The 286,356-nt window shown below is 48.1% G+C and overlaps 3 protein-coding genes across 5 annotated transcripts; 1 reads left to right on the plus strand and 2 right to left on the minus strand.

The window, feature by feature from the left end:
• Positions 1 to 5,979: 5,979 nt before the first annotated feature.
• Nos2 (nitric oxide synthase 2) lies at positions 5,980 to 50,067 on the plus strand. The gene is made up of 27 exons (XM_042694442.1): positions 5,980 to 6,089; positions 11,415 to 11,573; positions 15,006 to 15,069; positions 16,103 to 16,225; positions 18,387 to 18,535; positions 24,835 to 24,997; positions 26,320 to 26,411; positions 27,641 to 27,782; positions 27,885 to 28,024; positions 29,656 to 29,830; positions 29,931 to 30,032; positions 33,326 to 33,520; positions 33,903 to 33,985; positions 35,168 to 35,312; positions 35,402 to 35,506; positions 36,165 to 36,214; positions 36,553 to 36,727; positions 37,528 to 37,660; positions 38,954 to 39,032; positions 41,124 to 41,305; positions 42,204 to 42,367; positions 43,679 to 43,886; positions 45,715 to 45,802; positions 46,170 to 46,291; positions 47,083 to 47,231; positions 47,981 to 48,175; positions 49,845 to 50,067. Exons 1-27 carry the CDS (start codon positions 5,980 to 5,982, stop codon positions 49,938 to 49,940), a joined length of 3,588 nt encoding a protein of 1,195 aa, XP_042550376.1. The 3' UTR covers positions 49,941 to 50,067.
• A 1,892-nt stretch (positions 50,068 to 51,959) lies between these two features.
• On the minus strand, positions 51,960 to 70,151 carry Lgals9 (galectin 9). Of its 2 annotated transcripts, XM_042692014.1 has the most exons (11): positions 70,038 to 70,151; positions 63,820 to 63,911; positions 59,733 to 59,934; positions 59,372 to 59,482; positions 58,090 to 58,185; positions 56,378 to 56,413; positions 55,277 to 55,327; positions 54,486 to 54,527; positions 53,962 to 54,050; positions 53,652 to 53,814; positions 51,960 to 52,590 (listed from the first exon to the last, which is right to left on the minus strand). In XM_042692014.1, exons 1-11 carry the CDS (start codon positions 70,074 to 70,076, stop codon positions 52,444 to 52,446), a joined length of 1,068 nt encoding a protein of 355 aa, XP_042547948.1. In that variant the 5' UTR covers positions 70,077 to 70,151; the 3' UTR covers positions 51,960 to 52,443. The 2 variants fall into 2 exon arrangements, with proteins under 2 accessions (XP_042547948.1, XP_042547957.1); XM_042692023.1 differs by lacking the exon at positions 58,090 to 58,185 and having other exon boundaries at positions 70,038 to 70,147.
• Positions 70,152 to 83,797: 13,646 nt separating this feature from the next.
• On the minus strand, positions 83,798 to 239,810 carry Ksr1 (kinase suppressor of ras 1). Of its 2 annotated transcripts, XM_042693775.1 has the most exons (21): positions 239,394 to 239,810; positions 147,911 to 148,051; positions 121,506 to 121,653; positions 117,208 to 117,667; positions 114,549 to 114,553; positions 112,536 to 112,596; positions 111,098 to 111,181; positions 109,719 to 109,780; positions 109,519 to 109,625; positions 107,820 to 107,988; positions 105,173 to 105,214; positions 103,027 to 103,081; positions 101,148 to 101,196; positions 100,087 to 100,466; positions 97,978 to 98,074; positions 94,804 to 94,937; positions 93,579 to 93,710; positions 93,195 to 93,330; positions 90,048 to 90,181; positions 88,141 to 88,224; positions 83,798 to 86,513 (listed from the first exon to the last, which is right to left on the minus strand). In XM_042693775.1, exons 1-21 carry the CDS (start codon positions 239,610 to 239,612, stop codon positions 86,435 to 86,437), a joined length of 2,778 nt encoding a protein of 925 aa, XP_042549709.1. In that variant the 5' UTR covers positions 239,613 to 239,810; the 3' UTR covers positions 83,798 to 86,434. The 2 variants fall into 2 exon arrangements, with proteins under 2 accessions (XP_042549709.1, XP_042549701.1); XM_042693767.1 differs by lacking the exons at positions 88,141 to 88,224; positions 105,173 to 105,214.
• Between the last annotated feature and the right edge of the window lie 46,546 nt (positions 239,811 to 286,356).

Genomic DNA, 286,356 nt, shown 5'->3' on the forward strand with positions numbered 1-286,356 from the left:
TCATCCATCTTCACAACCCTGATTTGGAACAGATCAACTTTATTTGCTGGAGAATCAGTGGCCAGGGCGCTGGCACTGGCAGTTCCGGTGCTGGCTGCAGTGGGCACGGTGCCTGGGAACCTTGGAGCTAGGGGGAGGAGGACATTTCTCCCCTGCAATCCCAGAACCTCCTCCACCACCACCCAAGAGGCCCCCTTGTCCCCACCTGCCTTCAAGGCGTGCTTTGATTTCTCCCCAGGGGACTTCACCTGCTACATCCATCATCGGAAGAAGGCCAGGAATGCCACCTGGTGGGTGAACAGGGCCAAATGGAAAGGGGGCTGCCCAGAACACTGTGGGAGATTCACAGAGGAAAGCCCCTGACATGATGGGGTCATCCCTGGACCTGCAGGAGAGAGTTCTGTTGTGGGAATCGGGAGTCCGCTGTTTGCCTGGCTCCAAGGCTGTCTGCTATGTAACAGTGATGAGTCTGTCAACCTTTTTGTGCCACCATAATCCTTATTGCTCCCTCCACCCCCAGTCCTGGGGCTTGAACTCAGGGCCTGGGTGCTGTCCTTGAGCTTCTTCTGCTCAGGGCTAGCACACTAGTTTGAACCACAGTACCACTTCTAGCCTTTTCTGAATAGTTTATTGGAGATAAGAGTCTCACAGACTCATACCTGGTCTGGCTTCAAATAGCAATTCTCAGTCTCCTGAGGAGCTAGTAGTACAGGCATGAGCCATGAGCTCCTGGCTTCCTTATTGCTGTTTTTAACTTCCCTCAAATAGCAATTCTCAGATCTCAGTCTCCTGAGGAGCTAGTAGTACAGGCATGAGCCATGAGCTCCTGGCTTCCTTATTGCTGTTTTTAACTTCCCTTCCCTTTCTAGCCAACAGTAAGATGATTAGAACAATAATGGTGTTTACATATTTCAAATACAGTCAGCACTCCTTCTCTACAAATTCCTCATCTATGAGTTTAACCAACTTGGAATTTTGTTAAACATTTTTACATCTGTAGTAAACAAACATCCAGAACTTTCTTTTGTCATTATTCCCTAAACAGCACAACATAGCAGCTATTTATATAGCAGTTTCCATATTATAAGTCATCTTTAGGGGTGTGTGTGTGTGTGTGTGCTGGTACCAGGGCTTGAACTCAGGGTCTGGGCCTGGGCCTGGGCACTGTCCTTCTGCTCTTCAGCTCAAGGTGAGTACTCTACAGGTAGCCACAGGGCCACTTCTGGTTTTCTGGTGGTTTATTGGAGATAATGGACTTCCTTGCCCAGGCTGGCTTTGAACCACGATCCTCAGATCTCAACCTCCTGAGAGATTGAGCTAGGATTACCGGCATGAGCTATTGGCGCCCGGCTCAGTGAGACTCTTATCTCCAATTAACTACTAAAAAGTCAGAGGTAGAACTGTGGTTTACATGGTCGAGCACACCCTTGAACAAAAAGGCTCAGGAGCAGTGCCCAGACCCTGAGTTTAAGCCCCAGTTCTGGCACCAAAACAAAAACAAAACCTAACAAACAAAAAGATGCAAACTTCTTGCCTGGCTGACTTTTTGCTCACTAGATCAAAGGCCTTTTATTATATCATTGGCTATCATTGGCTTTGCATCACTCTGCATCATGTGACAAACCAGAGAGGAGGGCAGCTTTCTGAGCACACATAGCTGGTCCCTAGTACAGCTGTTGCTGGAACCCAGTGACTTTCAGCCTAACCCCAGCCACATCCACGAAGCCCAGACAGCACTTGAGACATTCCCAAACTGGCGTCCGCCATTTTTTGCTCATCATGCCAACACCATTCATTCATTCATTCACCCACAGATTCATTGGAGACTCAAGTGTTTGTACACCTGTCCAGATGGGCAGCTCTGCTGACTCCAGTTTGGGGGATGAAGTGTCACACAAGGCAAGACTCCTTGCCAGGGTTGATGGGCAGCAAGATGGAATCCTAAAGAGTCCCAGGGGACTGCCTTTGGCAGGAATCCTCTTTGCCCCCAATAGGAGGGTCTAAGAGGGGGAGTCAGGGCTCAGCCTCACATACATCCTGGGGTCCCTCTGCCTACAGACCCAGAGCCCTTCCGTCATGTTTCATGGATTAACTACACTTTCTGGAGACAATTTGGCCAGCTGTTCCCATGCGATCTAGATGAGATTCTAGAGGGTTCCACAAATGGCAGGTGATATAGTATTCATCTCTTAGGAGTTTGGGGATTAACATATGGGTTCTAAGTAGAGCCAAAATATGGGGATGCAATAACAGGTGTTCAGAGTTGCGTTATAGCACACTCCTAGTTATTCCTTGAAATCCTGCCCTCTACTCTATGTACCTTCCCTGGGCAACACAAACCCAGCAAGTTCAGCTGCATGCCATTCCTCTGTCACCACCAGCCTCCCAGTGCTGCAATCATCCATTCCTCTCCCTAGGTTTTGTACTCCCCAATGCAGGGGCTCAGGGGCTCTCTTTAATCTTGCCTCTGTGGTTTAGTCATCTGGTTGACCTCTGAAAGGAGGGTGATTTTTGATACCCTGAAACTCATCTCATGCTACTTATTTTTATTTTTTGAGAGAGGCTGCCCTTCTGTAGCCCAAGGTGGCCTGGCACTCAAGATTCCCCGACCTCTACTTCCTGAGTGTTGGCTGGGATTACAGGTATAAACTACCACCCTCATCTCTATTATTTTTCATTCATTTAGACACTCAACAAAGATCTTTGAGCTCCTGTACAGGGTTTTTTGTTTTGTCTTGTTGTTGTTGTTTTTTGCAACTCTTCATCTGTACAGACATATTTAATACGTTATGCTGAGAATTTGGAAAGTGGGAAAGAAATTAATGGATGATGGCAAGAATGTGTTAGGACAGTAAGAGCCATGGCGATTTTGAGACCAGGTCTCATTATATAGCCTCGGTTAGTCTCAACTCATTAGCTTCCCGCCTCAGCCTCCGGAGTGTTGAGATTACAGGTGTATGTGGCCACACTCAACTTATCATTTTATTTTTATGACGGAAAAATTCATCCTCTTTAGAAATGTACTTGAAGCATTACAAGAGATTCTAGTTTTCTCTATAAGAAGTTATAATATCTATTGTGAGAAAAGAAAATTCCCAGCTGGGCACTGGTGGCTCACGCCTGTCATCTTAGCTACTCAAGAGGCTGAGATCTGAGGATCACGGTTCAAAGTCAGTCCGGGCCAGAAAGTCCAAGAAACTCTTATCTCCAATAAGCCACTCAGAAAACCAGAAGTGGAGCTCTGGCTCAAGTGGAAGAGTACTAGCCTTAAGCTGAAGAGCTCAGGGACAGTGCCCAGGCCCAGACTTCAAGACCCACGACCCACCAAAAAAAAAAAAAAGAAGAAGAAGAAAATTCTCCACGGTGGAGCTCAATCCTATCTACCTTTCTGCCCAAGCTTTCTTTAGTGCAGAAGGGGGGAAGTGAATTAAAAATTTACATCCAAAAAGCTTTGCTGGGCCAAAGGCCTTCTTTCCTTCCTTTCCAAAAACCTCATGTTGAGGCTTACAGGAACTTTTGGGAATATTGGTCTCATTTGGCATCTTTGGACTTTTCTAGCATGTTCTGCAGCATCAGTCTCCCCAGCTTCCTGAATTCCTGCTGTGCACTGGAAATGACAGGACAGACAGGAACTCCTTAGAGAAGCTCCCTGCCAAGGAAAAATGCCCCAAATGCTGAAAGCCAAGCAATGTGGCTCGGTCAAATCAAGCCCCTCTTCTCTGTGACTGACTCCTCCTCAGAGGGGCCACCCTGCTGATGACCTGGACCTGAGACCTGGAAGGGATGACTTTCCTGATGAGGCACCCCAACGGGTGATGTCATGTTACCCACAGGCCAGGAGTGCCAGTCATAAATTAGCTAACTGTACATCAGCCACAGACACTCCCTTTGGAAACAAATAAGAGCCTTATGCAAAATGGTTTTGGATGGCATGGAGCGAGTATAAATACTTGGTGGCTGCCGGCATGTGATCATCTCTTTGCAGTGAGTCGAAGACACACCTCAGTGCAGGAACTGGACCTTATAGGCAGTCCTCAAGTTCCCTGGGCCCAGATCTCGCCCTGTCCTCTCCCACCTGCAGACCCTGGTCCTTCAAGCAGCCAGGAGCAGCGAGCAGTGCAGCCAGCTGTGACGTGAGTTGTCTGCTGCTGATTCTGAGAAGGGGGTTGTTTCTCTCTGTGTGGGAATGGCTCAGAGACTTGTGAGTGTGTGTGTGTGTGTGTGTGTGTGTGTGTGTGTGTGGTGGTGGTGGAGAATCTGCTGTAGACAGAAGCTGATAGAAAGTCTCTGCAAAGAAATATCAATGTCAGGTTTGGCCATTTGAACAAGGCATTGCATTCAGGGTTGGTTTGTTTTTCTTCTGCTAATATTTGCTGTGGTTGCTCCATGATAAGGAAAAAGGAACTTTCTGGAAAATTCAGAATGGCTGGGAATGATAACTGCTAAGATTTTTAAAAAATGTACACATATTATCTGATCCAGTTCTTAAAACATGTGTCCTGCCTCCAATTCTGGAAGCTAGATGTTACTCTGACTGTATAACTAGTTCAATAACTAGAGTCTGACACAAAGATTCATGAGTCAGCCTTACTCCTCACTGTCCCCCCAAAACAAGGCTTTCCCTTGTGAGCTCAGCTGTGGGGAAGTCCAAACTCTTTTAGTTTCTTTTCTTCCTTCCTTCCTTCCTTCCTTCCTTTTCCTTTCCTTTTCTTTGGGAGGGGGGGGGGAATCCGGTCGTGGGGCCTGAACTCTGGCCTGGGCGCTGTCCCTCAGCTCTTCAGCTCAAGGCTAGCGCTCTACCACTTGAGCCACAGCGCCACTTCCGGCTTTTTTCTTTTTGCTTATGTGGTGCTGAGGAATCAAACCCAGGGCCTCAGGTATGCAAGGCAAGTGCTCTACCACTGAGCCACTTACCCAGCCCTCTTTTTTTCTTTTTAAAGAAGAGCAAATGTTGATATCTGCATGTATTGTTTTCTCTTTGAATAATACTAGAGGAGCCAGTGGCATCAACTGACTTAGGGTGAACCAAAATCTCCAAATCTTAAAACCAGGACGGTTTTCCCCAGTCACAGGTGAGATATGGTAGGTGTCATTAGATGCTGGCTTTGCTAGGTGCTTTAGACATTTCTAACCTTGCTTCTGTGACTCCCTAGCAACTGCTCATCTTGCCCAGAGCTAGGGATGAACTCTGCCCAGGTAAACCATCAGGACCACTAGGAGCCCTTGGTGTAATTTGTCTTTACATGCTGAAAGTGCAATTTTATGTCTTCAAATTGGTTTGTGGAGCAGGGTGCTGGTGGCTCACACCTGTAATCCTAGCTACTCAGGATGCTGAGATCTGAGGATCATGGTTCAAAGCCAGCCTGGACAGAAAAGTCCATGAGACTCTTATCTCCAATAAACCACTCAGAAAACCAGAAGTGGTGCTGTGGCTCAAGTGGTAGAGCACTTTCCTCAAGCTGAAGAGCTCAGGGATAGCACCCAGGCCCAGAGTTCAAACCCTATGTCAGACAATAAAAAATTGTTTTATGGCTTTGTAAAATGGATGTTTATGTTAAGAATATAAATTAAAAAAAGAAAAAAAGATAAAAAAAGAATATAAATGTGACTTTGTCTCGATTCTTTTTTTTTTTTTTTTTTGGTCATTGGGACCTGGGGAGCTGTCCCTGAACTCTTTTACTCAAGGCTAGTGCTCTACCGCATTGAGCCACAACTCCACTTTTGGTTTTCTGGTGGTTAATTGGAGATAAGAATCTCATGGACTTCCCTGCCTGGGATGGCTTTGAACCTGAGTAGCTAGGATTACAGGCATGAGCTACTAACACCTAGCTTTTCAATTCTTTAGTAACCCAGCCACACTTGGAAGGCTCAGTTCTAAAGACCTCCTTCAAACTGCCTCACAGTGGCCCTCCCTCTTCACTCCCCAGGGAACACCTGGGCTGAAGTCCAGGTGAGCATCCTGGTTCTGCGAAACCAGACATGGCTTGTCCCTGGAAGTTTCTGTTCAAGGCCAAGTCCTCCCTGTGGAACTTGACTGAGGAAAAGGACTTTAACAACAATTTGAAGAAAGTCACAGGTACCATCTGCAGGTAAGTGTTCCCTGCTGCTACCTGTCTCCCTGTAGAATCTGTGCCCCCTGACTGAGAAGTCCTTCCTGCTCCCAGCCTCCCAGCTGTGTTGAGGTGTTACGTGATTGTCCCCGCTGGAACTCCAGGTGGATACTCGTGTGCCAGAACACAGTGCTGGCCTGAGGGAGCCTGGATTCTCTATACGAAGAATATGGATATATATGGAAGAATAGAGGCTCTGATGGTGGATATTTGAATAATATTCATAGGCTTGTGCTGCACCATCCCACCTGGCCCTGGGCCATGTCTCAGTTGTGTGTGACTTAGGCCAAGTCAACTTCTCTAAGCCTTAGATGTATGTAGAGTCTAACAGTGGAGGGCCTACCTCAGCATGTTGAGGGTGGTAAAATAAGGCAGTATCCTGGGTGATTATGGCTCCCACCTGTAATCCTACCTACTTTTATTTCTAATCAACCAGCAAAAAGCTGGAAGTGGAGCTGTGGCTCAAGTGGTAGAATGTTAGTTAGCCTTGAGCAAAAATGCTCAAAGACGGTGCCTAGGTTCTGAGTTCAAGTACCAATACTAGCCTTGGAAAACATGTGTGTGCAACATAAAGCTTTCTGAGTGTATCATATGGATAGCTGCTGGACACTCAGTAGGGTCTGTCACCATGGCTATGGCTGCATGACATGCGTGCTTTGTGTCTCCACAGACCATCGCAATTATACAAAATCCACGAGCTCTCGTTTTCCAGGGCCTCTATGGGAGCCTTGCAAGGAGAATGACTGGGCCACATGACTGCTCCTTACAGGCCTGAAATTATAAAACTTAGTTTGTGTTTTTCTGTGTTCCATATACTGGCCGTGGAAACAAACAGGGGAGAGCTAGCAGCCGGCCCATCAGCTGGCAGGGGGTAGGTTTCTGTGGGGTGCTAGAGTTCACAGCGCAGCCTGGGGCTTGAGGCTTGCTCTAGTTGAAAGACACAGAATCCAATCAAAGCCCCAGTCTGCACAGGACTGCCCAGTGCTGCCACCAGGCACTGCCTTGTCAAGAGGAGCTCCTTTCTGGGATTACAATAGGTCAGGCATCCCTGGATGTGCAAAATGTAGCAACCCAGAGTCTGTCTACCTGCACCCAGACAGCAGAAAAGCAGCCTGGTTTGCATAGTGGGCTTGGGAAGAAGCAAACAGCTTGGCTGCTTCATAGCCCTGTGGCCTTTGGCAAGGCCCCTGGCCTCTGAGCTTCTACTGTGTCCCCTATGGGAAGAGACTTGGGAGGTTTCGGGGCTGGGAAGGTGGCTCAGTGGTAGAGCGCTTGCCTTGCATGCATGAGGCCCTGGGTTCGATTCCTCAGCACCACATAAACAAAAAGAAAAAAAGCCGGAAGTGGCACTGTGGCTCAAGTGGTAGAGTGCTAGCTTTGAGCTGAAGAGCTGAGGGACAGCGCCCAGGCCCAGAGTTCAAGCCCCACAACTGGACCCCCCCCAAAAAAAAAGGAGACTTGGGAGGTTTCTATAACCAGGCATGGAGCACAAGCTCTCAAAGCAGTCTCTCCTGTTGGTTATGTGCTTGTTGAAGTGAGGCTAGGGATGGACAGCTGCCAGCAGAGTCCCCTCCAAGGGCCTTTGTGGAAGGCAGGTGAGGACTCTGAGAGGTAGGTGGGCTGTGAAGTAGGCATAGCAGAGGGAAGGAATATAGACTCAAGGGCAGAAGCCAGCTATGCTCAGCAGGGGAGGACTCAGCTAGGAAAGACAGCATCAGGGCCTTGGCACTTGAATGGGGTGTGGGGTGAATTTAGAGAAAAAGTGATTTATTTATTTGTGTTAGTATTGGGGCTTGAAATTCAGAGATGTACTCTTTCCTTTAGCATTGTTTTTTGTTTTTGTGTGCGTGTCAGTACTGGGACTTGAACTCAGGGCCTAGGTGTTGCTCCTTAGCTTTTTTTTTGTTTTTGGTCAGTCATGGGGGCTGAACGCTGGGCCTGGGCGCTGTCCCTCAGCTCTTCAGCTCAAAGCTAGTGCCCTACCATATGAGCCACAGTACCACTTCTGGCTTTTTTCTGCTTATGTGGTGCTGAGGAATTGAACCCAGGGCCTCATGCATGCAAGGCAAGCGCTCTACCATTGAGCCACCTTCCCAGCCCACTCCTTAGCCTTTTTGCTCAAGGACAGCACTCTACCACTTGAACTACGCTTCTACTTCTGGCTTTTTGGTGGAAAGTCCTCCGAAGAGACTCTTATCTCATGAGCTTTCCTGCCCCAGCTGGCTTGGAATTGTGATCCTCAGATCTCAGCCTCTTGAATTGTTAGAATTATAAGCATGAACCGCCAGTGCCTGGCTCTCTTAGTTTTGTTTTTGTTTTTGCATGCGCGCGCGTGGGCACACACACACACACACACACACACACACACACACACACACACACACACACACTTCCCAATGACCCATATCCAGACATAGAGAATCACCAATCATAGAACATAGGCTCTTAGTCATATTTAGACCAGTGTAAATTGAAAAATTATGCTTCAAAATAAAAATGAATCCATTGGCTCTCATTCCTTTCAGATTAAAATCCCCCTCTTAAACTGCTTCCTCTTCCAGTAACATCCTTCCTGCCTCCCTCATAGGTGGTGGCAGTCTAGCTGTGCCACCTCCTCCAGAAAGCTCTCCTTCACACGTCTTCCCCCTCCCCCATTTCTATAGCCACATGAGGTACCTCTTAGGTCTCCCCAGAAGAGGTGGTTTTGCAATGGTGGCCACACAGCCACCTTTACTTGTAGCTTCGGGCCCACCACAACCTCATCCCACTCCTCATGTGAGAAAACTATCATCTCGTACTCCATTCTCCTTTAGGCCTATAATGGGTGTGGGACCCATTCAAGATCCAAATCTCTACAGTTCGGTGTCATGGTTAAAAGATCGATCCCTTAAGCTGGGCACCAGTGGCTTATGCCTGTAATCCTAGCTACTCAGGAGGCTAAGATCTGAGGATCATGGTTCAAAGCCAGCCTGGGCAGGAAAGTCCATGAGATTCTTAGCTCCAATTAACCACCAGAAAACTGGAAGTGGTGCTATGGCTCAAGTGGTAGAGCGCTAGCTTTGAGCTGAAGAGCTGAAGGACAGTGCCCAGGCACAGGGTTCAAGCCCCATGACCAAGGAGGAAAAAAAAAAGACCAATCACTTATACATCCTGGGCCTTAGTGTCTTCATCTCCAAAATGTGAGGGGACCAAATTGTGCCTTCCTCCTGGATTATTGGAAAGGTTCAATGAATTCACAGCGGTATTTTCTTTCTACCATCTAACGTTTCATGTAAGTCTACAAGTTAGCTGGTGTGCTGAATGTCCACTGCGGCCCAGGGTTCAGCCTCAGATCTGAGCTCAGCTTTCCCATATGGTTCAAAGATACATGAAGGTTGTTAGGAATAAGTAAGTGGCACAGCGACTGGAGAGTGCAGGACTAAGGGCCGAAGACTGAGGGCATGTCATGAGAGATCTGAAAGAGAAGGCTTGAGGATGGAAAAGATGGGGCGAGCCAAGGGAGCATGCTCAGGTAATGCCTGTGGTCATGCACAGGTTCCAAGAAGCTGAGGGAAGCCACCAGGGAAGGTGGCACATGCCCTCTGTTTAGGTTGGCGATCCTCGGTGTAGCGATGCGCAATGGGCAGCTACTGTAGACTCTAGAGCAGGAGCATGACTTGATAGAAGCCTCGCTGGGGCCTCGGTGGGGGGCAGGAGGGGACTCTCTGGAGTGAGGGAGGCTGGCTTGTAGAAACCAAAGCAGGGATGGAGCTGCCAGGGGTCTGCAACGTTTTGAAACCAGAAGTCCTAGCAAGACATCTCAGCCAGACGCTGGTGGCTCACGCCTGCAATCCTAGCTGATCTGAGGGTCAGGGTTCAAAGCCCCAGGCAGGAAAGGCTGCGAGACTCTTCTCTCCAATTAAGCAGGAAATGGAGCTGTGACTCAAGTGGTAGAACACTAGCCTTGAGCAAAAAAGCTCAGGGACAGCACCCAGGTCCTAAGTTCAAGCACCACAACCAAAAAAAAAAAAAGTATTAGCAAGACATATAGATGCTCCCCCATCTAGATGGGCCACTTGAAGCTCACAGCCTTGATTGCTCGTTTTTTTTTTGTTTTTGTTTTTTTAAAGTGTTTGCCTCCAGAAGTGGAAGTGTAACTCAAGTGCAAGCCAGCTGTGAGCAGAAAAAGACCACCAAGGTGTAAGGCCCAGAGTTCAAGCTCCAGTATTGGCACACAGACACAGACTCAGAAACAGACAGACAGACACAAACACACACCCAAGAATGCCTCTCCTTTTAGTCCAGCACTGGTGGCTCTCGCCTGTAATCTTAGCAACACACGCATGCGTGTTTTACAGAGGTAGAGAAGGTAAACGTGGGAACATCTAGGTAAATAAAATGGAATGCAAAACAAAGTTGAGCTAAGGGGTTGCTATCTGGGTTGAAGGTCTGTCAGAACAAATGCTTCACTCCTTGCTCTGGGTTGGGTTGGGGACTTACAGTACTGAAATAGACCAGGAGGATCCCCTAAGGACTGCGACCCCTACCCCACCTGGATCCTATCAGCCAGGGAGTTAGGAGAATGTAAGAAGCATTTCACAGAGGTCAGTGGGGACCCTACCACGCCTTCCAGGTAGCAAAGATCAGGATCCTACAGGGAATGTGGACCAATGGAGCTCACCCCGCAGGAATGCACCCCTGGCCTTGAACCTATTGGGTTTTCTTTAGGGAATCACCCTGGGTATGGAGGGCGGGGAGAAGGAGCGAGGGACAGGGAGAGGTGGCAGAGGGGCAGAGAGAGAGGCGCAGAGTCCGGGCTGGGCAGCAGCCTTGGGGCTGCTGTGTCTCTCACCTTGGGTGAGACCCATCATATCTCTGGATTTCCAGCTTCCTCCCGGATCAAATGTGTGTGTGGGGGGGGGGGGGGGGAACTGTACCCCAGCTGGACTGCATTTAGTAACGGAAGAGGAAGGAACGGACAGGAACGCGCCCAGGGCGCACCGTCCAAGCCCAGCGCCGGGTGTTTTGTTTTGTTCTGTGGTCTTTAATGAAGATCCATGTTACTGCCCCGCAGGAGTAAACAACCCCGGGGCTCCGCGTCGCTCCCGCTCTAGCTCTAGGCCCGGCGGATCCGGGAGTGCCCGGTGCGCCCGTCCAGGTCGTGGCGCGGGGCGGCGCGGGGCGGCACGGGAGGAAAGGCTGCAGCACGAGCGGCCGTCCGCGGGAACCCTGGCGCGGGAAGCCATCCGCCCCCCCCTCCCCACCCCCGGCCTCGGCTCGCCCCGCCCGGGGGGCGGGGGCTGCGGGGTTCCCGCGTCCATAAAGGGGCGTCGGGAGCCGGGAGCGGGGAGCCGAGGAGCCCCGCCGCGCCCGGGCCATGCGCGAGGGGCTGAGCTCCGCGTGCGACGCCGCCCGGCCGCGGCTCTGCCGGTTCCTGCGGAGGATCCTGCGGCCCAAGTCCGCGCGCCGTCCGGGCGCAGCCAGGTACTGCCCGGGTTGAGCCGACGGGGCGCACCGGGGGCGCGCTCGGCGGGATCGCACGCTCTGGGGCGGGGCCGTGGACGGGGAGGGAGAGGCTGCCGGCTACCGGCTGGGGTGTCCGCACCCCTAAGTTTGACTTTTCAGCAGCACCCGTATTGCTGAGCTCTTTAGACCAGACGGGGAGGCTAAGCACACTGAGGGTCCCAGAGCGCTCTCCGCCCATTTCGTGTAAGGAGAGGCAGGCACAGGACAGGGGAGGGGTGCAGGGGGCAGCGGAGACCCCATCTACCACCACCCCTCCCGGCTCCTCCGGCCACTCCAGGGCTGGGGATGGTTCTGCGGGAGCTCCCTTTAATGGCAAAGGGCTTAGTCGGATTGCATGGGGGGTGGGGGGGTGGCCATGGGCCCAGGAGATATCAGGCCACCATATGCAAAGCTGGAGTCTGTGCATTGAATATCCATCCCACCCCAGCCAGTCAGCCCAGAGAACACAGGAGCCTGGACACTGCTTGGTTAATGCACTATTCAATTTTCTTTTATTTTTTAAAATCCCAATTAGGAAGGGACTTTTTATGGTCACTGTTAAAAAGTTAGGAGATGCAGAAAAAAGTATGAAGAAAAGTTTAAATTGTCCATGAGCTCATCATCTTATGACTTGATGCTAGTTGCTGTGATCATTTACTGGCATTTTCCCCCAGGTGCACGGATACACACACACACACACACACACACACACACACACACACACACACACACACACACACACACACACACACACACACACACACACACACACACACACACACACACACACACACACACACAGCCAGCCAGCCAGCATCAGCACACATACAGTTTGAGGTAGTGTTTATAAAAACAGAGAAACTAGACACAATCTAAACATCCAGACATTAGACTAGGGGGATGAGTCAGGTCCTTCCACACTGGGGGCAGGAGGGAGGGAGAGAGAAAGAGAGAGCTCAGTACTAAGCCCACAGTTCCGTTTCTGGCTTTTGGATGGTTAATCAGAGATAAGAGTACTATGGACTTTCCTTCCCAGGCTGGCTTCAAACCACAATCCCCAGATCTCAGCCTTCTGAGACCTGAGGTCACAGGAGCCCAGCTACAAATTTATTTCTCCTTCACAGTTCCCAGATGGGAGATTTGTTGTTGGCTTAGATCTTAGCCACCTGAACAGGTGATGGCTTTTTCCTTTCACCTTTTGGCAGCATTGCCATTCTTCCATTTTGGGGTCACTATGAAGTAAAATGTAACACAGGTGCTGTGATAAAATGATAGTTGATCTGGTAACCAGAATGGTTGCTAAGCAACAGTTTGAATATGATAGACAAGGATGATTCATATCCCGAGTGGGACCATGGAATGGGATTTCATGACTACTCAGAATGATTGCAATGCAGTGGGTTGTTTCTGGAATTTTCCTTTTAATTATACACATATATGTAATGTAAAATATATATTATACATACATATATATGTTTTTTCAGATTTTAAAGTAGCTAGTATGTTTAAAGCATGGCATAATCATAAGCTACCAGCTTATGACTGTTCAATGCTTTAAATACACTATGAACTGTGTAACTTGAGGGCAGGATGGGAAAGAGAAATGGGGGAGAATGAAGGAAGGGGTGACATTGGCCAAGGAGCTTTGTACTCATAACCTGACTTATAGAATTGTAACCCCTTTCTACAATTACTTAATAATAATAAATAGATATTTCATTATATACAATATATTTTATTATATAATATAAAGCATATACTTTAACCTATAGAGAAATATAGATTTTATTATATAATGAAATATATTTTCATATGTAACAAAAATATATGAGGAGATCAGGAAACTGAGATCTGAGGATGGAAGTTTAGTTTGGAGCCAGCCTGGGCAGGCAAATCTGTGAAATTCTTAGCTCCAATTAACCAGCAAGAAGTTGGAAGTGGAGGTGTGGCTCAGATGATAAAGAACCAGCCTTGAGTGAGAACCCAAGGCTCTGAGTTCCAGTTTTAGTACTAGTGTGACACATATATACAGAATTCTTTTGGAAGTACTTTTAAGTATTTCTAAATTATCTGCTGGGATATTGATGTCATAAAGATGGCCCGATGCCTTCAATGTTCTATAATAGTGGAGTCAGGGACAGTGTCCTTGAAGCAAGATGGAACATGATAGGTGGAACATTGGTGAACTGTGTTGAGGCTGATGAAGGTCTGCAGGAGTTTATATATTTATTCTTGTCGGTCGTGGGGCTTGAACTCTGAGCTTGGGCGCTGTCCTTGTGCTCTTCAGCTCAAGGTGAGCGCTCCACCGCTTGAGCCACAGCACCACTTCCGGTTTTCTAGCGGTTTATTGGAGATAAGAGTCTCACGAACTTTCCTGCCCAGGCTGGCTTTCAACCTCGGATCCTCAGATCTCAGCCTCCTGAGTAGCTAGGATTACAGGCGTGAGCCACCAGCGCCCGGCTTGCAGGAGTTTATTATACTGCTTTCTCAGCTTTTGTTCATTCTGTCATTTCCAAATTAAATTTTAAAGCAAATAAGCCAAGGTAAAATATGTTAGTTTTAATTAAAAAATGTTTTTTGTGATTCAAAAAAAAATTTAAGATCCCATGCTTAGTTAGGCAGTTTCTCTGATCACTTGAGCTCCAGCCCCAATCCTGTATTTCACCTGCCTGCAGGCCTGAGGCTCAGTCCACCCACATTTAGGCTTCCTCTAGTTGCTGAGGTCCTGAGGGTGCCCCTCGGCTTCTCCCTGGCCCCACCGCCTCCAGTTCTACCTCCCAGGCTCCACCACCTCCAGTTTCCCTCCATAGAGACAGAGTCTTGTGGACTTTTTTTGCCTGAGCTGGCCTGGATCTTTGATCCTCCAGTCCCAGCTTTTCACATAACCTTGAGATGACAGGCAAATGCTACCGCTCTCATTTATGGGTTGAAGAAAGATCTGGAAACTTTTCCTGCTGGGCCTGGCCTCTTATCATGATCCTCCCTAGCTCAGCCTCTCAAGTAGCTAGGATTATAGTCCTGGACCAAGGTGCTTGGCTCTAAGAATGTACTTTAAATAAAACAGAGGAAGTCACTAAAAATCAAGCCAGTGATGGGCAGTGTACCCTGGTGGGTGGAGTCAGTGGAGCCATTTTGCAGGTCCCCAGACCCTGTGCCACACTAGGGACCTCTTCCCTGAGCTTCTGTGTGTCACTGTTTAGGCTACGGTGTTGGCACGACCCTTTCTTATCCTGTTGGCTTCGCATGGGGAAGGGAGAGGATGGTGGTGGGGAGATTTGATCTGATGAGCTTTCCCAGCTCCCCTCCCCCAGCCTCCTTTCCTGGAGGCCAAGAGCAGTTCTATCCCACCCTCTGGCCCTCATCCTAATGCGCCATCAGATGGTATCTCATCATAGTTGTTTCCGTTCACAGTCCTGAGACACCGGATGACAAGCACCAGGATGGATCCCTTCAGCCCCTTGCGGAGACAGAGCCGGTCAGTGTGTCACATGGGTGTGGAAAGCCCCTTTCTCGCTTTCCTGGGGCAGGTGCAGGCTGAGTGGCTCATTGGAGGCTGGGCTGCAGGAAGGGCGCCGGAAGCCAGGTTCTGGGCAGCCAGCAGAGAGTCCCAGAGCAGTGAGGAAAGGCATAAGCAAGGGAGGCTGGTGGGGAGTGGCTGGGAGTCGGGGCTTTCAAGGTGCCCTGCCACCTGGATGTCCTGCCCAGTTGATGTGGCATGGACAAGGAGCAATTTGGGAGCATTCATGGAGCGGGGGGGGGGGGGGGGGGGGGTGTCAGGGGAAACATCCTCGAATGATCTCAGACTTGGTATCTGAGTCTCCAGTCCCAGACTCCAGCTTCTGGCCATAGGTTCCCTCTTCCCAAAGTATTTTTTTTTTTTCCAATCCTGGGGCTTGCACTCTGGGCCTGAGCACTGTCTCTGTACCACTTGAGCCACAGCACCATTTATGGCTTTTTCTATGTGGTACTGAGGAATCGAACCCTGGGCTTCATGCATGCTAGGCAAGCACTCTACCACTAAGCCACATTCCCAGCCCTCAGAGTATTTTCTGCTCCATGAATCCTGAAGAGGTGGCCACAGCCTGGGTGGAGGGAGAGAAAATGGTTAGCATACTCTCAAATGGGAGAGGGAGGCAGGGGTACTTTCTTCCCTGGCCTGGCTTCTGTCCTTGGCAGTTCTGGCTGTGTTGGGTACCCTTTATCCTGGGTCCCTGTATGGAGATTCCTCTGAGCAAGCATTGGCAGGGTCTGGGTGAGGAGAGAAGGCTGGCCAGCAGCCCTAGCAGCTGGAACTCTCAGCCAGCACAGACCCAGGTGGTCCAGCTGCTGGAGATGGAGTGGGAAGCGGGGGGGGGGGGGGGGGGGGGGGGGGGGGGGGGAGGGGAGAGCTGTGGGGGGGGAACAGACCCCTGCAGCATGTGGGCACAGAGTCCTGGGGGACATCTGTAGGTTTCTGAGGTTGTAAGCATTTGGGAAAACCTGTTTTTTGTTTTGTTTTTTCCTCTTAGAAGCTTCCAGAACCCCAGGACAAGTCACATGTGCCTCTATCAACCTGCCCACCCTATATAAAGCTCACAAACTGGAGCAGTGGAGTGACTTTCCAGGACACACTTCACCACAAGGCCAAGTCGGTGAGAAAGAAATCTGAGTCTCCCCAGGAACTCCTTCATCCTAAGCTAATGAACCCATGGAGGCTTTGTGAATCCAACACAGATTCCCCTGGGCAACCAGCACTTGTCTGCATGGAAAGGGTGCTGGGAACAGAGTCCTGTTCTCACAAAGTACCATAGGAAGCAAATGATACCAGCTCCCTGTTTTAAATCAACCATTCAAAACCAAATTAGGCCAGGCACCAGTGGCTCATGCCTGTAATCCTGGCTACCTCAGGAAGCTGAGATCTGAGGATTGAAGTTAGAAGCCAGTTTGGGCAAAAATGTCTGTGAGACTTTTACCTCCAATTAACCACCAAAAAGACAGAAGTGCAGCTGTGGCTCAACTGGTAGGTTGACAGCCTTGAGTGGAAAAAGCAAAGGGACAGTGTGAGGCCCTGAATTCAAGTCTCAGTACTAACACACACACACACACACACACACTCTCTCTCTCTCTCTCTCTCTCTCTCTCTCTCTCCTTCTCTTTCTCTCTCTATTTTTCTTAAATAGATTTCAGCAGAGTATCTTTTTTTTTTCTTGATGGTACTGAGGTTTGAACTTAGGGCTTTGTATTTGCTACGCTTTATCCCCTGAGCTGTGCCCGCGGTATGGCTGTTATTTTTTATGTTTGAGGTTTTTTTTAACTGTATTTTTTTGTCTTTTCTTTTTTGGTACTGGGGATCGAACCCAGGACGTTGCACTTGCTAGGCAAGCGCTTTGCCACTGAGCTACATCCCAGCCCGGCTGTTATTTTTTAAAATAGGGGCTCATGTTTTGCCCAGCCTGGCCCTAATCCTCCTATTATGCTGGTACAACCTGTACATGCCATTGGCTTATTGACTGAGATAGGAATCTCAATAACTTTTTTGCCCAGGCTGTCTGTCAACCATAATCTTTCCAACCTCTACCTCCTGAGTAGCTAAGACTACAGACATGATCCACAGCACCTGGCCCTCAAAAGAGAATTTTCTAACAGAATTGCACAAAACTGAACTGAATGAACCAAAGGAGTTGGTAGTGAGCTCCCTGTCTCTGGAAAGATTCAAGAGCTATTTGAGAGGGAGATTCCAAGCTCCCAGGGAATAGCTGGACTAAAAGTCCTCTAAGGTTCTTTTAAATTCTTTATTCTGAGCTTAAGACACATGCTATGGTTGTGAAGTGGAAGAATAGGGGCTGGGAATGTGGCTTAGTGGTGGAGTGCTAGCATGCATGAAGCCCTGGGTTCAATTCCTCAGTACCACATAAACAGAAAATGCCAGAAGTGGTGCTGGCTCAAGTGGTAGAGTGCTAGCCTTGAGCAAAAGAAGCTCAGGGACAGTACCCAGGCCCAGAGTTCAAGACCCAGGACTGGCAAAAAAAAAAAAAAAAGGAAAATTTTAGATCATGAAGGCAGACTGATTTCCTCTACTCCTTAGAAACAACAATGGATAAACCTTGGACTTTTTTGTTCCTCCTATGTTATCCTATGATTTTGTGGATGATAGCCCTCCTGTTTCAGTTTGTTTTTTTCGTTTTTTGTCTGATGCCAGAGTCAGCTTCCCACAGGAGCCACATATTACCTCCCCCCCCCCCCTTTTTTTGTCGGTCATGGGACTTGAACTCTGGGCCTGGGCACTGTCCCTCAGCTCTTCAGCTCAAGGCAAGTGCTCTACCACTTGAGCTACAGCGCCACTTCCGGTTTTCCAGTGCTTTATTGGAGATAAGAGTCTCCCAGACTTTCCTGCCCAGGCTGGCTTTGAACCGTGATCCTTAGATCTCAGCCTCCTGAGTAGCTAGGATTACAGGCGTGAGCCACCAGCGCCCGGCTCATATACCCCTTTAAATAAGAAAAAAATAAATAAAAAGATGAGATGCTCCCAAGAGCTGAAGCTATTGATCTGGGGCTAAGGCTAGCGGAAGAGGAGGGAAGACAGAGGCCAAGACAGAAGGACAACCCCAGCCTACATCCACTGAGGCTTGATCAAGAAGGAATATCTGAGCAGGGAGAAGGCCTGCTGGGCTCCAGGAAGGAGGTGTCCCAAAGTATAGGAGGTTCAGGGAGCTAGAGCAGCTCTAGAGGAGAGAGGCAGCCAGGGGAGCCGGCCTAGCAGAGAACAGCCAAGAGGTCAAATACCCCACCCTTACTACTTGCCTCTCTTTCCAGGATTTCACTTGCAGGTCCACATCTTGCCTGGGGTCCGTAATGAAGCCCAAAAGTTTGACTAGAGGACCCAAGAACACACCTACCTCTCCGGATGAACTGCTACCTCAAGCTATCGAGTTTGTCAATCAATATTATGAGTCCTTCAAAGAGTAAGATTGGCTTCCTTCCTCCCTTCTCCCGAGGGGCACTCCTGTCTCCAGCAGACACTCTCTGCTCTCATATCCCACCCCCTGCCTTCTAGAATCTCACCACTACCCCAGGACCAAGAGAAAAGACCTCATCTGGAATAAGCTCTTGCAATCGAGAGATAAGGTTTTATTTAGACATCGCAATAGTGTTTAAGACAATGTGGGCAGAAACTGGGCACCAGAGGCTCACACCTGTAATCTAAGCTATTCAGGGGGCTGAGATCTATCGATTATGGTTCAAAGCCAGCCCAGGCAGGAAAGTCTGTGAGACTTTTTTTTTTTTTTTTTGTCGGTCGTGGGGCTTGAACTCTGGGCCTGGGCGCTGTCCCTCAGCTCTTCAGCTCAAGGCGAGCGCTCTACCACTTGAGCTACAGCGCCACTTACGGTTTTCTGGTGGTTTTTATTGGAGATAGGAGTCTCACGGTCTTCCTTGCCCGGGCTGGCTTTGAACCGCGATCCTCAGATCTCAGCCTCCTGAGTAGCTAGGATTACAGGCGTGAGCCACCAGCGCCCGGCTTGTGAGACTCTTATTGCGAATAAACTACCAAAAAGCAGAAAGTGGCGCTGTGGCTTCGCACCTAGGCCCTGAGTTCAAACCACAGGACCTGCAAAACAAAATAAAACCAAACAAAAACTGGGTTGAAGTGTAACTAGGTTTGAATCCACCTTAGCCACTGCTGAGTTGTTGAGAAATTCACTTACCATCTCTGATCCTCAACTTTCCTATCCACAGAATGGGGATCATGGAACCTGGCTCCTAAAGTTGTTATGAGGGTTGTGTAAATTCATAACAAATACCCTAGCCAGGAGACTCTTGGCTGTGAATTGAAACAGACTGTTTTATTATAAGGTGTGTGAAAGGACCCTCAAGACCACCTGGTGGAAGAACAGGCACTTCACAGCACACCTGAAGTCCCCCAATCCCAGCTAGAACCCAGGCCGCCTGACTTGGAGAAGGCAGGCTGGTGCTCATTAGCCTTGGATGGGGTGGGGCGCCTCATCCCTGGGTTCACTTCATTTTCTTCCTTCCCAGTGGCTTCTGTGGCAACAGGAGTCCTTTGCTTCTTTAGCCCTGATCAGTTATTAATTTGATGAATACATGAAGCACCAAGAAGGTATTGGCCTGGTGGCAGGCCGTGGATGATAGAGATTCATTGCCACTGGCCAGTGTAAAACAAGTGCAGTTTTCAGACACTCAAAGAGAGACAGAGGTTGTATAGCATCATGGTTATGAGCTGGGGTTTAGCCAGCAGCCTACCCAGGTTCAAATCCTTGCTGTGTCCCCTTACCATCTGAATGACTCCTAGGTGAGTTAGTTTCTCTGTGCCTCTGTTTTCCTGCCTGAAAATAGTCATCATTAATTAACCTATCTTGTAGGAGCTTATGTAAAGATTAAGTGAATTAATGTGTAAAAAGAGCTAAGAATGGCCCTTGGCCTGTTAACTTAGATGATAGCTGTTATTATATATTTCTTTCCTTCTTGCTCTATAGCGCCAAGTCCTGGCCTCAAGTGCATGATCCTCCTGCCTTAGCTTCTTGAGTGCTGGGATTATAGCTGTGATTATACCACTGTGCCTGATGTTGATTATACTTTTAGAACACTGTGCTGTCCAAATGCAGGGAGAGACAGAAAGAAGGGCTGAGGCGCCATTCTTGCTGCTCTGGAGCTGGAGCTGGTGTGGTGGGGAGGGAGGGGCCTTGCTGGGGAAAGTGAGCCACAGAGGGACAGAAAGAGTGGCTGCTGGTGATATCCCACCCCCTTAACTACTGAAGCTGGACACATCCTGGTGTCTTTCCTATCAGGCCCCCCATCTTTCAGGCACATGGTCCCCAACCCAGGCTACACAGAGAGTCTCCTGGGAGCTTGTACAACACTAGTGTCTTATCCCTTAGGCCAAGGACAGCATAGTTTCTGGGGTACGGGTAGGGGTAGGGAGACATCCGGATTCTTCCATGCCCCTCCATCCCAAGCAGGGCTCCAAGGGTAGAACTCCTGCCTAGCAATCACAAGGCCACAAGCTCAAACCCCAGTACTGCCAGAAAAAAGAAAAAAAAAAGCCACATCTCTAGAAGTTCTTTTCTGGTCATGGGTCTTGAACTCAGGGCCTGAGTGCTGTCCCAGAGCTTTTTTGCTCAAGGTTAGCCACCGCTCTACCACTTTGAGCCACAGTCTACTTCCAGTTTTTAGGTAGTTAATTGGAGATAAGCATCTCATGGCCTTTCTTACCCAGGCTGACTTTGAACCACGATCTGCATATCTCAAATGAGATATGAGCCAGATACTCATATCTGAGTAGCTAGGAATACAGGCAGGAGCCACAAGCGCCTGGCATCCATAGCAGTTGTAATGCACAGTGGAGTACTGACCTGTCAGGGTGCTGCCTGTGTTGTAGTACTTGGTGCTTGCGACAGCCCTGGTCTCTGATGAGAAAGGTACTGTCAAGTCATCTCTACTCTTCAGATAAGGAAAATAGTCTCCATAGAGGAGAAGGAACTTGCTGGAAGACACACATTCTGAAGTCCCAGGGCTGGGATTTGAGTCCCGGGAGCTGACACCACTACAACTCTTTTCTTTTCTTTTGTCAATCCTGGGACTTGAACTCTGGGCCTGGGGCAAGGTCTATCAGCTCTTCAGCCCAAGGCTAGTGCTTTACCACTAGACCCACAGCACCACTTCTGGTTTTCTGGTGGTTTATTGGAGATAAGAGTCTTACAGACTTTCCTGCCCAGGCTGGCTTTGAACTGTGATCCTCAGATCCCAGTCTCCTGAGTAGCTAAGATTATAGGCATGAGCCACCTGCACCTGGCTTTTCTGTAGTGGCAGCACTCAGCCTGTGGCTCTTTGGCGCTGTGGGCTCCTGGCTGTCTTGGATGCAGGGGGCCGGTGACATGTAGAAGAAGACAATTGTGAGAGGTCCGAAGCCCAGGGAGAATGCACTCACTCGGTGGCTGTTCTCTGGGAAGGAAAGCCCATTTGTCACAGCCACCAGGACATACGATGCCCCCCACCCTAGAAATCCTAGGAGTTTGTCTGATGAGGGGCAGCCCACCTCTACAATGATGGCCAGCAGAGTTGGCTGGGCCATCTCCTCTGTTGAGGTTGGGGGTGTGGCTCACTTGGTAGAGCGCTAGCCACTGAGTGAAAGCAGCAGGTACTGAGTTAAAGTGCTGGTCTTGGACCTAAAAAGGAGAATCGCTGGGTGCTGTTGGCTCACACCTGTAATCCTAGCTACTCAGGAGGCTGAGGTCTGAGGATCAGAGGTCCAGCCTGAGCAGGAAAGTACATGACTTTTTTTTTTTTTTTTTTTTTTTTTTTGCTTTTGTCGGTTTGTGAAATTTGAACTCAGGGCTTGGGCACTATCTCTGAGTTTTTTTGCACAAGGATAGTGCTCTACCACTTTGAGTCACCATGCCATTTTCATGAGACTCCTATCTCCAATACACTACCAAAAAAAGCCAGAAGTAGAGCTGTGGCTCTTGTGGTAGAGTGCTAGCCTTGAGCAAAAGAAGCTCAAGGTTAGTGACTAGGCCCTGAGTTCAAGCATCAGGACCAGTACAAAAAGAAAGAACAAAAGAACAAATGAAAGAGAGAGAGAGGGGGGAAAGAAAGAGGGAAGGAAGGGGAAGGAACGAAGGAAGGAAGAAGGAAAGAGAAGAGAAAAGAAATGAGTATATTGTGAAGCTTGCTCTTTTCTTTGAGACCTAACAGAGACCAGGCATTTTTGAGTGCCTTAAAATATAGTAAACTAGCAAATTCTAAAATATAAAAAGTAATCTTCCTAGCTAGGTGCTTATAGCTCACAGCTGTCATACTTGGTAGGCTGAGATGTGAGAATCAAGGCTCAAAAAAGCTAGTCTGGGCAGCAAGGTCCATGAGAGCTTTATCTCTAATTTATCAGCAAAAGGCCAGAAGTGAAGCTCCGGCTCAAGTGGGTAGACGGCCAACCTTGAGTAGAAAAAGCTAAGCCAGAACACCAGGCCTCCAGTTCAAACCCCAGTACTGTTACAAACACACACACAAAATAATCTTCCTCGTGTGTTCACAAATGTGTTTACAGTCATGAATCTGAAGGCTTCAGTGTTCGAGTGGTCTCTACCAATGTGGTGGTGCAGTATGGCTTGGGTGAAGTTTCTAGAAGCTTTGGGGACCGTGGTGTGACCTTACCTGGCAGTTCCCCTTGGCAGGGATGTCCTTGGGGATAAAGATCACCCGATGTTTTGTCTTTGTGCTTGTGTCAGAAATCAAGGGGAGACCTGAGGTATTTTGTTCCCAGTCCTCCACTGTCCTTTATCAGTGCATTCTTTTCATAGTTTTATTTGTTGCCATTTGCCTATTGGGAATTTCAAGGTTAGGGTGTGTGTGTGTGTGTGTGTGTGTGTGTGTGTGTGTGTGTGTGTGTGTGTGTGTGTGTGTGTGTGTGTGTGTGTGTGTGTGTGTGTGTGTGTGTGTGTGTGTGTGTGTGTGTGTGTGTGTGTGTGTGTGTGTGTGTGTGTGTGATTTCAAGGTTAGGGTGTGTGTGTGTGTGTGTGTGTGTGTGTGTTAAAGCCTTTTCTGACTGAGCCCCCTCTCCTCTTGGGGATAATTTTGAAGCCTGCTTGAATCACTGGGCAAAGTGATTCCCTGAAAACCCAGCCAGGCCACCCAATGGTGTCTGAGACTAAGGAGGCTCCTGAGGAACTCCTCAGGGCTTCTGTTGCCCTAGGGTGAAATGTTGAAGTTCCCCTGCAGGCAGTGAAGAGCTTGGGCTTGCTGGAGGGGTGACTCACAGATCCAAGTCCTGATTTTTCTTTTTGCCAATGTGGTTCTGTTCCCAGGCCTGGTAGTTAAGCCCTGGGGCTTTGAGACCCTTACTTCTAAAACACACACAAAAACACCTTCTTTTGCTTGTTTTATTTTTGTGCCAGTATTGGGGTTTGAACTTGGGGTCTTGGGTTCTTACTTGGCTTTTTTAAAAATTTCTTTATTGAGACTGATTAATTTCACTGCATTGTAGGATAGTGATACTTAGCTAAAGTCACACACACATTTTAACCTTCACAAGGTGCATTGTCATTATCATGGTCTATAAAGCTTAGGAACTCAGCCGGGCGCTGGTGGCTCACGCCTGTAATCCTAGCTACTCAGGAGGCTGAGATCTGAGGATCACGGTTCAAAGCCAGCCCGGGCAGGAGAGACCGTGAGACTCCTATCTCCAATAAACCACCAGAAAACCGGAAGTGGCGCTGTAGCTCAAGTGGTAGAGTGCTCGCCTTAAGCTGAAGAGCTGAGGGACAGCGCCCAGGCCCAGAGTTCAAGCCCCACGACCGACCAAAAAAAAAAAAAAAAATAATAAGCTTATGAACTCTACAAACTTTGACACTACAACTATTTTTTTCCACATTGGGAGATATGTACATTTCTTTCCTTTTGTTAGTGTCAGCTGTGCCCTCTTTCTCTCTCATTCGCTCCCTCCCATTGCTGCCCTTGAGTTGCTTAGTTCATTTTCATCAATGTCCAGGGCAGCTGATGGGCCCCTCTGCTGTATTTTTCCACTGATTTCTGTGCCCTCCTCCTAGATTCCTTCTTATGTGCACTTGTATATACCACATGTGGGGTCAAGAACTTAGAGTCATCTAAAAACGATGTGACGAATTAAAAAGAGGTCCTTTGTTTCTTGAGTCCTGTTTACTTTGTTTCTTGCTGTTTACTTTGTCATATCTCCTTGCATTTTGAATTTAACATCTGCATATTTGGGAGACCATGTGCCATTTGCCTCTCTGATCTTGGCTTATCTTATTTGGCTTTTTGTTCAAAGCTGGTGCTCTGCCACTTGAGCCACAGCTCTCATTCTGGCTTTTTGGTGGTTCATTGGAGAAAAGAGTCTCCTGGTGGCCACTGCGAGACTCCAGTCTTGCAAGTGTCTGAGAGGGACAAGTCCTCATTGAGATGAATAAGTCACAAAAAACGCAACCAGAGAGGACAAGGCTTCTCTTTAGCTTGGAACCGGCTACATCATTTGCAGAATCCAGTGTTAAAAAGGAAAATGTGGGCTTGCTGATCCTCTGTGATAATAAACTTCAAGATAGTGGCCATGGTGCATTAGGTGTGAGGTCCTCATAAGCTAAGCCCAGATCTTGAAGCCAGCCCTGGAAGGGAACAATCTCCCAGAGGGACTGCTTACCCGTCTGCGATCCAATTTCAGTTCCTGCTTCAGTGGCTTGAATTAATGCCGGTGTATGTCTCTCATTGTTGATTTTCCTGATGTCTTCCTGTGCCGCAGAGCAAAAATAGAGGAACATCTGGCCAGGGTGGAGGCGGTAGCGAAGGAGATCGAAACAACAGGAACCTACCAGCTGACAGGAGATGAGCTCATCTTCGCCACCAAGCTCGCCTGGCGCAATGCCCCCCGCTGCATCGGCAGGATCCAGTGGTCCAACCTGCAGGTGTGCCTCTGTGGACCCCAGTGGGAGATGGAGTGAGCCCTGAGCAGGTGGTCTGGAGCAGCCATGCATGCTGTGTCCTAGGCTGTGCAGATAGTGTGGAGGAGATGGAGAATGAGGGCTAAGGACTCCCCTCTGGAGGCCTAGGATCCTACGTCAGGGTCTCTAACTGACCTCTTGTGATAAATGTAGTAGACCACATGTCCCCATAAAGCCAAACATTGAGCATGTTTCTGTTACTACTGTATCACAACACAGGCCTTTGACCTCCAGGGTTGGGACTTTTTTTCCTTCGTCAGTTGTGGGCTTGAACTTAGGGTCTGGGCACTGTCCCTGAGCTCTTTTGCTCAAGGCTAGCACTCTACCACTCTGAGCCACAGCTCCACTTCCGGTTTTCTGGTAGTTGATTGCAGGCAAGAGTCTCACAGCCTTTCCTGCCCTGGCTGGCTTTGACAGGCGATCCTCAGATCTCAGCCTCCTGAGTAGCTAGGATTACAGGTGTGAGCCACCAGCGTCCAGCTAGTGTTTGAACTCTTGACTCCAAGAAAATACCTTATTTCTTTATCCTGGTCCTCTAGGCCATCATTTTGTTGGAAATTCATTTGTTCTTGGAACATATCTCAAACATTTGGAAAGAGAAATTGGTGGAAAGCCAACAATGCCACCCTGGGCTGTGTGGAACCTACTCACATGGCAAAGGAATCTGCCTGAGTGCTTTGAAATCAGGTGTTAAAAGGGACAGGGTTCAGTGGCTCATGGTAATACCTACAATCCAGGCTATGTGGAAGGAAAAGATGGGAAGGGTCGAAGTTTGAGGCCAGCTTGGGGAAAAAAATATAAACCAAATCCAAAAACCAGTTCTTGAGACTCTGATTTCAACAAGGAAGCCAAGTATGGTGGCCATGTGTTTGTCATCTCAGCTAAACAGGAGGTAGAGATAGGAGGATCATGGTAGAAAGCTGGACTTTGGTATGAAAGTAAGACCCTATCTAGAAAAATAAGAAAAGCAAAAAGGTCTGGAGGTACGGCTCAAGTGGGAGAGCACCTGTCTAGCAAGCATGATGCCCTAAGTTCAATCCTATCATCCCCCAAACAAGTCTGATGTTGTGGAGATTCTGGTATTGCTGGGGGGTTTCCAAGTGAGGTTCCCTGTGCTCCCTTAGGAGAGCAGGAGACCAGTGTTTGGGGAAAGGGCTGAGACTGGTGCTGTGGATGCAGAGGGGAGAATGTGCATTCCTGGGGTGTTGGTGTGCAGGCTTCCCCCGGGGCCCCAGGGGCCTCTGGGGCCTAGTCTGTGATGGGCTGACTGGGTGGGGTGTGTGCAGGTCTTCGATGCCCGGAGCTGTACCACCGCCCAGGAGATGTTTGAACACATCTGCAGACACATACGCTACGCCACCAACAACGGCAACATCAGGTGGGGGCTCTGTCCCAGGGCTGCCATGCGCTCAGCCTGCCCCTGGATTCTTAGCCCAAATGTGCATTGAAGCTGGCCACCAGTGGCTCACGCCTGTAATCCTAGCTCCTCAGGAGGCTGAGATCAGAGGATCACGGTTCAAAGCCAGCCTGGGCAGGAAAGTCTGTGAGACTCGTATATCCAATTCACCACCAGAAAACTGAAGTGGCGCTGTGGCTCAAGTGTAGAGCACTTGCCTTGAGCTGAAGAGCTGAGGGACAGCGCCTAGGCCCAGAGTTCAAGCCCCATGACCCACCAAAAAAAAAAAAAAAAGCTCAAAGACAGTGTCCAGGCTCTTAAGTTCAAATCCCAGAACCAGCCAGAAAAAAAAAAGTAATCCTTTCATTGATCAGGGTTAGGGACCCCACTTTTTTTTTTTTTTTTGTCGGACATGGGGCTTGAACTCTGGGCCTGGGCGCTGTCCCTCAGCTCTTCAGCTCAAGGCGAGCGCTCTACCACTTGAGCTACAGCGCCACTTCCGGTTTTCTGGTGGTTTATTGGAGATAGGAGTCTCACGGTCTTTCCTGCCCGGGCTGGCTTTGAACTGCGATCCTCAGATCTCAGCCTCCTGAGTAGCTAGGATTACAGGCGTGAGCCACCAGCACCCGGCAAGGGACCCCACTTTTTAAGTAGGATAAGACCTTGGTTTTCGAACAGATGGCTCTGCTGCAGTGTTTTCCTGAGAGGCAAGAGAGCTTTTGTTTGCCATTGTCACTGTGTGCATCCTCCCCTTCCCGCCCCCCCCCCCCCCCCCAGAGCCTAACTGTTCATGCAATCAATCACTGGTTTTCAGGCTCAGCAAACAATGCTCACTTAATGGTGAGCTCTGGATTGGGCTGGGGGCACAAGGGTGGGGTGTGGGATGCAGAGGGTACTAACATCCAAGGAAGTGTTTGCCTCAGCCCACTGCGAGCCTGTGGTCTGCCCAAATGAGCTAGACAAGCATCCTCCTAATTCCACTGGCAGAAACAGGGAACATGAGCACCAGGGCTGGGGGGGGGGGGCTCACTCTATCTCCTAGAGAAGAGACCCCCCCCAACTGACCTGAAAGCAGCTGGTGGGAGAGCACAGACTGCCCCCGGTCAGCTCCATTCTAGGGGCTGTAGAGGGGGAAGAGGGGAGGGGAGGCTGGGAGCTGCCCCCCTCCATGGCCACATGGTAAACAGAGTCTGGTCCCTGCCCTGGGGAAGGTCGGCCATCACTGTGTTCCCCCAGCGGAGTGATGGGAAGCATGACTTCCGCGTGTGGAATTCTCAGCTGATCCAGTATGCCGGCTACCACCTGCCCGACGGCAGCATCAGGGGGGACCCAGCCAACCTGGAATTCACCCAGGTACCCACCCAGCCCCCCACCCCAGGCCCCGGGGCAGGGAGCCCAGAGCGGACCAGGCACCCAGTCGGGGCCTACGGACTCACGGGCTTGTCTTGCTCCTAGCTGTGCATTGAACTGGGTTGGAAGCCCTGTTACGGTCGCTTCGATGTGCTGCCTCTGGTCCTGCAGGCGGATGGCCGGGACCCCGAGTTCTTCGAAATCCCTCCTGACCTGGTGCTCGAGGTGCCCGTGGAACACCCCAAGTAAGTAGCTGAGAGGTTACGTGGGTGCAGATCCACATTCCTGTCGTCACCTGCTACCATCCAGCCTCTCTTTACACCAACCCCAAAGCCTGGTGACGTTGTCACCCTGCCATGCTATAGCAATTCTGCACTTCCTCGCTGGCCTGGGACTTTGGAGGTTGATGGTGAGTGAGGGGAAGAGGAGGCTTGGATGAATGGGACCCAAGGGTCAGGAAGCAACAATCTTAGGAGAAGAACTCTCTGGGTTTCTCTAGCTAAGCAGGCCAGGTCTCTTGAGCCCTCCCTTAGCTGTCCCTGTCTAATGTATGGGAAGGAGAGGGCTCTAAAAGTAACTGTAAGAGCTCAACCAGCTCAGCCCTTGCTTTTGGCACTCCTGGCAATTGTAAACACTGCTCTGTATATCAGTACTTGATGTGTGTGGGCTGGGCTCTTCTCCTCAGGGCCTTTGCACCTGTTGGTCTCTCTACCTGACACATCCTTTTTCTAAAAATTTGGCAAAGCACATTTCTTGTTTTTCCTGCTCTGTCACTTCTCGGAGAAGACTCCCCTGGCCCCCTAGAATCTAACACATAGTCTCATTTTTGTTTCTGTCTTTCTTTCTTTTTTTTGTCAATTGTGGGTCTTGAACTCAGGGGCTGGGTGCTCCACTTTAAGCCACAACTCCACCTACTTCTGGTTTTCTTGTGGTTAATTGGAGATAAGAGTCTCATGGACTTTCCTGCCCAAGCTGGCTTGGAACCACTGTCCTCAGATCTCAGCCTACTGAGTAGTTAGAATTATAGGCGTGAGCCTCCGGCTCCTGGCTTTCATTTTTTTTTTCTTGCTGTACATTTGTTTGCTACTTTAGAGTCCAGAGACTATGTGCTAGACTCTAAGCTCCTTGACAGAATCTTGTACTCCAGCATGGTACCTGACACATAACAGATGTGCAGTTATAGATGTTTGTAGAATATTTAAATATACAAATAAGTGATATTATCTTAGAATAATCTCATGAGGGGCTGGGAAGGTGGCTCAGTGGTAGAGCGCTTGCCTTGCATGCATGAGGCCCTGGGTTCAATTCCTCAGCACCACATAAGCAAAAAGAAAAAAGCTGGAAGTGGCGCTGTGGCTCAAGTGGTAGAATGCTAGCCTTGAGCTGAAGAGCTGAGGGACAGCGCCCAGGCCCAGAGTTCAGGCCCCATGACTGGACCCCCCCCCAAAAAAAAAAAGAAAAAAAATAATCTCATGAGTTAGATGCCAGTACTTGGTGTTATTTTTGTTTGTTTAGTAGTAGGATTTGAAGTCAGGTCCTGGTGCCCCCTAGGCTTGCTTGGTAGACTGGTGCTTTACCACTTGAGCCTTGCCTCCAGCTCTGCTTTTTACTGGTTATTTTGGTGATGGAGTTTAGGGAACTTTTCTGCCTGGGCTGGCTTTGAACGATGATCCTCTAGATCACGGAGTCTAGGATTATGGGTGTGAGCCATTTGTCTGTGGCCTGGTACCTGTTTTGATGACGGGATATTTGAGACTTAGGGAAGCGAAAAGCCTCCCACATTCACAGCGGCTCACAGCTTGCACAGTCCTAGAACATAGAACACACTGCTGATGCTCAGAAGCCCTCAGCCATAGCTGCCCTGCCTCTTTGCCAGGTACGAGTGGTTCCAGGAGCTGGAGCTGAAGTGGTACGCCTTGCCCGCTGTGGCCAACATGCTGCTGGATGCCGGTGGCCTCGAGTTCCCCGGGTGTCCCTTCAACGGCTGGTACATGAGCACAGAGATCGCAGTCAGGGACCTCTGTGACAGTCAGCGCTACAACGTCTTGGAGGTGACAGGGGACATCCAGCTGGGACAGGTGGAGGTGTGGGCCTTTGCAGTGGGGTGGGGGGGATCCCCTAGGGACTGCCTCACCTCGATTTACTCTACAGGAAGTGGGGAGAAGGATGGGCCTGGAGACACACACACTGGCCTCCCTCTGGAAAGACCAGGTTGTCACAGAGATGAACGTTGCGGTGCTCCATAGCTTCCAGGTAGCTTGGGTGTTTTGTGGGTCTTTTTGTTGTTGTTGGTGGTGGTGGTTTGGGGGCTTGAACTCAGGGCCTGGGCACTGTCTGTCCCTGAGCTCTTATTGCTCAAGGCTAGTGCTCTACCACTTGGAGCCACAGCTCCACAGAACATTTTCTGGTGGTTAATTGGAGATAAGAATCTCACAGACTTTCCTTTGAAACTTAATCCTCAAATCTCAGCCTCCTGAGTAGCTAGGATTATAGGCATAAGCATGAACCGCCAGCTCCAGCCTGTTTTCTCTAGCACTCTATCACTTGAGCCACAGCTCTGCTTCTGGCTGTTGGGTGGTTAATTGTAGATAAGAGTCTCATAGACTTTCCTGCTGGCTTTGAACTGTAATCTCCAGATCTCAGCTCCCTGAGCAGCTAGGATTACAGGCTTGAGCCACCAGCACCCAATAGCATACCTCTTGTGGCCACCTACAGCAGATTGGTTCCCCAGGAAGTGTGACAGTATTTAGAAGCCAGGGAAAACTCCACAAAGCTGGCAGGTCCCCTGGGGAGCAGACTACTGCATGGAGTCATCGTTCATTCATTCATTCATCTATTCATTCTGGTTTTATCGAACATTCACCATGTGCCAGGCACTAGATTTGGCCATGAAGGTGGAAGGAAACAAAATAGCCACCCTGGCCGCCATGGCCGGGGACAGCCACTGCGCACATCCATACTGCTTGGTATAATATGGGCCCTGAGCTAAGACGGAACAGGAAGTACTCCCCTGGGGCTGGCCCTGCTCAGGAAGGGCTGGCCATGGACCATACATCCTGACTCCCAGGGATTCTGCACACCCACCCGACACTGGCAGGATGCCCATGTGCCCCCAGAAAACCTGTGGAGCCTCAGCTCCGTCTTCTGACCCTGGCTGGGGGCGGGGGGGATGGGAGGTGGGGTGTGAGAGTCTCCACAACTTCCTCATCCTCTTCTTTCAGGAAGGCCTTTGGGACACAAGGCTGCAAAGCAAGGATGATGGCAGTTCATAGCCATTCATCATTGACTTCCTCTCCCCGTTACTGTAAGATTTAAATGCTAGCTCGTGCAACCTGCTTAGCTGTGCAGGTCCATGGGAAGCTCACTTGGCCAGCTTTGGCTTTCGTGTTGTTTCTTCTGGTTCTCGCAGCCGGGCAGCTAATGTAGGAATGTTGTCTTGGGAAAGATGCAGTGCTAGAGCAATGTCAGTTCTGTAGGCAGTCATACTTGGAATTTGGAATTTTGGTCTTGGGTGCTCAGGAAGTAAGATGGAATCCACTTGATTTTGACTCACAATACCTTTCTTTTTTTTTCCCCCCTTTTTTTCTGCTAGTGCCAGGTTTGGACTCAAGGGTCTCACATTCACTCGGCTTACTTGCTTCACTGGTGCTTTACCACTTGAGCTATGCCCTCAGTTCAGTTTTTTGCTGATTAATAAGAGATGGGAGTCTCAAAGACTTCTCTGCCCAGGTTGACTTTGAACCACAATCTTCAGACCTCAGCCTCCTTGGTAGCTATGATTATAGGTGTGAACCACTAGCTAGCACCCAGCAGACTCAAGATACTTTTCAACTTATGAGGGGTTTACCAGGATAGAACCCTCTCGTCAGTTAAGAAGCATCTAGATACGAAAATATCAAGAGATGTGACACAAGTGTAGTGGTTCATGCCTATAATCCTAGCTACATAGGAGGCAGAGACTGAGAATACCTTGGTTCAAGGTTAGCCCTGGAGAAAAAGTTACCAAGACGGGCTGGGAATGTGGTTGAGTGGTAGAGTGCTTATCTAGCATGCACGAAGCCCTAGGTTCTATCCTCAGTACCACATGAGCAGAAAAAGCCAGAAGTGGAGCTATGGCTGAAGTGGTAGGGCACTAGTCTTGAGCCAAAGAAGCTCAGGAACAGTGCTCAGGCCCTAAGTTCAAGCCCTAGGACTGGCAAAAAAAAAAGTTACCAAGATGCTATTTCAATCAACAAGTGGGGCATGGTGGTCTTTCATCTAATCTATGTAGGATGCATAAATAGCAGGATCACAGTCCAAGACCAGCCCCAACTGAAAATGTCAGAAAAAAAAAAAAAAGCCAAACAACGAAAGCAAAAAAGAAGGGCTGGGAAGGTGGCTCAGTGGTAGAGCACTTGCCTTGCATACATGAGGCCCTGGGTTCGATTCCTCAGCACCACATAAGCAGGAAAAAAGCCGGAAGTGGCGCTGTGGCTCAAGTGGTAGAGCGCTAGCCTTGAGCTGAAGAGCTGAGGGACAGCGCCCAGGCCCAGAGTTCAGGCCCCACGACTGGACAAAAAAAAAATAAAAAAGAACAGGGGGCATCATGTGGATCACGCATAAAGCCCTGAGTTCAAACCCTAGAACTGCCATATATATGTGACTGCACTTACATGACCCAAAATCTATTGGCAACTCCTTTGGTTCCTCATAGCTTTGGCACCTGAGAAGCTTTTGCTCACCTCCTTATCGTTCCCACCCTCCATAGCTTCTAGCTCAAAGAAGAGCTGTCTTTCTGCTCATTGTGGCAAGGCCTTGAGCAGTGCCTCACAGATGAAGGAACCCAATTAACATTTGCAGAGCACTCAGGATGTTGTTTTTTTTTTTTTTTTTTTTTTTTTTGGGTCCCGTCGTGGGGCCTGAACTCTGGGTCTGGGCGCTGTCCCTCAGCTCTTCAGCTCAAGGCTAGCGCTCTACCGCTTGAGCCACAGCGCCACTTCCGGCTTTTTTCTTTTTGCTTGTGGTGCTGAGGAATCGAACCCAGGGCCTCGAGCATGCAAGGCAAGCACTCTACCACTGAGCCACCTTCCCAGCCCATTCAGGATGTTTTGCTAGTTGCATCTTTCTGCATCCTCTCGACCACTTCATGATGTAGGAACTGCTATCCTACAAGATCGCAGATTAGGAAGGTTAATCAAAGTCACATGGCTAATGAGAGGAGACAGTTTGGACCATTATATGAAGCAAATGTCTCTGGACTGAATAGGTTGCTCTAGGCATTGTGGCTGATTGTCCTGGATCAGTCTGGGTTGAACTGGTTCCCTGCAGCCTCTAATGTTAGTATCCAGGTAATTTGCTTTTCCTATAGGGCCCCTTTAGAGACTCTGGAAGTGCCCTCCAGGGGGTCACTCATCTGCAGCCGGGGAGGAGAGGCCAGAAGGAGTGGCTGTCCTGGGTCACAGATTGCTGGGTCTTCCCCGGCTCCCAGGCACCCCTGTGACCACTGGCCACTCTCTCTTCTGCACCCCCTCACCTCTACTCACACCCTCCCCTGTCTTCTGCTACAGAAGCACAAAGTGACCATCATGGATCACTACTCAGCCGCCGAATCCTTCATGAAGCACCTGCAGAACGAGTACCGGCTACGGGGTGGCTGCCCGGCTGACTGGATTTGGCTGGTCCCTCCAACATCCGGGAGCATTACACCCGTGTTTCACCAGGAGATGCTAAACTACATCCTGTCCCCATTCTATTACTACCAGGTGTGTGTGTGTGGGGGGGGGACTGTCCTCACCCCCAGCCCTGGCGCTCCAGTATGGAGCCTGTGTACACATGCTCTGCCCAGGATGCTTTTATACCTGTCCAGCGCCTTCCTGTCCTCCTGAAGGTGTCCTGGTTTGGAGTGCCTATGAGGTCGCCTGCTGAGTGATCACACACTGGCCTCCCACTCCAGACAATAACAGCCCAGGGGCCCACCATGGTGTGCAGGCTCCACACTGGGCGGAGGAGATGCTGTGCCCTTCCCATGAGGTGGGGGCAGACCTGCCTGTCCTCCCCATCTCATGGTGATGTGGAGAGTCCCCTGGGCCCAGCCCAGCCACAATCCCAGGCCCGGACTTACCCTCACATCTCCTTTTTTGGCAGGTAGAGGCTTGGAAGACCCATGTCTGGCAAGATGGGAAGCGGAGGCCCAGGAGAAGAGAGCTCCGATTCAAAGTCCTGGGGAAGTAAGTGGGAGTCATCAGGATTGATGTCTCCATTTCCAGTCCCTCAAGACAACCAAGTAGTGGTGACTCACACCTGTAATCCTAGCTACCCAGAGGGCTGAGTTCTGAGGATCTCATTTAGAAGCCAGCTAGGGTAGAAAAGCCCAGGAAACCCTTAAATCCAATCAACCAGCCAAAAGGCAGAAATTGAGGTGTGGATCAGAAATTGAGGTATGGATCAAGTGGAAGAGCACCAGCCTTGAGCAGAAAAGCTGAGAGATAGTGCTCAGACCCTGAGTTCAAGCCACAATACTGGCACGTGCACGCACACACACACACATACACATACACGCATGCACACATGTATGCACACATGCACACATGGCACCCAGAGAAAGAATTGCTTTATAGAGTTTAGCTCCCTCAGCATTGTTGCTGAGGGCCACTTGGTCCTGTTGTCCCAACCCTTCCTCCCCACCCCTCTTTTTTAAGAACTGACAAATGGCTGGGCGCTGGTGGCTCACGCCTGTAATCCTAGCTACTCAGGAGGCTGAGATCTGAGGATCGTGGTTCAAAGCCAGCCCGGGCAGGAGACACCGTGAGACTCCTATCTCCAATAAACTGCCAGAAAACCGGAAGTGGCGCTGTAGCTCAAGTGGTAGAGCGCTCACCTTGAGCTGAAGAGCTGAGGGACAGCACCCAGGCCCAGAGTTCAAGCCCCACGACTGACAAAAAAAAAAAAAAGAACTGACAAATGGCAAGGAGCCAGGTGCTGGTGGCTCATGCTTGTAATCCTAACTATTCAGAAGGCTGAGATCTGAGGATCATAGCTCAAAGCCAGTCCGGGCAGGAAAGTCTATGAGACTGTTATTTCCAATTAACCACCAGAAAACCGGAAATGGAGCAGTGGCTCAAGTGGCAGAGCACTGGACTTGAGCACAGAAGCTCAGGGACAGCACCTGAGTTCAAACCCTGGGACTGGCACATGCGCATGCGCCGCACATACTCCTCCCCCCCCCCCCCCCCACACACACACACAAGAAAGAAAAGAGCAAGGGAACAAAAGGCCACTAGTCATGGTAGACATCTGGTGACAAGTGCAGATTGCTCACCAGGCTCCCCCTGTCTGCTCTGCCCTCCTGAGTCCCCAGCCTCTTCTGGAAGCTGTCTCAACACACAGCATCCGTTTCTCTGTCCCCACAGAGCTGTGCTCTTTGCCGCTATGCTAATCCACAAGATTATGGCGACTCGAGTCCAAGTCACAATCCTCTATGCAACTGAGACTGGAAGATCAGAATCACTCGCTCGGGACCTGGGAACCTTGTTCAGCTGTGCCTTCAACCCTAAGGTACCTGGTCAGCTAGATGGGCCTGTGGGGAGACTACAGAGGCTGCGCCAGGAAGTTGAGGGCTAATGTCCACTGCGGTGCCCGTCCAGGTTCTCTGCATGGATGAGTACAGCCTGAGCCACCTAGAGGAGGAACAGCTTCTGCTAGTGGTGACCAGCACATTCGGGAATGGAGACTCCCCCAGTAACGGAGAGGTAGGTGGCTTAAGGCCCTGGTCATCTGAGAGGCGGTGAGGAGGAGCTGGGAGGAACAAGGAAGGTAGAGGTGAAGAGGGTATGGGGTAGGGGCGGGGTGCTCAGATGACCCTGGCTCATTCACATCTTGATTTACCCACAACATACTTCTTTATAGACTTCTGTGAATTGACTCAATTTTTTTCTTTTTTCTTTTTGTCAGTCATGGGGCTTAAATTCTGGGCTTGGGCTCTGTCCCTGAGCTCCTCAGTTCAAGGCTAGTGCTCTACCACTTGAGCCAGAGCGCCACTTCCGGTTTTCTAGTGGTTGATTGGAGATAAGAGTCTCACAGACTTTCCTGTCTGGGCTGGCTTTGAACCGTGATCCTCAGATCTCAGTATCCTAAGTAGCTAGGATTACAGTCCGGGTGCCCAGCAAAATTTTTCTTTTAATCATAAGAAAGGAGCCCGTGGCTCACACTTGTAATCCTAGCTATTCAAGAGGCTGAGATCTGAGGATCACAGTTCAAAGCCAACCCAGACAGGAAAGTTCATGAGATTCTTAATGTCCAATTAACCACCAAAAGAGCCAGAGTTGGAGCTGTGGCTCAATGATAAAACACTAGCCTTGGGCCCAAAAGCTAAAGGACAATGCCCAAGTACTGTGGTTCCTCTCCTAGGCACTGAAGAAATCCCTCTTCACTCTGAAAGCCCTGTCCAGTACGTTCAGGTAAGCTGTCTCACTTGGCTGAATGCTGCCTCCAGGGCCTGGAGTTTAGGATCAGGATCTGGGACCTGGTACGCATGGAGGGTCTCCTCAGAGCTCCTCTGGCCTAGAGAGCCCTGGTCTAGACTTACCCTCCACGTGGAAAACTAAGTCCTCCTGACAGGTCTGCAGGCCACGCATGTGTGGGTTGAGGGCCAATGCCAAGGGGAAGCAGAGGAGTTGGTCAATGGAGAGGGTCCAGCAGGCCCTTGGCACGAGGTGCTGTGTGCATGCAATGACCACATGGCACCGTGCTCCACCATGTGCAGCGGGAGTTTTCATGCGTGTGTTGTCCTTGGCAGGTACGCTGTATTTGGCCTTGGCTCCAGCATGTACCCTCGCTTCTGTGCCTTTGCCCATGACATTGACCAGAAGCTGTCCCACCTGGGGGCCTCTCAGCTCATCCCGACGGGGGAAGGGGATGAGCTCAGTGGGCAAGAGGATGCCTTCCGCAGCTGGGCCGTGCAAGCCTTCAAGGTCAGTTCCAGCCAGGGCTGGACCACTGCACAGACAGGACGCCATGCGTCCATGCCCAAGAATCTCTGTGCGGGGTGTTTGACTGCCCTGCCGTAGTGGCCCAGGTGTAAGCCAGAGCTACAGGCTTCAGGGCTCAGGTCCGGCCTGCTCTGCCCCCAACTTCCCCAAAGAGCTCTACATTGTGCACACTCCTCTAAGTGGGAGAAGATAGCTGAGCTTGGGGCCCTTTCCCACTGATAATTCAGGACATCTGTTATTCTTGTGTTAGTGTTCCTCAGCCCTAGAGAGCTGGGAACAGGAGCCAAAACAGTTAAGCTTTTCAGGTCCAGCTCTGGGTCTCTGGGTAGCTAATCGTGGCAATGACTGCTGGGCATCAGGCCCAGGCTCTTCCTGGAGTTCTTAGTACCAATCAGAGGAGTATGAGTCAATATTTGAGGAAGCACCAGGTGCTAGTGGCTCACACCTGTAATCCTAGCTGCTCAGGAGGCTGAGGTCTGAGGATCAAGGTTCAAAGCCAGCCTGGGCAGGAAAGTCCATGAGACTATTATTATCAATAGTAATAGTAGTAGCCACCAAAAAGCTGGAAGTGGAGTTGTGGCTTAAGTGGTAGAGTGCCAACCTTGAGCTAAAAAGCTAAGCTCCCAGACACCAGATTTCAAGCACTAGTACTAGTTCCTTCCCCAAATGATATTCCGGGAAGCTTTTCAGTTCTGTCTGGCCCAGGGTGAAGACCCCAAAATTGGTAGCCCAGGATTGGTGGTCTCAATGGACCATTCACGCTAATCTTTTCTATCTTCCAGGCGGCCTGTGAAACGTTTGCCATCCCAAATGGACATCACATTCAGATCCCCAAACTCTATACCTCCAATATGACCTGGGTGCCACAAAGCTACCGGCTTGTGCAGAACTCTCAGCCTTTTGACCTCTGCAAAGGTACCCACCTATGCCCCACACAGGGCCCATTTGCCTGCCCTGCTGGAAGCAGGGGTCCTTGATCCCTGAGTCCATGGTAGAGGAAAGTCTGGTGGCTACAAGACTCCAGGCTCTGGGGAGACTGTATCAGGAGAAGACCCTGGGAGAGGAGCCAGCACTGTAAAGGACCAAGTGTATGCCAGACATTGTGCCAGGCTCTTTGTCCATAGGACCCAAGTGAGCTCCAACACTCAGTCTTTGAAAAAAGTGAACTTTATGGGGCAAAGCAAGTTGTAGCATGTGGCCATGTTGGGAACCAAGGACAGCTGTCTGAAGGCAGAGCCAGATGTTCTAAGAAAGCTTTCCAAAGCCAGGCACCAGTGGCTCACACCTAGCTACTCAGAAGGCTGAGATCTGAGGATCACAGTTCAAAGCCAGCCTAGACAGGAATGTCCGTGAGACTCTTATCTCCAATAAACCACTCAGAAAACCGGAAGTGGCACTGTGGCTCAAGTAGTAGAGCACTAGCCTTGAGCTGAAGAGCTCAGGGACAGCGCCCAGTCCCAGAGTTCAAGCCCCATGACAGACAAAAAATGAAAAAAGAAAGCTTCCCAGAGGTGATGCCAGGCTTAGCTGGCTGCATACTATACAATACCCTGCATGCAGAAGTCCTGCACAATCTATTTAACACATCCCCAGATTCACCTCTGCTGTCCTGGATCCCCTAGCCACAGAGCTGTCCTGCCACATTTGGTGTCTGAATTGAATTTCCTGACCCCTACCAGCTACTCAGCCACCCAGGGCCTGCTCATTCAAAAATGGTGGGAAAGGCTAGGCCTAGTGGCTCATACCTGTAGTCTCAGGTATTCAAGAGGCAAAGATCAGGAGGATCACAGTTCAAAGTTAGCCCAGGCAAAGATGTTTAAGACTGCCTGAAAAATAACTAAAGCAAAAGGGATAGGGAATTAGAGAAATGACTCCAGTGATAGAGTGTCTGCCTAGCAAGTATGAGGCTCTGATTTCAAATCCAACTACAAAAGAAAAAGGAAGGAAAGGAGGAAGGGATTGAGGGAGGGAGGGAAGATGAAATAAAAGAAGGAGTAGAAGAAAACAAAAACTTAGGCCAGGTCGGGTGCTGGTGGCTCATGCCTGTAATCTTAGCTATTCAGGAGCTGAGATCTGAGGATCAGGGTTCAAAGCCAGCCATGGCAGGAACGTCTGAGAGACTCATCTCTAGAAATAATTGAGATGTGTGAGTACTTCCCACCATGTGCAAGAGCCCGCTCCCCATGTCCCTGTCCCTTGTCTCCGCAGCCCTTGGCCACATACACGCCAAGAATGTGTTCGCCCTGAAGCTCAAATCACAGCAAAATCTACTGAGTCCCAAGTCCAGGTGAGGCAAAGCGAAGTCCTTGAGGTTGCAAGATCTTGTTTTAGTGAGTGAATGAAGGATGGAAGCAAACCCATGGGCATCATCAGTGTGACTGGCCCTCAGACCCATGGCCACCTGAGCCTTGTGTTGGGCCAGAGGCCCCGTGTGAGAACTATGGACCTGCTACACTGGATCCTTTCTCATCAAGCTCTCACTGATAGGAGAGGCTAAAAGATTCAAAGCTATTTGAGTCTTCAGAGCTTTATGAAAAGTTTTGGCGAGGAAGGACATTTCCTTTCTGGGTAGACAAACGTTGTGTTGAGGGATGATGTGTAGGTTTTGTTTATTTGGGCTGCCCTCTCCTACCCAATACTCTGAGAAAATTGGCTTTCTTCTAACTAAAAAAAAAATAGAGCCGGGCGCTGGTGGCTCACGCCTGTAATCCTAGCTACTCAGGAGGCTGAGATCTGAGGATCGCGGTTCAAAGCCAGCCCGGGCAGGAGAGACCGTGAGACTCCTATCTCCAATAAACCACCAGAAAACCGGAAGTGGCGCTATAGCTCAAGTGGTAGAGCGCTCGCCTTGAGCTGAAGAGCTGAGGGACAGCGCCCAGGCCCAGAGTTCAAGCCCCACGACCGACAAAAAAAAAAAAATAGAGCTGGGTGCCAGTGGCTCACGCCTGTAATCCTAGTTACTCAGGAGGCTGAGATCTGAGGATCATGGTTCAAAGCCAACCTGGGCAGGAAAGTCCGTGAGACTCTTATCTCCAATAAACCACTAGAAAGCCGGAAGTGGCACTATAGCTCAAGCAGTAGAGCACTTCGCCTTGAGCTGAAGAGCACAAGGATAGCACCCAAGCCCAGAGTTCAAGCCGACAAAAAAATAAAATAAAATAAAAATAGAATTTGTAGCTGGCCCCTAGTGGCTCACGCCTTTAATCCCAGCTACTCAGGAGTCTGAGATCTGAAGATCTCAGTTTGAAGGCAGCCCAGGTAGGAAAGTCCATGAGACTCTTATCCCAAATTATCCACCAAAAAAAAAAAAAAGCCAGAAATGGAGTTGTGGCTCATCAAGTGGTAGAATGCTAGCCTTGAACAAAAATGCTCAGGGACAGCACCCACGTTCTGAGTTCAAGCCCCAGGACCAGCAAACACACACACACACACATACACACACACACACACACACACACACACACACACACACACACACACACACTGTAAAACTTTTCTTCTGGTTCTCTTTTTTTTTCTTTTACTCATTTACTCATTTTTTTTTTTTTATTTTGGCTGTGCTGGAATTTGAACTCAGGGTTTTACACTTCTAAGCAGCACTCGACCAACTGGAGCCATGCCTCCTGTCTCTTTTTGCTCTGGTTATTTTTGTATATGTGCACCACCACTGGGCCCAGGTGCCCTCTCATACCTTCTTCTTCTCTACCACTCGAGCCACAGCTCCACTTCCACTTTTTTTGTGTGTGGGTGTGTGTGATTAATTTGACTTAAGAGTCTCATGGACGTTCCTGCCCAAGCCTGGCTTCAAACCACAATCCTCAGATCTCAGCTTCCTGAGTAGCCAAGATTACAGATGTAAGACACCAGTGCCCAGCATTTCTGATGTATTTTTTTTAAAGAAAAAGTCTGCTTTCCCCCAACATTCCACCACCCCTCCACCTCAGGCCAGCCTGGACAGCAATCATTCTGTTTTAAGCTTCCCTTTGTAGCTAAGATGACAGACACACACCAATACACTGAACTATTGATTGAGAGGGAAGTTACCTGTGCAGGCCTGGAACTGTGATCCTTCCAAACTCTCCTCCTGAGTATCTAAGGATTGCAGACACGAGCTACCAGTGTCCAGCCATCATGCTTTCTTTAGCTAGAGTCTCTGGGCAAGTCCTTGGGGCTTAGAGGGCTTCCAGCAAGGAGTGAGGCCCACCTTGTCCTCAAGGGAAAGTACTAGGTGTCCTCCTGAGCGATGTCATGTCCCAAGCTCAGGCTGCCGACCCAGGCTGGAGGCACCAGATGGATACATTTTCTGGGGAAGCTGACCTGCCCACCAGGGAGCTTGAGGGAGTCATGGAGTTCATGGGGCTCCTTTCTCTCTTCACAGCCGCTCCACCCTCTTGGTGGAGCTCTCCTGTGAGGACAGCCACGGCCTGAGCTACCTGCCTGGTGAGCACCTTGGGGTTTTCCCGAGCAACCAGCCTGCCCTGGTCCAAGGCATCTTGGAGCGAGTAGTGGACAGCCCCGCGTCTCACCAGACTGTGTGCCTGGAGGCGCTGGACGAGCGTGGTGAGCCTGAGATCTGGCTTGGTCGGGGAGGCCTGGCAACCCCATCTCCCTCCTCCTGTCCTGTGTCAGTTGCCCCAGCCTCAGCCCTTGGGAATAACTCTTCGGACTTCATTCTGCCATGATGACCGCTTCTCCAAAGAAGCCCAAATAGGAAAGTAGGGACCAGAGAAGCAAAGCCCAGCCATGCTCCCCTCGTTCAGGGGACGTGAGAGAGCCTAGAAACAAGATTATAGGGAGACAGGCGTAGCCCATCAGGCCTCTAGTCCAGGTGAAATGACATATTTGTGTAATACTTATTCAGCAGTGTGCCCAGCACTGTGCGCACCCTTTCCCATGCCCACACAGCCTAGCAACATTGATTTGGCTGTCACATCCATTTGTCAGGATATGAACCCAAGGCTACATAGTTCAGCCACCCAGCTGGGGACAGGGGGGTTGAATTTGATTCTAGATCTACTAACAGTAAATTTAGAAGTCCCATGCTCTGACTGTCCTACACACTGCATGCCTCTTGGGACTTTTGGGAACCTGCCCCTCACTTTGGGCTGCGATGCTCCCCCATCTCCTCGGGGAATGGCCTCACTGAGCTGCGCCTCAGCCTTCAGTGGGTTTAGTCACTTTGAGTCTCTCGATCGCTCCTGAATCTCTCGATCACTCCGGGCCAAAGAGGGACATAGTGAATGTGTCAGGATTTTGGTGCCCATGGGTGGTGGGCGGGGGGGGGGGGGCTTTTGTTCAGCCTCTCTGGTAGCCTTGACTTTGACTCCACCTTCCTCCCTGAGCCAGAACTTCAGAGGCTTCTCTCCCTGTAGATGGAGGGTAGAGGGGCCTCCTGTCACCTTACAGGAAGTTCAGGTACAGCCTCTGTTCCATCCTAATCCCTTCCTCCCCTGTGCAGGCAGCTACTGGGTCAGGGAGACGAGGCTGCCACCCTGCTCACTCCACCAGGCCCTCACCCACTTCCTGGACATCACCACCCCGCCTACCCAGCTGCAGCTCCAAAAGCTGGCCCGGCTTGCCACAGAAGAGGCTGACAGACAGAGGCTGGAGGCCCTGTGCCAGGTGAGGGGTGGCTGGCCCCAGAGGAAGGGGCAGTTCCTGGAGAGGAGGGAACTGGATGTCAAGCTGGGTGGGTCCAGCCTAGTGTCCCATGGTGGGACTTTGTCAAAGGTGTTAGCTTCTGTCTCATCTCTAGGACATAGTTATACTGAGTCAACAATTTCTTGTCTCTGTCTTTGTCTTCCCCAAACCTGGAACATCAGAATATTGGAGATCTAGGGAATGGTTATCCTACCTACTCAGGAGGCTAAGATCTGAGAATTGTGGTTCAAAGCCAGCCTTGGCAGGAAAGTCTGTGAGACTCTTATCTCCAGTTAACCAGCAAAAAGTCAAAAGTGGAGCTATGGATCAAGTGGTAGAGTGTCAGTCTTGAGTAAAAAGCTTAGTAATAGTGTCCAGGCCCTGGCTTGAAGCTCCAGTACTGACACACACACAAAAGTATTTGAAGGGGGAAGCTAGAGATGTCTCAAGTGGTAGAATGTGAGTCTCTGGGTTTAATCCCCAGGACTGCAAAGAAAAAAAGATTTAGAGGATGGATGGATGGATGGATGGGTGGGTGGGTGGGTGGATGGGTGGGTGGGTGGGTGGATGGATGGGTGGGTAGATGTATGTATGTATGTATGGATGGATGGATGGATGGATACATGGATGGGTGGATGGATGGGAGGTGGAGTGATGATAGGTAGTGACTGAGTTCATAAGTGAGTGACAATGTATTAACCCCTAGACACTCCCCTGCACCCACATCTTTGCAAAAGGCACTGAACACTATTGTCACCATCATCATTATTGCCAGTAAACTCCATCCCAACCATGTGGCCACCATTTTTCTGTGGCTACACTATACTATCTTGGTGCACATTTTCTCATTTAATTCTCAAGACCTTCTCAGGAAGGAAGCAATACTAGCCCCCTTTTACAAGAGTAAAGTAATGAGGGTAAAATTCCATGCTTAGGGAGGATGTCTGGTCAAGATTGGAACCCAGATCTGACTAGTTTCAACTTTGCTTCAGATTTTGACAGTAATAGCATTGAGTCCTACCTACAAGTTACCAACAGTGGGAATTTAAGCATACAGATGACCATTGTTCCTGGCTGAGCTGAATTACTTACTCCATTGCTCCTCCAGCTTTGAGCTTCAGCACCCTGGACAGCAGCTGGCATGTGGGGGCGGGGAGGGGGAATGTGTTGAGTGTGTGAATGAATGAATGAATGAATGAATACTGGCTTGTGGCAGCCTCTTCTGCCTACCTTCTTCTGCCCTTAAGATGCAGGGCAGGCACTCTGAGTCCTCACGCTGCTCTTGGCTTTCAGCCCTCAGAGTACAACAAATGGAAGTTCACCAATAGCCCCACGTTCCTGGAGGTGCTGGCGGAGTTCCCATCACTGCGGGTGCCTGCCACCTTCCTCCTGTCCCAGCTCCCCATCCTGAAGCCCCGCTTCTACTCCATCAGTTCCTCCCAGGACCACACCCCCACAGAGATCCACCTCACCGTGGCTGTGATCACGTACCACACCCAAGGTGAGATGGGGCACAGGCCTGGAGCAATCTGGCTCTGCTTCTTCGGGGTCAGCTGTTAGACATCTCTGCACTTTGGTCTCCTCATCAGTTAAACATCTGACTGCCTGGAGTTGTAAATAAAACTGGGAGCTGTGGAGGATCAGTCATCAAACTAACTCCTTTGTATACAAACCCTTGGTGGCCAGAGGAGATAGGTACTGTATGCGTTTTACTGAAGGAAAAAGTAGCTCAGTGAGGTTAAGCCACTTACTCAAAGTCACAGGGTTGGTAAGTGGAGAGCTGAGATTCAAACCCAGGCTAATGGATGAGTTCAAGTTCTCCACCACTCTACTGCTCTACAATGGCCAGGACAATGGAATGAGAGCAAGCGTAGAAAGTGCCAGCACTTGGGAAAGACCCAGGGACTCAGTCCTCTAGATAGGTCAGCCTGAAAGCAGAGATGGTTCTCCTTCGATCATTCATTCACTTACCGAATTCACTCTGTGATGGCTGAGTGGGTGCCCTGATGGGAGTGGAGACATGGCAGACATGCCGCTGCCTTTTCCGGAGGGCTGTGGAAGAGAGAAGCATAGAAATTGATATTCTAGGGCTGGGAAGGTGGCTCAGTGGTAGAGCGCTTGCCTTGCATGCCTGAGGCCCTGGGTTCGATTCCTCAGCACCACATAAGCAAAAAGAAAAAAAGCCGGAAGTGGCGCTGTGGCTCAAGTGGTAGAGCTCTGGCCTTGAGCTGAAGAGCTGAGGGACAGCGCCCAGGCTCAGAGTTCAGGCCCCACTACTGGACCCCCCCCCCCCCAGAAAAAGAAAAAGAAATTGATATTCTAGTGTGATATGGTGGTTCACACCTATAATCCTACTATTTGGGAGGCTGAGATCAGGAGGATCACAGATGGAAGCCAGCCTGGGAAAAACCAAAACAAAGCAAAAGTTTGTGAGCTCCCATCTCAACCAGTAAAAAGCTGACAATGCTTGTCACCCTAGCTACATAGGAAGCATAAATAGGAGGATTACAGTTCAGGCTAACTAAGGCATACATGTGAGACCCTATTAGATGAATAAACTTGTCTTCCCACCCTAATCGCCACAGCTGGGACTTGTCTGGATTCCCTAAGCTGGAGCTGGCCACATCTCAAAGCCCTTTGTCCCCTGCAAGGAAGAGTGGTGGCACGGCTTCTGAAACCTTGGCAAAGCCCATGTGTGCTCCACGAGAGAACTGCCACCACATAGCCCAGGCTCAGTCCTCAACTAGGAGAGGACAGGCAAGGCGTCACAGGCAGATCCTCAGAGCCACACTCAGAACAGGCCAAAGCCAAGGGCTTCTCCATTCCCAATGAGGCCTCCTTTACATGCCAGGCCACTGTGATGGAGTTGAAACCTAGACAGAACACAGAGGCAGCCCCCCCCCCCACCGGGCACCTACCACCAAGCTCCCCTCCTCTCCCCCCCCCCCCCCCGCCCTGCTGCTTCATAAGACCACAGCACTAGGGTGGGAGTGGCTGGGAGGGCCCTGAAGGGACCTTGGAAAAAGTGCTAGTGTAAGTCAAGAAATCCAAGTGGTCAGTCTGCTTCTGCTCACTCCTGGGACTTTGCTCATGCCCCGCTCCCTCTCTGACACTTAGCTGTTGCACACTGTTTAAAGGAGAAGCTGGCACTCAAGGCCCCTGTAGCCTTCCCAGCTGGTTGAAGGCAGCTTTTCGCTGCTTGGGACAGAACCCCACATTCAGTTTCTAATGCCCAGGCCTACGTGGTGGTGAGGTGTGTGATGACGGGCAGCTGGCCAGGGTAACACTCAGGCCACGAGGCCTTTGGTCATCTCTATTGTCCCTTACAGATGGCCAGGGTCCCCTGCACCATGGCGTGTGCAGCACTTGGCTCAGCAACCTGCAGCCCCAGGACCCAGTGCCTTGCTTTGTGCGGAGGTGAGTGTCAGGGGCTCTTGGTCCCAGGGGTTTCTGGGATGCAAGGAAGAGATCTAGGACCCAGTGACCTTCTAGCGTGCTGTGTCTATTAGGAAGATTTGGGGTCACTCTGGCTTCATGGCAGTCTCTAGCCAGGGAAATGATGACGACAGTGGGGAGTCCAGGATGCAATGTGATTGGCCTCTTTATAAAAGACCCCCGAGTGGGGAGATGCTTTGCCAGACAGGGCAGAAATTAGTCCCCAAGAAGCCTGCTCTCTCCGCCCTCATCCTACCACCGCGCACCTGTCCCCACCCTCCTCGCAGTCCTTGTCCTGGGAGAGCATCCACCCAGTGTATCTGCAGCCCCCTCCTCTGTCCCCTCTCAGCGCCAGCAGCTTCCAGCTCCCCAAGGACCCCTCCCTTCCTTGCATCCTCATTGGGCCCGGCACAGGCATCGCCCCCTTCCGAAGTTTCTGGAAGCAGCGGCTCCATGACTCTGAGCACAAAGGTATGGCTGGAGATAAGGACCAGAAAGTGCTAATTGCCCTGATTTTATCATGACACACACAGCGCATGTGTCCCAGATGTCACACTGCAACCCATATTTACTATGTTTTAAGAGGAAAAAAATAAAATTAACATGCAAAAAGGGTAGTGTATTGGTTAGGATCAGTATTGAATGAGGGGCTTGATGATTGTCTCTATTACCTTCTGATTTTCATGTCTGGTACTACAAAAAAAATTAAAATAGTATAGGGCAGCCAGTTGCTGGTGGCTTATACCTATAACTCAAGAGGCTGAGGCCTGAGGATCACGGTTCAAAGCCTACCTGAGCAGGAAAGTCTGTGAGACTCTTATTTCCAATTAACCAGAAGTGGTGCTATGGCTCCAAGTATAGAGAGGTAGCCTTAAGCAAAAGAGCTCAAAGACAGCGCCCAGGCCCTGAGTTCCAGCCCCATGACTGACATAAGAGAGAGAGAGAATGAGAGAAGAAAGGAAGGAAGAAAGAAAAAGAAAGAAAGAGAAACAAGAAAATAAAGGAGTATAGGGCAAGCCAGGTACCAGTGACTTGTGCCTGTAATCCTAACTACTCAGGAGGCTGAGATCTGAGGATTACAGTTCAAAGCCAGTCTGAGCAGGAAACTCCATGAGACTCTGGGCTAGTTTCCTGCTTCTCTCATTTGTAAAATGGTCATCCATCAGACAGTATGCTTGAGCATTCAAGCTGGATGCTCACCCTGGGCCATGGCTCGACCCCTGGTGGCCATCCTTATAACTGCAGCCTGCTGGATCTTGCAGGGATCAAGGGCGGACGCATGACCCTGGTGTTTGGGTGCCGTCACCCGGATGAGGACCACCTCTACTGGGAGGAGATGTTGGAGATGGCCCATAAAAGGGTGCTACATGAGCTACACATAGCCTATTCCCGGCTGCCTGGCAGGCCCAAGGTAAATGTGGATGCATAAGGCATGAACTTTATGAGCCAATGCCAGAGCTGCTGCCCTGGCTCCCCCAAGCCCCTCACCGGGCTGTGCCTTCATTTACTTCACTCTGAAATGGTGATAGTTATACAACCACCAGGATGAAGCTGTGAAGAGCATCATAGCTTCTATTCCTAGAGAAGAGGCCAGCCCAGAGAGGTTTAGGAGTAACTCAGGGTCACAGGGGTTCAAAGGGCCTCCCCGCAGCCCTCTGGGATACATGACTTCCTGGGGAGAGATGGCTCAGGCTGGCTTTATGCTCAAGCCCAGAAAGGTAAGAATGCGGCCACCACTTCCTCAGCTTGGCACTGGGGCCTGGGGTCACTTTGCCTCAGGCTCTCAGCTCGGTACTAGTGAACCAGTCCCTGCAGACTGACTGATGCCCCCAGTGCTGGGGTCTATATGACCCTTGTGGGGAAAGAAAGCAGAATCCCATTACCTGAATTGCAACTAGGATGCATGGCCTTCTGTGCCGAGGGGCCCCCTTTCCTGGGGAGGCAAGCCTTGGAGCTCTGGGCAGGGGAACTGGCTTCATTGATGTCTCTTTGAAGTGTGAATTCAGATGCCCTGCTGGCCTGGGCCAGGCAGGGCAAGGCATCGTTCTGAGCTCCCGTCCACCTGCAGGATGCACACTCCGTCTCCGTCCTTCCTTTCCTGTGACCAGGAAGCATGACCACAGGCCTTACTCCTCCACCCACTGTCTCCTCTGGTTTCAGGTTTACGTTCAAGACATCCTGCGGCAGCAGCTGGCCAGCGAGGTGCTCCGTGTGCTGCACGAAGAAGCAGGCCACCTCTATGTGTGTGGGGACGTGCGTATGGCCCGGGATGTGGCCCACACGCTGAAGCAATTGGTGGCGAACAGCTTGAACTTGAATGACGAACAGGTTGAAGATTATTTCTTCCAGCTCAAGGTATGGGGTCTGGGATGGGGTTGGTGGAGATACAGGTTAAAGCACAGACCAGGGGACCCACTTCTGCCAGGGAAGGGGCGGGGAGTGGACAAGGATCAGAACCAAGAGCATCACAGAACACTCTTGGACCCCAAAGGAAACCCCAAAATAGCTGGATGGGTTGTTAGAGGGCTTGTTGATCCTGATCTGGCTGCTAGCTAGCTTTTGAGAAATCAGGTTGGCATTTCCATTTTTCCTGCTGTGGAATGGGAATGGCGGGCCTCCTGGGCCTCCTCCTCCCTGTGACGGGGTTGTGAACACAGGAGCAGGAAGGTTAAGCCCTGACATTTTTATGCAAAGAACTCCTCTCTTTACACCCAGGCCACTGTGTGCTCATCACGCCCCCTGGCAGGAACGATGCTACCATTTTTGCCAGTCCTGGGGCTTGAACTCAGGGCCTAAGCACTGTCCTTGAGCTTCTTTTGCCCAAGGCTAGCACTCTACCACTTGACCCACAGCACCATGTCCAGCTTTTTCTGTGTATGTGGTTCTGAGGAATCAAACCACAGGCTTCATGCATTCGAAGCTAAAGCGCTCTACCACTAAGAAACATTCCCAGCCCAGGATGCCACTTTAGTGATGGCAACAGGGCCGGTCCTGGGTCAGGTACTTGCTGTAGTTTTTTGTTTTGTTTTGTTTTTTGTTTTGGTCAGTTGTAGGGCTTGAACTCTGGGCTTGGGCGCTATCCCTGAGCTCTTCAGCTCAAAGGTAAGCGCTCTACCACTTGAGCCACAGCGCCACTTCCGGTTTTCTGGTGGTTGATTGAAGATAAGAGGCTGGTTTTGAACCACGATCCTCAGATCCCAGCCTCCTAAGTAGCTAGGATTACAGGCATGAGCCACCAGCACCCAGCTGTTATAGATTTTTATGGTGTATGTTTCAAGGGTTATATGAAAGAAGCTCCAAGGTCACCCCTATTGCTGAAAGAATGGGCTCTGGGGGGCCCACAGTCATGGATGTGAGAGTCCAGCACTGTTGCCCTGGTTCAAGACCCTGTCTCAAAAAAAAAAAGAAAAAGAAAAAGAGGGCTGGGAAGGTGGCTCAGTGGTAGAGCACTTGCCTTGCATGCCTGAGGCCCTGGTTCGATTCCTCAGCACCACATAAGCAAAAAGAAAAAAGCCGGAAGTGACGTTGTGGCTCAAGTGGTAGAGCACGAGCCTTGAGCTGAAGAGCTGAGGGACAGCACCCAGGCCCAGAGTTCAGGCTCCACGACCAGACCCCCCCCCCAAAGAAAAGAAAAAGTAATAAGGCCAGATCATTGGCTTACTGTACTTAATAAAGATCTCAGAGCTCACATTTGCTGGAGCATCTTGTAGGATGAGAACTGGTAGAAAATAGAACATTTATCCATCCTTCCATACACCTTGAGGAGGTATTGAGGTAGTCCTGGCCAGAGCAGACACAAGTGGATGATTTCTGATTGCAGAACTTTGAGTGACCACCAGGTGGCCACCAGCTAAATAGGTTAAACTGAGCTAGAGAATAAACCAAATCCAAGCATAAACCCAGCATGACAGGCAGGAAAAGGGCTCTTGGTGCGCATGTGAGAGGAGACCTAGGGCAGCTGGATGAGGTAAATGAGAGAGCTGGACCCCAACAGCTGACACCATGCCTCTGGTTTTCTTTACAGAGTCAGAAACGCTATCATGAAGATATCTTTAGTGCTGTCTTTCCCTTTGAAGTAAAGGAGAGAGCTGCAGGGCAGCCTAATGGCATGAGACTCTAATGCCCACAGTGAAGCATCATTCTAGGGCTCTTGGAGCCATCTCTCTCCCTCCAGCCCACCCTTCCCTGCATAATGGAGAGCCTTAGGGCCTCTCCAGCCCCTTGGAAGAGAAATCTGAACCTGCAGGCCTGGCAAGTGGACGAAAGAGATGAAGTCTTTGACTGAGTGGCCACTAGGCGGCGCTATGATACCAATCTCTTAACAACCCTATGTACAGTTATTTATACTTCTATATTTAAATAACAAACACCTCTGCCTGCTCCAAATGGTCACTTGTGCCTTCCTTGAATAATTCCTTGATGGAAATATTTATATGAAATACATTTTATTTTAACCACCTTGTATGTGTGTGTAGGGTAGGAGGAGGGGGGGAGGGATGTTAATTGGGAAAGCAGCCTCAAGGGTTAGTGTTGGTTTGGCCCCCAGGAGACATCACAGGGTGTTTTGTGGCAGGGGTGAAGGGACATGGGTGTGGAAGTGGGGCTGCATCATATAGAAGCTATCAAGGTCACCCAGTTCCAATTCTTCAGTAAGGATTCAAGCCACACCCTGTCTTAGGAGCACTGGTCCACATCACCTGCATAAGAAGCACTAGTACAGTGAAGAGCACCTACCATCCTTACATCCTGAGAGACCTCGGGCTCCTAGGTAGGGAGAGTGGCTATCTGGCAAAGCTGGGTTACATGGGCCCTGGTGCCTGCTTCTCTCCTCTCCTTCCTTTCCCAGGTGGAGAGGAGCCAGAGTAAGGGGTTTGCCAGGTTCCAGTGGCCCAGAGCTCTGTGTCTCAAATGACTCAAACTTGGTAGGTCTGGGCTGGGAAGGTGGCTTAAAGGTAGAGTGCTTGCCTAGCATTCATGAAGCCCTTGGTACCACATAAACAGAAAAAGCTGGAAGTGGTGCTGTGCCTCAAGTGATAGAGTGCCAGCCTTCAGCAAAAGAAGCTCAGGGACAGTGCCCAGACCCTCAGTTCAAGCCCCAGGGTTGGCCAAAACAAAACAAAAAAAACTTGGTAGGGAGCCATGTAATCCTAGCTACTCAGGAGGCTGAGATCTGAAGATCAAGGTTCAAAGCCAGCCCAGGCAGGAACATCTGTGAGACTCTTATCTCCAATTAACCACCAGAAAACCAGAAGTGGTGCTATGGCTCAAGTGGTAGAGTGATAACCTTGAGCTGAAGAGCTCAGGGATGGTGCCCAGGCCCAGAGTTCAAGCCCCACGACCAACTCAAAAACAAAAAACCCTGGTAGGTCTGGCACAAGGTCCATCTTTAACTTGTTCCGTGAGCTGCTGCCGCCACTGCCACTGCTGTGAGTCCCACCCTGCTTGTCAAGGGGCTGGGTTCCTGATGGAGTTAATGGGCTCCTTAGTCTGGTAAGTCCTCCAGGTGCTGCCTGCCACTTTCCCCTCATAACCCAAACCCCCAACCTCACAGAGTCTCACATCTGAACAGCTTTCCAGTCAGCACCTGGCCCGGCTGCCCCTCTCCTGCCTGAGCACAAGCTTCTGAAAATGGCTTCTGGCCTCCTGGGCTGTCATGACCACTCTATCCCTGCCCATCTCCCCATCCATGTTAGCACAGAGCTGATTCTTCGGTTTACCCAGCTGCCAAGATTCCTAAGTTTGAGAGCCTTGCCCAAGAGGATGGAGCCCCAGCCTATTTTCGTTTCTTTTGGGGCTAGTACTGGGACTTGAACTCAGAGCCTAGGCACTATCTCTTAGCTTCTTCACTTAAGCCTGGTGCTCCACGACTTGAGCCATGGCTCTACTACTTGTGTTTTACTGGTTGATTGGAGATCATTTCAGGGACCAAGCTGGCTTCAAACCACAATTCTCACATTGTAGCTTCCTGAGTAGCTAGGATTACAGCCACCAGCTCCTAGCTCTTAGCCCATTTTCTCCAGCACCTGGTGGGGTGTGTATAGGACCCCCACCCCAAAAGTTTCCATGCTGTCTCCTCCCTACCCCATCAGCAGAAACCCCCAATTCCAGACTCCAAAATATCACTGGCACAAGTAGGAAATCAGTCATCCCGTGTGAGGGTAACCAGCACTTTTATTTATCATAGGAACACTGGGGGAAGCTCTGGTCAGCCGTGGACAGGCTTCTTGGAGGGGGTGAAGGGTGGGAGCAGGATGCAAGGTTAGGGAGAAGAGTTAAAAAGCAGAGAAAGGGAAATTGCCCCAGAGGCCACCTCACCCATGATAGCTGATGGCTTGGAACATGAGGGTTTTTGTTTTTTAGACAGTTTGAACTCAGGGCCTGATGCTTGCTAGGCAGGCATTCTACCTGTGAACCATGCTACCAGCCTCCAAGTGGAGATGAATGGAGGCCCAGGGGGTTGGGAGTTTGGAGGCTGGGGCCTTCCCCTTCCCCCAGTGCGGAGGGGACGCTTCCCCTGTCCCACACCTGGCGGTGCCTCTCCCCTTGGTGCTGGAGCTGGGAGAGAAGTGACCAGGAGACCCAGACAGCATCCCCCGGCCCTCAACCCAGGGTCAGGGGACAATCTATGTCTGCACGTGGGTAAGCTGGACATCACCCGCCACTTCCAGGCTGTTGATGGCTGGCAGGTTCTTCAAGCGGTGCCCATACTCCAACAGGTGTTGTCCGTCCAGGGCTACTTTGAGGCAGTGACCTTCACACAGGATCCACAGCTGGGCAGAGAAGCCAGGCCATTTGCACTACACTTCACACACACACACACACACACACACACACACACACACACACACACACACACACACACACACGAGATAGTAACCCCCAGGAAACAGTCATGGGATCTGAGACAGGAAGTCCAGCAGCCTCGCTTCCTGTAACCACTGGAGCAGCGGAGGCTGGGGCTGGGGGTTCTGTCCGCCCAGTCTTCCTGTGGCTCATGATGGCACAGGCAGGCCGCCTGCTTCCCACCACACAGCTATCAGGAAGCCTTTGCAGGTCAGCCCATCCTTGGTCCTGGCCTGGTAGGATGTGGTGGGTCAGAGAGAAGTGGCTATCTGGGCTGGGGGCGGGGTATGACTAGGGGCTCGATCACTTGCTTAGACTTGGGAACTATAACCAGGCACTAGTGGCTCACACCTGTAATCTTAGCTACTCAAGAGGCTGAGATGTGAGGATTGCAGCTCAAAGCCAGCCTGGGCAGGAAAGTCCATGAGTCTCTTATCTCTAATTAACAACTAGAAAACTGGAAGTGGAGCTATGGCTCAAAGCGGTAGAATGCTAGCCTTGAGAGGAATAAACAAAAAAAAGCTCAGAGCCCAGGCCCTGAGTTCAAGCCCCCAAACCACCACCACCACCAACAACAACAACAAAAAAAAACAACTGGGAACCATTGGGATTTTCTGCCTTGCTCCCTGGGCCAGACTAAGCAGCCCAGGCCAATCTGGGCCAGCCGAGGCCAACCTGGGCAAGTTGCTCAGGCTTCCTGAGCCTCACTGGGGAAGCAGAAGCTAAGGATGCTCCTGGATTGGAAAGCTCAGACTCAGCTCTGGAGGCCTCGGAGGCCTTTGCTAACTAAATGCCATTTTTCACTCAGTGGGTGAAATGGAGTGCTGAAAACCCAACGTGTTCAAGTACTTGTTGAACATCCTCGCTTCTTTGAGTGCTAGCCCTCACGGCCCCAGGCAGCTCCTATCCCATACAAGGCAGCCCCAGGCCTCCTCTAACCCCTCTTCTCCCACCCTCTGGACTCTGTGCCCATATGGTGTCACCTTACCGAGAAGCTCTGGCCCCGGTTGAAGGGCATTTTTCCGGGCAGGCTTCGCTCCTCAGAGCCCCAGGAGCCCCAGACCTGCGTGTTGCGGACCACAGCATTCTCATCGAAGCGGGGGTTCAGGTGGAAGGCAATGTCACTCCCAGAGCGCAGGTTGATGTGGAACCTGGGGTGGCCAGTTCACATGACCCCTGTGCACTGAGCTGAGGGGGTGCTGGCACTACCCCCGCCCCAGCCTGTTTGGAGCCAGGGGACAACCTGAATGACCTTCAGGGTCTCCCACCTCCCTGAGAGCCCTGAAAGCATGCCTTACCTTTTAGCATTGGGCAGAACAGTGCCCGACACAATGATGGACTTGGAGGGGTACAGCCCGCCCGGGATGCTGGTGAAGAATGGCATTGGCTGTTGGAAGGATGGGGGATGGGACCAGTCAGCTGGGGATAGCCACAGGGAAATTCTGTGTCAATGGCTGTCCAGGGATTTGGCCTGACAGCCCAATCTGAAACCCCTTGTGAGTTAGTCTCTTTGCCAAGAAACACGTGACATCTTGGCTTGGCTCATTCAGTGACAAAGCCATCCTTAGGGTGACAAAGCCTTCTTGGAGTGAAGAGGGAAGGCCATATAATTTGCTCACACCAAAGGAATCTTTTTAAAGCTGAAAGCTCCTTTCAACAGACTGCTAATTTATATGGATACTTTAAAAAAAAACATCTCAACAGCATGTCTTTAGATTATGCAAAGTCAGAGGCTCGCCCCGCCCCCCCCCCCAAGCTGCCCTTGACCTCCATTCTGCCCTGAACAAACAGCAATCCCATTCCTCCCCAAGAAATCACTTACATAGGCTGGGCTGGGGTACACCATGGGTGGAATTCCAGAATTCTGTTGAAGAGACCAGAGCATTCATGCACATGTATGTATTTGTGTGTGTGTGTGCACGCACACGCACACACACACAGGCAGTCATACATTCTAGAGGGATCCCTTCAATACAGACTGGAGCTGTGAGGGTTCAATCCTTGGATTCTCCCATTCCCCTTCCCTGTCACCTCTGCCTTTTTTCTTTTGGTGCCAGTACTGCTGGGGCTTGAATTCAGGGCCTTGAACTTTCACTTGGCTTTTTCTGCTCAAGGCAGCTGCTCTATCACTTGAGACACACCTCCACACCTTCTGGATATTTTCTAGTTACTTGGAGATAAGAGTCTTATAGCCTTTCCAGCCCAAGCTGGCTTTGAACCACAATCCTCAGATCTCAGCTTCCTGGCTAGCTAGGATTTCAGGCATAAGCCACCAGCACCCAGCTATCATTTCTGCCTTTCTTGAACTTTCTATGACCTCTGACTCTCAGTCCCTGAGAAGGCAGCTTCTGCTAACTCTAGGCCCCCCACTTACCTGTACTGACAAAAGAAAATGGTTAAACCTGCAACCAACAGTGACGTTGCAGGGCTAAAAACTTTCTGTCTGTATCTGAGGCCACCACTTTTTGGTACCCTTTTAGTAACAGAAGAACCAGTCTCCCTGTAAGCCCCTAGGGGCCTGCTTCTTTGATAACAGTCCTCCTCTTTTACTACTACTTTTTTACAAGAAGGATCCTGCAGGGCTATAAGTGAACCGGAAATTTTTAGACTTACAGGGAACATCTGTCCAGGGGCGCTGTGCACCGTATGGATGACTGTTTGAGCCTGGAAGAAAGAAATAAGGTCTTAACCAGCTCTCGTCAATAGGAGGACCACCATCATCCACCAGAGGGCGCCATGTGACATGCTTTTTTTGGTTGGGGGAGATGGGGGGGAATCCGGTGGTAGGCCTGAACTCTGGGCCTGGGCGCTGTTCCTCAGCTCTTCAGCTCAAGGCTAGTGCTCTACCACTTGAGCCACAGTGCCACTTCCAGCTTTCTTTTTCTGCTTATGTGGTGCAGAGGAATCGAACCCAGGGCCTCATGCATGCAAGGCAAGCGCTCTACCACTGAGCCACCTTCCCAGCCCCATGACATGCATTCTTGAGAAGCTTTGACCATTTTCCACCACAGATCCCCACTCCACAGTCCTGCCCCCTCCACTCCCCAAGGCATATGGGTAGAGAGGTCTTTTCTTCAACCAAGAGGATTAGAGAGAGGCAAAGTTCTGCAGGAAAAAAGCAGGTTGTAGTACAGCCTCTGCTCCATATTTCTTTCCTTTTTTTTTTTTGGTCAGTCGTGGGGCTTGAACTCTGGGCCTGGGCACTGTCCCTGAGCTCTTCAGCTCAAAGCAAGTACTCTACCAAATGAGGTACAGCACCACTTCCAGTTTTCTGGTGATTTATTGGAGGTAAGAGTCTCATGGATTTTCCTGCTTGGGCTGGCTTTGAACCACGATCCTCAGCTCTCAGCCTTGAGTAGCTAGGATTACAGGCACGAGCCACTGGCACCCGACTTGCCCTATTTTTCTTCTCAGAAATTTTTCCCCATGTAGGCTCATTTTGCAAGTGGAGAGCTGAATGTGGGGCCCGCATGTTCTAGGTCTTGGCCCCAGAATAGGAAGGACTTGAGCAAACAAAGCCATTTAAATTGGTTCCCATTTCACCAAGGCCACCGGATCACGCCCCAATCCCCACTCCTGGCCTTGGCCTCACTGAGGCCAGGCGGATGGCACAGGGGCAGCTGCCCACCCTCTCCTGTGGGAGAGGCCACCCCCCCCCCCCCCTTCGCCCTTTATCCCACCGGTCCCGCCGGAAGAAGATAAAAAGGCACTTACAATGGGAACCTGTTGGGCAGGCCACATGCCTGGAGGCTGAAAAGGGGTGAAGGAAATTAAAATGTTGGTTATCAAGAGAGCTACACAGAGAGGAGAAGCGACTGCCCAACTCCATGTGGGGCTCTTATGGTCTGCTATGCCCCCGGCCACGACACATCTACCTCCTTGCTGTTCCCAAGAAACCCTTCCTGGACCGGCAGCCCGGCAGATTATCACTCCTGCATGCACAGCGTATCAGGGTCTCGTGAGAGGTCTGCTCTGACACCACCCAGCAGACTCACTTGCCCTGATCTGCTTCCTATTCTTCCCGTCTGTGCCAACCTCACTCCACACTCATTTATTGAATCCCTGAAGCGTGCCAGGCAGGGACTGGCAGCCTTCCAGATGCTCATGGGGATGGAAAAGGTGGAGGTGGAGTAATGGGGAGAGACACAGAAACAGGGTGACAACAGGATATGATGATTGGCATGACCCAGATGTGCACAGAGTCACGGCGACATGGAGGGAAGAGCCAAATTCCAGGCCCAGAAACCTCCACAAAGGGGTGACACTTAAGCAGAGAATTGCAGTGCAATGATTAGTCTGCCAGGGGCAACATCAGCCAAAAGTGCCTGGAGCCCTGGGTCCCAGTGTGGGAAAGCTGGGTGAGTGAGTGGTGAAGGCTATGGGAGCTTTAAGAGCGTTAGTGAGGTGGGAAGTGGGGGTGGGGGTGGGGTGGGGATACGATGGAGGTGCTTTCTGCTGTGTTCTGCTGGGGAATCTGAGCTGTATTTAAAAGGGTTTGGCTGGGGTGGGGGGGTGGGGGGAGAAGGCTGGGAATGGGGCTTAGTGGTAGAGTGCTTGCCTAGCATGCATGAAGCCTTAGGTTCAATTCTTCAGGACCACAAAAACAGAAAAAGCCAGAAGTGGTTCTGTGGCTCAGTGGTAGAATGCTAGCCTTGAGCAAAAGAAGCTCAGGGACAGTGCCCAGGCCCTGAGTTCAAGCCTTAGGACTGGAAAATAAAATAAAAGGGTTTGGAGGCCAGGCAGATTTTTCTGCAGGAAGACAAGGAGCTGGAATGTGCTCGTGGATGGGAGGTGAGGCGGTAGGAAGACCTGGACCACAGCTATCATGGTGAGAAGTCACAGTGGCCTGGACCAAGGTAGTGGCTTTGGGGAGGGAGAGATAACAGGGCACTGGTGGACATTAAGAATGGGGTTGAAATGGAGGGGGTAACAATGTTCAAGAGGAAGTGTACTCATAACCTCACTCATGTAACTGTAACCCTCTGTATAGTAGCTTTACAATAAAAAAAAAATAAAAATAAAAAAAAAGAATGGGGCTGACCCAGCCACTGGTGGCTCACACCTATAATCCTAGCTACTCAGGAGGCTGAGATCTGAGAATCACAACTGGAAGCCAGCCTGGGCCAAAAAATTTGGGGAGACTCTTATCTCCAATGAACCAGCAAAAAGCTACACGCAGAGCTGTGGCTCAAGTGGTAGAGCACTAACATTCGTGGAAAAAGCCAAATGAGAGCACAAGTCCTTGAGGCCAAGCCCCAGTACTAGCACAAGGGGGTAAGGGTAGGCGAGCTCTAGTTGCCTGGCCGAGGTAGATGGGGGACACTGGGGGTGTGTGTAATGGATCCTGCAGGTCTTGGCTGACCTGTGGCTGGACAGCCTCTGGTCCTACATCCTTCCTACTGTTCAACCCTCCGTGTTGAACTCACTTTTGGTTTGTGCCCCTTGGGCTTCCGTGGGAAACGGACAGGCTGGGAGAAGTGCATCGTAGAGAAGAAGGGCTGGATGGGGGCTGCAGAAAAGTTCTGTTAAAACAAAAGCACCATGAGGTGAAGAGCAGCTTCCGTGGAGCCAAGGAGAGCAGCAGGCAGGGGCAGGAGGGCCGGGCAGCGGCAGCAGGCAGGGAGGAGGCTGGGTTTGCATGGAAGGGAGGGCTGCCCAGAAAGGGTTAGGCCATCAGCAGGCTCCCAGTCTCCCTCCACCTCCCTGCCTCCTCCCACTGCAGGGAACGCAGTGGGGGTGGGGGTGGGGGTGGGGGAAGAGTAGGAAAGTGAGCAGAGGCCAAAGGGAGAGAAGCTATCTGCTGTGAACCTCTAGTGGGCTCAGCACACTGGATCTTATCTCCTTACTTCACATACTGTCCCTTGGCTCTTTCACTCAAGGATATTGCTCTTCCACTTGAACCTGCCTCCATTTCTGGCTTTTTGTTGGTTAATCAAAGATAACAGTCTCACAGACTCCTGACCAACTGGCTTCAATTCACAATCCTTAGATCTCAGTCTCCTGATAGGTGTGAGCCACCAGCACACGTACATTTAAAATACAGAGAGAGTCAGGCGCTGGTGGCTTGCATTTGTAATCCTACCTACTCAGGAGGCTGAGATCTGAGGATGGTAGTTTAAAGACAGCCCAGGCAGGAAAGTCCATGAGACTCTTATCTCCAATTAACCATTAGCAAACTGGAAGTACAGTTGTGGTTCAAAGTGGTAGAGTGGTAGCCTTGAGCAAAAGAGCTCAGGGACAGCACCCAGACCAAGGCCTAGGACCAACACAAACAAAATAAAATCAATACACAGAAAGAGAAACATCGTGGAGCCCACAAGCACTCAGAGTCATTGAGCAGACTCCATGTATAGATGGGGATACCAAGGCCGGGAGAGCTGGAGTCACCCATCTAAGATTCCACAGACAAGGACAGTGGAGGTGGACTTCCAGCTAGCTCCCCTTTGGTTCCCAGACATGGCTTTCTGGAACCACTTGGCCTTCTAACAGCACTGGAAATAGAATGACAGAGAGAGGCGTGGCCTAGTGGTCTCCCAGAGGAGATAATCTGCAGTGACAGAAGAGCAGACCAACTGACACCCAAACAGAGGAAGTAGCAAGTCCCCACCCACTTCACCCCCAGATTGGCTGGTACCTCCAAGGCCTCAGTACAGCCCTCCTGGGCCCTCACCCCAGCCCTGGGGCCATGTGCCAGGCATTCCATCTGACCTGGAAGTTGACGTAGGAAAGCATCAAGGTTCCATTGATGGAGAGGGTGTCAACAAGGTGGAAGGGGACGCGGTGCGCATAGTGGAGGAAGACATTCTTGTTCACCGTCACCTGCCAAAGGACAGCATATTCTGGTGGAGAATCCCCAAGCCAGGGCAGGAAGCACCCCAGAGTTTCTGGAGTTTACTTCCTGAGTCTCTCACTCTGATGAGTGTCTCTCGTGACACCCTGACACCCACGGTCATGTTGTGTGCCAGGGTGTTGCTCAGGCCTGATCTCAATGAGCGTGATTATTTACAGGTTGCTGGCCAAGCCTGCCCAAGGGCCAGAGGACCAAGTGGGGAGAGAGGTTCCTGCTCACCTTGAAATCAGATCTCTGTACCAGGATTCTGAGCTCAAAGGGCACCCCATTCTGGAAGGGCATTTGCATCTTCCTCTCCTCAGGACCCCAGCATCCTTTCTGCTTCGTGTTGCAAACCACATAGCCTCCCTCTTGAAAGCGGGGGTTGAAGTGGAAGGCGATGTCATTTTCACTGAAGCCAGTCTGCAGGTTCACTGCAAACCTACACAGAGAGAAATCAGTCCCCGGGTACATGGTTAATAGCCAGCAACAGAACAGGAGGACTGGGGCCTATGAATCCTTTCTTGTTTAGCTAATTTGAACTTAATAGGATTTGTGTAATTATTATATTTGCCCTTCCTGTGTAACTTTCTTAGAAAGTAAGTAGATAATCACTGACATTAGCCACAAGGGACATAGTTTTTGCAAGTGAATTATAAATGGCTACTCAAGAGACTGAGTTCTGAGGATGGAGGTTTGAAGCCAGCCCTGGCAGTCAAATTGGAGAGACTCTTACTGCCAACTAATCAGCAAAAGTGGAAGTGGAGTTGTGGCTCAAGTGGTAGAGTGCCAGCTTTGGGTGAAAAAGCTCTGGGACAGTATTCAGAGCCTGAGTTTCAGCCCGAGAATCAGCACATATGCTGGTACACACACACACACACACACACACACACACACACACACACACCATACACACACACACACACACACACACACACACACACACACACACACACACACAAAGATGAAAGTCATGAAGCATGCCTAGAAGGGACAGCCTTTAGCATCAAGTAGACACACTCTAGAGCATGTGTACTTGGAAGCCAGCCCAGTGTTGCTCAATTGTGAAAGACAAGAATCAGTGTAAAGAGCCTGAAGAGCTGCTGGGAAAGTACAAAGGCACTGTTTAAAGAGAGGCATAGAAGAGGGGGAAAGAGGGGGTGCAGAGAAGGCCTCTGCACCTGTGAGCTGGTGCTCATACCTATAATCCTAGCTACTGGTGGGGGGGAGGGGGGAACTGAGATCTGATGATCACAGTTCTTTTTTTTTTGTTTGTTTGTTTTTTGTTTTTTTGGGTCCAGTCATGGGGTCTGAACTCTGGGCCTGGGTGCTGTCCCTCAGCTCTTCAGCTCAAGGCTAGAGCTCTACCACTGGAGCCACAGCGCCACTTCCGGCTTTTTTCTTTTTGCTTATGTGGTGCTGAGGAATCGAACCCAGGGCCTCATGCATGCAAGGCAAGCGCTCCACCACTGAGCTACCTTCCCAGCCCCTGATGATCACAGTTCTAAGCCAGCTGGGGCAGGAAAGTCCATAAGACTCTTACTCCAATTAAGCACCAGAAAAACAGAAGTAGAGCTGAGGCTCAAAGTGGTAGAGCATTAGTCTTTAGCAAAAATGCTCAGGGACAGCACTCAGACTCTGAGTTCAAGCCCCAGGATTATCCCCTGCCCCCCCCCCAAAAAAGGAAAGATATAGAATTAATATTAGTTCCCCAGGCATGAAAATTTACAATGTGTATGCCAGGCTCTCGCTGGGCATTTGTGTTTGGGGTGTGGGAGTGGGTAGGGAGTATGGACTTGGACCCAGCTTTTCATGGTATCATTTGCTGTGACCTCTAAACTTTGACCTTCAAATTTCCACCCTCAAATTTCCATACCCAAAAAAGAAGGGGGAGGATGAAATGAGGTAGTGTTAAGGAAGCTTCCAGTCCATGCCTACGTTCTTTCTTTCTCTGGACAGAAAGCCCTCCTCCCCACCATGGAAACTTCCCTTTTGGTGTAGCTGGGCTCCAAAGTGAGTGCTCAAAGAAAAGAATTCTCCCGGGAGGCTGGCTCAATGAATGTTTGTGCTTCTATTCCTCAACCATATATCTCTTGGGCCCTAAAACCAAGTTTAACACTGAGGCATCTCTGCCGCCCACCCCGCACGAGCAGCATTCCCTGAACAATGTGTGATCATGGTGCCTGCCTGCTCACTTCGGTCTCCCCTAATTATACACAAAGATTCAGAGAGAGACCCTCAATTCCAGTCATCTGTTTCCCCCATAAAGCCCAGCACTGTGCCAAATCCAGAGACAGCCCTTGATAAAATATTCCTATAAGTCGCTGTAAAAGCCCATTTGATTTCTCAGATGAAGAAGGGCATGTTCTGGAACATTCTAGCCAATGGCACACAGATGCTGTCCACATGCCTGATCCCTCTGTGAACCCTTAGTCAGCAGAGCACTCAAGAAACTGATGTGGCTCCCAGCCCAGTCTCAAGCCCAGCCAGCCCTGTCTCTGTGAATGCTGAGAAAGAAGAAGGTTTTAGAGAGTTCTAGAGTCAAAAATCCAAGCCCTTACTGCCCTTTAATTGGAAAACCTGGCCTTTGACCTATCTTGGGGATGTAATTCTCCTTTAATGGCCTGGCAGATTCATCCCTGACCAGGGAAGGAAGTGAGCTTGATCCCTAGAAAGCAGCCATGGCTGGGGAGAGGGGACAAAAGTCAGAAGTTCAGTTGGGGGAAAGGGGTGTGTCGATTCTGGGACTGGGAGGCTTTGGTGGGGGTCTCCTTGGGGGCATTTTTGGGGTATCAAGACAAGTTTCATAGCCTCCTAGAAAGGACAGCAACAGTGGAGAAAGTCAGCTAGAATGCAGAGAGCCCAGACAAGGTTGACTTGGGGTGTGGGACTATTATTAAGGGACCCGTAAGGTCTCCCTGTTCTGTGGAAGGGGATGATCCCAGGGCCACTGGGAGGGGCAGGCAGAAGGGCTTCACTGGCACTGTGGATTCTGACACTGCTGCCATACAGACCCCAGGGAAACTGATCGAGGGCCACTTACCTCCATACTACCCAGGTGGGCTGGGTCAACAGAGGCCAACACCCCCCCCCAATACTGTACAGCATTCCTCAGGGAGGGGGGAGGAGATGGGACACAGCATTGATGTTGCCCTGTTGATCTGACTTAGTATTTTTCAGAAAAGACCTTAAAATAGGCAATGGGGGGGGGGGGGGGAAAGACCCAAATTCTTGTTTTTCTTTTGTTTGCTTTTCTGGTTTTTTGAAACAGGATCTTACTATAGAGACCAGGTTGGCCTTGAAAACTCCAGTTATATAACTCAGGGTATCACTGCATTTGAAATCTTCCTGCCTCAGTCTCCTGACCAAAGTGCTGGAATTATAAGTGTGCACCACCACACTTTAAAAAACAAGCAAAATAGCCAGGTGCTGGTGGTGGCTCACACCTGTAATCCTAGCTATTCAGGAGGCTGAGATCTGAGGATCGTGGTTCAAAGCCAGCCTAGGCAGGAAAGTCCATGGAACTCTTTTCTCCAATAAACCACCAGAAAACCAGAAGTGGTGCTGTGGCTCAAGTGGTATAACGCTAGCCTTGAGCTAAAGAGCTCAGGGACAGCACCAGAGTTCAAGCCCCTCAACTGACACACACACAAAAAAAGCACCATTTTCTCCTTTCTCCTATTTCTTTTTCTCTTTCTTCTCCTCCATCTTCCTTAGTTTTTGTGGTTTTGGGAATGACCCCAGGCATGTCGTTAGCTCTTTTCTTCTTTCTTTCCTTCGTTCGTTCGTTCCTTCCTCCCTTCCTTCCTTTCTTCTGTCCTTTTTTTTGTCAGTTGTAAGGACTTGGGGCCTGGGCGCTGTCCCTGATTTCTTTTGCTCAAGACGAGCCCTCTACCACTTGAGCCACAGCACCACTTCCAGTTTTCTGGTGGTTAATTGGAGATAAGAGTCTCACAGACTTTTCTGCCCAGGCTGGCTTTGTGATCCTCAGATCTCAGCCTTCTGGATGGCTAGGATTACAGGTGTGAGCCAGGTGCGGGGCTACGCACATTTCTTTCAATGGGAACTGTAAATGTTTTCATGTCTGTAGAAGAATGAAAATTTATTTTTGCAACTCTGAGTTACTGGATCAGTGGTCAGCCCAGGAACCAGCTGCTTCCCTCTCTAGACTGCAAGGTCCCTAGTGTGCAGGGAGTCCCAGGACCCTTTCACCCTGGAGTCTATGCTGGTGATGACTCTGAATGTCGTGGTGGCAGAGGCTTGGGCAGGGGCCTGCTCCTCACACCCACCAGCCCCATGGTTGTCAGTGGCTGTGCCATTCATATACCTGCTTGCAGCAGAGTGAAGGACGGTCCCCTGGATGATGATCTGAAGTCCCTCCTGGAGACCACCTTGGATTGACGTGGAGAAGGGGACAGCCTGTGGGAAGATATAAGGTGATTGGCACTGGCCTAGGTGTTGGTCTTGGTGAGAGCTGGTGGATCTCAAGACCCCAGGGTCCTGGCTAGAGACTCAAGAGGCTCAAGGTCCAGAGGGACCCACCAATCTGCTCTGGAGAGTAAGCCTTCCACCCTCCAGAGAGGAACAGGAGGATGACAATATTGACAATGACCTTTGCCCTCCCAGCCACTTCAAGAAGGGCAGAGGACCTCTGCAGTTGGGGTAATTCATTTCTGTCTCCCCCGCCCCTCATCCTGCCCTGATTCCTTCCTTTGATTCTTCAGCAGCCTCCAAAGCCCACAGTGAAGTACTTCCTTCCATCCCAGGCTCCATCGGCAGCCTTCATGGCAAATCTTTGCCACCCTCCTTGAAGGATCCTTGTGTCACTGAGAAGTAGGCAGAACGGAGTGACCTTCCTAGTCTCAGCCTGAATGTCCTTGAGAAGCTTATTTAGCTTTAGCTTTTTTTTTTTTTTTTTTGTCATAAATTAGAGATGAGAGACTCAGGAGTTTTCCTGCCAAGACTGCCTTCAAATCTTGATCCACTAGTACCTGGCTTAGAGGACTTTTAACTTGGATATCTGCTAAGTCTTGTCCAATAGCAGACAATTAGATCTTGTTTTTCATTATGGTTTAAACAAGCCATTTGTTTCTATAAGAATTTTGAGATTCAGTGGCCATTCTCCTGTTCTTCTGTGATTTGAATTATTTCAAATTCTTCTGGAGCTGGGAAGGTGGCTCAGTGGTAGATTACTTGCCTTACATGCCTGAGGCCCTAGGTTCGATTCCTCAGTACCACATAAGCAAAAAGCTTTGAAGCCGGAAGTGGCACTGTGGCTCAAGTGGTAGAGCGCTAGCCTTGAGCTGAAGAGCTGAGGGACAGCGCCCAGGCCCAGAGTTCAGGCCCCATGACTGGACCCCCCCCCAAAAAAAAACAAAAACAAAAACAAGCTCTTCTGAGTTTAGAGTGCTTTTAGACAGAGAAGCTTGAAATCCTACAGGACTCAATAGTCAAGGAAAGCAAGACACAAGGTGTGGAAACCAGGAAGTGTGGGTGCTGAAGATCTTTGTTGTACTTGGCTTAAAAATGAAGTGTACAGCCAGGCACGGGTGGCTCACGCCTGTAATCCTAGCTACTCAGGAGGCTGAGATCTGAGGAACGAGGTTCAAAGCCAGCCCAGTCAGGAAGGTCTGTGAGACTCTTCTTCTTTTTTTTTTTTTTTTTTGGTCATGGGGCTTGAACTCTGAGCCTGGGTGCTGTCCTTGCGCTCTTCAGCTCAAGGTGAGCACCCTACTGCTTGAGCCACAGGGCCACTTCTGATTTTCTACTGGTTTATTGGAGATTAGAGTCTCTCTGGGGCTGGGAAGGTGGCTCCGTGGTAGAGTGCTTGCCTTGCATGCCTGAGGCCCTGGGTTCGATTCCTCAGCACCACATAAGCAAAAAGAAAAAAAGCCAGAAGTGGCGCTGTGGCTCAAGTGGTAGAGTGCTTGCCTTGAGCTGAAAAGCTGAGGGACAGTGCCCAGGCCCAGAGTTCAGACCCCACGACCGGACCCCCCCAAAAAAAAGACTTTCCTGCCTGGGGCTGGCTTTGAACTGTGATCCTCAGATCTCAGCCTCCTGAGTAGCTAGGATTACAGGTGTGAGCCACCAGCACCCGGCTTGTGAGATTCTTATCTCCAATTAACTACCAGAAAACCAGAAGTGATGCTGTAGTTGAAGTGGTAGAGCATGAACCTTGAGTTGAAGAGCTGAGGAACAGCATTCAGGCCCCTAGTTCAAGCCCCATTACTGACAAAAAAGGAGGAGGAGGAGGAAGAGGAGGAGAAGAAGAACTGTACACTGTACAGTCAAGCTCTGGTGGCTCATGCCTATAATCCTAGCTACTCAGGAGGCTGAGATCTGAGGATCACAGTTTGAAGCCAGCCTGGGCAGAAAAGTTCTCGTGAGACTCTTATCTCCAATTAACCACTCAAAAACTATATAGCTCAAAGCTAAAAGTGGTAGAGTGCTGGCCTTGAGCAAAGATTGCTTAGGGACAGTGCCCAGACCCTAAATTCAAGCCCCACCACCACAACAACAACAACAGGAAAAAGTGGGCTGGGAAGGTGGCTCAGTGGTAGAGCACTTGCCTTGAATGCATGAGGCCTTGGGTTCGATTCCTCAGCACCACATAAGCAAAAAAGAAAAAAAGCCAGAAGTGGCGATGTGGCTCAAGCGGTAGAGCGCTAGCCTTGAGCTGAAGAGCTGAGGGACAGCGCCCAGGCCCAGCGTTCAGGCCCCACGACTGGACCCCTCCCCCCCCAAAAAAAGATTAAGGGGCTGGGAAGGTGGCTCAGCGGTAGAGCGCTTGCCTTGCATGTATGAGGCCCTGGGTTCGATTCCTCAGCACCACATAAGCAAAAAGAAAAATGCCGGAAGTGGAGCTGTGGCTCAAGTGGTAGAGCACTGGCCTTGAGCTGAAGAGCTGAGGGACAGGGCCCAGGCCCAGAGTTCAGGCCCCATGGCTGGACCCAAAAACAAAAAAAGAAAAAAAGGAAAAGGTACTAAGTCTATTTTGCCTTGTAGGGAAAGTTCTAATTGACTAGCCTACCAATTGAAAAAAAAAAAAAAAAGCTAATTGGTAAAAGGGAGTATGTATCCTGACTGTGGAAGAAGAATGTACCTTCATCCTCAAAAATACACCTCTGGATGGGACCATCAACTATATTCAAAAAGTTTGAGGAAAAGAATAGAAAACAGAGGGAGGAATTATGAAAAAAAAAGCCATCTTTTCTATCAAAATGGGTTATTTAAAAGTGCCTATTTGAGCTGGGTGCAGGTGGTTTGTGCCTGTAATCTTAGCTACTTAGGAAGCTGAGATCTGAAAATTGATTTGCAGTTTAAAGCCAATCTGGGCAGAAAAATCTGTGAAACTCTTGTTTCCAATAAACTGAGAAAAAGTTGAAAGTGGTGGTATGGCTCCAGTGGTAGAATACTAGCCTTGAGCACAAAGAAGCTCAGGGACACTGCCTAAGCCCTGAGTTCAAGCCCAGGACTAGCAAAAAAAAAAAAAAAGTTCCTATTTGTTTATTTGATCTGGTAGCTTGGCTTGTTGATTATTCTGCTAAATAGGGAAAGGGAAAGAGGAAATGCTTTGGGATAAGGAAGGATTTTTGAAATGTAAGATTTTGTCTTACTTGGTTGTTCCAAAATAAAAGAATTAAGGCACCTCTGAGATTGTCCAATAAAGTAGTGGGTGAATGTTTTGAGACTGCTATTAAACTCTTAATCTTATCTCAAAGTCATTTAATGGTCACCCAATACATCTTTTTTTTGGCGAGTCCTGGGGCTTGAATTCAGGGCCTGGGCACTGTCCTTGGGCTTCTTTTGCTCAAGGCTAGCACTCTACCACTTCAGCCACAGTTAGGCTTCCAGCTTTTTCTGTTTATGTGGTACTGAGGAATTGAACCAAGGGCTTCATGCATGCTAGGCAAGCACTCTACCATTAAGTCACCTTCCCAGCCCCTAACTAAATATTTAAAACTGTGTATTGGATACCTCCCACCCTCTTCAAACTAGCCAATTGTGAGCAGATTACGTAGGGCTAGCTGTGTTGGGGATAAAAAAGGGAGCAAACCACCTTCTCTGCTAGATTTTTGGCTGGTAGTGTGCCCCTTTGCAGAAGTAAACTGCTTTGCCCAATTCCTTTGGGGGCGGGGAGGGGAATGTCTTGTGTGAGGTCGCACTCTGAGTTAAAGTAATTGGTTTTGGTGGAAACAGCATTGTTTATTGCACCAAATAAACTTGACCCTGATCAGGCAGCTGTTCACATCCGGTGACTCAGTCCCTTTCAGAGCTGAAATTTGTTCTCTGCTCCCAGCCATTCCCGCAGCCAGTCCTACTGTAGAAATGCAGAAAGCAGTGTTGGGCCTTCTGGGGCCTGCGTGTGGGCAGCCTCGTTCTGGTGGGCTAGTGTCACCAGAGAGCACTCAACCCTAACACCCGGCCTGCCTCAGGCTGCCCACTCCGGGAAGTTCTGAGGCCTTGATGGCAGGCAATCATTGGGTCTGAGTTATTTCCTTAAATAATCGTAACCACCCTTGCTATGGTCGGCGCAACTTTTACAGATGACGAAAGGAGCCTAGAAATGTTCAGTAACTTGTCCCCAAACCACACAATTCGTCACCGATGGAGCGTGGATTTGAACCCCAAAAGTCACCCATGCTGTCCATCTTTATGAGCACAGAACAGCCGTACCCCTGTTCCCACAGCGGGGCCCACCTTGACTGCCTCCTGCTTCCTTCCCGGCCCTCAGGGGAGACTGGGGAGAAGATGGGAGCAGGGTCCCCAAGCCGCCCCCCTGTGGCATGTGACAGTGGGTGCAATTTCTCAATGAAACAGAGTTCACATGAAGTTCTTACAGATTGAGCATTTAGAGGAAGTGTGGCTCTGGCCGCGAGACAACTGTGGGTGACAAAATGACTCAGGCCCATAGTTCCCAGTACTTTGTGGGGGGGGGGGAGAGTGGAAGCATGCAGGGCCTCCCTCCCCCACCTCCATATGTCTGTCTGTCTGTCTGTCTGTCTCTCTCTCTCTCTCTCTCTCTCATTTGTACCTCAGCGTCTGTTTTAACCATCTAGCCCATAATTTGGCTTTTATATCCAACCCCAAAAGCAGTCCCCAGAATGACCAAGTGGCAGAGCCTATATGATTTCCCTTGCTTGGTGGGGCTAACCTGCCACACAGCCCCCTCAGAAATGCTGCCCAGCCCCTCCCAGCTTTTCCCAGACCCCTCCACACAAGTCCTACCTTGCGGAGTGGGGGGAGGGGCCTCCCAGAGGGGACAGAGGCACACTGGCAACATTGGCCAAGCTTAGCACCTCTGCTGTGTTTGGGGGTCTCTAAGGCAAGGCCTTCCTTAGCCGCTGGCCTCAACACCCGGCTTCTTAGCCCACTTCACCTGCAGGAAGCAAGACCACCCAGAGAGGGACAAAAAGATGGAGAAGCCGAGCACCCGTGCCTCATGCCTGTAATCCTAGCTACTCAGGATCTGAGGATCCTGAGGATTCAGTTCAAAGCCATCCTAGGCAGGAAAGTCCACGAGACTCTTTTTTTTTTTTTTTGTCGGTCGTGGGGCCTGAACTCTGGTCCTGGGCACTGTCCCTCAGCAATTCAGCTCAAGGCGAGCACTCTACCACTTGAGCCACAGCGCCACTTCCGGCCTTTTCTGTTTATATGGTGCTGAGGAATCGAACCCAGGGCCTCATGCTTGCAAGGCAAGCATTCGACCACGAAGCCACCTTCCCAGCCCCTCCACGAGACTCTTATCTCCAATTAACCACCAGAAAACCAGAAGTGGGGTTGTGGCTCAAATTGTAGAGTACTAGCTTTGAGTGAAGAAGCTTGGGAACAGAGCCTAGACCCTGAGTTCAAACCCCATGACCAACAAAAAGAAAAACAGATGTAGAAAGCAGACTTTGCACCCCACACTGCAGGAACAGTGCCCCTCTCTCTGGCTTTCAACATTGCCCCTCGGCAGGCCCCCTGGACATACCCTTGTCCTGTGAGCGCCTGCTTAGCCTCTGGGAAGACACACCTCTGGGGGTATCCATGCTGGCCCCTTACTCCCAACAGTACCTGCCACTCTCACATCCTTCCTGGCGTAATCTTTACCTAGGCTTGGGTAATAGGCTTGAACATGCATCCCATTTTACAGATGTGGAAACTGAGGCCTAGATGGACTATAAAAGAACCTTGTACAGAAATCACCCGACTAATGAAGATCTAACCCCAGGAGGCCATCTCCAAAGCAAGCAAGTATTAAGTTCTGTGCAAGCCAATGTTTGCCTTCTAGAAACCTGCTCACATCCCCTTACACCCTTCTAGGTGCTACATAGGGTTACTGTCCCAAATGGCACAGAGACCCAGGCCTGACACAACTTCTGTGCCAGGTTAGGATGATGATGGTACTTCTTCCCTTCTGTCTTTCTGCCCCCTGGTGCCTTTTGCCACTCAGCCAATGTTTCTTGGGAGACCCATAGCTTCTTTCCCAGAGTTGCTTCCATCCAGCTGTGGCAGCCTGCTCAGCACCCCCGGCTAGCCCCATGATCTCACCCCAGAACTCACCGGGTTCAGGTAGGGACCCTGGGGGCTGCAGAAAGCCATGGCTCCACCACCTTTGTGGCCACTGCTACCTTTCACACTCCAAGCAGTCCTCACTCCACTGGGAATCGCTGGGCGAGGAAACAGAAACTAAAGCAATAGGGCAGCTGTTCAAAAGGGGAGGAGTCAGGAGCCCCAGGAAGTGGGGCTGGAAAAGGAGAAAAAGATGGAGGAGCTTGAAGGGAGAGGCTCAAGTTGGACTGAGGGAGAAGAGTGGTCGCTCCCAGCCTGATGACCTTTCCCCTCCTTCCATGTTCTACTCAGAGACACAAGATACAAAATGACAATGGCCAGAAGTGACTGTTTCCTAAGTGTGTTCATTTATAGTGTCCTGAAAAAACATGGGCTGGGAATACAGCCTGTGTAAGGGTAGTGGTGGACAAGACCAGATCTGGCCCTTGATACATGCAGGGAAACTGAGACTCAGAGAGTCCCAGGGACATGCCCCAGACTGCACAGCTCATTAGTGGCACCCTGAAATGTTGGAGAAGATGTAAGCTCTCTAAAAAGTCTAAAAATTATTTCTCCCTTTGAAATTTCTATTCCTTGTGTAGAAATGTAATTATGAAAGAACTGTTTGGCAAATAAAATACCATAATGGAGATTCAAAATCTTCTATGAATTGATTTCTTTTCTTTTTTCCCCTCTCTTATATCCCTTTTTCCTTCCTTCGTGTGTATGTGTGTGTGTGTGTGTGTGTGTGTGAGAGAGAGAGAGAGAGAGAGAGAAAGAGTGTGTGTGTGTGTGCACATGCACACTGGTATTGGAGTTTAACCTCAGGGCCTGGGCATTGTCTCTTAGCTTTTTGACTACAGGATGGCACTCTACAACTTGAGCCATAACGACACTTTTGGCTTTTTGCTGGTTAATTGGAGATAAGAGTCTCACAGACTTTTCTACTGGGACTGGCTTCAAAGTGGGACCCTCAGATCTCATCCTCCTAAGTAGCTAGGACTACAGGAATCAGCCTGTAGTCCTGGCTTTTCCTAGGTTTTAGCATGGGGAGAAAAGAAAATAGAACATTCCAGGTAATGTGGAAATACATGAGATGGAAATTATGAAGTAAATGATTGTGTTTTTTGCCAGTCCTGGAGCTTGAACTCAGGGCACTGTCCCAAGCTTCTTTTGCTCAAGGCTAACACTCTACCACTTGAGCCACAGCACCACTTCTGACATTTTCTATTTATATGGTAGTGAAGAATCAAACCCAGGGCTTCATGTAGGCTAGGCAAGTACTCTAGGCAAGTACCACTAAGCCACATTCCCAGCCCAAAATAAATGATTTTTAACTGGCTTGGGCACCTAGTTAAAAGAAACGATTGGCTGAAACAAGGAATAGCAGGATGGCTGATGGGTAAGGGGAGCCATGACCATACACTGAGCTGGAGTCAGCAGTCTTTGTTCTGCACTAGCCAGAAGACCTCCTCAGCAAGCTTGGGGATGGGCAGCTAAGTGTTACTATTCCTCCAAAAACAATGTTGTCAACCTAATGCTGTGAGTTAAACTTGAGAAGTGTTGTCCCATAGATTGAGGCCAATTAGCAAAGGGCTGGAGGCTCTCTTTCTTGCTCTTCCCTTCCTTTCTACCTTCTGCCATGGCTTGATGGAGTTTGAAGGCCCTCAGACATGCCTGCACCTTGCTCTTGGGACTTGCGAGTCTCCAAAACTGTATTCTGTTCAAGAGGCACGAAACAGACCAAGACAAGAGTCCTGCAGGCACAGAGGAGACGGTGCGAGCCCCGAGGCCAGGTTTTTGCAACTTTTGTCCTGTGTGTACAAACTTTACTTCTCAAAGATGCCCCAATAGATAAAGAGTAGGTATCTTCCTCATCTCCAGGCTGTTTCTGGATCAATTGTAATTTGCCTGGATTTCAGGAGCAGACAGCCTGGGGGAACAAAAGGGAAAGGAAATTCTTTCCAAACCTTTCCCACACCAAGGCAGCCAGGGGCAATATTGTCACAGCTCCTCATTTGCAAGCAAGGGCCAGCCAGCTTGGATCTGGGACAACTGGCTCACTCACTGCTTGGTGTGTAAGAGAATACAGCTCAGGAGAGCTGTGCGGATGGCAAAGGAGTCCAATAGCTGCTTCTCAGAAAAACCTAGAAGACAGGCACTGGTGGCTGATTCCTGTAGTCCCAGCTACTTAGGAGGCTGAAATCTGAGGATCCTGCTTTGAAGCCAGTCCCAGTAGAACAGTCTGTGAGATTCTTACCTCCAATTAAGCAGCAAAAGGCCAAAAGTGAAGTTATGGCTCAAGTGGTAGAGCACCATCCTTGAGTCAAAAAGCTAAGGGACAGTGCCTAGATCCTGAGTGTAAGCTCCAATGCGCACGCGTGCACACATGCATGCACGCACACACAAAGAAAGGAAAAAGGGAGATAAAAGAGGGAGAAGAAAGGAAAGAGATCAATTCATAGACAGGAGATTTGAAACTCCATTATGGTACTTTTTTTTTTGGGGGGGGGGGGGAAATCTGGTCGTGGGGCCTGAACTCTGGGCCTGGGCGCTGTCCTCAGCTCTTCAGCTCAAGGCTAGCGCTCTACCACTTGAGCCACAGCGCCACTTCCAGCTTTTATTATTTTTGCTTATGTGGTGCTAAGGAATCGAACCCAGGGCCTCAGGCATGCAAGGCAAGCACTCTACCACTGAGCCACCTTCCAGCCCCATTATGGTATTTTATTTGCCAAATAGTTCTCCCTTCAGAATTACATTTCTACACAAGGAATAGAAATTTCACACCTAAACATTTCTCCAAGAGAAGGGGAAATGCATACAAATGCTGAGAACAGCTTTGCTTATCACAGCCCCAAATGAGAGCTAACTCAACTGTCACCAACTGGAGAAAGGAGGAAGGAATGACCGTATCCATACACAGCAAGCCAAGTTGTAATGATTATGTTTACAGGAAGGCTGACAGCAGGTCAAAGGTTATCCTTGGGGTCACTATCAGCCAGGGTCAGGAAGGAATCTTCTGGACCCTGCTAAGATCTGGGTTTTGGTCTGAAAGGTGGTCCAACAGACGTTGATGAAGGTAAAAATTCATATAGCAAAGTAGGATCTTTACACTTTAAATAATGTCTCAGTAAAATATTGTTATAAGAAAAATGTTCCCAGGGCCCAGGCCAGCTAAGGAAACCAGTGCAGTTCAGAAAAGAAGCAACTTTACCAGGCCTGTGCCTTGGAGGTAAATATGGGAAAACATCTCAGCAGGAGAAAAGAGGCCAGTCCTGGGGCTAGACCTCTGGGCCTGGGCACTGTCCCCAAGCTTCTTTTGCTCAAGGCTAGCATTCTACCACTTGAGCCACAGGGCCACTTCGGGCTTTTACTGTGATTATTGGAGATAAGAATCTCATGGATTTTCCTGCCTGGGCTGATTTCAATCCTCAAGTCTCAGAGCCCAGCCTCCTGAGTACCTAGGATTCCAGGTGTGAGCAGAGCCTGGCTGTAGTTTATATTTCAACAAGCATATCATCTACAAATTTTGATTCTTTTTGTTATGGTTATTAATGGCACTAAAGACATCTCATAGCTAATGGCTGTCCTGCAGAGTACTCTTGGGAATCAAAGCATAGCAAATCCAGACACATTAGCAGCTGTCCACGTGTGGCAGCCCTACCCAGAAACAAAGCAATCTAAAGGTTATGGCTGCACAGCACATTCCATTCTGTTTACACAGCAGCCCCCTGATACACAGCTAGATGCTTAAATTTGAGACACAGGCACTGCAACTGGACAGATTTGTATTATTTATCATCTAGACACATTGAAGGTTGAGTTCATGTACATTGGAGCTGAATTTTCTACCTCTCTGAAACCGAATGGAATAAAAAGAGAATTTTCTAAAGGTTGCACTTAAGAGACTTTACATTTAAATTGCATGCCATTTTCTCATGCCAGGCAAATCTCTCTTAATCCAAATTTTCTAATATAATGATCTACAACCCTCACCCCTTGCCTTTTTGGGTTTTTTGGTACTGGTAATGGAACCCAGGATGTTGCACTTGCTAGGCAAGTGTTTTGCCTCTGAGCTACATCCCAGTCCCACCATCCCAGCTTTTTTGAGATGAAATTTCACTGAGGCTGACCTCTAACTCATGATCATCCTGACTCAGCCTCTTGAATGCTGGACTTACAGGTATGCAGTACCATGCCCAGCTATATCATTACTCCTTTTACCTATACTTATGCTAGAAAAGTGGATAGGTGAGTCAGGCACACTAGTATGTGCCTGTAATTCCAGCCCTAAGGGAGTTGGAAGGAGGATCTGCAGTTTGTAGTTAGCTTCATAGTGGAGACCTCGTCTCTAAATCAATCAGTCAAATAGGTGAGAAATAAAACATTTATTCTTTTTTTTTTGTCAGTCATGAGGTTTGAACTCTGGGCCTGGGCACTGTCCCTCAGCACTTCAGCTCAAGGCTAGCGCTCTACCACTTGAGCCACAGGACCACTTCCGGCTTTTTTCTGCTTATGTGGTGCTGAAGAATCGAACCCAGGGCCTCATGCATGCAAGGCAAGCACTCTACTACTGAGCCACCTTCCCACCCCTTAATGAAAACTTTTTACTTTGAGTGGTCTGATAGTATCTTATCTGTGTTAAAATGTTAAAATCTTTTTTATTTCTACAGTGAAAGAAATCAGGCAGGGCTGGGAAGGAGGCTCAAGTGGCATAATGTCAGCCTTAAACAAAAGTGCTTAGAGACAGCACCCAGGCCCTGAATTCAAGCCAAGTACTGACATAAAAGATGATGAGAAGAAGGAGGAGAAGAAAAAAGGAAGAGAAGGAAAAGGAGGAGGACGAGAAAGAGGGCAAGGAGGAAGAGGAGGAACTCCAGAATTGTCGTCTGCAGCTTGGATGGCACTCAGGGTCCGGCTGATCTCCACCTCCTGGGCACTGTCACAGAAGGGCATGGACATGCTGCTCTACAGAGCTTCTCAGGACAGCAAAACTTTCCCAGGGTCCTGTCTGGAGCTTCTCCCCTCAATCCCCTTTTGCAGCCTCTTCGCTTCTTCCTCTATTCTGGTCAAAGGTTCCTGTGGCCTCCCACTGGGGTCATGTACAGGGAAATGAGAAGAGTGACAGGCGACTTGAGAACAGCACACCTCACCCGGCCTGCCCGGCCCAGCCTACAGGGGCCGAGCCTGCCTGGCCTGCAGAAATGGAAACTGGAAAGCAGAAACTCGGAGGGGATGGAGGAGGGAGAGGGGTAGACTTGGAGAAGAAAGGAGGTGTGGGGGGGGGGGAGACAGGGGCAGGTCAGGGCTCAACAGGGCAGGTTGGCCCCAGCTGGATCCACCTCTCCCAGGCCCCACCCCTGCCCTCTCAAGGTATTCTGGCCCTGGTCTGAGGGTGGGGTGGAGGGTGTGTGTGTGTGTGTGTGTGTGTGTGTGTGTGTGTGTGTGTGTGTGTGTGTGTGTGTGTCTCTCTCGGGAGGGGTGGTGTCCGCAGGCCCAGAGCCCTAAGCAAATATGCCAGCCGAGGATAAAGCAGACTCAGAGCATAATGACACTCCCACAACTGTGTGTGTGTGTTTTCCCCAGTCAAAAACTTGGAAGTGTGGGATTTTAATGAATATCTTAGATAAATTCAAGATTTTTCAGGCCATAGCTGGGCTCCCATGTTGACTCATGCCTGTAATCCTAGCTACTCAGGAGGCTGAGATTGGAGGATAGTGTTTCAAAGTCAGCCCAGGCAGGAAAATCTGTGAGATTCTTTTTATCTCCAATTAACCACCAAAGAAGCCAGAAATGGACCTGTGGCTCAAGTGGTAGAGTGCTAGCCTTGAGCAGAAAACCCAGTATATAAGAGGGAAGAGAGAGAAAGAGGAGAAAGGGAAAGACGGACAGACAGACAGAGCATCTGCTGAGTGCCTATGGTACCAGGCTCCTGACCTGGTTCTGAAAACTACAGAGCTGGAGGCCCTTGTCCTTTCTCTTCAAAGGGTCAGGCCTAAATATTAGGGCTGGTGGTTGTGCAAATTACCGCCTGCCAATTATTATACGTTGTGAAAGAAGGTTGCTCAGCTCAGCAGACTGTGAGGAAAGGGGTGATCACAGCAGCTAGGGGAAGCCAGGCAGGTTACTTCCACTCTCCAAGCCTCAGTTTCCTCATCAGTTAAATGGAGCTAGTGGTAGGCTTTCTTTATAAGGCAGACATGGGGATTAAGTAAGCCCATGTTTGTCAGAAATTAGGGCCTGGCAGTCAGTACTCCATAGCTCACTTCCGGATTTTTCCTCCCTTTACCATGGTGAGCCAGCGCAAATTTCTCAGAGGCCTTGGCTGAGAGCAGATGGTGCCCACCATGGATTACAGGGCTGAGGTGAGAAGAGCAGGCAGCTCTGTGTGTGTGAGCATATGAGAGTGTATATGTGACCTTGCACACATGCATGTATGCACATGCATGTATGCATATGCATGTATGCACATGCATGTATGCACATGCATGTATGCATTTGTCCAGGGAGAGCACATGGCTGCTTGGAACTGCAAAGCAGAAGTGGAGGAGGCCCTAGGCCACATTTGGGGGAGAAGCAGGCAGCCCCCCCACCCCTGCCACACCATAGTGGGCAGCCCTTGAATTCTAGGCAAAGGAGTTTGAATTTTCTCTGGAGTGCCAGGGGTTTAAGAGGCGGTTTAAAAGCAGAATAAAACTAAAAGTAGGGACCCCAGTCAATCTCCTGGGTGTCCAAACTGTCACTTCGCAGTCATCCAGGATTTATGGAGAAACAGCTTGTGACCAAAGACAAAGCGCCCTTCAGACAGCCAAGGCTTTCTTATCATCTTATGGCTGAAGGCCAAACTGCTTTGGGTGTTCTCTTTCTTGCAGGCAGTTTTACCTTGAGCCCGGCAGCAGTAGCTGACTTCTTCCTGTTTCCCTCCAGATGGGATGTGACATTTCTCGGCCCCAAGATCCCCAGACAAGGGGATCGCGGTCAATCAGGCCACATCTGTAACCTGGAACTTCTAAACATGCATGCCATTCTCACCCTTCCCCCAGTTCCCTGCTATTTATTTATTTAAATATTTATTTTATCGGTCATGGGGCCTGAACTCTGGGCCTGGGCACTGTCCCTCAGTTCTTCAGCTAAGGCTGGCACTCTACCCACTTGAGCCACAGCACCACTTCCGGCTTCTTTTTGCTTATGTGGTGCTGAGGAATAGAACCCAGGGCCTCATGCATGCAAGGCAAGCACTCTTACCACTGAGCCACCTTTCCTGCCTATTTAAACTAAGGCAAATGTCTGCAACCCTAAAAGACAGCTGAAGGCAACAGAAGATGTGTTGTAATGCTGGCTTTCCGTGGCTGCCACATAATGAATCTTTCTTTACCCTTCACCATGTCTCTTTGTTTGGCCTATAGGGGTGAGCAGCTGGGTCTGACATGAATCTCCAATAGTTTGGATCTCAGCTCTGAACCTGGGTTCAGAGATGGGCAGAGTTGTACCAGGCTCCTGTGGCTCACGCCTGTAATCCTAGCTACTCAAGAGGCTGAGATCTGAGGATCACAGTTTAAAGCCAGCCCCGCCAGGCAGGGAAGTCCCTGTGAGACTCTTCAATTAACCACTCAAAAACAGGAAGTGGTGATATGGCTCAAAGTGATAGAGCACTAGCCTAGAGCAAATGAGGGCAGGAGCAGCATCCAGGCCTGAGTTCAAGTCCCACAACTGATTACTGCCACCACCACCCCCCCAAAAAAAAAGGTGGGTGGAGTAACTGGCCTGGCCTCTTGTGGTTGCCATGATAAAGAAATGTGACAGGGCTGATAAGGTCGTGGTACAATATTAACTCCAGAAAGATAACAGGTTGACTGATGAAACCCAGACCTGGCAAACACCCAGATCGCCTGGCAACCATTGCTGCTACCATCTCATTTCTAAGCACATCTAGTCAATTTTCATTGCTCATTCCCATCAGCCCATTCCTTTGTGCGCCAGTGGTCCTGAAGGACTCAACACAGGAAGAGAGAGTGCAGATGAAGCCCAGTTATGTCTGGGAACTCCAGGAGTAGGAGTTCCTCAGGTCAAATCGCTTAGGCATTTTTGTTTCTGTGACAAAAGACAAAAGGGAGATCCCTCCAGTTCTGCCTTGAAGCCAGCACAGTTGAGTCTCAATTTGCAGGGACAGATATAATCTACATAAAGACCCAAGACAGTCTTAGGATGGGATCTTTGTGAAATACACAACAATGTCGGGAAAGGTAATTTACAAGTCCACTGGGACTTTCCTCAGTCTCTGTCTTCCAAAAATGCAGCATGTATAAGGTAACAAAACTAGGAAGTTATCCAAATCTATCACAGGGATCTGAAGAAGAGGAGGGGGAGGAAGAGGAGGAGGAGGAAGGGAGAAGGAAGTGATTCAAGAGTTAAAAAAATATAGCCACAACTGGGTGCCAGTGGCTCACGCCTGTGATCCTAGCTACTCAGGAGGCTGAGATCTGAGGATCACTGTTCAAAGCCAGCCCTGGCAGGAAAGCCCATGACTTTTTCTTCTTTTGCCAGTCCTGGGTCTTGAATTCAGGGCCTGAGCTTCTTGTGCTCAAGGCTAGTGCTCTACCAGTTGAGTCACGGTGCCACTTCTGCCTTTTTCTGTTTATGTGGTACTGAGGAATCGAACCCAGGGCTTTATGCATGCTAGGCAAGCACTCTACCACTAAGCCACATTCCTGTAAGGTCCGCTCCTGGATGGCAAGCAGACTCCACCCTCCTCGCAGCAAAGTCTCCACCCAGTACCTGCGTTACCTAGGCAACTGGGACACCTGGAAGAGGTCACATCTGCATCCGCTGAGGTCACATCTGAATTTGATGTGGCCACACCTTTCCCCGCCCATACCCTACATAAGGCCTAGCCCAGGCCCAGACTCTTTTTCTCACTCTGTTCTTTTCTAGCTCTCTTGCTCTTGCTCTTCTTTTCTAGCTCTCTCTGCTCTCTCTCTGCTCTAGCTCTTTCCTCTCTCTTTCCCAGCCACGTGGAGTGCCAACCTTGCCTGGTCCCAGCAGGTCTACTGAATAAACCTACCCCTTACCTGAATACCACGTGCATGCTGGTGCTGTTCTTACTTGGCTACCTCTTTTTAAAAACCTAACAATTCCCAACCATAAAATTCTTATCTCCAATGGACTATTCAGAAAAAGCCAGAAGCACTGCAGAGCAAGTGGTAGAGTACTAGCTTTGAACTCAGAGAGATTCAGGGACAAACCCAGGTGCTGAGTTCAAGCCCCAGGACTGACAAAAAATAAAATAAAATAAAATAAAATTTAAATTTAAAAATATTTACACATACATGAGATAGAGACAGGTAGATAGATATGCATAGATAGTAGCTAATGCCTGTAATCCTAGCTACTCAGGAGACTGAGAGATGAGGATTTTAGTTTGAAGCCAGCCTGGGCAGGAAAGTCTCTGAGACTCTTACCTCTCATTAACTATTAAAAAAAAAAAAAAAAAAAGTCAGAAGTAGAACTGTGGCTCATATAGTAGAACACTATCCTTGAGCAAAACAAAAAACAAAAAAACCCTCAGGGATAGCACCCAGGACTAGCACCAAAAAACAAACAATAAAAAACAAAAACAAAAAAAAACAAGAGTTGAAAATGCAATATCTGAAGAATTGTTAGAACAGGGATCCAGGCTTAGTCCTAAGTATGTAATACATTTGTTTTGTTTAAAAAAAAAAACAAGCTTAGTTTAAGGAAACATTAAATAAACAGTGGTGCTGATGTACGAGGAAAGGAGAAATTGGAAAATGTAGCATGTGACTGACAGAAATATTTGTTTAGTACATCTCCCTCATTCTAGTTTTCAGCTGGACATTTTGAAACACAGAAAAAGGGAGTTTCTCGAGGTTATAACCAGGTGCTGGCTCACATCTATAATCCTAGCAGTTGTAGAAGCTGAAGCCAGGCTGGGCAGACACAGCTAACAGACTGTTAACTACAATTAACCTGCAAAAATCTGGAGCCAGAGGTGTGGCTCAAGGGTAGAGTGCCATCTGTGAACAAACAGATGAGATTGACCTCAAGGCCCTGAGTTTCAAGCCCCAGCATGTTAATCCTAGCTACTTCAGAAGCTGATATCTGAAGATCAGGGTTCAAAGCCAGCAGAGGCGGGAAAGTCCACGAGACTCTTCTCCCCAATTAACTATTAAGTTGGAAGTGGAGCTGTGGCTCAAGTGATAAAATCTTAATGGAGAGAGAGACTGAGAGAGAGAGAGACAGAGAGACAGAGACAGAGACAGAGACAGAGGGGAAACACTCAGGGACAAAGCTCAGACCCTAAGTTCAAGACCCAGGACTGGCAGGATCCTGAGATCAAGTGAGCACAGTATCCTTGTTTTGAAGGCCCTAAGCTAGGCCTTTGTGAGCTTGGTGATGGGCTTCTCTGGGTTCAATTTCAATACAGCTGGAGGAACCAGACTGATGGCCTGTACCTAGTGATGTCTGCCCTGTGCGCTCCTTGTAACTGGCTTACACCACCAATGCTCTTCTATCATCATTCCTTCCACTAGGCTTTTAGAGAACAGACCCTCTTTGTACACTATAACACTCCACAGGAAAAAAACCCGGGTTTGCCTGACACCAGATGGTGTACTGTGCTCCAGTGAACACTATGATTTTTTTTAAAATGCCAGTTCTGGGGCTTGAACTCAGGGCCTGGGCACTGTCTTTTAGCTTTTACACTCAAGGCTGGAGCACTACCTCTTAAGCTACCCAGTCCTCCACCCCCCCCCCCCCACCCCTTTTTTTGTTTTCTTTTTGGTGCTTAATTGGAGATAAGAATCTCATGGACTTTTCTGCCTGAGGTGGCTTTGAACTGTCATCCTTAGATCTCAGCCTCCTGAATAGGATTACAGGTATGAACCACCAGTGCCCAATGAGGGGATTTTTTTTTTTTTTTACATATTTTTGATAAAGCTCCCAAAAGTCCAGTGAGACTGAATAATGAGCAAATGTAAGAATCAGAGCCTGAATGTTAGGAGCTATAGAAACCTAAGAAGCAGGGTAGCCTGGCTTTTATGTGCAGATCTTTTCCACTTCCACCCCCACGTCCCCCACTTGGACACACGAGAAAATTGAGCAACTGGCTACCTTTTCTGAGCCCCTTTCTGGCTGCTCCTCCCTGGGCTGACTTATCAAGCTGGGGTTTCGATGATCTATTGCTACATAAATATTAGCCTAAAACCTGGGATCTTGAAACGTTGACAGCATGTATTTGGCTTGCAAATCTATAGCTCTGGCAGGGTAAGGTGGACCAGAGGCTCGTGTTCCAAAGGGCAAGACAGGTGGACAGCTGGAATTAGACCGGCGTAGAGCACACAGTGATGATTAAAAGTTAATATTTATAGAATATTTACTATGCACTAGGATTGTTCTGGGTGCCTTACATTTAATCCTGTCATCTTTATGAAGTAGGTCCAGTTAATTATGTCCATTCTAGAACGGGAAGATAGGAAGGTATCGAGAGGTGAAGCAACTGGACCCACATCACACAGTTGGACTCAGCCCAGACTTCCAGTGCTGAAGTCAGTGCTGCAAACCAGAGTTTCCGCCCCCACCTCCCTCCCCACCACCACTTCCCTGGAGTGAGGCCTCCCTTCATTAACCCAACATCTGTTGCAGGGAATATGGGTGAGGTTCTGCAAGAATTAGTCTCCTGGTTTCTCTTCAGAGCAGGGTGGAGTGGGAAGCCAGCATGTGACTCAGCTGCTGGCTCTTGGGTCACTAGGCTCATGGAGGGCTGATTGAGATAGGTAGAAGGAATGTGGCAGGACTAACAGCTCTATCTCTTTTGTATGCAAAGATATGAGAAGAGCAAGGTAGAAGGAGTCCTGTTTTCTACAGAACTAACAAAGAGGGAAGTCTGGCAACACTGGTTCTTATTCGCACAAAACAACATTCACTGTCAAGAAAATTGTATGAGAAAAATGTCATTTCCTCTTAGAGAAGGGGACAGTGGCTAGCTTGGGATCACCCAGGTAAAAGGCAGTGAGGGAACATGGTTATGAGCCTGGCTCTTGACTTGACACATAGATTCCCCTGTGAAATCAGGTTCTTCTGGTAGCTTGAAGCGAGTCTCTTTCCTCCGGGAAGGAAGGCACAGGCCCTGGATCCCCCAGGAGTCGCTGTAGTCAGTGAGTGTGGTATGCGTCCCTTCATTCAGCCATGTTTTATCATTTCATTGTCTAACTTTCCACCTAAAATAGTCTTTTTAAAATGCAATTATAAGTGGAATTGTTTCCCTTTTCAGGTTGTTCACTGTTAGTGTACAAGAAGGCACTTTATTTTTGTTTGTTTTTTGCTACTTTATTGCATTCATTTATTAGCTCTAAGTTTTTTTTTTTTTTGGTTGGTCATGAGGCTTGAACTCTGGGCCTGGGCCCTGTCCCTCAGCTCTTCAACTCAAGGCTAGCACTCTACCACAGTGCCACTTCCGGTTTTCTGAGTGGTTTATTGGAGATGAGAGACTCTCAGACTTTCTTGTCCAGGTTGGCTTTGAACTGCGATTCTCAGATCTTGGCCTCCAGAGTAGCTAGGATTACAGGGATGAGCCACTGGTGCCTGGCTATTTATTTTACTTCTTTTTACCCTGAATGCCTGTCCTTTTTCTTAAGTGCTCTGGTTGGAACTTCTGGGCTTATACCTAACTGAAGTGTTTAAAATGCATCTTCGCCATATTCCTGATAGTAGAGGAAGAACTTCTGTCTTCCACTATTGAATCCCATGTTTTCGATGTCATTTCTCACATGTAGTAGTTTCCTCTGTTTCTAGCTCATGAAAAGGTGATTTTTTTTTTTTTTTTTTTGGCCAGTCCTAGGGATTGAAATCAGGGCCTAGGCTCTGTCCCTGAGCTCAAGGGTAGCCCTCTACCACTTGAGCCACAGTGCCACTTCCGGCTTTTTTCTGTTTATGTGGTACTGAGGAATTGAACCCAGGGCCTCATGTATGCAAGGCAAGCACTCTACCACTGAGCCACATTCCCAGCCTTGATCCGCTGGTTATAAATGTGCTCTTTAATTTCTACAAATTTCTATATTTTTCATCACAGTTCAAAAAGTTCAAAGTGGTAGAGTGCTAGCCTTGAGCAAAAATGCTCAGGGACAGTGCCCTGGCCCTGAGTGTCCAGCCCCACTTTGAGCCACAGCTCTACTTCTAGTTTTCTGGTGGTTAATGGGAGACAAGTCTCACAGACTTTCCTGCTCTGTTTGGTTTTGAACTGTGATCCTTAGCTTTCAGCCTTCTGAGTAGCGAGGATGATAGGTGTGAGCAATCAGCACCCGGCCTGGTACAAATTTGTTGTCTACTCTATGATCTATACTGGAAAAATGGTCCATGGTTTTGTACTATTTATGTTTGTTTGAGACAAACTCACTCTGTGACCTAAAGTGGCCTTCAAATCTTAAATCTACTGCCTAACCTCTAGAGCTGGGATTACAGGTGTGAGCCACTAACCCTACCTCAGCACTATCTTTTGAACACAGCAGGAGCCCAGTAGATATTGGACCAGTGGGCTCCCCAGCTTCTGGTAGAGGGAGGCCAGTCACAGCTTAGACCTGGACTGGCAGCCACAGCTGTATGATCTTGGGTAAAAAGATTTTACCTTTTTATCTATCTTCCCAGATGAAGCAGCCCAATTCCTACCCCGTGACCTTGCTGGACACGGGTTGTATATTCATTCCCAGTGATAGAACAACACCAGAAACAAACAAAATAAAACCAATACAGCACACTTGTTAATACTAACCATTTTAATTTAAATTAAAGCATTTCTGGAAGACAAACACGATGGATAGAAAATATAAAAACTTTTACTGTACAAATTTTACATCACATTCAAAAAGCCAATGTGTGCCTGGTGGCCACAGAAGACGCTAGGAATGCCCCTGATGACATCCCGACCGATGCTACAGCACAGTGCAGGCTCCCCACGGCTCTCCACTGGGGTCTCCGCCCCACCCCATCACCACAGAGTAACACTGGCTTCAACGGACCATGAGAAAAAAATGCCATGGGGCAGCAGAGAGTAAACTGGAGACATGGAGAGATCCACTCTGCTATATACTGTTCACTAAGAACCCAGCGAGGATTCAAGACAGCAATCAGAGAAACCTGGGGGGACTGCAGCTCTGGGAGTGAAAGGTCTCAGAGGTGAGGCCGGAGGTGCCAAAGCTTGGGCTCTACTTCCACCCTAGGGGGAGCACCGTCTTCCCCGCGGCACAGCCCCCGGCCTTTCCCATCCCCTTCACTGCGGGCCGCGGGGACTGGATTCACAGTATCTGCTGTCCTTCGTGTGTCTCCGAGACAGGCAGGGAAAGCACACAGAAGGCCCAGCACACCTTCCTCACCTCAATTCACAGTTGCTTAAATAAAAAAGGGAGAAGGGACCATTGTGGAGAATCCTTAAATGACAGGCAGAGCAGAGGTGGTTGGGACAGCTAGAGTTGTTGCCTAGGCCTGGGAGTAGAGGAGGGTTCCTAGTACCTCAGTTCCAAATTGGGAGCCAAGTGGCCCCTGGGTTTCTGGCAGATACTAGGCCCTTAGAAAGACAGGCAGCTCCTGAATGTGGAACTGTGACCACTTCTATCTGTCTCTGGATCCCAACACGTGCATAAGACCACACACGCTGCAGAGGCTCAGCGAGAGCTGGCTGTGGCTGCCACCAGACAAAGCCAGACCTGGACTCCCTTCCTGTGGGTCTGCTGGGACCCTACGGTGGCCCAGGGTCTGGGAAAGGGGAGGAATACCACACCTCCTGGGGTGAAGACACCACTGTCCCTGGGTACATATAGCACTGTGTAAGCTGTGCTCTCCAAGACCGTGTGTGTGTGTGTGTGTGTGTGCATGTGCACACGCATGTGCACATATCTACTAGTACAGGCAACTCCACAGATTCTCAGCAGAGGGCTAAGTTAAGGAACATCTGGACCCCAGCTGGTAGGGAAGGCTGTGAAGACTGGGACTTGCTGGGTGAGTTGAACTGGAAGAGGCTGGAGCCACATAGTCCCAAATAAGGGGTGTGGGGGGGGCCCTTATTTGAAACCCAAACCTGTGGTCCTGACTCCAATCACAACTCCCCTTCCATTACTTTTTTTTCTTTCGGGCTGTGGAGGCCACTGAACTTCATCTCTACTTGAGGCCCTCTGCCTTTGGGAACTCTATTCTGTGGGTGGCAGTTTCTAGTGGGGGCGGCAGAGGTCACGTGACGCCCAGCTGGCTCTCAAGTCTAGCCTCCTGCTGCTTTGCATGGACACAGACAGAAGGCCTGAGACTGCCCGGGAGGCTGTGCAGAGAGGCGGCTTGCTAGGAGGGTCTGGAGGAAAGAGTGCCTGTATCTGAGCTCAGGGAAAGCAGCAGAGGTGGGCTAAGGTGAATGAGAAGAGGTGAGTAGTTCTGGAACATTCTAGCATGGCTAACAATGGGTTTCTAAAGTGTCCGCTAGAGTCACTGAGAAGCCTGGGGGGAGGTGGGGGGCCTCAGATACCTGCTGGCTGTCTACTTCTGTCTTTTTGTACCATCTTCCCCGTTCTCATCTCAGTGCAGGTGCACCTACAGGCTAGTGCTGTTTGGGCCAGGCACTGGGAGGAGGCCCTGAGTCCCACAGCTCTAGCGACTGCCTGGAGCTTCATGAAAGAGAGCTCTAAAAATGCATGGCTATCTCTCTGCCTTGTGGTAGAAACCCTGAGTGGGAGTCACCAGACCCTCAGGCATCACTAGGATTCTGTCTCTACTTTTCCAGCAAGGGCAGTCTGGATTACAGGGGTTTGAAGGTGAATCCAGCTCTCCAAGAACTCCTGCCCTTTGTGATCCAGCTGTTTCTAGCCAGGGTCTCCTCTGGGGGATGAGGGAACTGTGTCTCTCTGATAGGATGCAGGGAGAATCTCTCAGAGGGAGATTCCCAACCCAGGGCAGTTAGGGCCAAAGCAAGACCAGGTCAGACCTCATATCCCCCGCTCTGCAGCCCAAAGAAACCACAATCACAACGCAGCATTAGGCTCTGCTACAGGATCCTTCCAATGGGGATGGCCATCTCTGCCATCCCACACTGCCAGTGCACATAAGCATACATTGTTTATTATTACCTATTGTAAAACGTTGAGTTCGCTCGGCAGAAACGTTCGTGTAAACATTTGCTGTCGGTCGGGACAGGTCTGGTTGGTGTGGGGCCATCTTTAACAGCAGGCGGGGCTCGGTCTCCGGGCCCCACGTGTCTTGGTAATGAACAGCCTGAATAGAGTCTCCTGTCCTGGTTTGCAGTGCTGGGCAGATGGAGTGGCTTTTAGTATTTTTACTTTTTGTCATGGTGGTGGCTTGTGTGTTTTAGAAACACAGTTAGGAAAAGAAAAGAATGGGCAGCACAAGGGGCCCAGCGGCTACATCTTTGCATTACTGGACTCCAGGGCACCCAGGCCGAACCTTTCAAAGCGGGGGACCCCTTTACTGCTGTTCATGCTGTGGAGAGGAACAGAAACAGGGGTTATGACCCAGCTGGTCTTGACCAGAGTTAGGGTGGCACAGGCTAAGGAATGGGCTAGTTCCAGAAGCTCCGCAGCGGAGCTGGTCCCATCCAGTGGAATGATCATTTGACCTGCGGCTTTGGCAGAGCTGCTGGTCACCCCGAGTCCTGGGCCTCAGCCGTGCCCCCCTCCTGGGGCAGGGCAGGGTCATGGCACATCGCCTCTGCCTCACTGGTTGCCCAGACCGCACTTGCTCCATGTGAGACTGGGAGAGAAACCTGAGCCCCAGCACCGGCAGTGCTGACCTCACCTGCTCCTTCTAGAAATGGGATGCTGCTCCACCATGGGCTCCTCTGGGAGGTTGAGGGGAAGATTCCCAGGGCCCAATGGCAGAGATCTATTCAGTTTGTGGAGCCCCAGGCAGATGTGAAGGGAGCAATTTGGTGGCTGTCTGGAACCAAACATCACTCTACTTTCGGATAGGTTTTCTGAGTGTGCTCTTAAGGACAGAGCCCTTTTGAGCTGGTGTTTTTCACAGCAACAGGACATTTTGTGCCTACTGTTCTAGCTCTGCAGAGGAGACAGTGACAGGACCCAAGAGAGGGAAGCTCTGGAACCATTCCACTCCCTATGGGATAAGATCCCAGAGTTAGATGCCACCCTTTCCCTCCCAGGACATCCAGTGGAGGCTCAAAGGGGTTAGTGGGGTGACAGGGCCATCAAACAAAAGCAAGAGCAGCCCTCAGAAGGGAAAGCGTCATCTGGGAAGGTGGCTACAGGCTGCTCCACCTCGCAGGGTACCAGTTAATACGATCCTCCACCGGCAGCGGTGCAGGCACACGTGGAGAGGGAGGGGCCATGTTACAAACAGCACAAGAAGACTGGAGAGAGAAGATTGGAGCAGCAGAGATGGCATCCCCTGGGTTAGTGCCTGCTTGGCATTTTGTGTTAGCAGAAGTCGCAGAGCCATTGTTGATTAGGAGGAAGACAGCCCCCGGTGCATGCAAGGCAACCAGGCCTACAACCTAGAGGACAGAGAGGGGAGAACAGGTTAGAACCAGAGCCCACAGGGAGCTAGGGACTAGAGGACTGGCCACAGCCACCAGGCAGGGGGTCCTCTTTCCAGCAAAGAAAGGGACACCTCCACTTCTACCCGCTAGGTGGACAGCAGGGCAAGCCAGCCTGGAAGGGAGCTGGGCATAAGGAACCTTTCAAGTTTCCGCAAGGCACAGCCACAGGCCACTTCTCTAGAGCCCTCCATGCTTCCCATGGCTCCTCAGCCTGGACCCCCAAAATTGACTTCTTGGATTGCACTGCTTCTGCTCCCTTGATTCTCTTCTTCTGAGTTCTGACTGGATCAATGATCCAAACTCTGTTCTCGGCTGAAACTAGCCATGTGTCCACTTGTGGTGCAGATGGAGACCCTGCCCCATGCTATGGCCTCTGTCACCCACTGTGAGACACAAGCCTTGTGGTGGCAGGTCTGGTGGCAGGACCTCACATCAGATTAGGGGAAGAAAACCACGGTTGTGAGAAGCTGGGATGCAGAGACACAGCAGAAAGCAGGTTTGCAATGGCACAACCACACACAGGCAGGGCATGAGGGAAATGACAGAACACACTATTCCTCCAGAACTGGACAGGCGTTCTTAAAGTCAGGGTGACCGTTATAACGTCCTTTCCCGTAGTAGCGGCTCCGCCAGCGACTGGGAGTGCCCGTGACCATTTCACCAGGAGTGGAAGAGTTCGGTCCAACCCATCAACCCAGCAGGTGAGTGATGGCAGCAGGTGGAGGAGTCAGGATGGTAGGACAGGGAGAGATGACAGGACAGAGCATTTCCATCCCCCAAATGAGAACATAAACAAAACACCCAAAAGGCCAATGGGAAAGAAAAGAGAAAATGAGAATTAGAAGCCAAGTGTGCAGAAAAGTGAAATGAACAAGAAGTTTGGCCCCAGGCTGATTCTGATGTGCTACCCCCCTTCCCTTAAAGAGCCAGAACTGGTGACTTCAGGCCCATCACAGTCCCATTTATGACTCAGTTTCTATTTGGGACCAGACACGGTGGCTGTTTGGTTTTCAGAGAGTAAGAGTCATCCTCTAATGCCAGCATTCACCTGGTGAGCCCTCTCTCGTGCGGATAACAAAGCCAGGGCCCAGGCTGCACAGAGAGGTCCAGGATCTGCAGGAGCAGATCAGAGTTGGCCTGGATACCGCACTTCCAGAGAAGCCCATGCTCCTTGCCTGCAGGGATGTCACCTGTTCACCCAGCTCCAGTGAGCAGCAGCTCCTAGAGACCTTTCTCCAGTCCCCCATGTGGACAGAGAGGCCCCATTAGAACACCTACAGGGCCTCGGGTCTTAATCACTGGCACATTCATTGGCCAAGTACTCTTGGCACTGTGTTCAGCACTGGGCTACAGACAGGATGAGACAGAGCCTTGCCATGTGGAGGCTTTGCTTCAGTGGGTCTGCTCATCTGATCCCAGCTAAACTGTAAAGTCCTTCTTGGTAGGGGCCCAGTGCAGCCATCATCTGGATATCCTCAGGTGTGTAAGCAGGCATGCACAGCATTGTAGGTGAGGGATGCTCAACCGGTGCTAGCCTCTGACCAATACTGAACCTCATACTGCATCATAAGATAGAGCATTCACTAACCTACCTACCTGGTCCTCCAGATTTCCCACAACTGGTTGTACTTTTGGGTGAATTCTTATATCTCGATTGGGGGACTCCTGCTGGGCCTCTCTTTGAGAAAGGACTTGATAAAGTATGCAAGCCAATATTTTTACAAGCTAAAAGAGGATCTGACCATTTCAAAGAAGTTTTTTTTTTCCCCCTGCCAGTCTCTACCACTTGAACTACGCCACCAGTGTAGCATTTTGTTAGTTAATTGGAGATGATTCTCAAGAATTTTTCTGCGTGGGCTCATTTTGAACTATGATCATCCAGATCTTACTCTTGAGCAGCTAGTATTAAGAGCATGAGCCATTGACATCTGGCTTTTTCCCCTTCCCTTGAGTCCAGAGTATTCTTGGAGAAGTGGCAAGAGAAACAAAGGAGAAAAGGAACAAGAAAGAGAGGGGAGACAGCCCTGTTGCTTGGTGCAAAGGGACCTGTAATTAAGAAGGGAAGGGCTGTGGCATCCAGGCTACAACATGTGTTGTGATGTGGTCTCAAACAGGTGGCTAGCTCTTCGTTATCAATGGCTGTCTGAGTCAGCGCCTTCTTTAGCAGTACTGATATAGCCTGCTGTGTGGGTTTCTCAGTATCTAGGTGACTTTGGCCTCTAACTCGCTGTGGCCCAGTCTGGGCCCAGAATCTGTACTGGTCTGGTAACAGTGATAGATGTTCACAGAGCAAACTGGAGGTGCATGCCTGCCATGGGGAGTCGTCCACCCATTGGGCCAATGGAACCTTGGCATTCCTCTGTACTCCTCAGATCAAACTCTGGCATGGACATAACAGAGGATGTCCTTTAAGACCTCAGAGCCTAGACGGCATGTCTGGTTCACTAAAGGGTACTTACTCAGCTGACTTCCAGAAGTGCCCGGGGTGGGAGAGCCGCCGGTTTAGCTTGGGCAGCTTCTCCAGCATGTCCATCAGTAGGCTGAAGCTGGGTCTCTCCTGAAGGTCAAAAGCCCAGCAGGCGGACAGGATCTCCTGAAAATGGAGCTGCCATCAGTGGTGTGTGTGCTGGGGGACTCACAAAGGGTCCCTTGACCATCCTCAAGGGCCCGAGCTGGTGACCTCCCGGTGGACACAAAATGCTGAGAAGTAATTATCCCATAAGAACTCCCAGGCTTCCAGGGATGAACTGCGTTAGTTTATCCACTCTTTTCCCTAGACCTTCCTCCCCAATAACAGCAACCAACTTGAACAGAAAGAGATCAGAAAAGAGGATAGATGGTTTTTGGTCCCAACAAATTTTTTTGGCTTTTTTTTTTTGGCTAATCCTGGGACTTGAACTCAGGCCCTGAGCACTATCTCTGAGCTCCTTTAACTCAAGGCAGTTGCTCTATCAGTTGAGCCACAGTGCCACTTACATTTGTTTCTGTTGATGTGGTAGTGAGAAATCGAACCTGGGGCGTCAGGCACACTCTACCACCAAGCCACATTCACAGCCCTGGATGGTTTTTGAAGGCACAGTTTTTACTGGTGAATTGCTAGGTGCTCAGAAGATGTGGAGTTGGGGCTACTGTGGAGTGGAGGAGCCTCAGTGTTGTCAGAAATGGAGGCTGAAGGGAGGACTAGATATGGAGGCAGCAGCTGAGCCCAGAACAGCTGTCCCGACCACTCCCAAGACTCACGGTGGCAATCTGCTGTCTATTCTCAGGATCCATGGGCGTGTGCAGGGCACTCTGGGGTCCTGCCATGCAGAACAACCACCTGAGTGTGAGTCAGGCCTGGGCATAGGATCAGTCCAAAGCACCAGCCCACTGAGAGGAGCACCAGAGGTTTTCGTTGTTAAATACAACTGGATGGCATGGGCTTGCCTGTTGTAATAGGCAAACCAGATGAGACCAAAGGTGAGCAGACCAAAGCCTTGTCTCTGGATAACATAGGTGTGTGAAGCAGCTACTCTATCATAAAACAAGACCGTGATACAATTAAAAAAAAAAAAATTCACCAGCTGGGCGCCAGTGGCTCACACCTGTAATCCTAGCTACTTGGGAGGTTGAAGTATGAGGATCATGGTTCAAAGCCAACCTGCATAGGAAAGTCTGTGGGACTTTTACCTCCAATAAACTATGCACAAAGAGCTGAAAGTGGTGCTGCAGCTCAAGTGGTAGAGCATTAGCCTTGAGCACAACGAAATTCAGGGATAATGCCCAGGCCCAGAGTTCAAGCCCCAAGACTGGCAAAAAAAAAAAACAATAGTAGGAAGTGGCTCTTTGGCTCAAGCGGTAGAGCGCTCGCCTTGAGCTGAAGAGCACAAGGACAGCACCCAAGCCCAGAGTTTAAGCCCCATTTTCAACCAACAAAAAACAAACAAACAAAAAAAAGTAAGCCAGGTGCTGGTGGCTCACATAGCTGTAACTCAAATAACTTAGTTCAATTCAAGCACCAGTGATGGCAAACACACACACACACACACACACACACACACACACACACACACACACACACACACACGAAGGAAGGAGGGCTTGACAATGCAAATATAATTTCCAAACCAAGATATGAGACATGTTTGAAGACAAAAATCAGGAAAATTCCCCAGGCGTTAGATCTGGTAGTTAAGGACAGAAGACATAAAAGACAGTAAAAGATGTGAAAGTTTGTTGGGCACTGGTGGCTCACACCTATAATCCTAGCTACTCAAGAGGATGAGATCTGAGGATCACAGTTCAAAGCCAGCCTGGGCAGGAAAGTCCATGAAACTCTATAAACCACCAGAAAACCAGAATTGGTGCTGTGGCTCAAGTGCTAGAGTTCTAGCTTTGAGCTGAAGAGCTGAAGAGCCCAGGCCCAGAGTTCAAGCCCCATGACCAAAAAGAAAAAAAAAAAAGATGTGGAAGTTCACTGAGAAAGACCTGGGCGCTGTCCCTCAGCTCTTCAGCTCAAGGCGAGCACTCTACCACTCGAGCTACAGCTCCACTGCCGGTTTTCTGGTGTTTTATTGGAGTAAGAGTCTCACGGACTTTTCTACTTGGGCTGGCATTGAACCGTGATCCTTAGCGCTAAGCCTCCTGAATGGCTAACATTACAGGTGTGAGCCATCAGCACCTGGCTAAACTATAAACTTTTATGTAAGTAATACTTAAGGCATTACTCTTTTTTATCCTAGAAGTCAATCTTAAAGACTAGAAGGAGGGGCTGGGAAGGTGGCTCAGTGGTAGAGTGCTTGCCTGGCAAGCATGAGGCCCTGGGTTTGATTCCTCAGCACTGCACAAGCAGAAAAAGGTAGAAGTGGCGCTGTGGCTCAAGTGGTAGAGTGCTAGCCTTGAGCTGAAGAGCCTGAGGGACAGCGCCCAGGCCCAGAGTTCAGGCCCAACGACTAACAACAACAAAAAAAAAGACTAGAAGGAAATTCAAACAAGAGTTGACTATGAGGTGACAGTGGACAGTTTTCATTTTCTTCTTTATGCTTCTCCAATTTCAGTAACTATGTTTGTTTGTTTGCCAATACTGGTGTTTGAATTCAGAGCCTTGCACTCACTTGGCTTGCTTGGCTGGTGCTCTACTATCTGAACTATGCCTTCAGCCAGCCTTTTGGTGATTATTTTGGAGATGAAGTCTCATGGACTTTTCTGTCTGGACTGGCTTCAAATCATGATCTTCCACATCTCAGCCTCCAGTGTAACTAGGATTACATGATTGAGCCACCAGTGCCCAGCAGTATTTTTTTTTTTTTCTTGCCAGCCCTGGGGTTTAAACTCAAGGCCTGGGCTCTGACCCTCAGCCTCTCTGTACTCAAGGCTAGTGCTCTACCACTTGAGCCACTGTGCCACTTCTGGATTTTTCTGTTTCTGTGGTACTGAGGAATCAACTCAGGGCTTCATGAATGCTAGGCAAGCATTCTACTACTAAGCCACATTCCCAGCTCAGGAGTATGCTTTTGATCTCTTCAAGTAGTACAGACTCTTGGGGGTCCTTTCCCAGACAGCTGGGTCACAGGCCCCAGTCCATTGTCCAATAGTTCTTCCCAACCCCAGAGCAGGTGGTTACTCACGCTGACTTCCTTCCCCAGGCTGACAGAGGCCAGGATACGCTTCACTCCTTCTCCGCTCCCGATCTGCCAGATTAAGGCCTCTGCAGGTTGGTGTTTAAAGGGCCAGTCCCTTGCTTGTAGCTCATACCAAACAGTCCTGTGGAGACCCAGTTAGTTAAGGTCCAAGGCCTGTGTAACCACCCTGTAGGAGGTGCTAATGTTCTCCTCATGGAAGAGAGCCCTCTGCTGGGAGGCAGAGAGTCAGGACATGGTCACTTAGCCAACAAGCAGCAGAATCACAGTTCAGAACCAGGTTTGTTTCCATTCCAAAGGCCAGGCTCCCTGCCCCAACAATCACCAGGGGATCTCTCTGGGCTACACTTTGGTCTCTGAGTACCTACTCACCCAAATGCATAGACATCAGCAGCTTTGGAAAATGGCAGTTGGTCCTCATCTTTCCCAGGGGTCATCTCCCGCACGATCTCAGGGGCCAGGTAGCACAGCCAGTCATGGGACAGCTTCAGTTGATTCTCTCGCCTGGAGGCCAGGACCAGAACAGGCTTTCAGCATGCAACAGAGGACTGCCAGGCATACACCCACCGTTTGGCCAGCAAAATTATCCCCATATAGTGCAGAGCAAGTGACCAAGTGTATCACGTTGATCTGATGGGCACTTCCACTTTGGCAAACCATCTCAGAAAACAGCAGGGAGCTCAGCTAGGAAGGAAGTCTGAGGATGGTAGGCAGGGAGCTACCCAGGAGCTGAGCCCTTATTCAAACTGGTCTGGTAGCTTCCTGCCCCGGCTGACACTCTTCTAGGGCTTCCTCATCTCTCCAGTCCCTTCAATATCACATGATTTTTTTTTTTTCTTTTGGTGTCAGTCGTGGGGCTTGAACTCTGGTCCTGAGCACTGTCTCTATGCTCTTTATCTCAAGGCAAGCCCTCTACTGCTTGAGCCACAGCACCATTTCCAGTTTTCTAGTGGTTTATTGGAGATAAGAGTCTCGCCCAGGTTGGCTTTGAACCATGATCCATAGATCTCAGCCCCCTGAGTATCTAGGATTACAGGCATGAGCCACTAACACCGGCTTTTTGTTGTTGTTGTTGTTGGTCGTGAGGCTTGAACTCAGGGCCTGGGTACTGTCTCTCAGCTCTTCAGCTCAAGGCTAGCACTCTACCACTTGAGCCACAGCGCCACTTCCCGTTTCCTGGTGGTTTATTGGAGATAAGAGTCTCATAGACTTTTCCTGCCTGGGCTGGCTTTGAACCGAGATCCTCAGATCTTAGACTCCTGAGTAGCTAGGATTACAGGCGTGAGCCACTGACACCCAGCATCACATGAAATTGAGCATTCTTTTTGATATAGGGAAGTGACCCTGGGCCCCCACCTAAATTGATGAAGCAGCCAGGTTAGATAAGTCATAGACCCCATGAGGATCAGTGTGAGAATCAAGAGCCACAAAGGACCTGAACCTCTCCCAAGGCTGGATTCTAGACCAGAACCACTAGGATGGAATCTATGGGTCCTTCCTTACAGGGTGTGCCACTCCTCAGTGGCACAGCTACAGGGCCCTGAGCCTGGGCCCACCCACTCCTCCTGTCCCATCCATATACCCAAGACCAACTCACCGCTCCTCTCGGAACACACCCGAGATCCCAAACAGCCCGAAGTCTGTGATGACCACCTTGCCATTGTCATAGAAGACGTTCTTAGACTTAAGGTCTTTGTGCACGATGCCCTTGGCGTGAAGATAGCCCATGCCCTGGAAGATGGGAGTCTCGCATCAGGGCAGGGTAAACATGAGTGGTGGCGACCGAGTTTCTTTCTTGGTCAGGCACCAGCCTCATTTCATCCTCACGATCTTATAAACACATAAACCCCTTTACAGAGGGGGCAAGGAGACTAGGAAGAGAAAGTCACCGGCCCAAGCCACACAGCAGTTTGTAGCCCAGCTTAGCTCTTTCCAGGCCACTATCTAGTCACAGTCACCTTAGATAAGGCAGGATGTGTGGCCAGATGACTAGTGGAGCCGGGAGATCCAGAAGTATATAAAGATCAGCCATACTGGCTGGGGTTGTTGGCAGGAAAGATAAGCCAGCAGAGAGGTGGCTTCTGGCCTGGCAGAAATCCCTCAGTCATGTTCCTCCTAGGCCCTGCCATCAGCCAGATGGATAGTCAACATGACTCAGTGGGCAGACACAGGGAGTGAGGACTTCCAAGTTTGCTGTGAAAAATCAAAATCATTCTATCTGTAGCTCCTACTGGCCATCCTGAAAAGTGACAGACCAGAGGGAAGACAGGAGGGGGGTATCCTTGGCTTTGATCCTCATTGGTTTAAGTCATCAGCTTAGCCACAGGGAACCATCACAAGGAAATCCTAGTTTGTACACAGATGTCATTATGATTATCTTTTCCCTTTTTTGGGGGGAAGGAGAGGGGAAGACAAGACGTGTTTGAATTGTCCTTGGGTTTGCTGAACCAGGCCTCCAGCCCTGATTTGTGTTGGTTATTTTTGAGATAGGGTTTCACTTATTGCCCAGGGCACAATCACCTTTGTTAGGCTTCCTACGAAGCTAGGATGACAGGCATGCCTCGCACCTAGTCCCTGTGCACCTCACCCCCCTGCTGGGAGAAGAGGCACAAACCACCACATCCTGACTCAGTGGCAGCCTTCTAGATACTTTGGATTATAGGCATGAGTCACCAGTGCCTGGTACTATTCCTTCCTAAAGACAATACATACACAAAGCAGACAGTGGAAGGAAGGGAAGGAAGAAGAAAGAGAAAGGAGGAAGGAAGAGCAGCGGGGAGGAGAAAAGGAAGGAAAGGGACAATAGTGGAAAAAATTGTGGGGAAGTTGGTAGTAGATGGCTTTTTAATACAAGCAAGTAAAAAGAAGTAAAGGAAGAGGAACTCCTACTCACAAAGTTCGTGTGTGTGTGTGTGTGTGTTTGTGTGTGTGTGTGTGCGCTCAAGTCCTAGGGCTTGAACTTAGGGCCTGGGTACTGTCCCTGAACTTTTTTTTTTTAAATTAAGAAATAGTTTATTAATGAAATTATTATTTGGGCTGACTAGCACTACAACTCAAGAAACCATAACAATTGAAGCAATATGTGAACTAGGATCTTAATCAAAAATGAAAGGAGCACATGGAATCAGGTTTGATCAAGAATTTAGTGGACTGGTATAAGCAGAGTAACAAGATATAAGAAAGGAGCCCCCTGAGTAGGGGGCTGAGACCTGAGGATCACAGTTCAAAGCCAGCCCAGGCAGGCTTTGTCCATGAGACTCTTATTTCAATAAACCAGAAAACCAGAAGTGGCACTGTGGCACAAAGTGATAGAGCACTCACCTTGAGCTAAAGAGCTTAGGGACAGCGCCCAGAGTCAAGCCCCACGACTGACAAAAAAAAAAGAAAGAGAGCTAGGTAACTTAAAGAATATATCCAGGCCAGGTGCTAGTGGCTCACACCTGTAATCCTAGCTATTAAGGAGGCTGAGATTTGAGGATAACGGTTCAAAGCCAGCCTGGTCCAGAAAGTCCATGACTCTTTTTTTTTTTTAACTTGGTCCTGGAGCCTGAACTCTGGGCCTGGGCGCTGTCCCTCAGCTCTTCAGCTCAAGGCTAGTGTTCTACCACTTGAGCCACAGTGCCACTTCTGGCTTTTTCTGCTTATGTGGTACTAAGGAATCGAACCCAGGGCCTCATGAATACAAGGCAAGTACTCTACCACTGAGCCACCTTTCCAGCCCTCCGTGAGACTATTATCTCCAATAAACCACCAGAAAACTGGACATGGTGCTGTGGCTCAAGTGGTAGGGTGCTCACCTTGAGCTGAAGAGCTGAGGGATATCGCCTAGGCCTGGAGTTTAAGCCCCAGGACAGACCTTCCTCCTATACCCCCCCCAAAAAACCAAAACAAAACATATATCTAAAAAAGTAGAGCAGTTCTCAAAGAAGGGCAAAAGGATGAGAACAAGGAAATTCCCAAGAAGAGAAGCGAATTAGGATCAAGATGCCATTGATAGAATTGGAATGTTCTACTTCAATGAATACCACAGCACATATCCTGTGGGATATAGCAGATATGGCCTGGTAGAGTGTCCGTTTTCAGGAATAAGACTTTTAGGTCCTTGTACTTTTTTGCTAAGGCTAACGCTCTACCACTTGAGCCACAGAACCATTTCCCAGGTCCTAGTTTTTACTTGGGTCTGTTTGTTGTTTTAAAGCAATACATAAGTTTTTATTTCACTCTTTTTTAATTGCTTTTTAAAAGGATGATAGAGAAGCTGCCTGAGTTCCTGCACCCAAGGACTTGCCTTCAAGTAACTTGGCTTTGGAAACTTGAAGGTAGCAAGTGGGGTCTTCTGGGCCCCAGAAGTAAACAGCTTCCCATTTCCCACCATGGATTATAGCAATTCCTCACAGGACAGTGCCAAATGCTCCGATGATAACTGCATTTTGTCTATGCACTGATCCAGTCAGGGAGGTTCTAACACTATCTCCATTTCCCAGAGAGGCTAAAACAACCTGTCCAAGGTCTCACAGCTTGTGTGACCAGGCATCAGACTGTCTTTAGAGCTTGCTGAGCTCTTCTTCAACAAATTCAGTTTTATTAATGCTGACCCAGTGGACAGGAGAGACTCAGAGGGGAGGAGACAGGGTCCCACCCTGAGGAACCCAGCTAGGAGAGACAGAACAGTGCAAAGCCAAGATGACAGGGAATGATGTGTCAGGAGGAGGAGGCAAGGACCCTGGGATGAGCAGGAAGGAAACCACCCTCCTGCTGGATGTGCTCTTACCTTAATGATCTCCTGAGCGATCTGCCTTGTCTTGTTTATGTCCAGAGAAGTCTTGGGGTCCCTTACAAAGGAGTGTAAGGTCCTCCCCTTGCAGAAGCTGCAGAGAGTGGTGGGGTATAGTCAAGAGGTCTGGGGCAGGTGCAACCTGACCTCACTCCTGTGGAGCCAATAAGGAAGTTGTGCCTGCTGGTGTGTGTGTGTGTGTGTGTGTGTGTGTGTGTGTGTGTGTGTGTGTGTGTGTGTGTGTGTGTGTGTGTGTGTGTGTGTGTGTGTGTGTGTGTGTGTGTGTGTGTGTGTGTGTGTGTGTGTGTGTGTGTGTGTGTGTGTGTGTGTGTTGTTCTGGGGCTTGAATGGGCCTAAGTACTATCCTTGAGTATTTGTGCTCACTTTGAGCCACAGCTCCATTTTTGTTTTTTGGGGTGATTAACTGGAGGTAAGAGTCTTATGGACTTTCTTATCTGGGTTGGCTTTGAACTGTGATCCTCAAATCTCAGCCTCCTGAGTAGCTAGGATTACAGGCATGAGCCACTGGTACCTGGCTGTGCTTGCTGCTTTTTGAGGACTTTCTATCCTTTACATGAGCCAAAGAATGTGTGTATTTGGGGGAAGGGGGGTAGGTGGCTGGGGTTTGAACCCAAGACCTTGCACAAGCCAGGCAAGCACTCTACTATTTGAGCTACACCTCTAGGTCTTGCTTTAGTTATTTTTTTTTTTAGATAAGGTCTTAAGATTTTTTTTCTGAGGGAGAGGAGTGCTGCCTAGACCACAATCTGCCTATCTATACTTCCCCATAGCTAGGAGCTACACAACTATGCCTGGCTTTTGACTCAGATGAGGTCTCACTTAAATTTTACTCAGCCTAGCTTCCAACCCAGATCCTTCTGATCTCCATATCCCAAGTAGCTGAGATTATAGGCATGCACCACCAGCTTGACTAGAATATGTGTTCTTTAAACAAGCCCAACACTGATTCTAGCTGGGACTTGGCCCAATGATTAGACACATGCACGCACGCAGGCACGCACGCACGCACACACACACACACACACACACACACACACACGCATGCACGCACGCACTTGTTCCCCAGGCCTGTCCTGCCATCGAGAAGGGAAAAGGCAACAGGGTGGCTGTCAGAGTGTAAGCGTGAGGGGCTGGGAAGGTGGCTCAGTGGTAGAACGCTTGCCTTGCATGCCTGAGGCCCTGGGTTCGATTCCTCAGCACCACATAAGCAAAAAGAAAAAAGCCGGAAGTGGCGCTGTGGCTCAAAGCCTTGCTGAAGAGCTAAGGGACAGCGCCCAGGCCCAGAGTTCAGGCCCCATGACCTGACCCCCCCCCAAAAAAAAAAAAAAAAAAGTGTAAGCATGATGATGAGAAAGGAGCTTATGCTCTGGGGTGTTCACTAGCACCACATCTGAAAGCCAGAATGAAGAACCATTTTTTGTAAAAGCTGTCAGTAACCTAGGGAAGAAGGACTTTTTACACATTTGGGTCTTGGGGCTTGAACTCAAGGCCTTGAATGCTATCCGTAAGCTCTTTTGCTCAATGCTAGTGTGTTCTACCACTTTGGGCCACAGTGCCACACTTCTGATTTTCTGGTGGTTAGTTGGAGATGAGTCTCACAGACTTTTCTGCCTGGGCTGGCTTTGAACCACGATCCTCAGATCTCAGCCTCTTGAGTAGCTAGGATTACAGGCGTAAGCCAGCAGGGCCCAGCTTTTTCCTTTTTTTAAATTGTTACCATAAAGGTGATGTACAGAGGGGTTACAGTTATATAAGTCAGGTAAGGAGTGCATTTCTTTTGTGGACAATGTCACCCAGGAAGGAGGACTTTTTAGGAAAAGTCTCTAGAGTCTTGGAGTCTCAGAGAATGAGAACCAGCCTTCAAAAAGCTGGGATTACAGATGTGCAATCCTATCCCTGGCTTTATTTGTTTTTCAGTGTCAGTGAGGTTGTGAGTGGGGGAAACTGTATTCCATTTTTTGTTTGCTTCTTTGTATCTCTCTCTAAAATCCTTTACTTCCTTCCAGAGTGGCTCCAGGGCTCTCAGGGAGGAGAAGGCTAGCTGCCCACCCCCCACCCATGTCCAGCCAGGGATGGGCAGCTTACCTGGTGATGATGGCCAGTTGGGGTGGGTTCATGCAGGCACCCATGAAGAGTACCACGTTCTCATGCCGTGTCTGCCGGTAGTTCATCACCTCCTTCTTGAACAGCTTCAGGTGATCCTGGTTGTGGCCATCCATCTCCAAGAGACGGATGGCCACCTCGCCGTGCCATCGGCCCCGGTGCACTCGGCCCCAGCGGCCCTGCCCAATGGGCTCGCCCAGCTCCACCTGCTCAAAAGGGATGTCCCACTCCTGCAGGTACACGCTGGTCTGACTGGCCTTGCGAGAGATGGGACCCCGCCAGGGTCGACGGGAACTGGGAAGGTCATCTAATTCATCCTCATCATCTTCTGCCTCTGACTTGCCACCTTCTGGCTCCTCAGCCTGAAAGGAGAATGGGGCAGATGGCTCTCACCAGGTGAGGGAGGAGAGGATATGACCCTGGGCTATCTGCAGCGCTGCACTGGCTTTCTGTGGACAGCAGGCTGGTCACCCAGCATCCCTGGACCTCAAGTGTCTTTGTTCATAAAATGTGCGACACTGAGGCCCTGTATCTTGCTAACACTGCAAGATGTAAGATGGGCTGAAGAGCAATAGTTAATTGCTTAGGAAACAGCATTAACATCCTAGTTGTGGGAGAACTGAACTGTATTCATCCCTGTGGTATTCTCCTATTTAAACACAGTTTCTGCCTCTTCCCTTGGCAAGAGCCATGTTCTCGAATTCCCGCTCCACTGCAGGGACCCAGACTCAGTTCTCAGCTTTGTTCAAGGATCAAGACAGTGGTTTTGGACCCTGGTTCCAATCAGAATCACCTGGCAAGCTCTGACAATACAGAGATGTCTGACTTCATCAGAAGCTGACTGAACCAGTCCCCAGGCCAAGACCCTGGTCCCCAGGCAGAGAGAAGTGCTTACTTCAGTCAGTCTTCATTCCTCCCTGCTGTCCCCATCTGCCAACCTCTGCTGCAGTAAGCACCTGGGAACACTCAGGCTGACTGCCCACACCAACCCATCCTGAGGGGGGAGGAGGCTTCCCGTGGATGCACATGCCACCTGCACTCACCTCCACTTCATGTACCTCTGATACATCTGCTTTGGGTGGCTCCTCGAGCCTAGGAATAAAACAGGCTTTGTCAAGGGGACCATGGGCTGGGCAAGGGACTCACCCAGTGAGGTCTGAGACTCAAGGCCACTTCTAGATCTTTATCATGACACACTTGGCTGTGGGCATGGCAGTGTGGACATTGTGGTCACAGGCAGGAGGCTGAGGACCAGGCCTGCCCCTTCATCCTGCCTTGGCTGTCCCTCTAGGCTGACTACAGACAGAATGGGGGGTGAGGGAAGGCAGTAACTATCAGGGTCCCTTTCAAATCTGACACTTCACTATGGGATTCGGAGCACATGGGACTTGGGATCAGACAGCCTTGGCTTTGAGATTGGCTTTGTCACTTCTTCCCTGAGTGACCTTGTGTTACTTAACCTCACTGAGCCAGAAAGTCCACTAGAGATGATACCTCCTGTTGTCCTGTGAGACCTGCAGCATGAAAGCTTAGCCCAGCCTGATTTGGAGAACAGGCTCCCCAAATAGGGCTCTTTTTACTGTTATTGTTATTATTATTGTTTGCTGGTATGGGGGCTTGCTTGAACTCAGGACCTTTAACTTTTTTTTTTTGTCAGTCATGGGACCTCAACTCTGGGCTTGGGTGCTGTCAGCTCAAGGCTAGCGCTCTACCACTTGAGCCATACCACCATTTCCGGCTTTTTCTGCTTATATGGTGTTGAGGAATCAAACCCAGGGCCTCATGCATGCAAGGCAGGCACTCTACCACTGAGCCACCTTCTCAGCCCAGGGCCTTTAACGTTTTTTGCTCAAAGCTAGCATTCTATCATTTGAGCCACAACTCCACTTTTGGCTTTTTGCTGGTTAACTGGAGATAAGAATCTTACATGGGCTGGGAAGGTGGCTCAGTGGTAGAGCGCTTGCCTTGCATGCTCAAGGCCCTGGGTTCGATTCCTCAGCACCACATAAGCACAAAGAAAAAAGCCGGAAGTGGCGCTGTGGCTCAAGTCGTAGAGCACTAGCCTTGAGCTGAAGAGCTGAGGGACAGTGCCCAGGCCCAGAGTTCAGGCCCCATGACCGGACCAAAAAAAAAAAAAAAAAAAAGAATCTTACAAGCCAGGCACCAGTGGCTCATGCCTGTAATCCTAGCTACTCAGGAGGCTGAGATCTGAGGATCATGGTTCAAAGCCAGCCCAGGAAGGAAAGTCCATTAGACTGTTATCTCCAATAAACCACCAGAGGGGCTGGGAAGGTGGCTTAGTGGTAGAGTGCTTGCCTTGCATGCCTGAGGCCCTGGGTTCGATTCCTCAGCACCACATAAGCAAAAAGAAAAAAAGCCAGAAGTGGTGCTGTGGCTCAAGTGGTAGAGCACTAGCCTTGAGCTGAAGAGCTGAGGGACAGCGCCCAGGCCCAGAGTTCAGGCCCCACGACCGGACCAAAAAAAAATAAAAAATAAACCACCAGAAAACCAGAGGTGGCACTGTGGCTAAATTGGTAGAGTGCTCGCCTTGAGCTGAAGGGCTCCAGGACAGCACCCAGGCCCAGAGTTAAAACCCTACAACAACAATAACAAAAAAAAAAAGTCACAGATTTATTTTTAAAAAATTCTGCCTGTGTCCACCTTACTGGATCACAAGCTTTCTCCACAAAATGTTCACTGCACTGTTATGACGGTAATAAATACTCTGCATGAGTTAATGAGCACACACACACATACACACTGACTGGCCTTGTCAGTAGCTAGGATTAAAGGCAAGAGCTGTGCCAGGTATAGGGTAACACTCAGAGCCCAAAGGCCAGAGATTTAGGGGTAGGATTGGGAGGTATGAAGAGATTTAGGTCCACACAGAAGAGAATTCAAATTCAGCACTGGGGTACATACCGAGTAGTGTCAGCTGTGCTGGGGAGTGGGGCTGATTGTGGAAAGGCCGAAATGTCTGGAGGAAACAAATGACAAAAACAATGTGTAAGGTTGCTTTTCTGCACCCCCCCCAAAAAATTCCAGCTTGGAGCCCAGCACACCAAGGAAGTCTCCTCTCCCCCAGTAGCTGTCACAGCTCTGCTGGCCACTGCCATCTGGAACAGCTTGTACGTGTCCCTCAGCCTGTCATGATTTGGCCTCCTCAATCTTGAGTCTGGTGCACACAAACATGTCTGAAGCAGGGCTGAGCTTCCACCCTTCTGTTGCTGCCATTGCTCTGTGGCCTAATGGCCCTCTTCGAGCAAGTGGCAAAAGCCAGCTGGGCCACAGCCACCTCCGCAGGGACGGGCCTTCCCTGAAGACACAATTCCCATGCTCTCTAGTGACACCTGGTGCCTGGTGCAGCTGCTGGGAATATCCAGGCAGAGGACCCACCCTCTCAGCTTCTGGGATTGGGGAGGCCTGGTGGTATAGCTCTGGGGAAAAGATAAAATTCCTAGTCCACACATTACAGGATCCCAGGACAGGTGGCCGTGGAGGACCCAAGCCAAAGACCCAGGGTCACAGAAACAGATGGTCAACCATTGGCCCTGTTAGAAGCTGAAGTGCTACTAGGAGACTGGTGGCTCAGGGCTGGCCAGGACTGTCCCAGGCTCCTCCCTTCTCTGCCTCAGTAGGAGAGAGACTGGAAGCAGCAGCAGCTCAGGCTATCAGCAGCCCTTCTTCTGTCTCCCTATCCCATTCTGCCAACAGATCCCCCTCCACTTGGCTCTGTCTGATGGTTAATGAGATGAGAAGTTAACACACATCTCTGGGTCCTGGCAGAGATCTGTGGGGAATCTGATACAAGCTGTGGGACTTCTTATCAGAGCAAGGCACACATATGTCTGACATCCTGTGTGGTTTCAGGGAACCCCAGGCCTTAGGATCCTCAGCTAAGGCCTCCTCAGTCACCATCATGTCATCTCCACTGACTGCAGGGTGGCCTGGCATTTCCATCCACTTCCATTGCTCAATTTCCATAGAAGGCATACAGGAGTGGGAGTCAGTAAGACATGGCATTCAGGAGGAGGGAAGGAAGATAAAACGTCTTGGAAGCCCTTACATGGTCAGAACATATTCTGCACTCTTCTCCCAACAGTGTTCATGTTTATTTAAGAAAGAACCACTTTCTTCACTGTATCTTCAGAAAGAGCCATGTTTTCCCAACTGGGGTAGTGGGAGACGCTCCCCTGTACAAGTACTAGAGAGAGTATCCAGTAGGCTCTTGGGAGTCACAGCAAAGCAGATAGGAACCACAGAGGCATCTTAGTTGTTCCCAGAGTTATGTGGGCCAAATCCCAGGTACCTGGCCACTGCAGACCTGCACACATCTATAAAAGCTCTCTTAATTTCCTTAAGGAGTCAATTCCAGAATTGGGAAACAGAAAAGCCAGGAATAACCAAACACTGTGACTTCAAGACAGTACAAACCAGAGCAGGGGGAGGGGGGGAGAGGGAGGGGCTGGACAATAGCTATGATCTGTCTAAAACACATAGACCAGTCATGCTTGTTACTTCCTGCCAGAGGAAAAAAGCACTGATCTTATAAACTCCTTGGGGGAAAGAATATAGTCAGAATCAAAAGTTGACACAAATGTTGACCAAATACAAAGGCGGGGGAAAAAAGATTTTTGTGGGAAGGAAATTTGAAGTTGTCTATTGAAAGTTTATAAAACTTTCTGCAATAAGGAGACAGTGCCAGCGATGGCCAGCAGGTGGTACTGTGCAGGAAGGCTCATAAAGGCAAAGCCTGCTGACAGATGCAGCCTGTCAGACTTTTCCAGTTGTCCTTATGTAGAGAGGACACTGTGACAGATGCTCATGTCAGCATAGAGTCCTCTCCCCTCATTCTGCAAAGCAGGCTCTAGTCCTGTTTCTGCCATCTCCTGGCAGTGTGACCTAGTCTCTATGCAAAAGGCTAGACAGTTTTCCATGGTCCCCTCCCAGCAAGACACTACCCACCTGGGGGCCCACCTCCAGGCAGGCCCCTGCCCTACTCCCTTGCCCAGCCATGGTGGACTCAAGCACCCAGGTGGCAGTTAGTGGAATCATGCAGAGGACTCACCTGGAAATATAAACTGCTGTCTATGATGAATGAAGTAGGCAGCTTTAAACAGAAGAGGAGGTGAGTCACACACACAGAATGCGAATGCAGCCAGGGAGAAGGGAGGATGGTGGGCTTGGTTACTGGGCAGGGGACCTGCTCCACCTGACCCACCCCAGGTGGGTGTGGAAAGGACAGAGCTATGCAAAAAGGAGGAAGAGAGCTGTGGAAAATGGGTGCTGGCAGGAAGCTCAGGAGCGAAAGGGCAGCTGAGAAAAGGGGCGTTCTAGGCCCATCTCAGCAGCCCCCTGGCTGTAGAGCCCTGGGCAGTGCATGGCTCTGGGAAAGCTCCAGCCACTTCTATTTTGAGAAATGTACATGAGCCAGGGGAGCAAGATACAATGAGTGAGAAAAATTGTTTCTGAAAAAGTTTATCATGATGCATTGTATCTAAAGAAGGGTCCTAGTGACTCATACCTTTAATCCTAACTACTCAAGAGGCTGAGATCTGAGGATCATGGTTTGAAGCCAGCTTGGGCCAAAAAGTCTGAGAATCTTATCTCCAATAAGCAGAAAAAAAAAGTCAGAAGTGGGGCTGTGGCTCAAGGGGCAGACTGCCAGTCTTGAGCAAAAAAGCTTAGGAACAATACCTAGGTCCTGAGTTAAAGCCCCAGTACTGGTACACACCACAAAAGGTTGCACTGTACTCATTTTATTTTATTTTTTTTTGGGGTCCAGTCATGGGGCCTGAACTTTGGGCCTGGGCACTGTCCCTCAGCTCTTCAGCTCAAGGCTAGCACTCTACCACTTGAGCCACAGCACCACTTCCGGTTTTTTTCTTTTTGCTTATGTGGTGCTGAGGAATCGAACCCAGGGCCTCAGGCATGCAAGGCAAGCGCTCTACCACTGAGCCACCTTCCCAGCCCCTGCACTGTACTTATAAACTGATTTACTGAATTGAAACCCCTTTGTACAATTACTTAAATAATTTTTTAAAAAAGGCTTAACAGTGTGTGTATAACAGCCTCCTCCCCTTTAGTCCACCTGAGCCCCAGAGTACCTCCATCTCATCTACCCATTTCCTGCACACACAAAACCATCCTGTCTATTGTGTGACAGAGTGGTTTTGAGAAGAGCCTACTATATGTTGCCTAGGCTGGTCTCAAATGCATGGGCACAAGCAACTCCTAACTCATCCTCTTGAGTAGCTGAGACTTCAGGCACTCACCACCATGCCCACCTGACCCTGAACGTTCTAACTTCAATTCACCACTGGCAAGGCTCTAGGCTCTTGGCAAGATAGTTAACCTCTCCAGGTGCCTCACTGAAAATGGGGGTGTATAACTGCTCTCCTAGTTTGCTCTTGAAGATCATGTCTAATGCCCCAGAGGGGCTTGCATGATGGCTCCCTGAGACTGTGGAGAGAGAGGCCTTGGTAGCGGGGTCAATGAGGGCCAAGTTCTCTCTTGGGACATCAGTAAAAAGGACTTTTTCTCTAACTGTTGTTTTTCAAACAAGCCTTCCTTTTAAAAGGCCCAGACTAGATGGTATAGTAAAGGGCCAGGTTCCCAGAAGAATGACAGCACAGAATAGGAGGTTAATCAAATGGGCCATCACTCAAGAGGAGGGGGAGCGTGGGTGTGCTTAAGGCGTTAGTTCATGTCAGGAGATCAACCACGTGCACCTCAAGACCAAAGAGCAAGCAAAAAAGACAAGCAGTCCCACAAAGCCCCAAGCTGTCACCACCTCAAAACAAGTCCCCTGGGACCTGGGAGAGATGGGCCCTGAGGCTGCCTAGCCTGCCGGTGGCTGCATGTCCACAGCACAGGGACAGCCTTCCCTCTGTCCTCTCTGGCTCAGAGCCAGTGATGGGTACCAACCTGGAGCTCACAGGTAGCAGAGGGCAGAGGGCCTGTGCTAAGCCCATAGCAAATGGGTGTCATAACCATCCCTTCCCTCCCCATCTAGGACTGTACACCTAAGTAAAGCAAGGCTGAGATAGACAGCAAGGAGCTGCCAGGAGGCCAGGTCATCAGCTTAGTCCTGCCTAAGCTTGTGAGCTTGCCTCCATTACCTGGAGAGGATGAGCCAGGTGAAAGCTGAGGACAGAAGAGGCCAAGATCTTGGCCGTGGCCTGCAGACCCCAGGGCAGCCTGTTCTTGGTGTTGTAGGTTGCTCTGGATCAGGCATGCTCTGCCAGCACACTGCCCTCAATTGTACAGTGGGCACATCTCATTCCAGCTTCATATAGTTTCCTTGTTTAACAGACAGCTATGAGAAGTTTCCTTTGAGTAGCTGGCCCAATGAGTGGGGAGGTAGCAGAACCTGCATGTCCTCTCCCTAATCGGAATCCAGCTCTGAGTGACTGCGCTCAGAAGAAGCCACAGGAGAGCAGCATGAGGATCATGCCAAAAACCTGGGCTCTGGGTCAGATGGACTTGGGTTCAGTCCTGGCTCTGTGTGCTACAAGCTGAACAACTCATGGCAAGTTACTTCCTCACGCTGAACCTCAGTGTCCCCATCTACAAAATGTGTACAACAGCAGCAGCCTCCTACTGTGCTTCATACACCTCAGCGCTCAGTATAGCAGCGGCATCTCACTCTGAATCTGCTGGGCCAGCTGGGAGTTAAGAGATCTGAGAATCAGAAAAGCCCGGAAGTGGGGTACCTGGGAAGTTGAACCTGCTGTCCCGTTGGCCAGGTGAGGGGTTGGGGGGAGTGGTGGCACTGGATGGGTTCGACGAGGTCGGGAAGGGCGCTGGCGAAGAAGGTGTGGAGGACGTGGTGGAGGATGGGTTGCTGCTGGAGTCCAGGTGATTCATGGCTGGAGGATGCTCCTGTAGGACCAGAGCAGTCGAGGTGGGACCAGCTGGGACCCTCCGAGGCCCTCAGACAAGGACAAGGTCAGCCTAGGGGTCCTCAGGGGCCTGCCCTCAGCTCTCAATCCTCCAGACCTAACGTGTGAGGGAGGTGGGACTTAAAGCCCCGCCCCTACAGCACATCTGTCCACCTTTTTTCAGTTCATACTTCCCTCCCAGGGCAAGCCCTTCCTGAATCCCTCTACTGGGACCATGCTCCTCCTCTTTATCCTCCCCCAGCTCCCGGCAGGTCTTTCTCAGACCACGGCTGTCAACTAGACTCCTTGAGTGGTTTGCTGAGGACTGGCTCTCCCATGCAATACCCGCTTGCTTTGGGGCTAGACACTGGAAGGTTTATTCAATGAGTTAATGGATTCACCATCACACAAGTGTTTACAGCATCTACTATACACCAGGCATTGTACGACGAACAGGGAGCCCATGAGGAGGAAGATGTATGGGGTCCTCATAGGCCTAGTCCCCAAAGTACTGAGGACTCAGATCCCAGTTAAAACACAAAACTGACACTGGGATGATAATGCTAGGTAGCTGCCTTTGGTGCCAGGAGACCCCTGGCATCTCCAGACTGAGATGGCCAAGGGCCAAGTAGATGTGGGCAGAACGGCTCAACAGTGGGTCCAGGTGGGTAGAGACGAGGAGCAAACATGCCAGGCTGTGGGGTGAGCACACGAGGACCAGTTGGTACCGAGGGATGACTGGACAGGAGCAAAGGCTGGTAACGAAGGTGCTGGGCCTGGGAGGTGTTGGCAGTCCTGAGGAATTTCACCTGTCTGCGACAGGCTGAAGAGGCGATGGTGATGGAAGGGTAATGAGTAAACTCATTGCCTTAGAACTGTTACCTCCACCTCACACAAGAGGAGGCTGAGGCACAGAAGGTCAAGCAGCTCACTTGAGGACACAGAGGCGGCAAAGGGGATAGTTCACAATTTGCCCAGGGCTGAGGATCTGCTAGAATCTGAATGCTTGTGTTCCCCTAAAATGTGCATTTGAAATTCTGACCCTCCTTGGCTGGCATTAAGAAGGGGACTTTGAGGAGGTGCTTGGGTCATGTGGGTGGGGCCTCAGGAATGGACTGAGCACCTCTGTAAAGGAGGCCAAGGGAGCTTGTAGGCCCGTCCCATCACATGGGGGCATAGCAAGTAGGAGCTGGGACCCAGCCTCCGTCCCCCTGTGGGTACAAGGGGTGGGGATACTAACATTATGTGCAGGTTCAATGAAAACACTGATGGAAGATTCTAGCACATCACAAGCACCCAAGCAATGTTGGCTCAGAGAACCATAGTTGCCTACATACAGTCTGGGAGAAACAGGATTCCTACGACAAGGCTCAGGCAGGGTCCCGAGGCCACAGGGTCACGGTGTGAGCATGCCACACTGGTCCTGCATCCCTGCCGGACCCCAGGAGAAGGTTCAGCAGGAAGAGATCCCCGGGAAATATAGGTGGCTGTTCTGGACAGAAGCACAGACCAGGGGGTACTACCGGCTTACCTTCTTTGTCAGTGCCTTGGGGAGGGTTCCAAAGTGGGGTTCAGCCGCTCTATCCACTGGATTGTTGATATCTGAGGGGACAGATTCTGTCCTCCGGAGCCTTGCTACTGTTTTAGAAGTGGGAGGGGGCGGGCGTTAGCAGGAACTAAGTGAAATGGGCCCAGATCCCGGGAGGTGGAGGACAGGTGGGCAGCACTCACGTGGAAGAAAGGATATTCTACAGGCCGGTGCTTCCTTTGTACACTTGTTGTGACATTTCAATCTGGTAGGAAAAAAAAAAAGACAAAATCAGGGATTGGAGGGCCCCACCAGTACCTCCCAGCTCTGTACTGTGTTTGTCTGTGACTGCCTCAGTTTCTACCAACATCTCAACCAACATTAACTCTCAAGTGCCCGACAGTCCACCTTCGTAGCAGTTGCTGCTGTCCAATCAGCTTGCCTAGTTCTGCTGAAGTCCACCAAATCCTCTTGGTACAGAAGACTGCATTGGACCTGCCATCACTCATTGCTCTGCATTCATCCACCCTCCCCCGCCACCTACTTTCTAAGGTTGGGGGACCTGTTGTACTCAGAAACAAATGTGAACTTATGAAGTAATTGGAAGGACAATGTCTGCAACATCAAAGGATCCTGGGGACCCTGAAGAGCCTTTGCATTCAGGAAAGAGCGGGGCTCTGCAGCCAAATATAGGTGGCTCACACTTGTAATTCTAGCTACTTAGGAGGCTAAGATCTGAAGATCCCAGTTCAAAGCCAACCCAGGCAAACAAACCTGAAATGGAACCGTGGCTTAGTGGTCAGCCTTGAATGGAAAAGGGTGAGAGTACAAGGTTCCAAGTTCAAACCCCAGTACCAGCACACACACATACAAAACAGCTGCCACATCCACTAGCATGGATGTGTAGAGCAGTCCTGATGGATTCATCTTCCCCGATGTATAAATGACACAAATGAAGTCCAGAAAGGTCAAGCATCTTGCCTCAAGTCTCACAGCAAGGTGGGGCTAGGTGAGCTGCAAAGTGAGACTCTGGGCCACCGTCCATAAGGGGAGACCCACCAGAAAACAGAGACAGACTGCCCACCTTACACTGTTCCCTGTCCTGTCCTTGCTCACTAGAAACCACAGTAAAGCAGGGTGTGGCTGGAATCTACATTCCCTCCTCACTCTCCCCATTTCAACCATCACCTGTCCACTTCCCACATCGTGTGTGTGTGTGTGTGTGTGTGTGTGTGTGTGTGTGTGTGTGCGTGCGCGTGCGCGTGCGCGCGCGCTAAAATGTAAAGCAAAACTTTAGAATGCCTTATGGCTCCCAGGACAGCCCCCGCTTCCCACCCTACCTTTGAATTCTCTTTCTCTCTTGGTCTACTTAGTAAACTTGTCATCCTCCAAAGCCCACCTAACAGTTCCCTTCTTCCTAGAGTGCCTCACTTAAATCTCCTCTAGAGAGGGCCCATCACTCTTGTTGTGCTGGATGGGATTGTGAACTACAGGCTTAAGAGAACTTTACTGAGCTCTGACATGACCTAAGTCCAAGAATGAAGTACCAGGGCTATGGCTCCCTCCCATACACGCCTGTCACCTGCAATGCTTGCACTTCACTCCAAACATCATGCTCTTCTGGCACACGTGGCAGACCTGCGACAGCCAGGACTTGGTGGAGAACCTGCAGGGTTGGACATACCCATGGAGATCAGAGCCTGGCTACTGAAGGAACTATTTGGTTCCAACCCCCAGTCCCAAGAGCTGAGCCCCAGGAGCCCTTGCTCCTCGTTCCCCTGAGGATTCAGATTTCCCAGCTACGATTGAACTAATCACCAGTGAGCATCACTGGCAAGGCCAGTCCTTAGAATTTACTTCCCTTTCCCATATTTCCTGGGTGCCCAACAGGCAAAGGTGCCCGTGCAGCATACGTATGGCAGAATGACCATATATATCCATCAGCAGGTAACCCACTGGAGTACAGTTTGCCCCTACAAAGGCTTGGAGAATAAAATAAAGAAATTCCTTCCATGTGCATATTAATGACCTACAAATCACATTGTCAAGTGACCAAAGTTAGCTAGGATATGATCAGGCACAGGAAGAACTAATCTATGGTGACAGACTTGAATCTGAACTGCAGAGCAGTGACAGAGCCAGACAACGAACTTCCTGGGTGCTGCAATATCTTTGTAGTTTCATCTGGATATATAGACACATAGACATACATATATAAATCCCAGTGTGTATTTTGTCCTATATAGATCATGCAATTTCAAAGCAAAGTATAAACCAGTGTATAGCATATACAGTGTACAGGTCAGATCTGCTTGTCTAAAGTATCTCTTGAAAGATACCTAGGAAACTCTTGAGATTTGTTGACAGCACAAGTGGGGACCAAGGAACAGGAATGGGGAGCCTTTCTCTCCACCCCTTCAAACCTCTTGACTATTGAATGTATTTTCAATCTAAAATCTATTTAAAAAAAACAATGGAGGAAAAAATAGATGGGACCTAGAAAAAAGGATGGGTTTAAACAGGTAGCATCCTCCAGAAAAATAAAGCCCCAGGCCAGTCCTCAGGGCAGGAAGAACTAAGAGTGGGGGGAATACTGTTTTGCTTGTTCATTTTTTTTAAAAGCATAGTATCACAGGATTAACATAATGACTATGTATCACACTGGTGGAACAATTTTAATGTGTCCACAAACTTTAGCTCACTTGTCATTAAGACCCTCCTCCAGGAATTAGGCAGGTCTAGGATTTTGGGCAGTTGGCTCAGAGAACATAGGAGAGGGCCTAGTCTAGCCCTCCTCTCTCTGCATGGGTGTACAGTAGATCTTGGGTACCAGATCTCAGACCTGCCAAGGCTCCAGGCAAAAGTCCCTGGAAAGCCCCTGGGCTCAAGCTCTATCTCACTGGCAATGTGACCCCAACATGTGCCTCAACCAGCTAGAGCAGATAGCACAACTCAACAGGGAATCCTGGCACCCTGTGGAACTCAGGCCAGCTCTGTAGCCCCTCCCCACCTGGACCTACCTGTGTGTCACCGAGAGTCCGATGTCCCTTCGTACCATCTGTGGGGATCCATGTTGGAGATCTGCAGGGGCAGAGGCCAGGTTGGGTAAACTGAGGAAGCTCTGCCTCTGATGGTGTGTGTCTGTGACCTTCTAGTTCAGGGATCATAGGCTCTAATGGAATGGGGTGGAACATCTCATGGTACAAAGACAAACAAATCAATGTGTATGAAACGGGGGTGGGCCAGCCAGGGGATCAGAGCAGGTCGCCATCTCACAGTGGCCTGTACCACCTTCATACAGATTTCTGCTTCAGTGGACAGCAGGCTTGGGAGGCAGAAAATGCAAAGGCAAGAGAAATTTTGCACTCCCTTACTCATGAACATCCTGCTTCTGGGCCTTCATTCTGTTTACACCTTACGTAGGTAGAAGCTTGATGGCGGTGAAGAGCTCAGGGCTATCTACACACCTCAACTTATGCTCTTCTGGCCAGCAGACATTGAGGGCATTTCTCTACGAGCCACCCTTGCTAGTCTTGAAGGAAGGCAAGGACTGTGTAAAACTCCACAGGGCTAGCCCAACCTGCCACACAGTAGACCCAGCCTTTGGAGATGTCTCTAGCACCTCCTTGCTCTGCTGAGAAGGGCCTTTGTCTCCTTGGAGGGTTTCTTAGGGACTTCCTTAAGAACAGACTTGGGCAGGCTGTGCAGGAATGAACAGCTGGACACAGTCCACCTAAAGCAGAGTCATCCATCGCCTGCAGTTCTCTGGCACATTTGTGACAGGGTGGACACCCCCAACTTCCTCCTGGACCACTCTAGTCAGAAGCAAAGGCAACTAAAACATTGTTAGTGGTGTGAGCCACCAGCTAAAGAGACAGAGACAACAGGAAGATGAAAGGTCAGCCATTTAGCTCAGAGCACACCCTCTGATTGGTAACATCAGCCACAGGTATAGGGACTGGATAATTACCAAAGAGCACCCCACTCTTTGGTGTAGATGGAGCACAGGCCCTGAAAGCCAACAGTCTCACTGTTGCGTAGATGATAACTGTAGAATAACAGGGTCAGGGCTGTCCTAAGGAAGAGCTGTCAAGGACTCCTCCCCTCTTTTTTTTTTTGTCCGCCATGGGCCTTGAACTCTGGGCATGGGCGCTGTAATGTTCTACCACTTGAGCCACAGTGCCACTTCCGGTTCTCTGGTGGTTGAGTCTCACAGACTTTCCTGCTCCAGCTGGCTTTGAACTGCAAGCCTCAGATCTCAGCCTCCTGAGTAGCTAGGATTACAGGCTTGAGCCATCAGATCCTAGCTCAAGGCCCGCCCCGCCCTGTTTTGCACCCCAACCTTCCCTGGGTACCTGCAGCAGCTCCCTCCAGAACTACTGCTACAAACCCTTCCTCCTCCCAATACCTTACCCATAGCCCCTTCACTCTGCTCAGCAGTGAAACTTAGAGAAACTGAGGCATCTCTGGCTTCTGCTCAGATGCCAGTGCCAGCAGTCTCCACTGCTTTTAGTCATGAGAAGCTCCACAGAGCAGTACGAGACACTCATTCCAGCCCTGAAATTCAGGGTGGAAAAGGGGCTCCCTCTTGCCCATCCAAGGGGATATGCACCCTGTGATTCAGAGCTGTCATCAGGACTGTGTTACCATGAGGAGACAGAGGTCTGGGGACCTTTACCAGGGCTCTGAGAGCCCCAAGCAGGCAGCGGCGCCTCCTTCTGGAAGCACTGTTGTATCAGGGGAGCCCTGAGGGCAAGCATCCACCATGCAGGGCATTCCAGATGGCAAGGTGGAGACAGGGCCCGTCTGGTCTTTATTTCTCAGAAAGGAGCCATGTGCTGGGCTGAGGTCACCTGTCACTTTAAGGCCACCGGTGTCAGAGCTATTTTCTGCAGTGGTTACTAGCCCTCTGCTTCTGGACTTCAAAAAGGCCAAGTGAGCTAAGAGAGGGTCAGAGAAATCCACCCCCGACGGGGACAGCAACACAAATGTGACTTCTGGTAGCAGAGGGGACGAAAACGAATCACTCTTACCCAACCTGGAGGAGACAAAAGGAGAGAGAGGGATTATGTCACCATGCTGGCTCATCCTGTTCCTAGACCATTACCCTGGGGAGGGAGAAGGCCAGGAGCTGGGACAAGGGACAGAGGCCTAATTTGGGACAGGCTGAATGACTGTGGGAACGCCAGCAATTCCTGTGGAGACAGCTAAATAAGAACTTGTGCTGTGCACTCTAACAGAAGAGCTTACTTAAACCTAGCCAGCATGACAGAATTCACCTCATTTCTCAGCTGAGAAAATGGAGATCCTCAGAGTCTTCCTAGGTCATGTGACCCATAGGTGGGGGAGTCCTGTCCAGGGTTTAGGCAGGATATCCTGGAGAGGTTATGGCTGGGCCAAGAGGGAAAGGAGAATAGCTGTGCAGAACTCAAAGGTGAACCCCAAGATGGGCCAAGTAAGAACACCTCCTCTGAGGCTGCCATTGTCTCCAGGAATGAAGGAGCTAAGAGTCACCTATGTCAGGGCTGGTTCTGATTGGGGGGAGGGGGGAAGAGTGGAGTAGGGGTGGATTCAGAATCCCAGGATTTTGCGTGGGAGCAAGTGAGTCCAGCAAACAAGACTCCAGGGCCTGAGGAACCCTCTAGACAAGGAGGGAAGCCAGGTGTGCCAATCCTCAGGGGTGCAAGAAGGAAAAAGGCACACAAAGAAAACAGTTTCCTTTCAGTCCTGACCACATGGGTCCTCTTCAGGGACAAGTTTTGTATCAACAACAACAACAACAACAAAAACCCCAAAATGACCTAAATGTCCAGTAGAAGACAAGTTAAATAAACTGTAAATTAAATGATATGAAAGAAGTTTATGTGAGTGTATTTGAATTGCTACAGGAGTATATAAACAGAATGACACGCTGTTTGGCTCCTGAAAGGAAGCCAGGTGACTGAGTAAAAATGGTGGAGGTCTACTTTTTCCTGTCTATCTCCACAGAGACAGGAGACATGGGCCACAACACTAGGATTCTGGACCATGTGACTGTCATTTACTCAATAAAAATGCTATGTAAGTAGTTGTTAAACGGTACTGTTTAAGACATAATGTGGACAAGAGACTGGCATGGTGGTACATGCTAAGACAGTGGAATTTTGAGTTCAAGGCCAATCTGGGCTACATAGAAGAAAGAGAGAGAGAGAGAGAGAAAGGAAGGAAGAAGAGAGGAGGGAGGAAGGAAGGCAAAGGGAAAAAGTCTGAACATGTTCAGTACCAATATATGGCACACCTGCCTTATATCTGGATTTGTTACACATAGTTCTAATCAAGCATAGTTACAAAAAGTTCCTATGTATTGATAAAGAACTCAGTCTGCCCTGCAGATACTGTTACCTTCAATTGTGTTTGAACTGTATTCTAGCCAATGGATCAATGTAGGCTTAATTACATACTGTGTATCAGCAAAAAAAAAAAAAAAAAAAAAAAAAAAGGTAACTTTTCCTTTTCCAGATTATTCCCAGTCTGGAAATAAGGAAAAGAGACTGGCATGGCAGTTCACACCTGTAATCCTAGAAGTCAGAAGGCTGAGACTGGGATTGAGTTCCGGGTGGTAGTTGCTCTACCAGCCTGTGAGAAACAAACCTTTGTTGTTTTAAGCCAGGGATTTGGGGAGCTGTTTTTTTTTTTTGTTTGTTTGTTTGTTTGTTTTTGCCAGTCGTGGACCTGAACTCTGGGCCTTGGCGCTGCCCCTCAACTCTTCAGCTCAAGGCAAGTGCTCTACCGCTTGAGCCACAGCACCACTTCTGGCTTTTTCTGTTTATGTGGTGCTGAGGAATCGAACCCAGGGCCTCATGCATGCAAGGCAAGCACTCTACCACTAAGCCACTTTCCCGGCCCTGGGAGCTGTTTATCATTGCAAGCCTAACCCAGCCTACCCTGCCTTGTTTCACATGTACCAAAAAGTACTTAGAGGGATTTAGACTGAAATGCTTGTTTGTGTGCGGCCTAGACTGAGAGGTGGAGGCACCTTTTGCTTTTTATTACTCCTATATGGGTTGATTTTCTTTCTTTTTCCTTCTTTTTATTTTGCAGAGCTGAGGATCGAACTCAGAGCCTTGTACTTGCTAAGTAAGTACTTTTCCACTGAGCTAAATTCCCAGCCCTGCTTTTCTTTCTTTCCTTTTTTTTTTTTTGGTTGCTTGTGGGGCTTGAACTCTGGGCCTGGGCGCTGTCCCTCAGCTCTTCAGCTGAAGACCAGCTCTCTACCACTCGAGCTACAGCACCACTTCCGGTTTTCTGAGTGGTTCATTGGAGATAAGTCTCTTGGCCTTTCCAGCCTGGGCTGGCTTTGAACCTTGGTCCTCAGATTTCAGCCTCCTGAGTAGCTAGGATTATAGGCGTGAGCAACTAGCGGCCGGCTCCGTTTTTTTTTCTTTTTTTTTTGGGGGGGGGGGTCCAGTCATGGGGCCTGAACTCTGGGCCTGGGCGCTGTCCCTCAGCTCTTCAGCTCAAGGCTAGTGCTCTACCACTTGAGCCACAGCACCACTTCTGGCTTTTTTCTTTTTGTTTATGTGGTACTGAGGAATTGAACCCAGGGCCTCATGCATGCAAGGCAAGCACTCTACCACTGAGACACCTTCCCAGTCCCTCCTTTTTTTTTCTTTTCTGTTCCTTAATGAGCAGAAAGTTGCAGTGCAAACTCACCTCATTGGGGAGACCTCGTCGATGCGGTTCCCCAGCTGGGACTCGTGGGACTTGCTGCGGGTGAGTGTGGGGAAGCCGGGCAGCAGCTGGAAGACCTTTCGGCTGGGTGGCGGGGGCGTCCTAGGTGGCTTCAGCTTGGCGTGCCGTCGCAGCTGGGGCGTGGTGGGGGGTGTGATGAAGCTGTGCAGGGCCCGGGGTGTCAGCCGACCGCTGGCATGCAGGGGGATACAGGTATCTGAGAAGCCCTCACTAAGGCCCGGGGCTGGGGAGTCGGAGGCGGGCAGAGCAGAGACAGAGACGGAGCGGGGGCCCTGGGCACTGTTGCCCACTCTGCCCAGCTGGGCATTCCCTGGGGGCCAGGGCAGGCTGGCAGGGGACAGGGTGTCCACAGAAGGCCCCGAGCCACTTCCACGCCGAGCATCCACGCAGCTCCAGCCTGCGTCCTCCTTGTGCTCTCCTCCTGTGGGCCAAGGGGTGACACAGGGCTGGGATTGGGACTCTCAGGGGCCCCAATTGTCCAGAGCAGTCAGTACTGTCTGTGGTGACCACGTTTCTCACAGTGTGGCTTTACCTCCTGGTTTTACCTGGCCTGTCCAGGTCTTTCCCCCCCTCCTCCCCCAGTACCATCCATGGCACCCAGGTAACATAAGGCCATTAAGCACAATGACTACCTCCACTGTGGAGGGCAAAAGGGGGCCCAGAGAGGCCCCAAAGTAGACTACCCCAGAAAGAGAAGTGGTGTGGTAACTGATCTTAGGAAATGGAAACTAGAGTATGACAAGCAAGTAAAGACTCCACTTTTAAGAAAATTCAAATAGCCAGGCATGGTGGTTCGTGCCTATAATCCCAGCAGTAGAGAGGGGATAGGGAGGAAGATGAGGAAGGAGGGCCATCAGTTCAAGGGCAGCCTGTATGAACTACATAGTGAGACCCTGTTTTAAAAAAAAACAAAAATGACTGGAGGGAACTATGGCTGAAGCAATACAGCAACAGCCCTGAGTGAAAAAAGAGGGGCAGCACCTAGCCTCTGGGTTCAAGCCCAAGTACTGACACACAACCGAACAAATACCAGCAAACAACGGGGTCCACTGCTACTCCCTTCTGAAGGGGTGACCTTCATCTGACCTCAGCATGACCCTTTGGCCCAGGCTGCTGAGACTTCAAGGCTTTAAGGGGTTTGAATCCAAGGCCTAGCTGGTCCACGTATTGAAGTTTCTGCAGGGTTTAAAGGTAGGAGACACAGGCCCCATGCTTCTAGAGTCCAGTAGAGTGATGGACACAAAACATGGCCTGCTGTGAGCTTGGAGAAAGGGGCATGGGGACTCTGCAGGGGAGGCGGAGCCACTACCAGCCAGAGAGGGCTGGTATCTTCCAAGAACTATAGAGTCCAGTGTTCCTGGAAAGGTCAAGACAAGTGAGGGAGAGGCAAATGAAGACGAGGGTCAGGCCAGCTGGGTCAGCCTAGGAAGGGCCTCAGGTATCTTACTAGCCTGCAGGTTTGAAAGACGAGAGATGCTAGAAGGTGGAAGATAGGCAGAAGACTTTAGAGGCCATGGGAGGAAGGAGGAGCCACCTCTCTTCTCTCATCCTCATTGGTGGGCAGCAAGGCCAGGAAGGGAGACTGACTCAAGTCAAGATAGCCTTCTACACAAGAGCCCTTTTGATAGTTGCTATGTATGCCCTGTCTCCCCTACACGCTCCTCTCTTCTCTCCACTGTCCAAGTGAGGCCCCTGTGATTCAGAGATACCAAAATCCCTGCCCCAGGATGCGCAATGAACTCCTCGACCTCAATCAAAGCACTATGCTTCTCTTCCACTGATTTTAATACAGTGGAAAAGCTTTGGAGGTAATGAGCTCTCTGTCATCAGAGGTGGCTGAGCCTAGCTGATAAGGCTATGCATTGGGGTGGTTAGCCTCCACAATTCTTTAAGGATTCTTTGTGCATTCCATCTCTGCAAACAGCCCTCCTCCCACTTTTGCGTGGAGAAGTTACACTCTCAAGTCAACTAGGTAGCCAAGACAGCCCTTGTGTCCCCATGCTGCTTGCTTCTTAGAACCATAGCCACGATTGACCTTCAGCTTATATGCTAGCCTATAGGAGACACTGGATGTATGACTGTCCCTTATAGGAGAAGAACAAGGTCCATAAACCTGGGGACAAGTCTGCCACCAAAAGAATTAAGTCCTGAATTCTCCAAGTTGCCTATTTTAATTATCTTTGCTTAGGGTCAGTTCAGGGATGGTAAATGGGACTTGAGGTTCAGGCAATATCGAAGGCCACTTGCACAGACTGACTAGTAGAAGAGTTCATGAATTGATTAGTGATGTCTGCTTCAGATGCAGGATTAGGAGTATCAGTAGGAATTCTCTATGTACCAGCACAGATAGCTATCTTTCATGCATCTTTCTTAAGACCAGAGGCCACAAGGAAATTGATTTCAACATTTTCCATCTCTCCTCAAGCCTAATACTTGTTCTTTTTTTAGAACATCTAGGCATGTCACCTTAACTCACTGCATCTTCACAACAACCCTATGACAGAGGGACTGCTATTGGTCCCATTGAACAGATGAAAAACCTGAGGCACTGTGGTCCCATGGATCCTAACTGTTTGGTCATACAGAGGTCAGATCCACAGCCCATTGCCACAGGACCACTCTCACCACGCTCTGCTGGATGGCAATAAAGATGCTCTGAAAGCATGACCCTATGGAGGAAACATTGGTACCCCAGTCCCTAGCAGGCACTATTGAAGTACAGCCACAGCTAGCAGAACCAAGGACTTCATTGTGCACTGGGATTGGGCCAGGTCTCTCAAAGGTCCACTAAGGTTCCTCTCGGGCTGACACTGAATGAAAGAGAAGGAACCAGGTAACAGTCCCCTTCCCAGGACTTCCTCCTGAGCACAGTTGGAACTACCTAGTTTCTTTGAAACCAAAAGAAATTGGCTGTGCCTATGCCAGATGTGGGACCCAGACCCCTCACTCAGCACTGCCAATGCCCAGGCACTTTGAGCTATACACCACCTCTTCCAAGGCTTCAACCACCAAGTATGCCAAATGTCTGGCACACAGCCGTGTTTAATGAGTTAGTGATTTCCCTGTCTTGGCACCTTGGATGGAAAGACAGAAGCCTTTGTAATTTCAGTGGATTACTACCACTTGCCAGCTGGCTCCTCTACAATTTTTTTAACAACAGCTATAAGGGACGGAGGATTGTAGAGTGACCCCAAAGATGCCAGTTTGGGAGGGAAGTCCTTTAACTTTTCACTATATGGAAACAACTCAGCCAACATTGGAGGATGAGTCTGATGGTGATCCTGGCTCTGCTACCAACAGAGCATGGTGTGTCCCTGACCACACCCCTTGCCCTCTCTGGGCTCAAATCTCTCCTATAAGATGTGGGGACGAGACCGATGATCATGCCTCTATCATATGTATCTCCAGCACCTGCCAAGAGACTTGGAGTGACAAGATTTTCCAAACGGAGTGAAACTTTCTACGCTGAGCTCCATGTGCAGATAGCTTCATACAGTGGAAAATTAAAATCTAATCCTCTCTGGGGGGAAAGAAACCGAGCAGAACATAAGCCTTGGTGCCTTCCTTAAGCCTCAGGCAAGCTGGAGATAACACAGGGAGCTCAGATAATTTAAAAGGGGCCTAATTCCATTCATTAGGCTCATTTTAATGTCATATCTGAGTGGTAGAAGGAGCGGTAAGCCAGGCATTTGGAGCTATTTCCATGGCAAGATTTACAGAGCCTGTGAATAATTCCCAAGGAGCCATAGTAATGCCAGAACTACAGTTTGCCTGGGATGGAAGTGTGCTCACTCAGCTGAAAAGCCGCATAATTTTTCTAATCACGCTTGGCTCAAGCAAGCCTACACTAACGTGAACACAGAGCTTGCTGGTGGGGTGGGGACTGGAGGAAGAGGGGGAAAGGGCTAAAACGGGTGGGGGGGACTGGAATGCAGGAAGCTGGTGGAGGGCCCAGAGCCACCACGCAGGCCTTCCTGCTGCAGGAAAATCATGTAAGAGCCTGCTGGGGATTCTTCACAGTAGCTACAGCTTCCCATCAGACTGGCCAGGCCAATGCACATCAGAGTCCTGAGGATTCTGGGAGAGCTCCCTCAGTCAGGGCCCAACACACACTTTCTGAGGCACATTAACCATTACCAGCTGCCCCTAGAAACCCAGAGTCAGATTTGTCCAATTCCATTGCCCACCTCCCAGGGCATGGGTCAGGCCTGGGAAGACAGTTGAGGTTGAGGCCTGGCTCAGAGGAAGGTCCTACATACCCAGGCCTGTCACCTTCCGCAGGCAAGTGAGGGCTTGCTGCAGGCGGCCACATTCTTCCGCACTGGCCCCCGAGCGCCGCAGCGTCTCCTTTGCCTTCGCTTCGTCCATCTCCAGCAGAACGTCCAGTGTGAGTTCTCGGGGGATCTCCTAAGGGGAATAGAGGGAAGACAAGAAACAGGGTGAGCTGCCAGTGGGCCCCAGAACCCACTGCGGCCTCCGCCTGGCTGGCCAGCCTCTCTGTGCTGAGTGGCAGGGGCCAGCTGCACGCTGGGCTGGCCTCTGACCAGAAACTACCACTTGTCTGAGGACACGGGACAGTCACATCCCAACCCCCAATGCTCCCAGAGGCAGCAGCTGAAATGGAGAGACCATCTTCATTTAGGATGGGAGGAGGAAGAAAACACCAGAGAGTTATGAAGAGGGCATATGGCCTCTCTAGTTGTTTTTTTTTTCTATTTCTTGGTAGAGAAAAGTTAGGAGTCATGATAACTTTTTGGAATGCCAAGTACTTTAAAGTTAGGTTTTTTTTACAACTTTGTATATTTCAAATAAAACTGGCTTAACAAAGATTGGGTGTATGTGAGAGAGAAAGGGGGAAGGAAGGGCAGGAGAGAGAGCCCTCACCAAACCCAACAGAGGTACTCTCTCTGACTCTTATTTAAAGCAGACAGGACAGATCATTGGGCCCATGTGACACCTGAAAAGAGAGGCTCAGAGAAGTACCTTTCCAGAGGAGACCATTCAGGTGAAAAGGAGAAGCTGGCAGAGCCTTAGGGTGGCCCTGTGATTGTTGTCCCCTGGTATCTTTCCTGATTACATTATGTGACAAAAGGGAAATAGTTTGCATGGCTAAAAGTAATCATTAGAGGCCTTCCAAAAGCCAACAGTTTCCTCTGGTTGGTAGTGGGAAGTCAGGGATTCCAAACATACCAACAAGAAAATGGGACCTCAGACCTACAGTCAAGTTAGAGTTTAGAGAATGACACTCCTCCTCCCCCCAAATAGGGTATGTTTTGGCATGCTGGGTAATTTGACCTAAAGGAAACTAAGAGGCCTTAAAGCAAGTTCAGAATCCAAGTCCCTCTTACCTGGCCTGGCTTCTACCACCCAGTAGCAGTGAGAGGTTTGTTCTAGAATCTTTAGCAGCAAGAAGAGCTGCCTGCTGCTGACAACATGATCTCTGCTCTGTCCCACCTGGAATCCCAGGCACCTAGCTTGGGACTGGGGCTCACTGAAAGCTTGCCCACTACGAGGATGCTAGAATCTTTATTTTGGGGGGGTCCGGTCATGGGGCCTGAACTCTGGGTCTGGGCACTGTCCCTCAGCTCTTCAGCTCAAGGCTAGCTCTCTACCACTTGAGCCACAGCGCCACTTCCGGCTTTTTTTCTTTTTGCTTATGTGGTGCTGAGGACTTGAACCCAGGGCCTCAGGCATGCAAGGCAAGCGCTCTACCACTGAGCCACCTTCCCAGCCCAAGCATGCTAGAATTTTAAGCTCATTTGAATTCCAATTTGTCTCTGGTACTACTCATTCCCCTAAGTATTGCTGAGGGCCTCTCAACTGTCCAAATTCCTCATTCTTCCTGTCCCCTACAGAAATAAGGGTATATGGGCATCAGCCATTTTGATCTGGGTAAGCACCACATGGTTGCACCTGTGCAAAGATCCACGCATCTTCTATCTGTCTTGTTTGTTTGTTTGTTTGTTTGGGTCTGGTCGTGGGGCCTGAACTCTGGGCCTGGGTGCTGTCCCTCAGCTCTTCAGCTCAAGGCTAGCGCTCTACCACTTGAGCCACAGCGCCACTTCCGGCTTTTTTCTTTTTGCTTATGTGGTGCTGAGGAATCGAACCCAGGGCCTTGAGCATGCAAGGCAAGCGCACTACCACTGAGCCACCTTTCCAGCCCTGTCTTGTTTGTTTTAAGCACATTCCCCCCCTTCATTCCTATAGTCACAAAGGATCAGGATTCTGCCCACAACTTAAATGAGGCTGAAAGTACATTCTCCCTCCCCCCAAAAAAGCTTCTAGATGAGAGGCTACCCTGGCTGACACCTTATTTAGCCTTGGTAGATCCTAAACAAGGAAAGGGGATGGGGTGCCACAAGACCTGAATCTTCTACCCACCTACAGAGCTATGAATGATGTTTTACATTGGTTACACAGAAGTAAAAAGGAATACAAAGAATGAACACGTGAGCTGGGCCTAATAGACTTCAAAGCTGGACTCTTCCCCTGTATCAAGGAGGTACACCCATGCCTGGACTGAACACAAAATACAGGGGATACTGTTCCTGGCCTCCAGGACTTGCATCCCAGTCTGGGCACCAAGGAAGAGTCCCACAGTGAATAAATCATTAATTACAGAGAGTGTGAAGAGTGACATTACCAGATTGGGGCTTCCCTCTTCTTCATTCCTTTTGATATTTTCCAGATTTCCTCTAAGAGGAAAGGTCAAACACCTCATATTAAATGATCCCATAGAGGTTGATGTTCTTGAAAAATCTAAGTTGATTTTCAATGATTTTTTTTTTTTTTTGGTCGGTTGTGGGGCTTGAACTCTGGGCCTGGGCACTGACCCTTAGCTCTTCCGCTCAAGGCAAGTGTTCTACCACTTGAGCCACAGTGCCATTTCTGGTTTTCTGGTGGTTTATTGGAGATAAGAGTTTCACAGACTTGGGGCTGGGAAGGTGGCTCAGTGGTAGAACACTTGCCTTGCATGCATGAGGCCCTGGGTTCGATTCCTCAGCACCACATAAGCAAAAAGAAAAAAGCCAGAAGTGGCGCTGTGGCTCAAGTGGTAGAGCACTAGCCTTGAGCTGAAGAGCTGAGGGACAGCGTCCAGGCCCAGAGTTCAGGCCCCATGACCGGACCCCCCCCCCCCCAAAAAAAAAAAAAAAGTTTCACAGACTTTCCTGCCCGGGCTGGCTTTGAACTGTGATCCTCAATCTTAGCCTCCTGAGTAGCTAGGATTACAGGTGTGAGCCACCGGCACCTGGCTTAGTTTGTGAGACTCTTATTTCCAATTAACTACCATAAAGGGGGAAAAAATGCTGGAAGTAGAGCTGTGGCTCAATTGGTAGAGTGCTAGCTTTGAGTAAAACAAGTTCAGTGACAGTGCACAGGTGTTGAGTTCAAGCCCTAGGAGTGTGCTTGCGTGCACATATGCTAGCACCCTCTCTCTCTCTCTCTGTCTCTCTCTCTCTCTCTCTCTCACACTCACACACACACACACACACACACAAAATCAAAGGGTAGGCAGGGTAATAGGCAAAAGAGTCATCCTGAGAGCCTCCTAAAGCTACAGCTGCCTGGCTTCTCTAGTACAGGTTCAACTCCTCCTCAAGTATATCACTTTCAGGGAAATCAGAGTACTTTTTTTTTTTTTTTTTTTTTATTGTAAAGCTACTATACAGAGGGTTACAGTTACATGAGTGAGGTTATGAGTACACTTCCTCTTGAACATTGTTACCCCCTCCATTGTTTTCCCCCTACCATCCCCTCCCTCCCTCCCTTCCCCGAGGTTCTTTTTTTTTTTTTTTTTTGATTGTGATTAAATGATTACATAATTTCAAAGTCACAAGTTCATTCTAACTTCCCTGGAGCAAATTGTCTACCACAGTCTGTAATATATAACAGTGTTCACATGTTATATACCATATTTGTGATCAGCAGCATGGGGATATTTAGTAGTGGTTCAACCACATGAGCGGGAGTTCTTTGTTTCTTAAGTCCTGTTAGTTTTATCGTATCACCTAACCTTTTGGATTTAGCATCCACTTATCAGGGAGACCATGTACCGTTTGTCTCTTCGTTCTTGGCTTACCTCGCTCAACATGATTCCTTCTAGCTCCATCCATTTCCCTGCAAATGCCATTATTTTGTCATTTCTAATGGCTGCATAATATTCCATTGTGTATAGATACCACAATTTTTGGATCCATTCATCTGTGGTGGGGCATCTAGGTTGTTTCCATATCCTGGCTATTGCGAACAGTGCTGCAATAAACATGGAGGTGCACGTGTCCTTGTATATTGGTTCCTGTTGTTCAGGGTAGATGCCTAGAAGTGGTATGACTGGGTCGTAAGGGAGGTCAATCTTTAGCTTTCTAAGGACCCTCCAGACTGCTTTCCAAAGTGGTTGTATAAGTGTACATTCCCACCAGCAGTGTAACAGGGTTCCTCTTTCTCCACATCCCCTCCAGCATTTGTCATTGGCTGATTTGTGGATGTGGGACATTCTGACTGGGGTAAGGTGGTATCTCAGGGTTGTCTTTATTTGCATTTCCTTCACCACTAGGGATGATGAACATTTCCTCATGTGTTTCTTTGCCATTTTTATTTCTTCATTTGAGAAGTCCCTCTTTAGTTCCCTTGCCCATTTAGTAATTGGTTTGTTAGGTTTGGGAGGGATTAGTTTCTTGAGTTCCCTGTATATACAGGATGTTAACCCCTTGTCTGATATATTGCTGGTAAATATTTTTTCCCAATTAGTTGGTTGTCTTTCTAGCTTAGTTGCGATAGATTTAGCTGTGCAGAAGCTTTTTATTTTAAGGTAGTCCCATTTGTCGAGTCTCTCTCCAACTTGTTGTGACCCTGGGACTCTGTTCAGGAAGTTCCTTCCTGTGCCTATTAGTTCAAGTGTCTCTCCTACTCTGTCCTGTAGTAGTTTCAGAGATTCAGGTTTAATGTTAAGGTCTTTAATCCGAAATCAGAGTACTTTGCACAAAAGATTATTACCATCCTTTCTGACTAATCTCATGTCTGCTGGGCTGGAGTCTTGAACAGGGGCAAAGACCATCCAGTCTCCAGTGAAGGTATATGGTAGTTTCTATCCACAATCCCCAAGCTGGGAGAACTAAGATGTCCAGCGTGCAAACCTTGGGCAGGCCTTGGAAGCAATGGGACTGGCAGGGAGCAGGTCCCTGGGTCTTTTATGGAGAGACAGGTGCTTCTATTGTGGATGGCAGCAAGGGGCAATGCTCAGTAACCTCAGTCCTCGCTCAATGCTATGAGGGACAGGGGAAGAATGGCAGGGAACCAGATCTTCGGGTAACGAAATCTGAGACTTTATTTTTGTGTGGTTACTTTGTACATAGAGTTAACTCATTAAAATTGGTAAAGAGAAAATAAATCCCATCCATGCTTACAAAGAGCCAGGAAAGAGACCCTGAAGATGGAATGCTTTCTAGGGTCCTCTGATCAATGGCTGTAAAAGCTTTGTTGTTACAGGCAAATGGGGAGGGCTATCACCTACTAGTGAGTACTTGGGGAGGCCAGGCCACTCAAGAGAGCCGCACACTCTGGATACGAAGGGACTGGCTTTGTGAGTCCCATGATAGACTTGGGTCCCAAAATGAATCATGAGGAGAAAGTGATGAGTCCATGCTTGAGCCAGGGCATCCCCTAGGCTCCAGGACTACTGGCTAAAAGAATATCCCTAAGGAGACCCAGGGATTATGTGGACTCTAGGAGTGGCCCTGAGAGCACCTGATATCATGATTCTGCCAGGCCCCACACTAACTCAGCACCCCCCTTGAACCTTTTTTTTTTGGTCATAGGGCTTGAACTCTGGGCCTAGGCACTGTCCCTCAGCTCTTCAGCTCAAGGCTAGTGCTCTACCACTTGAGCCACAGCACCACTTCCAGTTTTCTGGTGGTTTATTGGAGATAAGAGTCTCATGGACTTTCCTGCCCAGGCTACCTTTGAACTGTGATCCTTAGATCCCAGCCTCCTGAGCAGCTAGGATTACAGACATGAGCCACGGGTGCCCAGCTCCCTCGAACTTTATATACTGATGTCAAACCTTATACATTCCCTTCCCCAGGCATAGCTTAGCCTTCGTTTAACCCAAGTTATTCCTCCAGAATGTCCCTGAGTAATCTCTAACTACCTCCTGCAGAAGTGAGTTCACAGGTAAAGCCATTCAAAAACTCCCTCAGATCTGAGAGGAGCCCCCATGCCCCAGGAGGAGAGCCTACCTTTGCACATGCCCACAGACAATGCTAGGTCATCTCAAAGCCAAGGAAGGTAAAGGGCTCCTCTCTCTGCTGGAGGGCTGGAGATAGGATGGGGGCTGCCAGTCTATATATAGCTTCTTGGAGAATTACTGCCCTCCTCAGCTTCTAAGAAAACGTGCAATGAGCAAGCCCCTTTCCTTCAAACCATGGCTTCTATTTTCCAGCAAGAGACCAGCTGCTTCATTTGTTCATAATGGAGATGGCTGCTCTCTGTTCTCTTTTAGCCCCATCTTCTCCAAGTCCCTGGCAGTGACTGATGGGTATCTGATACCTTGCTGGTATCTGGGTATCATATGGTACCCTGGGAGTTAGGGGCAGCCATGGGGCAGTCTGAGTCTATACTTAGATACTTGGGCTGACTAACACAAGAGCCATCCACACTTAATGTGGGCCAGTGAGGACTGTGGACATGCCAGGGGTCCTAATGCCAGGGTGAAGGCCACACATATACAAACATGCTATAGTTCCAGCCAGGGTGAACGAAGACCAAGGGCAAACCCATGCTTCATGTTTCTGCTCAGCCCTCAAGTATTGGAGCACATATGGCAGCAGAATAGGCGCTTTGAATGCTGTGCAAGTCCCCTGCCTGGCACCAGATGCCTATACTCTCAAACCTGAGGGAGTTTCTGCATGGTTTTACCAGGTCCCGGGATCTTCTTAGCTGGGGATGAATTAAAGGGCCAGGATCCTTAACCACAGCAGTTCCCTGGGGACCAGTCATATTAGTGAGACCAAAGGTAGCTTTCTGGAGCCCTGAAGATGGTGACAGAGGACTCTCAGAGGCGGGAGAGCAAAGGACCAGGTATGTCTTAAGACAGTCGAGGCTGGAAGTCTGAACACCCAGTACTGGCAAGAGAACACTGACCATCATTTCTTCTTGGTGCTCCCAGATGGGGCTGAGGAAGAGGGAGAAGTGAGGCTGAGATCATAATAATCAGGTATCCTGGGAGGTAAAGAACAGGCTGAGTTCCCCGGGGGAAAGGTTGGCAGCCTCAGGGGGTTCCACAGAAATCTGAAGCACATCTGGGGACAACATCTTTGCCTGAGGCAGTTCTGTATCCAGTCTCCTCACTATCCTGCCCCCTGGAAACCAGCAGGGCAAGGGAGAGAGCCAGGCTCCGTGCCTCACTGGCTTTGTATAGGTCCCGGCTCCTCTCTGGACTTTGGCTCTCACTCTGACTATTAATGGGTTTGGCTGGATCAGGTCAGTGGTCCACAACTCTAGTTGAACCTTGGAACTTCCTGAGGGGCTTTGGTAAACTGCTTATTTTGTTTGCTGAGATGGGGTCTACTGGCCTCTCATTCGAAAGCCTCCCACCTCTGCCTCCCTGGTGCTGGGATTACATGGACAGGCCAACATACAAGGCTCTGAGGGGCTTTTATTTTTTGAAAGCTTTTTAAAAAAACATTTATTATTATCATTATCTTTAAGTAGCTGTACAAAGAAGTTCCCATTCTATACAACAGTATATGAATACAAAGTGTCTGACAACATTGTCACCCATCGCTCCTGACCCATCTCTGAAGGGCTTTTATTTTTATTTATTTATTTATTTATTTTTTATTTATTGTAAAGCTACTATACAGAGGGTTACAGTTACATGAGTGAGGTTATGAGTACACTTCCTCTTGAACATTGTTACCCCCTCCATTGTTTTCCCCCTACCATCCCCTCCCTCCCTCCCTTCCCCGAGGTTCTTTTTTTTTTTTTTGATTGTGATTAAATGATTACATAATTTCTGAAGGGCTTTTAAAAAAGAATTCTAGGCCAGGTGCCAGTGGCTCAAGCCTATAATCCTAGCTACTCAAGAGGCTGAGATCTGAGGATCATGGTTCAAAGCCAGCCCTGTGATACTCTTATCTCTAATTAATCACACACACACACACAAAAAAGCCAGAAGTAGAGCTGTGACTCAAGTGGTAGTGCTAGCCTTGAGCAAACGAAACTTAGGAACAGTGCCTAGACCCTGAGTTCAAGCCCCAACACACACACACACACACACACACACACACACACACACACACACACACTCCTCAAGATTGATGGAGCATACCTGTTGTCCCAATCCAACACTGGAGAATCTGAAGCGGGAGGATCACTTGAGCTCAGGAGAGCAAGACCAGCCTGGGAAACACAGTGAGACCCCCTTTCAATGGGACAATCAATAGAATCATGACGTCCAGCTACATGGCCACAAGCCTGATCCACGTAGCTGAGTGTGGCTGTGGCCCTAGGCTTGTCTTCCTGCTTGTCTTCTCAGGAAGCCAGCGCAGCCCAGGTTCTAGGTATCTCAGGAGAGGTCCTCTCCCATGCTCTACGGCCTCCTCTTACCCCAGGAAACCATCTTCAGGGACCAGCTATCTCTAGCCCAAAGAAGGTAGAGAGATACAGATAAAAGGGAAGAGATGGAGAAAGGTGAATAAAGGCATGTGATGAGCTCCTAGGAGCCAAACATCCTAGTAGATGAACTTCTAAAGTCCAAATATCCTATGTACTGTTGAGATGGTGGGTAACTTGCTCAAGGCCAGAGAGTACAATGCATGAGGCAGGTGCAAGGCCACTTCTATGTGCTCTGGGGTCGGCTCAAGGCCAGAGAGTACAATGCATGAGGCAGGTGCAAGGCTATTTCTATGTGCTCTGGGGTCGGCCTTATTCCATGAGATGGATACACTTTCCCAGGGCAGTTTTCTGTGGTCCACTAACATCTTAGGACAGCCTGGCTAGGGTCTCCCTGAGCTACTCTGGCTGTTTAAAGGTAAGCACCTGGCAGTGGGTCAAAAGCTCCAGCTTTCAGGAGACCTTCTAGCCACATTCTCCTTTAACCTCCCTCACCTCCACCTTACTTCCTGGCTTCTCAGGGCTGCCTGTGGATTCCTTTCCTGGCCTTTGGATGAGGCTGGTGCTCTCCAACTCTACTGCACACACCTCCAGTTGGTCACTGTACCTGTCACCAGAGCCACCACCACCCTTCTTCTAGGGCCAGCACCACCTCCTAAGTCTGTTCTGCAGCTATCCACCATTGGTACAGAAAAGGCCCCTTCTACCTTCCATTCTGCACCCAAACAGTCAAAGACAATATGCAAACCAACGTGTGGCTGTGCCATCATGATACCTAACTAGGGATTCTCAAGCTTGCATTTCATATCATTTTCATGATACAAAATATTCTTCTTTTTCCTCCTGGCCAGTTAAAAACATAAAGACCATTCTTAGTTCACAGAAAAACACTGGCCAGCTTAATAAAGACCACAGTTCTTTGGTCCCCTGATCTAATGGGTCACTGGGCCATTCAATAAACACATCAACTATGTTGACTCCATTTCCTAATGACCCTGGGCTTCTTAGCTTTCCCTCTCCTACCTCTTTCAAGCTCCAGCACACCATCTGCAAAAGGGGAAACCCAGGACAGGCTTCTGGCCAGGCCCCCATCTGCCATCCAGGCAGCCTATATCATCCGTCACCTTCTGTGTCAGCAATACCCATTTCTAAAACCACTCCTCTTGCTGTCAGTTAAAAATGGTAGATGTGTCCAGCATGAGATAGCACAAACATATCCCAGCAGCTAGTGCTCCCCCCAGCCCATGCTAAAATAGAGGGAGGGGGTGGTTGGTTTTCCAGGTCATTTTCCCACCCTTAGGATGTTTGTGGATTGCAATGGTAAAATTAAAACTAGTATTTGAAGCCAGGTGCTGGCGACTCGTACCTAATCCTAGCTACCCAGGAGGCTGAGATCTGATGATCACGGTTCAAAGCCAGCCTGGGCAGGAAAGTCCATGAGACTCTTATCTCCAATTAACCACCAGAAAACCGGAAGTGACACTGTAGCTCAAGTGGTAGAGCACTTGCCTTGAGCTGAAGAGTGCAGGGACAGCACCCAGGCCTAGAGTTCAAGCCCTACTAGTGACCAAAAAAAAAAAAAAAAAAAAAAATGTAGTAGTTGAGAGGCTTGGGGACGTTCAAAGCCAGCTAGGGGCACCTAGCTAGGCCCTGTCTTAAAAGAAATTACAGGTTATTCAAAAGGAAGAATGGGGTCAGAGTAAGATAGCTTGTCAGCAGCCAATGAGCTACATAAACCTTTGAGTGACCCTTAGCTTCTGGGAAACTAGCAAATGGGAAAGTCCCACCCTACACAAAACAGGGTCATGTAAAAGGATTGAAGCTGAGTAAGCCAGGCTCAAAGGCAAGGAGAAGCCAGGAAGCAAGATGGGGGACAAAGGAGAATGTTGATAGAGTGCCTCCTAAGAGCACCAGAAAATTCCAATTTCACTGGCCCCCAGAGGAATCAGCAGAGAAAGACAATAAGCATATTCTATCCCACCCCAAACCACAGCCCAACACCCTGGGGCTTGAACTCTACGCCTGGGGTCCCTGAGCTTTTACACTCTACCACTTTAGCCATAGCTTCACTTTGTTGGTTAACTAGAGATAACAATCTCACAGACTTTCTTGCCCAGGCTGGCTTCAAACCACAATCCTCAGATCTTAGCCTCCAGAGCTAGGATTATAGGTGTGAGCCACTGGCACCTATCTCTTAGTCATCTTCATTGCTTGCTGGTCCCCAGTAAAATCCTCCTCCCCTTCCAACTCTCCCTTTGACCTACCTACTTTTGCCTCCTCCAGACTTACAGAGAGGGGATTCTGGGTCCAGACAGCACAGCACAGCATACCCAGAGTGGCAGACAGGCCACAGCCGCAATTGGCCCTGGCCTCAGTCTTGCTGGACCAGGGCTAAGTCACAAAGTCCTCCACCAGAGGGCCATGTCCCCTCTTCAAAGAGTGACGTTTGTCATCAGCGGAGTTTCAGTCTGTCTGACAAGGCAGGGCATGAACTAAGCCCCAGAAAGTGAGCTCAGAGCTAGAGACCTGAGAAACAGGCTCTGCCTATGAACAAGGCTGCATTGTTGCACAGTCCATGTGAGCACAACTGGAGACCAAGTGAGATCTCCCAGGAGATCCTGGAGGTAGACAGCCCCTGTAGTTTTCCAGAAATGCTGAAAACAACTGCCCCATGGCAGCAAGAGGCCCCAAAGTCATGGGAGCCCAACTGAATGGATAGCCAGGGCCCAAGCCAAGAGGCCATTGCCATCAAAGTGGCTGATGGAAACTCAAGAGGTCATAAAGATACCCTTTGCCTACCCTTTGCCTGCCAACATCAGAGACAGACTTCAAAGGGGCTTTTGAGACAATTGAGTCCCATGCTCATTTTACAGAGATGAAAAATAATGCCCAGAGAAGGGAGAGGACCAGCAAGCATGCCTGAAAAATAGCACCAGGATGAAAGTCCATGTTTTCTACATCCTTGCCAGGAACCAACGCCAAGATACTACATGCCCCAAGAAGGCCCACAGCTTCCACATCAGGCTTGCCTACCCAAAGTTAAAGTCCTATTCCTTCCAGGTGTTCTGAGTAAGGCTAAGAAGAAGGGCACTGGGGGGAAATTCCCCTGACATTTGCCCTGGGAATCATCTCCAAAGGCAGCTGCCAGCAGCATGGATGCTAAGACACACGGCCTGCCTCGTGGGCTCAGGGCCTATGCAATCCAAAGCAATCAACTCTCCTATGACAGAGCCTGGCAAGTCCCTAACATGCTGGTGGCTTTGAAGATGGTGGGCAGGCAGAAACCCTCAACTCCTTGTTCTTGTACACCTCGCCCACATCTACTTTGATGACAAGGCACCCTTTTCTTTGAGAAAGGAAGATGCAAGCCCCCTATCAGTAACTATACTCAAATAAAGACAGAGACCCACGCCAGCTATGGCTCACTGATTACATTCAACTTCTCAGTACACTGTCCCTTTTGCCAACAACCTAATCATAAAACAACAGCTATAGAGCTAGATGCTTGTGGCTAATTGTTGTAATCCTAGCCTCTCAAAAGGCTGGGAACTGAGGATCAAGACTCAAAACCAGCCCAGGCAGACTCATCTCCAATTAACCACCAAAAAGCCAGAAGTGGAGGCTGTGGCTTAAGTGGTAGAATGCCAGCCTTGAGTGGAAAACCTAAGGGAGAATGTGAGACCCTGAGTTCAAGCTCCCCAAAAAACAAAAACAAAAACAAAAACCAGCCAGGCGCCAGTGGCTCATGCCTGCATGCCTGTAATCCTAACTACTCAGGAGGCTGAGATCTGAGGACCATGGTTCAAAGCCAGACTGGGAGAGAAAGTCTGTGAGACTCTTATCGCCAATAAACCACCAGAAAACCGGAAGTGGTGCTCTGGCTCAAGTGGTAGAGTGGTAGCCTTGAGCTGAAGAGCTGAGGGACAGCGCCCAGGCCCAGAGTTCAAGTCCCATGACCAACAAAAACAAAAACCAGCATGCACATGCATACACACATACACACACACACAAGAGCAAACAAATGCATAGTTATGAATACTACTGCCATATAGTGAGTGGCCTTGATACCTGGCTTCAGCTCTAAGGAAATTCAGGTTCAGACAGATTAAGGTGCTCACCTTAAGATATGGAAAGTTAAGTGACAAGGCCTGGATGGACTCTGCTGCAAGTTCCAAAGCTGGCACTCACAGTCTATCCAGTGTGGCTTCTCTGGTCTACCAGAAGACGAGGGGCATGGCCGGCTCAGCCCACCCAGCCACAGTTTCCAAGCTCATGGGATCCCTGTAAATGTGGCAGGCCCAAGACTAAAGTACATGTCATCTTTTAACTGTAAAAGGCTCTAGCCATTCACCAGAAGGACAGGAGCTGCTCCCCAGCCTCTATGTCATAAGGAATCAAAGTCATCCTAACATGCAGACTCCTCCAGACATGTATTAGAGCTAGTTAGCAAAGTAGAAAGGGTGGGGTGTGATCATTCTGGGGACTCTGAGTGAGGCCTCTGAGCCTGGACATGAGAGCACCTACCTTGAAACCCTCCTTCAGTGGGGGATGGCACAGGCCTTGGGCTTCTCTTGGCAAGATAGATGGTGGGGAACCTGTGTCCCTTGAAGCCTTGACTGTCACCCAGCAACACAGGCAATGCATGGTGCAGGACCCAAGTGCAGGGTTCCCGGCAGCCCAGGCCCCCAGTGCAGAGTCCCAGGGAAGAGCAAGGCAGGGAGAGGGGTTTCTGTTTTCATGATTGTAGTGAACAGTCACTACGGCCAAAAATAGTCTGCCTGGAAGCTAGAGAGTCAGCACATACCTCCCAGAGCAGGTGCTGGGTGAGAGGCGCCCAGGCCCTGTGGCGGTGGGGGAGGGGGCAGAATCTGGGATGCCAGGCCCCAGATGGAAGAGTCTGCCTTGCTTGCTGCCTTACTCCAAAAGCCAGCACACTGTCATCTCCCAGCTCCTAATGAGTCATGTGGGGAACCCCTGGCCTCCATGGGAACTCTACCTGCAGCCTGTCACACATTTGGAGCCTGGTGCTTTGAAAGCTCACAGAAGAGCCCTGAGAATTGCAGCAAGTCATGAATGGCACACAAGACAGCTGCAAAAGAGCATGCGCAACTGTCAACCTGCTCCCTGAGTCCCCCCAAAACTGTAAGCCTTCCTTATCTATGAGGGAGACTAATGACAGCAGTCAGGTGCTGACTGCCAGTGCTTGGCAGTTATGCTGAGATTTCATTTTTCTTTCCAAGCTTTATTATAGTTTTGAGTTTTCCTACAATGAGCTTTTGCAATTACATTTAGAAAAGGCTTTAAAACAACCATCATTTAGAGAGTAAATAAAAATAAGGAAAGATCTCAAGCATTACAGAGGGATTGTCTAATGTGGACCTATCCCTAAGAATCAGTGAGAGAATCAGTAAGAGAGAGAAGGAGGGTAGACAGAGGAGAAAAGGAAAATTTTGGGTCCTTGCTCTATGTCCAGACTTCCAGGATGCAAATTCTTTTTCCTTTTTTTTTTTTTAAAGTCTCATGGGGCTTGAACTCTGGGCCTGGGCACTGTCCCTCAGCTCTTCAGCTCAAGGCGAGCGTTCTACCTCTTGAGCCACAGTGCCACTTCTGGTTTTCTGACTGATTAATTGGAAATGAGTCTCTCGGCCTTTCCTGCCCGGGCTGGCTTTGAAGCATGATCCTCAGATCTCAGCCTCCCGAGTAGCTAGGATTATAGGCACGAGCCACAAGCACCTGGCTAATTTCTATGTCTATAGTATACTGAGATAACAGTACCATCTGCTCATAAGGTTACTGAGGGAACTGAATGAGACATCTCAGTTATATCTCATAAGTTCATCCTAACAGCATCGGAAGTACTCACTAAATTCACATGAAGCAGGCATGGTAGTACACAGCTGCAATCCCAGCTACTCAAAAGACAGGAGGATAGGGAACTTGAGGCCAGTCTAGGCTTAGATAGTGAGACCCTATCTGAAAAAAAAAAATGTAAGAGGAATTAGAGTGTGGCTCAAGAAGTAGAAGGACAGAAGGAAGGGAAGTAAAAGGAAGGATGAAAGGGAAGCAAAATGAAGGAAGGAAAAGAAAAGAGAAGAGAAGAGAAGAGAAGAGAAGAGAAGAGAAGAGAAGAGAAGAGAAGAGAAGAGAAGAGAAGAGAAGAGAAGAGAAGAGAAGAGAAGTATAACAAAGAAGGCTGGCTGGCTGCCTGATGTGGTAGCCTACACTTGTAATCCCAGCTATGGTGTATCAAAGCAAAAAGCATCACATGCTAGCTGGAAAAATAAGCAAAGCAAAAAAGACACAGGAGTGTGGCTCAAGTAGTACAATACTGCCAAGCAAGTATGAGGCCTTGAGTTCAAACCTCAGTACTGAAAAAAAAAAGGCTTCCTAGAAAGAAATGTGCCATGTTTTCCTCTGAATAGTAAACTTATGATATGAAACACCAACAAACAATATATATGCATAATGTTTTTTGTTTTTTCTTTTTGTTTTGGCTTGAACTCAGGGCCTGGACACTGCACCTGAGCTTTTTTTGTTCAAGGCTAGCACTCTACCACTTGCGCCACAGCACTACATCTGGCTTTTTCCGTTTATGTGGTATTGAGGAATCGAACCCAGGGCTTCATGCATGCTAGGCAAGCACTCTAGCACTGAGCCACATTCCCAGACCAACAATAATTATCTTCTATATTTTTCACATTTTGAAAACATTAAGAAAATCCTAAAAAAAAAAAACAACCAAAGCTCTTGAGTTTTATTTTGTTTTGTACTTTATACAATAAACATTCATTGTTTTTTTCATGAGAAACAGTATTAAAAACAAAAACTCAGCGGGGTGCCAGTGGCTCATACCTGTAATCCTAGCTACTCAGAAGGCTGAGATCTGAGGACTGCAGTTCGAATCCAGCCTGGGCAGGAAAGTCCATGAGAATCTTATCTCCAATAAATTACTCAGAAAAAGCCAAAAGTGCAGGGCATTGGTGGCTCACGTCTGTAATCCTAGCTACTCAGGAGGCTGAGATCTGAGGATCAAGGTTCAAAGCCAACCCAGGCAGGAAAGACCGTGAAACTCTTATCTCCAATGAACCACCAGAAAACTGGAAGTGGCGCTGTAGCTCAACTGGTAGAACGCTAGCCTTGAGCTGAAGAGCTGAGGGACGGCACCCAGGCCCAGAGTTCAAGTCCCATGACCAACAACAACAAAAGAAAAGAAAAGGAAAGGAAAAAGAAAAGGCGGAAGTAGCACTGTGGCTCCAGTGGTAGAGCACTACTAGCCTTGAGCACAAAGAGACTTAGGGACAGTGTCCCAGGACCTGCAAAACAAAAAACAAAACTCAGCTCACCTATTGTATTCTAGAAAGATGCTCTCTGCAATCTACCATCTTTGAGCCACATGCCATGGCCCTGTCCCGGACCCAAGTTCTACTGTATTATGAGAAACTGAAATGAAAGCATGGCAGTTACCTGAGGCCTCCAGGTAACCTTCACCATATGAAGGTGTGGGGGCAGAAACCCATTTCTGAGTGCAGGTATCCCTAGCACTTCAGGCTCTTCCACAGAGGCAAAGCCCTTTGAGACAGTTCTCTATCTCCTAGCCTAGTGAGTAGTTATACCATGATCATGTGACCAAAGCGAAGCCAATCAGAGCCTTCCCTGAGATTCTGCAGCTACAGTTCTAGGGAAGCAGCTCTATATGGACAGACACATAGGCAGTGGGAGGAAGTGAGGATGAGTTACCATGCTTTTCATGCATGTCACATGGAACAGCCTGTCTTGAGAGGCACAGCACCATTTTAGCTCCTGTACACACCCTTGTCCAGACTTTGTGACCTAAACTGATACTAAAGAAAAATTCTGTATAGTAGGAGAATGCAAGAGTTTTACTTAGTTCTTATTATGTGTGTGTGTGGCACCCGGCCATTCTCCAATCTATCCATCATCCATCCATCCCATCAACAGATAGCTACTGAATACTGAATACCAAGGATGGGCCAAGCACTTTACTCAGCACTGAGGATATGAACAGGATATAGTTGTTTTCTTTAAGGGGAGCTTATATTTTAATAAGAATCATAGAATAAAAAATAAATTCAAGATCATGTATGAAATCTTAGCTACTTAGGAGGTGGAAATTTAAAGACTCTCTAACTGTTCGAGGCCAGCTCAAACAAAAAAAAAGTTAACAAGATCCCATTTCATCCAATTAAAAACTAGGCCTGTGATATACACCTGTCATCCTAATGATGTGGTAAGAATAAATGGGAAGAGTTAATAGGAGGATCACAATCTAGGCTGGCCCACAAAACAAACAAACAAACAAACAAAAACCCAAAAAAACAAATAGCCTAATTGAAAAATAGTCAACAAAGAGCTGGAGGTGTGTATTAAGTTGCAGAGCACCTGCCTAGCAAGCACAAGGCCCTGAGTTCAAATCAAATTCCAGTGACCCAGGAGGAAAAATAAAACTGAAATATGAAAGTCTCTCCCACCTACAAGCAATGAAACAAAGGGTGGGGGGCAAAAGGGGGTACAGAAAGTGACATGGGTGGCTGTGGTGATGAGGGAGACACAGATGGATTGGGGACATGCATTTGGAGAGAGCCAGTAGGATTTGCAAGTCAATTGAATGTGGGGGTTGAGGAAACAGAAGGTACCAGAAATGACTACTAAATTTCTTGCTAGAACAACAGACGGATGAGAAAACAGGCAGAGAGAAGTTCAAAGATTTGTCCCAGGTCACAGGGTTGACAAACAGCAAGTCAGGATTCTGTCTACCTGAGTCTACCTCTAGAAGACATTCCTTTTAATTTTTATTTTTTAAACTTAGGGAGTAAATCTAGATGCCTGAGCATGTTAGGCAAATGTTCTACAACTATATATCCCTAATACGTGTATGTGTATATGTGTGTATGTGCCCATGTGTGTGTGCATGTGTTTGTTTCTTGAGACAATATCTACCTATATAGCCCAGGCTGGCCTTGAACGTTCAATCTTCCTGAGTGCAGAGATTACAGGAATGTGCTACCACAGTTGGCTCGCTCAGAGGTCACACTCTTAACCAATCTTAATTTCCCATCCTGCTCCCTACCCAAAAACACACTTCTGGGAGCAGGGACCACTGGAATTTAACTGTTTCTATTTTTAAGACAGAAATATAATGAAAGAGATTCTTATTTATTTATTTATTTATTTATTTATTGTTGGTCTTGGGGCTTGAACTCTAGGCCTGGGTACTGTCCCTGAGGCTGAGCTCTTCAGCTCAAGGCTAGCACTCTACCACTTGAGCCACAGTGCCACTTCCGGCCTTTTATGTTTATGTGGTACTGAGGAATCAAATCCAGAGCCTCATGCATGCAAGGCAAGCACTGTACCACTGAGCCACCTTGACAGCCCTGAGATTCTTTTTTAAAATAATTAAAACAATACAATATTGACAAAAGATTTTCCAAAGCAATCTGGCTTGTCAGCTCTGCTTTAGAGCAACCTTCCCTTTGAGGTGATCCCAGGAGAAGAAAGCAAATAGTCTGGCAGCTGGGAAGCTAGGCCCTCCTCTTCCCCCCCCCCCCGTACCCCCCTCCCCCCCAGGACATACCATCAAAGTTATCTCACTGTAGGGCTATGGATGCACACTGCTGCTCATTTGGCCACAAGAGGCCACCTAGCAAACACTTCCAGAGAGCAACACTTGGTCTTTACTTTCCCCTCAAAGATCCTTGTCATGCCATCACTGGCTCAGATGATGGTTCTTGCAACACTTTGTTTCCAGGAACTAATAAGATGATATTTGAATCCAAGCAATTAGTAAGCAGACCTAGCATAGGCCAGGCATTGGGGATAGAAGATGAATGAAGCAGGCAGCTCCCTGTCTGTGTGGTGTTTATAGTCTATCACCTTGCATGGGACTCAGCAGTCCAGACAGAGAAGTCCCAGAGTGCCAAGCAGCATAGGGCTACACAGAACGCTCATGCCCATGACTTTTCAGACTACAAAAGACCAGAGGCACCCAGCCCTGGAAGCATAGAAGGGGTACTTTGGCTCTGATCAGAAAAAGGAATTAATTCAACTGGATAGAGTAACATCCATATACTCCATGAGCAGAGGAGCTCAGTACCTGGCATGCAATAGTGTTAACCACATACTCAGTAACCTAAAGAAGCAGGTGGGAACACAGACCTAGGCCCTTGGCCCTGAAGCTACATCCTTACATTCCTCCCGCTCCTGCGGCCACCAATCAATTGCATTGTGGTTATTTACAGACAAGTTCATCCCACCAGCTGTAAGAATTCAGGCAGATTAGTTTGTTCATTAGACCCTGTAGTAATTACTCTGGGTACCTGGCACAAGGTAAATGGTCAATGGAGGCTTGGTGAATAGATGGGAAGAAGAGAAGAGAGATGAAAGGGACGGAGGAAGTAGTAATTACTCTGGGTACCTGGCACAAGGTAAATGGTCAATGGAGGCTTGGTGAATAGATGGGAAGAAGAGAAGAGAGATGAAAGGGAGGGAGGAAGAAATAGGAAAGAAAGGCAAGCCAGGTGCTGGTGGCTCATGCCTATAATCCTAGTTACTCAGGAGTCCGAGATCTTAGAATCACAGTTCAAATCCAGCCCAGGCAAGAAAATCTATGAAACCCTTATCTTCAATTAACCATCAGAAAACTGGAAGTGGCATTGTGGAAGTGACAAAGTTGTAGAGCACTAGTCTTTTTTTTTTTTTTTGGGGGGGGGGGGGTCCGGTCGTGGGGCCTGAACTCGGGGCCTGGGTGCTGTCCCTCAGCTCTTCAGCTCAAGGCTAGCGCTCTACCACTTGAGCCACAGCACTACTTCTGGCTTTTTTTTTCTTTTTGCTTATGTGGTGCTGAGGAATCAAACCCAGGGCCTCAGGCATGCAAGGCAAGCGCTCTACCACTGAGCCACCTTCCCAGCCCAGAGTACTAGTCTTGAGCAAAAGAGTTCAGGCACAGTTCCTAAGTCCTGAGCTCAAGCCTCACAATCAACAACAACAAAAAAGGGGAGGGGGGAGAAAACTACAGTTACATTACAGTTATATTAAAGTTACAGTTACATTTAGTTCCATTACTCATATAGTAGACCCCAGGTGAGCTGTTCAGGTAAGGCATACTATGATAAAACTATGTGTATGGTGGGAACTGGGGCACCTGGCTTTACATTATATGACCTGAGTTTGAATTCTGACTCTCAGCTTGCTTGTGATGCTGACAACTCACTCACTTCTCTGAGCTTCAGTTTGTTGAGTATAAAAGGGGGATCACGAGATTTTCCCTCTCCTCATCTCCACACAAGCACTATATAGGAGGACATATATAAAATGCTATCCTTGTCCTGTGCCTCCTTTTTTCCATGTTCCAGCTTCAGCTCTAGGCTGGGTGAAAGGCGTATGCCAGCTCACTTCCCAGGCTCTGCTTCCCCATCTTAGGTGAGGAGGGAGAGACTCCAGCACAGACAGCTGAACTGATCTTGAGATCCAGTACCCAGTCAATCGATCACACTTTCTGATTCCAGGCAGCCTCAGGCAGCTGCAGATGACACACAGAGGGCTGATAGAGGACTGCCAGATCCCTTCAGGAGATTATGAGCGTGTAAGCTAAAAGTTACCAGCCAGCGAGCAAGAGTTTAAGAGTTGCCAGAGTTTAAGAGTTGCCAGTGCCATTGGCTCCTGAGAGGGAAGGGGGGCAGGGAGAGCAACAGGAAGTGATGGGAAGGAAAGGTTTAGAAGGACGGCTACAGAGTCATGTGCCCAAGAACCAAATACTAGCATCCTTTCCCAATTAAAATCTTTTCTTCCTCTTCCTCCTCCTCTTCTTCCTTCTTCTCCTTTTTCTTTTTTTATTTGTGTGTGTGTGTGTGTGTGCGTGCGTGCAGCACACACTTTCAGCTTTTTCTGAATAGTTTGGCCTCCTAAGCAGCTAAGATTACAGGCATGACCCACCAGAGCCTGGTTTAAATCTTAATAGTTTTTCCAGCCCTACACCTCTATGTGGGGGCCAAAAGACCCATAGCTACTCCCAGACAATCAGAAGCCAAGAAGATGGTAGCTCTTCTCATCTCAAACACTTGGAAAACAGAAGGAAGAAGAAAAAGAAACCTGGATATCAGGCCTATAACACAATGCCCCCTTACCAGATCTATAGGCATCTTCAGCTCAGAAGCTACCCAAAGCTAGCACATAGCAAGGACCTGTGTGTACACCAGGTTTTGCAGCAGCTGGCTCAGCCTGCTAGAACTGATCCCAGCCAGCACTCACCATTTCCTTTAACAACTTCCAACAGGGAAATGACTGAAGGGGGGAAAAAAAAATAGCTCCTGGCCAGCAGGCTCTGAAATCATTTCCCCCAGCTACAGGCAGAAGATGAAGCTGGGATTGTTTAGACTTAACCTGTGGAACACAATGGGGCTAGAAACTATCATCATGCCTGAGGTAATAAGAAGGGGGCCTGCCTCCTTGTGGGGAGTGGCCCTCTTCATCCTCATGCACCTAACTCCATGGCCAACGCTGCTTTCTAACCAACAGGCCTTTTATTTTCCTTGAAACAACTCCAGCCAAGCGTTGGTAGCTCACACCTGTAATCCTAACTACTCAGAAAGCTGAGATCTGAGGATCAAGGTTTGAAGCCAGCCTGAGCAGAAAAGTCTGTTAAGATTCTTTTCTTGGCTAGAAATGTGGCTTAGTGGTAAAGTGCTTGCCTAGCATGTATAAAAGCCTTAAGTCCCATTCCTTAGTACCACATACACAGAAAAAGCCAGAAGTAGCACTGTGGCTCAAGAGGTAGAGTGCTAACTTTGAGCAAAATAGCTCAGGGACAGTGCCCAGGCCCTGAGTTCAAGCCCCAGTATTGATAACAAAGGAAAAAGAAAGAACGAAAAGAAAAAAGATTCTTATTTCTAATTAACCAATAAAAAGCTAGAAGTGGAGGTGTGGCTCTTGTGGTAGAGTGCCAGCCTTTGAGTGAAGGAGCCCAAATAAAAGAAAAAAAAAACCTCCAATGTTTCTCCCTCACACATATTTCAGGTAACCCCCAGAGAAACTCACCCCTGCACTCTATGCACGGAGTTCCCCTGAACCAAACCATTTGACAGCTAGCCTCCTCCCTCACTCTTCTTTGCTGCTCCAGTGAGGAGCAGTGCCAGCTTTCTAAACTCCAGGTCTAAGCAGATCTACTTTCCTAGTCTAAGTGCTCTTCCCTGTCCATTCTTAGCCCTCAGGGATGCCATCCCTGGCATTAGTTTTCTCAGGGTGACCCACTGACCCCCACACCACAGGCTGGCTTCTGTCATAGCACCAGTGCCATTTTTCAAGCTATGTCTCACCCCAGCCAGACATTCCCAGGCCAAGCTGTATGTCTAGAGTCAAGCTCTGGGCATAGGGCACTTCCCAAACAGATAACAGCTTGTATTGCTCAGCATAGGAACAACTAATGTCTTCATCATTTATAACTCATTACAACAAAATATGATGTGACCTTCAGGTTCTTGTCATTTCAGGTGTTACCACATTCAATGGGGCAGTGAAGAGCTCTAGCACTGTGTAATTCTATTGGGCAGCTGCTCCATGCATTAGAGCACTACTATATTCCAGATGTGGCTATGTGTCAGCTTCCAGCTATGAGGCCTATGACCCCAAGGTGACCATTGGTGCAGCCTAACAACCAAATAGCAGTAACCTTCTAAAACAAGACTCCTGAATGAAGGAGACGGGTGCTAGCCAGAGGCAGTGCTGGAAGGACTCTTTGGAGTCCTGGCTCCTCCACCTACCTTCCTGCTCAGCTTTCCTTGAGGAGGCCATCTCCCCTGAAAAGCCAACTCTCTCTCCCAGGACTCTACCTGAAGGTGACTCATGGGAACTGGACAAGGCTAGAAAGGTGGCTCGTTATGGGCCTCTCTTGAAGGATCTAGACCGAAAGCCAGAGCTAAGAGTAACCTGTCACCACTCACTTAAAACCAAATGCTTGTTACACCTGCCATATTATGGTGAAATACACTCTCTCTCTTTCCATGTTTTTTTTTTTACTTCATTCATTCATTCATTCATTTGTTATATCACAGTGCTAGGGATTTAGATACAGGGCGGCCTTGAAGATAGCACTCTACCACTTGAGCCACAGCATTACTTCTGGCATTTTCTGAGTAGTTTATTGGAGATATAGAGTCTCATGGACTTTTCTGCCTGGGCTGGCTTCCAACCGCAATCCTCAGATCTCAGCCTCCTGTATAGCTAGGATTATAGGAGTAAGTCACCAGTGCCCAGCTCCAACTACATTTTAAAAACTTATTTATGGGGCTGGGAAGGTGGCTCAGTAGTAGAGCGCTTGCCTTGCATGCCTGAGGCCCTGGGTTTGACTCTTCAGCACAACATAAGCAAAAAGAAAAAAGCCGGAAGTGGCGCTGTGGCTCAAGTGGTAGAGCGCTAGCCTTGAGCTGAAGAGCTGAGGGACAGCGCCCAGGCCCAGAGTTCAGATCCCACGACTGGACCCAAAAAAAAGAAGTCAGAGCTGCCAGGCCTACCACATAGAACTGATTTTCCAATGGAAAATCAACAGAAAGTACACAAGTACATAAACAGGATACAAGTATACTAGACAATTCCATTAGTGTTAATGACAAAATATACCACAGTGCACTGCTAGAGACTAAAGCGTGGGTGATATTTTGAATCCATCTAGGGGCGTTATGCAGGGAACCTCTAGGAGAGGGAGGTGTCCAGATGAGTCACAGAGCATTCCAGGGAGGAGAGGAGCGAGAACAAAAGTCAGAGGACATGTGAGCAGAAGAAAGGGAGCCAGGTGAAGTCAAGGAGAGGCCAGCAGAGGCTAAAGCTTCCGAGGCATCTCTTGAGTCATTCCAGGTGGAAAATGGGGTGAAGGGATAAATGGTAAAACAAGGAGCCTACTGAGAGGCTGCTGCATATGGAAGTGGCCCAGGGGTGGGAGTAGAAGAGGTAGGTAAGTCTACAACTTGTCCTGAAGAGCAATCAGGGCCAGCTCCTGGTTTAGGGGCTTGAGCAATCAGATGGTGAAAATGCAACTCCATACTGGGATGGGCAGATGGGCCATCGGTGTACAAAAGGAAGCAAACAAAAGCCCTGCCCTAGACAGGTTAGTTTGTGAGCTACCTCACAATTGCCAAGTGTAGCGGTCACAGGCTAACCAGAACTGTTGCTGTCTCACGGTGACCCTCCATTCCCACAGAGCTCTGTACCCTAGCCAACACCCCCATTCCCAACTTCCACCTGGCTTTTGGGTTGTACTGCCTCTGCCTCCCTGATTCCTAGATCCAAGCTAGCTGCTCACTGGCCAGCCACTCAGTGCAGCTTAACCCCACATAGTGTCTGACCCCTTATCTGCTACATCACTGGGTGTGGCAAGGAGACCTCTGTAATGGCTGCCACTATAAAGCTCTCCAGAGGCCATAAGAGCCCCTGCAGCTGGACTCCAAGATACTGTCTTCTGCCCTGGGAAAACCAGGCCCCCTTGCCAATAGATAGCAATGAAGTTGAGTATCCTACATCCTTCAGATGTCTGGAGCGAAGTCCCTCGGGGAGCAAGGCCATCTGCCAAAGACATGATGTCTTAGGACAAGAAAGAAGGCACAAATTTGGAGTTTAGCAGATCTGTCCCTTTCACAGAGCTGTTTTCAGGCCACAGTGTCCCCAAAGTAGATGTGGGTGTGGAGATAGCTGCATCTGTCCCTGAGATCCTCTGGAGAGAGGAGGCATGGTGGGACTCAACTAGGGGACTGGAGAAGCCATTCGATTCTTCAGTGCAAGTCCTTGGCTTTCTATCTGTGACCATCACACATCAGTCCTCCTTCCTGTGTAGTAGAAAATGTCAGGCAGGAAGATGGGTGGGGAGATGGATGGAGATTGTAGCTCATTATCCTCATTGTGTGTGGGTATCTGTCCAACTGTTTGAGCTCAAGGAATTAAATGTCTCACACACAAGTTTCCTTCAACCTCTACTTCAGCCCACCCTTTCAGTCTAAGAGAGTCATTGACCTTGTGCCATAGAAGGTCACTGGCGATTGAAACGGTCCCAAGGGCTTCTCAGTGCTGAACACTCCTGTGGCCTCATACTCGCTCCTCCCTCCATGATGAGAACCTCTGAAGTTGTTGTCACTTCCCATCCAGAATCCCTCCTAGGGAAAACATGCCTACAAATAGCTTCATGGATAATATTGACCAATATTATATCTAATAACCAACAGCTGGAACTAACCCCTGCCTGGGCATAATAAATGATAAATGCAACATGAAATTGTGAAAAGACAGGAAAAACATACTGGTTATTCAAAATAGTTTCAACCAGTGTTGCCAAAAGGAACGTAACACAAGCCATACATTCACATTTTCATTTTTGAAGAGCCACACTTTTTCTTTTCTTTTTTTTGCTGGTCCTGGAGCTTGAACTCAGGGCCTGGGCACTGTCCCTGAGCTTCTTTTGCTCAAGGCTAGCACTCTACCACTTGAGCCATAACATCACTTTTGGTTTTTCTGTTTATGTGGTACTGAGGAATCGAACCCAGGGCTAAACAAGCACTCTACCACTAAGTCACATTCCCAGCCCATGAGCCACACTTTTAAAAGAAGAAAAAACTATATATATGTATGTATATATACATATATACATACATATATATATATATGGAATGGGGGAAGGGGATGGGGGGGTAGAGTTTGAACTCAAAGCCTTGAACTTTCTAAATAAGCACAGCACTCTTGAGTCACAGCCCCTGCCTGAAAATTAATTTTTATAACATTTGGCCCAACATACTAAAAATCTGATATAACAAGTTATCCTGAGATTATGGTTCAGGCTTTTTTCTTTCAGTGTCAAGTCTTCAGGCCATAGTCCATCTCCTATTGTACTCTGAAATTACAGCACAGCTCAACTGGACCAGCCAGGCATTACATGCTCATCATATAGTACATGAAGCGAGTGATCCCCTCATGGACAGCATAGACCGTGCCCACTAGAAATCTCTTGAATGCTTCTCTGTTGGAGGAAGAACAAGAAGGAAATATCAAGATCTCAATGATCAAAGATTTTCTCTGAAGCTGGGCACTGGTGGCCCACACCTGTAATCCTAGCTTACTCAGGAGACTGAGATCTGAGGATCAAGGTTCAAAGCCAGCCCAGGCAGGAAAGTCCATGAAACTCTTATCTCCAATGAACCACCAGAAAACTGGAACTGGTGCTATGGTTCAAGTGGTAGTGCGCTAACCTTGAGCTGAAGCTTTAAGGGACAGCGCCCAGGCCGAGTTCAACCCCACAACTGACCCAAAAAAAAAAAAAGATTTTCTCTGAGTCGCAGGAAGACTTACATGATTTTTTTTCCTATTTTCCTAAGTGTTTACATCAAATGTCTGTTACTTCTTACACAGTGACAAGAACCAATCTTCTAGGTTTCAGAATACGTAGGGGATTTTATAGGTCCTGACTACATGAACCACACCTGCCATGTGCTGATTTATTTATATCTACATGCACTGTCCGGTCTCCCCAACCTGGTCTCCTTGGTTACTGGGCTTGTTAATTGTTGGGTTGGTGTGGTTGAATAGGATGGCCGGAAGAAGACAACATGCCAAAGCAGCCAGAAATTCTACTTAAACTCATTTCCAAATCCTAGCTGCGATTTTAAATAAATTACTTAATCATTCTGTAGCTTGAATTTCCTCGAGCATAATGACAGTCACTTCCTTAGAGGACTCAGTGAAATGAGAATTATGTTTTTAGTGTTTAGCACAGAGACTGCCACACAGCCAAAGCTTCCAGGAAAGGTAGCTGTTGTCATGACGAGGAGAGCAAATAAATGACCCATGTCCTCAGACTGTGCAGTTTATAAAACAATAGCACCAACCACATTCACCCTGTCCTCCTACCCCATCAACCATGTTCCCTTCCCAACAGAGCATTCCACCAGAGGCTTAGCCATGTGAAGCTAGCTCTGAGGTGTGTGTGTGTGTGTGTGTGTGTGTGTAGGGGAGGTCCTCATCCGGTCCCTCCCTCTCTGGTCTTCAGCTTGAGTCTATTGCATACCTGCACCACCTCGGGCCTCACATTGAAGGTGTATAGCCAGTCGCTGAATCGTGGGTAGCTGTTGAGCTCTGCAGTCCTGTCACTGGGGGCCACACTCAGTTTGCACTGCCGCTGCTTACAGATGTACCGCACCAGCTTTGCCTGCAAGAAATCCAAGAGACAAGAGGCCAAAGTGACTGGTGGCTCAAGCATGTGGCAGCCTGAACACATTCCAGGACCCCCTTGCCACCATGCCCACAACAGTAAGGTCACAAATGGAAAGGGCAGGGCTAGGAAAAGGATGGACCGGAAGTGGTCCATGGGAGCTTGGGGTGCCAGGAGGATTCCCTAAACCTCCTAGATCAGATAGCTTAGTTTAAAATCCACAAAGCTAGCCTGGGCACTGGTGGCTCACTCCTACAATCCTAGTTACTCAGGAGGCTGAGATCTGAGGATCACAGTTCAAAGCCAGCCCATGCAGGAAAGTCCATGAGACTTATCTCCAATAAACCACTAGAAAACTGGAAGTGGCACTGTGGTTCAAATGGTAGAGTGCTCACCTTGAGCTGAACAGCGCAGGGATAGCGCCCAAGCCCAGAGTTCAAGCTCCACAATCAACCAAAAAAAAAAAAAAAAATCCACCAAGTTATTCTGGTTCTAGTTCTATGGCCTTGGACAAGTTACTTAACCCTCACCCAACTACCAAGAAAGAATCAGTTCCCCCACTCCCTCACTTACAAAATGAGGATAATAATAGAAATTCTCACTCCCTCTTGGAGAGGTTAAAAAGAGACAAGCTCTTAGCTCAGCAGCAGCACACAGTGAGCACCTGACATAGTGGACATGACTACTGGGTAGGGGCAGTACTAGTAGGAGCCCTGGACTCCCATTTTCAAGTGGGCTTTGAGAAGTACACATCCTGACATATAAGCAAATTCCAGGCATGTGAGTCTTTCCAAGGGAAGCCTGTCCAGACTTTCGGAAGACTCAAGATTATGTTGGAACAAGGACAGCTTGACCTAGGTAAAGCTCAGACAAAGCTTTAGGTTCTGACCAGGATTGAAGAACATGTAGGTGGGGACAAGACATCCAAGGAGGACACAGCTAAGAACAGGTTAAAAAGAGGGGAGATCATTCTAAGCAGAGGCTGCTGAGCAGACTCCTTCAGCAATGTAAGCCACACCTAAGACAGCCGGGAGCCCAGCGGACTGCTCAGCTAAGATGCAGGGCCCCAGAGGCAGCCCTGAGCACACCTGAGATGGCAACAAGACTTCAGTGGCATCCAGCATGGTAACTTCCAGTGTAACTATAAGGCAAGCAACAACCTCAGAGTCTGGGAACCCAGCTCTTGGAGACCCTCAGGCCCAGCTGCCCCTCTTTGTGCCTGGTTAACTCATTCCTTTCCCTTCTATCTATAAAGATCTCAAATACAGTTCTTTGCAGGGAACTATATATTAACAATGTCATAGACTTAAATAATTAATAGTAATAGCAATTTGTGTGTGTGTGTGTGTGTGTGTGCGCGTACATGCGTGCATGTGTGCACCTGCCAGTACTAAGGCTTAAACTTAGGGCCTAGGCACTCTCCTTGAACTGTTTTTTTTTTTGTTGTTGCTTCTATTGTTTTTCTCAAGGCTCGTGCTTTACCACTTGAGCCACAGCTCCATGTTAGGCTTTTTGATAGTTAATTGGAGATAAAAGTCTCACGGACTTTCCTGCCCAGGCTGGCTTCAAAACTCTATCCTCAGATCTTAGTCTCCTGAGTAGCTAGGATTATAGGAATAACCATTGGTGCCTAGCCATAGCAAATGATTTTAAATCACAAATATTTAGAAAGGCCCCCAACTTCCAATTAGGACAGAAGCTTATAACCATTAGTCAATGGCCCCTTTGGTGGTTTGAGGAGGCCCACTCTCTTTCAAAGAACAATACTTTTAAATTTAAAAAATAGGGGCTTGGAAGGTGGCTCAGTGGTAGGGTGCTTGCCTTGCATGCATGAGGCCCCGGGTTCGATTCCTCAGCACCATATAAGCAGAAAAAGCCAGAAGTGGGGCTGAGGCTCAAGTGGTAGGAGTGCTGGCCTTGAGCTGAAGAGCTGAGGGACAGTTCCCAGATCCGGAGTTTAGGCCCTACGACTGGCCAAAAAAAAAAAAAAAAAATTGTGATTATAAAGAAAATCAGTTTCAATATGCCTGCCTTATAAAGACTTATTCCACATGGTTTTGACAAAATGAAGTCCAAAGATAACTTTAAAAAACTTTAAAATCAAAAGAAATTTCCAAACCAAATTTTTTATTTCTCACGTATACATTACGAAGTTCACTCTGTCTGTTCTGTGTTCATGTCAAGTGTGTTTCAAATGTCTGATTTCCTGCATGTTTCTCTGGCTTTAATTTTATGAAAATGTGCCTTCCAAAAAGAGCAAATGCTACTCCAAAAGCAAGGCAAAAATGAGGGTGCTTTGAAGAGATGAAGTGAAAATTTTAGGTTTGTTGAAAAGCTACAAGTTTTCAGGTGGCATTATGGGGAAAATGAATTAAGCATCTGTAGTATAGCTCTGAACTCTGCACGTCCAGAGCACTCAGTTTTTCCTCCACCAGTGGTCTCCTTGGAACCACGTACCTGCAAATTCCAACTTTCTACTGTATATTAAATATACTCATCAAAAATTTCCTTAAATATGATAGGGCAAATAGGCTTATTGTGTTAAATCTCTACTGAAGTATTAAATGACATTAGCATCAAGTCTAATCACTGTAGTTTTGAAGTTATAGCAGGCATAAACAGCTTGTTCAGATAGCTCCACAATTGTCCTGTGGTATGAAAATTACCTGCTGGGGTTCCCACCAGCCCCCAAGTCACAGGTGTTTGCCAACTGTACCTTATTACCTCTACTAGGCTGAATTAAAATTTAACAAAAACATAGTGTATTCTCTTTTTAAAATCACTTCATTCCATCTACAGACCCCAGGGAAAGAACCTGTGTGGTAAGGTAAAGGGGAATGTAGATGGGAAATGAGACCTATAATGACAACGAAGTTCCACACCACTAACTGAAATTGCCTTCAAAAAGTAGTTTGGAAGTAAAGTTCAGTAGTGCATACCTATCATTCCAGCAGGCTGAGGCAGGAGGATATATAGTTGGAGGCCAGCCTGGGCTACATAGTAAGACTCTCTCTCAAAAAAAAAAAAAAGAAAAGGTAGTTGGATCTTATCAGTACTCAGCCCACTAGGAGTCACTGGCCATCTTTCTGAAGATCCCAAGCTGCAAATTCTGCTACGGCAGGTTGCCAAGAGGGTTTGTTAGCACATGGGAACACTGAGTCAGAATCAAAACGATTCCAGTCAGTTGCAGTTTTGAAGTTCAGTGCCAGTACCAGCTCACAGACAAACCCAGGGCATTGCTTTTTTTTTTGCCGGTCATGGGGCCTGAACTCTAGGCCTGGGCGCTGTCCCTCAGCTCTTCAGCTGAAGGCTAGCGCTCTACCACTAGAGCCACAGCGCCACTTCCGGCTTTTTCTGTTTATGTGGTGCTGAGGAATCGAACCCAGGGCCTCATGCTTGCAAGGCATGCACTCTACCGCTGAGCCACCTTCCCAGCCCAAACCCAGGGCATTTCTGCCCAAAAATCTCTCTGCAGAGGCTCACAACTTCTTATGTGTAAGAAGTTAATTTGCTGTCCACCTGGGAACATCTTGAGGGCATGAAGGTCACCTTCATCTAGTACATGAGGTAGGGCACTCTGGTCTTTCCTTCAGTCTTCAATCCACATCCCTCCCTGAGACAAATTCTAAAATCTGGGCCTCAGCCTCCATTCCCAGGCTCATCTCCATTCCTATCCCTTCTCTGCCCCATCCAGTCCCCGAGACACTTACCCACCCAACAGCTATTCCTCAATTACTGGCCTAGTTTTCTACACTGCTGGCCTCAGCTTAAATTGTCCTTTCTGCCCAGTGGGCCATCTCTTCATCAAGGCTTCCCCTGCCCCCAAGTGAGGATTTCTGCTTTCTTCTTGTGACTCTAACAGCCTGGACCACAGCAGCCTTATACAAGCTAACACCTTCAAAGCAGTCTCTCACAGGAATGGTCAGAACACATACTTCTGAGATGAGCAGATCCAAATCTGCTAGTTACCCGGCTGTTTGTCTTTCAGGAAGTGAATTTATTTTTTGGGTTTCAGTTCACTCATCTGCAAAACAAGAGTGACCAGATCATACTGAAGATATGGAAACCCCCAAATGACAAGCTAGGTCTCCATGTTCTATATCAGAGCCAGCCAGTGTCCACCCCACTCATTTCTGTCCCCACCTGCCTATGCACGTGACCAAGAAGGAAGGAAGCAGCCAGTCCTCCCCTTCATTCCAAACCGCTCCCAAGTCACAATTTCAAAGGGCTGACCTAAGGCAGGCCTATGAATCAAATAGCTGTGCAAACTCAAAACTGTATCAACCAAAGAGGCTGGCCTGGCACTAAGAGAAACAGCAATAACATCTATCACCAGCACGGGGCAGAACTCTAGGAGCAATTCCACATCCATTCCACACTGGGCTTTGGCCATGGCTGGTTATTCTAACCTCAGATAGAGCTAGCAATTCAGCCTCTCTAACCTGCCTGGCTCTTTTCAGCCCCTACCTTGTGCCAGGCAGGATCTTCCTAGGGAAACCAGCTGAGGTTGGCTTAGACACCTCTTCCTACAGGAATTTCCCTGAAATGATCACAGATCTCATTTCTCGTGTCTGCTTACTTGCTTGCTTGCTTCCTCCCTCAACCCCTCTCTCTTTCTTTCTTTCTTCTTTTTTGTCATGGGGCTTGAACTCTGGGCCTGGGTGCTGTCCCTGAGCTCTTCAGCACAAGGCTAGTGCTCTACCACTTTGAGCTACAGTGCCACTATCGCTGCTTTCTTCTTTAAGGTTGTGGACTCTGGGAGGCTAGAGGCTAGGTCTGCACTCCTGATCACCACTAGAACCTCAGCAGTCTGCACAATGCACTGGTTTGCTGTTTGTTATTTTAAAACTTTGGTAAAATGGATGGAAAAGGGAACATTGATACATTTTGGAGCCTAGTCAGACACATGTGCTTATCAAAATGGCTTGGGAAACAAATCACTAATTGGACAAGTGACAAGTCAGGAGTTTGAGCATCTCAAAAACTAGAACAAGCTGGGCACCAATGACCTATGCCTGTAATCCTAGCTACTGGGGAAACTGAGATCTGGGGATCACAGTTTGAAGCCAGCTTGGGAAGGAAAGTCCATGAGACTCTATTTCCAATTATGTACCCTCTCCCTGCAAAAAAAAGAGAGAAAAGCCAGAAGCAGAACTGTGGCTCAAGTGGTAGAGCACTTGAGGGAGGGTGGGGGTGGGGAAGAGCTCAGGGACAGTATCTAGAACCTAAGTTCAAGCCTCAATGCACGGGCACATACAAACACACACACACACACACACACACACACGCGCGCGCGCGCGCGCGCGCACGCGCACACACTCACACGCACACACCCAGAAGTGGACGAGATGTGGCTGAAGTAGTAGAAACACCAGCTTTGAGTGGATAAGGCCAAGTAAGAGCATGAGAGCCTGAGTTGAAACCCCAAGACCAGCGCGTGTGTGCATGCGCGCGCGCACTCATGCACGCACACACCCACACACATACACCGCCCCCCCCCACAAAACCAGGAACAAATTCCCCAGTAAAGATGTGGGGATTGCTTGTTATCACTATTGTTTTTTTTTTTTTTTTTGGTCTGGTTGTGGGGCCTGAACTCTGGGCCTGAGCGCTGTCCCTCAGCTCTTCAGCTCAAGGCTAGCACTCTACCACTTGAGCCACAGAGCCACTTCCAGCTTTTTTTTTCTTTTTGCTTATATGGTGCTGAGGAATCGAACCCAGGGCCTCAGGCATGCAAGGCAAGCGCTCTACCACTGAGCCAACTTCCCAGCCATCACTATTGTTTATTCTTTTTTTCTTTTTCTTTTTTTTCAGTCCTCAGAAATTAAACCACAGCCTCAAGCATGCCACACTCTACCACTGAACTATATCCCTAGCCTACCCTTTCTTGAAGACTATTGGGAGATCTCTGCTAAGATGCCCCAAGCAGACCGAAGGACAGGCAGGATGCACAGAATCTGAAGTGACTGACCACTGCACCTAGAAAATGAGTGAGAGGAGCAGGGATGACTGGGGCGCTATGACTGCTCTCTACAGATCTGGGCTCTGCTTAGGGGCATGAAACACTGCAGTACTCAGTACTCAGCCCCCTGCACCCCCATCACAGCAAAATGGAGCCGCTCTCACTTTTCAGAAAGTTGTAGCAATCTCAGAAGCACCAAAGGGCCACTTTCCCAGAGAAACCGCAGCAGGGCCTGCCAGCTCAGCCTGGGGGCCTGACAGGGGCCCTTTCGTTGGCAGCATCATTTTCTCTTCACCACAAAAACCACAAGATATAAATTTTTCCAGAATAGAAAAGCACCTGAGGTTCCAGTGGTGAAGTTCCAGCAGCACCAGGGGGCGTTATTAGGATGCTGACAGAGGCTGGGCAGGAACTGAGGTCTCCACCAACTCACTTGTTCTTTCCCTTCAGCTTGTCCCCTGCCCTGCCCTACACCCAGCCTGGTTTCCAGACAACAGAAGAGTTTCAAGCCGGCCTACAGACGTCTGGGTACAGCCTGATACTTGGTACACAGCACACACTCACTAAGACTCTTGGGCTGCAAGACCAGCTGACATTAAAGGTCGAAGATGGAGAAACTGCTTAGCTCAGCTTTGTCCTCACCACCTAGAACAATAGTGCCATTTCAGAGGTCAGGGCCATGTGAGCCGCTACAGACAAAAGTTCTTGGAAAAAGCCAGAAAAGTATGGGGGCCTATGTCACTATTGTTGGTTACCTGGGCTACACAGCTCCACTAGAAAGAACTCTCACTCTCAACGCTGCAGGACAGCTTCAAAGCCCCTGGATGCATACGCCCTATGTGGGCGATCACAGCAATGAAACTTCAAGTGTCAGATTTAGTTTCTTTGGTGGGGGGAGGGGGTGGGAACAGAAGGGGAATTGAGATAGGATCTCACTATGTAGATCGATTAATTGAGTCTCAATGTCAGGATTCTCCTGCTTCAGCCTCCCGAGTTCTGGGATTACCAAATCCAGCTGCATCTGTTTTCCTACCTGTAAAATAAGATTGATCCACCTGAAAGGCTAGTATAAAGATTTACATGAGAAAAGTATCCATGAAAATGTTCAGCAAAATGCCTACTCTGTGGTGGTTGTGGTAGGTGGTACTCATATCAATCTGTCTTCAAGTCTTCTTTTATTACCTCCTGGGCAGGAGGGACTAGATGGGTGGAATCATACCCATCTCTTGATATGAGGCTAAGGAAGACTTTGAACTCTGACACTGGCCTTGAAGGCTGATACTGAAACTTGCGCATCAGATATATTTGTTCTAAACGTGGGAGGGCTAAGACCTGGCTCACCCTGGTTCACTTGGCAAACTCTGAACCCTTACATTCCTTGGGGCTCTCACCTTCAGCAACAGGCAACATGACTGGAGTGGAGTGGCATAAACTCTGGGAACATTCTTGCCTTGATGAGCACCTGCACCCATACCAACCTGCCATCCCTAGCGATCTGCCACCCCAGTTGCTCCAGGCATGATCTGGACAGGAACTTCCCAAACAGAAGCTGTCAGGAATTGCTCTGGTGAAGGTGAGGCTTGTGAAGTATCCCTGAGGAGGGTGGGCCCAGCAGAGCAGATGATCTATAGGGCTGACACTGGAATCACTAGCCACTGAGAGGGAGAAACTCCTGCTGGGAAAGGAAGCAGCTCCAGGTACTCTGGGATGCCAGCAACACGGAGGCCCATACATCTGATTTGCTCATAGACCCCAGATACACAGAATGTTACATCTCAGAAACTCTTTTTCCTTGTCACCCAAACTTTTTAGCCCACATTTGCCTCCCCTCAGTTGGTTGTGTAGATCTTAGAGTTTAGCCCCTAGGATGGCCTGGTAGATGTGACAAGTGACCCAGGATCACAGTGATCTAGGAGGCTAGGCTCACCCAAGCTAGGGGCCTATGACTTGGAGAACTATGCTTCTGAGGCTAGGCCTGTATGGAGGCTTCTGGACCCCTCAGCAAGAGCACAGCCCAGTGGAGGCTGCTCTACTTCCCAAGGAGAATAGCAATGCAGGGCCAGGTGTATTCTTAGCTACTCAGGAGGCTGAAATCTGAGGATTGCAGTTCAAAGCCAGCCTGGGCAGAAAAGTCCACATGAGACTCTTATCTCCAATTAAACATTCAAAAACCGGAAGTGGAGCTGTTGCTCAAAGTGGTAGAGTGCTAGTATTCCCAAGGACTATCACAGGATGGCTGATTGGAAATAGACACTATCATAAGATAGCTGGGTAGCACAGTGGTAATGATGGGCAAATATACTACCCACAAGCACAGGGTGCCCATGCTTCTCGTTTACCACCAGTACCTGGTCTGTCTACTTAGGCCACTTATGAACTATCCTAACCATGGCCCCCGCCCCCATCCAAGGCACTAGGTTGGTAACCAGGTAGACCTAAGGTCTGCCATGTGGGTAGAAGGACAGAAAACTAATTTACCTCCTCTTAGCTTCCCACTTACAAATGGAGAGCATCATATACGTTCTACAGCACTGCTGCACTCTACAGACCCCAGCTTTTGTCCTCCATACTTTGTCGATGTCCAGGATCCCATGAGTGTCACTCCTGCTCACCACAGGAACACATCAGCAAGGAGAAGCACAAAGACCTTTAGTGTGTGTTATCTGAATCATACCTCCCTAGGTAACCTATGCTTTCTCACACCTTGCAGAAAATACATTTTCTTAGACAGCTGACTTAGCAAGCAAAGTCAGCTCTACCCTAAAGCTGCAGGGTCTAGGCTGTAGAGATCCTTTCTGTAGAGGAATTCACAAGTTCATGATCTGTGCCAGGCAAGTGGCCAGACACTGTGAACCTCATCTTCACTCAGACAGTGGCCATCTTAGACACAATCATCTCCATGATACCAGTCATCATGTCTCAAAAGAAGAACAGGCGGTTTCATCCCTGGTGACAGATGCTGGGGTACAAATGGACAGATGGATCCCAGGCACAGACTGAGATCAACTCCAGATTCTCAGGTTGAGAGGCAGTTCCCTTTTAGGAAGATCATCAACTCAGAAGTATTAACTACCTCCTCCAAAGACATAGTAGTTTCTCAATGACAATTCCAGGAGGCAGGAAATAGAATAGGACTTTGGCAGCACATAACCCGGTTTTCACACAACCCCAGTCCTTTCTCCTACTAGATACAGTCATGTATACACAGAAGCTTCGCAGACCCTTACAGACTCTTAACAGGCAGAACTGTGTACTCAGTATTGAGTAGAGAAAAGCAGAGCTATGTTGAAATTTGGATTGGCTCCCCCACTGGCTAAAAGACCCTCTAAGCAGCAGTATGTGCAATTCTGAGTCCATCCTAGCACAATGACAAGCTGCTGCTTGTCACTTACTCACATGTACAACCATAGGTGTTAAACTGATGCTATGTGTAGCAGTACTTTATTATTCCCTTCTTACTAATAAAAACACCAAGGCACCAAAGCTTTACAACATTTAATTACAAGGGTAAGAGGATTCGGTCCAATATCCTGTGCTTGTGTACCACACCAACTCCCAAAACAACTCCTGCTACCAACTTCCCTCAGCTCTTCTCATTTGTCCTGGCCAATATAAGCAGGATGTCATGAGGTAAGGGCTGCCTCTATTGCAACACAAATCTAGCAATGCTCTGTCTTTCCAGGCAACTAATCCTGTGAATAAATGCCAGGCTTCCTACTTGCATTGCTGGAGATCAAACCCAGGGCCTTGTGCGAGCTACATCCCAGTCTAGGCTTCCAACTGGACCACTACCTCTGGTCCTGATTTGCAATAACCCACCCTTGGATTACACCCAACTCCTGTCCCCCTCCTAATCAGCACTGAATTCATTAAAACTAGCCACCTCTTTCAAGGTGTCAGTATGCTTTGTATGTTAGGTGAAGCACCTGCATGACCATCCTACTCTTCTATTGACTACATCTTTTAGCTGGCAGATATGGGTTCTGGACTAACTCTAAGCTCACCAGATGCCCTGTCAACTTCCTCCCAAGTAGACTGTGTGCACTGTCCGAGCTTTTTCACTCAAGGCTAGTGATCTACCACTTAAGCCACAGATCCACTTCTGGCTTTTTGGTGGCTAACTGGAGATAAGAGTCTCAAACTTTTTAACCAGGCTGGCTTCAAACTTCAACTCTCAGAACTCAGCCTCCTGCATAACTCAGCCTATAAGCAGCTGGCTTAGAACCACATCTTAAGTAGATACCCACAGCAATCTTTACTAGTGCCAAATCTCTTTATCTCCTAAACCTCTGGATTTCATCCAGTCTTCCTTCCCTTCATGGGCCCTGAAACTGCCACCCCTTCCCCACCCAGGGCTGCCCTGCCTGGGCCTCAGGATGTTCCCTCACATCCTCCCCAACCAAAGCTGGAGTGTGCTTCCAGGAACTTCCTGCCAACCCGGTCAGCTAAGCAGCCTGGTGTGGCTGCCATAGCCCATGTTACAAAATGACTTCTGGGAATGTGAGGAGTGCTCTGGAAGCTCCACGCACAGGCGCAGGCTGACCACAGTGCTTGATCTAGACTCAGCCCTGTGCTCAGAGCACTGCCAAGCACCCAAGGGTCCCCAGAACAGCTGACATGAACAGACAAGGCACAGACTAAGAGAGCACGGAGGACAGAGGGGCAAGGAAAGGAGAAAGGAGAAGCGACCTGATCTTCAGGAGGGGTATTTCACAACAGCTGTCCCTTGCCCAGCTCATCCTCATGGGTTCTTCTGAGGATGCTGCCAGACATGTGCATTTGTGCAGAGACAACCTCCCTGCCGAGCCTCCCACCAGCCATCCTGCCTTGACGTCAAACTTGGAGTCGGGGAACTTCAAATACAAACAAACAAGTCTGCCCCAGACCGCAAGTAGAGACATTCCCAAGGAGGCCAGAGGTGAGAGCAGCCACAGCTGGGAATAGGGCTTCCCGCCCTGCCTTCCACTCCAGGGCCAAACTCTAGGACCTGGAGACAGGCTGCAGATGGGAAGGTCAGAAAACCCTGTGTCCTTTTCTGGCCTTGTGGATGGGCAGGAGTACCCACCAAGGCTGGCATGATGGTAGGAAGAGCCAGGAGACCATGTTCAGAAGAACTGACAGATCAGCTAGTTTCTCAGTGAGTTGGACTCCTCATTTAATAACAGTCCACAGTCTGAGATTAAGCACAGCAGTCAGGGAAAGGAGACTGGTGGTTGAGATGTAGATTAGAGACTCCAGAAGCTTGAGAAACTCAGAATGTGAGCAGAGTAGGACAGACAGACTCCAACTTTTCTCAGCAACACCAGCAGTCTCATCTCACACGCATGGAGGTCAGGAGCCTCTAAAGGATTCACCTATAATCCCAGTACTCAGGAAGCTGAGGCAGGAGGAGAATCACAAGTTCGAGGCCAGCCTAGGCTACATAGTAAGAACCTATCCAAAATACAGATGTTTGCCTGACATCATCTACTGGAGAAGCCAAGGGAACACCAAATAAGCTGTACTATATGAAAAGCAACCTGTCACTTGAGAAGTAAATGACTTCTAAGGTTGGCTTCAATACTGCAACCCCCAGCCCACATGCTCTTCTGTCATCAGTCCTTGGACAAACTGAACTAAATCATGAGAAAGCAAGATGTCCACCTCCTCCCTAACTCCCCTGCACAAAGGACCAGGGGAGAAGCATATCTACCTACCACCCAGTCACTCCACAAAGAATCATCCTCCTAGTACCAGGCCCTGTGTGAGCCATAACAACCTGCTCCAACTAACTTAAGGAGACAGATGTGTCCACAGATGTGCCTGGTTGTGAGGAGAGGAAAGAACCAGACAGCAGGTCTCTCTACCTTTAAAATACCCTTAACACAGTGACCTCTGTGCTCAGGACTTCTGCAGGAAAACAGAGAGGAAGGACTGACTCAGGTGTCAGGGGCCACAGGTGTGGCCCAATCTATCACTGAAACCTGTGCCCCCCACTTCAAACACTCCATGTGCCTGTCTGAAGTTCACCTGGCCCACAGAACACAGCCATGGAGTGAGCCAGTTTACTCCTTGATCTCAGTTACAACAAGGAAACCTGAAGAATTGTAACTTTGCACACTGGAAAGGACCTAGATATGAACAACCAGGCAGAGGCCTAGCAAAAAAAAAAAAAAAAAAGGCCACACTGAATGGCCAAGATGAACTGCTACCAGTAGGTCCAACCTACCTACCCTTAAGACTTGTTTTCTTGAGGCTGGAGGTACGGTTCCAGTGGTAGTGTCTGTCTAGCAAGTGGGAGGTTCTGAGTTCAAACCCCAGTACCACCAGGACAACTTACACCATAAGGAGTGTGCCACCTGGGCTCCATAGCAGAGATCTGTGTATACTATAGGATCTCTGGAGCTGGCTCTATCCTGTGGGGTGAAGTGAGAAAGCATCAGAGAGGAAATGATGTTTATAAAGAGTCAAGCAGGGTGGGGTGGGATATAGGATATCACATACAGAGAAAAAGGTGGGGGGGATACTAGGTTTGAGACACAGCATGGGCAAAGACTAGAGCCATAAAAGAACTTAAAAAAAAAAAAAAAAAAAAGGAATAGCACGCTGTTAGAGAGTAAAGAGGACTGGGGAGGAAGAATAAGTCAGTTTGGAGCCAGGACCAGCTCACATAGGAAAGTTCTGGAACATTCTAGAGCATCCTGAAAGGCCAGATATCTACATTCAATCTTGCAGGCATGAAGAGGGAAGCACAGGAAGAAATGTGATCAGATCTCAATTTTTGAACAATTATTCTGGAAACCATGTACAGGGCAGATTGAAGTGGGTGTAGAGAAATCAGGAACAAGAAAATCAATTAAGAAGGCCTCTCAATTCAGCAAATTATTAGAACAAAAAGTAATTTAGTTAGTGGTAGTGTAGGTGGAAAGGAAGGAGCAGATTCAAAAGATATTTTATTAGTATTTTTACTATAAAGACAAGACTTCCTTTTTGCTTGTTGGGGAATTTCTGGCATCCCAGCAGCCTGGAATGCAGGAAGCTGAAGTGCTGAGTTTCTTCGGCAAACCAGACAACTACACAGAGTCCAGTATGTTGTCTCATTTACTGGAACTTGGGCCAACCTAGCAGCACACATTCTACAGGCAGCAAACAGCCCAGATGATGATGCCCTAATTATCAACAGCAAAAGTTGCTGTCCCAACAGTACCACTTCCAACTCTTCCCCACAGTCCCACAGAGTGGATCAGAAAGAGACCAGAGACAGGCTGCATCTGCCAAAAGCAGTCAGTCCTCATCTTGGCCTCTCCAGTCAGCCTACCATGCTGGTCTGTCTACCCTCTCCATTCTTAGAGGAAAGGAAAGGAAGGTTTCTCCATCTTAATTGAAAAAGTCATGGGAGCCGGCACTGGTGGCCCACATATATACAGAAAACCCAGCTACTCAGGAGGCTGAGATCTAAGGACTGCAAGTCAAAGCCAGACAAGAAAGTTCATAAGATTCTTATTTCCAATTAAAAAGCTAGACGTAGAGCTGTGGCTCATGTGGTAGAGCACTAGCATGTAGTGAAAAGAAAAGGGACAGCACCCAGGCCCTAAGTGCGTCTCACACACACACAAACACACACACACACACACACACACACACAATTATGCATGGGGAAGGAGGTCCGTAGACTCACTTTCACCTCCTCCATAGGAACTGTGGACAACTGACGGACTATCTCTGAGCCAATATTTCCTCTGTGTAAATGACAAAAAAAGATAGTCATTCAGAAGGCTGAGATCTGAGGATCCTGGTTTGAAGCCAGCCCAAGCAAGAAGTCTGTGAAAATCATCTGAAGCTAACCAGCAAAACATTGGCTGTAGGTATGGCTCAAGTGGTAGAGCACCAGCCATGAGCAAGCAATCAGAGTAAGAACAGTGAGGTCTTAAGTTCAAGCAGCACACACACACACACACACACACACACACACACACACACACGGAAAAGATCATCCTCAAAATCTGGCTGAGCAGACACTGTTACATGCCAATAGATGGCATAATATAGACACCCTGTAAATAGTTATTCTCTATCTCTGCAGCCTTCACTATGGGAAAGACTATCCCATACCTTTGATAGGAGACCAGGTGACTAGGGATGACTTCAAATTGCAAGTATCTGAATGTATGGTCTTGATTACTGATCTACACAAGCTCCCTGCTATGGAAAAAGATGTTCCACAAAGGCAGATCAGCCCCAATCCCACTTAAAACCTACTATGTACTCTGAGGCCCAACCAAGCATTACCAGATACCAGCCAACAACCAAAGTGACCTATGAATGACACAAGCCATGAAGCACACCATGTGTAACCATGTTTATGGATATGTGGCCACATCCTTCACACTGAGTCACAACATTTGAGGGGACATGGAGAGCTTTGGGAAGATGGCACCTCATTATCACAAATGTATAAGGACTAACATCCCCATGAAATGAGAAACCAAGGCTCAGAGACGGAGTGACATGGCCTAGGCCACACACTTCACTGTGGCAACAGCTTTAACAGTGCCATCTCCAACTCTTACCAAGCAGTCACATAGCAACACACACTCCTTCCAAAGGAAAGCAGAATTCTAACATCATAGATGAAAACACTCTAAGGAAAGAAGGTTGTGGGGGTTTCCTGACAAAGACAGCTTGTCTATTCTGAAGAGTTTGTAAAGGCCATTCTACTAGCTAGTTCATGATAAAATCATCTCCATAATAAAATCTTCCACTATAAAATCTTGGATACTTTTTCCCATGGATGCACTTTATCTGAGCAGTAGAAAGCAAGATATGGTAATATGGGACTTAGATGGCATGAAAAAGAAAGAGAAATAAAGCCACGATGGCACAGGCCTGTAATGCCAGCACTCAGGACTACATAGCCTGGGCTACATAGCTAAATTCTGTCTTCAAAAACCCAAACTAGGGCTGGGAAGGTGGCTCAGTGGTAGAGTGCTTGCTTGCCTTGCATGCCTGAGGCCCTGGGTTTGAGTCCTCAGCACCACATAAGCAAAAAGAAAAAAGCCGGAAGTGGCGCTGTGGCTCAAGTGGTAGAGCACTAGCCTTGAGCGGAGCCAAAGAGCTGAGGGACAGTGCCCAGGCCCAGAGTTCAGGCCCCCCAATTGGACCCCCCCCCAAAAAAAAAAAACTAACTAACAAACCCCCTCTAAACCCAAGAGTGGAAGTGCAGCAGATAAAAGCAATGTGAGCCCTGGGAAGGGAAAGGAAGTGAAGCTAACCTCTAACAACCATGACCAAAAGGCTGAAGCACTCTGCCTGAGCCTTCAGTACACAGAAGAACACTATGAAATGATCCCGAGGTGCCAGCCAGAGGTCTACAGTGAGAGGCAGTCAGAAGCCTGGCTGAGAGTCCAGCAGATCTGGGTTCTGATACTCTGCCTGGACTTGAAGTAAGCTACTCCTGCCTCCATGCCTCAGTTTCCTCATCTGCACAATGAGAGAAAAAGGAAGCAAAGTACTTAGCAGTAGCCTGGGTAGATTATTTTGTTAACACTCACTGTCAGCCATCTAAATCAAGAAATTCCTAAATCTAGGTACCTTTGAAGGTAGTTGGATTCTTGACTTGATTCTTGCTTTGAGATTCTCAAACACATTCCTGGATGAATATGTTTACATGGCAAATCCCAGCCTACACTCATACTTTCCCTGACATAGGGCAAAGGCTGGGGAGGCCAAGTAGAGCTGGATTGCACACATCTGGAGGATGGTGTTCCTGCCTGGGCCTCATTTTAGTCCTGGGAGGTTGAGAGGTCAATTGCTGTATGGAACAGTCTAGAGCACGGCCTAAGCAGAAGAATGACGCAAACCAGGCCAGCTAGCTATGGAGATGAGACGCAGTCAACCTAAGGAAACAGGCCAAGGAGTACCTAAGCCCCAGGCAGGGACAGAAACTCCTCTCAAGGCAAGGACCTGAGTGACACAACTCAAAGAGACACACACTCTTACACGTACAGACAGAACTGTCACTCTGGACAAGCTATGGCTAAGAGTTGATCCATCTCTAAAGAAAGACGTGGTGAGCTGCCAGCCTCCCAGTCAACAAATTCACCACACTCACTGAGGAAATCAGATAATCACACTTACACCAACAAGGCACTACTTTAACTGCTTCCCATAAACTCACTCACCCCAGACCCCCAACAAAGCTGGGGGAAAACACCCTGCCACTGACCCCACTTCACAGAAGGTTAAAGAATGGCAGGCAGACCCAAAGTATGCAGCTCCCTAGGGGCTTGGTGGCTGAATGCAAGATCTTTTGTTGTTGTTTTTTTGGGGGCCTGGTCGTGGGGCCTGAACTCTGGGCCTGGGTGTTGTCCCTCAGCTCTTCGGCTCAAGGCTAGCACTCTACCACTTGAGCCACAGCACCACTTCCAGCTTTTTTCTTTTTGCTTATGTGGTGCTGAGGAATCAAACCCAGGGCCTCAGGCATGCAAGGCAAGCGCTCTACCACTGAGCCACCTTCCCAGCCCCTGAATGCAAGATTTTAAACACAGACCTCCCCAAATGGCTGGGGTCTGGATCATATACTGGGCACCAGGCCAGGGAACCACCTCAACAGCACTCAACTTGTCTCCACAGAGTCAAGTGACTCCCAGCACATGCTTATACCCTGTGCAGCCCTACTTGCTTGATATTGGCTTTGACCTTCAAGCCATCTAGGTTCGAACCCCTGATTCAGATGGAGATGCTTTCCTGCCATAACCCTCTCCCCCTATCCCATCCTCTGCCCGACCACACACAAACCCAGGTGTGCCCACCTGTGAGATGTTCACCCAGGGTACCTAACCAGAAGGTGGCCAGAACCTTCTAGAAGGCTTGGGAAGCTGACAGAACCTGGGAGATAATCCACCAGTATCAACACTCCTTGCTCAGCTCACAGGCCCCTGGCAAGCCATATTCTCTTGCTTACTGTCCAGCAGCAGGCAGAGCCCAAGGAAGGGCCTACTGCTAGCTCCCCACAATTGCAAGGGCTTCACGTATTTAGCCTTCTGACATAAGTTTGGAAGGAAAGAGGTATGATATACACATAGCACTCTTGCCTGACACTTGATTTTGCTTGTGTATAGAAGTCAGGGTGAGCAAGCAGTAAGAGTCCACTCATGGCCAGTATAGCCCAACCCCCAGCCACACTCACCAGACAGGCCAGCACACGCTTTGCATTCCCATGCCCTGCTCCCAAGTGACCCAGATCCAGAACTCTAATTAACACTCCAGCTGGCAGGCAGCTTACCTGCCCTGAAAGCAGGCTGCCAGACCCCAAAGGGCTCTGTGAGTCTTGTCCTTCATTCTGTGCAATTAGCCCCAACCAAGCATTTCAACTAGCAGGAGTTACTGGCCAGACTGGGTCATCTGAAACATTTTAAATCCTCAATCCCTACAATGTTTGAAGGTAAAAATGGCCTTCCAAGATCAACTCACAAACTAAGTGTGGTGGAGTACATGCCTATAATCTCAGCACTCAAGAGTTCAAGACCAAGACAGGTGCTGGTAGCTCAGGCTTGTGATTCTAGCTCCTCCAGAAGGCTGAGATCTGATGATCACAGTTCAAAGCCAGCCTGGGTAAGAAAGTCCATGAGACTCTTATCTCCATTTAACCACTAGAAAACTGGAAGTGGAGCTATGGCTTAAAGTGGTAGAGTACTACCCTTGTGCAAAAGAGGCTCAGGGACAGTGCCTAGGGCATGGTAAATTCAAGCCCCATGACGACCACAACCACCACCACGACCACCACGACGACCACCACCACCACCACCACCACCACCACCACCACCACCAACAACAACAAAAGTTCAAGACCAGCCTGTGTTACAACTGTAAAACTGTCTTAAACAAACTATATCATACAAATAGGTAACAGGCCAATAAGAAAACAGGCCCAGGAAAGGCAGCTTTGACTTAAAAGTCATACAGAAATCCAAAAGCAGTGCCAGGATAGGTCCCAGTATGCCAGGTTCCTTCCCCTCACCCCCAACCAGGACAGCAGAAAGCCTAGGTTGGACCACTGTGTGAGCCAGCAGCAGCTTAGCTGGCTGACAACTGTGTGGTTTTTTTTTTTGTTTGTTTGTTTTTGTTTTTTTAGCAAACTAAGCACTGTTTAAAAATGTATACAAAGTGCTAACTCACTTCCCCACGCCTATTCCCAAATGGGGGTGACAAGTCAGACAAAGAGATAAAGCTACAGTTATGTGACTCCACAAGGCCAGCCTGGCCTCTGGAGCAGGACAGCTCCTTGGGAGGGTCACTGGCTGTCAGCTGATGGGTATGCAGCTCCTCCAGCTCACCTTCAAGGAGTGGGGGGACTGCAGCAAGTCAGGAGAAACTCCTGTCCAGCAACTCCCATAGGAAGGCCCCCTTCAAGATTTGCCTACAGAATTCCATGAAGGGACTGCTGGGGATCCAGCAGAAAACGGACACAACTGTTCATTGCCAGCCCCACAAAGACCTGGAGCCACTATTCTCTGGGCTGTCTTATTGGCAGAAAGGCTTGGCCAGGTATACACCCAAAGGTGTAGCCTCCCCTGGCCTCAAGAGGAGCTGGGGCTGGTGTGCAGCACCCCAGCCCTGACCGCATGGGGCATTACTGCTCTCAGTGTGTGGTCTTTTGGGGACTCTGAGAACTTGAGTTTTTTCCTGGAAAGGGAAGCCATTTCTCAATGTGTTGCCACACAAATACTGAGAAACACAAAGCCAGAGGCAAAGGGGGCACTAGACTGAAGAGAGGGGAATAAGCAGGGAGCAAACAGGATGCACAGACTGGCCCCCCACTGAGGCATTTTTCCAGCATGGCACAGGTTAATGACCTGAGGACTCAACAACAGAAGCACCATTAAGCAGGTTATGGTAAACCTGCTCAATAAATGATTGCAAAACCATTCAAAGGGTTTACAAAAACATAGGAAGCTATTTTGTCTTGATCTATTGAGAGAGAAAGTCAGGATGAAAGTGCTACGTGCCAGATGGCTACAACGATGTCGGAAAAAGTCAATGTTCGCCTAGGAAACACGTCTGAAAGAAAAGCCAGCAGCAGTGTCAGCTGCGTGAGCCGAGTGGGAGGCTGTAGGTAATCGTTCCTTTCTGCTTTCCTGGGTTCCGAATGTGCTGTAATTACATGTACTGATTTTATGAGGCTGTTACTGGCAATAACGCATCTCAACCTGTCAAAGAGGCAGCGATGTGCTCTTGTCAGGGCAGGAAGTAGGGTGGCCAGCCACCAATGATGTCCTGTTTGAAGAGAAGCCATGCGACTTTCCCACCAAGGCTAACTGGCTCTGCAGGTCACTCCCCTGCCTTGCTGGGTCAACAGGTGCCACAGGACCTCTCTGGTTCAGAAGGGAGAGAAGAGGAAAGGAAGAGGCATTCCATTCATTTTGCTGATAGGAGAGGGGGACATGCTATTTGGTAGGGTTTTATTGATCTTTTTTTTTTTTAATTGTCAGCCCTGAGGCTTGAACTCTGGGCCTGGGCACTGTCCCTGAGCTTCTTTTGCTCAAGGCTAACAGTATACCACTTAAGCCCCAGCGCCACTTCCGATTTTTCTGTGTACGTGGTACTAGGGAATGGAACCCAGGACTTCATGCATGTGAGGCAAGCACTCTACCACTAAGCCACATTCCCAGCCACTGTTTACTTTTTGTTTTTTAAGAACAGTTTGTGTCCGTCCATCTATACATCTATCTAGTAAAAATATAGAGTACCTCAGGGTTACCCAGCATAGTGTCAGGCCTTGCAGAAAATACAGAAATTAAAAGGTAAGATCCCTTTGAAGTAAAGACCTAGCAGGGGCTACAGGTATCAAGTTACCTTGACAAGTTAATAAAGGTTTTACTATACACATTGTTAGGAAATTCAGAGATGAGGATGAAAACAGCTAGCCTCAGAGAAAAGACAGGAATCAGAAAAGGTTCAGGGGGAATCCAGTAAGCTTGTTTCAACAGACCAAGAAAACAACCAATACTATCATCTCAAAGAATAGATAGAGAACAAAACAATACCTTATGATACAGACATCCATAAAGTGAAAACAGGTGGATGGATGTTGTTGGGGACATGGCAGAGTGGCCTCAAATAGCTCCAGATATGGGCAAGCTGAAGTGGGACCTGAGAGGGACAGTTCCTCAGGAGGGAAAAAGTTCTAGGGTGGCACTTGAGGTCTTGGAGCCAGCGACTCTATTTCTAGGAATTCATCTTAAAGGACCAACCAACCAGGCCAGGGTATTTTATTCGATGACTCACAGAAATGCAACTTAAAACACCCAACCATGGGGAAGTGTTGTCCTCATCTGGTATCTGTGACAGAAATCACGAGGTAACTGAGGGCAAGTCCAGTCATAAAGTAGTAGCGACATGAAAGCCTGTGTGACTAAGTGTGCAGCAAGTTAACAACTCAGAAAAGAAAACCACATTTACAATAGAATCTTTTTTTACATTTGAAGCATTAGCTCTGTATTTTTTTCCAGCTTCGAGGTCAGTTTATATTTGATACCAAAATAGAAACACTGCAGTGGAGAAATCTTACTGGCTGTTTTTACTTTTTTTGTACTTTCTACCAAGAACATGTGCAAATTTTATAATAAAATAATATCACTCAGACTGAAAGAGTACGAAGTGGGGTTTCCATGGAAAAAGAGTGAACATCCTAGGTTTAGAAAATACCAGAAAGAAGGGAAGGCACGCAGATCTGTAGAATAGAGGAGAAAGGACCAACCTTCAGAGTTAGATTTGGCTGTTTTGTAGCTCGATGGTATTAAGCAGAATTTTGAATCTCTTTGAGTTTTAGCATCCTTTGAAGATTAGATGTACTGACACAGAGCCCCCACATGGTACACCCAAGGGCCTATCAGCTCTCAGGAAAACTCCTGAAGCTGGAGTCCTTGCTGATCAGTGAGGAAATCTACCCCTAGACACCTCAAAATAATGACAGTATTTTGGGAAAACATAGTAGTATTATGTAGACATTGTCCCATTGAACTATAAAACGTATTCATTCTAATTTCAAGAAATATCAGATTTACTTCTTTTAAAGAGCATGACAATCAGAATAAAGCATTTAGTCATCTCAGTGTTTTTTTGGTTTTCAGGGCCTCACACTTGGTAGGCAGGTGCTCTACCAATTGAGCCACACCTCATGACCTTTTTGCTTTAGTTTTTTGCTTTTGGTTTTGGTTTTTGGTCAGTCATGGGGCTCAGCACTGTCCCTCAGCTCTTCAACTCAAAGCTAGTGCTCTACCACTTGAGCCACAGCACTAATGGTTAATTGGAAATAAGAGTCTCACGGACTTTCCTGACTGGGCTGGCTTTGAACCGTAGTCCTCAGATCTGAGCCTTCTGTGTAGCTAGGATTACAGACTTGAGCCACCAGCTCCCAGCTTGCTGTGTTTGTTTGTTTTTCAAGTAGTCTTACATTTGTTCTCAGGGCTGGCCTCAGACTACAATCTCACTTATGCTACCTGTGTAGCTAGGATTACAGGCATGTTCCACCATATGTTCTTTTGGAGAAGTCAGGGTGTCACTCCAATGCAGACTTATACATGGTGAAGGTGAGATGCTCTGGCCCTTCCTGGAGTCTGCCTGTATTTCCCCAAGACAAACATCTGGAAGAGGATTTAGGCAAATTTCTGGACCGTAAGCCTTGCCAGCTAACTCGGGAGTGTCACTTGCCCCAACATACTCCTGTTTTCCCTCTGAAGAGATCACTAGAAACACTGAGGTGTGCTGTCCTATGGGTCAGTGGCCATATCTTGGAAAAGCTGGATGTTTAGAAAGAATATCCTAAGGGCTGGGAAGGTGGCTCAGTGGTAGAGCGCTTGCCTTGCATGCTCAAGCCCCTGGGTTCGATTCCTCAGCACCACATAAGCAAAAAGAAAAAAGCCAGAAGTGGCGCTGTGGCTCAAGTGGTAGAGCGCTAGCCTTGAGCTGAAGAGCTGAGGGACAGTGCCCAGGCCCAGAGTTCAGACCCCACGACCGGACCGAAAAAAAAAAAGAAAGAATATCCTAAGAAGAAACAACTCAGCACTCTGATGACAGGGTGGAGAAAAAGGCTAAAGGTTCAGCTCACCCCCTGCTATGTATGGAATCACAATGGCTAATTCTTCCCATGGGCCAGATCCTGTTCTAAGCATTGCACTACAGCCTAGAGTGCCTTCATCCTCCCAGAAGAAGAAACTGAGGCACAGAGAGGTTAAGTATCTTGCATGAGGTCATAGCCAGAAGCAGCATATTCAGTGCATTTGGGTATGTGGGAAAATGGCATCTCTCCCGCTTGCAGACGCAGCAGAGCCTTGCAAAGAATGCAGGGCTATGCAGTGTATAACCTGCCTGACTGTTCACTATCCCCTCAAGTAAGAAGCTGGTAAAAGTCAGAGATGGGATCTGAACCCAGCCCACCTGTCTCTCAAGTAACAAGCAGTTTCATAGTTAATTAGTGTGTTTAGGAATTGACCTGGGGGACTGAGTGCCAGTTCTGTGTGACTGGAATGATTGGACTTTGAATGGAGGGAAATGCTCTGAGGTTTATGACATTAGGGCCCAGGGGCTTTGTGCCTTTTCACCATTGTCAATGAACAGTTTTAAATAATGGAGACTTTCTAAAGTAGAAGCTACCTTTCTCTGACTTTTAGGACAGAATATACCAAAACAATTCAACCTCCTTGAACTCCAGCCTATAGCCTTGTGTAGCTAGGATTATAAACGTGTATCATTGAATGCTCCTGGGCTTTTCATGCCACTGGATTGTGCCCCAAAGAGGAAATGGACAAAAAGTCAGCATGCCTCTCTAGAAAACACTTGTACTAGGTACTCTAGGCTAGGTACTCTGGCCATCCTAGCACCAAAGGTCCTGAGGACCTGGTTTTATTAGCTGCTGCCATTGTGCCTGGAGAATTCCGGGTATGAGAATGAGTAGGATCCTTCCATATCTAGGTTTTTACATTTTCCTGTGGACTCGGACCTAGTACATGTCTTTCCCAGAGTCCACCAGCCTCCCTGTTTCTATCCTTCCCAACCTCCTCCACAGGCCTGAACTTCTCCATCTTTTTTCCCTTCTCAATCTCTACTCTGAATGGGGCTGAAGAGAAATCTATGACCTGAAGCCTCAAGTCTATACTAAGTCCTCCTGAGTCAGGCTTTGACCCTGAGAGAACAACTTAAAAGGAGGCAATCAGGGCTGGGAAGGTGGCTCAGTGTAGAGTACTTGTTTTGCATGCATGAGGCCCTGGATTCGATTCCACAGCACCACATAAGCAGAAAAAGCTGAAAGTGGTGCTGTGGGCTCAAGTGTGAGAGCACTCACCGTGAGCTGAAGTGCTCAGGGATAGCGCCCAGGCCCAGAGTTCAGGCCCCATGACTGGCCAAAAAAAAAAAAAAAGAGGCAAGATTTCCTCCCTCTGGATCACGAGTTCAGAAGGTTCAAGCCAGGGGTGGTTCCCCTGCTGGGGCCTGCAGAGCACAGTGCTAAGCATGGTACAGAGCAGGGTACACAGGGTGTGGTAGGCAGAGATGTTCCTCTTGTGACAGTGCAGCCAGACAGAGCAGGGGAGGGGTGGAGACAAGAGGTACCACCCAACCAGGCCCCCACCTTCCACTCTCATCACCTCCCAGTCACGCTGTCCAATAATTATGAATCCATCCACACATGATCTGTTGATGACATCAGAGCCCTCAGAATCCAATCACTCCTCAAAGCCTTAACATATGACCCTTCTGGGACACTTCAGATTCATAATCTTCTCCCTTCTCCTTCCTTGTTTCAACTCCAAAAAAGAGCCAAGTGCCTCTAGCTGCTAAGGGCACATGGGCCAGAGGATCTAAAAGCTAGATCCTCCCAGCTCTAGCGGAAGCCTGAGCTGGCTTCTTGTGTCTCACATTTGACCTCACTGAGGCGCCTAGCCTAGTGCTGCTTTCCCCTTCCCACCCCCTCAGCACACCCACCCTGGCTTCCCAGTTCCCCTTCCACCTCTCAGCTGCTCACCCACCTACTCTCAAAGACACCACCACTACCACCTACCTCCATGCTGATGCCCCTCCCCTCTCAGCAGTTCCAACTCCCAAGTGCAAGGTCAGCCTGCAAATGCAACAGGTCTGAGCCAAATTTATTCTCTCTGGTCTTTCATCATTCACCGGGCTCCTAATTCCCATTCTCTTTGCTTCCTAACAGAATGATAATGTTCAGGTGTCCATGTTCATTCTCCCTTGTAATGGCAAAGCCTGGCCAATAACATGTAAATGGAACTGCAGGTGGTGATTTCAAAGAGAGTATTTAAAGGACAGATCCTTCTCTAGCTTTTCATCATTGCTTTCCTGGAAAAAAGATTTGATGGTTGGTGCTTCTTCTTTTACACAGACAAAAGGCAATCAATCTACTGCCCACACTCAGTGACTCCTTGCAACATGGAGACCAGCTCTCTCCTCACCTCAGCCAACAGCATTTGGAGAGTAAATCAGTCCTCTGCAGCACCACCCTCAAATCAAGCTTGGCCTCCAGATACCAACCATGAAGACAGTGTGAAGGTGTCCGACACTCCACGAAGCCATCTCTCCTCCCCAGAGTTCACAGCCCACTAGAAGGGCACATGTCATCTCAGATGTGTGTCTTTTGATAAAGCAAAGTTCCGGAAAGTGGACAAGGGTCCACTTACTTATTTCCAAGCCAGATTCCAACTGTGACATGGGCACTGGATGTACGCACTACAAAAGCCAGCTGGGTGGGCATCATGGCCACAGGGAAGGGGAGCCAGAACAGCTCTGATGCAGCATGATTTTTAGGTAAGACCATACTCCCAGACCTGATCATTTCAACTATTCCTGGTCATGTATTTGCCATCTAAATGTGCCTCCAATGCAGAGGCTTGGAAGAGATAGGCGCTCCAGCCAGCTTAAGAATGGTATCCACTCTTCCACGACACACTAGATACCTGGACTGTCCAAGTGCTGGAACCTGCTTTCTGCAATGGGGAAAACAAGTCCTTGAGATGCTGCATGCGGTAATATTCAGGTGAGGACAGGAAGACAACAATAAGTGTGCTCCTCTATCTCTCTACTTGTGGCTTGGGAGAAGCACAACACTTTAATCAGTGTCATAATCCCAACAGCTTTCCTTCCCGTGATCATGAGTATGAATGGTACCAGGTAGCAGTGCTTTGTGGAAAGTCTCAAGATGAGCCCCCAAAGACCCAAAGCCCCCTTCTCACAGGGACTAATGACCAGAAAAAGCCCGCCCCAGAAGACAGGCAAACAGGAAGTCAGACCATCCCAAAAGCTCACTCTACATCTACCTGGTTCCCACCAGCCAGGTGCACCCTCCTGGAGGCAGGCTGCAGGTGTTTATTAGGAGAAGCAGGTAAGCACAGGATCACATGCACTAGACAAGGGCCATTCCCTCAGGAAAAGAGGGCAGCAGGGCCCAGAACAAGGCCTTGCCTCTACGCCCAGGCAGAGCCTCAGGCCTCTTTGAGACAAAGGGGCAGAAGAACAAAGACACACTGTGGCTCTGCTGGGAAAGGAGAAGCCAGCAGAGAACAGGAGCTCTGAAGCCAGTAGCATCATTAGCATTTCATTTATTTCATTTTTCTCTAACTAATGCTCCAAGGAGCACAGCACTATGCGTTGAGTATTGTTCTAAGCCCTTTTAAATTAGTTAGCATTGCTTTTCTGATCATTGTGATGACTACAGTGTCAGAGGTTTCTGCTTCAAGTTATTTTCCCCCTCAGCAGGCACAGACAACCACTTAAGGAGGATGGTGACCTGCTGTGTTCTGCCGCCATCTGGCATGTAAGAGGAGACAGGCACTACTAGGACCTTAGAATGCACCCCTGGGTGTGACCTAAATCCCTTTACTGTGGTTTATGGAAGGTCCTCCTATAGGAAGGCATGCTGGAGGAAACTTAGGAGTCATGCTCTACTTGCTATATGAACTTGGAACCTGAGAAACTTGGCTGTACATCTGGAAAATGGGGACCCTGCAGTCTGTCTCAGAAGTATGCAGGGATGAAATAAAGTAAGTAGCTACAATGGACCTGGGGCCAAATGTGGATTTCCTCCCTGTTCCCAAATGTTCCCTGGCTGCTATTTGCTGAGGTCTCTGCCTGGTGCCATCACAGAGGCCTCTTGAGGCCTAGTGTCAGTATCTCTTTCCCAGACAATGAAACTAAGGCCTGACCAGAGGATAGTCTGACAAAGTACACAGCTCTTAGCCAGTAGAGCCTAGATCCAAAGTCTAGGCCTTGGTTTCTCTAATGCTAGCCAAGCTGGGAGTTTAGTGTACCATAAAACTGGGTCGATGCTTCCATTTGGTATCATTCTTAGTAAAAATCTCCCCTCCCTGGTAGAGCTAATATCTCACACTGCAAGGCCCCATGGGAAAGTGGGAATCATTCAAGGCAAGGCTGCTTGGGAAAGGAGGGAATTCAGACGTGGTTGGCAGCTAGGCCTTGTAGTATGGGCACACTGACCATCACCACCACTGTTCTGTTTTTGATATCACAATTCTGACTTGTCATGGCCAAGTCAAAAAAAAAAAAAGCTGTGGTTACGCCACAGACTAACCCCTGGGGCTTGAAGGAGCCTCCGTTTCTCAGCTGTCACATGGTGCAGGGAAGATGGGGGCTGTCCTGTCTTCTCACCTCCAGAGGTGGGGGTTGGAACTGACTCAGCCCAGCCCTACCTAATGCTACAGCTATGGGGCAGGTTCGGAGAGGAGGCACCAAGGACAGTGGTTCCTGGATTCCATCTCAGGTGATAGCCATCCATGTCACTTACAAGCAATTTGGATGAGACAAAAAACTCATTTCCAAGTCATCAAGACCCCTTTCTGCTAGGAAGCCAAACTAGGGTTCCCCTTTGCTGATCAGCACAGGCCATTCATTACCTTTGATTTAGGAAGCCTTTGGTAGGGCTAGAAGTGAGACCTGTAGCCCACTTGTAAGCCCATGGCATGGGGCATATGAATCAAGCATGCCTAGGGGTTAAGTGCCAGCCTGCTACTTCTAGGCCATGTAAACCTGCACCAGTCATCCCAATGTGGGTCATGGCCTCATCTCTAGAGCGTGCCAGTATGAGGGTTAACATACACATATGCTACCACTAAGTCCAGGCAGGAGGGACAGATGTCAGCACCCCTAAAGACAGAGATCTCTGTTCCAATCTTCCATCTACAGCAGCACAACTGAGCCAGGTACAATCTCCCTAGTCCTGAAGAAAGGACTTTTGTTTTGGTTTTGGTGGGTTTTTTGTTTTGTTTTGTTTTGTGACAGTACTGGAGCTTGAACTCAGGTCCTGGGGAGTCTCCCATGGCTTTTTTGCTCAAGGCTGGTGTTCTTCCACTTGAACCACCCCTCCACTTCCAGATTCTTTTTTGGTTGTTAATTAGAGATAAAGAGTCTCACAGACTTTCCAGCCCAGGCTGGCTTTGAACAACGATCCTCCGATCTCTAGTCTCCTAAGTAGTTAGAATTGCAGGCATGAGCCACTGGCACCCAGATAACAGGATTTCTTATTGGACCAAAGGGGCTGGTGGGTATCTGAGGGTCTTCTCCTCCCCTCTGAGCATCACAAGGCAGCTGTCCCTCCTGTCCACAGAGAGCTCATTCTCACATCTGCTGACAAACCACCTGTCAGCAAAAGCTTCACCTAGCAAGGGTGGACTCTGGGTCTCCAGCATAGCACTTAGGCACATAGGGCCAATATCAGTCAATTAGAGCAACTAACTCTAAGACAATCTGGGAGAAAGTATATACTTTGCCAGAAAAACAAGCAAAAATTGTGTGCTTTTGAAACAAGTACCTCTTACCTTCCCCTTTCACTTTAAAAATAATGAAAATTCATGCCAGATTTCACAAATGCTGCTGCCCCACCCAGTTTTATATGGTTTGGGAAATGCAAAGGTGTAGTGCTAAACGAATCCACCCACTGCTTCACACCTCCACCTAGCACATCCTCCTCCATAGCTTGTACATACCCAACCCCTCCTCCAAGTTCCCTTTGGGCCAGGACAGATTTTAATCCAAGCATGCTTAACAGTTTACTACAGTAAGGGGATCTTTCCCATTCACCCCCACTCAGAGGGTGGGAAGGAAGGGTTTTATTATGATGGCCAGACTGGCTTTAGACTCTGGGCTCAAGTAATCATCCTGCCTCAGCCTTCTGAGTAGCAAAGACCACAGGTGTGTGTCACCACAGCCAGCTGAAATGATTTCTTCAAAGTCTTCACTTACAGCCAGGGCGCCAAGGACTCATGCTTGTAATCCTAGCTACTTGGGACACTGAGACGGGGAGGATTGTGGTTCAAGGACAGTCTGGACAGAAAAGTTTATGAGGAAACACCACCACCCCCATCTCAATCCATAGGCAGACACTGCAACACACTCCTGTTATTCTAGCCATGTTGGGAAGCCTGATTTTAATTATTCTAGCCATGTTGGGAAGCCTGATTTTAATGGGCGGATCCCAGACATGGGCCTGCGCAGGAAGCAGGACCTTATCTTAAATTAAAAAAAAAAAAAATTAGTGGAAACAGGGCTGAAGGTATGACTCTGTTCTAAGAGCACTAACCTAGCAAGAAAAATAAAAAATAAAATTTAAGGCTTCCCTCACTGAGAATACCATGTTGACTGAGACTAGAAGCTCCTCAAGGCCTAGTTCCTGTCCCATTAATTTCTGCCTCAAGAACATCTCATCTCTCCCTCAATCCCTTCCTCTCTTACAATTCCACAGCATCCCGTTACTGCGTGGGATCTACCTGCAACTCATGCAGGTAGATTATTAGACAGAGCAACTAGAGTGGGTCCTAGGAGTTCTGTAGTCTCTGTGGTCTCTTCTAACAGTAGGTCAAGATCCATCAAATCAAATGCTACACAATGTATGTCACCTACATGTGACCTACTGCTCAAGAGAAAATGGAAAGTTAAAAAAGCAGAAAGGACAGGCCTGTCCTACCCTTACAAAGTGTGTTCATGACACCCCTCCCACACACACACACTTCTCTCTGCATGTATATATTGTTTTCAGAGTGATTTTTAAATTGTCTTTTGTATGCTTTATATTTCAGGATCTTGTACTTGCTAGGCAGGTGCTCTACCACTTGAATTACATATCCCAAACCCTTCTTTTATGTTTTTGTGTTTCAAATTGTCCACAATAAACTTGGGTAAGCTGTATAATGATATATAAACATTGTAGAAGGAAAAGATGGTGGAAGTATTCTACTCTCCACCATCAAAGAAAGGGGAAAGGCATATTAGGATGTGTTCCCAGTTCCCTAATGCTGTTCCAGTAACAAACTTATCTGTCATCAGGTAATATGCCTCACATGGGCATCTTTCCACACATCTTCCCAAAAGGGCCCAATCCCAAACAGATTAACCACATCAATGATCCTGACCATAATAGAAGCTCTGACAGTATCTGCTATGTGCCAGGAACCATTCCATTTAACTCATTCTCCTGTACTTTTAACACACAACCGCAAGGCAATTGTTATTACAGATGAGGAAACAGACACAGAGAGATTAGGAAATTTGCCCCAAGTCACATAGCAACCTTTTTCTAATTGTCCCCTTTGGCGAGCCTGTAGTGATAGGTCTTGGATTAGCTAGAACCAGGTTCTCTCAATATTATGCTTACAAAATGGGGTGTTACACACCAGACACAGGTAAGGCAAGCAAGAACAAGTTTTGAGTAACACTAAGCCAGGTAAAACCACAATTAGGGAATATGATTGCCAATTGCTATATATAAATATATGAAATGTATATTCATTCTCTTAGCTTGGAGTAATGAAACAGGCCACTCTTGAAGGCTGTTCCTAGCACAGAGGAGACTTTTTCCTGCTTTCACTCCAGCCTTGCTTCTTCTCATCCACAGACTCTAAAAGGAAAGCTTTTAAAGAAAAAAACAGGGAGCTGGGATGTGGCTCATTGGCACAGTGCTTGCCTAGCAAGTGCAATGCTCTGGGTTCAATCCACAATACTAAGAATGAAAAGAAAAAAAAAAAGAAGAAGAGGAGGAGGAGGAGGAGGAGATGAGGAGGAAAAAAACAACAACAAGGAGATTGAAGAATCACGACCCAATCCAAAAAATAACCAAACAAAAAAGGGCTGGGAGGGCTGGGAATGTGGCTTAATGGTAGAGTGCTTGCCTAGCATACATGAAGCCCTGGGTTTGGTTCCTCAGTACCTTATAAACAGAAAAAGCTGGAAGGAGCACTGTGGCTCAAGTGGTAGAATACTATCACTGAGCAAAAAAAGAAGCTCAGGGACAGTGCCCAGGCCCTGAGGTCAAGTCCCAAGTCTGGCCAAAATAAAGGGAAAAATGGTCTAGGAGCCTGGCTCAACTGGCAGAGTACCTACTCCTCAAGTGAGAGACCCTCAGTTCAAACCCCAGTATGAAAGAGAAGTGGGAAGAGGGGGAAGAAGAAGAAAAGAAGGAGAATGAAGAGGGAATAAAATGATTAAAATAAACTTTGGTGCTTACAGGTATAACTGTTAGTTGCCAAGGAAATTTAATTTCATGTGACACAACATGTTTCCTTACCAAGGTTACCCAGTGGATCTTGGTACCTGCTGTTAGCGACTTTCTCATCTCTACCCTCCCTGCTTCCTTAACTTTAGGAGAGTCCTGATCTTGTTCGGGTAACAGTGAGCTGAGCTACCAGTCTTTCCTACAACCAGTGGTTTTTTACATGACCTGATTCTAGCTAAAGTGGTGTGAGAAAAAGCCTATGTATGGTGGCTTCCAGAAAATTAGTTTTCCTAATTACAAAAGATAATAGGCAGTTGACAAAAGCCAACATCTGATCTGGAATTCAGATGTGAAGTTAGAGATATAGCAGCAATCTTGAGAACATGAGACTATGTATTGATGATGACAGGACCTGGGACTCACCACCTTTGTACTTCCTGCTTCCTGAGGAAAAGAATCCCTTGTTTAAGCCAGTATTATTTCAGTTTCTGGCATATGCAGAACCAAAGGAATTCTGCCATATGACTATCAGATTGTAATTCCAGAATGAGCAATCTACCTAATATCCCACTCGGCTCTTCTGCAAAGGGTCTTTGTGCCACTGGGGTGCCTGATAAAAGGCAGGCTGGCTAACCATTACTTACTAGAGGCCTGGCCAGGCAAGTGCATGTGGCCCATGGCCATTCACTAGCATTGTGTCTTTCCTAAGCTGACTTGCTTTTTCAACTTGGAATTTTGCTAGGAAACAAAAAGTGCTTTATGGCAAAGGCGTTAGTGCCACAATGGGACCTTTCTGCCTTGATTATGAAAAGCCATTAAGAGCTTAGCTACACAGCAAGCAGTGCCCAGGAAACTCGGCCAAGGCCAGGGCCTTCCTGACCAAGGCCCACAGGAGGACACGGACACTTAAAAGGATGAGCACTTCGGTCTACTGTGGAATGAGTTTGGGCTGGCAGTGCCCCTACACTGCTTCTGCACCCTCCTCCCCAGCCTTACCCCTGGCTTCACCTCACCCATGGCTTTACCTGTAGAAACTAAACACTGTGATCAGGGAAGGATGAGACCAGGGAGAATTGTGGGTGCTGGCAGAACTCCAGTTCTTGATCTGAGCAGTGGTTACAAGGATTCTCTCCCTGTGGTCATTTTCCCCAATGTGCATTTATGTTTGTAAGCCTTTCTGAATCCAGGTGATATTTTACAATATAAGTAGTTAAACAGAAAAAGGAAAAAAAAAGAAAGAACACATATCTACAAATCCAGTCTATTGTGATACCTCAATACATCTTAACTGCACTGGACCTTAAACTGCCACCATAGGTTCCCTCCAGGGCCAGACAGCTTTGTCACTTACATTTGTGTGCAGTCAGAGCCTGGCAAGGTACAGCAAGATAACTCTCCTCTGTGTAATTAGCCTCTTTCCTAGACAGGAATTACACATGTCCCTGGGGAAGGGATGGCTTCCTCCACAGCTCAGTGATGAGTAACTAAGACAGGAGAAGACCCAAAACACAACGCAAATCACCACAGGGGTCAGCACAGCAAAGGCCACACCTAGCAATGGTCAGGAACTCATGGGGGGGGGGGGTGATATGACTCTCCACTAACTTAATGCATCAGACCACAATCAACATTACAAAGCTATGTTAAGAGTTTTATGGTGGGTTCTGCTTCCCTAGTGTCTCAAAAACTAGCATGTTCTCACCTGGGAAGCAGCTGGCCTGTAAGCATTTGTTTGCTGCCTAACTTTATCCTTACCTGACACAAAAAACTAGTGTCAAGAATTTCCATGTTTGGTGGCACCCATCAGGCAAACAAACCTGGGCACTGGCTGTATGACCACAGCAATAGTATTGTGGGAGAGGGGAGGGAACACATGGAAGATAGTGCTAGGTGCCCAAACTCATAAGGGCACGGCTACACTTTCTCAGAACTCCTGTCCTTCCCAAGCTGCTTTGAAACTTGTTAAGATGGTTAGAAACTTAAGGGACTCTGATACCTCCAGAGCTACAGCCAAACTCTTCTGGCCCAGGGGCCTCCATTCTAATGCTACCCCACCCTGGGTTACTACACAGAAACTTGGCTCCTCAGAGGGTTATCTGAGAGCTCCTAAGGACAAGTTAGTAGCTTACCTTTCTTGAGTCTAGGCCTCAAGTATCACAGAGGCTTCCCAGCTTAAGCCTAGCAGAGCTTAAGCAGCCATGAGTGCCCAGCTATTCCTTCCCTCCCTCCCTCCTTTTCCCTCTCTTTCCCTTCCACAGGCAGGCTGCCTTCCCATCCAGAGTTCTAAGACCTGGAAAAAGAAGAGGAAGGCACGGAAAGGGAGGGGAAGGGAGGGGAGATGAAGTCCTTCCTGGCTCTGAGAGATTGAGATGGGACAGTGAGCTTCCTGTGTCATAGCGCAATTATCTGCCACATTTCTTGGGCTACCTCTTCCCAGTCAACCCTCTGCAAAAGCAAAATGTACCAACATCTCTACCCAGAAGACCCCCTCTTTGCCTTCTCACTTTCTCTCTGAGTCAGAGCAAACAGCAAAGGAAAGTGAAGTCAAGGGTGGGTTTCTATCTTTTTTCTTTTTCTTAGCAATACTAGGTTTATCTATAAGCTGTGTATGCATAGGGATGCACATGCCACCTAGAGATGCCATCCTGGACAAGGACAATGGCCATGAGCCTTCAGGAACATGAAGATACTCTATGACCCTCTGTACAATGTGCACTGCATTGGAGTTGAGCAACTATGAATGCTGCAAAGCTAGGAGACCATGCCTGGGAGGCAGGTACTGCAGACCTGAGAACAAGAATACTCTCAACACAGGGAAGGGAGCCAGGAATGGGTATCTGTTCACTTGTAAAGGGAAATCGACATACATTCTCTCAACAGCCCTCAGCTAAGCAGCTCACACAGAGCAATAAGGACAGAGCACTGGCCATGGACACTCCAGGCCCATCTGGCCCCACTGAAATAACTGCACCAAGGCCACATGGGAAGGGCACATTTGCTTGCTTCTTAAGTCAGCCATTGCTATTTGATACCACCGTTCCCATCCCTCCAACTCACTGTCCATGGGACTTTGCAAGATGACTGCTCACACTGGATGCCTTCCTGGTCACCAAGCCCTCTCTGAAAACAGACAAACTTGCCCAGATGACTGAGGTGACCATGCCAGGAAAGTCATGGTAGAGGTTGGACCCACTTTCCATAAACTCACCTGATAAACTTGGCAGCCTCCTGGGGTCCTCCAGAAGGCAGGCTTGGAAGTCGTGGCCACAGGAAAAAACACAAAGGTTCTATTGGGCAGGGTGGCATGAGTTATGAGCAATCAGACCAGGGAGATTTCCATACAGACAGAAATTGCCTAACTTTCCTAAAGGTGGGCACTTCAGTACTGTCCTCAGTCCCTGAAACCAGGAGCGTATGATGGCCTCTACACTCTGGGAGACAAACTGCCTAAGGAGTGAGGCTGTGCTGGATGTGTCCCTCCTCCTATGATACAGACTAGTTCAGGACTTGGCCTCTAACACATATTTATCAGGGGGGTTAGACTTGCCCAAGAAGCAGGAAAAGGCCTGAAGAGGCATGGCGTACTAGTGGGACTCCACTCACAATGCAGAGGACCCAAGGGGACTCAGGACTGGCCGGCAGCACCTGGCTTCTCTGCAAGTCTGCTCATGGCTTCTCTGCAAGTCTGCTCAAAGTCCAGGCCAGAACCTTGTTACCACTTGAAAAAGGCCAGAGGCAACACATGTCAGCCCTCTCTGTTGGACAGGGTCTTGAGTCTAAGGCAAGGTCTGGCCCTGCTTTAATCCCAGCCCTAGGAGCAGATGTCCAGCCTCCCTTGCTTGTACTGGGACATTAAAAACTGAAAGGAAGGAGGAGCTGAGCCAAGAGAAAAAGTAGTGTGGGGCTGGAAAGGTGGCTCAGTGGTACAGTGCTTGCCTTGCATGCATGAGGCCCTGGGTTCAATTCCTCAGCACCACATAAGCAGAAAAAGCTGGAAGTGGCGCTGTGGCTCAAGTGGTAGAGCACTAGCCTTGAGTTGAAGAGCTGAGGGACAGTGCCCAGGCCCAGAGTTCAGGTCCCACGACTGGCAAAAAAAAAGAAAAAGAAAAAGAAAAAATAATGTGAAGCCAAGAACATGGCCTTCAATCAGACAGATAGGGAAACTCCTGTCCCTCTAAATTCTTGCCAATCTACTATAAAGAGCAAGACCCCAGACCAATAGGTGAATCTTCGGGCCTTAACAATCCTCATCTGGAAAATGGGCACCATGGTACCACCCAGCCAAGTGGGAAGATTCAGTGGGATGATGCAGTGTTCAGCACAGGGCTTGGCAGGCCACAGCTACGTAATGATAGCAGCCATTATTCCAACTGCTCACAGGCAGGGCTTATGACTTCTCCATCCAGTATGTCTCCCTTCAGCTCATGTCTATGCTGCTAAAGTCCATCTTCAACCAGTTACTACACTGCAAGAGAATTTCTGGTTTCAATACCCCACTCAAGCATTACCAGGGTGCCAGCTAGTTGATTCTGTGCCCTTGGTCACCCAGTTCTTCTTAACCCAGACAGATCCAGGTACAGCAGAGAGCACAAAGTGTCTGGAGTTGCCCAGTGGGTTTTACTTCTCCCCTCTCTGAGCCACATAAGCTGTCTGTGGAGCAGAACAGCAGCTGTCTGTCCACACACTCTAGAGACAACTGCCTCACAAAAGCATAAGGGAGCCCCAGTGAAATTTTATGTTTTAGTAGCAGACTGTAAGTCAAATGAAATAGATGACATTAATCTTAATGATGTATTTTATTTAATCAAGCACACTCAAAATATCAATGCAATACATAGTCAAAACTAAAATATACAAAATCAATATTAAAAATTAATTAACACACTTATTCACAATGTCTTCTAACACGCATATGTTTTCCTTTTTTTTTTTTGGTTGATCATGGGGCTTGAACTCAGGGCCTGGGTGCTGTTCCTGAGCTCTTTGTTCCTTCAAGAGTAGCACTCTACCACTTTGAGCTACAGCTCTACTACCAGTTTTTGAGTAGTTAACTAGAGATAAGAGGCTCATGAGGCCTTTTCTGCCCAGGCTGGCTTTGAACCATGATTTTCAGATCTCAGCCTCCTGAGTAGCAAGCATTACAGGTGTGAGCCACATGCATTTTCACAGAACCCATTGTGACTTGGACAGCTAGACAGCAGAATACACTGCTGGATGGCCACCTCCAGGTAATGGCTATCGTACTAGAAATGGCAAAATCAACTTCCCAATTACAGCATGAGATTTACTGGTTCTAAATTCTGGATGTTCGCAGATGCGAATTGGGCATGATGGGGCTCCTCTTTCTGAATTCCCAAAGGGGCAGAGCTCTCTGACAGTTGGGGCCAACAGGAAATACCTGCTTGTCTGGCCATGAAAAAGCTCCCCCCTCCCCCCCCCCCCCCCCCCCCCCCCCCCCCCCCCGCTTCCTCAGGCTTGGCAGGGCTAGGGGGTTTCAAAGATATCTACAGAGCCAAAAGCATGGTCCCAAGAGAGCAGAACCAGTACCCAGACCAGAGAAGAGAATGAGGAAGCAGAGGACTGGGGTATGGGTGGAGTGATGGTAGTATTGCCCTGAATGGGCCTTGGGACTTCTTGGTTGGACAAACTGGGGGAGGGGCAGGGAAATAACACACAGGTGTGACTCTGGGGGCAGTACCAACCTGGAGACTGCTCCCTCCACATAGATGCCCAAAGGAAGGGGAGGTGAACATCACCAAAATGCCAACCAGAACACAAGTTAGAAAAATTCAACTGTACACATCCAGCCAGCATGCACAATGAATACAAAGTGTGTTTCGTTAGGGCCAGGTGTGATGGAGTATGCCTGTAACCCAAGCTATTTGGGAGGCAGAGATAGGAGAATCATGCTCAGAGGCCACCTTGGGCAAAGCAGGAAACACTCTATTTTTAAAAAATAAAATAAAAATCAAGGGGCTGGGAAGGTGGTTCAGTGGTAGAGCGCTTGCCTTGCATGCCTGAGGCCCTGGGCTTGATTCCTCAGCACCACATAAGCAAAAAGAAAAAAGCCAGAAGTGGCGCTGTGGCTCAAGTGGTAGAGTGCTAGCCTTGAGCTGAAGAGCTGAGGGACAGCGCCCAGGCCCAGAGTTCAGGCCCAACGACCGGACACAAAAAAAAATAAAAAATAAAAATCAAAAGGGCTGGGGGTGTAGCTCAAGGAGAGGAATAGTTGGAGGCTGAGTTCAATGCCAGTATCACCAAAAAAGTGCGCTTTGTTACTAAGGTAAAATTTTTACCTATCCTACCTCCTTTAATTACTGAGTATTGTTCCCATACTATGAAAGACAGAAAGAGAGCAAGGCTCTGTAAATTTGCCCGAGATAGCCCAGCTAACAAGGAGCCAAGGTCACACTGAATGAAGCTAAATATATCCCAGAACCCAAACAAATGACTTCACTATTGTCTTTGATTGTGGGGGCTGAAAGTGTCTTTCCTTTCTTTCATAATATTCACTACTAGGTATGCTCGTGTAAGGAAGCATGGAAAGAGGATACACTTTGGGCAGGTGGGGGTCCTGAGCCACTTGCCCTCCACAGTATTATGTGGTTTATGCAATGTGTTATATTGTTCTGTTTTTGCTGATGTTAGGGCTTAAACTCAGGGCCTGGGTGCTACCCCTTAGCTTTTTTGCTCAAGGCAGGCACGCTACCGCTGAGTCACACTTCTACTTCCAAATTTTGGGTGGTTAACTAAAGATAAGAGTGTTATAGACTTTCCTGCCCAGGCTGAATTTAAACCTAGATCCTCAGATGTCAGCCTCCTGAGTAGCTAGGATTATAGGTGTGAGCCACCAGTATCCAGCTACAATGCATTCTTTTACTGCAACAAGCAAAAAACAAAAAAAGCACTAAACACCAATGACATATACAGCCATCTGGTCATCCCTGAAGTCTGGAGTCCGACTTTGAATCATGCTGAGGGGGTACTTCAAGTAAGATTGAAAAACATTGGGTACAGGTGACTCACGCCTATAATCCTAACTACTCAGGAGGCTGAGATCTGAGGATTGCAGTTCTAAGCCAGCCCAGGCAAGAAAGTCTGTGAAACTTTCATCTCTAATAAACTACTCAGAAAAGGCTGGAAGTGGCACTGCAGCTCAAGTGGTAGAATGTTATCTTTGAGCAGAAGAAGCTCAAGGACAGTGCCCACACCCTGAATTCAAGCATCAGGACTGGCAAAAAGAAAAAAAAGATTGAAACCATTTACATCAAAGAACAGGTGCAGGCATGGTTAACACCAATACGTAACACAGACTGGGAGAAACGTAACAGAAGTGTGACAGCTAACGCCTTCCAACATCTGCCACTACATAGCATTTGTATTGAACACATAAACTTATTTAACCACACAGCGACCCTTTCAAGCAGGTTCTATTAGCAGGCCCCCTTCACGGATGTGGCAACTGAGTCACAGGAAGATTAATCATTTGCTCAAGATCACATAGCCAGGGAGTAGCAGACTTAGATTCAAACCCAGGTATTCTGGCTCCAGAGCAGGGCCTCAAGCTTTTGGCCATATTGCCTTTCTGACAGAAGTAATAAATCTCTGGGGCCTGCACCCCAGTGATTCACCCTTCTGATGGGGAGACAGCTGGCACCTTCTTGGATATAGAGCCAATCCCTCCTAGATTAGTGGACAGCAGTAGGGGAGGGGCAGGCTGCAGGAAGCACACAGGTGCATGGAGACACTAGGGGCAGCTGTAGACTGAGCAAGTGGATGCACTGTCCAGGCCCCAACCAGTAAAGATGGACCTCTGAGGCTAGCAGTAACTAGAACAGACCCCTCATCAGCTCCCAGAGGACTAAAAAAGACAAGCCTGCTGCCCTGTGTTCTTAGCACTTCCCTCCCCACGAAGGGACAGATGCTTGCTACTAGAGCTGTCCCAGACTGCTGTCCCAATCCCCCTCCAGAGCTAGGTGCCAGTAGTTCATGCCTATACAGTAATCCTAGCTACTCAGGAGGCTGAGATCTGAGGATTGTGGCTCAAAGCCAGCCTGGGCAGGAAAGTCCATGAGATTCTATCTCCCAATCAATTATCAGAAAGCTGGAAGTAGAAATATGGCTCAAGTGGTAGCCTTGAGTGATAAAAGCTAAGGGACAGTACCTAGATCCCGTGCTGGCCCATGCATGTAAGTACATACCCACAATCCCCCTCTAGACAAGAGCTCCTCAAGGACCTGAATTAAATGTCTAGAAATAAGTTTGTTCTCTCTCCTTCTCTCCCTTCCTTCCATTTTCTCCCCCTCCCTCCTTTCCTTTCAACCTGTTAGGGCTCACAGGATGTGAGCTCCCACAAACTGACCTCAACGGCAGGCAGGTAGGTAAAGCTTACTTCATTGTACCCCTTTTACAGATAGGTACACTGAGGGCCTAGGAGCATGAGTCAAGCTGACTTTGTTCTGCACTGCCAGGAACAACACTAGTTCTGGCTCAGACCCAGGTGAGCCTGCCCTTCACACTAACAATGGCCCTGGGTCACAAAAAGGGATGAGTAGACTCCAAAGCCTTCAGTATTCCCCTCCCAGGGCACAGGCTGCTCAGGACATGGTGAGGGGACTCCCAGGGCCTGCTGAGGGTGATGTCCCGTCCCACAGTAATACTAAATCCCTTGGGAATGGGGGGCTTACTGCAGATCTGAAACTTAGAAGGAAGTAAAAGTACCCAGCTCTTCTCTCCTCTCATTCCCGCTCCATACTCATTTCTTAAGCTGGTTTTGCTGTTCCTATCAGCACCCCCAAGTCCTCTCTTCCCCTAGTTTACCCCATTGCTCAGTTTCTACCTTCCTTCCCTCCCCACACACACACTCACTGAACAAACATTATCATGACCACAGAGACCTTGGTAGGTAAAGATGGACTTTACCCTCCACACTGACTGAAAAGCACTGAGTAATGGAGTAAGTGAGCCTGGCTTGTGGTGGCTGAGCCTGGCAGAGCTGCAATGTAGATGAAGCTGCTGGATCCCAGTAGGGTACCCACAGATAGCTGGGTAAATCATTCAACTTCTAGCTCTCAGAGAAATCTAGTCAGGCCTGTCTGCTCGTCTAAACTCCCTTCTGTTTTGTTCTACAAAACAATCTGCATTTCTGGACTTCCCACAGGTTTAAGCAGAATATTTTCACTAGGGTAAGCAATCCATAAGTACTGGCCACTGGCACCCACAGCATCCAGCGGGCCCACTGCCTACTCCGAAGCCTAACTTGTCATTTCTATTCTAGTTAGAATCACAAACCCTAGGTCTCGGTAGTTTATTATCCCATCCATATTGTAGGAGCTGACTTGAAGCCCCACCCCAATCTTTTTAGGCTAAACTGATGAAGTCATCTACTAGAAGCACAAAGGGAAGGAAATTACAAATCACAGTTCTTAAAGGTCTCCCTCCATACAATGAGCTCTCAGCTCATTGGCCAATGGTAGTCTTATACCCATACCTAACTTGGAGAGGTTAGAACAGTGCTATACCATCAAATTTTCAGTGTAAAGAGAATCAGAAGTAGGTGCTAACCTGTACAGTGACCGCAGGCAGCATTTGGGCAGATGTTAATACCAAACTTCATAGAAGATTGACTACAGTTTCTTATTCTTCTTTTCATTTATCTTTTAAAAGGAGTCTCCCTATGTAGCCCAGGCTGACCTTGAATTGGCAATAATCCTGCCTGAATTTTCTGGAATTACAGTCCTAAGCCACTAAACCTCACTCAACATGGCACTATTAACATTTAGAGATGGGTAATTGTTCAATGCAGGAGGTATTATAAGAAATGACCTAATCTATACCTATAAAATGCCAGCAGTAAACTCTCCTCCCAACCCCCAAATTGTGACAACCAAAATGTCTCCATATATCATCATCCAAGTATCCTTTGGGGGACAAAAAAAAAATGCCTCATTTGAGAACCTCTGCTTTAGACTTACAAGAAGTATAATCTCAAGCCAGGCATTGAACATTCACATAATCCCAGCTACTCAAAGGCAGAGATCTAGAAGATAAAGGTTTAAGGCCAACCTAGGCAAAAAATTAGCAAGACCTCATCTAAACCAACAAGCCAGGTATAAGGATACACCTGTGATTATAGCTATGCAGGAGATGTTAAGTATGAAGATCATAGTCCAAACCAACTCAGGCAAAAATGCACAATACTACCTGGAAAACAACTAAGGCAAAAAAAAAACTTTGGCAGTGCGGTTCAGTGGAAAAGTACTTGCATAGCAAACTCAAGTCCCTCAAAATTCAAACCCCAGTCCCTCAAAAAAAAAAAAAAAGGATTATCTCTCTTGAAGAGCATAGAATAGAATGGCATCCTCTTCTCTCAAGATCTCACTCAGAACCATCTCAGCAGATGTCCTGTCCTCTACAAGTAAAGGAAGTAAGAACACTCACATCATGAGATAGTAAGAATGAAACAGCACAGAGCTGACACCTGGGGTGAGTGTGAGGGCCACAGGCTGTAAGCAAGACTCAATATGTCACACAGTTACTACCAATGCTGCTGCTAGCACTGCTATCTGAAAGAAGAGATGGTAATAGGCATGGATTTCTTTTTTTTTTCAGAGCCAAGGGAGCCACCCATTTGGCCCAAGGCCATCTTTGCCAGGCAGGAATCCAAGACCAGAAGGCTGTTACAGAATTCTTGCATCTGCACCCCAACCCCCAATGACTAAAGTCAAACAACATCTGGGCCCTGATTATGCCAGCCAGTGGAGGTATGGGGAATGTGCTGACGTTCAAATGTGGGCAAGCATAGAGAGATGACAAAAGAGCGTCTGCCTGAGAAGGGATCCTGACAAGGCACTTGGTCACCCACAAGCCCATAATGATTGCTTGTAAGGTTGCACATGGCTGGGGGGGGGGGGGACCTCCTCTCCTAGCATCCACACCCTAGCCTTTTCAACCAGGCTGGGTGGGGCGGGCATATGGAATCAATTTTCAATTAACAAAAGGAAAAGGAAGAGAATCACAGGCAGAATGCCCAATATTAAGACATGGCTAAGTTTTTACAGACACCCTACTTGGATCACAGCTTTAAGAATCAGTAAAGGGCATGCTGGGGTCTTGGAGTTCACCCTCCCATCACCCGCTGTGGGGTATGCCTCCCATCTCCAAGAGATCGCTTCCAAACACAAGCCCTGGATGGTTCCAGCCACAATGGCAGTCCAAGCAGCATATCTTCTCTGCCCTGCTTTAGAAGCCCCAGCTTGAGAATCAGCAGACCTGGCTTCACATCCCAGCTCTGCTATACCCTAGCTCTGTGTCTATAGCCAGTTTTCAGCCTTGTTGCACATGTCCAGCAGAGGGGCATGAGGATAAAAGCCAGTCCATAAGCTTCACCAAGCCTTTATGGCCCACCATTTAGTCACTGGCATGAAAACTTCATGCTCTGCTACAGTGGCCAACTTGATGCTCAACCCCCAATCACAAGAATACTAACCTCCAAACCTCCACAGTTATTATGATGATAGTGCCAATGTACACTAAGTGTTGAGCACTTTGAAGCACTGTAACCCCCAATAATGACAATGACTTCATTTACAACCTTGGTCAATGTCTGGCTACAAAGCAAGTCTAAATGTGGCCAACCTATAAGGTCTCAGGGAGGAGTACATGTGACAAAGTAAGAGAGCTTAGCACAATGAGAAGAGTCCAATAAACATTAGCAATTATTCTTATAAACCAGCCTTTGCCCTCAGCTCTGTTCACACAGTGTAATCTTAGCATAATGTCTGATAGAGGAAGGGCTAAATATGGCAACCATTATCATTCCTATATAATCAGCATGCCCTTAGGTGGGAGTTGTGCATCTTGGAGCCCCACTAAGTCTGGCCTGCTCCACTGAGGATTCAGTGGGCATAGCATGAAAAGGAGAAAATGTCAGGTTAGCTGAGCCAGACCCAGACCAAGCTCCACCCCAAGGTGAACACATGAAAGACATTGCAGGTACTTTGCTGGTATTCTTCCAGTAGCCTCAGGTTTGGGATCCCCAGGTAGAGGTCCCCATCCGGTAACATTCCTGCCATCTGCTACCTACCAAAACAAGCAAGGCCAGCCTGGCACACCTTGTTCTAAAAAAGAAAGTGGCCAACACCTTGACCCAGACTGGGTTCCACACATGCTGACAGAGCTGATGTATAATGTGCTTTCCAGAAATTTCTTAGAAGTGGAGCCCAGACTACATTTCTGGAATTCATTTTTCCTTGCCTTCTTTTGCCCATTCCAGTTTCCTAGAGCCTCGATCTCCCTTTCCAGTGCTTAAAAATGACGTGTAACAACCCCAAGGTAGCAATGAGCAGATTCTCAAGTCCCCAGGGAAATAAGTCCTGGAGCTGAGGGGGATGGCCTCACTAAAGCAATGCCTCCTAACCATCTGTGCCCCGTCTCTGCCTCAGTTCCCTCTCACCCTTGGCTGGGCTATGCTGCTGCTCAGGCACCTAACAGAAAACTGAGGACCCTGCTCTTCTCAGCCTCTCAAGCTACCAGACTGGCAGGCTCATCGCCCATACTGCTCCTGTCCTGAACAAATCCTCAAGAGCCCTCTTGATGTCTGGAGCGCTTCTTGAAGCTGTTGACTTCCTGTTCTACAAGGGCTGCTCTCCCACTCCTGTAGCTTTCTTGCCTTCCAGCCCCATTTTCCTGCAGAAGTCCTCCAAAGCCTAAACTCGGCTCTGTGTTTTCTTCTGCACCCACACTCTTAAGATCTCTTTGCTTCTTTATTCAGAATATTCCCCCATAATTTTACACTGGTTTCCCTAATAGTCTCTACAGAAAAGCCAGCAAATCTCCACCTGCCCACAAGCCTGAATCGCCTAGGGAGCATTTTTTTTTTTAATGCAGGAAACAAACAAAGTGGTACACACTTGTAATCCCAGCTTCTTCGGAAGACAGAAGTAGGAGGATCATGGCTGAAATCAGCCTGGGCAAAGTTAGCATGAGACCTCATCTGAAAAACTAAAAGCAAAATGGAATGAAATGTAGCTCAAGTGTTCAAGCTCTTGCCTTGCAAGCATGAAGCTCTGAGTTCAATATCCAGTATCATTCCTCCCCGCCCCCCACCCCCAAAAGCCAGTCCCAGGCCCCAGGACCCATCCCAGATTTAGAATGGCTTTCTTCAGTTGAAGTCTAGGCTTTATATCTTTAGGGGTCTCCAGATGACCCTCAACTGTCAGCTAGCCAGAAGGAGATCCTAGGCCCTGATCTTAAATACTGCGGGCATGTAGAAATGGCCTGGGAAGCAAGTAAGTTCACAGAGGCCTGTGGTGTAGGGCAGGGACTAGGCCTCTATCATGTCCAAACCCCCCACCCCACCCCATCCCAGGTAATCTTGATAATGTCCAAGATTTGAGAATCACTGGGCTGACTATAAATAAGACAAAAGGTTTGAAAAGGAGATGTAGCCAACTGGGATTTTTTTTTCCAGGAGTAAACTCCTGGGCTGCTCTGAATTGTCACATTAACTTGTATATAAGGAGAGTCAGCTGCTCAAGAGAGCCAAGCATGATGACTGATGAAGGGAAAAAAGACTCGCATGCACACTCCCATCTCTGTGGCAAGACCTGTTCAAACCTGTCTGCCCATCCCAGAAAGAAACTGCCACCCTGACAGTCTTGGGTATATGTGTATTGATTCAGCCTGGCTTTCCAGAAAGCTATCTTTCCCTCTTAAACTGGTTATTCAGTCACTTCCCATCAATACCACCTCCTTGTTACAGGCATGTTGCTATGTCCAAGCAGGGTTTTTACCACTTTTGGCATAGGCCATGGGTTTAACCACTTATTTCATTGTTTTCCTTACATCTACTTACTTTTCAATAAAGAAACTTTACATCCTTGCCATAAAGGAGGCAAGGGTACACAGGCCACACAGCAACAATTTCCATAAAATGAAGTAGAACTGAAACCAACCAACATAACTTAATCTCTAGGGCCCTGTTGCCTGCAGAGGGCTGAGACTTTGAGGCCTGTTTTCTCCAAGTCCCACTCCTAGCTTTTTGTAAAATGAGGTTGCATTCAGTTTCTCCCACAGCCTATTCAAAGACTAGAGGAGAGTGTTAAAAAAAAAAAAAATGGCTTGCTCACTGTGAAATATAAGGTAATCTATGCCACTTCCAGGTATGATCTAAAAAAATGCCTGGGAGCTGGACACCAGTGGCTCATGCCTATAATCCTAGCTACTCAGGAGGCTGAGATCTAAGGGTCACGGTTCAAAGCCAGCCCAGGCAAGGCAAATCCGTGAGACTTTTATCTCCAATTAACCACCAGAAAACCAAAGTGGTGCTGTAGCTTAAGTGGTAGAGCACTAGCCTTGAGCTGAAGAGCTGAGGGACAGTGCCCAAGCCCAGAGTTCAAGCCCCACAACCAAAAAAAAAAAAAAAAAAAAAGTCTAGGTACCACCCAGCAGTGTGCTAACCTTAAGTGTGCTGGGAAGGACAGCAGTGCTGAGAAGTCACAGACATGGGAATGTTAAGGGGACAAACCCCACCTGAGCTGCTCACATAATGTTCTGTGCGTGGAGCTAACAGTCCTTACCTTGTACAAGTGTTCCAGGTGGGATGTGATTATCAATAACACAAACTCTAAGATAACTAAAAGGAGATAAGGACCAGCTGTCTTAGGACCTCAAGCAATGGCTCAGCAGCTCCCCAGTCCCAACAGGGAGAGAGAAAAAGTCCACTAACTGTTATAGAGCAGTTACAATCTAACACTTCCTGTTAGATGAAGAGAAATATGGAGCCTCTAAAACTTTCTGTGTGATTGGTAAAGCTGACTTCTAGGGCCAGCGTGGCTGGCTGCAGGTAGAGTTCTAACCCTCTTGTCCACACTCACTTTGTGGCAGGACCTTCAAGAATTTGCTATTGCCTTCTGTCTGAAGATATGATAGGAGAAAAAGGCATCAAGTGTGGCTAGGGACTGGGAATCCTGAGGGCCAAGGCCCTACCTAAAATGACAGGAAGGGCTCGGGTCTCATCATGGACCTGAGGTTCTTAGGCCTACCTGCTGGTGACTCTGGATCCTGCAAGTCCCCCACAGTTTCCAAGTGGGCACTGCAAGCTGAAGGCCTAGCTTGGCAGGCGCTGGATCACTAAGGGGTCTCCCCTATGTCAAGGCTAAGGGTGGGATGAGGAAAGAAGACCAGGAAATCTGGCTGCAACAAGCTGCAAAGTTAGGCAGAATAAGCCAGAGGTAGGACAAAACAGAAGAAAGAGGACAGCAGATTTTCAACTCAAGAGTTTCAGGGATTCTAATTTTAGGGGATGGTAGGCTTTAATGAACTAGAAGCATCTCTTCTGCCCCTCTCCTGGCTCCTATCTGATTAACTGAAGTTGAAAACAAAGCTAGGCACCTGTAATCCTAGCTACTCAGGAGACTGAGATCTGAGGATCAAGGTTTGAAGTCAGCCTGGGCAAGCCCCTAACACTCTTAACTCCAATACTCAGAAATAGCACTGTGGCTCAAGTGGTAGAGCGCTAGCCTTGAGCACAGGAAGGCTCAGGGACAGAGTCTAGGCCCTGAGTTCAAAAAAGAAAAAAGGAAGAAAACAAACAACAGCAGCACCATGGCTGACCTTTCTAATCATGTTTGGGTGGCTAGACATGAGGTACCCCTCTCTCAAACATCCATAAAACAATTACACTCATCCCAGACCTGAGTTTCCACCCCAAAATAATCCTTGTTCAGGCTTCAATGATAACAGCAAAGGTAGGCAAGTCCTAGGAGCTTGGCCAAAGGGGATACAAAGAGATGAAGTCTGTCCACTGGCCCATGAGGTCCCAATAACCCAGAGCCTGGGGCTGGAGGGAGAGTTCAGAAGGTTCCAAAAGCATTTACTATCTGCCCAACCATAAAAGAGGTTTGGGGACAATGGCATCCCATGGTGTGGGGGGGAGGGGGAGCACTGGTGACAATGTGAGAAAACCAAATTTTATTATTATGGGCAAATAATGCACCATGAATTCCAAGCTGAGCAGTGATAGTTCCAAGAAAACTGGGCCTACCATGGATCTTCCATCAGCTCAGTTTCCTCAAGTTGACATGATTGATGAAACAGTAGCCCTGTGAGAACTCATAGTCATTAAAATACCCACTTGGCAGTTACGTGTCACAAGGAAGGGCCAGTGTCACCAGCAACAACACTGTTTATATGCAACTCCAGAGCTAGAAGGGACATTGGAAATGATCACCAAGCCTCCCTCTAGTGGCTCACCTGTACCCTTAGAGGTGGTGAAGGGGCTGTGTCCCAGGGAAGCCAAGGAACTAGGCCCATAGCATTATCAGGACAGGCAAGCCCCTACCCTGGACTCCTAACTCCAGACTATCTACTGCCTCTCATGCCCTCAAACTTTTCTCAAATTGCTGAAAATTCACAGTTCTAAGTCTCAAATAGAGTCTCATACCAAGAAACAGAGAGGGGGGAGGGGAGAGAAAGAAAGAAGTGGGGGAGGGAGGGAAGGAGAGAGAGAGAGGAGAGAGAGAAAGAGAGAGAGAGAGAGAGATATCAGTCTTTTCTGTTAACATGGGCAGGGAAGTGAGATCAGTATTGGAGAACTCATTTGGGGACAAGGAAGAGGCAGCTACTGAATACACCACACACACACACACACACCCAGTGCTAAAGCACACCTTCTTTGTGAAAGCCCACATTTCCCACCCTGCTGAAACCAAGCTTCCAGCAGATGCCATCTCCAAAACCAAGTACAATTTTTCAAAAGTCTTTTCCAGTTCAATAGATAAAGGCCTCCAGCTCTGGGCAGAAACCCCAACCTCTCCGAACACCTAAGACTCCACCCACCACCAATCCTCCCTCCCTCCTCTCCCCACTCCTCCACAACTCTACTTACCAGCTATGCCCACCAGGACCCCTTTGCCGTCTCCAGGGGTGCCAAGCAGTAGGGACAGGATCACCTGAGGCACTTGCTCATGGCCTGGGCCTAGGGACACTGCCAGGGCCACCTCCTGGCGCAGGGAATCAGCCACCTAGCAAGCCACACTGAGTCAGCGGCCAGGGTCCAAAATCAGCTTCCTGGAGAACTTGGAAAGGACACCACCCAATGGCACTTTGAGAATGCTTTGCTATCAGGACATCAGGATAGACAGGGCTGCCAATCCAATCAGAGAAGAGCTCCACCAAGGTTTTTTTTTTTTAAACAGCGCAAATGCCAGAAGTCTCCTTCCTATTCTGTATTGCTTTTAAATGTAAATTAAAAGACTTGTTCATTCATGTCTCCAGATCGCCAGTATCAGTCCCTCAACTGGTCTCTAAGCAAACATGAACACTGCTGGAGTCAGGCAGAGCAGGGTACATTTAAGGAACTGGCCAGGTAAGTGACTCTGGGTACATGGTCCCTTTCAGGTTTTTAAATGCCTGGGATAGTCTACAAGCTTCTGTTACTGCCACCTGCTGTTCCCTCCCTGCCCTCCTTCATAGGCTCAGGGAGCTCACCTGCTTAGACTGCCAGAACATGCTGTCTTCCACCCCTCTCTAATTCAGAGCACAGTGGCCCACATGCGCCCTGCACAGAATCTCACAGCATCTTCATCTTTCAAGTTCATTTCTTTGTTTTAGGGTCTTTTTTTTTGATGGGCACTAGTGGCTCATGATGTAAAGATTTTGGTTCAAAACCACCTGGGCAGAAAAGTCTGTGAAAGTCTTATCTCCAGTTAACCAGCATAAAGCTGGAAGTTGAGACGCCATTTTAGAGACAGAATGCCAGCCTTGAATGAAAAAGCTAAAGGACAGTGCCCAGGCCCTGAGTTCAAACCCCAGTATCAGCACAGAAAAGAACAGAACAGAAAAGAAAAGAAAAGGAGAAGAGAGGAGAAGAGAAGGAAAGAGAAGAGAAGAGAAGAGAAGAGAAGAGAAGAGAAGAGAAGAGAAGAGAAGAGAAGAGAAGAGAAGAGAAGAGAAGAGAAGAGAAGAGGGGCTGGGAAGTTGGCTCAGTGGTAGAGCGCTTGCCTTGCATGCCTGAGGCCCTGGGTTCAATTCCTCAGCACCACATAAGCAAAAAGAAAAAAGCCAGAAGTGGCACTGTGGCTCAAGTGGTAGAGCGCTAGCCTTGAGCTGAAGAGCTGAGAGACAGCGCTCAGGCCCAGAGTTCAGGCCCCACGACCGAACCCCCCCCCCAAAAAAAAAGAGAAGAGAAGAGGAGAGGAAGGTAGGAAGGAAGGAAAAATCTTCCTACTTGTTTCTGAAAGAAACCCAATTTCCAGGTCACAGAGCCCTAAACTTAGCTCCAATCAGGGCTGCCATCAAAACCTCACATTGACAGCAGCTACCCCTTCAAGTGGTAGGGACACATCAAATGGCCTCAGATTCCCCAGGGTTTTCTCTCACCACACAAAGGAAGATGGGGTAAAAGCCCAGCCTGTCATGCTACACAACAGGAGACTTTAGTGCCATAAAGACAGTAAAATCAACAAAAACGTTTGACTTGGGAGGGAGGAGGTATGCTTTTTAACTTCACAGCAGCAGGCAAAAACTCTGCTACTGAATATAACCAACCAGTACAACTCCACTCTGAGGAACCCATTATTTCTTACCCAGTGCCCTTCCCTCTCACCACACCCCATAATTAGAGAGTTTAGGGTTGGGACTTCTTATGATGCTGCTTTTTAAGTGCATGACAACACAGAAGGAAGGGTTATTTAAATCCAAGTTAGAAGGGGAAAACCAGCATCATTAAAAGGGCAAATTAAGAACACATTTCCCTGGGTTTTAGGTAATTCAAGGTCATTTGGAATAAACAAGACAGAAAACAGAATCATCTGGCCCACGTGGACCATGGAAGTGGAACTCCACCACCTCACAGGGGCAAACAAGCCATAAATACTTTGGAACTCACTAATGTCTCTGGGTGAACTGAATGGATTTACAGAATTTAGTGCAGTGATTTCTAGCACTTCACAGCTATGGTCTCAGACCTGGAGCTCCTCATGGTCCCCTGAAGTCCTTCCTATCTGAAAAACTGCACAAGAATTTAACAATGATGACTCTGTGGACCTAATCCCAGCTTTACCATTTACTGACTGGGTACAGCACTTCAGCTCACCAAGCCTTGACTTCTTCAGTTACAAAGGGAGAACGTGTCATGTGTGTCACGAATGGTCCACTGCACAGTGAGCATTCATCAGAATCAAAATGAAGGGAAAGGTTGGTAAATTCCAGCACAGTGCTTTCTATAAAGTGGCATCTATACTACAAAGCACAATTGCTTCCATTTTCCTTCCATTAGATATACTTTCCAGCTAAGAAAAAAGCAGAGCTTCAAATTAAGTGCCCAATACCACTGAATGGACACCTACCATGTGTCAGAAATTTAGCCATCTTTTCACAAGTCCTCATCAAGCTGCAAGGAAGTACCATTAGCTCTCTATTGAAGATGAGGTGCAGTGGTTAGAAATGTGTCTTGCCTCCTCTACCCATCCCCACTTAAAACAAACCAAAATCTCAATGCAAATAATCCACAGACCAGAATTCACACAGAGGTCTGCCTGTTGTCCACAAGAAGACACAGTGTCTCAAAGTCTGGGGATTTTGTGAGCTTATGGCTCTCCCCCTGCAAACAGCATATGGTGTGCAAACTACTCAGAATGTTCTAGAGCTATGAGAGGCCCTAGGACTTGCCTTTCCCAATCCTATGATTTAGAAGTGTCAGGAACACAACCCATGGAAGTGGCTTGTCCAAGATGACATGGCAGGTCACATAGGGCTGGTCTCAGATCTGTGGCTCTGGAGACTTTGTCAACAGATTATCCCTGAGGGAATACAACACTGGGAACAAACAGGTATCACTTTGAGCAGTTTCAGAGAACTATAAAGATGAGCAGAGCAGGCACTTCCTCCCAAGAATGCCAGGAAAGCAGGGTTGCCAGCTGCTGCCTTTAGCTTGGCTCACCCTGAACCACAGCCTCTAGATGATCCTTGTTTAAAATTACCTTCCTAGATGCTTCATGCATTTCTATTTTGAAGCCACCCACTCGTAGCTGTTGCTAGCACCCTCCTACTCTCCTCCCTCCTCCCGATGTGCAACTAATCTGCTTGTCAGTACCGTCTGTCTCCAGCAAAGGAGTTCCATCAGGTGGCTGACCCCTATAAATAATTAAGGGGTGATCCCATAGTCTGGGTAGAGGCCTATTGAAAGGAGGGTGCCCTGCTAAATAAGACATGGGAGGGAGGTTCACTAACAGCCTAACAACTGCTTCCTCAACAGATGGCACACAGAATGCAGCAGGAATGCAGCCTACAGAGCAGCCTGCCAGGGGCAAAGCCAGGAAGGAGCAAGGGGCCCTGTTCAGTAGGCAGGCTGGCTTTACCAACAGCAGAGTCCCTCACTCTTCCCCCACATTCAACAGTGGCTCTTCTGGCAAAAATCTATACCACCCAGGCAAATCCACTATCCTTGTGGGACCAAGGTGACAGACAAACATTTATTTCCCTTTCTTTTTTGGTCAGAGGAAAACACCAATGATAAAATAAAATTCCCCCCAAATACCAACCTTTTATGGGCAAGGGAGGAAATGCTAGTTTCCTTTCCATCCCCTCAAAGTACTGTTGGCCGTTTGGACTGAATCTTCCCCAATCAGTTCCTGTAGTCATAAGCATGAGTGCTTCATGTATCTGCATATAAAATCTGTATGTGTACATACACAGACGCTTAGTAGACATAGGCTAGGGCCCAGCACATTGACATACATTTGTAGTCCCAGCTACTTGGGAGGCTGAGGCAGAAGAATCTTGAATTTGAGGCCAGTCTGGACTACATGGCAAGATGTTATCACAAAGTAAAATTTAAAATAGGATTGGGATACAGCACCAGCTTGGCATGCACAGAGATATGGATTCAATCCTCAATACTGAAAAGAAAGAAAGAAAAAAGACAAGGGAAGGGGGAAGAGAAAAGAGAAAGGAATAGTCCATAGGGCTACCTCATTCATTTTGATTCAGCCTTTCCCCTATTACTGGACAGGAAGGCATCTCTAACCTCTTACACATATAGGCTATAGATATTGGAGCCACATAAGCTGGATTGCTGAATCCTAAGAGCATGCATTTTCAATGAAGTCTTGAATCAATTCAAAAAGGTAGTAACAGTTGGCACAATTCCTCCATATGGGAGAATTGCAAACTGCTCCCTGGACCAGGGAGTGACTAAAGGAGCCCCCTGGGCCCCTGTTGCCCACCTACACACCCTAACGAGCAGTGCACCTCCAATTTATCTCTAGTACAGGTTGTCCACATGATACATCACTTAGAAAAAAAACATTCTTGCTCCAGCAAGAATGTTTGAGAGCTGGGCACTAGCGACTCAGAAGGCTGAGATCTGAGGATCGAGGTTTGAAGTCAGCTTGGGCAAGAAAGTCTGTGAAACGCTTATTTCCAATTATCCAACAGAAAATCAGAAGTGGCACTGTGGCTCAAAGTAGTAGACCATTAGCTTTGAGTAAAAAAGCTCAGGGACAGCACCCAGGCCCCGAGTGCAAGTCCTATGACTAATTAAAAAAAATGTTTTGTGCCAGACATGGGGTTAAGATGCCTGTAATCCCAGCTACTCGGGAAGCAAAGACAGGAGGATCTGTCCACAGATGGTCCAGGCAAAATTGTAAGACCCTACCTGAAAAGCAAACAAGAAGCAAAAGAACTGAGTGCAAGGCTCAAGTGAGGTAGTGTGCTTATAAGTACAAAGACCTAAGTTCAAACCCAGTACTGCAAATAAGTAAATACATAAATACATGAATAAATAAAACCATCAGAATGCACTGAGTAAACCCTAAGGCTCCTTTTACCTGTGTTTTTAACAATGAGGAAGAAAAGAGTTATTTTTGTTTAAAACTTTCCAGTCATTTCAAATACAACTTTCTCTTCCATGATACATGAGATACTCTGCTATGGTCTTTCTTCAGAGAACATAAACAAACCACCTAAAAGATGCTCAAAATGGTTAGTATGGCTGGATGCCAGTGACTCATATCTGTAATCCTAGCTTCTCAGAAGGCTGAGATCTGAGGATCACAGTTTGAAGCCAAACCAGGCAGGAAAGCCTGTGAGACTCATCTACAATTAACCACCAAAAAGCCAGATGTACAGCTGTGGCTCAAGTGGTAAAATCCAGCCTTGAATAAAAAAGCTCAGGGACAGCGCCCAGGCACAAGTTCAAGCCACAGGACTGGCACATGCAAGCACACGTGTGTGTGTACACACACACACACACACACACACACATATAAAACTGCTATATTCTTAATGCAGCACAAGGACAACGAACTGATTTTCTTAGCCCTCCTTTCGTTTTTTAATTTTTTTTTATTGTAAAGATACTCTACAGAGGGGTTAGTTACAAGAGTAAGGTAAGAGTACATTTCTTATTGAGCATTGTTACCCCTCCTTTCATTTTTTAAATATTTTTTTTCTGATTTATTTAGCATATAAACTCCAAAGCTATGATTCCTACTGCTGACCCTTCACAGACTCCTCCCAGACAGATCTGTCCTTCCCACTCCCCAGCCTGAAATCCAGAACAAGGAAGGAAGGAGGAAAGAAGGAGAAAAAGACCACAGCCAATCATCAGGAGATACAAATGGCAAAAGAAGCCACGACCCTAGGCCCCGATTCACTGACCCAACCCATTGGAGTTCGCAACCCCATAGTTTCATGCTAAGTATCATGCACATCCAGACTTGAGAGAAAGGAAAAAAGGTCCAGGTCTTTGTACATATGGATGGAAGAATTAGCAAGGTGAGCAGATATATATTTTATAGAGAAGATGAAGAAGGAAGAGGAGAAGAATAAGAGAGAAGAGACAAAAAAAGAGGAAGCTGGGCACTGGTAGCTCATGCTTGTAATCCTAGATAAGGAAACTGAGATCTGAGGATTATGGTTCAAAGCTAGCTGGGGCAGGAAAGTCAGTAGGACTTTCTTTTAATGGTCAATTAACCACCAAAAAAAAAAAAAAAAAAAAAAAAAAAAAATCCAGGAATGGAGCTGTAGCTCCAATGGTACAATACCACCTTTGAACGAAAAAGCTAAGTGACAGTGTCCAGGCCCTGAGTTCCAGACCCAATACAGGCACAAAAAGAAAAAATGGTAGATAAAGCAGAAAAGGGCTGGAAACCAGTGGCTCTCGCCTGTAATCTTAGCTACTCAGTAGGGTGAGATCTAAGGATCACCGTTCAAAGCCAGCCCAGGCAGGAAAGTCCATGAGACTCATATCAATATACCACCAGAAAAACGGAAGCAGTGCTGCGGCTCAAATGGTAAAGCACTGGCTCAAGTGGTAGAGTGCTTGCCTTGAGCTGTGGAGCTCAGGGACAGTGCCCAGGCCCAGAGTTCAAGCCCATGACCAACAAGAAGAAAAGGAGAGGGGAGGGGAGGGGAGGGGAGGGGAGGGGAGGGGAGGGGAGGGGAAAGGAAAAGGAAAAAAGCAAAAGAAAGGGAAGGGAAGGGAAGGGAAGGGAAGGGCAGGACAGGGCAAATGAAAAGACTCATCTCAAAAATACAGTGCCCTCACTGTGTCCCCACAGCTACCTCCTTGCAGAAAACCAAAGAAAACCAGAGGGTTGCCAAAACAAGCTGCAGCAGTTCCAGGTACAGGCAATGGTAAAGGGTAGAGAAAGGGAACATTTGGAAAATGCAGGCCTTGTGTTGCACTGTCTGCAACCAGGCATCCATGCAGCAGACATGCTGATGCCTTGAGCACTGGCAAACACATGTGGCTCAAGCCCAGACCATGACAACTAGTGAGCTGGAAAAATTCCAAGACACCTTGCTCAGTGTACCATGCATTGCAACAACCAAAGCCAAAGACTGGATGGATGCTGGAAAATAAGAAACTTCAGGTAAAACAACAGCTGGACAGTTGTATGTGAAGTGTATAGATGACCACAGGCACTTCATTGCAACCAAGAAATAAAGGAATCTCTCTCCATTGCCAGAATGGGAATTTTACTCTTTTAAGCAAAACTGATGAAGAGACTATAGTTATACAGTTAAGTCATATTTTTTTGCCTTTGGACAATGGTTCCTTTATATCTTGATCTTCTTCAGTGAAATAGAAAAAAAAAAAAAAACCCTGGATCAAAGGTGTTTCAGACCTAAATTTTCATCTGGCAAGTGTTCATCCAAGTGATCTCTCTTGTACCAAACCAGGGCCCTCCAAGATACCAGATTCATTATTCTTATTATGTCTTACTTACAGGGGAACCAACAGGCTGGCAGGTTCCTCTAGTCTAGTGCAGTCTGAAGAGAGGTGCAGCTGTTAGTTGCCAACCTCCTGTTTACCAGAAGAATTTCCCACACTATTTCTACAAGTTGTAAAGCAAAATCCAGCAGCTCAGTAATTTAGAAGGGGAAAGAAGGTTTCTGGCTATCTATTGTGCTTGTTTTGTTTTACATACAAAAGCAGGAAGTAGATCTAGATGTGGAATTGGGAGAGAGAATAATTTGGAAAAGAACTTTCAAAACTTCATGGTTTACATATTTCTCTGGCCATCAAGACATGACTGTCCCTTTCTTAAGAGTCTGACGTACCCCCCCCCCAAAAAAAGAGAGTCTGACGTTGAATCTTCTAGCATGAAGACCAATGAGAAAACACGTGCTGTGCTTGAGTGTGAGATGCAGAGCTTCCTTCACTGGCTCTCAGAACAAGAGGATCTTCCAGTGATATTTTCCCCTTAAAAGAAGGTTTGGGGCTGGGAAAGTGGCTTAGTGGTAGAGTGCTTGCCTAGCATGCATAAAGCCCTGGGTTCAATTCCTCAGTACCTCATGAACAGAAAAAGCAGGAAGTGGAGCTGTGGCTCAAGTGGTAGAGCCCTAGTCTTGAGCACAGAAAGGCTCGACAAAAAAAAAAAAAAAATACCAAAAACCTAGAATGCTAGGAGCTGGTTGTTCACACCTATGATGTTAGCAACTCAAGAGGCTGAGATCTGAAAGGATCATGGTTGAAGCCAGACCTGGTAGAGATTTTTATCTCTAATTAACCAGCAAAAAGCCAAAAGTAGGGCTGGGAATGTGGCTTAGTGGTAAAGTGCCTGCCTAGCATGCATGAAGCCCTGGGTTCGATTCCTCAGTACCACATAAACAAACAAACAAACAAACAAAGCCATAAGTGGCACTGTGGCTCGAGTGGTAGAGTACTAGCCTTGAGCTCAGGGACAGTGCCTAGGCCCTAGGTTCAAGCCCCAGGACTGGGCAAAAAAAAGCCAAAAATGGAAGCTTGGCTCAAATGATACAGGGTCAGCTTTCAGCAGGAGCAGAAAGCCTTGAATTCAAGTCCTAGTAATGGCACCAAAAAAAGAAAAAAAAAACTAGCAAAAACCACGAGAGATGGGGTGTGACTCAGCATCAAGGTACCTGCTTAACAAGTGTGAGACCTCAAGTTTAAACTCTAGTACCCGCAAAACAAAACAAATCAAAACAAAAAAAAAGCAGAAACAGAGCTGGAAGTGTGGCTCAGTAATGGAGTACCAAGTTGTGTCTCCTTCAGAGGAAAAAGAGCCCCTGCCCCATTACCAAATGCCATTTTTGCCTGGGGGGGTCATTGTAACTTGTGGTGTTCCTGGCTCAGCATGGCACCTTATCTTTTGAGTAAGGATCATGTTGTCTCTTGTACAAAATTATTACTTGAAATGATAATATAGCCTGTTCACTATGTCAAGGCTGTAATATATTTTCCTCCTGGTTTAGTTTTAAAATAGTTTCATTCTCCTCCCCTCCCTAACTCCAAAAAATAAAGATAAAAGCAGAAGGGCAGACACAAACCCTCACAGGAATGTTGCATAATGAAAAGAACAGGAGCTTTTCTTCTTGGAGCACAGCACACCTCCAGTTCCTGTCAGCTACTCCATGCCCCGCACAGTACTCGTAGAGAATGCCAAACCAGTGGTCCTGCTGGGAAGCCTATAGTACCCCAAGCCTAGGCCCCAAGAGTTTTAGAGTAGGTGTGTCATCAGACAGAAAATACTACCCCCACAAGGAGCACCTCCATGGTAGGAGACTCGAGCCATGAGTTTCCATGTTCTAGAAACAACTGACAGATCCAGAAGCTAATGTAGTAGGGCTTCTTACGGCAATTATGATTAGAGGAACATGACAGAGGTACATGATTTTGGATGTATAAAATTTCACACTTTGAGATTTCAAAGCAGGAACATGTACGTACACGATGGGGGGAGGTAATGGGATGAGGTGCGAAGGAACTTCTTTCTTTCATTCTGTATCCTTTTATAACCTTTCACTGGTTTTGTTTTTATGTTTTTGTTTTATTGTTGTTGTTTTTACCACATGCATGGATTGCCTTTCTAACAAAACATTAAACTAAACAGTAGCTGACAATTCTCAGTGTTTCAGTATCATAAGACTAGGAAAGTACCAGGGGAATCAGCTTCCCCATTCCATAGCTAAAGAAGCCACTGCTCAGAGAAGGTGTGTCCTGTGGGAGTCTCCTAGCATGTGAGCAGCGGATATGGGAAGGAAAGCTAAGTCTCCAGTGTGCAGGCAGGCCCACATTCTCGCCCTCCTCTCTCCATCTGCCTGGCTGGGCCAAACTCTCCCTCCACCCCTTCCCTGACTATAGTCAGGAAGGGAGCAGGCAGGATTCGGGGAGGGGCCCACAGGTCAAAGGGTAGAGTCAGTCGGGGGACACAGTGAAGGTTACAACACGAGCTCTGGAGATATAGGGGCTGCTGCCTCAGCCTGTACACACACAGATGGGGGATGGCTCCCACCTCCCATTGTAGCCCTGGGGGCATGACCATTCCTATGATTTCAGCCCAGATCCTCCCAGCAAAGAGCAGCCCAGCAAACTCAGGGAGTTCCACATGCTGACCTCTTTATGCCCCACATTATGTGGCAAAAGCACTTGGCCCAATGCCTAAATTTATGCCAGCAACCAGGCACAGATCCCAGACCTAAGCCAGTAGGGGAAGACACAGGGAGCCAAGGTACCCTCCCTCATTTAACACTGCCCTTGCCAGTGTGTTCCCTCTGAGGAGAACCCTCAAGGGGTTGAGAAGTAAGCCGGGGGAGGGGGGGAGGGGGAGGGGGAAGATGGGGGAGGGACAGGACGGGAATGGGACAGGAAGGCTTTCCTGAGGTAAGAATCTGTTCCATTTATCAGTGGTCAGAAATAATTTCCTATATAACAAACCTGAGGTAACTATTTTCAACCAGCATTATCCTACCACATGAGGCGGCAGGAAGGTATGGTGGAGAGGCATGGGTCCAAACATAATGAGAATGGACATTCTGAGAGCAAGCTTTGGGCAACACGACCCTCCCCCCCACCCCCAGTCCTCCCAGCTGTCCTGGAGAGAGTGTATTATCACCCCATTTCACAAAGAAGAAAATCAAAGCTTTGCAGTCAAATAATCTGTCCAAGTTCTCAGATCTGTAGACTGGCAAACTGAAGCCTATCTGGCTCCAAAGCCCATTCTTCGCCTATTGTACAAGACACGACCCTGCCTGTGTGTTTCCCACCTATGAGTGGTGGAGCTTCCCCTAAAGCCACTGTCTTCAGGGGACCAGCTTAGCCTGTTATTCCAGAATCCTAGAGCCCAAAGTTCATCCATCTAAACCCCACAAAGGAAACTCCCCAACCATGTAAGCCAGGTAGATAGTAGGTGAGGCTGCAATTTTCAAAAGAAAAAAATATCCCTCTATGCAGCGGTCCTTTTGTCATCCCTGAATGCCAGGCTCAAGTGCCAGAGGAAGACTTGGTTCAGGAGGATCAAAGCCAATAGCACTTACCCAGAGCCAGCCTCCCTGCTAGCCCAAGAACTCAATGGACCCTCCTGCAAGGAGGGGGAGTGCTGCTGAGCTAGGGACACAAATAGGACAGGATGGACCACTCGCCCTCTTTGGCCTACATTCCATCTGAGGTTCCACAGTAAGGGAAGCATTGTTAAAGGGACCTGTTCACACCAACCTTCTCAGTAAGTTTTTCATGTTTGCTATTGTTGTTTGTTGGTAGTGGGAGGCTTGAATTCAGGGCCTAGGCACTCTCTCTGAGCCTCTCTGTGCTCAAGGATAGTGCTCTACCATTTGAGCCACAGCTCCGCTTCCAGTTTTAGAATGGTTCATTGGAGATATGAGTCTCAAGGGGACTTTTCTGTCTGAGCTGGCTTCAAACCACAATCCTCAGATTTCAGCCTCCTGAACAGCGAGGGTTACAGGTATAAGCCACCGAAGCCCAGGTTGGTTGGTTGGTTGGTTTTTAAGCCAGTCCTGCTTGAACTCAGGGCCTGGGTACTGTCCCTAAGCTCTTTTGCTCAGGTCTTGAGCCACAACTCCACTTCTGGCTTTTTTGGTGTTTAATTAGAGATACGCATCTCATGGACTTTCCTGCCCAGGTAGGCTTTGAACTAAGATCCTCAAATCTCAGCCTGACTAGCTAGGATTATAGGAGTGAGCCACCAGCACCCAGCAGTTTTAAGATGTACTCTAAAAATGAGGAACTATTCATTCCCTAGGAAGCCGCTGGATGTCCACAATATACCTGGCATGTCCTGTCTCTTGACTGGGAAAGGCCAAAGTTCAATCAAGCATCGGCTCCTGCCAGGGGTCCCTGTCCATCTTCCTGTCTACAGTGGCCCTCTCCCACTCAGCAATGCCACTGCGCAGGAGCTGTACATCAGGATCTAACCAAGAACAGAGGTATTTACTTCCCTGAACTTACTTCCCTGAACTTTCTGCTTCCCAGTGAATGTATCTGTCACCCCAGACTAATGTGTCCCCGACCACACAGTTCTGTGATTTGAACTCAGAACATTCTACAATTTGAGCCACACCAACAGCCCACAAGACCAACTCCTTATGGTACAGCAAAGGTGGCTGTTTGCAAAGACTCTGTTGAAGACCCCATCTCTAACACCCCACCCAGGTTCCTGGTACAAGAGGGGCTACATGAAGCCAACAATATTTTCCTGTTGCTGGAGGTATGTTACTGTAATGCACTACAAGGCATATACTGTATGTGCTTTCACTTACAAATGCAAATGCCTATGTTGAGTGCACAGGATCCTCACCCAGAGGTACGCAAAGGAAGGGCACCATGCTGATTCAGTGAGCAAAAGGCAGGGAGAGAAGTTTCTCACATTCTTGGGCAAGGGGCCACAAAAGAACAAAGACAGAGGAAGTCTCAAAAAAAAAAACTATATGAGATGCTCCAGGTCCAGGCCAAGCACATGCCCTGCTGGGGAAAAGACAGGACAGGAAGGAGAAAGGAAACAGATGAGAGAGTTATCCAGTGAGACAGGAAGAATTCCAGGCCCTGCCAAGAGGAGTCCTGAGGCGTGAAACAGGAAGGCCCAGCTCAATGTGTCTGAGATGAAGATTCCAAGGGTGAGATGGAGGCTCAAGGGGCACGTACTGTGCCACACTGAAGAGGCATGACTCCAGCCCACCAAACCCCAAGGCAGCAACCGTCCTCAATCCCACTGTGATTCAACAACAGCACCTTAGTTGGTGCCATTTCAAGAGTTGGAGAGGGACGTAGCCCAGTGCATGGACAACCCCATACCTTAAGTGTTAACCTCAGGAGATGCATGTGGTTGCTCCCAGATCAAGGATTAATACCCAAACTCTTGAGGGAAGGGCTTGTGGCTGGGCAGTCTATTCCAGAGTTACAAAGCCAGTGGCTTGGCACAACCATTATAACTGAGCACAGGTGATGGACACAAGGGGGCAGGCCACAGATAGAGAGATGAGCAGATTCACTAGCCCCCACCAAACCCACAACTTTCAGTGTTCCCTGATGACCAAAAACTCTAAGCCATGTGCTCTGAAAGGGCTGAGAGAGCAAGGATATCTTCCTTCTTCTTCTTCTTTTTGAGGGGCAGTGTTGAACCCAGGGTCTCTTGCTCTTGCTAAATCGGCACTCTACAACTTAAGCCACACTCCCTACCCATTTGCTTCAGGTTATTGTTTAGATAGAGTCTCAAGTTCTTGCCCAGGACCAACCTTACTCTGTGATCTTCCTACCTATGCCTCCTAAATAGCTGGGCTTACAGATATGAACCACCATACCCAGTGTGTTTGTTTAGATGTAATCTCATTAACTGGCAGTTTGGCTTTAGCCCAGTCTGGTCTCAAACTCTAGCATCTTCTGAATTGCTGGGATTTCTGGTGTGAGCCACCATACTCCGATATAACAACTTCTCTTTCTAATGATAGAAGAAACACTGAAGCTGGGAAAGGGGAACCACTCTGTACCACAACTTACCTCAAACCAGAGGTGGGTTTCCCTAGCAATAGATTCTTTCTTTCTTTCCTTCTTTCTTTCTTCCTTCCTTTTTTTTTTTTTTTTTTTTTTTGTCAGTTGTGGGGTTTAAACTCTGGGCTTAGGTGCTGTTCCTCAGCTCTTCAGCTCAAGGCGCTCTACCACTTCAGCCATGGTACCACTTCCAGTTTTCTGGTGGCTTATTGGAGATAAAAGTCTCACGGACTTTCCTGCCCAGACTGGCTTTGAACCACAATCCTTAGATCACAACCTCCTGAATAGCTAGGATTACAGGCGTGAGCCACCAGCACCCAGTTTCCCTAGCAATAGAGCTGAGGGGCAGGTAGGCTACAACACAGGTCAACAGAGGCTGTAGCCAATTCCATGGGGCCCTCTGAAGTGAGGATGGGATTCCACAGCTGTCTGTGTGGAGATGGGAGGACCAGCCACTGTGCCCTGGACTCTGGATGGGTGAGGTTTCCCCTGGAGAGAGTGTTCCCTTCAGCTGAAGCTGATCTCAGGAGGACTCAGCTATTGCTGTCAGCAGCCAACACTCTCGCAGCTGGGATAGGGACTAGGCTACTAGGGGGTTCCACAGCACGTATTACAACCTCTGTAAAAGGGTCTCCCAAGAAGATCCTCAGCAAGAACAGAAAATCAGTCCAATGATCTCAGAAATAAATCACACATAAAATGTCACAGAGGAAGAACACTTTGTTATTTTCATGTCACTCACAACTAAGCTGATAGGATCTAACGTTCTCTTTCCTAGTTTTAGATTATTTTTAAGAATGCATAATTTCACTTCAAAAATAAAAAAAAAAAAAAATGTCAACTAATTGCTATGTGGATTTACCACTTCTTCCTCATCGTTCTCAAGCTCCTAGTCTCATATGCCTAAACACACACACACACACACACACACACACACACACACACACAATTTGGGGGGGGTAATGTTTTTGGAGGGTACTGGAGTTTGAATTTAGGGCTTCCCTACTTGCTAGGCAAGCACTATAACACTGAGCCACACGTCCAACCCCTTAAAATGCTTTTTTTTTTTTTTTGGTTAGTTGTGGGGCTTGAACTCTGGGCCTGGGTACTTTCCCTCAGCTCTTCAGCTCAAGGCTAGCACTCTACCACTTGAGCCACAGCACCACTTCTGGTTTTCTGGTGGTTAACTGGAGATAAGAGTCCCATGGACTTTCCTGCCTGGGCTGGCTTTGAACCATGATTCTCACATCTCAGCCTCCCAAGTAACCAGGATTACCAGCGTGAGCCACCAGCACCTGGCTGCTTTTTGTTTGAGATAGGGTCTAAATTCCTACCCAGGCATATGGATAATCCATAATTTTCCTATTTTAGGCTTTCTGTCATACCTAGGATGACATGTTCACCATGCCCAGCTCTGAGAGAGCTGGTGTCTCAACTGTTTTGCCCAAGATGGCCTCAAACTGTAATCCTCCAGATTTCAGTCTCCCAAATAGCTAGGATTACAGGAGTGAGCCACCTATGCTAACTACAAATCTCAATCTGACATAGACTCAAACCACATCTCATAAGCAACAAATACTCATATTAAGTTGGGGACAAGGTCAAGAGAATTAATTGTTTTTTATATTTTAAAGTACAGGAAATTCATCTAAAATATTTATATAAACAAAGCATTATTTTTTTCCCTGATACATGAGAAATACAGGTTTAATAAAGAAAAGTTAGGAAAAATGCTAAGAAAGACAGGCATGGTAGTACATGCCTGTAATCCCAACTATTTAGGAAACAAAGGTAGGAAGATCATGGTGTGAGGTTGGTCCAGGCAAAAGCCCATCTACCCTGTAGTAAACTAAAGCAAGTAAGGGCATGGCTCTCAGCACTGTCAAGAAGAGAGTAAATAAATTATACTATTCTTCAGGAATAGACCTCCTGCTATTAACATTCACATGCATATCCTCTTTTCCTCCATTTGGTTCATTTTTAGTAATTAATTTGAGTCTTACTGTTTGGTGACTGTTTCTTTTTGTTGTTGTTTGTTGTTGTTGTTGTTTGTTGCCAGGCATGGGGCCTGAGCTCTGGGCCTGGGTGCTGACCCTCAGCTCTTCAGCTCAGGGTGAATGCTCTACCACTTGAGCCACAAGCGCCACTTCCGGCTTTTTCTGCTTATGTGATGCTGAGGAATTGAACCCAAGGCCTCATGCATTCAAGGCAAACACTCTACCACTGAGCCACCTTCCCAGCAACTCCCCACCCCTCCCGTACCTTTTTTGGTGAGTCATGGTGCTTAAACTCAGGGCCCACGTGCCATCCCTGAGCTCTTTTTCTCAAGACTATTGCTCTACCACTTTGAGCCACAGCACTACTTCCAGTTTTCTGGTGTTTAACTGGAGGTGGAGTCTCCTAGACTTTCCTGCCTGGGCTGCCTTTGAACTGTGATCCTCAGTCTCAGCCTACTCAGCCAGCACTAAGCCTCCTGTTTATTTTCTACTGAACCAGTCCATTACAACAAGCTTTTGGTGGGTTCCCCATACCATAGTACAGAGGTTTGACCTCACGACCTCTGCTTTCATATTCATGGCTGGTACACTACCATTTAGGCTACACCTCCAGTTCAGCTTTTTGATGGTTACTGGGAGGTGAAGTCCTGTAGACTTTTATGCCCAAATTGGCTTTGAACCAGATCTCTGCCTCCAGAACAGGATTTACAGGTGTGAACCACCAGCACCTGACTACCTTTGGTGGGGGTTTTTTTTGGGAGGGAGAGGGTTTGGTCAGTCATAGGGCTTGAATTCTTGGGCCTGGGCACTGTCCCTGAGCTCTTCAGCTCGAGGCTAGCGCACTACCACTTGAGCCACAGCGCCACTTTCAGTTTTCTGGTTAACTGGAGATAGGGTCTCATGGACTTTCCTGCCCAGGCTGGCTTTAAACTGGGATCCTCAGATGGCAGCCTCCTGAGTAGCTAGGATTACAGGCATGAGCCACCGGCACCTGGTTTGCCTTTGATGTTTTTAAGACCACGATTCCAAATGTGCTCATTTTATTGATATGATATCCCAAGTTAAGACATTAAGATATTAGCTATCTAGATGATTTGTAATTCTTCATCAGTATAAATCATGCAGCGGTGAACATCCTTGGGGTAATTTTTTTTTAATGTTGCTACTGGGGCTTGAACTCTGGGCCTAATGTCCTCACTTGCTTTTTCCTTCAAGACTGGTACTCTACCACTTAAACCAATTTCAGCTTTTTGCTGGTTAACTGGAGATGAGTTTCATGGACTTCTCTGCCTAGATTCATACTTTACAGATGTGAGCCACCAGTGCCCACCTCCAACTCTCTTTAAATCCTAGTTAGTCCTTCACATAAATCCTCAGTGTGTCCATTCACATGACTACTGAGCTTGCCTCAAGCCTCCCAGCACACAGGATCATAAGTTCAAGGCCAGTGTAGGCTACATAGCGTGACCACTTCCCTCTCACAAGCCTCAATAACAGTTCCTCAAGACTGTGGCAGTTACCAGCAGGAAGAGGAGGCCAGCAGTATTCTGTCTCAGAAACTCCAAAAGATGGGGCTTCTCTCTGCCATTCTAGAAGGATAGAAACTATGGCCTTGTGAAGTAAGCCAGGCCCAAAGAAACGTAGGTCCCATGATTTCCCTTATTTGTAATATCTAGTCTATGTACGAGTCAAGCGGAAAAGGTCAGATAATGTGATGTCAGGAAAATGAACCCTTAGATGTGTATTTTAATGTTTTTTTCTTTCATGCATGTGTTTCTAACACATTTATAAGATTATCTCTTTGTTGCTTTGTATGTCCCTCCTCCACAGTATAACCCCTGCTTTCACTATATTTGATGTCAGTATAACTTGTGGAGGAGATGGGGAAAAACCAGTTGTTTAAGGATACAGGTGGACCTGTTCCAACAATGAGAAGTACAAGTTGTCATGTCCAAAACGAGCTTTACAACGTTAGTGCGGGGGGGGGGGGGGGGGGGGGGGGAAGGGGAGGAAGGAGAAGGATTGGGATGGGGGGAGGGGGGAGGCTGGGAAGGGATGTGAAGGGTAAACAAAGGAGGAGGCTGCAATGCTTGGTAAGAAATGTACGCATTATCCTGCCCAAGTAACTGTAACTCCTCTGTACAGTATGTTCACAAATAAAATTAAATTAAATTTAAAAAAAAAAAAAAAAAAAGAAACTACCCTAATACCAATACTCTAGGATCTGCCATTGGTTACCAAAATACATAACCTCAACAACTGTTAGAATTAAGAAAAGTTAAATACAAAGTGAAAAAAAATAAAAAAAGAAACTATGGCCTTGACTTTGGCTTCTACCCCAAGTCCTGCTGCTGAAATCCCAGAAGGACTGATAGCCAGCTCCACACCAGACAAAATATCTTCCTACCTGTTGGCTTTGCATACTTAAAAGCATTACCAGGAACACAACTCTGTTCCCCCTCCCCCCCCCCACTCCTCCTACTCCTTCCCACCTCCCTTCTCCCAGAATCCCATCCAGTATTTTAGAGCCAAATGGCATTAACTCAATTAATTCGAGATCTTTTCAACTTGCAAATTAGTTTTACAGTTTCCCAAGCTTCTGTCATTCTCTTTCAGCTCTCAGAAGACATTTTTACCCCCACAGCACAGTAGCCCTTCATCATTAAGAATACTTAGGCTTTTCACTAAGCAGTGTGCATGCCAGTCCATTTAACCCTCAAATCCATTCTGAGAGAAATTATTCACTCCATTTGATAGATGAGAAAACTGAGCTTTAACATAGGCATCCAATGAGTCACACCACTGGCACAGCAGAATTCAAGATTCCAACTCCAGAACCTAATGTCACCACACTCTGACCCTGACCATCAAAGCTGCCAAACAGAAACCCCAGTGTGGAGGGGAAACCGTGGATGGGCGGTGGTTGTGCAGGTGCTGAATACCCAAGAACATTCACTGTCAATCACCAAGGACCAAGCAAGCAGGATGAGGCTCCACAGGCCCGAAGCACATGCATGGCAGGAAAGCACAAGACTGACCCATGACCCAGGTCACGGTGCCCCAGTGACAGCTCAGAGACAGCACTTGGCATGCCTTATAGCCAATAGAAGGTACATGTGTGCCATGAATTTTTTTCTCTTGGCTTAGCTGAGAGACATTAGAAAACAGTCTTATTCCCTCAATCAGTTTTGCACAGACAAGGAAATAGGGATCAAGGAAACTGCAAACCAGCTCATAGCAGACTCAGGTCCACAGCCTCCCAAACTAGTGATCCAAGAGACAACTGAACACAGTAAGCAAAGTCTCAAAACTCAACAGACATGCATTAAAGAATACACAGTAAAATTATCAGTTTAAATGAGAAAAAAATACTTAGCTTTAAATAAAACTGAATATCTAATTTGTAGAACTTCAACCTAGTGCCTATGATATAGTTGACAGCAGATAAAGACATGCTAAATACTGACTGAAATGGAATTTTGTAGGAGTAAGATCAAAGTACATTATTATATGCATGTATGGAAATGTGATAGTGAAACCTCTTACTTTGAGCAATGTATATGCATCAATAAAATTTTAAGTAGTTTTGGCTGGGCACTGTGGCTCATGTCTGTAATCCTACCTACTCAGGAGGCTGAAATCTGAAGATTGCAGTTCAAAACCTGCCAAGGCAGAAAAGTCCATGAGAATCTTATCTCCAATTAACCAGCAAAAGGCCAGAAGAAAGCTGTGGCTCAAGTGGCAGAATGCCAACCTTAAGCAAAAAGTCAAGTGAGAGTTCAAGTCCCAGTACAAAAAAAAAAAAGGAAATTTTTGTGTAAACTGATACCAGAGTATTAACACAACTTTAGGCCTATTTCAGACACATCCAGCACTATCCTAGCCAGCATAAAAGAATGAACACACAAGTGAATACACACACACACACACACACACACACACACACACACACACACACACACACACACAATGGTGTTACAGTGACTCTAATTTTCCTAAACTGAAAAAGAAGCTGATGCTGATGGCTTATCAGCTCCTGCTGAGAACTAACATTGCACAAGGCCAAGGCAGTTTGTAGCTCTGTTCTTTCTTTCCTTTCCTTCAGGCAACAGGCACCAAGAATCTGTTCCATTTCAAGTGGAAAATACCTGTGAATAAAAGAGAGCCCCCACCCCATGGATGTTTCAACCTGGTAAGGCAGACCAGCAATAAACCCTGCACCATGTGTGGCCTGGTGTGACTGGGAGAAAGGAAGCTGGGTAGTAGGACAGACTGCACAGGGCAAATGGGAAGCCAGCTCCCATGTGAAAGGAGGCCAATGGGACCAGGACAGACTGGGCAATGTGATGACAGACAATGACTCTAGCTTCTTTCTCCCATGTAGAATGGGTGTTGTAGTGGGTGTCTCGGTTCTCAGCAGAGGACAGACATGACCTGACTTCTATTTTAAAGGACCCTCTATCTTTAATCATTTCCTGAACTTCATCAAGAATTTCTATCGGCTTCCAGACACATTCACATATTCACATGCAGGTATATGTACACACACACATGCACGCACGCACACACACACACACACACACACACACACACACACACACAGAGTGAATGTCATCTGAGCCCAGTGTCCTCAGCAGCACAGGACATGCCCATGAGGTGTAGCATGAGGACATGCCCATATGGTATGGCATCCCTCTATTAGTCAGCATTCTCCCCTCACCCCTGAGGAGGGGTCTCCTAACATCTGTGCCTGCAGGTCTTGGGGTCAGCCTTCTCCCAACCATCTGGAACTCTGGTTGCAATTTCCCCCTGAACCTGCAGCTCCCATCACTGCTGAACCCTTCCTCCTCCTGAGAAGAGCCCACCGCACCCATGGAGGCCCAGTAGGAAGGATCCTAGGCAGAGGCCGGTGGTACCTTTTAAGGGAAGCATCAAACACAGTCCCAGTACTTAAAGGGGGAAAGGGAAAGGGGCCCCCAGTGTGAGCAAGGAAAGAAGTATGGCCCATTGTGCTAAGAGGGGCTTTCCTTACTGACCTCACACTGAACAAATGACAGATGAGGTAAGAAGTACTCCTGTCAAAGGAGAAGAAGCCATGCCCCAGCTCTCACCTCTTTATTCAGGCCCAGGGGACTGGCTAGAACAGTCCTTGTCCTAGAGGGCTGAGGGAGAACATCCACAAGCGCCTGCTTTGCAGCGCTGACCCTGTTCTGATCCTTAGCGAAAGCCATCTCACTTCTCAGATTACATAAAGAGCTCCAGAAGGTGAGGGGATCTGCCTAAGTCCCAGCATGACAGAGCTAAAACACTTTCCTGCCTCTGGCACATCTCCATGCATGCATGCATGTGTGCATGCCTACGTTGGTGTGTGTCTTTGTGTCTATCTGTGATGCTGACGATCGAACCCAGGGCCTTATGCATGCTAGGCAAGTGCTCTATCACTGAACTATATCTCCAGTCTTTGGTTTGTTAAGATAAGGTCTCATTAGGTAGCCCAGGTTTGCCTTGAATTACAGATCCTACTGGCTTTAGTCTAACCAGTGCTGGGATTCTGGGTGTGCATTCACATAGTTGGCTAAATACATCCAATTTTCCTAGAGTGACAAATTCCGATCCTACTCCACCAACAGTACTCTGGGTGGGGATAGAGAAGGAGCAGAGCGATCAGTGGAAGTAGGTCTGGATTCTAAAGCCACAGAAAGCTGAGAACTCCATTTATCCTCATGCACAATTCACTCACCAGGAGCCAGTGGCTCATGCCTATAATCCTAGCTACTCCAGAGGCTGAGATCTGAGGATCAAAGTTCAAAGCCACCCCAAGCAAGAAAGTCTGTAAGCCTCTTATCTCTAGTAAACTATCAAAAAAGTCAGAAATGGAGCTGTGGCTTAAGCAGTAGAGTACAAGCCTTGAACAAAAAAAAAAATAGCACTAGGCCCTGAGTCCAAGCCCCATGACCAACACACACACACACACACACACACACACACACACACACACACACACACACAAAATATATATATATATATGGCTGGGAAGGTGGCTCAGTGGTAGAGCGCTTGCCTTGCATGCATGAGGCCCTAGGTTTGATTCCTCAGCACCACATAAGCAAAAAGAAAAAAAAAGCCAGAAGTGGCGCTGTGGCTCAAGTGGTAGAGCACTAGCCTTGAGCTGAAGAGCTGAGGGACAGCGCCCAGGCCCAGAGTTCAGGCCCCACGACCAGACCCCCCCCAAAAAAGTGTGTGTGTGTGTGTGTATCACTTGTTTATACAGTGCTTCTCTCATTTAATCCTCACAACAACCTAAACAGCAGGTATATGGTTGCCCCTCTCTTATACTGAAGGTGATAGAAATATAAAATAACTTGAGCAGGTTAGAAAGAGTCAAGACACAGGTGTGACTAGAACACAGGCCTTCTGCCTCAGAGACCACACCCTAATCTTTCACTAGATGGCCTTTTGTGTTGACTCATATAATTTTTCTAGGGATGTCCCACAATTATAATCCATGCCCTTTAGACCCTGAAAGTTCTGAATAAAAAGATCAAATTTCCCATGCAATAGTGAATGCCTGTGATCCGGTACATGGGAGACTGAGGTAAGAAGATGGTGAATTCAAAGGCAGCCTGAGCTACAATTCAAAAGCTTGTTTCAATTGGGGCTGGGAAGGTGGCTCAGTGGTAGAGCGCTTGCCTTGCATGCATGAGGCCCTGGGTTTGATTCCTCAGCACCACATAAGCAAAAAGAAAAAAAGTCAGAAGTGGCACTGTGGCTCAAGTGGTAGAGCGCTAGCCTTGAGCTAAAGAGCTGAGGGACAGCGCCCAGGCCCAGAGTTCAGGCTTCACGACCGTATCCCCCCACAAAAAAAAAAAAAAAAAGCTTGTTTCAAAAGATTAAGTCAAGGGCTGGGAATGTGGCTTAGTGGTAGAGTGCTTGCCTAGCATGCATGAAGCCCTAGGTTTGATTCCTCAGTATCACATAAACAGAAAAGGCCAGAAATGGTGCTGTGGCTCAAGTGGGAGAGCTATAGCCTTGAGCACAGAGAGACTTCAAGACAGAGCCCAGACCCTGAGTTCAAGCCCTAATACTGGCAAAAAAAAAAAAAAAAAGATAGTCATGACACAGTCTTCATCCCTAAAAGAAGAGGAATTCCTTCCTTACAGCTAAAGGGCTTTAGTCACCCTCTCTGGAGAGGAGAAGGCTGTGGCTGAAGCCTCTGCCATGGCTGCAATGGCATTGCTGAGAGAGCTGGAAATGAACAGAGGAAGAGGTACCAGGGCTGCAGTTTGCCAGTTTTAACTTGCACTTGCCATGGTCTAGCATGTGGTGACAAAGACCTTTATTTGAATCTCAACCTGGCATTGCAACCAGTGCATCATCAGGAGGCCAAGCAACCTCTCTGGGCCCCAGTTCCCTATAGTACTATCTAGGTGATCAACAATGTGCTCCAAGTCACTGGAAGGGTAGATGTAGCACAATATCAGTACTCTCCCAGAGCCTGGGGAAACAGAGACCAGTCACCAACTGGAGTCACCAACACCCTCAGCACCACCATCATCACTCAAACTGGTACCAAGTAGACCTTTCTCAAAGCGTACACAGCAAAAACCACGGTGGCCAGCCAACCACAGGCTTCCTGACAGCACCAAGAGCAATGTTTATTTACCCTTGGGTTCTGGCACCTACAAGCCAGTGCCCACAGACACGGTCCTTCTTCCCCTGGCTCACATTCAAATAGGCAGGGAAGGCTGAATCCTGGCTCGCCGATGGGAACTCAGACTGCTCAGGTGAGAGCAGTAAGGCCTGGGAAGCTGTCTCGGAACCAGGATGCCCACCTCCTCTCCAAATGATTGCTACAAACAGCACAAAAGGAAGCACCTCTAGAAACTAGAATCCAGAACCCAGAGGAGACTCTGCAGGATAAATTTCCACTCCATTCCAGAAAGGCAAAGTTGTGAACTGCACCAGCCCAGTGCCTGAGTCTGACAAGACACTCACATATTATGTTGCAAGTGAATGAATTAAACTGCAGTGATAACAAAGGAATTTTTCCAGAAGGAAAGCAGACCCTTCCCAATTCATTTCACTTCCAGTTTTCCCATCAACATGCAAATGTTGAATGCAAGCAACTTTGCCTTCTCTGTATTTATTTTCGCTTAATGGAATGTCATGAACTTGGTCTTCCCCTGCCTCCCTAATAAGCATTTGTATACATAATAACCCATCGACAGTGTGCTGGACTTCATCATGTTAACCATCCCCCAGCCTGACCCTGGACAACTACCTTGCAGGCTTTCTTGTCTGTTAAGTATTATTCAAATAGCCTCTCCATTCTGCTTTAACCTTTTTTCTTTCTTTTGTGTGTGAGTGAGTGTGTGTGTGTGTGCGTGCGCACGCACGCACACGCGTGTGCCAATACTGAGCTTGAACTCAGGGTCTAGGCAATGTCCCTTAGCTTTTTTGCTCAAGGCTGGAGCTCTACCACTTGAGCAACACCTCTACTTTGGGTTTTTGTGGTGGTTAATTAGATGTAAAGGTTTCACAAATTTTCCTAGCGAGACTAGCTTTGAACCTCAATCCTCAGTTCTCAGCTTCCTATTGCTTATAATCCTAGACAGGGTCAAAGATTATGTCCAGTTACCACTAAGGAAAGAACCATCTGGAAGATACCGGTAGGATCTGCTATGCTGGGTGCACAATTAATGTTTGTGACTCACCCTTGTGATACCTTTGGTGGGTGGCAGAGCCATAGCTTGCCTAGGCCACAGCTCTGCCACCTGCTTCCAAGATCAGAAATTCATTTATTATAACTCAAAACCAGGGCTTTTCATAGTAGATTAGTGTCTCAGCCTTCAAGTTCCAAGAAGAAGAAGAGGAGGAGGAGGAGGAGGGGGGGGGGGGGAGGAGGAAGAGAGGAGGAGGAGAGGGGGGGGAGGAGGGAGGAGCAACAACAACAACAGTTGTTTGGCTTATTTCCTGTGATCCTAGCTACTCAGAAGGCTGAGACTGGGGCGGGGGGGGGGGGGGGGGGGGGGGGGGGGGAGGGGTTGGGGACTGAAGCCCACTTGGGCAGGAAAGTCTGTGAGACTCATATCCAAAGTCAAAAGTAGAGCTGTGGCTCAGGGACAGCACCCAAACCCTAATTCAAGCCCTAGGACAGGCACCAAAAAAATAAAAAAAAAGCCAAGTTTCAAAATCCTTTTTTAATTCTATAGGACAGAAACAGGCCCTACGGAAGAGCCCACACAGGCTCAGAACCTTCTTTTCTCATTATTGCTATTTCTACTGCTCTTCCCTTCCTGCATCCCAGGCTCTGCAACCTGGGAGTGCAGATGGGCCCCTGACAGCCAGCACCCAACTCTTTGAGCCAAACCAGTCACTGCCGCATCCTTGGGCCTCTCCTGTTAGCCCAGCCAGCCCCTTGCTTCTGTCTTGTGTTCCTCCAGCTGAATGGACAAGAGCTTTACTCATTCACTTGTTACTTAAAAGCCTACATCTTCATCCAATGTTACCCTGTTACCCTGGCCAGACTCAGAATCATGCTCCATCCCAGAGTGGCTGCTAATTAAATACTCACTGGGAAAACAAATAGCAACATGTAAAAAAAAAAAATCTTATTCCCTGCCAGGCATTGTATTTCACACAACTCATCTCACTTGCTATGAACAACAACCCTATTATAATCCACCATTTTACAGACAAGGAAACTAGTGCCCAGACACATTAAGCAACTTGTCCAAAGATGCACAGATAGCCAGGGAGTAGAGTTTGAACCCAGGCTGCTGTTCATCCTCCTACCTCTATATCAAAGATACACAAGCCCATGCACCAGCAAAGCTTTCCATGACAAGGTGAAGTGCCCATCCTGTGATCAGAGAATGGGAGCAGGAGGAGAAACAATGAAAACAGGCAGTGGGACCTCCATCTGCTCACTTCAAGGGAAGGGGGAGCTCTGACTTTCAGAACCCAAGCAAAAGGGCTGCAGTGTGGCTCAAGTGCTAGAGCACCTGCCTAGCAAGCACAAGGCCCTAAGTTCAAACACTAATACTGCCTCCAAAAAAAAAGGTCTGTAGCTGGGCACCAGTGGCTCACACCTGTAATCCTAACTACTCAGGTGGCTGAAATCTGAGGATCAAGGTTCAAAGCCAGTCTGGGCAGGAAAGTCCATAAGACTCTTATCTCCAATAAACCACCAGCAAACTACCACTTCCGGAGTGGCGCAGTGGCTCAAGTGGTAGAATACTAGCCTTGAGGTAAAGAGCTGAGGGACAGTGTTCAGGCCCAGAGTTCAAGTCTCATGACAGACCAAAAAAAAAAAAAAAAGAAAAAGGGTCTGTTTTGATAGCCACAGAGCGACAGGCCAGTTTGCTGTATCAAGTGTGGCAGGGTGCTAAGAAAACAAACCCTGCCAGACCAGGAAATTGCTTAAAGCAAACAGAGCTAGAGAGGAAGTTTAGTTTAAGCTATGAGATGCTCAAAGACAAGATCTGGTCATTTGAGGCCACCCCAAGTCTTTTCCTAAAAGCAATCAGAATCCAACTCTAGTAGAGGGGTCAAAGGCAAGAAGGCTCTTGCCTACAGTCCTGAGATCCAAGGACTGTGATTCAAAACCAGCCTGCCAGCCTGGACAGTAGATTCTTATTACCTATTAACCAGTAAAAAGTCAGGGGGGCACACACACACACACACACACACACACACACGCAGCAGGAAGGCCATTTACAAGTGAACAAGTTTCCATCAGCCACACAGTAGTGCGGCCCACTCAGCCACCTAAGTACATGACAGATTTATTTTCCTTTCTTTCTTTTTAAACTGCTTTGTAAAACTCCCAAAATTGTCAAAGATGCAATTGAAAAAGTGGCCCACTGCTGTGTCTCAAATGTTCACCTCTTCCCACAAACCACCAGCCAACCACAGAGAAAAGGTTTCCTGTCCCCTAACATGACAAGTTTCCATTCGCTGATGGATTCTTCCTTGATGTGTTCCATACCCTTAGCCAGAGTGAGTCAGGGCCACAGAGGGGAATCTCCCTAAGGACTTGTCATATTCTTTTTCCTAAGATTGGCCACCAACATTTATAGTACAACAATGTCAAGTATGGGCAATTACGCTGCTTTTCTATCCAGAGTACCTCAAAGTAGAAATAAGACTGAGGTGAGAACATTCCCCGCATGGATCAGATGACAGCCTCCAAGCCATCAGCCCTGCCCCAGCCCCAAGTCAGCTCCCCACATAATCCCTCTCCCCAGCTTTCTTCTCTACCAGGGGCCAGCCACCCCTAGCTCTGCCTCTTCTTCCATCCCAAGTTCCAACACTCTGCTACTTCATCCTTTGTCAACTCTGAGGTACTTTCAAGTGGAAGAAAAAGGAGACTTTTTTCAAATCCTTCTCACCCACCATTATTTCACACAAAAGACTAAGCACTACCAAATCCTTTACTGACCACTTTCTGCTCCAGACAAGAACCAAGGACATGAAATAAACACCAATGAGAATTCAGACAATTCTAGATATCAACCCCAGTTCTACCAGTCACTGGATGACTTGGGGGTCTCATTTCCTTGTATGCAAAGTAGACTCATAAAGCCATAGTCACTGAAGAGTTAATGGAGAGCTCCTGTAAAAAGCGTGATAGATTACATTGGACAGTTCTGTCTCAGGTTAGCTCTAGCTGTGGGAGGAAGGGACAGGGAGCACAAGTTATTCTATTCCCAGATCTAGACTTCTTTTTCCATTCAGTAACAAGCTCACATGCAGAAGAATCCAAAGAGCTGGTCAATTCTGGCCCAAACTAGCCTCTACCTCAATGATATCAGACTGCTATGTAGCTTATGAGCCATGTGGCCTCCTCCAAACAAAATGGTGGCTGACATCTTCCACCAGAGACATTTCCTGGAACTGCCATGAGGCCCACACCTCACCAGGGATACATTCTGGACTGCCTCAGAGGCATCTTGGAACCTCTGCTCAGATGCTTCTAGATTTCTTAGCCCACCCTAAGAGAAGGAAACCAGGAGAAGCACAAGGTACCCAGGTCTGCAGCTTCAACACAAGCTACAGAACCAACCCAGCCCAGGAAGCAGGGGGTTTCCCACGCCTATATTCTGGGCGTGTTTCCCATAAGTGGATGCCAGAGATTTCGACCTCATCTCAGCAGCTCCACATCTGAGCTGGTAACCCCAGTTCCCAGGCCCCTCCTGGGCACATGCCCAGGGCTCCACCAGCTTGGCTGCGACTGCCAGAGCTTACCTCAGAGAACTCTTCCAGTAACAAAAGTAAAGGCTGGCAGCACTGAGCACATTTCCCAAGTCCCTGAACACCTTAGTGCAGAGATGAGTCAGCCATCAGCTGGGCAGGCAGCCTGAGGAGCCTCAACTTCATTCACACCTCAGCAGCAGCACCTTGTATGTGTTTACCCATCCACACACTCCCCCGCCATGCTGACTTGCCAGAGCATAATATACCTCTTGAGAACACTTAGGTCACAGAACAGTGACCACTACCAACACATTGAGGGGTGAGGGGGGAAAACAGTAACCTCTCCTCCTACTGTCCCAGGCACCTTTCTGGTTCTTAAATGTACCAAGTTCAAGCTTGTTTCTGCCCCCCAAACAAACTGTTCCTGGTCCTGCCAGCCCCCCCTCTCCCTAGAATACCATTTTCAAGGCTGCAGGGGCCTTCTCTTTACTTGAACTTCCACTCAAGCATCACCCCGGGGTATGGGCAGGAGGCCTATTCTCACTCCCCCCAAACTAAAGCAGAAACCTCCTCCACACCATCACTCCAGTTCACTTTGCCCCATACCATTTCGATCTCTTGGTTTCTCATCTTTTTCCTTCCACTAAAGGAACATTTTGCCCTGACATCTCTTTGCCCAGTGCATAAGACTGAGCCTAACACACAGCAAACACTTAATAAATAGTTGCTGAATGAACAGACAGAGGAGAAGAAATAGCAAAGGCAAGGTGGAGAATGACTTAACAAAGCAAAAGGGTTCACTGAAAAGAAGAGAAAGGTGGGAAGAAAGGCACAAAAGCCAAAAGGGTTAACAAAAATATGAGCTACTGGGCTGGGAAGGTGGCTCAGTGGTAGAGCACTTGCCTTGCATGCCTGAGGCCCTGGGTTCGATTCCTCAGCACCACATAAGCAAAAAGCCGGAAGTGGCGCTGTGGCTCAAGTGGTAGAGCGCTAGCCTTGAGCTGAAGAGCTGAGGGACAGCGCCCAGGCCCAGAGTTCAGGCCCCACGACCGGACTCAAAAAAAAAAAAAATTAAAAAAAAAAAAATATGAGCTACTTTAAGATCACCACCATTCAAACAACAAGATAAGAGAACAGCGTAGCAACTCCTAACACAGAAAGAAAAAGGAAAAAAAGAAGAAAAGAAAAAGAAATCCATGTTCATTTCGGGAATGGAATTCCTGGGAGTTATCCCAAGGAAATGAATCCAGAATAGGAACAAAAATAAAGAGGCACCCAAATAAAGATGATCCTAGTCCCATTGTGTATAACAGCAGAAATCTGGAAACAACCAAAATGTCCAAAAACAGAGGAAATGCTCTAGCAAGTAACATCATATCCACCGGATGAAATGTCAAGAAAGGAAGAAAATAAAGAAACACAGAATATTTAAAATAATACTACATGAACTGTCTTTTTTTTTTTTTTTTTTTTTTTTAACTGTATGTTTTTTGTCTTTTCTTTTTTGTTACTGGGGATCGAACCCAGGACGTTGCACTTGCTAGGCAAGCGCTTTGCCACTGAGCTACATCCCAGCCCATGAACTGTCTTTTAAAAAGTACTACAAGCCAGACACCAGTGGCTCACTATAATCCTAGCAACTCAGGAGGCTACAATCTAAGGATCATGGTTCAAAGCCATCCTGGACAAGAAAATCCATAAATTAAAAACTACCAAAAAAGCCAGAAGTAGAACTGTAGCTTAAGAGTCCTAGCCTTAAGCAAAAAAGGTCAGGGAGAGCTGGGTGTTGGTGGCTCACCTGTATCCCTAGCTACTCAGAAGGCTAAGCTCTCAGGATTGCAGTTCAAAGCCAGCCTGGGCAGGAAAGTCTGTGAGACTCTTATTGCCACAAAAAAAGCCAAAAGTAAAGTTGTAGCTCAAGTGATAAAGAGCTAACCTTGAGCAGAAAAGCTCAGGAACAGCACCCAGGTCCTCACTTCAAAGGCCATGACTGACCAAAAAAAAAAAAAAGAAGTCTTTGCTAAGTACCAGGCACACTTTAGTAACTCTTCACAAGCATCCAAAATAAAAGTTTTATTTCCTTTTATTTGAACTGAGATTTATCAAGCTAAAGAACTTGCCCAAGACCATACAGTTACAAGGAAAAATCAGGAAGTAAGTGTGTGTTGTGCACAGCCAGAGCCCATGCACACCCCTTGCATCCTTAGTGCACACCTTTCTTCTAGTGGTCTTCCCCATAATGACATCCATGATTATTCTGGGAAGGCCAAATCTATAGAGATTCCAAACAGCCCGCAAAAGTGACAAAACATTTGAGAAACAGTGCAAGAGAATACAGCAAAAACCCAACACAAACAAAAGGACAACCAAAAGCAAATTGTTTTGTTGAGGTCACAACAGGCCAGAGAGAAAAGCAACAGAGAACAGTCAGCAAAACAGTCTTCGGGAAACTCTAAACCAATCAATGTAGGGCAAGGAAACCCCTAAATGCTAGCTCATCTCTGCAAAGATGAACAGAGGAGAGGGTCTCCCTGTTATTCAGAGACATTTCTTCCCAACACCACACACCAGTGAACACCAGTGGCACTCAATAAATGTTGGCTGAAGGTGTACTGACCTCTTGCTGTGGAAAAAGAAGTACAAGAGAGGATGCTTGGGGCTGGGAAGTTGGCTCAGTGGTAGAGTGCTTGCCTCTCATACAAGAGGCCCTGGGTTCGAGTCCTCAGAACCATATAAACATAAAAGGCCAGAAGTGGCGCTGTGGCTCAAATGGTAGAGCGCTACCCTTGAGAAGAGCTCAGGGACAGGGCCCAGGCCCAGAGTTCAAGCCCCATGACTGACCAAAACAAAAAACAAAAAAAGTGAGAGAGGATGCTACTCAGAAGCCAGAGTTCATACTTATAAAACTACTCAAGACCATGGCTCAAAGCCAGCCCAGGCAGAAAAGTCTGTGAAATTCTATTTCCAACTAACTAGCAAAAAAGATGGACTAGAGATATGGCTGCAGTGATAGAGCACCAACATCAAGCAGAAAAATCCTAGGTAGAATGCAAGGCCCTAAGATCAACCCTGTACCAACACGTGCACGAAAGTGTGCATGCACACACACACATATACATACATGCATACATGCATGCATACATAACATACATACCTACGCTAAGAGAGAATATGCTAGAACCATGGAGAATGGACTGGGCTGGACATCACGTGCACTGTGACGCTGTGACTCATACCTTGCCTCCTTGCACACTGTCAGCTGGGTTTCATGGGGGCTACAGGACTAAGGAGAGGAATAGGGAGAGCAATCAACCACTGAAAGCTGGCTCAGGTGCAGCAGGAGACAGGATTAGGTAACAGGATGGGACGACAAAGCAGAGAAGCGCAGAGCAAGCTTTAGGAGAACCTATACAGGGATCAATCCATCTCTTCATAGGAAAGGAGAGACTCCTCTCATCCTGCTAAGACAGTTAGCGCTCTGCCTGGAGGCAGAGGACTGGACTAGGAAGCCTCCCCCAATACCTTCTGTTTTCCTAAGTCCAGATGTCTAGGGCCACTATTCTTACTCTGGGCTTCCTCCAGCTGTGAAATTCTAGGGGTGACCTCAAGATTGGCTGGAGCTGGTTTCAGTGGAAGCTAGGGAATCATATGTTGGGGTGCTCCCATACCATCCTCTCTCCTTTTGTGTAGGTTTCAACATATCTATAGTAATATTAAAGGCAAATATAACTAGGTACAGTAGTGTTCACCTGTAACCCCAACAGTCAGGAGGCTGAGTTTGAGGCCAACCTGGGTTACATAGCAAGACCCTGTCTCAAAAACTAAAAGGCTATGCACTGGTGGCTCACACTTTAATCCCAGCTTCTCAGGAGGCTCAGATCTGAGGATCATAGTTCAAAGCAAGCCTAGGCAAGAAAGCCCATGGAACTCTTATTTCCAATTACCCACCGAGGGGCTGGGAAGGTGGCTCAGTGGTAGAGTGCTTGCCTTGCATGCATGAGGCCCTGGGTTCGATTCCTCAGCACCACATAAGCAAAAAAGAAAAAAGCCAGAAGTGGCCCTGTGGCTCAACTGGTAGAGCACTAGCCTTGAGCTGAAGAGCTGAGGGACAGTGCCCAGGCCCAGAGTTCAGGCCCCACGACTGGACCCAAAAAAAAAAAAAAAAATTACCCACCGAGAAAGCCAGAAGTGGAGCTGTGGCTCAAATGGTAGAGCACTAGCTTTGAGCCCAAGCCCACCCCAGGACAGCGCGCACGCGCACGCACACGCACACGCACACGCACACGCACACACACACACACACACACACAGATTTTCAAACTCAAGCTTTTCACCTAAGAATCACCAACAAGGCCACACCCCAAGCTTTGGGACTGCCCTTTAGAACTCCAAAGCCACTAGAAACTTTAAAAAATATACCTCATTGGTGGCTCACACCTGTAATTCTAGCTACTTAAGAGGCTAACATCTGAGGATCCCGGTTCAAAGCCAGCCCCAGCAAAAGAGTCCATGAGACTCTTATCTCCAATTAACTACCAAAAAGCTGGAAATTGAGGGTAAGAAGGTAGCTCAGTGGTAGAGTGCTTGCCTCCCATGCATGAGGCCCTGGGTTCGATTCCTCAGCACCACATATGCAGAAAAGAAAAGAAAAAAAAAAGCCACAAGTGGCACTGTGGTTCAGCCTTGAGCTGAAGAGCTGAGGGACAGTGCCCAGGCCCAGAGTTCAGGCCCACAACCAACCCCCCCCCCAAGAAAAAAGAAGAGCTGGAAATTAAGTGTGCCTCAAGTAGTAGAGTACCAGCCTTTAATAAAAAAGCTAAGGGGGAAGAGGGGTGGAGAGGGCAGGGATGGTAAGGGGAAACAAAGGAGGAGGCAACAATGCTTGCTCATGTAATTGAAACCCCTCTGTATGGTATTTTCACACACACACAAAAAAAAAAACTTATTAACATTTTTTTAAAAAAAGGCTAAGGGACAGCACCTAGGCCCTGAGTTCAAGCCAGAGGAACAACACAAAAAATAAATAAATAAATAAAAATATTATGCCATATTAACAAGTTTCTTTCCCAGCTGAAGCAGACAGGAGTTTGCAGACTCAAATTAGAGTGTAGGAGGAAGTAATTAAGGCTGTCCAGGTTCAAGAAGAAGCTCAGTCTCCCGTTAGCTTTGTGACTCTAAGTAAGTCACTTAAGCTCTCTGCACCTAGTTTCTTCTTCTGTAAAAGGAGCTTATAAGGAGTGGGCCTTCTTCTTCAAGTTAGTAAGGAGAAATACATACCACAGAAAGCTGCTGCTAGCAAGGGGCCAGGATGGGGTGATCTCACAGTAAATGTCAGCTATTGTGACACATCCATTTTGCAACAGGTAGAGATGGTCGTTTGGAAACCACACATCCATTTGACTCAGTGAGGGAGGAAGATGAAAGGGGGTAGAACCAGCAAGTAATTCTGACACTTCAGGCAGTAGCGCCCCAGGGTGGCCCCTGCCAGCCTCTGCTAGGGGCCAGAAAGAGCTCCGCCTCCCAAAAAGCCACCACCAGCAACAGGAAGCTGCTTCCTTTCCTCTCCGTCCTGGCCACCATTTCCTTTTTTGTTTTAAAAAGCATTCTTCCACAGCAGCCCAGTCCTGCCCCTCCCCTCCAGCCTGGACTCAAAAGGCACCCACCACCATCTTCATTTCTCCTGTTTTTTCTGCCCGCCAAGAAATCCTGAGGTTCAGGGTAGACCCCCGAGGGCAGCAGGCTCTGGGCAGCAGCTGAGTACACCCAGGCCAAGAGGAGAGGCGAGGCACCAGGCAGGCAGACAGACCTCTCAGAGCAGATTTTCTTCTCTCTGTTGGAAAGAATTAAGTGAACAGGTCTTCAAGTGTCAAGGGCATGACATCCTGAGACCTCTGCTTTCCTCTGACTGACACCCCCAGCCCAACAAAAGGCAATTTCTGCCACCAGCAAGTACAGGGAAAGAGGCCTCTGCTCCCTCTACCCAATCCTGCTGGTGATGTCAAACAAAAGGCTTAAAACACAAAAAGAACAATGGCAGGGCCAAGGGAGTGAGTAGAGTACCTGCCTAGCAAGCCCAAACCCAACTTCAATGCCCAATACCACCACACACACAAAAAAAAAAAGCCACTGAAACAAACGTACAGTATCTTGTCTCTCCTTGCTTATGGCGAAGGCAGTATTTCTCAATGTTCAGTTGGGAGCTTGGGGGGGGGGGGGGGGAGTGTATTAAGATGAGAACTCCTAGATGGGTAAGTGTGGGAACCCTGCTGCAGGACTTTCCAGAGCCTTTAAGGCACAAATTTTCATTCTCTAGCATCTCCAAGAGGGAGTTAGTTGATACAAAATACCCCCAAGTATATGAAGCCCTCTTTCACAAGAGAAGCATCTTGCAGAACACAGTATGGGAAAGACTACAGTAAGCTTTTTCAAGGTCTCTAGGCTTACTGAAGCAAAGGTCAAGATAGTGCCTACTAAGGGAGAACACTTAGGTGGTTGGTATTTGGTTGTTTGTCTTTTTTAATTACCTATAACTTTTTTTTCTTACCAGCAAAACTGTGTACCTTGAAAGAGGCCAGTCCTGCTTATCCATATCAAAACTAAAATCCTGAGCCAGACATCAGTGGCTCATGCTTAAAATTTAAGCTACTCAGAAGGCTGAGATTTGAGAATCACAGTTCCAAGGCAGCCCAGGCAGAAATGTCTGTGAGACTCTTACCTCCAATTAACCACCAAAAAGTGGAGCTGTGGCTCAAGTGGTAGAGTGCCAGTCTTAAATGGAAAAGTTAAAGGACAGTAGCATGCATGCACACACACACACACACACACACACACACACACTAAATCCTAGCCACGCCAGAACTCAAAGCATGGGGGTGCTAGGTGGTAAGGTAAAAGGCCCCACTATCCTATAAACAGCTGATCTCATCAGATTTACAAAGCCATCTGATCTGAAAGCAAAACCTTCAAAATCAATCTGTTGAAAAATATAAGTCCACCATCTGTGCTATATAAATTTCTTTTCCTAAGCACAGACTACATATTTTATTCTCTTTTTTATAAGAATTTTAAAAACAAGGGCTGGGAAGGTAGCTCGGTGGTAGAGTGCTTGCCTCACATTCATAAGGCCCTGGGTTCGATTCCTCAGCACCACATAAACAGAAAAGGCTGGAAGTGGTGTTGTGGCTCCAAGTGGTAGTACGCTAGCCTTGAGCTGAAGAGCTGAGGGACAGCGCCTAGGCCCAGAGTTCAGGCCCCATGACCAACCAAAAAAAAAAATTTTTTTTAAAAACAAGAATTAGCTCATTCTTGTAAATTCTGAGGGTAGAAAAATGCAAGGGGGAGAAAAACAGAAAGCAAATATGATGGCTTTGATTTGTTATTTGGAAAGGCAATCTGCCCAGTTAAAACAACAGTCGCCCTTCAATGCCAGGACACTAAAAACACAGATGTTAAAATGCATAGGTTTGGGGATGGCAATATGACTTAGTGGTAGATTGTTTGCCTAGCATGCATGAAGCTCTGGATTCAATCCCTCAGTACCACATAAACAAAAAGGCCAGAAATGGCACTGTGGCTCAAGTGGTAGAATACTAGCCTTGAGTTAAAAAAGAAGATCAGGGACAGTGTCCAAGCCCTGAATTCAAGCCCAAGGACTGACAAAAAATACAAAATAACAAAATGCATAGGTTTGTTGAGAGGGGAAAAAAATGGGACAGCGAGGTAAGGGTAACATTGACCAAAAAGAAACACCCTCTTTACCTGACTTATGTATCTATTACCCTTCTGTACATCACCTTTACAATAATTATCTTTAAAATACATAGGTTTGGGGCTGGGAAGATGGCTCAGTGGTAGAGTGCTTGCCTTGCATGCATAAGGCCTTGGGTTCCATTCCTCAGAACCACATAAGCAGAAAAAAGAAGCTGGAAGTGGCGCTGTGGCTCAAGTGGTAGAGCACTAGCCTTGAGCTGAAGAGCTGAGGGACAGCGCCCAGGCCCAGAGTTCAGGCCCCATTTTGAATGAATAAATAAATAAATATTTTAAATGATCTGAGGGGATGCTGGCAGTATAGATTGAAACTTTTCTCAATGCAGATGAGAAACAATACCGCCTATGAATAAATAATTTTATCTCAACAGTTATTCCCAAAACAGCCCTCTGCATCTCCACCTGGGTAGTAGAATCAAAGAAAAGGTCAAAATGGAAACAAAGACAAGATAAAAACACTCTCTGGAAGCAACTGGAAAGAACCTGTAACAGAATCTTGACTGCAAAACCAGCAATGGATGGGATAAAGAAATCAAAATTGACATGAGATTTTAAGACAAACACCAGGTCTTGGAGGAGTAGAAAGTAGAAGAATGAGAAGCCCCTGAAAGTATGCAGGGTCAGAGTCAAGATAGTCTATTCTTGTTGAGCCTGGCATACCACATGACACTCCATACAGTGCTCCAAGAATCTGCCCAACCCTCAAGGTCTAGGATACACTGAATGGAGAAAGGAAGACAAATCTACATGCTTCCTCTTGAAACATTCCTGAGGCAGAGACCCCATCATCACAGGTAAGCTGCTGCTCCACCTGCTTCCCAATCTTCATCAGCAGACCAGGTTCAAAGTACTTTCATAGAAGCCACCCACTGGTGACTCATGTCTGTAATCTTAGCTACTCAGGAGGCTGAGATTTGAGGATCTTGATTTGAAGCCAGCCCAGGCAGGAAGGTCTATGAGACTCTTACCACAAATTAACCATCAAAAAGCTAGAAGTGGAGCTGTGGCTCAATAGTAGAGCATTAGTCTTGAGCAAAAAAAACTCAGGAACCATGCCCAGACCCTGAGTTCAAGTACCAGAATCTGGCACAATAATAATTATAATGTGTTATAGTGACAGTACACTCAACTGAGTGGGTCTTCAAATCTGATTTTCAGCCCAGGACTCTGTATTAACCACTCTGTTAATTTTCCCCACAGGGATTCCTGGCAAGTCACTTCTCCCTCGAAGTGTTCAGTCTCCTCATCTACAAGATGAGTTGACTGGATAGGACTTTCTGCAGCCCTCAGGAATCCACAACCATCTGACTGTGTACTGTCCAAAGGTGACCAGTCTCTGGACACAGTGAGCTCTTGAGTCCAGTCCTCCCTCTGCTGCCTTAGAACCAGAAAAGGTCCCAGGAGATGTCCCTGCACTGCAGGCAGCCTCAAAACTGAACCCACAATGTGTGACATCTAATGCAGACCTCCAGACACAAACAACTACATAACTACTACCCAGCTGGGCACTAGTGGCTCATACCTCTAATCCTAGCTACTTTGAAGGCTGAGATCTAAGGATCACAGCTTAAAGCCAACCTGGGCAGGAAAGTCAATGAGTCAGGGGCAGTACATAGGGCCTGAGTTCAAGAACCAGGGACAGATGCCAAAAAATAAATAAATAAAGGAAAAAACCAGCCGGATACCAGTGGTTCACGCCTGTAATCCTAGCTACTCAGGTGGATCACCGTTCAAAGCCAGCCCAGGCAGGAAAAGTTCGTGAGACTCTTATCTCCAATAAACCACCAGAAAACCAGAAGTGGCGTTATGGCTCAAGTGGGAGAGCACTAGCCTCGAGCTAAAGAGCTGCGGGACAGCACCTATGCCCAGAAAAAATAAAATAAAAAAGGGAAGAAACCATTACTGACCTTTTTTTTTTTTTTTTTTTGTCAGTCATGGGGCCTGAACTTTGGGCCTGAGCACTGTCTCTGAGCTCTTCAGCTCAAGGCTAGTGCTCTACCACTTGAGCCACAGCACCACTTCCAGCTTTTTCTGTTTATGTGGTGCTGAGGAATCAAACCCAGGGCCTCATGCATGTGAGACAAATACTCTACCACTGAGGCACCTTCCCAGCCCCTTGACTGACATTTTCTGACACATATCCCAACGCATCAGCCATGGCCTTGTTCTGTCTCTTGTTTAAGCCCCTGGACTTCAACATGGATACAGATGCAGTAGCAAGCCAGGAACCAACGGGTTACACCTATAATCCTAGCTATTCAGGAAGCTGAAATCTGAAGATCATGAATTGAAGCCAGCCCAGGCAGAAAAGTTTCATCTCCAAATAACCAGCAAAAAGCCAGAAGTGAAGCTGTGGCTCAAGTATTAGAAAACAAGCCTTCAGCGAGAAAGTTAAGCTAGATAGAGCACAAGGCTCTGAATTCAAGCACCAATATCAACACACCAACACTTGCGTGCACACACACACATACATACACACACACACACACACACACACAGAATGCAGTGGCAAAGAAGTTAATGTATCATTTTACTTTATGACAATAAATAAGTTATCATAAAAAAAGAAATTAATGTATCATTTCCTAAATCATGGCATTCCTGATGGGGAGGGGGACAGGTATATTATGTTCACACACATGCACATATGCACATACACACAAACATCTCTTTGCAAATTCAGAGAATAAAAAGGTTGGAAGACTATTCAGCACAATGTTCACAGGAACTAACCCCAAGAAGTGGTTTATGGGTGATTTTTGTTGTTATCCAACCTGACAGTTTCCTTTTTAAAAGAGCACGTCATCAATATGTATTTAAGCATTTCAATTAAAAGTGGCAAGTTAAAGAATAGATTTCTAATCTGAAGAATTGTTTAGAAAGAATAGGCAGGTGGCCATTAAAAAAATTACGAGTAAGTTGATCTCTAGGCAGCTTCTCATTTCTCAGAATGAAACCAGCCCAGGGCCAGTTGCATCACCATTTGCTTACTGCCCAGTATTTGAGGATGTACTGGGCCTGTGTAGAAGAGAAGCAGTCCCATGCCTAAACTCATACACAGGCGGTACAGCATAAGGTGGCCTCTGGTGAGCCTAGTCATCTGGAATTGAGCTATCATACGTCTCCAGGTCATTTCCTTGTCGTCAGAAATTGTGACCTTGACCAGGTTCTTCCAGACCAGTCAACCCAGGTTCAACTACTTACTAACTCAGACTCTCTCCATCCCTTTGAGGTACAATTTCCTCCTCTTCAAAATGGGGATAGAACCCCTGCAGGGCGTTTGTTAAGTGTTCAATGAGGCAGAATGTGCCAAGAACCTTGTGAGAGCTTCACAAGGAGCATGACCAAGAATGTTCTCATTCTGTATGGGCGCCCTCCCTCTCCCTCCCCTCTCTCTCTCTGCAAAGGCCACTCCACAACCCCAGACACACCTATGCACCTTTGAACTGAATGTAAAAAGGGACTTCAGCTGGCCCAGTAGCTCACGTCTGTAATCCCAGCTACTCAGGAAACTGAGATCAGAAGATCACAGTTCAAAGCCAACAGGGTAAGAAAGTCCTCAGGACTCTTGTCTCCAATTAACCAGACAAAAGATGAAAATGGAGCTGTGGTTCAAGTGATAGAATACCAACCTTAAGTGGAAAAAGCTCAGGGACAGCACCCAGACCTTGAGTTCAAGCCCCGGTACTGGCACAAAAACGGCAGGGCTGGGAACTTCAGCCATCCTGTTTCAAAGGACATCCATTTTCAAAACACAGCTTAGAGACCCAGCCAGATCTTGCTCCCTCTCCATACTACTACAAACACTGTCACCACAGGCTGGCACCTTGGCATGATCTCTCTCCAGACCATAGCCATCAGCGCAGGACTGGAAGACTTCCAATGCAGAATGCCATTTTCCAGGATTCTGAGCCAACCCAAGTGTCTGGGTGTAGAAATAGCCCTGGGGGTAAGGAGGTATCTCAGTCACTGTCCCCAGGCAGCAAACCAGGCTCTAAGCACCGCCCCATCCTGGGCTGCAGATATGAAGAGGCCTATCTCCTGCACCAGCCCTTGCCTGGCTCCCAGCCTCTGGAAACCACAGACTTCTGAGCAACACTCGGGAAATAGGGCCGTTCACGGAAAATGTTGCCAAAGTTAAACTGGGTACCAAAAGGACAGGGCCTCACTCTGCATCCCTCTAGGAATGATTGAATCACTCAAGCACAGGGTTAAAACTGAGGCAGAGAGATGTTGCACTTAAGAGAACAGAGCTGCATCAGAAAAGGAAAACCAACTTTAGGTCTCAGTCCCATCAAGATATGTATCTTGGGAAAATTACTAAGACTCTAGGACCATTTCCCATGGGATCAGGAAGTTGGGACTGGCCAACAACTCCATGGATTCCCAAAGCAGGACACGTTCCTAAACTCTCTCTGCTAGCCCAGGTACTGGAAGTCCTGCTGCTTATCTGCCTATCTGTCCCCCTTTCAGTCGAAAATGCCCCTCAAATCCAGGAGAGGACACTCAAGGCAGCCACATACACATCAGTAGTGAGTAAACATGTGTCCACAATGCCTTGGAAACCTAACCTGAGGACTCTCCCAGCAGTTCTAGGGGTCCAGGGAGAGCCCAGGACCTCACATAATAGCAGTTCTAGGGGTCCAGGGAGAGCCCAGGACCTCACATAACAGGGCTCCGATGAGGATCAATCTCCCCACTCACACCACTGTCCCAGGAACAGCAGGGCCTCCCTAGTTACCTTACACTCCAGGGCCACTTCTCAGGGAATGGACCAAGGTCAGAGTGTTATCACTACAGCTGTACAATGTTACCTACCTAGCAAGGCCTCATAAGCAAAGTCGTTGGGGGACCTTCCCAGGCCCACGGTAGGGAGTCTAAATGGGCACAGCCTGTTTCTCAAAGGTGCTATTAAGCTGGTGACAATGTACCCCCAAATGCTCAGTATGGAAAATTGAGCATCAGCTTTTGCACATGTCGCCCTAGCACTGGACAAAGCTAGACACACAGACAATGAAGGAATAAACTGGCTTAGACCAGACCCAGCTGAGAGGTAAGCCAAGGTAGAGCACAGCTGGACACAAAGAACACCCTCACTTGCCTGGTAGAATTCTCAGACCCGAGGAGGGCCTCGTGGAGACAGTGTATTGGGTCTACCATGATGAAGAGCAACTTCCCTCTACAGAGAGTTTGGCTATCTCCCTTCCTTTCCATTCTAAGAACAAAAATATGCTTGTGGCCAGGTACTGATAACTGATGCCTACAATCCCAGCGACTCAGAAGATTAGGATCTGAGGATCTTGGGTCAAAGCCAGTCTAGGTAGAAGGGTCCTGTGAGAATTTATCTCCAATTAACGAGCAAAAACCCAAAAGTGAAGGTGTGGCTCAAGTAGTAGAGTGCAAAAGCTAAGGGTGAGTGCAAGACCCTGAGTTCAAGTCCGGATATACACACAGAAAACATAGTGTGTGTAATGATCAGTGAGTCTCAAGGAAACGTGAGGAGGTCAGCATACTGCCAGGCAAGTAAGGAATAAAACATTAAACCTCATAAAATCCACCCTTTTCAACCCAAGCAGGTCCACTCCACACAGCAGTGCTGTCCCTGGGTAGTCTAAAACACGGATGCCTTCATGTCACAACCTTGGATCTTGAAAAGCAGCAGCCTACTCCCTGGTCACAGTCTTCCAGGGACATTTCACATGCTGCTGCTCCCACCAAGTGCTCATCTAAGGAAAGCCAGAATGGACTGGGTTCCTTAAGGTTCTGATATATTCCAGAAGTCTCATATAGTTGCAGAAGCCAAACCCTCTGGCCAGATCCTTCTTCGAAAACCAGCAATCCAATGTTGCAAGCACAGCCACTGGGGGCCAGTTTGGTATACAAGAGGAGCCTGCAGAACAGGAAAGGAGGCCGAGTGGACAGTGACACTGGCCCAACTGGCCTCTCCACATGCTGCTGGGATGGCTTCCTGGCCTGTGTCATCCACCTCTAGAAAATCAGAGCCAGCTGCATTATTAGTCTCTTCTCCTAAAGGTGCCCTGGGCATGAATGCCATGGAGCCCTCAATAGAGAAGTTTACAAGCGTACTGACAGGCTCAGCTCAAAGAAGCACTGCTGGGGTAATTCTGTCCATTCTGATTTTTCAGACAGAGAAGCTCAAGAGAAGGCCTGGGACTGGCACAAGGTCACCCAGAAAGAATCAGGGGCCATTTTCAAAGCTGTGGACTTCCTGTTCACCACAGTGTTCACACTATTGAGATTCTTGCAGCAATAAATGTATCTCCAACATTATCTGTCCAGTTAATCTGAATTTTTTTTTTCCAGTCCTGGGGCTTGAACTCAGGGCCTGGGCACTGTCCTTGAGCTTCTTTTTTTATTGCTCAAGGCTAGTACTCTACCACTTGAGCCACAATGCCACTTCTGGCTTTTTCTGTTGATGTGCTACTGAGGAATTAAACTCTGGGCTTCATGCATGCTAGGCAAGCACTCTACCACTAAGCCACATTCCCAGCCCCTGGATTTTATAGAACTGTTCTTAAACAAGCATATGTACAACAGCTTACGCAGATGTCCAATTTAACCCAACTGAGCATCCTTTGCTAATCTACTAAACACAACACTGAAGAACCCTTGGAGATGCCCTCCAACCTCCTTGTTTTGGAGATGAGACTGAGGCCTCCAGGATGAAGGGATTTCCTCAAAGTACACAGCTGCAGCCCTACAGAACTATCGCCAACAGTCTAAATTCCTGTCTTTTCAGGGAGCAGGGTGACCCTGAACCCACAGCAGAGTATAAAGAACAGAGAACAGACATAGATCTCATTCTTGCTGCTAATCACCAAGATGACTATCCAAACACACTCAGCAGGGAGGTCACTGAGCAACCAGCTCAGAGGCCTAGTCAGCTGGACACTGAGGTGTCATGATGCCACACCTTTGTCAAAATGTGCAACTTTGGAGGTCAGCGAACCAGGAGGACAAAAAGCCATCTACAGAGGATGAAAGTAAATCGTTCATTCTCCTATATCCACCCTGGGAGCCAGGAGCCCTGCAGAGGGGCACAGGGATGATCCACAGAGACCAACACAGAGAACATCCTCTCAGCCCAACAACACAGCAGTCCAACCAGACACAGAGTGCAGGACAAGGAGCCCTCCCTCCCGGAACTAAGTCACACAGGCCCCCTATTGTGTCAGCTTTAAAACTGAACTTTGCTGGGCAAACACACTCAGCTGTGTTCAAGAAGTCCACATGCAGAAAGGCCCCCCAAGAAAGAGGGAGAAGCTTTGTTGATCTATTTTTTAAGCAAAGGCCTGGTGGAGCCTTGTTGATTTGTTTTTTAAGCAAAGCCCCGGTCAGTCATTTGCTATAGTAACTGCAATAAAAAGCAATAACAGTCAGCATTGGCTGGATTCTTTCACTCTCTCTGGCTTTTGTAGATTTTTTTTAAGAAAATAAAACCAAGGAGTCACCCTGAGCATTTTGGATCAAACCAAGGATTTGGACTCGCAGTGTGCAAGGAAAGAGGCCTGATATAATAATTACCGCCATCACTGGCTGGCCTTATGACAGCTGGCAAAGGCAATTAGCAATGGGGTGGAGGGGTGTGTGTGTGGACTGAGGATCTAATAAAACAAAACATCTCCAGTCTCACAGGGGCCCAGGCGCAGCTAATGTAAGGCGATGAGAGGTTCTTCTTCAGGACAGTGCCGTTATTAGTTAATAACTAGTCCCCAAAATGTCAGAGGCCTCCCAATCCTTGGATGGAAAAAAAAAAAAAAAAGCAAGTTGGGAATGCACTAGTTCCCCTCCATTGGGTTCTGAGAACCCAACATCCATTCTGCCTGATTTTTCTAGGTCCTTCTAATACTGCATTTCCCAGCTATAATTTGTGAGAGTAGGAGGGCCCCCTATCTTGTTTCTCCTTTACCCTCCAAGCTGTCTCAACCACAGAACCCCTGAAGCAGTGTCTTCTTCCCACCAAAGGCTCCTTTCCCCCCAGCATAATCTTTCCAAACCAAACACTCAATGGTTTGGGGAGAGTCAGTTGGTAATTACATTTTGAGCAGTGAACCGGTTGTGCCACCGCGAAAGGAAAAGCACCCAATGCCTGAAGAGCAAAAAAAAATGCAATTTCGGCACTTTCTTTTGGAAAAGGGGCATTGGAGACCTGGAGGAGAGAGAAAAGGACGAGGGACACGACGGAAAGCAGGGCAGCGTGTGAGAGGAAGCCTGCGCTTCTAACGCAGACACCCCAGCCCAGGCTCCTGAGCTCCAGCCCTCGGGGGGGGGGGGGGGGGGAAGTCCTGCGCGTGACTCAGTGGGGCCAGAAGTCTCACGGACCCTGGCAATGAGACAGGGTGCGGGAGAGGGGAATAGGGCTGATGGGGGGTGGGGGAGAGGGGAGTGTTCGCGCGCAGCCCGCCCCGCCCCTCACAAGGGGGGGGTCCCCAGGCCTTCCTGCCCCCCCTTCCCCAAATCCGGCCCAAGGTGAGAGAGCTAGTCTCGAATCCCCCCCCCGCCCCCCGCGCACCGGCTAGCAGTGGAAAGGGCGACCGCTTCCAGGAAGGAGCCCCCCGGGCTCCAGGATGCGCCTCAGGAAGGAAAGCGCCGGGGGACGCGGGCAGGGGGGCTCCCCAGGCCCAGCGGGGTCCCGGGCCCAGGCGCGCGCGGCCCCTTACCTCCAGGGTCCGGATCTCCTGCTGGGTGAGGTCGTTGGACACGGCGCATTTGGTGCGCAGCCCGCGCAGGCTGCCGATGGAGATGTCGATGAGCTTCTGGAGCTGGCCGCACTGCTGCAGCGCCCGGCCGGCCGCGGCGCCCCCGCCGCCGCCCTCCTTCTTCTCCCCCATCGCCGCCGCCGCCGCCGCCGCCGCCGCGCGCAGCGCCGCTCTATCCATGCCTCGGCATCGGGGCCGCAGGGGGCCGAGGCAGGGAGCCCGGGGGGACACGGGCGCCTCGACAGGGAAGCCCCCCCACACGCACACACACACACCCTGCGCCGGGAAGGGGCTGGATGAGGTGGGCCCCTCGGCGCTGCCGAAGCAGGGATGCTCTCCCGAGCCGGCCGCCGAGTCCGCTGTTCCCGCCGCCCAGCCGCGGCGGCAAAGCGAAAGCCGCGGCGGACCCGACGGCTGCGGCTCCCCGAGCCTTTAAGCTGCTGCCGGGACCCGAGCGGTGCCGCGAGGCATGCTGGGACTTGTAGTCCGCGCCGCGCACCTGCCGCCTGGCCCGCGCCCTCGGGGCCCCGCCCGCGCGCTCCGCCTCGGCCCAGCTCCCGGGCACCTGCCCTATTGGGAGGGGCTGCCGGGCGCTGGCTCCTTCCCCCGGTACTGAAAGGCTGGGGTGCCTCCTCTCCCTCTTCCCATCTCCACCCCACCCTACACATACACACACGTCCCCGGCCTTCCCGCGACCCCCGGATGGGGCGGGGCACAGACCCGCGTTTCAGTGTCCGCTTAGCCCTGGAAAATGCGGATTGTGGCGGTTCCATGTATTTGTGGATTTAGGGGCTGCCGTGTACTGGGAAGGGTCTGAAAGAATTTTTTCTAGCAAAATGCCGGGCTGGTGGCGTGGCTGAAATGGCAGAGCGCCAAGCAAGCAAGCTAAAAAAAAAAAAAAAAAAGCCTGAGTTCAAATTCTGACTCCAGCACTAGCTGGAGAGTTACCTTGGGCAAGTGGTGGTTCTCTGAAGGTGTGTTTCCCCTCTCACCCCACTCAAAGCTTGGTATAAGGAACGCGTTTATGTATCTGTAGCACTTAGATTGATTACTGGTGCACATAAGTCGCTGGACCAATGTTAGCAAGTGTTCCTTTCTAAGCTCTGGTTTCCTGAATAAGACCGTGAACCCAAGCAGTCAGGGATAATGGCAGCAATACTACAAGCCTGTATTTGTGCCTTCTAACCCCAGCATTCAAGCCCACACAAAGCATTACCTCTTCTCCCATCAGGCCACTTCGTGCATTCTGTTAACTGGCAAAGTTTAAAACCATGTTTCTGATCAAAAGTCTTCTTATAGACTTAAGACTGTAGTCTTCTTACAAACTCTCTTATATGTCCAACATCTGCCAACCAGAAGAAATTTCTCCCTACTGAATTTTCCTTTTGAGCTCATTGAATGTAAAATCACCCACTAAAGTTATCTGTGCATCCTTTCCATAGAAATGTCAGGCAGACAATAAGGGGTACACAAAGTTGTGCAGTGCATCTCATGTGCTCTTTTAGACAAGTCCTATCCAATGGCCTAGGCACAATGTGGGGAGGTTAAGAAAACCTACATAGATTTTTTTTCTTTTTGTTTTTTGTCTTTGGCACAGGGCATGGAATCCAAGCCTTATTTTATTTTATTTTATTTTATTGTCCCAGGATCTGGGCACTGTCCTTGAGCCTCTTTGTGCTCATGGCTAGCACTCTACCATTTGAGTGCCACTTCCAGCTTTTTCTGAGTTGTTTATTAGAGATAAGAATCTCCTGGCGGGGCACTGATGGCTCACTCCTGTAATTCTAGCTACACAGAAGGCTGAGATCTGAGGACTACGGTTCAAAGCCAGCCCAGGCAGGAAAGTCTGTGAAACTCATCTCCAATAAACCAACAGAAAACCCGAAGTGGCGCTGTGGCTCAAGTGATAGAGCACTTGCCTTGAGCTGAAAAGCTGAGGGACAGTGCCCAGGCCCAAAGTTCAAGCCCCACACTGACAAAAAAAAAAAAAAAATCTCCTACCTGGGCCAGCTTGGAACTGCAATCCTCACATCTCAGCTTCCTGAGTATCTGGGATTACAGGTCTGAACCACCAAAGCCCAGCTTATTCTTTTCTTTTTTACAAGTTATTTATGTTTAATGCTTAAAGGTCTGAATGCATAATCTTACCTCATAGAAGAACTGGTGGTCAATGTAATGCATTAAAACTATGTACAAAAAAAGGCAACTAACCATATGGCAGTGGCTCATGCCTGTAATCCTAGCTACTCAAGAGGCTGAAATCTGAGGATCCCAGTTCAAAGCCAGCCCAGGCAGGAAAGTCCATGAGACTCTTATTTCTAATTAACCACCAGAAAACCAGAAGTGGCACTGTGGACCAAGTGGTAGAGCACTTGCCTTGAGCTGAAGAGCTCAAGGACAGTGCCCAGGCCACGAGTTCAAGCCCCATGACAAAACAAAAAACCAGGAAGAAAGCAAGCAGTGTTCACCCAGGACAGAGTACATTCTTTATGTCTCTCAGAGCAGGGGTCGATACAAACCCTCTTCTTCAAGCATTATATTCTTGCTTGAGTGTCAGACACTAAAACACTTAATACTGGATGGCAGTTTATATCACCCCCTTACTTCAATGGGATATTAACTTTTTTGATGGGGAAGGGGGCTTGAACTCAGGGCCTGGGGGCTGTCCTGAGCTCTTTCACTCAAGGCTAGCACTTTACCACTTTGAGGCATAACACCACTTATGGGGGGAATTTTTGTGTTTAATTGGAGATAAAAATCTCACAGGGACTTTTCTGCCAGGGCTGACTTTGAACCGGGATCCTCAGATCTTAGCCTCCTGGGTAGCTAGGATTATCAGGGTGAGCCACCAGCACCCGGCCATAGTTTTGTGTTTTAGAGCATTCTATCTTCTCATTTGTCCTCTTTCACAAGAATACAAACTCCCTATGGGTAAGGCTTTTGTGTGTGTGTGTGTGTGTGTGTCTGTGTCTGTGTCTGTGTCTGTGTCTGCCTGTCTGTCTGTCTGTCTATCTGTCTGTCTGTGTGTGTAGCCATTAACACAGAGCGTATTGGGCCAACTTGATATAAGAAGCCACACCCTTTGGGGAAAATGCACTGCCATGTTGGTGGTCATGGCTGGACTGAAGACTGGGCAAACTCCAGCACCCAGGCTGTTCTCCCACCAGGCTCCATGTCATCAGCTGCTTCCTGTTCTGTGAAGTTTCCTTTCTACCTGGACAGAACATTCAGTAGCCATGCCTGCTTAGCTCAGCTAGACTTGGTTTGCAGGGTCCAATGAGCCACACATTTTACAAAGCCACAGAGAACACAAGGATCTGTAAGAAATCTCTCCTCTGTACTTTTAGTAGTCATTAAGTAACCACTCAGTGTCACTTAGATGGCAGTCCCAGTTCTGACCTGAAAGAAAACAGCAGTCGACAACCCAAAAATCCTTACCCTTGCCAGGCACTCAAGTCTCATACCTATAATCCTAGCTACTCAGGAGGCTGAGATATGAAGATCCTGATTCAAAGCTAGTTTAGGTGAACAAACCTGAGCGACTCTTATCTCTCCAACTAACCTGCAAAAAGTCGGAACTGAAGGTGTGGCTCAAGCAAGCAATAGAGTACCAGCCTTGATTGAAAAAGCATAAATGATTATTTTTTTTGTCGGTTGTGTGAGTCTGAACTCTGGGCCTGGGCACTGTCCCTCAGCCCTTCAGCTCAAGGCTAGTGCTCTACCACTTGAGCCACAGCACCACTTCTAGCTTTTTTTGCTTATGTGGTGCTGAGGAATTGAACCCAGGGCCTCATGCATGCAAGGCAAGCACTCTACCACTGAGCCACCTTCGCAGCCCAATATAAAAGATCTTGAGGCTCTGAATTCAACCCCCTCTTCCCCCTTCTCTCTTTCTCTCTCTCTCTCTCCTTGCTGAGTTGCTGTGTAACATTGAACAGGTCATAAGTGCTCAGCTAATCTCTGGTGTGACTCCTCATCCACAAGATAGAAACATGTTGTGAGGATAAACAGATAATTATGCAAAATGGTGATCATAAAATAAGGGCACAACAATCATAAAATAAGGGCACAACATATTTATTTGGTAATTACTACTAAGCAGTTTCTTTGGGCTGTTCCAAATGCCTGATTCACTCTTTTATTTTATTTTATTTTTGTTCCCATATTAGGGCTTGAACTAAGGGCCTAGCACTCTCCCTTAGCTTTTTTTTTTCTTCCAAAAGCCTGGCACTCTATCACTTCCATCTTTTTGATGGTTAATTAGAGATAAAAGTCTTTCAGAAAAAGCCGGGCGCTGGTGGCTCACGCCTATAATCCTAGCTACTCAGGAGACTGAGATCTGAGGATCGCGGTTCAAAGCCAGCCTAGGCAGGAAAAACCGTGAGACTCCTATCTCCAATAAACAACCAGTAAACCGGAAGTGGCGCTGTAGCTCAGGTGGTAGAGCGCTCGCCTTGAGCTGAAGAGCTGAGGGACAGCACCCAGGCCCAGTGTTCAAGCCCCACGACCGACCAAAAAAAAAAGTCTCACAGACTTGCCTTCTCAGGCTGACTTTGAATCTTGGTTCTCAGATCTCAATCACCTGAGTAGCTAGGATTATAGGTGTGAGCCTTAGACACTGGACGAAGCAGTTTTTTTCAACTACCTTTCATCTGAGGTTGGTTGCATTCACAGAGGCAGAGCTGTGAGTATGAAAGCCTGACTGCACATTACTTCCTAGAACGTCAGAGAACAGTCCTGGGAGTCTCTCAGGAGACTGTGCTGTGTCCCTAGGCCTGTCCCACGCAGCTCCCAGGGAGAAAATCCCAAGGACTCTCTGTGGAATCCAGCCTTAGGCATGAATTCCAGAGCTAAAGCCTACACTAGTTGTTATCCCTTGGGGCCCCCGCTGACATCTCCCAGCTTATCTGCTACCCAAGGCAGTTTCAAGTCAAGGCCCTGATTTAAGAATGTGATGAAGTAACAAGCATATCTAGAATAAATAATAACACATTAATACCCACAATGATGATAAAACATCTTTATATTGAAGGCCTCCTTGCAGGCTGTCCATGAACCCCAGGGCTATAGACAAGGTTAAGAACCCTGCCGTCCAAATGAGTTTCTCTGTCTTTACTCAATCATCTTGAATGGCACTTTGGACTTTCATGTCTTGGGAGGTGCATGGGGGAGTTGTTTGTTTGTTTGTTTGTTTGTTAAGCAGTACTGAGGCTTGAACTCTGAGTCTTTTGCTCTTGCTTGGCTTTTTCTGTCAAGGCTGGTACCCTACCACTTGAGTCACACCTCCACTTCTGGCTTTTTATTGGTTAATTGAAGCTAAGAGGCTCACAGATTTTTCTGTCCAGGCTGGCTTGGAACCACAATCCTCATATCTCAGCCTCTTGAGTAGCTAGGATTATAAATTTAAGCCCCTGGAGCATTGGCTCCACTCCCTTTTGTTACCGCACTCCTTCCTGAGCTTCTGTCCCTTCCTACCCTGCACAGAGCCTTCTGCTGGTAGACATCCAGCAGACTCTCCTCCTCTGTTTCACCTTATGAACCTTGCCAATTCCCAACCTGGGCAAAACCCGGCCCTCCACCTTCTCCCAGCAGCTGTGTAATGCTGGAGAAAAACACACAGTCCTGCCATTGCTTGCCCTTTAAATTTGTGACCACAGACCTCAAATTGGCACTCCTCACTCAGGCCTGGCAGAGCTACCAGCCTTTCCTAGAAAGTTCATTTTCCTGCTCTCCAGTATGGCAAGTTCTCCACATGCCTCAGCCAATTATCTTGGCTCATCTTCCTTTGAGAACCCCCCAAACCAACAGATCAGACAACACTCCTGATCCCATCCCAGGAGTCCTGGCTCTCCTCCTGGAGCCATAGAGGAGGCATTCTGTTCAAGACGAAGGCCAAGAACTTAGTTCAGGCTCCCGGTTCTGTCCTCTCCAACAAGCTCCAAGTCTCCATCCAGCAAGCAACTGGGTTGTCTCTGAGTCATTATTTTGTCTCTCTCTGCCCTGTTATTTTCACATGCATCCAAACATATTGTAGTATTCCCTTCATGAAGGAAAATAGAGGGGAGAAAAAGGAAGGGAAGGAGGGAGGGGGAAGGGGGAGGAAGAGAGGGAGGGAAGAAGGAAAGAAAGAAGAAAGGAAGAGAGAAAAGAAGAAAGAGGGAGGAAGGAAAGAAGGAAGGGAGGGAGGGAGGGAAGAAGGAAGGAAGGAAGGAAGGAAGGAAGGAAGGAAGGAAATTCAAGCCCCAGTATCACAAAGAAACAAAATAAACTATGTAAAGATGAAGTTAGTAGCTGAGCATGATGGCACACACTTGTGATCCCAGCCCTTTTAGAGGCTGAGGCAGAAAGATTGGCAGGGGAAGGGGAGTTTGAAGTAAGCCTGGACCATGTAGCACAACAACCTGTCTTTAAAAACCAAATAGGCTGGGCACCTATGGCTCATGCCTGTAATCCTAGCTACTCAGGAGGCTGAGCTCTGAGGATTGTGGTTCAAAGCCACCAGGTAGGAAAGTCTGTGAGACTCATTTCTAAATAACCACTAGAAAACAAGAAGTGGCACTGTGGCTCAAGTGCTAGAGCACTAGCCTTGAGCTGAAGAGCTGAGGGACAGTGCCCAGGCCCAGAGTTCAAGCTCTAAAACCAAAACCAAAAAAGAAGAAGGAGGAGGAGGAGGGGAAGGAAGAGGAGGAGAAGGAGGAAGAGGAGAAGGAGGAGGAGGAGGAGGAAGAGGAAAGCAAGCAAGCAAGCTAATTACAAAGCTGAGGAAGAAACAAAGATACTGGGCCCCAGAAACAAGCCACAGTAGGAGTGGGAACCCTGGGGTGCTGAAAAGGTGCGGGGGGTGGGGGGTGGAAAAATTGTCCTAAGGGCAATGGAAGAGGCTGCAGGGCAACCTAGAGGCAAGTGAAGACTGGGATACCCAGCACTGAAGCTAAGGAAGGAAATAAACACTGACCTCTGCTTCCACATTCAGCTCTGCTGCCTTTGTCTTCCTTGGCTAATCCCGTTTTGAAGGGTCCTAGGAAGAGCATCTGGGATGCAGGACTGAAGGAACACTCACTCTCCCAGGATCTAAGGGGAGTGCAGCTGGAGCACGGTAGGGATCCTGGCCAGGTGATTGGCCAGCACATCTTCTCTTGGCTCCAAAAACAACTCCAGCTTCTAACCTGCATCTCTCCTTCATGTAGAGCAAACCTTAGAAGAGCCATCAGCACCCAGCCTCTCTCCTCACATTCCATTTTTCTCCCAGAAGTTCCAGCCTGCTCCTCTAGTTTTTTTCTCCATCATTCAGACAGACAACTTTACAATGGAATTCCTCTTTTCAAAGTCATAGTGGCCTCCTTCCAAATCTAAGAGTCAACTTCTCCTTGAAACAATTCTCTTGCCTTCCCTGCTGAGCCTCATACCTCTGCTTGTCCTCGGTGGTCTCTGGCCACTACTTCTTGTTGCTCCTTGCTGTTGCCTCTTCCTCTAAATAGGCTTGCTCCAGAGGCCAGTGCCCCCTGGGGACTGTGTCCTTTGGGTTTTTTCTCGGGTTGACCTCAACAATAAGCATGGTACTATCTCATCCTTCAGCTTCCAGATCAAAGTTCAGGCACCATGACTAGCAAAAAAAATCAAAACTTGGGCTGGGAAGGTGGCTCAGTGGTAAAGTGCTTGCCTTGCATGCATGAGGCCCTGGGTTCGATTCCTCAGCACCACGTAAGCAGAAAAAGCCAGAAGTGGAGCTGTGGCTCAAGTGGTAGAGTGTTAGCCTTGAGCTGAAGAGCTGAGGGACAGTGCCCAGGCCCAGGGTTCAGGCCCCATGACCAAATAATAATAATAATAATAATAATAAATTAACAAATTAAAAACTTTCTTTCTTCTAAAAACACCATTAAGAAAGTATGTAAGCCAGGCGCTGGTGGCTCATCCCTGTAATCCTAACTACTCAGGAGGCTGAGATCTGAGGATTGCAGTTCAAAGCCAGCCCAGGCAGGAAAGTCCATGAGACTCTTATCTCCAGTTAACCACCAGAAAAATGGAAGTGGCGCTGTGGCTCAAGTGTTAGAGCACTTGCCTTGAGCTGAAGAGCTCAGGGACAGAGCCCAGGCCCAGAGTTCAAACCCCATGACTGACCAAAAAGAAAAAGAAAAAAAAGTATGCAAGGGTTGGGAACGTGGATTCATAGTAGAGAGCTTGTCTAGCATGGGCAAAGCCTTGGGCTCCATTCCTCAGTACCACATAAACAGAAAAAGCCAGAAGTGCTGCTGAGGCTCAAGTTGTAGAGTGCTAGCCTTGAGCAAAAAAAAAAAAAAAAGCATTAGGGACAGTGCTCAGGCTCTGAGTTCAAGTCCCAGGACTGGCAAAAAAAAACAAAAAACAAAAAAAGTATGCAAGCTACAAACTGGAAGAAAGCATTTCCACTTGAAGTCATTCCTTCCTCCAGGTCCATTAGAACTATATTAAAAAGATGGTTTTTTGTTTTGTTTTGTTTTTGTCAGTCATGGGGCCTGAACTCTGGGCCTGGGTGCTGTCCCTGAGCTCTTCAGCTCAAGGCTAACACTCTACTACTTGAGCCACAGTGCCACTTCCAGCTTTTTCTGCTTATGTGGTACTGAGGAATCAAACCCAGGGCCTCATGCATGTAAAGCAAGCACTCTGCCACTGAGCCACCGTCCCAGCCCCAAAGATGTTCTTTTTAATTTTATAGAAATTGCTACAAATGCTTGAAAGCTAGAAGCGGATAGGTCAGTAGTAAAGGATTTAGCAAAGCTGATAATAAGCAACTCTTGAGAAAACAAATGGTACGAGAAAAATGAGCATAGATTAATGTTACCCATAGTCCTAACAGGATAAAGAGCAAATGCTGCTCTGTACCAAATTAGAATATAATGAGCTAGAAGGCTCAGAAGAGGAAAGAAGGCTAAGTTCTCACTGTGCACAATGTCAAGTCATTAAACACTCCCAAACTGAAAAACCCATGTAATCATGCAAACATGCTGCTTAAAGACATGTAATAGAAAAACTCAAATAGCCAGTAAAAAGAGTTAAAGCATTTGCTGTGGGGTGGAGCAATGGTCAGAGTGACCTCAATTTTTCATTTTGTTCATTTATTTGGGTGTTAGCAACACAACTTTGAAATTTAAGAATGTAGCTTATCAGGCACCACCCAGACTAGATGATGGGAACTCTGAGGACCCTGGCAAGAGCCTGGATTTTAAAGGGCATCAGAGCAAAAGCCTTTCTAAAGACGTATGTGTCGGAGGGCAGGGCTGTTTAAGACACTAGATCAGGAGGAAGAATGGAATGTTCCTGCACCAGCTTTGCAAGGCTCTAAGGTCTATAGACATCATCTAAGAACAAATGAATAGGCCTCCCACTGGTGACTAAAAACCCCTTTCTGGCAATCAGAGACCCCATTTGGCTCTGTAATTGACATCCTCAGCAAGGATTCAGAGTTCCTTAGGAAAGTCATGGCCAGTGCCCTAGCTTGGTACAACTGTCTTCTAGATCAGGGCAGGATAACATTGGCCAGTCTCTAGAGATACCTACCCTTCATTCACCCACTAGTCTATCCATTTACTCATTTATCCATCTACTCATTCATTCATCCACTTACCCATTCATTCATCTATGCCCTCATTCATTCATGCATCCATCCTCATTCATTTGTTCATTTAACCATTCATTTATTCATCCATTTATTCTACTACATTAAGTATTTAGTAGATCCCAATTCGGCAGGAGGATTGGGGCCACTGTGTTGAAGTGTAGTCATGTACTCTGCCCTCATAAAAATGACATTCAGAAATGGATGGAGCTAGAAGGAATCATGTTGAGCGAGGTAAGCCAAGAACGAAGAGACAATCGGTACATGGTCTCCCTGATAAGTGGATGCTAAATCCAAAAGGTTAGGTGATAAGACAAGACTAACAGGACTTAAGAAACAAAGAACTCCCGCTCATCTGGTTGAACCTCTACTAAATATCCCCATGCTGCTGATCACAAATATGGTATATAACATGTGAACACTGTTATATATTACAGACTGTGGTAGACAATTTGCTCCAGGGAAGTTAGAATGAACTTGTGACTTTGAAATTATGTAATCATTTAATCACAATCAAAAAAAAAAAAAAAGAACCTCGGGGAAGGGAGGGAGGGAGGGGATGGTAGGGGGAAAACAATGGAGGGGGTAACAATGTTCAAGAGGAAGTGTACTCATAACCTCACTCATGTAACTGTAACCCTCTGTATAGTAGCTTTACAATAAAAAAAAAAAAAATGACATTCAGAGAATGAACGTGTGTCCCCATGTGTTGGCCTCTGCTGTGTTATGATGCAGAGGAATAAATCTCCACCAGGCACTGAGCAGAGGCCAGCATTATACCCTTGGGCTTTCCAGCCTCTAGAACTAGAAGCCAAATAAACTTCTAATCTGTATCAATTACCTGGCCTTGGGAGTACTTTATTGTAGTCATGATAATGGTACTAAGAAGGAATCTTCTAGATGGATATACCTGAGAGGCTCCATGCTGAGTCCACGGTGGGCAAACCCCCACAGAGTTTTTTTTTTTTTTCCCCTAGTCCTGGGGCTTGAACTCAGGGCCTGGGCACTGTCCCTAAGCTTCTTTTTGCTCAAGGATAACACTCTACCACCTGAGCCACAGCACCACTTCCAGCTTTTTCTATTTATGTGGTACTGAGGAATCAAACCCAGGGCTTCATGCATGCTAGGCAAGCACCCTGCCATTAAGCCACATTCCCAGCCCCGGAGCTGGGTTCTGTAGCTCAGGACATGGGTAAAATCAAAGGGAGAGAGTATGGTTGGAGAAGAGAGGAGGAAGTAGGGCTGAGCTACAGAAAGTCCACAATGGGGAAGGGGTGAGGCGAGGAGGCAGCAACCGAGGCCCAGGGGAGTTGCCAGCGAGGAAGAAAACATACTGCTCAGAATGAATGCCACACTTCCATTGGTGCCACCCATGGTACATTCCTCTACAACCTCCTCTCTCCCTACTTTCCTTTCCAGTGACTCGCACCTATTGCTTCAGATCTTTGCACATGCTGTCCTCTCTCTAGACTTGCAAAAGTAACTATAATTCATTACCATGAAGCCAAGCACAATGGAAATACATGGCATAAAAATAAGAACTTTCCAGACGTGGTAATGCATGCCTGTAATCCCAGCAATGAGGAGGTTAGAGGAACAGGAGCCCAAGTTGAAGGCCAGCTTGAGCTACCTAGTGAGATCAAAAACCCAAATGTCTGGGAATATGGCTCAGTGGTAGAGTGCTTGCCTAGCACACATGAGGCCCTGGGTTCAATTCCTCAGTACCACATAAACAACAAAAAAAATATCATTAAATAGGATCTGGGAATGTGACTTAGTGGTAAAAAGCTTGCCTAGCAGCAATGAGGCCCTGGGTTTAATTCCTCAGTACCACAGAAACAGAAAAAGCTGGAAGTGTTGCTGTAGTTCAAGTGGTAGAGTGCTAGCCTTGCTCAAAAGAAGCTCAAGGACAGTGCTCAGGCCTACTTCAAGCCCCAGGGCTGGCAAAAAAAAAAAGTCATTAAATAAAAAATATTTTTCATTAGGAGGCTGAGATCTGAGGATCATGGTTCAAAGCCAGCCCAGGCAGGAAAGACCGTGAGACTCGTATCTCCAATTAACTACCAGAGAAACAAAGTAGAGTTGTGGCTCAAAGTGGTAGAGTGGTAGACTTGGGTTGAAGAGCTCTACCACTTGAGCCACAGAGCCACTTCTGGCTTTTTCTGCTTATGTGGTGGTAAGGAATCCAACCCAGGGCTTCATGCATGCAAAGCAAGCACTCTACCACTGGGCCACCTTCCCAACCCCAAAAGTCACAATTCTTTTTTTTTTTTTTTGTCAGTCATGGGTCCTGAACTTGGTCTGGGCACTGTCTCTCAGCTCTTCAACTCAAGGCTAGTGCTCTACCATTTGAGCTATAGCGCTACTTCTGGCTTTTTCTGCTCATGTGGTGCTGAGGAATTGAACCCAGAGCTTCATGCATGCAAGGCAAGCACTCTACCAATGAGCCACCTTCCCAGCTTTTTTTAAAGAGCTGCCCATATTCCTTTGCTCTTCATTGATAAATATCTATGTGTTATTGTGCTTACACTAAGGCACCGTATCATACACACCTCATAACAACATGGATCTCCATATTATTTGGATATTTTTCTTTTATTTATTTATTTACTTTTGGGTCCGGTCGTGGGGCCTGAACTCTGGGCCTGGGTGCTGCCCCTCGGCTCTTCAGCTCAAGGCTAGCACTCTACCACTTGAGCCACAGCGCCACTTCCGGCTTTTCTCTTTTGGCTTATGTGGTGCTGAGGAATCAAACCCAGGGCCTCATGCATGCAAGGCAAGCGCTGTACCACTGAGCCACCTTCCCAGCCCCTGTACATTTTTCTATAGGTGTTTTCACTTTTTGGTTGGTAGGGGTTCTTGTGTACATTTGATGAATTTGCTTCCTATCTCATTAGTTATTACAAATATTTCTTATGGGCTTTTTTCTTTTTTTCTTTAAAAAAATTTTTTTGTCGGATTGAGGTTTGAAATATTACATGATCATGCTTATAGTGTGTCCCTCTTATCAAATTCCAAAACTATTTTCTAAAACTTGTTTGTCTCTCTTTTTTCCCCTACAACTTTTTTTGTTTTGTGTTCTTCCATATAAACATCTTTGAGCCATCTGGACTTATTTTGATATTGAGAGGTAGGGTGTCCTACCTCTTTGTAAATATTTATTGAGTAAATGAAAGGGATGTTCTGTAGCCCAAAGTAAAGTTGATGGCCCTCTCAGGGATGGACTAGATGGTTAATAAAGTCATTTGTTCATCTAACAAGTTATTTCAAAACTATGTGCGAACGTGGCGGAATGCAAGGGGGAATCCGATGAGCTAGAGCGCTCATCCTCCGGGCCATTACAGCACATGGAGGAGGATGACACTGAGCAGACAACATCCATGCTCATAAACCTTCGAGGAGACATGAGCACAGAATAATGGAATCTACCCTGGCCTGGAGGGTCAAGGAAGCTGTCACTGGGTGGGGATGTGTCTTGGGTGGTTGGGAGGGTAGACAGAAACAGGGCTGCATGGAAAGAGAAATGTCAGCTCAGCCCACCCGGAGCTCAGCAAAAGCAGACAGTCCTGCAGAGCAGCGCCGCATTGAGGCAAGTGGTCAGTCAGCCAGGTCTTTATCACTGCTGCCCTGAAAATGCATGCCAGCTGCCTTTTGGCAGGATGTTCCCCCATAGTGAATTTCACCCATGAGGGTCATCCTGAAGCCTTCCTGCAGCCAGGGAGTGAGGCCCTGGCTCTGAAGGGAACACCTATTATAATATTCACCAGGCTTACACCTATAATCCTAGCTACTTAGGAGGCTGAGATCTGAGAATCACAAGTTGAAGCCAGCCCAGGTAGAAAAGTCTAGGAGAGACTTTTTTATTTCTAATTAACCAGCAAAAATTCTAGAAGTAGAGCTCAAGTGGTATAGCAACAACCTTGACTGAAAAAACTAAGGGACAGTGCCTGGGCCCAGAGTTCAAGCCACTCCCCCACCCCACCCCCACCCTTCCACCCCTACCCCTATCACACACAAACATATACATGCACAGATCTTTTGGGTGTGTCCATTGTAGGGCTTGAACTCTGGGCCTGGGTGCTGTCCCTCAGCTCTTCAGCTCAAGGCAAACACTCTACCACTTGAGCCACAGCACCACTTCTGATTTTCTGGTGGTTAATTGGAGATAAGAGTCTCATGGACTTTCCTTGCCTGGGTTGGCTTTGAACCAGGATCCTCAGATCTCAGCCTCCTGAGTAGCTAGGATTACAGGCATGAGCCACTGTACCCAGCAGATGCATACATCTTTAAACATCACTTACATGCTTCCTTTGAGATCCCTAGGCTGGATGACATCAGCAGTTTTAAGTCTCTCCTTATCAGCCTGCGTGCTACACTGCTACCATCTCATCTGGGCATACTTCCTGGGACAAGAAGGATGGTGGCCAGTGAATGCCAGGATGCAGGGAACATTCAGGAGGGAAAAGAAAAGACCCAGAAAAGAGATTGGGTGCCTCCATCAGAGACCTTGCTGCCCCTGACCTGCTAAGTATCTCCCACTTGAGAAGCCCCAGGTCCCAGGCCAAGAGTCTCCTGTAACCCTTTCAGTTCCCCTAGTACCATGTACCCAACAAGTTACACTTACTGGGGAATAAGAATTAATCAAGCCCCCTCTGGATAATTTCTACAACTTATCAGACAGGATACTTCCTTGAGTTTTCCCTGCTTCTCTAAGCTGTTAGGTAACCCCACTGCCTTCTGGAAACCCTATACTTTCACAGAACTTATCACTGGGCCTCAGGAACATTTGTTTGACAAGTTCCCCCCAAGACTCCTCTCTAAACTGTGAGCACCTTGAGGACAGGGACTCAACTTCATTCATCTAGTGTCCCAAGTACCTGGCCCAAGCCTGGAGCTCTCTGCCAGTAACTCGTCAGCAAGGCAGATCCTGTCTCCAAAGGAAATGGTCTGCAAGGCCTCTGAGAGAGCAAGTATTCTCTGAGTACCTCCCAAATCATTCCTCATTGGCATAGCAGCTTCTTCTGGGAAGTATGGGGACTCTACAGGACAAAATGGTATTGAGAGACGCAAGCTAAGCATCTGTGCCTCACTCCTATAATCTTAGCTACTTGTCAGGCTGAGAGCTGAAGAATGTAGGAGAAAGGAAGAGAGGGATGGAGGGAATAAAGGAGGGAGGAAAAGAAAGGAAAGGAGGCCGGGTGCCAGTGGCTCACACCTGTAATCCTAGCTACTCAGGAGGCTGAGATCACTGTTCAAAGCCAGCGCAGGCAAGAAAGCCCCGGAGACTCTTATCTCCAATTAAGAACCAGAAAACCGGAAGTGGCGCCATGGCTCAAGTGGTAGAGTGCTTGCCTTGAGCTGAAGAGCTGAGGGACAGCACCAGAGTTCAAGCCCCATGACCAACAACAACAAAAAAAAAAAAAAAAAAAAAGGAAAGGAAAGGAAGAAAGGGACAGAAGGAGGAAGGGAAGGGGAAAAAGGAAGGAGGGAAGGAAAGAAGGAAGGAAGTGAGAGGCTATAAGAAATAGAAAATGATGGGACATGAAACATGATTATTTAAATCAGGCACATAAATAGAGACCCATATGTCAAGGTTCTATTTGTTCTGTGACAGTGTAAAAACAGCACATTTTTCAAGATGGAAAAAAACAAACAAACAAAAGCCACATGCACCATCTCTTGGTGAGACCTTCTGCCACTCCATCAGTGCCAGCCCCTGTGAGTTCAGCACCAGGAGGAGGGTAAGGGCTCCAGGGACAGGCAGATCTAGAGCAAGTTCTAGATCTGAAGACCCAAAAGTCAAAGCAAGGAGATCAGTTGCAGGCCAGCCATGGGGCTTGGTGGCCTGTTTAATTCTCATAGAAAGTCTGCAAAGAAGAAACTGTGATCTCAGTTTCACAGATGAGGAAATAGAGCTTCAACAGGTTAAGCAATTTAATTTCTATTCCACAGCTTAATAAGCAACAAAACTGCAGTTTGTACCCACATCCACTTGATAGCAAGAGGCAGACCTCCTGCCAGCAACTATGAGCACAACTCTGAGTTTCTCATGTCAAGCCACATCTGCTGCTTTTGTCTCTCCCAAGGCACTCCCCATTTCTGGAAGCATGTCCTTCTTTTTATTTTTGTCAGTCATGGGGCCTGAACTCAGGGCTGGGGTGCTGTCCCTGAGCTATTTCTGCCCAAGGCTAGTGCTCTACCACTTTGAGCCACAGATCCACTTCCAGTTTGGAGGAAGTTAATTGGAGATAAGAGTCTCTTGAACTTTCCTGCCCTGGCTGTCTTTGAACTGCAATCCTCAGATCTGGTCTCTTGAGTAACAGGCATAAGCCACCAGCACCCAGCAAGGATAGCCTTCTTCCTGAGGTAAGGAAAGTTAATTCTGTGTGGTTCTGGGATTCCTCTAACCCTAGCCAGCTCCAAAGTAAATTCATGCCACTATTAAAACTTGCAAGCCAGGGGCTGGGAAGGTGGCTCAGTGGTAGAGTGCTTGCCTTGCACGCATGAGGCTCTGGGCTTGATTCCTCAGCACCACATAAGCAGAAAAAGCTGCAAGTAGCACTGTGGCTCAAGTGGTAGAGTGGTAGCCTTGAGCTGAAGAGTTGAGGAGCAGTGCCCAGGCCCAGAGTTAAGATCTCACAACTTCACAACTGACAGACAAAAAAAAATCAAAAAAACACAACTCCCAAGCCACATCTGCAGCTATTGGCTCAAGCATGGTCACATGACCAGGCAGGCCCATCAGAGTCCTTCCCGGGTATTTTGTACTGAGTCTATTGGAAGGGACAGTCTTTTTCTGTGAGTGACTTGGAAACAGAATGGGGACCATGCAAAGGTGTCACCACATGATGGCAGGCTCACAGGGACTGTGAACTCAGAGTAAGAGAGGAAAATAGAAAGGTGGCATAAGACAGAGACCACTCAGAAATGTTCAGGATGCAGTCATGGCTGTTCTACCCTTTACTTCTCAGATCCCAAAGCTACCAGGTTCCCTTGAAGGTATGAGATGGAGAAAAATCAGGCCCAGCTGGATGGAGAATATGGTGGGGGGATGAACTCCGGAAGAACTGGAATTGTCCTAGGCGAACAGGGAAGACACAGAAGGCAGAGACTCAGAGGGACAGGGAGAGAAGGGAAAACAGAGTCTACCAACTCAGTTTGGGGACCATCTTGTCAACCACCCCTGAGCCGGCCATGTGACTTTGTATCCATATGCACTGCTCTGATCCCAGGCATGCCATCTGCATAGGGTTGTACTAATTTGCAAAGTGACAGCAAAGACTGCTTGTTCCTGGGAGACTGTGGAGAAATGGGAACTCTTCCAGTGAAATAAATATAAGAGCTCTCTTGTTCCATTCTGAAAAGATCTGAGGCCTGGTGGTTCACAAATGTAAGTGTAGCTACTCAGGAGGCTGAGATCTGAGGATTGTGGTTCTAACTTAGCCCAGGCAAGAAAGTCAGTGAACACTGATTTTTTTTTTTTTTTTTTTTTTTTGCCTGTCATGGGGCTGGAACTCAGGGCCTGGGCACTGTGCATGAGCTGCTTTGGCTCAAGGCTAGTGCTCTACCACTAGCCACAGTGACACTTCAGGCTTTATTCTGTTTATGTGGTACTGAGGAATCGAACCCAGGGCTTCATGTATGCTAGGTAATCACTCCTACTACTGAGCACATTCCCAGTCTGTCATAGAGATTTTTATCCCCAAGAAATCACAAAAAGCCAAAAATTGAGCTATGGCTCAAGTGGTAGAAGGCTAGCCTTGAGTAAAAAAGCTAAAAGATGGCACCTAGGCCCTGAGTTCAACCCTCCCCCCAATCCCATGAGGAAAGACTTAAGAGAGAAAAATGATTCTCAGAGAGACCCAGAGATTCCCACAATGCCCCAGAGCTGGTGAGTGGCAGAGGCGAGTTCAATGCCCATGTTTCATGCTCAAGAATGTATGTTCTTGCTATGATTGCACAGGAAGCACCCCCACTGGGAGACATGCAAAGAATAGGCAGAATTCTAGGACTTAATAAGACTGAAATAATTAGACCAAAGATGTTTAGTGCTGTGACCGTTGACCCACAAACAATCCCCAAGAAGGGCAAGACTCAGAAGAAAGGTTTTGGCTAAAACTCCTGGCCTTGAGGACAGGCTTCTTGCTTGTCTGAAGAAAAGAGAAGCCAAGGGAGGGATGGTCAGGAGGGCCTGATTTTCCCAGAGGAGGGTTTCTACAGGGAGCAAAGGAAAACAAGGTGATAGGGACATCAAGAAAGACTTAGGAGAGACAAGAAGAAGCTACTGTAAAGGTATCATGGGCCAGTAGATGAGGAGTCCTGCAGACCTGAGGTAGTTTGTGGAGGTTGCTGGTTCAAGTAGCAGCTCAAGGCTCTGGGCTTGCTACCTCCAAGCTGAGCTCCCAGCTTAACTGTCACCAAATATGTGGCCCCCAGATTCCTACATTCAAGCCTCTGGAGTTGGCATCTGGCTTCAGCCCATTCCTTGCATTATTACTGAGAGTCATCCCCATCCTTCCCCAGAGCGTGGCCTAGCCTTGAGCAGGTATAACAAGGACAGTAATGAGATGGCTCCCCTGTGCTCTGCAGAGGGAGGGGGGTGTAGGAGACCCCAGAGAAAGAGGCTTCTTCTGTCCCTACCTCAATGTCACCCAGGCAGAGCTAGCTAATGACAGCTTTCTACTTGATGAGTCCATATACAGATAAGAGGGGAGGGGGACGGGAGGCTCAGGCCATTTAACTTCACTCCTAGGCCAAACATTCATCTGAGACTTTGGAAACATCCTTAGAGAGGAAAAACACTAAGCCACCTTCCTAGCTTTTTTTTTTTTCAGTCATGGGGCTTGAACTCTGGGCCTGGGGGCTGTCCCTCAGCTCTTCAGCTCAAGGTGAGCGTTCTACCTCTTAAGCCACAGCACCACTTCTGGTTTTCTGGTGGCTTATTGGAGATAAGAGTTTCATGGCCTTTCCTGCCCAGACTGGTTTTGAACCGTGATCCTCAGCAATCAGCCTCCTGAGTAGCTAGGATTACAGGCGTGAGGCACCAGCACCTGGCTTCCATGAGGCTCATCTCCAATTAACCATCAGAAAACTGGAAGTGGTGCTGCGGCTCAAAGTGGTAGAGCACTAGCCTTGAGCAGAAGAGCTCAGGGACAGCACCCAGGCCCTGAGTTCAAGCCCCACAACCAAGAAAGAAAGAAAGAAAGAAAGAAAGAAAGAAAGAAAGAAAGAAAGAAAGAAAGAAAGAAAGAAAGAAAGAAAGAAAGAAAGAAAGAAAGAGAGAGAGAGAGAGAAAGAAAGAAAGAAAGAAAGAAAGAAAGAGAGAGAGAGAGAAAGAAAGAAAGAGAGAGAGAAAGAAAGAAAGAAAGAGAGAAAGAAAGAAAGAAAGAGAAGGAAGAAAGGAAGAAAGAAAGAGAAGGAAGAAAGGAAGAAAGAGAAGGAAGGAAGGAAGGAAGGTAGGAAATGGCAAATATAAGAGCAGAGAGGAAAGATTTGAAGCAGGGCCAAGGGTTACCTGGGCTGGGCATTACTACCTTCCAAGTCTGAGTCTACAGTCTCACAGTTCCTCCTTCTACTGCTCAGACTGCAGGAATGCAGGCTGACCACAGCAACCAAGGCTGTCTGTACTAGGGACAGACTACAGAGGAACTGGAAGGCTCTCCACCACTCAGCCTCATTCTCTGCAGCTTCAGATGAAAACAGCCTCACTTCAACAGCCAAGCAATAAAAGTCCCTGTGGAGCAGCAGGTGACTGTAGGGACCCAGGTAATGGTGAAGTCATAGCCTCACACACTGTCAGAAAACATCAGGAACTCTTACCAAGACAGTTGGAGAGATTTAGGTGAGAGCTGAGGACTCCCATGGAGTTCTTGCTCCCTAATAGAAAAGCAGATCAACTTCCTCATATGGACATTTGCAGGGGTAGAAAATTTTCAGGTAGTAGAAAATCAGTGCTGAACTGTATTAGAGAAGATGGGAGACCTGTCAGCAAACACATTTGCAGGAAGTTCAAGGAGAAGAAAAGGTCTTTGTGCTGTGTTTGCAACTATCCTGTTTTTAATCTTTTGAGCCAGGCACCAGTGGCTCATGCCTATAATTCTGGCTACTCAGGAGGATGAGATCTGAGGATTGTAGTTGCAAGTTAGCCTGGACAGGAGGAAAGTCTATGAGACTCTTATCTCCAATTATCTACGAAAAAGCCAGAAATAGAGTTGTGGCTCAAATGGTAGAATGGTAGCCTTGAGCACTAAAGCTCAGAGAAAACACCCAGGCCCTGAGTTCAAGCTCCAGGACCAGCTCCCACACACAAAAATTTTTTTGAAGGGCTAAGAACATAGCTTGATGGTAGACCACTTACCCAGCATACACAAGGCCCTGGGTTCAACTCCCAACACTGCAAATAAATAAAAATTTGGATATTCCCAAAAGGATTCTGACTGGCTCTACTCGGGTCTCGGGTCTATTCTAGACTAATCGCCCCACGACCGAACCCCCCCCCCCCCAAAAAAAAGGATTTGAAGTTCTCTGAAAGTCAACTGGAGTGGAGAACACACTCCTCCTGGACAGGGTGCCTGGACTAGGGGATGAGCAGCTGTGGACATAGCCCACCAGGAGCCAAAGGATTGAAAAATAATAGTTTCTTAAAGGAGAGGATTCAAGAGACACAAAAAATGTCACAGCTGTCTATTGTTAATATACTTTTGAAAATAATTTGGTTGTCCAAAAAGCACTTAATCTTTATTGAGTCATTAAGCTTCTTTTTTTTTTGGCTGGTCCTGGGACCTGAACTCTGGGCCTGGGTGCTGTCCCTCAGTTCTTCAGCTCAAGGCCAGCGCTCTACCACTTGAGCCACAGCGCCACTTCCAGCTTTTTCTGCTTATGTGGTACTGAGGAATCGAACCCAGAGGCTCAGGCATGCAAGGCAAGCACTCTACCACTGAGCCACCTTCCCAGCCCTGTGAGTCATTAAACTTCTTAGTAATCTGTTTTAAGAAAATAATCCCATCATGGAGTAAGGGAAGATCTCTTTCAAGGGTTACAAAGGCATTGAAAAAGGCCAGGCATCAGTGGCTCCTGCCTGTAATCCTAGCTTCTCAGGAGGCTGAGATCTGAGGATTGTGGTTCAAAGCCAGCCCGGGCAGGAAAATCCATGAAACTCTTATCTCCAATAAACCACCAGAAAACCCGAAGTGGTGCTGTAGCTTAAGTGGTAGAGCACTAGCCTTGAGCTAAAGAGCTGAGGGACAGCCCTCAGGCCCAGAGTTCAAGCCCCCAAAAAAAAATGCCACTGAAAAAGTAAAAGTCTCCCATGAATCCAGAAGAAGACTGGCCTGTGGTTGGCTAATGTACATCTCTAAGGTCATAGCCGGTTGGTCAGAGGGCAATGGTGTTTACAACTAATTGATCACAACCAGTTACAGATTTCTTTGCCGGGCACCAGTAGCTCACTCCTGTAATCCTAGCTACTCAGGAGGCTGAGATCTGAAGATCACGATTCAAAGCCAGCCCGGGCAGGAAAGTTTGTGAGACTTTTATCTCCAATTAACCACCAGAAAACTGGAAGCAGCACCGTGGCTCAAGTGGTAAAGAGCACTCACCTTGAGCTGAAGAGCTGAGAATCAGTGTCCAGGCCCAGAGTTCAAGACCCAGAAATGACAAAAATAAAAGTGAAAAGGTCATAGGCATTACAACCAGGGCCGCTGTATCCTAACTACAATTTCTCCATTTGCCCAACTTGTTCCAACCACTCAGCTTCCCCCAGAATCAGCAGTCATCTCAAGATGTCCCCTGGCTTTACCTCTGCCTCATCTGGGGGCCTAGCTAAGGTGCCACTCAGGGTGAGAGAGAAGACAAGGTATCAGGATGTGTACCTTCTGTGGTCAATCACTGATAGTGTAGTCTAGCTCCTTGAGGCCTCATGGGGAGGTAGAACACAATCATTACAATCAGGATAATGACAATGATTATGGCAGTTATAAAATCCACACTGTGTGAGAAACATGCTGGGTACCACACTGCTCTGAAGGCTTTCCTGGACTAATTCATTTCATCTCTGCAAAGCAATGTCTATATGTACTTTCTATTTCACCCCTTTTTACAGATGAGGAAATCCAGGCACTGTATTTCAGGCTGAGCAAGAAGCTTCATGAACGTTTGTCCTAGCTGGATGCTAGTGACTCATACCTATAATCTTAGCTGCTCAGAAGGCTGAGATCTGAAGATTTCAGTTCTAAACCAGACAAGCATACAAATCCAAGAGACCTTTTCTCCAATTAACTAGCAAAAAGCTGGAAGTGAGGTGTGGCTCAAGTGGCAGAGTGTCAGCCTTGAGGGAAAAAGCCAAGTGAAAGTGCAAGGCCCTGAGTTCAAACCCCAGTACTGGAATATGTGCATGCATATGCACATACACACACACACACACACAAAGTTTGTAAATTTGTCTCATGCCTACATATAGATCCTTTCTTGAGTGCTTATCCATCTATGGAGTTCTAAACTGGCTCAGCTATTGTCTCCATATTTCTGGCACCACCTGTGACTCATCTTGTCAATGCTAAACATTTATAGAGGGCAAACTAGATATCTGTTGTGACAGGGATTTAACACTAGAGTGAAAGATAAAAGGACCTGGACACAGGACTTGTAGTCTATTAGGATATGGACATATGAACCTACAGTTGATTCCAGAAAGTCTCAGAAATGGATGTTTGGACAGGGAGGAGGAAGGACAAGCAAGGGCACTTGGTCCGCCCCTGGGAGCTGGAAAGATCCACGTGAGGTAGAGCCCACTTGGTCAAAAGGCACCACATGAGTAAATGGATAGCCTGTGTAAAGGGCGTGGGGGTTCTTCAGTACATTGCACATAGAGTCAGTTGAAGCGGTGAAGTACAAATGGTCTTGCTTTGCTGAAATGGTTTTGTATCAGATTTTATGTGATAAAGCAAATCCTTGCCTTGGGCTTGAAAAGCTCTTTGTTTCAGAGGAATTTTAGGTTATTTTTGGAAAATGTGCAATGGGAAATGCCCCATATGCAGCTGTTTTTCTTCTTCTTACTTGCTTGCTTGCAAGTGCTTCTGGAGGGAAGATCAGTTCCACACATTGGTGTGACTAAATCAGCAGCAAGTGGCATGGAATGCAGGTAAGCAAGCTGCAGGGAAGGCAAAGTGGAAGAAAGAATGCTAATCCCCCTGTGTATGAATTAAAAGTGCTGGAAAACCCCCTCAACCTTGAGGGTGCTTAGCTTCCTTGTGTGTATAAAAGGGAGTAAGAATCACTCGCCTTAGTAGTAGGGCAGGTGGAGTAATTAGTTTCACTGAGGGCTGGGTGCTGGTGGCTCACACCTGTAATCCTGGCTACTCAGGAAGATGAGATCTGAGGCTGCAGTTTGAAGCCAGCCCAGGCAGGAAAATCTGTGAAACTCTTATCTCCAATTAACCAGCCAAAAGCAGAAACTAGAGCTATAGCTCCAGAAAGTGGAGCTGTGATAGAACCTTGGGTTCAATCCCTAGTTTCAAAAAAAAAAAAAAATGATGTAAGTAAACTCCAGATGAAAGTTTGTAGCTGCAGAGGGCAGCTTGTAGTTTTGTAGGTGAGGTTGGCTCACAAGCCCACTGAACTGCCTTGCACCTCAAGACAATATGGGCAGCCTCTACAAGTCCCCAGGAAACACACAGAAAAGCTAGGCACTTAGGATTCCTGCTAAGGGCTTATCCTCGTCCATCTGTGCTACTATCACAAAATATATGAGAGTGGTTCAATACATAAAGAATAGGCGGGGAGCAGGGTGGTGGTGGTAGCTCAAGCCTGTAATTTTAGCTACTTGGGAGGCAGAAGTGGGGGTAGGGGGGAATTTCAGTCCAAGACCAGTATGGGCACCTAAGTTCACAAGATTCTAGCTCTACCAATGGCCAGGTATGGCATGTAGCTGTCATCCTAGGGAAGCATCATAGTCCAAGCTGACCTAGGCATAACGTGAGACCCTAGCTCATAAATAACCACTGCAAAGGGGGCTGGTAGAGTGGCTCACGTGGCAGAGCAACTACTCAGCAAGTATAAGACCCTAAACTTAATCCCCTGTACCAGGAAGGAAGGAAGGAAGGAAAGGAGAGAAGGAGGGAAGGAAAGGAGAGAAGGAGGGAGGGAAGAAAAGGATGGTAGAAGAAAAGGAGGAAAGAGCGGGGCCCTGCTGGCTCACGCCTGTAATCCTAGCTACTCAGGAGGCTGAGATCTGAAGATCGTACTTCAAAGCCTGCCCAGGCAGGAAAGTCTGTGAGACTCTTATCTCCAATTAACCACCAGAAAACCAGAAGTGGTGCTGTGGCTCAAGTGGTAGAGTGCTTACCTTGAGCCGAAGAGCGCAAGGACAGCGCCCAGGCCAGAGTTCAAGCCCAACGACCAACAACAACAAAGAAAGAAAGAAAAAAGGAAAGAAGGAAGGAAGGAAAAGAAAAAGAAAGGGAGGAAAGAAGAAAAGAAGGAAGTTTATTTCCACACCATTCTGGAGGCTGAGAGCTCAAGAACAAGACACTGGCATTTAATACCTGGTGAGGACTGGACCTTCTTCCTGCACCTTCGGCAGGCAGAAAGATGAATGTTATGTCTTTAACAGGGTAGAAGGCAGAAGGGCAAAAGGCACTGGCAAGGTCGCTCCAGCCCTTTTAGAAGGCTGCTGACAAAACCTTGTAATCGGATCTGAGTTTCCACATGAATTTGGAAGAGGAGGACACAAATATTCAAACCATAGCAGGGTCGCAAAGAACCACCCAACTTGTGCCCATTCTAGCACAGACCTCTGGGAACTATTTCAACCCTTGCTCCTACTTTAAAATTTCTGTTGTTGCTGGGTGCTAGTGGCTTATACCTGTAATCCTAGCTACTCAGTAGGGTAAGATCTGAGGATCACAGTTCAAAGCCAGCCCGGGCAGGAAAGGCCATGAGACTCTTATCTCCTGTTAACCACCACTGTAGTTCAAGTGGTAGAGCACTCGCTTTGAGCTCAAGAGCTTAGGGACAATGCCTAAGCTCAGAGTTCAAGCCCCACAACTAACACACACACACACACACAAAAACTATTGTTGTTGTTTTGTTTGTGGTACTAGGGTTTGAACTCAAGGCCTCTTGCATATTTGGCTAGCACTCCACCACTTGAGCCAAGCCTCCAGCCCTGCTTTTTGCTAGTTATTTTGGAGATGGAGTCTAGCAAACTGTTATCATCTAGGTCTCAGTCTCTTCAGCAGCTAAGATTACAGGTATGAGCCACGGATGCCTGGTCTATTTTTATTTTTAACTGGAAAAATGAAGTTCTCAATAGTTTAGTGACTTCCCAGAAGCCACAGGACAAATAAATAGCCATTCTCAAACTTTAGCTAAGTCTTTTGGCTGCAAATGCTCCTCCATGCAGACAGCGCATGTCAGTTAAATGGCTGCACTCTGTGTTGTGAGGAATGCAGAAGTGTTTGCTTGGAGGCTGCTGTCAATAGCCAAGGAAGTAGCCTCTATTCTCCCCCAAGGTCACACCCTGCAGACTTAAAGCCAGATGCCCATAACTCATATTAGCATTGTGGGGGGGAGGAAGAAGGGGTGTTGCACTCATACAAAAGGTCACAGGTGGGCATTTCACTGGCTTGATTTGTTGTGGTTTTTGTGCCTGTAATGGGGCTTGAATTCAGGGTCTGAGCACTATCTCTAAGCTTTTTTTTTGCTCAAGGCTGGCATTCTACCACTTGAGCCATGGCGCTACTTGTAGCTTTGGGGCAGATAATTGGAGGTAAGTGTTTCATGGGCTATTCTGCCCAGGCTGGCTTTGAACCTCAATTCTCAGATCTCAAGCCTCCTGAGTAGCTAGAATTACAAGCATGAACCACTAGCACCTGGCCACATCACTGTTTTCTTCAACAACAGACTTACCATACAGTTACATGTGAGCTCATCCGTACTCATACCAATATCAAGCAGAGGCCCATGGAAGTCCAGAATTATGGGCCAAGGGGCAGGGAGGAGCTCCACTGATAGGAAAGAGCAAACCCTTGCACATGGCACTTATAAAGAGGAGGGACGGCCCTTCAACTTTTTAAACTTTTTAAACACTGACGTAAGAGCCATTTGGTATCTGCATTAGCCCGGAGCACACGCCAGCTGAACTCACTTCCCTTATCCTGACTCACCCTCCTGGCTCAGCTGTCCTAGTCCCCCAGTTCCACTGATGACTTCACTTCCCTCAAGGCACAGGGATAGCTTCAGGCCTCTCCCCCCACCACTAGCCCTGCCACCTCCTCCCCACCCCCACCCCCCACCCCCAGTACCTGGGGTTCTCCTTCCAGCTAGGCAGTATCTGCACACTCAGTCTCACCCAGGGTCTGGGAACTTCATTCCCTTTGCAGATCTCCAGAGGGCTCCATCAACCTGGTAGTCCCCGGGCTAAGGAAAACTGGGCCACTCTGGTAGGAGGTGAGCATTTTTGTCTAAATCTGAGACTGATCATTTTCAGGATGAACTAGGAACCCCTTCTAGGAGTTTGATAAAAAGCCATGGGCATTTCAGCCTGGTTCCAGTGACTCACATCTATAATCCTAGCTACTCAGGAGTCTGAGATCTGAGGATCATGGTTCAAAGCCATCCTGGAAAAAACAAAGTCCCCCCAAGACTTATCTCCAACTAACCACCATAAAACTTGAAGCAGACCTGTGGCTCAAGTAGTAGAAGGTCAGCATGAAAAAGCTAAGGAAGAACAGAAGGCCTTGAGTTCAAGCCCCAGTAGAAGACAGAAAGAAAGAAAGAAAGAGATAAAGAAAGAAAGAAAGAGAGAGAAAGAGAGAAAAGAAAATAAAAGAGCAAAGCTTTGGACACTTTTACCATAGAAAAACACTTTCTCATAGGACCTCAGGGAAGTTCTTCATGCACCCTATGAAGTCCTCTTCAGACACCCCAATAATCATAAGCACATGTGTGGTAAGACTTAAAGCTTTTCAAAGTTTTTGTTGTTCCTGAACACATCCCAGTGAGCTGGGTCTTTCCAGCCTTCGTGTGATTGGGGGTGTCCTCCCCTTAATTACAGAGGCCTGTTGGGAAGGGGCAGATCTGGTGGTAAACCAAGCTGAGGACTTGTCAGGGAGAAGGGAGATGAGAAGAATGCTCCAATCTTGTGTTTTGCTGAGAGGAGAGGGAACAGAGTGTCCTGGTGCTCACGATCCTGTCTTGTTCTAAACTTAGCTTGCTCCCGTGGTTCCAAAGTTGGCAAATGAGCTCCTGACATCCTAATAAACACACCATGTACAGTGACTCACCAAGACAGCAGCCATGTGCAGGATGGGCTGCTTCCAGCCAGCCTGTGCAGGGATGATGGTGGGCTGAGCCTTTGAGACAGCCAGGTACACAGTGAGGGCAGGTGACAGTGCCCAACTTCTCTTGAACTTCTCAGTTCAAGCCTGAAGGCTGGGGGGGGGGGGGGGGGGAGGGAAAGCACCTGAAAGGAGAAAAGGGAGGAAGTCATCTTGGAGACTTCATGACCATCAGGGAATACAACAACTTAAGGAAGAGGATGTGCCCAGATGGCAGAGGATTTCTCTCTCCATGACTGAAGACAAGTGGTCATTCATAAGAGTTAGCTTCTCAAAGACAAAACAAGTAATGTCCGTTGTCCTGCCTGGTCATGCAGTGGGCATGGCTGCCGTGCTCAGGCTGTCCTGGAGCCCTGTGGTCAGCTCAAGATGCTGCATTCTGGGTAGCAGGGTGAATGGATGGGGGATACAGAGCTGAGTGGGTGTGGTCACTCATTCAGGACCTGGGCCTATCCACAGAAGCTGGGACAACCCTGCAGGAGCACAGACCACCATGGGGTCAGAGGCCTCCTAGGGCTTGGTGGGTGTTGAGAGCCCCTGATGGAAGAGTTCATATGCCTGACATGTCATACAACAGCCAATCTAAGAGGCAATGAGTGGCTAGGTCACTCCTAGGAAGGCTGAGGTCCAGGGTAGTGCAGAGAAGGCCTAAGCAAGGCAGAAATGTATAAGGCTCACTGTGGACAGGAAGTGACCGCAGGCTTCCAAAGAAATGAAAGCCTCATGAAGTTCCCTGCTTGGCACCCCGGCAGACTTGATGACATCCCAAGAAAAGAAACAACTAATTACAGGAGCTCATAGAAGTCAATCCAAGCTGAGCCCTAGTGGCTTACATCTGTAATCCTAGCTACTCAGGAGGCTGAGATATGAGGATCACAGTTCAACGACAACCTGAGTAGGAAAGTCTAAGACTCTTACCTCCATTTAACCACTAGAAAACAGGAAATGGAACTGCAGCTCATGTGATAGAACACTAGCCTTGAGCAAGAGAGCTTAGAGACAGCACCCAGGTCCTGAGTTCAAGCCGCACAGCCGACAAAATAAAAATAAAAGAAGTCAATCCAATATAAGAAAAGGCTTGCTGACAGCCACAGGTATAGCTGGCCCACTGTGAAATAAGAGGTAGTGAACTCTGTGGATGGAAGGCGTCAAGAAGATTCCCTTGGGTAGGAGAAGGGAAGGGTGAGCAGAACCACCCAAGTCCCCTCTAGCCTTGATGGTCTGTAGCTTGGATTACTCCTGAAGCCTTAGAAGTGGCGGGGGGGGGGGGGGGGGGGGGGGGGGAGGGGAGAGCAGAGAGAATCAGTTCTGCTTTTTCAAAATGGGACACTTTGGCCCAGAAAGACTGAACACTGCACCCAAGATCCCCTTTTGGGAGAACTGGGAACAGAGCTGTGTCTGCTCCCCCCCCCCCAAAGCTCCATATTTTCCCATCTGCCTTCCCAACTGGTGTTCCAGCCTGCACTATTTCCGATAGGCTCCCTTGGCCAGGACAGAGGATACCTATAGGATGGGCCAGCAACAGGGTACTGGGTTCTAGGTGAGGCTAAAAGCAAAGAATTCTCAGGATCTATCTCTCAGAACCTCTGCACAGCCACACACTTGGGGCCTGCAGCATGCACAGGTAAATGAAGGCTACACACTTACCCATCCCTGGCTCTGTCCCTACATCTGCTAGGAGGAAATGTCACTCTAGGGCATTTGCTCTGACTCTGGCTTTCTCGGTGAAGAAAATCAGCTAGACATCAATGGAGGAAAGTCTCCAATATCCATGGGAGAAGTTTGTCTTCCAACCACCAGGGGTGCCAGATGGTCCAGTTTAGATCTTTGTTTCCCTTTCCCAAAGTGAATTTCCTTAAACACCTATCCAAAGTTCCTTTTTGATAGAATAGGCTTTTGGGCTTTTTTTTTTTTTTTTTTTGGTCTGTCCTGGGTCTTGAACTCTGGGACTGGGCGCTGTCCCTCAGCTCTTCAGCTCAAGGCAAGCACTCTACCACTTAAGCCACAACAGCACCACTTCCAGTTTTCTGGTGGTTTACTGGAGATAAGAGTATCACAGAGGGGCTGGGAAGGTGGCTCAGTGGTAGAGCGCTTGCCTTGCATGCCTGAGGCCCTGGGTTCGATTCCTCAGCACCACATAAGCAGAAAAGAAAAGCCGGAAGTGGGGCTGTGGCTCAAGTGGTAGAGCGCTAGCCTTGAGCTGAAGAGCTGAGGGACAGAGCTCAGGCCCAGAGTTCAGGCCCCACGACCGGACCCCAAAAAAAATAAAAAATAAAAATTAAAAAAAAAAAAAGAGTATCACAGACTTTCCTGCCTGGGCTGGCTTTGAACAGAGATTCTCAGATCTCAGCTTCTCTAATAGGTAGGATTACAGGCGTGAGTTCTGCGCCTCCTCCCTCCCCCCCTTCCCTCCCCACTCAACTTTTTTTTTTTTTTTCCCCTTTAGTTGGTTGTACGGCTTGAATTCTGGGCCTGGGTACTGTCCCTCAGCTCTTCAGCTCAAGGTGAGCACTCTGCCACTTGAGCCACAGCGCCACTTCTAGTTTTCTGGTGGTTAATTGGAGATAAGAGTCTCATGGACTTTCCTTGCCCTGGATGGCTTTGAAGCATGATCCTCAGATCTCAGCCTCCTCAGTAGTTAGAATTACAGGTGTGAGCCGCCAGTGCCTGGCAACCTTTTTTTTTTTTAAGCTCCCATATATATAGTGCTCATCTTTCTATGTCTGGCTTATTTCACTTCACATGAAGATGGCTTCCATCACCATTTATTTTGCTGAAAATGACAAGATTTCATTCTTCTTTATGGATGAATAATATTCTATTATGTATATTCATACACACATCGTTTCTTTTATCCGTTCATCTGTTGATACACACCTAAGCTGACTGATGTCATGCCTAGTGTCACAGTTCCCTTGTGAAACTATTCTTAGTTGGGAGAGGTCCATACTACAGAACAGACATTTAAAAACATTCTCACTCACACGTAGAAAGAATATATTGTACTTTATGACCCAGTATCCCATCAACACATAAAATTAAAACTGTGTACCCTAAGTGGTACACTGGTGGCTCACGCCTGTAATCTTAGCTACTCAGAAGGCTGAGATCTGAAGATCATGTTCAAAACCAACCTGGAGGTTGGAGGGGCTCATGAGATTCTTACTTCCAAATAACCAGCAAAAAGCCAGAAGTGGATCTGCCTTGACTGGAAAGTGAGAATGTGAGGCCCTGAGTTTAAACCCTAGTTGTGTGTGTGTGTGCGTGGGGGGGGGGGGGGGGGTTCAATACTATTCTCTTTACTGTGTGCAATGTTCCCTAAAAGTTACCAGCCCACTTAGAAAATTTACATGATCCTAACCAACTAAACTGGTTTTATTCCTCATTAATGGATCAGAATCTGTAGTTTATAAAACACTAAGCTAGCTGTGCACAGCTCTGCAAGTCCTAGCACTTGAGAGGTAGAAGGATTTTGGGTTCAAAGTCACCTGGATACATATAGCAAGACCCTATCTCAGAAAACCAAAAAAAGAAAAAAAAAAAGAAAAAGAAAGAAAGAAAAAACAGGCACACCTATAATCCTAGGTACTTGGGAGGTGGAGATAGAATTGAGGCTCACCAATTGCAATGCTATACAATGGGTGAGTGGGGCAGGCAGGGAAGGGCCTTTGGGGATTGTACAGCTCTCTACGTGGAATAGTGCCGAGTACCAACACAGTATCAACTCTTGTAAATACAGGAATTCCCTGGGTGAGTCAAGAGGGCTTACTGGAGGCCGAGCACAGGGTTGACTTTCTGGGAAGTACTTACACTAGAAATGCATGAGCTCTGAAGGAAACATTCCTTTTTCTTTTAAAAAAATATATTGTTCACAGTCTGCTTTCAACTCTTTCTCTCATTAACATACATTATATGTACAAGGAGAATTTCATTGCAACACATCCCCATGCGCATACAATATATCCTGATCAACTGCACCCCCTCATCCCACTCCTCACCGCCCCAAACCACCCCAACAGGCTTCATTTGTCTATGTTCACCACTCTCCTAGCCAGCCCTCTCTCCTCTTCTGATACCTCCCCAGCAGAGACTGCTACTTCCCTTTCATTCATTTCATTGTGTGCGCGTGCATTAATTGCTGCAAGGAATTACACCGTGGAATTTCAGATATGCATAACATATTTTGGAGAGGACAACTCAGCATTGCCTTAGTCTGTCTCAAGAGGCAGTATTTCTAGTAATAGTTTCTTCCCCAGGCAGTGCTTCTGACTGTAGTCCAATGACCACCCAAAGGAACCTGAGCAGTCCCTGTACCTTCATAAAGCTTCTTAGGCACTGTTGGACTAGGGCTTAAAACCCAGCATGGCAGGCCAGAGCTTCAGCATCAGAACCACACACTTGGGTTCTAGTATCTGTGGACTGTGGGATTGGACGCAGGTTAGCTAGCAGGAGGTATTGGACCAGCCTGCACAGGCTGACTTCGTAGTCAGCCAGAACACTGGGCTAAATCAGAGAATGCCCTGGTTACTGTGGCCTTGCCTGTGGCTCTTGCCCTGCAACCCCCAGTGGCTGTAGTTAGAGCTCACTCCCAATCAATCAATACGTGTAAGGTCAGAGCCAAGCCAGTTTGGCCAGTAAGGCCCCTTCCAATATGTGAAGAAAGCAACAAGAACTTTAAATTGCATGTTTCCTCAGGACAGGGAGAGGCCAGGTCAGACACCATCTGGTAGCCAGACTACCTAAGATCTCCCTGCCCATCTGGGCCACCCTGGGGCCATGATTTCTTTGGAGCCAAGCTGGAGTGTAAGGATTCCCAAGTCATTATTAATAGATCATTTTTGGTGATTTCACAGAGTGACAGGCAGGGTGCTCAGCAGGCTCCAGTAGCATCTCCTTCAACCTCACATAGCACGCTGAGGTGAATCTCCTTTGCAGATGAGTACACTAGGACTTAGATGTCATCCACCTAGCTAGGATTGGGCAGTCACTGGCCATCTTACTGGTGTTGGGCTCATCTCTGTAATCCTAACTACTGGGGAGGCTGGGATCTGAGAATCATGGTTCAAAGCCAGCCTTGGCAGAAAAGTCCTTGAGAGTCCAATTATTCACTAACAAGCCAGGAGTGGAGCTCTGGCTCAAGTAGTAGAGTACTAGCCTTGAATGTAAAGCTAAGGGACAGCACCCAGGCCCTGAGTTCAAGCCCCCGTGCCAACACACACAACATACACACACACACACACACACACACACACACACAGATAAGTGGTTTCCCTGATTCATTTGGGAGCTTCCTGGATCTAGGAGGTTGGGAAGGGCTCTTCCTTTCTCCCCTGATAGTCTCCAAGCTCCCCCCCACCTGCAGAACTGGAAGGACCACTGCCTAGGTACCTTGCTTCGTAAGGTGGTGAGAAGTTTGTTAAATTACATCATTAAATAGCAGCAATGGTCATACAAGATAGCTCTGTGGATTTTGTTCAGGGTCTTGAGCAAAGTGTCCCAGAATCTTCTCAGGGGTGGCGCTAATCAGTCTGAAAGTCAGGCTTCCCTGCTACTCTGATTGAAAAGGCTGCATTTTATTTTTGTGCAGGTCCTTGAGTAGCTAGGATTACAGGCCAGACTTGAGCCACCAGAGCCAGGCTTGCTGACTTTTTTTTTTTTTTTTTGACAACATGCCCCACCCCTTGTTCGTAGGCAAGGCCATGTGACCTAAGCTAAACCAATTAGAAGGCCTTTCTTCCTAGCCTCTGTGTCTAAGCTGAACCAATCAGAGTCCACCTCATGAGTTTTTCTAATTAGAGAGAGACCTTCCTTTTCCTCTTTGGTTTTAAAGCTCTGAGGAAGTGAGCCCTGGTAAAATCTTCCCTGCTTGTGAAAACAACAGTCTCAAGAACTGAAGGAGTATCTGCTGAAAACTGAATTTAACCACAAGCAACAGAAGTCTGACCGTAGTGACTTTTCACATAAAAAGAATTCCACAGGAGCCTGCCTCATGGCGTTCGAATCCTTCCTGCCCTGATTAGTCCTGTGGACCCACCCGTGCTGCCTTTTTCCTTAGCCAGCCGTTACCTGCCACCAGGGACCCCCTGATCAGCAGGAGACAGCACATGCCAGAGCCCCTCTGTCTCCCCTGCTTTTAGGGCAGGGTTTTTCTCACCAATTCCCTTGTTGCTTTGAGCAGAAACTTTTGGCACTAATTTCAGCCTTACTCATGCTTGGATTCACAGCACACTCTAATTTCCATGCCAACTCATTTCCCGCCCTTCAAGGAACCTGGCAGGAGGCCCCCAGGCCCTGCCCCCCACATCCATCCAACAGGAGCAGGCTAGGGCATTGCCCATTATTCCTGGCAGTCTTGGAGGGGGGAGAGGGGAAGCCCAGAAAACAGGATCTGGGACAACAGCCTCAATCACTTTCATAGAGGAGAGAAATCAAAGCTGAGACCCTGAGACCACAAAGCCGACCCCACGCTATACCACTGGACTGACCCTCATTGACAGGGGTCCCAGGAAGTCTTGGGGCCCCAAGGGACATCTCACCCATCAGAAATTTTGAGATCCCACCAGTTCGCCCTCTAGGAGATAAGAAATGACTGTCCTACAACTGGTCACCTCTGGCCATTGATTGATTGTTTTCCTGGAGAGAGGCTGGGACCAGACCAGGGCCTCCCACTTGGCTCCCTGAGCAGTAGGCATGGAAATCTAAGTCTACCACCATCCTAGGCATGAGTAAGGACAAAGTGCTTGCCAGAAAAGGGCTGCACTGGCTCCAAGTAGAAAGGGAAGCCTCAACCAGGGTCAAAGCTAGGTTCTTACTCACCTCCCTGATGCCTGGCACCATGACCTTGAATAGCTCTCTTAACATCTCAGGACTTGAAAATTCCACTTCTCACTTTAGACAGGCATGTATTTCTTTCCTCATGTTTGTCTGTTCCTTCATTCACTCATTTCTCAGACCTAGCTCCCTGGGAAAGGAACGTGGGTTGAAAAGAGCTAAGGCTTTGGAGTCAGAGACCTGAGTTTGAATCCTCCACCTGTCATTTATAAGTCACGTGACTTTGGACAAGACTTTTCATCTTTTGTATCTCAGTTTCCACATCTGCAAAATCGGGAAAAAATGATCTTCCTTGGGCTGGGAAGGTGGCTCAGTGGTAGATTGTTTGCCTTGCATGCATGAGGCCTTGGGCTCAATCCTCAGCACCACATAAGCAGAAAAAGCCAGAAATGACACTGTAGCTCAAGTGGTAGAGCACTAGCCTTGAGCTGAAGAGCTGAGGGACAGCACCCAGGCCCAGAGTTCAGGCCCACGACTGACCAAAAGAAAAAAAAGAACTTTCTCAGCCGAGTGCCAGTGGCTTATGCCTATAAACACTAGCTACTCAGGCAACTAAGATCTGAGGATCAAGGTTCAAAGTCAGCCTGCGTAGGGAAAATTTGTGAGACTCTTATCTCCAATTAACCACCAGAAAACCAGAAGTAGTGCTGTGGCTCAAAGTGGTTGAGTGCTAAGCCTTGAGCAAAAAACCTCAGGGACAGTATCCAGGCCCTGAGTTCAAGCCCCATGACCACCACCACCAACAACAAAAATTATCTTCCTCACTCTAGAAATATAAAAAGTAAGTGAAACTAGACAATGTAGAAATCTGTAGTAAATGTCAACCACAGCAGTTGATAGCAATGACAGATGGCCAGCTGGTGATGCAGATCTGTAGCACCCAAGCCAATGCCTGGAGCATACAAAATGCTCAAGAAATGACAGCTACAACCATCTTAATACCACACAGCAAATATACATAAAGGGCTGCTTCCTGACATGTGAGCCACTTAGAGAATGGTTACCTTTATTTTTACATTTCTGGAGATAAATACAGGGCCTCACACATGCTGAGACCACACCACCCCCAGCCCAAGTGGTAGCTTTAATGTCCTTGTTTCATTCATGGCATTATAATGTTGTGGGTTTTTTTGTTTTTTTGTTTTTGGTCCGGTTGTGGGGCCTGAGCTCTGGGCCTGGGCGCTGTCCCTCAGCTCTTCAGCTCAAGGCTAGTGCTCTACCACTTGAGCTACAATGCCACTTCAAGCTTTTTTTCTCTTTGCTTATGTGGTGCTGGGGAATCAAACCCAGGGCCTCATGCATGCAAGGCAAGCGCTCTACCACTGAGCCAACTTCCCAGCCCCATGGCATTATAATGTACTCAATGCCCAACACCAAGGAAGTGCTGGAGGCAGTAAGTTTCTTTTCTTCTGGCAGAAGCCTCTGGGCATCATGACCCTGGTCAGCAAAGATGAAATCAGGGACCTATGTCACCAAGAACAGGGTGCATGTGAAACCCAGGGTCCCAATGCTCAGGGTATCTTCTGACCTGGGGTAGCTTATAATTCAAATCTCTCTCCCAGCTGCTACTGAAAGAGACAGACCTTTCAAGCAAATCCTGAGCCTGCTGGGCTCTGGTGGCTCACGCCTGTAATCCTACCTACTTAGGAGGCTGAGATCTGAAGCTTGAAGTTTGAAGCCAGCCCATGCACGAAAGCCCATAAAACTCTTTTTTTTTTTTTTTTTTTTTTTTTTGCTTATATGGTGCTGAGGAATTGAACCCAGGGCCTCGGGTATGCAAGGTAAGCATTCTACCACTGAGCCACCTTCCCAGCCCCCCCATAAAACTCTTATCACCAGTCAACCAAAAAAAAAAACAAAAAAACAAATCAAAAAACAAAAAACTGGAAGTGACAGTGACAGTGACTCATGCCTGTAATCCTAGCTACTGAGGAGGCTGAGATCTGAGGATCGCGGTTCAAGCCAGTCCAAGCAGGAAAGTCCGAGAGACTCTTATCTCCAATTAACCATCAGAACACCGGAAATAGCACTGTGGCTCAAAGTGGTAGAGTACTCTCCTTGAGCTGAAGAGCTCCAGGACAGTGCTCAGGCCTCCAGTTCAAGCCCCAGGACCAACCAAAACAAACAAACACAAAAACAAATAGCAAAAACTGGAAGGGGAGCTGTAGCTCAAGTGGTAGAATGCTACCCTTGAGCAGAAAACTCTCAGGGACAGCACCCAGGCCCTAAGCTCAAGCCATATTATTGGCATACACACACACAAAAAAAAAACTGAGCCTGATTCGAGACCAGGTAACATCCCTCCACTCCCACTCATTTCTAGCCCAAGATCAAGCTGAATTCTACTCTTGCTTCCCAACATTTATATTCCCAGCTATTTATATAAGCCTGGTTTAAAGAAGCCTGTGGCTGGGGCTGAATGGTCCCAGGTTCCAGTGATCCCTGGCACCCAGCAGAATATTTCATTTTCCAGACAGTCTTTTGCTTGCTTTCTCCATGCCTGGTTCTAACTGGCCATCATGTAGCATCTGTTAGCTCAGGCTACGAGATTCAACAAGAGACCCTAACTGAGATTTACCTGGACCTGCGGTTCCCAGGCTGGTTTAGGGACTCTAGGAGCTGAGCTTTTGTTTCAAACTCTGTCTGGTATGAAGCAGGAAGGTGACCCTGCCTATTACTGTGGGGAAAGAGGAGGAGATGAGGATGTCCAGAACCTTGGTGACATGGGAAGCAGAAAGAACAAGGGGGTGGGGGAGGGTAGGGTGCTCTAGTACCAGAATTTCAGGGCTGTTACTTCCAAGTTAGGTGACATGGGCAAGTTGCTTAACCTCTCTGAGTGTCCATTTATTCCCCTGTCAAATACAGAAAATACCCCAGGACAGGATCATTGTCGGGACAAGAAGTGTGAGTATTTTGTTTGTCATTTGCTTTGCAGTGTTGAGGATGGATGCCAGAATTAATGTATGCTAAAAAGGTGCTCTTCCCTCAGCCACATCCTAAGCCAGGACTTTAAAAAAGGGTACCTAACACAGACACGTGCCTAACATCCTGCTTCCCCAATCCTCTCCCCAAACTTTCCTAGACTGCAGGAAAATAATCCATGACTCCTCATCCTAGGCCAGCATGTGGCTCCACAGGGAAACCCTAAAGTCACTGAGGAGCTGGATGAACAGAGATAGACCTCCTGCCACTACCAGAGCCTGAGAAATTCTGGTCATAGCGCCCCCTTGTGTCTGGGCAGCTAGGAGAGCCACTTGGCCCAAGCTGAGTGCCAGAATAGATAATGGTCCTCATTACACAGACCAGGTGGATTCTGTGTGTGCTTTGAGAAGAGAGGGGTGGATCTTAATTGTACTTCCAATCACAGGTCAGATATTCCTGCTGCTTCTTGGTGACCCTTGCAGAAAGGGTGGGATCTAGCTTGGCTGGTGTCTCCCAGGGAAGCAGAACACAGCCTAAAATGCTCAAGGATGAATAAACAAAGAAAGGGCTTAGCTTACAGGGACAGCCTGCAGTGTGGGTAGAAAAACAAAGAGTGAGAGACTGGGAAGCTGGGCACTGGTGGCTCACGCCTGTAACCCTAGCTACTCTGGAGGCTGAGATCTGAGGATCGAGGTTCAAAGCCAGCCCGGGCAGGAAAGTCCATGAAACTTTTTTGGGGGGAGGGGGTCCGGTCGTGGGGCCTGAACTCTGGGCCTGGGCGCTGTCCCTCAGCTCTTCAGCTCAAGGCTAGCGCCCTACCACTTGAGCCACAGCGCTACTTCCAGCTTTTTTCTTTTTGCTTATGTGGTGCTGAGGAATCAAACCCAGGGCCTCAGGCATGCAAGGCAAGAGCTCTCCCACTGAGCCACCTTCCCAGCCCCCCATGAGACTCTTATCTCCAATAAACCACTCGAAAACTGGAAGTGGCGCTGTGGCTCAAGTGGTAGAGCGCTCGCCTTGAGCTGAAGAGCTGAGGGACAGCGCCCAAGCCCAGAGTTCAAGCCCCACAACCGACCAAAAAAAAAAAAAAGAGAGAGAGAGAGAGGCTGGGAGGTCTAGAATTCAATCTAGAGTCTAGAGGTCCAGAGTTCTAGCGTCTAGAGTTCAATCTCCAGTGAGGATCCCCAAGAGAGTTCACAACTAGAATCCTAGCTATTCAGGAGGCTTAGATCTGGGGATCTTGATTCAAAGCCAGCCTGGGAAGGAAAGTCTGTGAGATTTTTATCTCCAATCAACCAGCTAAAAGCCAAAAGTGGTTCAAATGGTGGAGCATTAGCCTTGATCAAAAAAGCTAAGGGAAAGTGTGAAGCTCGGAGTTCAAGCCCCAGTATTCTCCAAGCCACCTTCCTCTCACCTCCACACCAGGTAAGACCACAGCTTGGGATGCCAGAACATTCCAGCTCTGCAAGCTGGTATATCTGGGATCCTGATTTACCCTTTCTGAGTTTCAGGATCTCCATCTTTTTTTTTTTTTTTTTTAAGTCCCTAGACAGAATATCCTGAAAAGCTAGACTCATGGGTAAAGAGGTATGACAGGGGGCTGGGAAGGTGGCTCAGTGGGAGAGTGATTACCTTGCATGCATGAGGCCCTGGGTTCAATTCCTCAGCACCACATAAGCAGAAAAAGCCAAAAGTGGCGCTGTGGCTCAAGTGGTAGAGCACTAGCTTTGAGCTGAAGAACTGAGGGACAGCACCCAGTCCCAGAGTTCAGGCCCCATGGCCAACAACAATAACAAAAAAGAGGTATGACAGGGTCAACACACTGGCCTTTCCCTGGTGGGAATGTGCAGGCTGAAAGTTACCCACCCCACACCCTTCCCTGCTTTCTCTTTCTGTCCCAGTGCAGTGCCAGCTGGTCAAAAAGGGTTGGCAGTTGCTGTGCTGGCTGCTGGCTGCTGGCCACATCCAGCCCCAAACCAGAAGCAGTGCTGCCAAGTCCAGGATTGGCCACTCAGGATCTTCCTCCTCCCCCTTCCTACACACCAGCTCCCTCTCCCCTCCCCAAAGCCTTTCTTTCTCCTTCAGTGATTTCCCTCCTCCCTTTGTGTTCCTTTTAGAAGGCTTGCAGCCTCCTAGAGAGAAATGGAACAGGTCCTTTACAATATAGCATTGTGAATACTGCAGAGCTCCCTGGACACCCAGCCTGCTGCAGCCATTGCTCACCATGCTCTCATGTCCTGGGACTGAACAGAACAAAAATACAGCTGCTGGCCAGGTGCTGGTAGCTCATGCCTGTAATCCTAGCTACTCAGGAGGCTGAGATCTAGAGATCATGGTTTGTAGCCAGCCTGGGGCAGAAAAGTTTTGAGCCTTTTTAATCTTCAATTAAGCAGCAGAAAGCCAGGAATGGAGGTGTGGCTCAATTGGTAGAGAACTAGCCATGAGGAAAAGCTCAGGGAGAGCACCCAGGTCCTGAGTTCAAGGCCCAATACACACACACACACACAAATTCACATATAAATAAATACATCTGTACCCATACATTTGTATAGCTGCTGGAGGAAACAGAGTTGGGAGCTGGCCTGACACCACACACATTCACCTCTGCCCCGCCAACTTGGCAACTGACCGCACATAGGAGCCACAGGTCTTCTGTGCATAAAACATACATTCGCTCTCACTACCCATGGCTCTTGTGCCACTCAGGTTGAGGTGAAGAAGCTTCCTTCCAAGGCTGGTACACTGAGACACCAGCCTCCCCAGCAGACCTGGGTTCAGGCCCCTCCTCTACCCTCCTTTTAGACCAGGAAACCCCCAGATCTCATTAACTGCTTGTTCAAGGCCAGACTCTGTCCACCCCCCCCCCCCCCGCCCCCTGCCTTACAGCTTTACATTCTGTATCTCATCTCATCTCACCACAGCCTTTTGAGGTCAACACTCTTGCTTTGGCCATTTTACGCTTGAGGAGACAGAGTGACTTGGTCCTAGCTTACACATAGGTCACGGACAGAATTTGAACCCGGATATCTCTATCTTCAAAGCCAATACACTTCAATCGCAGGCTCTTCACAGGACAGAAAATGTACACAAGGCAATAAACCCCCTTCTTAATCTAGATGGATTTTATGCAAAGGGAAAGTCAGTGAGGCTGGAGGGTCTCACCCATCACTGTTGCCTGAACCAGAAGTTCTAAAATGCTGGTGGGCACAAGAGAAGGGAAGACAGACCAGTGTGAGAGTCTGTACCTGCTGGGAGTTAAGTTAGGCCTGGGACCGAATGACAGCTCTCCAGTCTACTAGCTGGATGGTCAAAGCCATTGATGCTGCGTTTCTATTTCTATGCTTTTCTTTTGAAGGTTTCCTCTGTGTGCGTGTGTGTGTGTGTGTGTGTGTGTGTGTGTGTGTGTGTGTGTGTGCCTGTGTGTGTGTGGTGCCTGGACACTGTCCCTTAGCTTTTTCTCTCAAGGCTGGCACTCTGCCACTTGAGCCACAGCTCCACCTCCAGCATTTTGGTGGTTAATTGGAGATAAAAGCCTCATAGACTTTCCTGGCTTAGATCTGTAACCCTTAGATATCAGTCTCTTAAGTAGCTAGAATTACAAGTATGAGCCACTGGTGTCCAGCTTTCTCTGGAAGGTTTCTTTTCCAGTATAACAAGTAAGATCCTATGGCCTTCCCTTAGATGATGCATGACAAAACTAATTTTTATTTATTTATTTATTGTATTTTTGATTTTGGTCGCAGGGCTTGAACTCTGGGCTTGGGCTCTGTCCCTGCTCTCTTCAGCTCAAGGCTAGCACTCTACCACTTGAGCCACAGTGTCACTTCCAGTTTTCTTGAAGTTAATTGGAGATAAGAGTCTCACGGACTTTTCTGACCAGGATGGCTTTAAACTGTGATCCTCAGATCTCAGCCTTCTAAGTAGCTAGGATTACAGGCGTGAGCTGCCGGTGCCCAGCTAAATTATTTTATTTTATTTTATTTGTTTTTTTTTTTTTTTTTTTTTTTTGGGTCCGGTCGTGGGGCCTGAACTCTGGGCCTGGACGCTGTCCCTCAGCTCTTCAGCTCAAGGCTAGCACTCTACCACTTGAGCCACAGCGCCACTTCCGGCTTTTTTCTTTTTGCTTATGTGGTGCTGAGGAATCGAACCCAGGGCCTCAGGCATGCAAGGCAAGCTCTCTACCACTGAGCCACCTTCCCAGCCCTTTATTTTATTTTATTGATTGATTGATTGATTATCGGTCATGGGACTTGATCTCTGGGTCTGGGCACTGTCCTCCAGGTCTTCAGATCAAGGCTAGCACTCTACCACTTGAAGGACAGGGCCACTTCAGTTTTCTGGAGGTTTATTGGAGATAAGAGTCTCATAGACTTTCCTACTCAGGCTGGTTTTGAACTGTGATCCTCAGATCTCAGCCTTCTGAGTAGCTAGAATTACAAGTGTGAGCCACTGGCTCCCAGCTACTAAATTGTTTTTAAAAGAGGAATGATTGTTGGACGAAGAGAAAGGAGAGAAGGAGGGAGAAGGAGAAAGAAAGGGAAGGAAGAAAGGGAGGGAGGAAGAAAAGAAGAAAGAAAACAAAGGAGAAAGAGAAGCAAACTCTTAAAGGCATTAAAAACTAAACTCAGTTGAGCTCTATATGGGCATCAATACTTAAGAGAAAGGAAATAGTAAGTGGTGAACCATTTTTAATGACTGATCTTTAACAGTTAGCCACAGTCACTACAGCACAAATACAAATTTTGCAGTCTTTCTGGCTTAAGAAAAGATAGACAGGGATTGGAGGTGTGGCTCAGTTGAGAGAACTCTAGCCAATGAATGAAAACACCTGATACCTAGTTCAAGTTTCTGTCTTGGACCTAAGAAAATGAATAAAATACATAGGACACAATTTAGAGCAACTTCAGGCTGTGAGAAACCCTGTAAAGAAGAGATGCAGAGAAGAGAGCTCTAGATCCTAACTGTAAGCTATGTCTAAATCTCTTGCTAATCCTTGAACCACTTTATGCATGGAAAATACTTCTGCAGAGAACAGAGAATTGAAAAGAGATTTGGGCAGCTGCCCAAGAGTTGAGTTTGGAGTTAATTACCCAATAAAACAACACCAACAACAAAAAAATCCACATGATTTGGAAGAATGTAACAGAAACCAGGGCCCCCACAGCAGTGTAGGATAAAATCCCATCATTCCTTTACAACTATGTTTTCAGACCACAGTGGAATTTAACTGGAATTCAATAACAGAAAAATAGCAGTAACATCCCAAAATATTTGGAGAGTAAACAATACATTTCTAAATAACATACACGTAAAAGAAATCTCAGGAGGTACTTAAAAATATGTGAACTGCTGGACACCAGTGGCTAGCAACTCAGGAGGCTGACATTTGAGGATTGTGATCCAAACCAACCCAGATAGAAAAGTCCTTGAGACTCTTATCTACAATGAAGTACCCAAAAAAAGCCAGAAATAGAACTGTGGCTCAACTGGTAGAGCACTGACCTCAAAAACAACATGCAGGGGCCTGGGAAGGTGGCTCAGTGGTAGAGTGCTTGCCTTGCATGCATGAGGCCCTAAGTTCAATTCCTCAGCACCATGTAAACAGAAAAAAAAAAAAAAAAAAAAAAACAACATGCAGGCCCTGAGTTCAACAACTGATACACACAAAAGTGAAATTATGAAGTGGAGATGAAAATTTTCAAAAGTTGTTGGAACTTGGCAGCAGATGCAGGAAGATGCTAAATTTGAGGCCAGCCGGGGCTACAGAGGGAAACTTTGTCTCAACAAATTAGCAAAAATGAAGTAATGGTTCCTGCCTTGATCTCTCTGGGATCACTTAATTCTAGGGAAAAGCAACTGAAAGCTGAGGAAGACACTGAGCAGCTCTTCTGAGGAACTAAGGACTCCTATCATTTGGCATAGGTGACTGACTGAGACTTGAACTCAGAGCTTTGCACTCTTTTTTGTTGTTGTTGGTTGTGGGGCCTGAACTCTGGGCCTGGGCACTGTCCCTCAGCTCTTCAGCTCAAGGCTAGTGCTCTACCACTTGAGCCACAGCGCCACTTCTGGCTTTTTCTGCTTATGTGGTACTGAGAAATCGAACCCAGGGCCTCATGCATGCAAGGCAAGTACTCTACCACTGAGCCACCTTCCCAGCTCCAAGCTTTGTACTCTTGCTTGGCATTTTTTGCTCAAGCTTGGTGTTCTACCACTTGACCCACACCTTTACTTCTGCCCTTTTGCTAGTTAATCAGAGAAAGGAGTCTCACAGGTTTGTCTGCTCAAACTGGCTTCCAACTATGATTCTCGGATCTCAGCCTCCTCCTGAGTAGCTAAGATTACAGTCGTAAGCTGTCACAGGGCCTGGTGGGTGAAAGTAGTGGATTTCTAGCCTTTTTCTTTAATTTTTCTTTTTTAAGTTTTAGTAAGCATTTTGGTATAATAGTTTAAAGTAGAAAGAAATGGAAAACAGAAACATTTCCTGTTCCTTATGAAGAAAATGGGAATTAAAGACTCCCCCCTTTATTTTTTTTGCCCAGACTAGCCTTCAACTCTTAGGCTCAAGTGATTGTCCCACCACAGCCTTTTGAGCAGCTGGGACTACAGGTGTGTGTCACTATGCTGGGTCAGTCAGTCCTCAACTGAATGCAGATCTGGGATATAAACTTGACTATAACCTCCTAAGAGTCCCTGGATCAAAACCATGACTATCAGCTAATCCAGATTTCTGGGCCACAGAAATCATGTGAGATAATAAATTAATAAATTGATGTTGCTTTAACCCACTAGATTGTGGTGTTGTTACAGACTCGTAGATGAGTAATACAGATGTTTTTCTTTTAGTGCTAAGAAGCACACTTACCTACCTGCTGGCTTGCATTGTGCTATGGGGTCTGCAGTTGCTTGGCCTCCTCTTGATCCTCCAGGGAAACATTTAGCATGTGAACGAAGCATGCCAGCTCTTCCAGAGCACTGGCTGGGTTCAGAGGCCACAGGACTAATGGTTTCAGTCTACCCTTGTGAGTTCCAAGTTGTTCTTGCCCTTACCTCCCTTCCGTCCATCTTTGTTTCCCAAAGGCCTGCCTCACCTACAGAAAACTTCAGCTTTGAGTATAAAGAGAAGAGCATCCTACTGTGTACACACCAATTGTGCAACACCAAAAGCCCAGCTGCAGGGCTAAGGGGTGTGTGTATGGGTAAGAATTCTTGCCTAGCAAGCATGAGGCCCTGGGTTCAATTCTTAATACCGAAGAAAAGAAAAAAGGCCCTAGACAGCTCAAAGTGGTTGCCCTCCACAGTGACAGTATTCAGGGATGGGATATCCTGGGGATTCTTATTCCCTAGCAAATTACATGGTCTGAACCCCATCCCTCAGAGACACCAGCCTGGCTCCCCTGAAGGGTTCATCAGAAAACAAATGCCATAGCTTTGGAGTTTCCCAGCTGAAACCTCACTCAGCACCTACTGGCAATGTGGCCAGGGGCCAGACACATCACCTGTCCATCCCCAGTCCCCTCAACTATCAGAATGGGAAACTGAAGCTACCCATGGGATTATGGCACTAGACAAACTGCACAAGTCCTTGGTGCTCAGAGGCCGTGCAATAACAAGGATTATTGTTAGAATGTGACCTTGTGGCTCATGGTTGGCTGTTTGGGACTAAGATGGGGAAACCCCAGCACTTTCCATGGTCTCTCCACTTCTCTTTTGTGAAACCCAGTGACAAATCTTTATCTTTCCAACCCTTCCGGGGCTGTTGGGAGAACAAAAATGGGAGCTGATATAAGTAAATGTGGAAAGATAGTGTCACCAGGAGATTCCAGTGACACGTGGGAGGTGTGAGCCTCAGAGGTCATCCCTTTCAAGGTCTTATACTTCTTTGTGGACAAGAACCATTTTGATAGTCTCCATAGCTTGAACTCACCTGGGTGGCCAGAAGAAGTTGAGTCTGGGACTGGGAGGTGAAGAGGTTGTCAGAGAAGTTTCCAGAACAGGGAAGAACAGGAAGAGGAAAGCTCCATTAAACAACTATCATTACATGTCTAGTAGGAATCTATTTCTATGGGTTTACATCCATCTATACATCTTGTTATGTAGTAACTAATTATTAACTTTATGGGGCATCTGCTCCATGCCAGGCACTAGTCTAAGCCCTTTACAAGCATTAGTCAGCCAGGTGCTGGTGGTTCACACCTATAATCCTAGCAACTCTGGAGGCTGAGATCTGAGAAACAGAATTCAAAGCTAGCCTTCTAGTCTTGAGGCAGAAAAGCTAAGGGACAACACTCAAGACTAAGTTCAAGCCCCAGTACCAGCACCAAAAGGAAAAAGAAAGGGGGGGGGGGAGGGAGGGAAGGAAGGAAGGAAGGAAGGAAGGAAGGAAGGAAGGAAGGAAGGAAGGAACGGAGCCCAGCATTGGTGGCTCATGCCTATAATCCTAGTTACTTAGGAGGCTGAGACAGAAGGCAGCTGGCCAGGCGAGTGAAGGGAAGCCCCTCCAGCCAAGCCAAGGCCGCTGGCCCCAGGACCAACGACCTCGCCCTCCAGTTCTTTTAGTGGGGCCCAGGCTCCCCTCAGCAAAGGCCCATCTCAGGGTCCACAAATGTCCAAAATCGGGGCCTATATCCTGCAAATAGTGTTGGGGACACCATGGGAAGGCAGGACAGGCCGGTACACCATGAAATCAGCACCTGCAGAGCTAAGGGAAAACCACGATCGCTGCACAAAGGCCTGACTTCCAGCCTCGCCTTGCAGGGTGGGCTGTACGGCTTTAGTCCCAGGTTTTCTCCATCTGTGATCGAGGGGTGGGGCGTGGGGCTGGGAGCGGCGCTGCGGACTCGGGCGCCCCCTGCCGGCCTGGAAGCGCACAGGCCTGGAGAAGGGCCACGCGGGGAGGGGGGACGGAATGACGTCACTGGGGAGAAAGGAAATGAGTCACGACCCACTCGAGCCCGGGGGTCGGGCCAGGGGCGAGAGCGGGGACGTGGCCACCGGAAGCGGGGACAATGGCGGGAAGTGAAAGGAATGTGGATCTGGCTGCAGCTGCCGGGCCTCTCCTCGCCCCATGACCCCGGACCCCACCGAGAGGGGCGGGGCGCTGGGCGGGCACCGCGGGAGCCGGATCTCCCTCGAGTGGGGTCGCAGGCAAAGGCAAGCCCAGGACTGTTCACCCAGGTCAACCTTCCACTGCCCCAGACGTGTGCACACCCGCCTGATCCCTGAATTTGTTGAAAGCCAGATCCCTGGGCCCATCTGGAGATTAGGTAGGCCCTAGCTGGGGGTCCCCAGTGCTTGCATTTTAATAAACTAGTGGGTGAGGATTCAGTGCAACTGCTGCTCTGGCCTATGACACGCCTTCTTTGGTGGCTGCTCCAGCCTCAACTCTCCCCACACTTCCCACCCTCTCTGGCCCTCCACCTGTGAGCCAGCCAGATGCAACTACTTGCATTGGCTGGTTCTAGCTCTGTGTTTGAAGCATAGTTTCCCCCCCTCCCCGTCCTCCCTCTCCCCCCCCCCCCCCCAGCATTCCACTGCTTGTGCCACTTGGCTGACTATTACCAACCATTTGGGGGGAGGGGTATTGGGGCTTGAACCCAGGGCCTGGAGCTCTCGGCTTTTTTGTTCTAGACTGGTGCTCTACTATTTGCACCACACCTCCACTTCCACCTTGGGGGGTGGTTAATTGGATCTAAGAGTCTCACGGACTTTTCTGCCTGGCTGGCTTCAAACTATGATCCTCAGACAGATCTTGACTAGCTAGGAATACAGGCCTGAAACACTGTGCCCCACCTTGCTAACTCCTACCAACCCTTTAAGGATCACTCCATGACATGTTTGTAGCCTATAATCCTAGCTACTTTTTCCAGGCCAGCTCTGGCAAAAAAAATTAAAATAAAATAAATTCACAGGGCTGGCATTGGCCTGTTATCCCAGCTACAGGGAAATCACAATGGATACAGCAGTCACCCTAAATGGCAAGGGAGAACAGAAGTAGGAAGATCACGGCTTAGGCCAGTTTACCAGGACATAAAGCATGCACATGCATTTCTTGATACTGGAGCCTCCAGGTCTGTTATTTTCACTCAACAGCTGGTGCTCTACCACTTGAGCAAAATCCTACTTCTGCAAAATCCGACCTTGAAAATAATTAAGGCAGCCGGAAGCTGGTGGCTCACACCTGTAATCCAGGAGGCTTAGATCTGGGGAACACAGTTCAAAGCCAGCCTGAGCAAGAAAGACCATG

The sequence above is a fragment of the Dipodomys spectabilis genome, unplaced genomic scaffold (genome assembly GCF_019054845.1).
Source record: "Dipodomys spectabilis isolate Male_0828 unplaced genomic scaffold, ASM1905484v1 ptg000004l, whole genome shotgun sequence".
Taxonomy (NCBI): domain Eukaryota; kingdom Metazoa; phylum Chordata; class Mammalia; order Rodentia; family Heteromyidae; genus Dipodomys; species Dipodomys spectabilis.

Bases quoted from the DNA above. Each gene is read 5' to 3' on its own strand.
- Nos2 (XM_042694442.1), top strand. From the start codon at position 5,980: ATGGCTTGTCCCTGGAAGTTTCTGTTCAAGGCCAAGTCCTCCCTGTGG. The intron at 15,070-16,102 runs GTCAGTGTGTCA...TTTTCCTCTTAG, and splicing joins CCCTTGCGGAGACAGAGCCG to AAGCTTCCAGAACCCCAGGA. The intron at 41,306-42,203 runs GTGAGCCTGAGA...TCCCCTGTGCAG, and splicing joins GGAGGCGCTGGACGAGCGTG to GCAGCTACTGGGTCAGGGAG.
- Ksr1 (XM_042693775.1), bottom strand. From the start codon at position 239,612: ATGGATAGAGCGGCGCTGCGCGCGGCGGCGGCGGCGGCGGCGGCGGCG. The intron at 101,197-103,026 runs GTATGTACCCCA...TTTTATTCCTAG, and splicing joins AGCACAGCTGACACTACTCG to GCTCGAGGAGCCACCCAAAG. The intron at 98,075-100,086 runs GTAAGCTGCCCA...CACTCTCTGCAG, and splicing joins CAACTGGCCATCATCACCAG to CTTCTGCAAGGGGAGGACCT.
- Lgals9 (XM_042692014.1), bottom strand. From the start codon at position 70,076: ATGGCTTTCTGCAGCCCCCAGGGTCCCTACCTGAACCCG. The intron at 59,935-63,819 runs GTATATGAATGG...CTCTCTGTGTAG, and splicing joins CTTCACTCTGCTGCAAGCAG to GTTTGCAGTGAACCTGCAGA. The intron at 56,414-58,089 runs GTGAGTTCAACA...ACCCCTTTTCAG, and splicing joins CCAAGGGGCACAAACCAAAA to CCTCCAGGCATGTGGCCTGC.